Source organism: Rissa tridactyla, chromosome Z (assembly GCF_028500815.1).
Source record: "Rissa tridactyla isolate bRisTri1 chromosome Z, bRisTri1.patW.cur.20221130, whole genome shotgun sequence".
Lineage (NCBI taxonomy): Eukaryota > Metazoa > Chordata > Aves > Charadriiformes > Laridae > Rissa > Rissa tridactyla.
Genome location: NC_071497.1, coordinates 59,413,849 through 59,702,206, shown reverse-complemented (window position 1 = coordinate 59,702,206; position 288,358 = coordinate 59,413,849). Strand labels below are relative to the sequence as shown.

The window sequence follows — 288,358 nt, the reverse complement described above, 5'->3', positions numbered from 1 at the left end:
GCCCTTTTATTACCAGCCCACAGAAACAACAGGCTGAAGCTGTTGGCTCTACCCTTGCAGCCCCCCTCTGCCTGTGCGACGGGAACCCACAAAGCCTGATGCGGGACGCTCTCATCTTTGGCCATCCATCCCATGTCCGAGCTGGAGTTTGGGAATGGTCTGTGGGTCACCTTTCAACCTGCTGCCATTCTCCATGATAACACCCCACCAGAGGTTTCAGGCCAGATCAAAAATGGAGCAGGGGTGTATGGAGGCAGAGGTGTGCATGTGATGTGCCTCCCGCTCCTCCTGCCTGAGAGGCCATGAGGACAGCTGGTGACACAAACTTCTTGAACCATGTGTCACCATGTCCCAGGTTGCCCTGAAGAATTTTTATTTTCATGGCTCTTGGCACAGACACACGTTGGAAGCTCAATCAGGGAGGAAGGAAGATACATAACTTTTGCAGGTAATTCCAACTGGGTCCAGCTATGGATCTGCCCTGAAATGTCCGGGGTCTAATCACCAGCCCCATTTGTCAAGGGTCAGGGAGCCAAAAATCATGGACAGAAATAGTGTATGGCCTCTTTCCTCCCTGCACAATAAACCCCTTTCTCTGTTCCCAGCAGAGTGTACCCACAAACTGAAGATCAAGACATTGTCTTGCAGATATTTTGAAACTAATAAGAAATGATGACTATGTCAGGGAAACTACTTGCAAGGAGGTTTTGTTATGGGGGGGATCAAAGGACAGATGAAAGAGGCTTTTATTTATAAACCACTTTTATTCTTTAACCCACTGGGGGCTGTCATGATATAAAAGACAACCCTTTCTTTGACCTTTCTGTGCAGCTTTATAAAAAAAATAAGCATGAGACAAGTTTATAAAAGCATTACTTGAATTCTAGAAATAAAAACCTCATTGTACTCAGCACCACAAAGCTACAAACACCATTAGCATCATGTGCAAAATGTAAAAATAACTTGATGATTAGTTTACCTTAAAACTATTACGAGGTTCACTATATTGTAATCTGCTCACAGAAAGAGTATAAAATATGTAAAAAAAATTATGTTTTACCCAAGCTACATTTTAATGCAAGCTTTTTGTGTCAAGTATTCAAGTTTTCTGACTCTCAAAAACACCCATATTTGTACTTTTACTGATAGAATATGACCCTGTCTCACTCACAAGGCATGCCTTTTTTATTGTTGCTCTAAACCATATGCTTCGCATTTTCATTAATACCTACAGTAGCATCACTAGCATAATTAAAATATAATTCAAAAAATATTTGCAGTCTGTTAACATTTCTTTGACTATGTACAGTTGCTAAATCCTGCTCTGAACTGAAATCACCTTTCTCTCAGTGTACGTCTGATATGCAAATTTAAATTAATCTCTTTCTAGGCACCAGTAGCTACATTCACAGAGACTGACATTTTAATTGTCTGTGTCCAAAATTTTGATCCTTCAGCCTCCTGTTCAGCTGCTGCCTAATTTGAGAAGAAGCCAAATTTCCTTTGCTTTTTTATTCCTCCCAGTAAAATCCCCAGGGTGCTTACTTTTTTGCCATGCAGTGGGTGTATGTGCAATCAGTGGGTCCTGCAGGGTAGCTCACAAGGTGTCCTGCTCTTGCCCTGCCTGCAAGTCAGTGTCTTTGAAACTTGCCTACTAAACTGGTTCTTGCACAAAATAACCAGGCCATGCTGCTCATGCAGGGAACAGAAAATGCAGCTGAGAGCAGGAGAGAGAAACTACTTCACATAGTCAGTGCAGGATTTCAACCAAGTTCCCCAGAGCAAGAGCATTAAGGCACCAGGAAAGTGGTCCCAGCAGCAAGAGTGGGGCTCCAGCCAAGACTTATCTCGTCTTTGTGGGCTCAAAAGGACCAGACTGTCCTGGGCTCCAGCAAGAGCTTCCAGCTCTGAATCCAAATGGAACGGGTTGGGTACCAATTGCTTTTGAGGCATTAGTGTCAGTCTGTGTTCCTCACCTTGCTATTTCCTGCTTATCTTAGGAGCTCCCTGACCTCTGGGGCTGCCCCCTTATGCATGCTTTTATATTGGGGTCAGGTTTCTAATTGAAGGCTGAGAAGTCTGCAAATGACAAGTGGCTTGGGAATAAACACCAACCTGCAGAAGCCAGGCTCCTTTTGTAGGTATAGCACTACATCTTCCTTGGCCCATTGTACTATTTTGTTAACTCCTCCTCACCTGCCTGAAATCCCCTGTCATGATGACGAGCCAGGCTATATTCTGTTTAAAGACACGAGCCTGTACCTTGGCAGTCAAATCTCCATTCCTGACTGATTGAAGTTAAGATGTTCAGGCCTGGAGGAACAATTGAAAAGATCAGGCGTTTATGCCTCAGTTTTGTAAACAGCTGTTATGTAAATAATGTGTTGAGTTCAATGGTGTGTCTTGCCAGTGTAAAATAAGACAGGCAAGCCTTATTTTGCACGCCTCTTGTAACTTGCAAAATGGAGGTCAGCTACTCCATTTTAGCATCTTGGGGCATCTTTGCCGTTTTGGACATGGGAAGTGGAAATGCTGAACTGCCCCATTGTAGGCAATTATCTTCCTATATTTCTTCCAGACTCCTGCCAAAACATATTCATACAAACTTGCTTTCCTGAGATTTCTAGTCCAGTTTGCAAATCTGTACATTCCGACAAAGTCTGGAGAAATTTGTACTTTGCCTGCTTCTCTGAGCTGGACAATACCTTCTGAGATCCACACAACGTGTCTTCAGGCTATAAGCCAGGGTCAACACTGCACTCAGTTCACCTCACTGAACTGAAATGAAATTGCATTTAAGGTATGTCTTGAGATCCGTTTGTTAGCAATGACAACCATTGCTGAACAGTTTTCTGCTGACGGATACATTTATTGGAGATCTGAATTACTGAGGGATTACATGACAGGCATGGCTCACTTGGTATTTCTGGGCTTAACTCTGACCAGAACAGGTTTATGAAGAAACAGGGTTAAATTAAAGAAAGAAAGAATAAACTTAGTCACAATAGGATTCTGGAATCACCTTCTTTCAGAGACATATGTTTCCTCTTAATCTTGAACTCTCCTTAATACCAGTGTTTCAGATCTGAAGACGATTTGTGCTGATATCAACAGGAAACTCTGTTATCATGCCAATGAATGTATCATGACTGAAATTTAACCTGACGTGTGTTCAACAGCGGGTGATTGTGTGTTAGGTTTCATGTACTCAGAATTAAAGCCTTTCTGCTTCAAGATAAAGTTCAGACAAAATTTCCATTGAAATCAACACCATTTACCTGAACAAGACCTATGGGACTAGCCTAGCATAATACACAGATCTAACATGTAATTTAACTGGAACAGAGGAATATAATCAATGTCAAGACTAAAAATTATGTCGGTGTTCTGTGTTGATTTCCATCTTACACTTCGTAACAGTCAAAGTGAACTAGTTCCACCATCCCTCTCACACTCAGTCTTGCTTAGCTGCCAGTGACAAAAGTGCTGTCTATCAGCATTTGCAAGGGCAGGTGTTGCACTGGAAAACCCAGATTGCCCACAGGACTGAACCAGAATTAGTTCTTGCAGTTCTGATCAAATATATTATTTTTCCATGAATAACATGTTGGTGCATTTATTCTATTTTGAATACACCTTTCATGCTTTCTTACAATAAACAATTTTGCTCATTTTATGTTGGAAAAGAAGAAGCTGTAGATCTTTCACAGTGAATGGCTCTGGTACAAGTTGAGCAGTTGCAATGCATAATAGGGGCAAAATCTTCCACTCCCTTCCAATTCCAATGAGAATGAACAATCCTGTATAAGGACTGGTGGCTCAAAATCTGTGATTTTTTTCTCAGCTATATCTGCTGACTTGATAGAAATTATCACCTCTTCCCACAGGCTTTGCCTGACAATAATATATAGCAGGCACTGGACAGGTCTCATGGTCCTTTGCAAGAGAGGTGGATGGATGTCCAGCAAGTGGGGTCCAAAGAAGGGCCACAAAGATGCTCAAAGGACTGGGAAGCCTGCCATATGAGGAAAGACTGAGAGAACTGGCTTTGTTCAGCCTTAAGAAAAGAAGCGTTAGGGGAGATCTATTGCCATGTTCCAGTATTTAAAGGGTGGCTACAAAGAAGATGAAGACTCCCTTTTTACAAGGAGCACATGGAAAAGATGAAGGGTAATAGCTACAAGTTACTCCAGGGGAGATTCTGATTAGACACAAGAGGAGAATTTTTCACAACGAGAAAAATCAACCATCAGAATAATCTCCCCAGGGAAGTGATGGATTCCCCAACATTGGACACTTTTAAGATTCAGCTGGACAGGGAGATGGGCCAGTGGTTTTCCAAGAAGAGTTGGACCAGGTGATCCTTGAGGACCCTTCCAACCTGATATTCTATGATTTTATGAAGTCAGTGAGAGGAAAAGGCAGGTCTCCTGAGTGTAGAGTCCTTCCATGCTGTGGCTTTTCCCAGTTTACTCCAGTACTGCTCTAAACCACATGATACTTCAGGTGGTGGTCTCCTTACTGACTTTGATCAGAAGCAGACCCTTCCCAGTGGAATCCAGTGAAAGGGGAAGAGCAACAGGCACTAACTGAAATACAGAAAATTGCATTTCAGTGTAAGAGAAAGAAACCCTTTTTTTTAACTGTGAGAGTAGTCAAACACTGGAACAGGTTGTCCAGAGAGGTGGTGGAGTCTGTCCTTAAAGACAGTCAAAACCCAATTGGACATGGCCATGAGCAACCTCTTCTAATTGACCCTCCTTTGAGCAGGGGGATTGGATGACATGATCTCCAGAGGTTCTTGCCAACCTCAACAATTCTGTGGTTTGTAATCTGTCCTAGGCACTTACCTAACTGAAAAAATTCTTCTTATTAATCGTTGTGCATCAGAAGCAGGTTGTTTTCAGTTTTGCTTCCAAGGAAACTGCGTGTTTGGGAGAGAGATATTTCATAGGTCCACTATGTCAGGATAATTAGAACCCGGCACTGACTCTTTAGCAATTAAGAGTATTTTATTGACTTTGCTTAAGTGAAAACAAACATGAATGGATGATTTCAGACTACTTATATACTCTGAGATGTATACACAGAATTTAGTCTGTGGTTAATCTTGTAAATCTCCTGCATCTGTAGGAACGTGTGCTGTCCCCTCAGCTGGGCTACCTCCTGGCTTCCTGGCATAAATAGCTAGGTTTATCAATAGTTTCCAAACAAATTTTCTTCCTGTTTAGATACAAGTGGAGGTAGATTCACCAAACAGCTGGATATTGCATTAATTTTTGATGGTAGACACAAACAGTACTCACCACCTTGGGTGGGAAACAAATAGAAATCAGCACAGTGCTGGGGGCCCTACTTGATTTTCCTGTATTATAAAGCTGGGGGAGAAGGAGGGAGAGGAGAAGTGGCCCTCAACATGTAGCCCAAGGGCCCTAGCTCCCTGTGACCATATGCATCCCACTCCCATCTTGCCCCTGCTACAGAGACACTGACAGTTGCAGATGGGTTAGATCATCTCCAGTTGAATCCTCAGTTAAATCTGGCAAAGACAGTGAGTCAGAGCCTCTGCGTTCACAAGAGAACTTGACTGACCTTGAACTAAGAACTAATTGGAACCATTGTTTTTCAAATTGAACCTACACTGAAAACTACTTCAGTGCAAACCCCAGCCTGACGTGTGTTTTGGTACCATTTCAAAGAGTATCCGTCTTGGCTTGAAAACTTCAGGCTAGACCTGCAACAGTGCAAAGCAGGTCTGAGTGGAGAGGCTCCCAGCCCTGAGGACTAGCCAGGCTCGGCAGTGGGGGCAAAAAGACTGCAAGCACCAGGAGAAACCAGGCTGCTGAGCCTTAGTTCAGAGTCATGTCAAGGCTCTGCAGCACCTGAGGGAGCATCCTGGTTTGGCGTTGAGACATAAATGAGGTGACATGCATGGAGCTCTTGTAGGAATGCCTGGCAGGCTCTGCACTGAACCAGGTAAGCCTGCCCTCGGAGGAGTGCTTCAGTGTTAATCACCCTTACTGTCAAAAAAGCTTATTTTTCATCTTTTGCAACCATGACAAGCTTCCCACCCTGAAATCACGTTCTGCCTTCTTCTGCTTTGCTAAAGAATCTTCTGCTATCAGCAGACTTTTCCCTTTTGATTTGCTTTCAGATAAAGCAGATAGATTGAGTGTATCGAGTTTCCCACCACCAGGCATGTTTTACGGATCATTCATTCACTGAGTCATGTAGCTCTTTTGAACTATTCTCCATTTTTCAACATCAATTTTAAGTGGGAACACCGTATTTGGACATACTACTGCATTTGTTCATGTCAAGTTACAACAATAACTAGGCTAGCTTGAGTGGTTTAGAGATAAAATATCTGCTTTTTCCTTATGTTCATGTTCAGCCTAATCAAACTAATGATCCTGGCTGAAAGAACAAGACTGTTACTGCTATTTAATTCACTTATTTTTATTTACCAAAGAACTTCTCCAACTTCTAGACACCTGTATAACTAAGACTTGAGAAAAAGATAAATGTTCTGGCTTCATTTGTTCTGGCTGAAAAACAGCTCATTCTCCATTGAGAAAAAAATGTAAATGAGTGTTTTAGTTTGCTCTGCAAATCCGGAAATCTTAATTGGCGAGGCGAGGTCAGGGACATGGGATCTTCCATGGAGACTTTCCCTTTTAGTGCTGCTTGAAGAATTCTCTTTTGAAGTGGAAGGAATTACTGCCCTCAAAGCTTGCTTTCATCGCAAGCACAACAGCATTGCAAAGGAGAAAGTGCATGATGCGTTATGATCAGCGGAAGCAACTGAACCGTTGAGTGGCAGAGAATCACCTGAATTTCCCATGTTGCTGGAGGAAGACCAATTAATGCATTTATTTAAGTCACCCAGACCTGGAGGGAAACTTACACTGAGATATTTTACTTTGGTTTTCTGTTGCTATAGCATCTCACGGCGCTTCAGTCTCACACAAACATACCACTCCTGAGGACAGGGAACAGGTCAGCTCTGTTGCTTAGGATCTAAGAAAGACAATATTCTACCATGTAGGTGGTTTCTATTCACTTCTTGCCAAAAAAATTAATACATAAAAAAACTTCCTGTGGATTTGTTGGGGGTTTTTGGGGTTTGGTTTGGTTTGGTTTTGTTTCTCTCCCTCTGGCAGTGCAGCAAGTCTGTTTACCCCTATTTTCCATTGTTAAGGCTTTTAAAAGAAGTGGGTGGTAGAGGAGTTTTAAATAGGGAGCAAGTTTGTGTGTGTGTGTTACCTATTACAAAGTGCCCAGCCAGCACGTGATGTGCACCTCCATTCATCAGGTACATCTTGCATAAGTCAATTTCTGCAGAGTGGGGAAACGAGTTTTGTCTCTCTGCAGGGCTGTACACCTGCTTCTGCTCAGTATGTTTGTTACACTTCTCCTTCTGTCTGTCTTCCCTACAACATTGCCCTTCTTGTAGCTATTTCACTACCTCTGAGAGGTTAAAAGCAGCAAAATCTATATGATCACCTAGTCTATCACTCTGTCAGTCTAAATTGCTGCCTCCGGCATATCTTCTCATGTTTTGTCTGTCTGGGGTCTCTCATGCAACTGGAGGCTAGAGATGATCATGAGGCCCCAGAGAGCAACTTTTTCACCTTTCATCTACTTCAGAAAAGTAATCTGTTCTGAAGGAAAAGATGGGTGCGTAAAAATATATGTATATATACATATATATGAATATATCTGTCTATGTATAATGACATTTCAGGTTTCTTGCATTTATTTGCAAAAAGAAAAGACCCAAAGGCAGACTAGTTCTTACTTAATTAATAAAAGGTATGCCTGACAGAAGTTCACAAAAACATCTGTTATTTCATTTTGAGAAATGCCAAGTCTGCAGTATGAATGGCATCCTGGCCTGCTTCCAGCCTGGATAATTACATTCTTCCTACCTGTGAATGTTCCTGCCATTTCAATTGGACGTAGCATTTCTTCCACCCTCCTTTGCCAACTTATTCTGTGCTACTGCTGTGTATCCTTAAATGGCTGCCATGTTTCAATCCAGAGATGGCTCCCTATCTGCTCACAAGCAGTATCTGAAGCTTTGACAGCTCAAGGGAGGATTCAGCCTGCTGGAATCCCTGCAGATATAAAGGCTGTCATTGCCAAATCTTTGCTTTGGGGCTCTGATACTGAAAAGTTTAGAAGACATGACAATATGTCCAGCTACAGATAGCCATTCAACTGAGCTGCAAATTTCATTTTTCAGAGATATTTAGAAACAATGACCATGCTAATATGCAGTAAGAAGTATTGATGTAAAGACAGGTCATGCCTATCTGTACTGCCTCCTGAGCAGGGCTGGATGGGGCCCTGCTGGTTTTGCACATGGGCAAAACACCCCATGGACGTGTGCTGGGCCATGGGCAGCCTTATCTGCTGCAGGGTTTTCCAGCAGGAGTCTTCCAGCAGGAGTGTCGTCAGAGACAATGGTGAGAAGGGATTTTCCAGGTTCATACAGGGCAAAAGTTGGCATGTGGGCATAAGTGGGTTTTGTTGCGGTTGTTGAAAAGGTTGAAACTTGAAAGGCACATGAGCAAATAAAAGCATAAAAGGTCTCAAATCTTCCTCATACCTCTCTACTGTTCAGGTTCCCGGCTCCCAGGAGGCAGGTTCTGGAGCCTCTTGGCACTCAGTACTCTGCATAGCACACAGGCACTATGCATCCAAAATGACACGAATGCTTTTTCCTGGTAATGGATTTGAGTTACAAAGTGTTGGAAACAAAGAAAAACATTTTGCAAGAAAGTCTGGATGTTCCTCAGCCTTCATCTTTGACAGTTACTTTAATTTGTGTACAGTAAATAGTATAAAAATGGATTTGGTAGAATTTCACCAATTTTGCCTGAAAGTTTCCATTTTATGGAAATTCTTGGGGGAAATATTTACTGTTATCTTAAAAAGTGAATGTAGGAAGGAGCATTTCCCACAAAATTTATTTAAAAAATCACTCAAAGGTCTCTTTTCAAAGGGACAATAAACTTGGAATTCCCTAGGCTCTGATGCCCCAGCTCCACCATGATTCCCAGAGGTGAGAAGATTTCTGTTCTGATGGCTCCAAACATGAAACATGGTAGTTTCAGGAGTCCTATTGACCCCAGCTTTCAATAGCTCCCATAGAAAGGTTATTTCAGAGCTGCAGACTCTGGAAGCCCTGTGATGTCCTTTGCCTGCTGCACAGAGACTGAAGCTCACTAGCATCATTAGAGCAGTGGTCACACGGCGGATGGTAGCACAGAGCTCCAAGATGGACAGTTAACCCAGGTGCTGCCGCATCCAGGCTGCTCCAAGTATCAGAGCAATTGTCTGTCCAGCTAGCTTGGGTATCACTGCATTTTACATGACCATGATGATGGAGCTGCTCTGCAGCACGCATCCTGCACAGGCATAAGCTTCATGAGGTGAAACCTGAAATCTGCTTGGGCCTTGTTGGAAATCGATCGGAGCTGCCTGTTCTCACAAAAACCTACTTGGTCAAAAATTCTGACCAGTTTTCTTTGACTTCCCCTTTTCACAGGGCTGAGTGGCAGTATGCACTGCCAAAGCAAGGTCAACCAGCTCCTCTTAAAGCCCTAGCTAACTCCATTGAAGTCTCTGGGCTTGCCTCTCCTTTTCCACCAGAAACATCAGAACAGAGGTGGGCTCTTTCAAATTCTTTTCAGTCATTTTAAGCCCAGGAGGTAGGAAAAGGACAACTGCATTCCTACAGCTTACAAAAATACATGAATTGGAAGTATCAGTGTTTGAAGTGACACTGCTAATCACAAAACTTATTTTCCCTGTGAATCAAGGATACTTTTGAAAAGTGACTGTGTTTATTCCAAAATTTTATTCCATCTGAAAGAAAGAACAATTGATCTTGTAATTTCTCAGAATGTGACATATTTCTATTCCATTGCTATTCTCTATAGCACACAAACTGGGGAAAAAAAAAAAAGGTAATCTAGTGGTCTTTCCTTCTTTATTTGGTTATTAGAATGATGTAAAATGTGATGGGGATTATCTATGTAGATTCCTTTTAGATTCCCAGCTTCAAATCCAGAAACATGAATGACAATGAAGTGGCTCCTAATCAGTCACTAAGCAAGGTTTATTAATAGACAAACTGTGGGAAAGGTAAACTTTAGAAAAGTTAAGTACCTGAGAAAGGTGGGCAGCTAGCAAACAGAAAAAAATCCAATTTTACAATGACATGACAAGTTAGTCACTTAAATGACATTAAATTGATTTTTTTTTCCCCACTGGAATTGTGCATTGTTTTTTCTGACATATATAATAAGGGCCTGAAAGTGTATTTTGTTTTGGTTTTAACTTTTCTTTTTTGATGTGGATAGTTTTTATAGTTTTCTACCTAAGTTATCATGTGAGTGACCTAAATATTAACCATGATGCTCTTCCTTCAGAGCTTTGTGAGTTACTGGACATTTCCTGTGTATACGCACATAACTATACATAGTGCTTTCCATAAATGAATGACAGGATGTCCGAAGCACTTAGGTAACTTGGGTTGTCTTATACAGGCCAACATGCACAGGCAGAAAGTCTTCTGCCTCTACTCTGCATTGCTGCGAGAAGATGCGCATAGCTGTGCTGGTGGTCTGTCAGCAGAGCTTTATCACAGCTGGTACCCAGGCAGGCTGCCGATGCCTTCTTTGGCACCTCTGCTCAGCACTGCAGTGGGCAGCATAAGCAGGTTCTCAATTCCCAAGACCCATCAAAAACGAAATTTGGATTCACAGCCAGCTAAGTCTTAAACATGTTTTTCCCTTTAGATGTCTCTCCAGATCTTTCTTTCAATCCTGTCTTTATAGTGTGCCCTCACTGACTTTCCACCTCTATAGTGTTTACACAGGAAAAGAAAGCATGGGTTTCTTATGCAAAAATTTTGCAGGCAAACTCCTTTCTGGCTTTCTTTATTCATCATAAATAAGAAAGATGATGAAAACTGCCATCTGCCCCATAAAGTTGTGTTCTGGGCAAGCTAGGTGCTTTGGACACAGAGGAAGGGCAGATGCAATGAGATATTAGTACTTCTTTTCTTTTTGCTTTTGATATTCTGTTTAGCAACACACACTTCCTCCTCAAAATCTTTTGTAATTTGAGTCAGGAAGAAAAAGAGTCAATGTGAATGTGCTTGAAATAAAAGCTTCTCATTGAACACCTGAAGTAAGTGCAAAGGTACACAAAGTTTGTTTAGCTTGCAGTAGAGAGGGAACATTTAGAAATAGCCCTTCAAGACAGCAAATATAGTTTGGTTTACATTTTGTCTCCCTCCCTACGTGCGAATGTGGACATTATGATGGCTGTTTTCCCTCGTTGTTATCAATGACAACATGGTCAGCTGGGCACTATCCTTTCCAGAACCAGCTGTTCTTTTATGAAGATGACTGTTTTCTCACTCTGCTGTGCACACTCGTGTATTGCAGTGAGTTCTGAAATATGCTTGCTTGCCCACCTGCCGCTGCATCCCAAAAATCCCTGTGCCTGGGTATATGGAGAGCCAGAGCTGCAGAATTAGAAACTATCACAACCAATAGTTAAGGTTAAGCATGAGCTAAGGTCGAATGGCTTGAACAGCTTGAATCTAGCCATACAGCTAAGAGCAGGTCCCAGGTAATCTTATGCATGGCCGTAGATGCTCAGTCAGGGATGCAATAATTTAACCCTTCAAAATGCAGGCTATAAAAATGAAGGCCTGCTAAAAAGAGAAAATCTGTTGGGACATACGGATTCTGTGAACAAGAGAGTCGTATTTTCTCACTGCCTAGTAAACAAGGGGAAATAACTGGAGATGACTGCTTTTCTTTGCTGTCCCGTTGAAGGAGGCATTAGCCTGGTTGTCCCCTCACGTCAGCTCTCAGCACTGCTTCCTGGGTGTTTCCCCTCCCAGTAAGCTGCTTCTCCATGGGTTCCCACTGATGCCACTCCAGTGCGGATGGGGAACACTATCGGCTGTCCCAGTGACGTTTCCCCTGCTGCTCAGACCCTCCCTGGCCTCCAGTTTTCCTAGCATCTTGGAAATGAAAATGCTGCCGGGCCACCTGGTGCAGGCGCAGGTGGGGGGAAACGGTGACCTGCACACAGGTCTTTGCCCATGCATTCACTTACTGCCCCATTCTCCACCAGTGCCCCATCATGTGACTCACAGCACCAAAGCTCCTCCGGTCTCTGTCTTCTGACTTTCCTGTTTAGGCTATGTTGGTAACTTTGATGTTTTGCCAGGAATATAAAATTATGACCCTTGCAGTTTCTAATCAAGCAGGCCATAGATTATACAATGCGTGTTGCGTCTAAGATAGTAGTTTCTCTTAATCATTCACTCTTCCCAATATTTAAAGGTAACACACATAATTTTCAGGAACAGATTTTCCCTATTCCTACCAGTCTGCTAACAAAGATTTGCTGCAGGTAGTTCAACCAGTAGAAGAGCAAAGACTCATGCCACCGTTTTTAGGTGAGGCTTTAGTGCAAGAGGTGCACTAGATAAACACCTTCTTTGTGGAGTGAAAATTATTATTGGATAGTGCTCTGGAGAAATGCTGGTTGGGGCAGCCACCATTCGCAGTATTTGGTGTTACATCATGGCTGGGTCAGTGACCTTTTCAACTTGGCTGGGAATCCACTGAGAAACAGCTGTGGTGTTTTTTCTCTTGAAATGCAAAAAGGAAATTCCTTGCCTTAATGTCTAGCATTGTTAGCATCACTGCAGTAAACTTCTGGGGGATTTTGTAGAACACTTGGTGTTGTTTTTTAACTGTGAAATGCTGATTTGTTTGTCATTTATAGGGGTTACCCCAGGGTGAGCCAACACAGTTTAGTCTCGAGTTACTTTGGTCCTTGAGCCTATAAAAATGTTGCAGACCTTTAAAACCGCAATGGGAAACAGATTACACAGAGACATATTTTACTCCCAGATGCTAAAGAGGTTTGGGCAGAGGCAACTGATCGCAGTATTTGGATACTGCAGGTTTTCTGTGCTCATGCTAACTCTGATAAAACATTTGCTAAAGTCAATCACTGATATACCAGGGAAATACCTACTATTTTCCAAGTAACAAAGTAACAATACTTGCCAGAGTCTGAGAGGTCAAAATGTAAAATGGAAGAAATGTGAAATAGCAGTAAAGTCTCCAGGGTGGGACTGGAGACATCCAGAGATTTAAAGGAATTAAGGAACTGAACTTCTAGCAATAACATTTGCAATGGGTAGATTACCATAACGTTCAGTGATAAGCAACTTTGCTCTGCTGAAGTCTAAAAGATTTTCAGAATTTACTGCAATGACAGAAATAAATTACAGCATGTAATTTGAAAAATCCTAACCAAGACCTGACTGAAATCAGGGCTTATCCTGGAGACCTGAATGGCAATGTATATTTTATTTGTTGCAGGGAATAAAAAGATCAGGTCTGTGTTGCTCCTTACCATAGCCACACAAAGAGTTGCTCCTTAACTACCCCTGTTGCCAGCTGGGCAGTCCTATTTGGGAATACCCACCTGGAGCAGTACCTGCACTCTTGAGAGACAGAGACAAAGGCTGGTGTGAAGAGTCAGAGAGTATGGAGAGGAGCTCGGGGTAGCGAAGCAGTGCCAGGAGCTGGAGTTTGCTTTGGCATTGCTTCCCCTCTCGCTTTATAGACTAAGCGAGTGAGACGTAGGGTGGGCTGCTTACAGTGGGAGGGACAAAGCCATTTTATCCCTTCTCATTTAGGCAAATCAAAGTCAAGGAAATACAGATAAACTCCAGTTGCATGTCTCAGAAGGGAGCAAGCCCAGCTGGACCTGTAAAATGCAAGTGATGTGCAGTTTCCCTCCTCTCTCACCACTCTCCCCTCTGCTTATCACCACATACGGTTTTGTTTCTTGTTTCTGCATCTCCACCATGGGTCTCAGTTTCTCTGTGCCCACAATTCCTCTTCACAATATAAAACATTTGCCTCTTTATATTTAATACTGCCATATTCACAGTAGTCCTGTGGACTTGGTAGCTCTGAGAGCGACATCCTTCCTGGCAATCCTGCGTGAGGTTGTTTCCAGACCCTGCCATCTCTCTCCTGCTGGGGGACAAAGATCTTCCCCCCTGTTTTGAGGAACAGGCTGGGAAAATTTGCATCCTCATGAGAAAACCAGCACCAAAGTCTAAAACTCCATGGGCTGAAGAAAGATAAGGTTTGTCAATGTACCACTATTGCTTAATTTGTGCTGACTGTTGTTTCTTTCAGTCTATTTTCAGGAAAAAGGCTGTCACACTAAGTTAGTGTGGCTGTGGCACCGCATGAGGTGCTTCTGCTAATACAGACAATTTCAAAGAAACTGTGAAATAGGGACAAAATTTCTGCTTTTCAAGAAAGAAAAGAGCCTCCCTAGGAAAGATATTAGAAAACAAGAAACACAGTAAGGAGGTAAGATCTGGAAATTACATGGACATAGATAAGATAGCCCAAGTGAGAGGAGTCTGTGAGGAACTTTTGGTGGAGTAGAGAAAGCTAGGTGGCTTGATGGCAGATTAAATTCCTTGCAAAGGCAAATTAATGCAAGTTGGAAGGGAAAATCAGAATGACATATTTCTTGGCTCTAAATTAATCACAACCATACAGAAAAAAAGTGTCACAGCAGACATCTTAGCCAAACCATCTGCTCTGTGTGCAGCAAAAGTGTTGGCAAACTGATAGAATGTAACAGGAAAAGGATAGAAAACAATATTGAAAATAATATAATACAATTATATAAACCAGTGACATGTCCTCTCTGCTGCTTCCTGGTCACCCAGCTTGAAAATAATACTGCAGAAATACTAAGGATACAGGGAAATATATGACAAAAACAGCTGGAGGAATAGAAATGGGGTTTTTTATGTAAGGAAAGCATAGAAAGTGTAGAGATGCTTAGATTAGAGAGGAAAAAGAAGTGACAGCATGACAGAAGTATACAAAATTATTAATGCTGTAAGGAAGATTGCCTTTCCCACAAAACAAAAGCTTGTGACATGAAACTGAATAACCAGACATTTACAACCAATAAAACAACTTCATTTTTATAATGTGTAATGGGTGAGTTAGACAATTACATGAGCAATAGGAACAGAAAGATTTTGTTGGAGAAGAAAAGAAATAGAAAAGGGCTTACAACTGTGTGATATACTCCTAATGTCTTTTATGAACAATTTTTCTGAGAAGAATCTTGGCACACTTTGAAGCAGGGTAGCATAATGAATCAGTTCCCACACAGAAGGCAGCTGTGTTACCACTACATGCTATGGTGGGGAATAGCAGGACCTGGACCATATATAAACAACATAAATAAGGCACCCGAAGAAGCTGAGGTACCAGGGTGCCATATCTGGTATTCCCATGGCAGAAACACCTATGGACATGCATGTGTGTCCAGTCCAGTGCTGTCTAGAGGCATTTGCCTTACTGTGCCTGTCCCCCTTGGGGCAATAACTGACAGGCTATCCATGCAGCATAGGCAGTAGGTTCAGTCTCCAACATTTTCTCTCTATGGTGTCCTGTGCTCCAACAAGGCATCCGAAAACCTAGAGAAAAACACCATTTCTGAATGGAGAAGGGCCATATCTGGAAAAGCTGGATGCATGGTAGCCTTATCTAGACTTGGCTGCATAGAGAATTGTGTGGGCTGAAGTACTCTACTGAGAGCAGACATCTGTGGAGAGGCATCCTCAGAGTTTTCTGAGTAAGGACAAAAATTTCTAGCAGATGTAGTGCAGCAAGTAATTGTTCAAGATCACTTTACCATGTCTGACGTCCTTGTATAAACTACACACACTTGTTTATATTAAAAACCTAGAAGCATTTCTTGATGACGTGCTGGTGGAGTAATTTTGTTCAATAACTGGAGATGATGTCTATCTTTTGTCTTACTCCAGACAGGAATTGTATCATCTCCTTTTCTGAGGTGCAGTTATATGCTAAATGGAACAGCTTGGAATATTTTCCCCCCAACAAAATTTTGGAAAATGTTTCTATAAAACTTCTGTCTGGAATATTTATAAAATGCCAAATTAAAAGTGTTCTACCCGCGTTCTCCAGAGTATTGCTATTGTCTACAGGAGATCAAATCCAAACCTTGATCTGCCTGAGATGTAGCATTTCATTCTAATTCCAACCTAAATCAAGAGGTATCTCCTGTGTCCTCAGTAGCCCATGGTGCTGCAGAATGCCTGTGCACACAGCCAGCAGTTTCATTTTCACTTCAGTATGGAAATCACATTTCAAAAATCATAAATTTTGCCAAAGAAATGTAACAATAGTTCTCTGGGCACTCTGGACTATCTGTCACAATTTAACGCATGGTTCAATATCTATATTGAACTTCTTCCTGTCTGGTCTACAAAATTTGCCACCTGGCAGAACTCTTTTCCCAAAACTCAGCCCGTTACAAGAGAAACTCATCAGTGAGCTGCTCAGCCTCTTGGACAAGCAAGACCAGAGATGCCTGCATGTGCCAGTGGTGATGCAGCTACTGAATTTGCAAGGTCTCATAAAATGGTTGAGGTTGGAAGGGACCTTTGGAGATCATCTAGTCCAACCCCCACAAGGTCTTTTCTGCACAGCTGCTTTCCAGCTGGTCAGCCCCCAGCGTGTACCGGTGCATGGGATTACTCTTCCTTAGGAACAGGACTTGGGAATTCCCCTTGCTGAACTTCATGAGGCTCCTGTCAGCACATTTCTCCAGCCTGTTGAGGTCCCTCTGAATGGTAGTAGAACCATCTGGTGTATCAGCCACTCCTTACAGTTTTCTTGTAGCTATTGTGGTGTCTGTAGTGCTTCTTCTCAAAAAGCCAAGGGACAAAAGTGAGGAAAGAAGGCTTTTCGTGGGTTGATCAAAGAGGCCAGGACCAGCCTCACTACCCCACTGTCTAAGCCTTAACTCTCTGAAACTCAGGGTTAAACCTTGGTGATACTGAAATCAGAGGCGGTTTTACCATTGCCTCCTACTATGACAAGCTTTTAGGTTTTCTTTTCAAAACCATGCTTGGCTTTTGCTTTTGTCACACATATTTTAAACTGTTTTTGTTTGATAGTTGGACAGAGGACTTTAATCCCTGAGAAAAGGACACTGAGTCAGATCCCTTTTGTGGTCGGACATCCTTGGCTGTAGTACTGTTGAGCTCAATGGCTTTCTCCCAGGGTTTTGCCTACCCATTATAATTTCCATGGAGAGAAATCATTTTTATTCCTGTTTAGGTTACCCATATATTTCTAGGATGCAGGTGAACAGCTTAATTGGAAACATCTTCTGTCACCTAAAACCAAAAAATTTCCTGGCTTGAAAAAAAGAGATTTCTTCATCAATAACAAAGCAGACGATTGCTGCAATAGTGCCTGTTTTCATGTATGCTTTAATGAATTTGTTTAGATTGTGGTCAATGTATAAATTTCCTACAAAGCAGAGTGAGCACCGAATCAAAACTTTGCTTTGTGAAATGATTCTCCAAAATGTCTAGCTCTCTCCAGACTCCTTTAGCTATCAGATAATCTGGGCAAAAGCTTTGTCTGAAATCAAGAAGAGAGAGCTGGAGTTCTTACCTCTGTCACTCTCTCTCTCTCTCTGTCTACACACACAAAGTGCAAATTTTAATAGATAGCATATGCTGTTAGCCGAGCCTTTGTTCCTGCACCAGCAGAGTCAATGCACTGCCAAGTCTCACTGAGTTTCAGCGTGTCTCCCCATTTTTGGCTTAAGTTTCCTGCAATCTGAAGCAGTCTCACATAAAACTCTGAAGATTCACAGTACATTTAAATGGAAAATATGAGCCATCACTCAGAGAGTACATTTTTCAAATCTGACTCCTTTCAGTGACCAAAACTTGGCAGGTTTGCCTACAGTCTGATAAGGATGGATGAGAGACGATTGAATCTCCTCCCTGTCTCCATACAAAACCTTATGCAATTGGAAAGTGACAAGTCTCAAAAAAATTGATGAGTAAGCTGTAGAATCCTCTGGTTTTGTTTTTTGTTGTTGTCATTTCTGTTTATATTTTTTTCAACAATATTTCAGTATTGAAGATATTAGACCTGCTGTCAGGCTTAGGATATTAAAAAGGTGTCTAGTCTGTGGCCTTAGAAAGATCTTAGGTATGTGGAAAGATACGGTGCCTTTCCCTCAATGGCTGGGTAATTCTTTAACCTGCCTCCTCCAGGGGAATTTCCCAGGTGAAAAATTGTCTGATTCTTCTATATTTGGCCTGTTACAATTTGTTATTCTGTCTCTTTCTTTTTGAAAAGTCCTTTCCTTTGATTCTCTCGGATTAATTGTTGAAGAATTACACAGGCTTTTAGCTTTATGCCTCTTACTAAAGGTCAGATTGATTAAGTCATAGTGTACTGATAAAACTTCATGAAATACTGTGAAAATGTGGACGCTAGAGATTGTAACCTGGGATTGAATGGTCATGAAAATCTCAAGAGCCTGCTTTTTATCTCTTCAGTGTAGAGGAGGAACAGTTGTAACAGCATCGTTTGCTGGTGAGGGGTTTTTTTATTTCAGGTGTTTCCTACCTGGTGGAGAACAATGCTGCATGGTACGTGTTGTTTGTAAAGTCTATTTGAGACAGGCTGAGAAAGATTTTACCTTGAATCTGATTAATGGCATATATTTGAAAAGCCTCCAATAAACCTTTATCATTGTGAACTGTAGCTGGCACGTCAAATGGGTGTGAACTTACACAGAGACATGTATAATGGCTTGGGAAATGCCCTGCTAGACTAGCAGGATTTTGCAGTCTAATGAATTAAATACCTAAATGATCTTGAAATAACGCTAAGGAAACACAGTTGACAGAAGCTGAGAAGAGACATTCAAGGTTGGGGTTGGCATTCCATCCCCAAGACATCATATTGCTCTGTGAAGAATAACAAAAATGCAGGGGTTTGAGTAAGGGAATGTCAGTTTATTTTTTTGTGTCCTGAACTCCCACTTTCACTACACTTGCTTTTATAAGACCAAAATTACAAGCCATCTGAGTAAAAATTAGCAACTGCACCAGTTACTAAGGACTGTATTCTGAGATTCTTTTCAGCAGTCACAAGTATTTTGAGAGGCCCGTGACAGATCATCTGAGCTTGATACTCTGTACTAACTAGGACGATTCATAACCTCATCATCTGAGGTCCTCTCCAATCTCTCAGAAGAAGGTCTTGGGGCACACAAGCCATTTCTTGCTCTTCTTTCTGGGTGGCCCTGCATGTGGACTTGGATTACATCGCCTACTTTGGTTTCACATCAGTGATATGTGTGTGTGCGATATCAGCACCGTGCAGTAGAAACTGCTGCTACAGCTAATGAATCTGCAGCGTGGCTCACAGGGCAGCCTTGCCTAAGGTGTTAGTTCCATACCTAGAAAAAAAAAAAGAGTGATCCAAAGAGAAGGTTGGGTTTTGTTGTGTCTTCCTCCCTACCAGAACATAATCAGACTTGTGGCAGCAACACTGCTAGCCACAGTAAGTCAAGTTTCTTTTTCCCCGTGAACCAGAACGTCACCTGCACGAGATCCCCTTGGGTGTGGGTCTCCCTGGACACCTGATTCTGGGAGCAATGCTGCGTTCTGGGTTTTTCCTGCAGAGCAAGAATCAGAGGCTTGGTCCTTGGTGAACAGAGTCAAGCCCAGCTTTGTTATTGTGGCATAAGAATGATTCATTGCTTTTGTGCCACTGCAAGCACGTGTGGGGAAACCTAATAAGTAGCCCCATTCAGACAAGATAATGGGGAGAATTAAATTGGTTGGCACTTGGATCAAAGCTCATTAGCCTTGCATCTAACACTTGACAACCAGAGATAATATCAGAAAGGGGGTTTTCTTATGCCATTCACTGCATGCGTTGCAGTGATTGTTCATGTGTAATGAGATCATATCTTAGCAAAGAATGAGAAATAGCATTTTTGCCGGTTGTCAAGACCTATCTGAATATCAAGTTTATTTAAACACATTTTTTTGCTATGAGCTCATATTAAATCTCAGCAAGTTTATCCATCTCTAATTTAGTTATATGGTCATTACATGGAAAATCCACTTCAGATAAAGCAAAGCATTTTCATCCTCTAGTTACACAAGTATCAGGTCACAGCAATTACGTGCAAATGTCAGATACCTACTACGCCACTTCAGGCTTAAGTTGTACATGTTCTGCACAAATAATGAGGAAATTATTCTGCACAACAATGTAGTGAATGTGACATTGCATCAGCAGGATGAAGGAGGTGGACGAGTCTAGTGAATGAGCTGAGACTCTACAAAGTCTTTGACAGAGTGCTCCCAGTCTGATAAATATCCCACATGACTCCTTCCCTGTGGATGGCGTTCTCAGGCAGTGAAAGCAACAGTACAACACAATATCTCGTGCAAACCTCCCGCAGTGTGTTTGACTGTCCTTACCCCACCAGGCTTCAGTCCTTTTCTGTGGATTGGCAACCCACCTCCTGTGAGAGGATGAAGTGAGCCACACCTGCTACAGCATTTTAGCCTTCTAGCCTTCCCTTTCCATCCCTGCAGCCAAACCACTCACACACACCTAATCACTTTCCTCTTCAGCTACTGCAGTCTTCCTCACAGGACTGCTTTCTCCCTTTGCTGGGCCGTCAGGACATTGCTGACAAAGTCATCTTTCTTATTCTGGCTGTGGCATCTGCCTCTCTGAATGTTTGCCTGTTTCCTTAGCGCTCTCTAAAGAGGTCTAATGTCCCAGTCTTGAAGATCTTCTGCTGTGCAGCTCCTATTGCTAAAGCTCACCTAGTTTCTCTACTCTGCTGTTTCCACTCAGTCATGCTGGCTACCTCCCTTGTTCCACAAAAGCCTCCATCCCCTCTTTCCCCATCCTCAGCAAAACTGCTGCTACAGCCACTTCCTTCTGGCACTTTTAGCATTCAAGGGAGTGAAGAAAAACAATGAAAAGAGCCATCCATATGCCTTGCTATTGCTATCCTTATTATTGTCATCTTTGAGCTTTCTCTTCCCCGTTTAGTCTGCCTGCCCGTGACCTTCACTTGCTGCATGTATGCTAGACATACTCACTTGCCTGAGGAGATAGATAGACAATATTCTCCAGTCTGCTGCATTCACTGGCCAAAGACTCCTGCAGGAGAATTCCTGTCATACAGCAATATTCTACTACAGCACAGAGCTCCAGCATTAGACAAGCATCTTGGTTACGGTGAGGCATGACCAGATATATGTAGGAGGTTCTTTTAAATTGTTATGTTAGAGTCTTCTTAGCTGAAAACTCAAAGGAAATGGCAAAGCCGGCAAATTCAAAGCAAATCAAATTTTGTAATAAGAGTGGATCAGAAAAGTCTTCCTTTGAATCCATAGAAATTAATCTTGACTTTTTTCTGGAGCAATTTGAAAAAACTAAAATACCTGGTCAACCAGGTATTGCCATCTGGATCCACCATGTGAGTATGTTGAACTCCAGTGAAGATGGGTCTTTGAAAAATTTGACAGTGCAAGTGCCAACTGACCATTAGCGAAATCAGTATGATCACAATTCTATTGTTATTTGTCTCTGCAGCCCTGTTTAGAAAAAAGCACAAGCTGTGCCAGACAGAAAGTGAGGGAATAGTGAGCTGCAGTCTGTAGCCGCAGTGAAAGCCAAGGTTCTCACTACGCTGACCATAATCAAGGCCATCAATCACTTCTCCAATGTATTCTTCCTGGCTCCAGCCACATCCATATTTACCAGACCAATCAAAATCTGCCTTTTGTTTCCTTTTTTCCCTTTCGGTGGCTTGAAGAAAACAAAACAAAAAAGCAGCCAAAATCTAATAATTTATAAGATGTATTCTTATTCACTGCATATGGTGAAATCACTCTGAGAGAGCTGTTCCAGTCTCCTAGCTGAAGATCCCAAGGAAAAAGTGATTCATGTCATGATTCAGTCTATACATTTGTTGTTGTGAAATGCATCTATTTCACCAATTTTTTTTCTCTGTGTGTGTGTGTGTGCCATGGAAAAGGCTCACACAGCAAAGCATTTACATGGTACCGATGTCACAGCCTTAACGGTGACCTCACAGAGGTGGGGAAATGAGCTTATTCCTGTTTGTACATGCAAGCACCTGCATTAGGTGTGTGGTTGCTCTCATCATCCTTATGGTTAGCGTGCCCAATCCACAGGCCTGTCTATAACTTGATACAGAAAAACAACTTAAGGAACAAAGAGAACCCTAGAGCAAGAAACACATGAAGTCCTGTGTTTTAGTCATGGCACCCGTTCCATGAAGGTCATCATCACAAAGGACTGAAATTCAGTGGACATGCTGTAAAAAGTGTGTTGTGAGCTGGAAGTAGGCAGTCTCCCTCTCTAAACAGACGAACGGACCCCTGCAGGAGGGGGCAATAAGACGGTGTTTTCGGAGTCCTTCTTTCTTTTCCAACATCAGCCTCACATGAGCTCAGCAGACTTCCTAGATCCTCGCTTAAATAGAGGGCCGCAAAGCCCTGGTTGACCACCATCAGGACCCTGACAGGGACAGGTTTCTTGGAAGCATCGTGAGCATAAATCTCATCCTTTATCTACTCCACACACTACTCAGAGTTTCTCTGCATTTAAGGCTTCCTATTCACAGCCCCAAAATATTTGCAGCAACATAAAAATCATATTGCTACAACATTTTTCATCTGTAAAGGCATATTTAAATAGTTTTCAGCCTTTAATATATACATTGAAACTAATTTTCCATCTCAGACCCTCATGCTTCTCAAACCAGCCCTGCTACTTTATGTTGTCTCTTCCCAAACCATCATGTTTGGTATCTGACCATCTTCTGGGTGGCCTTGGGTAAGCCACTCCTTCTTTGCATGAATTTGCTTCCGTATCTCTCAGTTAGACTAGTAATATTTACCAGCTTCACTGTGGCTCCTTTTCGCAGAGCACTGCAGAGACATAAAGGACTACAGAAAAATTAAATGCCACTGCTTTTACAAAAGCTTTATTTTTCAAATTCTGTCATCAGGGCTGATTTTCAAGGGACTCTAAGAATGGAACCTAAACCTTTTCAAATGCCTTCAGATTTTTTCTATTTTTGTGCAGCACATATATTTTTTCCCATTAGCAGTAAGTTCTAAAACAGAGCTATCCACTTGTTGGTGGTTGGCAGGAGCTCAACATTCCAATGTAAAGTGATCTTTTTTTTGTCTGCCAATAATGCAATATTAACAAATTTGTCTTGATATTTATCTGTTGTTATGTCTGTTGTTAGACTGTATGAAGAAAACAAAACTTGGAACACTGCAGCAACCATTGTTTTAAGATATCTGATATGGCACTGAAGACTTTCATTCAGGAATTACCAGTTTTGAGGCAATGCAGAATCATATCGTGTAAGAAGTTCCCTTGCATGTTTTCCATCACTGGCCATTTCAAGATGCACCTTCTTCCAAGGTCCCAAGAGCTCAGATACGATTTCTGCTGGTTGGAAACTTAGCTTTGTCATGTTATTTTGGGTAGGTTTAACATAAAATACAGGACCAACTGAACCAGCTGGGAAGAAATCCATATCACAACCAATATTTAAATTTTCTCAGTAAGAATATTTGGAGTTTGTCTTCTGGTGATCACAGTATCAAGTCTCCACATAACAGTACTGGACAAAAAGTGTGAAGAATGGCATGGTTTGTCAAACCTTATGCTTAGCGCTAAGAAAGACACCAGACAGAGGTTTGAATGGCCAATAAGGTCTTAGGTTAGGATAAAATGAAGCTAATTAAAATCAGCCTTGAATTTGCAGTCAAAACACAGGCAACGCTGAGCAAAAGCTCCTGCAATACTTTTCTCAATTTTAAGTTAGGTAACAAGCTATACTTGTCCTAAAAATGCAAACTAGCCATTATCAGCCTATAATGTTAAGTTAAGTAAAAACCAGGCTTAGTTGAAAGCAGTGGCTTTACAGAAAATTCTTGAACTAGGATTTCAGAATTCAATATTGTTCTCAACTATCCAACTGCTCCCTGGAAGAGTAACTATAGCTCTCTTTCTCTACCTCTTATTTTACTGCCAGGTATTTGTTTGGGGCAGGATCCTGCATGGCTTCCAAAAACAATCAGAGCGCAAATAAAAGAACACAAAAGGAAAGGGTAACAGAGCATCAATTTATTAGTTACAACTTGATCAGATCAGTGGGCTGGAACTGAAGAGAAATGGTGATTTTCATCCAGATTGATGACTATTTTTATTGTAATATTGATGATCAGCAGAGACTCAGTAATAGTTGTAACAGATGTGGCCTCCCTAATGCTGCACATAGGAGTCCTCTTGCTTGAGAGGGAATAGTAATTATCCACTGTTTTTCAAAACCTCCAGCCTGCAATTGAGTTGTCACAGTCTCCCAGACACTGCTCCAGGCACCGCAGATGGTACCAGCTGACACACTTGGGGCATATCATTATGAGCATGTGTAAACCACATGATTTTGACTACTTTCCTGATACCTAATGCATGACAGCGTGTCAAAGAGAGACGCCTTTCAGGAGGAAATATGGTCTCCACGGAGCTGCAATATGATTGAGGAGAATGTTCAAGTGAGGACACATCTGAAAGAAATTGCTAGCATGAGTTACAGCAGGGAACGATCAGCTTCTGTAACAAAACGCTTGTTTCCAGCCTGAAGTATCCAAATTGTTTTTATACGAGGCCCAAGTCAATGCTTTCGAAGGCTTTTTCTGTTTATTTTTAATGCTTCATCTATTGGATTTGCTGAAGAACATTGCTTAAGCTGAGAGTGAATGCATTAACAAATACATTTAGCAGCCCATTACAAATTATTTGTGTGCCAGGGGAATAATAGGTTTGTGCAATTAATAAAAAGAAAACAATTGCAAATGTTCACTTGGAATTTACAACACTTTGTTTTTAGATAATTGAGTTTGAGGCAATTGGTTTCCTAAGTGTGAAGGTAACATGCATCACATCTTGAAGCTCACTGCAAGTAAAATTAAGTCAGAGTAGTGAGAAATAGGAAATTCAGTAAGTGTGATAGTATACAATCTTTTAGAAAAACACCTTCAAAGTAATTTATGGGAGTTAGAAATTAACTGGTTGCTTTTCTGGTTTTATCCTGTGTTTTCATTCCTGTTTAGGCCAGAGTCAGTGTGACTAATACATTCCTTACAAGTGCTGTGATAACACAAATAGCAAATAACTGTAGAGTAATATTAACAATGCAGTTGAAGTGTGTGCACCAGTCCAGGTTGGGGGCTGACCTGCTGGAGAGCAGCTCTGTGGAAAGAGACCTGGGAGTCCTGGTGAACAACAGGATGACCATGAGCCAGCAATGTGCCCTTGTGGCCAAAGAGGTCAATGGCTTCCGGGGGGTGCATCAAGAAGAGTGTGGCCAGCAGGTGGAGGGAGGTCATCCTCCCCCTCTACTCTGCCTTGGTGAGGCCGCACCTGGAGTACTGTGTCCAGTTCTGGGCTCCCCGGTTCAAGAAGGGCAGGGAACTGCTGGAGAGGGTGCAGCAAAGGGCTACCAAGATGATTACGGAAACAGAACACCTCTCTTATGAAGAAAGGTTGAGGGATTTGGGTCTGGAAAAAAGACAACTGAGGGGGGATCTTATCAATCCTTACAAATACTTAAAGGGTGGGTGTCAGGAGGATGGGGCCAGGCTCTTTTCAGTGGTGCCCAGTGACAGGACAAGAGGTAATGGGCACAAATTGAACATAGGAAGTTCCACCTAAACATGAGAAGGAACTTCTTTACTTTGAGAGTGGCAGAGCACTGGAACAGGCTGCCCAGAGAGGTGGTGGAGTCCCCATCTCTGGAGTCATTCAAAACCCACCTGGACGCTATCCTGTTCAACCTGCTGTAGGTGACCCTGCTCTGGCAGGGGGTTGGACTAGATGATCTGCAGAGGTCCCTTCCAACCCCTGTGATTCTGTGATTCTGTGGTAAGCATGACTTAGGCTCTGTATAAATGATAAAATTCTAAGAAGACAGACGAAAGGCCTCTTGATTAGAATTGACCCATGAGTTTTTGACACACCAGCTTCAAGCTTCAGCTACCGCTCTACCGCTGGAGTGTAAGAGATCTCTGAGTCGAAGAACCCTCTCAGGACCAGGATCCAGGTCTCCTGTCAGTCAGGAGGCCACGCCTTAGTGTTCTGGGGACAGGAGGGAAAGAAAGTACCCATCACCTTTTCTGTTGCAATTGTTCTGCTCTGCATAAAGAGCTATTTACCTATGGAAAAAAATGGATTTATTTCTGCTGAGTGCCCTAGCTGCTGGATCATTAATAGTGTGAATTTCTTTCAGCAGAGATATTCAAAGAACAATTCAACAAAATGGCTTTTCTGCTCTCCAATGTGTAACACACGGCACAATTTATGTAGAATCTAGTGAAACCTGAGTATGTGTACTCAAACTGCCTGAATTTTTGTATTAAAAATCTCAGATTAGGTAAAATCACCTTATATGCTGAACACATGGATCAACATAGCATGACAGTGTTGTTTTACTGTAGTCTTCAGTTCCAACACATAAGTTTAAAGTAATTCATTCCTATCAGACAAGATAGATATTTCCCTGTAAGGGCTTGGAAAGTGCAGTGCCCCTGACATTAAATGCTATAGGTGAACAAAACCCTGTTGGCCTTCTTTCAAAAAGGAAAATAATTTGACCTTCCAAAATCTAAGTTTTTACATCATCAACAAAGGCTCTCACTTTCAGATTACTTCTCTGCTTTAACATTGCATTCTCTTAAAGGGGGAACAGTTGCTCAGATGACCACAATTACTTAAACACTTGACTGGCAGCTTCAGATGACTAATCATTTTGAACTTCATATTTAGGCATGGCAAATTGTTGTCCATTTCTTCTTCAGATATAGGCTGTCCCTCAAAGGTGTTGGTTATGACCAGTTTGGAAACAGAGTCATGCAATGAGTAATGTTAGAGGCACTCAAGTTTGCCGTGAAGGAGGTGGGCATCTAGAAGGAGCCATGGAAAGATCGCGGCTTTCAGTTTTTACCAAACAGACTATTGCTCTGCAATCCCTGGCTTTTTTTAGACTCATTAGGGGCCCGACCATCTCAGGGCCTAGTTATTTTTTCAATGGTTCAGATTTTCTGTTTGAGCCCAAGCAATAAATCATGGTGGGCAGCCATTTTACAGTAGAGTGCTCTTTAAATGAGGCCAGTGTGCTGGGATGAAATTCAAATAGGATTGTTTTCCACTCTTCAGTCTCTATCTCAAAAATGACTTAAGTTGCCTGAAGAGCTGAAACAGATCTCTGAAAATTTTTACCACTTTTTTTTTCATTTTTATGTGTCTGGGCACTTGCTAGTCATGACCAGAAGTAGCTGTGGTATGATATGGGCTACCCTTATTTTTTTATTTACTGGTCATAATGAGCGAGCATATTTTAAGGTTTGTAGCACTGTGTCTGAATCTGAGGAAACATATCTGAATTTCAGGTAACTTTTTCTGCCCTGTGTTGCACTCTGATCTTACTGTCTTTAATCATGTCATTTAGAGGTTTACCATGTCCAAAGTCCTTGCTGTTCTTTAATATCTCCCATTCGTTGACTCGAAGCTTTGATGATTTGGGTTAAAAAGGGTCAAGATCCAAATTATTTCCACTTCCAAGATTGTTAAGACACTACTTTTTTCAAAACTACCACACTGGTTTGTGCACTATGTTATAAAGCTAAAACCTCGTGTATGAGCTGCTCTGAACTTTTATTCACTGTCCATACTGAAATCCAGATCTGAAGTTTCCCTGCTTTGAGGTCTGATTTTACTAAAAAACAAAACTAAAACCAGGGCTTTTCACCTCATGTAGTGAGTCCTACTTAGAATAAAATAAACAAAAATCATTCTCTTCATTCTTGCCTAATATGATGAGCATTCACACTGATGGTTGCAGTGGGAATTTTAGTTAGTCCAAAGTGAATTACTCACATTGATAGCTGGGTTTTGGCTCAGCCACACTCTGCATATGATAGATCACCATGAGACTTTCAGTGATAACAAGTTCCCAAATCTCAGCTTCAGTCTCCATTGAAAGTCCATCTCTTTCAAAAGATGAAAAATAACAATATAGCCTTACTGTTCATGTGGAAAAAATCTAGCACTCTAATCCATGTGTGTGCCTATTTTGAATACTACTACGTACATCACTTTTAAATGACTTTACTTCTAGGAAAATCATTTATCCATGCCTGTACATCTGGATAATCCTATCTTTCCACAGGCCTGTGAGGATACACATGTATATAACCTTTTCCTGCACCATCTACCTGTTCCCTCACAACTCAGGCAAGACAATATGTTGAAATCCAGAGTGATAAGTAATGGCACAGTTTTACATGAAACATGAATTTTCAGTTCTGTATTTTATTCTGTCAGGCAGTTCTGACACAACATCACAGCAGGAGAGCCAGAGACTATGGTCTCCATTTTCTAGCTTTTTTTGTGGTAGACATAAATCTCAGTGTGATTCTGAAGTCACTTTGCATTTCAGGTGGGGATTTAGTGCCTGTTTTTTATTATCATTTTCTTTACGTTGCATATTTTGTGATTGTAGGAGCTCTGTTACAGACACACTATTGTAATTAGACGGTGCTGAAAGACTCTTACCTGGAACGAGTAATTAAGCAATGAGCTCTGTTCTCCTGCAGGGAACAATAGGGTAAAGCACAATCTTCACAGAGTTCTGGTGGGATAACAAGCTGGGGGGCGTAGGAAATCCGAAGCCAGAGGCTCAGCTGCTCAGAGATCTTCCCACTAAGAGCTAAGACTAAACCAGACAGATTCACAGTATTAGAAGGGTCAGAAGGAAAGAGAGCGGAAAAAAAAAAAAAGTCTTGGAAATGAGCCTGACATCTTCAGTCAAAATAGAAAACACTTCCCAGAAAGTGCATTGTCAGCAATGCAACACTGTCAAATAAGAACAGGCTTTTGCTCAGTAGGAAAAGGGAAACTCTTCTAAGCCGTTATCTCTCTTGGTTGAGGTAGCTGGGTGACCAAGAGGCCAGGATCTGAAGACACTCAGCCTAGTGTGACACTTCAGACAGATTTATGCACCTACTGCGGTGTTTAAGTTCAGGACAATAGTGAGCAATTCAGCCTTCATACACTCCAAAACTGCCAAACCCTGACTTCTTATGCCATCACTGAGAAAAGCAAGTCTTTTGTAGGAATACATACCCCATCACTCTCTGAAAAGCAGAGTGGATGCATTTTGGAAAGTTTATATTCGTTTTCTTTGGGATTCCACAGTATTAATTGTGCAAGTGATTGAATTAATCCTGAGATGGGTTTTCAGGAGGAACTTGTGCAAGGTCCAGGTAAAGATCTCATGATTTGGCTTACAGTGCATAGAGAAACAAGTTATTTGGGCAAGAACAATGTTTTGTCTTTTAGCAAGCTGCTTGGTCACTCTAATCCATGTTCTTGTTTTAAAGAAGAATAAATTTTCTGTCTCATGACTGAATGTTGTTTTTAGGACCCGCTGAGCTTTTCTAGGGCATGTGACACACATTGAAGAGGGAATCTAAACACATTAGGTATTTCTGGGTAAAAGTCCCTCACTACCAATGTTTGGATTTCACACCAGTCTGTTTCAAGTGCTGTATGCTGGCAGAATGAGCCCACCTTGTGTCCTGTGTTTGATACCGTATTACAAACAAGTTCCTGAGACTTGAGACATATTGGAAATCAATCTTTTCATGTTTGGATTATGTCATTTTGGTTTAACCTAAGATATTCTTTGTTCCAAGTGAAAAAGTAAAAGCCTCTTTTGGGATGCATTTTTAACTGCAGGGAAGTTGTGAATTTAGCCATTGCTCAGCAGAGGAGGGAGGGCCTGTGTCTCAATACACAGCATTCACTCACGGAAAAAGAGTTGCTCTTGTTTTGTCTGTTTTGCAGAGGAAAAAAAAAAGGCAGGTGGGAGAGCATCTCAGGAGCAAGGGCTGGGGACATATAGAAACTGTAGATTGGCTTGTGGTAGGAGCAGAGGGTGCTCATTGCTCTCATCCTGGTTCCCTGCCAGCCAGCATCACTTACCAGAAAGCTAGGGGAGGAAGCCTGAGAAGGCCTGCCGAAAGTACAGCTCCCATCCCATTCCCTCTTGCAGACCACGGAAGATCTTGGCCTGTTGAGAAAGAAAGCTTCTCTGTTAAAGGGTCTCTAGATTCTATCCTCCGGGGAGCTGAAATTAATTTGCCTGGGAAATGGTCAGTGCCTTGCGGTGCCTAGTGGGACATTGTTTATAAAGCGGCTACTTTAATGAGCACCCCCAGTATTTCCCTGATCCATTAATGCCCAGTTAATAGATTAGTTAATTCAGAACAACCTGAGGGGGCAGAAGAGACCGGGAACTGTAACTTTGCAGTGGACAAGACTAGATGGCTAGATTGTGGGTACAGACACATGAACAGGTTGTAGGGGTAAAAAGAGACAGGATGAACAGAGCATCAGAACAACCCCATTAACTGTCAGTGTGTGGGCTTTTATCCCATGGTGAAAACACATAATTGCAGGTTGCTTATCTTTCATTCGAAGACAAGCATGCCTCCCTTGTGTTTGAGGAGTAAGAGCTGGTACGCAAGCAATTACAGTGGGTGAGTAGATACGCTGTAAGTTCACCTTCTAATTCACCCTGCAATGATTCATTCATTTGCCTACACCTTGTGTTTTTACCAAAAGCCCTTCAGCTTGCTTTAGCTCGTCTGTTTCTGTTCCTGCTAGTGTTAAAGGCTGTTTCCCATGTTAAAGGCTCAGCTGCTGCAGAGCTTCACTACTGTAGCCCTCAGCAGTGTTAGCTTGGAGCCTGTGCCAGCAAGACCGGCAGATGTCATTCTGAGACCTTGGTGGGAATGGCCAGTAGACAAGTTTAGAAATTTCCAATGTTCTCATTTTTCACTTTTCATGAAGTATTTCCTTTTCCTCTTTACAGCTTTACCCTCTTGATTTCTTCCTTTTTGCTTAAGGAGGAAAATGAAGAATCCTTACTCTACATGTCCTGATGGAAAACCTTGGTGAAGCCATGTACTGAACTTATTCTTGCAGACCAGACAAGACTCCTTCTTGTCATGATTATTGAGACTACCATGCTCTGATTAGGTATTATCTAATTGCTTAGATGGCACCCAAGGTCCCATTGCTGTTAGAAATGTAACACTGTAAGTTGTATTAACTTAACATCAGAATACAAACCCATATCTTTTTGAATAGTTTTCAGGCACTGTCAACTGAAACAGGGACCATATCATGTTTTTATCATCTGTTCCCAAATCTAACTATCAGCTGCAGCTGAAGGTTTGTTTAGGTACCAAACAATATTTTATTTTCTAAAAGAGATTCAATAAGCAAAAAGTAATGAAAAAGGGAAATCACAGGTGATCTGCCCATTCCACCTGGATCCAATTGCATATAATCAATTGTTTTGGGTGGAAATTGCTGAGTTATGGGCATTTGGTATGGGATGACTAATGTCCTTTAGGTATACTCGAGTTCTGACTCTGGGGACAGAGATCTGTTGAAGTAAATTCTGACATTTTGCCCTAAAAGTGTAAAGGAGTTTTTGAGATTACAAATGCTTTTACTTGAAATGTTCTCAGCTTCCTCAGAACAGATGGCTCTCACTAAGAACAGAGCCAAAGCAGGCTGCTGGTGTAACTCATCTTTTTTAATACAGAGCCAGGTAACTTTTCATTTTCCCTTCACTCACTAAGTTTTCTGTCGGCCAGCAGGGTTTCTGCAGTTGCTTGGTGTGGCTGTAGAAGTTGGAGTGACTAAGAGTACCTAAATGAGCCTTACCCATTTTCTAATTTACAGACAATATCCTTTTGAACAGTTGAACTCCATCAGGACTCAAAGAGAAGCCCAAGAAATGCTTGCAGTGAAAGAGCTTTCAGTGCTGAATTCACAATTTCCTGCTCAGACTCGGACCTTACCAGCTGCAATTTGGGGAGCCAGGAGAAGAGCATGTCCCCCGGCGCACAGGAGGGCAGAGCTTCTGCTGGCTGCCCATGGCCTTTTCCACTGCAATCATAGTGAAAGACAAGAGGTGAGACAACTTTGCCTCACTAGGTACGTAGCACTAATAAAACCTCTACCCAGGGCACTGAACGCAACAGCATACAGTGCTGAGTGAAACTTAAAAGGTTTTCTTGTACAGCTTGACTGCTTTTCTGATGTGCAGCCAAACTGTAAGTATCTCTTGAGCATACAGAATAGGCTGGAAACTGCGTGCACACAATCCACTTCTATAAGGCTTCTACCTTCTGTTGCAGATGGAAACATCACAGTAATATCCTTGTGATGCTGTGTCTGGGTTTCCAATTTCAGTCGCAGCCAGTTTTAAGAAAAAGATAACTAAGATTGGTGTAACTTTTAACCCCTCTCCCTCCCACTCCCTACCTCTGAAGAATTTGCTTAGAGCTTTGTGAAAACCATCATTGCTTTTACGTTTGTTCCAGTCATTTCACTCCTAGGGAATAGGATACTTTAGCCCATGCCAGACCCGTTCTTGATGGGAGTTCATGCTCTGTTTGCCATGACTGCCGACGGCTGGGTCTCCATTCTGTCTGTTGGCAGTTCACACAAGCCAGAGTACCCTCTTCCTGCCTTTGAAGGCTTTTTAGGCAGCCAGAACCGTATCCTTGCTACACCTCGGCTTTCTGATACATTATTTTAGCAAGTATTCTTTCAATACTCTAGTAAAGGTCTTTAAATTCCTCACGGCTGTTCATCCCATCTGTGGTCGCACATCCTCTTTCTATGACCCGACCCCGGCTCCCATTTCTGCCTGCTGGCTGCTGCTCCCCGCGGCAGCTGGGAGTTCCTGGCCCCTCCTGCCCATCCAGCAAACTGATAGCATCAGGCCGTCCCTGAACATTTCATCCCGTGCAAGCTGGATTAGCACGAGCCTGCTAATTGTGCCATGCACTTCAGTGCGACTGGAGGCAGAGCTGAGGCCTGCAGTCTGGCCGGCTGCTCCGAGGAGGGGAGGAGAAGGGGGGACCTGCCCCATGAGCATGGTCTCCTGCTTGCCCTGTGCTGCCCAGGGAGGGGTGCCTGGATTAGAGTCTTGGCCCCTGTTCAAACACTTAGCCTGTGTGGGCTTGCGGAGGGGAGGGTTTAAATAACAAACAAATTAACCCTTCTCCAGTTTCTTTCTCAATAATGTTCTTTCACAAGGAAACTGAAGAGGAGTGCAGACTGCAGTCAAATAGCACTGAAGCCTGCCCTTTTATGAGTGCCAGTCACTCTTTACACAGTCCTCTCATATTTCCTTATCTCACATCCTCTCTGTAATTTTTCAGTGCCCAGCCTCACCACTATCATTTTTCATACCCTATGGAGCAATTATAACCTTTAATAATTGCAGTTACTTGAGTATTTTTCCCTAAGGCAAATAGAAAGCAAGGATGGCAGCTCACCAGCAATCTGTGTGAAAGAATTCTGTATACTGTGCAAAATAAATTAGACAGCTCAGAGCTACAGTTGGAAGAGAAATTTCCTTTATGCTGGACAACCCTTTCATCCTTATGAAATGTACATAATGTGAGATGATTTATATACACAGCAGCTCCACATATTTGCAAATACAGACACATGCATATTCATAACCCTAGAAATATTCCTAATATACCTGTCATCAAAGCAGTCCTGGGTAAATACGTTGCGCAAACTCCACTGGGGCTGATTGTGATAGCTCGGCCCTCTTCATAATTGAGTGCATACAGATTTGAGGATGTTATCTCCAGACAGTTCAGTTTCCATTTAGTAACTGTTTGTGTACACAAACTATATTGTTTACCATATACAAACTGAATGTCGATCATGTCCACACGCAACAGGTAGACCCTGCTAACCTGTGTACACAGGCAGCGTGGACAAGAAGCGCAAGCACAAACACGTCCACGCATAGAGTTTGAGGGGTGCTAGAGAACTGTTTATGCTCTACAGTTTGAGAGTCACGCTCGTTCTTTCAAAGGATTTCTTTGCCAGTTGCTTTCAAAGTAGAATTACTCTTCTCTTGTTTCAGCTTTTAAACCCTAATTACCGGGGAAAGCCCATTTAAAGACAAAATATATCCTTCAAAATACAGGTGAGAGTGAAGCTGTGACTAGCAGGGCAAGTTTTGTTTCTTGCAAATGCTGCATGGGTAGAGCACACAGCACTCACTAGAGTTAATATAAACTTATATTGTTCCATTAGGGCATTGGAGTAAATTGGGTTTCTACTGATTTGTATCCTGAGGATCTGGGCCACTTATTTCATGCTGCATTTTTATAGTATTTAGCGTAATAGTGTTCTGAAATGTGCAGTTAATTACCAAACTTCCTGTTTTAAATTCCTTAGTAACTATTCTCCTGCCAGACGTGGATTGCTTTTAATAGGATTGTGTCCCTTTTTGGCAATATGTGGTTATGTATACTCCATTCCCACCCTTATCATTCACATTCTGTATCAAGAGAATACAAGCTCACGGGTTGAAATTCAGCCTGTGATAAAGTCAGTGGCAGGCCTCCCAGGCATTCAGGAAGGCTAGGTTCCCATCAGGGTTTTTGCATTCCCACCACACCCTTCTGCTTGTCAAGCTAATGAAGCATCTCCACTAATTGCACTGGAGGGGAAAGCCTGGTCTGTCTATAACCCTAAAACACAGTCACATCATTTTTCCTTAAAGCAAGTAGGTCTGGCTGTATGCTTTGAGTCTCACAATCTCTCCTGCCCTTTTAACCTCTAGCTGTAGATGTGCAGCATCCATCAGGAGATGCTTCCATCCAGGAGAGCTCTGGAGAAATCAACAACCCCCTACCAAACGCTGCCTAAACACATAGCAGGTTAACAGAGCACCTCCTGAGGAGTATGTGAAGGGCACAGATCTGACAGCACAGACTTCACCATCACACTTTTTTTTCTTTGCTCCCGTCTGCTCCTATGCTGAATAGGTCCCTTTTGACATGGGGGTAATGCCTGCGGGTATAGTCTGGCAGCCTTGCAGAATCAAAATATGCCTCAAATAATTTTTCTCCAAGGTTAATATTCTTTATTTTCCTTATTGCTTTAATGTGTTTTTGTTGGGAATTTCAAATACTTTTGTGGCAAGCATCATATAAGACTAAATGCAGACTTATTTCTTTATGAAATGTAACAAAAATAAATATAGAAAGACAAACACATGTATGCATATACATATACAGAAACATTTTTATATAATACAAAATAGTGTATTCTGTTTATCACAGAAACCTAATACAGTAAGATTTTAATATTTGAGTGTATCTGATTTACCTGCACGAATATACTCTGTGTTAAGAAATTTTTGCATTCACGCTCTGGAAAATATTGTTTGCAGAATCCACTACCAGGGTAAAACATTTGCTACAGAACTTTTTCACATGCAGATTTTTGTAGCTTTATGATAACAAATGTGCAAATTCATGATATCTTTCCTCTGAAGGGCTTTTGCAAAAAAAAACAGGAAAAAAAAGGAAGAGGCATTTCTACGTATTTTCAATTAAAACATTTTTTGCTCAATATTTGATATGCCATACCTAAGATGGGTTCTTCTGCAGGGCATATGCAGCTCCTTCTTCATAACTGATACTACTAGTCAAACAGCAAGATATCTTCTGCATGCCAGAGTTAACTGAGCTAGCAAGACCCATTAGTGGAGGGAATATGCTGTGGAGCCTTAAGATAAAATAAAAGTAAAGTCAGGAAGGAAATGTTCAGTAGCAGCCAATATAGCGATGAAAGACAAAGAGTCTTTAATCTCAGAAGGACAAAGAGGTCGCATCAGTACATCAGAAGATGTGACAACCCCATCCTAAAACGTAGTTGTTTCAGACATGTCCACAGGAAATGTGGCCCTGCCTTGAGGCATTAATTTGCCAAGTTTTGGGCCAACAAACATGTAAGCATTTCTCATGGACCGCCACGGTTCTTCTTCACAAACCTTCAGCTGAAAACATTCAGAATTGAAGAGAAAACCCCAAAATGGACCTTGAGGGATGCTCACCAACCACACTACACAATGTGGGAACTGCTGCTCTAAGGCAACAGAACACCGAGCTGCCACATTTGACTCACCTGCTGCTGCCTGAGTACTGTGAAAAGGAAAATGAAACCTCATAACTCCTGTTCTCCCAGGAGATCCACAGTTATCTTGCCTACTCTGGGCCATGGGGAATTACATGGTAGTATTAGTAAAAACCCTATCAGAGCCCACAGCACTTATCTCTCCTACTCCAAGTGCAACAGAACTAGCAGAGGCATTGGAGAGGGGAAAAGCCACTGACCTGCTGTGCATTTGTGTGGGAAAGGAGGTGGCAAGGGCTGGTCATTGCTCGGCAAAGCTTGACATGTTTAAACTGAAGCCTTCAACATACTGCTCATTCCAGTATATGCGGATCAAAGCAAAGGGTATTATTATATATTTGTGTAGTCCCAACAGTGTGTTAGGCACTTAATTTGCCATCTGAGGTCGTTCCTTCTGCTGTGATATTTCAGGCAGGGATTCCCATTCATCACGTTGATCCCACTCTGGGGCTGGAGCACAAGGTCAGCTATCATTGGCTCTGTCGTGCTCAAAGGCAGCAGCGCTCTGGTAATTAAGACTGTTAGATGGGAGGGCCTCTTTTCCTGCTATTTGATGTAGAGTAGGTGCAGATGAAAGATTTATAGTTTTAATTCAAATACGAGACTTGTCTTTGACAACTTAATTGTGTTTGCAGAGAAGTTCTGGACCCTTTCTCTTGCCAAGTCATTACAGAAAGGCCTCACATCTTGGATCTACCAGGAAGCTGTTTGGATTAAAGAAATAACCAAGGGGACTCTGCGTTAGTGCTGATGGAAGCAATAAACATTTGCTTGTCCTTCTTCTGCTTGTAGTAAATATGTTACTTTAGATAGTACCTTTTCATACTTCCAAGACCAGAGTAGGTATATATTTTCCTAACTTTTTTCCTGTGTCTATATTCATCTCTATAAACAGAATTTTGCTTTTTTATAGCACCCTTATTAAAATCAATTAATAAGGCTAGTAAAATGAAAGGCTAGAATGAACAGTATCCTAAACGAGGCACTTGTTCCTTAAATAAAAATGTGATTATAAATAATAAAATATGGTTTAATTCTGTGAGCAAAATTGCTTTTACATTTGTTTTGTTGTGTAAAGTCATTGCACCAATTATCACAAAGATTTTCCTTGTACTCATCTAGTAGGCGCTAAACTTGAGGACCGTGATGCAAATTACCTAAAAGTCAGGAATCACTCAAGGCACCTGGCCAGTACACGCAGCTATCCCACGGATAGGTATGTAGAGTTTGAGCTTACACTGATTGCCTTGATCATCAGTGTTGGCTTTTGCCAGCAGCTGCCGGCAGAGGCTGGCTGTTATGCTCTACATGGACAGAGGGAGGAAGATGATGTGCTTTTTGTCAGCAGATTATTCACAATAGCAGCAATTCCCAATAGGCAAGGTGGGAAATTCCTGGCTCTGGAAGAGGTGACAGATAGTCAGAGGGGTGGAGACAACACACCTTGCATGTTGTTTGGCTCACTTGTTTGGGCATGGGGTCTGCAGAAGTGCCGCAGGTTCAGGATCTGGGAGCTCACTGCAATTCTGTTTGGTACAACCCCACAGTCCTTCATATGAATCAGCCCTTTTACAGCAAGGAAACAGCTTGTCCAAAATTTTTTTAAAAAAAGCTTCCTACCTTCCTTATGCTGGGCAATATAAGGGAACAAAGCTAGGCTTCTCCATTTATGTGTCTCTCATTACGGACCATCTGAGGGTTTTACAACCGTTGCTGCGATCATCCTCGTAAAAGAAGCTGAAACACAGAAACTTAAAGACTGGCATTTAAAAAGACATTTCAGCCCCTAAAGTGGCTGAGTTTCCTGGTGAGATTATCCAGAAGTCCCTAGCCAGGCATTTTTCGCAGTATAGATGAGTATCTTCAAGCTCATAAAAGCCTTCAGACCATTGCTATCTGGCCCAGGGTCTCCTGAGAAGCAGAACAAGGAATTTAACCCCCATCTCATAGCTCCCGATATCCAGCATTTTCTCCACGTACACAACACTCTGCCAGTGAGGTAGGACTCAGGGCACATGGTGTGCTCTCTTGCAGCTTTTGGAGAGTCCAAAAGGGAGAGCAGAGGTGGTGGGAAGGGATGCACGTACTGTTGGGAGGAAGCGTGAGTGCTACCGGTGGGGCCATGTCTGCAGGAGGATCAAGGGAGGAGACGACATGTCACATCCCCAGGACCTCCAACTCCTGCTGCTTTCCCCTCGAACCCCAGCAGCCCAGCAGCTGTGGAGAACAACAGGCACCATTTAAAACAGTGGGAAGGAAGGGTAGGCACTGGGTGCAGGCATCTGAAAAAGTTACTAGCAATTGGAGTTACACTGGAGGGGAGAGGAGAGAGTTGTTGGTTGGGTGTTCTTTTAGCTCGGTTTCCCACCAAGCACTGGGGCTGTGCAAGCCAGCTAAGAACATGGGCTAGTGCCAAACCCCATGCCACGGGGCCTCCTCGAGGGCTGATCCCCTCCCACCCAGGGCAGCCCTTATCCCAGGCAGCCGTGAGCCATCACATTTGGGTTTCAGTCTGGGGGTAGGAAAGAGAAATGAGCTTCGTCATTTCCTAAGCATCACCTAAGCCTCAAATTAGGGTTATGGCCTCTCAGATAGAGGCAGACAAAAGCAAGCCAGCTGAAGAGAGCAGCACAAGAGCACAGGTCCTTGGCCTCTTCACCCAGAGGCCATAAAGCGGCAGTTGGCATCTTTCATGGGGTTAGTGGAGGCCACAAGGGCAGAAGGAATTTGTGATTCCAGGGGTGGGACTGTCCACCCCAGCAGATGAAAACTGTGCCCTCTTATTTACCAGTTCTGCAAATAACTCCCCACCTTGTAGCTTGTGCTACAAATGAATCTCATCACTTTTACTGCATGGCAGTACTAACTTCTTCACACATGTTATAACCTAGATTCAGGCCACACATTGATGGGACAAGAGGGGTTTTTCAGTCAAGAACCATTTTTCCCTCACGTTCAAGCATGTACCTGGCGTGGTTGCCATGTCACCTCCACAGGATACAGCCTGAGAAGATTCATTCACCTTTTGCAAAAAAATAGCAGCTCATTATTTAGAGGCCTCCCTGCTCAGCCCAGCAGCAGTTACATCAGACAAAACCACCAGATCTACTTTTGTGTGGGGGTTTTTTACTTCAGAATGTCTTTTTAATTTATACACCCATGGATCTTATTCACCTCCCAGCTGGGTCCAACATCCAACTTTCCTCTGCATTTGCTTAGTGTTCCTAACAGCCTGGCAGGACAAACTAATTGTACACACATGGTTATAGGATATGGCTTTATAAAGGAGGGAGTTTTACAGCCCTCGGTTTTAGTGTGTCTCATAGTGCAATTTAACGATAGAGCAGAGCCGGTTGTGTCACCACGTGCCGATGCTCCTGCTTCGGAGAGCACTGTGGAAGCAAGCAGGAGCCGTCCAAGAAAAGATTTGGCCCAGGTGTCTAAAAAAGACTAAAGTTCCTTTAATGAGACAACGTTGACAGAACAAGAAGCTTATTACCAGTGTAAAGGAGAGAAATGTCTGTAGGAGATGAAGGTTTTGATGGTTTTGAAAGTTTTCTGATTAGGCTGATTTGTGCTTGGTGCAGTAGAAAAGGAGGGCTGCAAAGGCAACTTTTCACCACCTCTGAAAACCTGAACAATTTTTCTCTAAATACCTGAAAGTAGATTTAGGAGCTTAGCATTAGCCATTGAGCTTTGTAAATGCTGGCCAATAACAATGACAGATTTTCCCAGATGCATCTTAAATCCATTGCTTCTTGTTATAACCTCATTAAGTGAGAAGCATGATAGATATTCCTTTAGCACATCCCTTTGTGTTTGTGTAGTCAGTTGTCATCTATCTGTTATTCTCCACATCATTTATTGTATGTGTTACTCTCTCCTGAGCTCTAGAGGAAGCCCCAGACAATTCTAGCACCACAGATGTGTGATTTTGGCAGAACTGCTCAGTTGCTGTTCCTCAGAAATAATCCTGCCTCAGCGTTGAGACGAAATGCTGCAGCAGATTCTTTCCAATTAGCTGTGAATGCTGATGGGAGAAGTCCTTCCCCAGTGTTGCCATTGCACTGACAAGATCCTGCTCTCTGGAAGGTGGTAAGAAAGGATCCTTTGACCAAAATTATAATGAATCAGATGCAAATAATTCAGAGAGCCTTTTGGAAGGTGAATACAGCTTCAAATTTTTATTATTATGCATCTTGATTGCTCTTTAGCAGGGTAAACTAGCCTGTGCTGAGCTCCCAGCTGCCATGACAAGGCTATTATCAGCTTCAAACCAGTTAATTTAAAGCTACCTCAGAGTCTGCCTAGATATCTTTTGAAAAGACACACTCTCACACTCTTCCTGCCTGGATTTTGAACAAACACACACCTGAAAGTGCCACAGCATATTGACAAACCTTCAAAGCTGTTTAGCTTGGTTCTTTAACAATCACAGTACCTGGAGGCCTGGGATGGTTGCAAACAGCAGGTAACTGTGGGCTGAATGTGTGAACATTTCTGACAATAATGTGTGCAGAGTGTCACAGCATGTCCACTTTTGTATATCTTTCTGGATTTCCCACATCTTTTAAATCAGGCCAGCCATTTGCAGATTGGAGGTATGGAAAAGGATCTGTCAGAAGACAAAACGAAAGGGTATAATAATGCTGCAAACAAGCATATATATCTACTGGACTATTTCTTAGGGGGGTCAGACTTTTATTTGTATGAACAGCCTATTTCTTTACCGGAGATATGGTAATTCTCACATTACAGAGCACTATCATTTAAAACACAATTTTGATTAATATCACTCAAAAATTAAACATTGAGATAGTTCAGTTCCTTCCAAGGAGGAAATTCAAATCCACTGGGGAAGTCACAGACAACATATGTAAACTCTTTTTTGGATGGAATATGATGAAACATCCCAGAGCATCATTATTCCTCACTACTTCCTGAAATCTGCTCCTCAAATCCCCCAAACTAACAACCCAGTGGATTTATGATTTACTGAGAGGTCCATGGGTTTCTCAGACCATTCACCCAGCTTTGTGAGGAAGTGAGGGATTACAGGGAACTACACAAGCAGGTCAGCCAAGGTTCATGTCTTGACTTAACTGTAAGTTGATGGTGACATTTTCCAGATATTTATGGGGAGTTCATCTTGGGAGATGTTCTTTTTATAGACACAAGGTGGAATTTCCTGAAGCAGGTATTTCCAGTGCCATGTGCATCCTTGAAGAACAGCAAACACTTTGATTTCACCAGCTTTTCCAAAGACACTTGAAACATGAAGGAATGGCACTATGCTCTGTAGGTGAGATAGGAGAAAGCTGAGATGTGCCTGCTGTCCCCGTCCATGCTGCATCCCCAGCCACCATTCACACATGCATCTCGTACTAGGCAGGTTCCCAAAATGATGCAAGAAGGAGGTGGAAGTGCAGTTCCTCTCTACACCAGTAAACTGTGGGGGTCCTTGCTAGCAAGGGTTGGACACCACCTCTGTAGAGTCAACCCTGAGGCAGGGGAGCCCAGAGCCTCAGCACATTCATTAAGGGAGGTCTGTGTCTCCAAGGCAAGCTGGTGCAATTCCTCCTAAAGCTCTGGAAGGCATTGATAACTGCCTTCTGCTGTGAAACAGTGTCACTGTAAATTTAAGGTTGATATCAGCAGCAGTGCAGGCAGGAGAATGCCTAAAAGCAAGTGGTACTCTAATTCTGTTACTCTTTAAAATGCCAGGTGGTCAGTTTATGCAGCTGTCTAATTGTTCTTGATAAAAAGCCAGAGGTGTGCATGTTGCTTTACAGATAATTTTAAAAGGGCAGGTCTGGCCCATAGATGGCTTCCAGTCTAGATCAGACGCAAGACAGCAAGGGATAGGAATGACCCAATTGCGAGTGACAGCTGCGGAAAGTGAGGACTGGAAGACTGAGGGATCACCTTCTTGTATACACTGGTTGTCTCCATTCTCAGGAGGCATTTTGACTGGAAGTTTAAATGGAGATGATTTTAAGCAGGTGAGTGCTCTGTGGACACGAACTAGTTCAGCACTAGCTGGAAAATGATGCTCACAGTTGTTGCAGATGCTTGATTTCAATGCGTTCAGATATATTTGTTGAAAGATAGGAACAGTTTCCTCTTGAAGAATATGTTATTGCTGCTCGCTACAGCTGTTTATAAGTGTTTCCAAAAATGATAACCACTCTTGATAGCCCTCATTTTGCTATCATTCTCTTATAATGCTTAGAAAAATTGTATAGGCAGATTTTCAGATTATCATTGCTTCATTTCCCTCTAGTCTACTGCTACAGAGGATCTGCATCTCTTATCTGTTGTGCAACAGTAAGTTGTTTGAGGAAGTTCCATAGATTTTTGGTGCACCTGGGAGTACGGTGGTGTGCAGACTCCATTGACACTGTAGGTTATGCTCTGCAATATATAGCAAGATATGGCCATTCAGGTTTCTGTGATTTCTATTACAGCATTTATAGGTATATTTCTGTAATCTAAATGTAAAATTTATTGAGTGACTGATGCTGAAAGGAGCCCATTCTTGCAGATCCGTATAGATTTTATACCTGACATGAACAGGATGTTTTCTGTTTGCACACACTGTCTTGCCCAGGAATATCTTGTAGTTAGCAATACTCAAGACAATAGCAAAGCACAGAGATTACCATTCAGCACAGCGAGCACCAGTATGTAGAGGAGGAAATGCTGCTGTATGGCACTAATATGTTATCTATTCTAAACTGGACACACCTGCAGCAGGACCATATTCTTTCTCTCTTTAGGACAAATTTTCATTTTTATATTTTTTTTCCTTCTCACATCTATTTGGTCATTTGGTGCTCACACAAAATTATAACTTTGATAAAGGAGACAAATGTTTTTATTCTTAATATAGTGCTCTGGAGAGGGAAGTAAAGGGCTTGAATTATTCTGACCATAGCCCACTGTTGCATTGCCTTCACTTCAACCGATCAGGAAACTCAATTATTTCACCTCAACAAAAACATAGTTTATCAGGCATAGTTCTCTGTGTGTAAAAGAGAGACAACAAATCCCATTACCTGTAAACAAGATTTGTGCACCTACCTACATCCCATACAGAGATTTGGAAAATGTATTCCCCTAGGCTTCTGCCCAGGGTGCTCAGTTGTGTTGCTGGTTTTAAAATTTATTTAAAGGCAAGAGCATAAATTTAAAAATGTGTACGTTAGCACTGGGGTATGCAAACCCCTGAATCACAGCAGCAGTATTTCAGAAAATAAAAAAATCGATTAACAAAACGGGTTTGTATAAGAATGCCATTGGCTTAAGTTAACAGTATCTATTTAATTTAATTAGCTATGCTGAAATCTTTTAAAATCTGGAAATCACTATCATAAATTCTTTACTGTAGTCAGGACAGTGTAACCATGACAGGTGTTGGATCCCTTTCCTAACACTTCTCATCTCTTCCTTTCTCCTTTTGAGTTAAAAAAGCAGAAACAGCATCTCTGAGCCATTCTCTGCTGTGTTACCTACACTGAGAAAGAAGGATGCCTCCCCCCACCTTTTCCACCCATATGCATTTGCTGTCTGGATATTTGTTTTCTGTTTTCTCTCAGGAAAAGGTAGCACATTCAATGAAAGCACCACCTGAGAGATCTGCACCTGTGCTGGGATCCATTAGGGAATCTGACTGAGGGGATCTGGTCGTTAGAGTAAGGGAAAATCTGGAAAGTACAATCAACGGAGTCTCAAGTACTTGTCATCTTGTTTTAAACTAGGTGTCTAAACTGAATCAGGATAATTTTAACTTCTTTAAATTCTGTAATATGATTATCTAGGACGATATAAAGTTTTAGTATCAAATGAGCCAGGAGGAAGACATTTCCAACCTTAATAATGGTGGAAGAGCAATAAGAGAAATCACTTAACAATAGAGATTCTGTGCGTTCTCTTATCCTTCTGGGTCCAAAACAAATGGCACTGAGGCCATTCTTACTTGAAGCTAGCCAGAGTTCAGATAAGTGGTTTTGAGATAAATGCATTTCAAAAGAAGCTTTCCTGGTCCACACAAGGGGCATTTGCCAAAAGGATTATTGGACAAGTACACATTCACCAGCTTGGTGGCAAAGAAAATATGTGCACATAAACGCTCCCTTTCTGGTTGGATTTTTTTCAAGTGTCAGCTAGTGTCAACAGTTTTTTCCAAACTCTTTTTGTCATGACTGCCACTACATCTCATCATGAAATCTAGTTTCAAGAGGAGATTCAAATAGTGCAGGATTTTTTTAATGGTTTTATTTAATATGCTTTGCACTTTAGTCATGGCAGGAAATACCTGTTTCTTCATGAGTGTCTGGCTCTGTGGGCTTCAGCTCTCTGGGCTGAATGTAGCAAGAATCTTTTCTTTCTTTCAGACTGTCAGAGTTCCTCCCATCTGGCAATCAGGAAAAGTGCAGAACAAAAGAGCGTTTCCAACAAACACCAGCTTCAGCAAAAGCTTTTTTTTTAAGTTTTCAACCAATTTTGTGTCTGCATCATAAAGCGAAAGGAATGGTACAATATATGAAGAGCTGTGCTGTGTAAACAGATTGCTGTTGATGTGTGTTCCACAGCTGGACTTATGGCTACATTAACTTGTTCTGATGCGATAAAATTTTAACATCCAGGCTTCATGTGCCAGCTGATAAATGTTGGGGGACAAATTAAAAACAGTTTCGTTAGCACGAAACAACACTGTATCAGGAGTCTGTCAATTAGGTGCTAGCACAAAACATTGTCATTATACAAGTGCCTTTTGGCTATAAACACCTGTCCAGCAACTCTGCTAGGAACCTGGGTCTAGAGGATTGCTAGTAGGAGGCTGATTTCAAAGTTCATTAGGCTAAAACTTGGCAGACCGGTTCTCCGGCCAGATGTGCATTTTTTATTTTCCAAAAAATTGTATCAATCCATTCAAGCACCTTTGATGTACAGTTTGGCAAACAGCTCACAATTCTCAAAGTTTCATATGGAAGTTTTTATTCCAAACTTTAGGTTAACAATGCTTGCCTTAAAAAAAAAAATAAAAAAAAGCACGCCTCATAAGTAGCTAGCCCTTCAAGAGAGCTGTATTGGCCTCCTACATTTTCCCCCTTCCCCCTCCTCAAATATTGCTTGCAAATGGCAGATAACAAAAATGCATGAACATGCCTAGTAGCCTTGTTGCCATGCTTCAGTGCCAAATTGAAACCATGCCACCCTATAACAAACCTTGACCTGCAGTGTAATTGCTCCATTTTTCATGGTTTCCTGCTCTGTCCTGGCCATTTCAAATTGCACTGACCTGCCACCCACTATTCCAGACAAGTTACCAGCCAGGAGTCCAGCTTTTAAATGAAACAGGGTTTTAACTCCAAAATGGCATGAGGAATTTAACTGCTTCAAGATGTATCATGTATTGCTAACCAAAGCCTGGAGTGCTACCTAATATATGACATCCCCATGGAAATGTCAGCAAATGCTACCGCAGTGCAGAAATAGCAGAAGCTGCCTACAGTAAAGGGAACGAGGGGGAAGATTATAGCTGTATTGGTGAGCTTCATTGCTGCAAGTTTTCAAAATAGGTCAGCAGCTACAGCTAGATTTTTACTGAATCGTGTCACAGATTTCCAGAGGATTTTGTAGACTGAACAATACAATCATTGATACAATGAAAAAAGGCACTGGATCGTTAAAATGTATTTTTAATGGACAACTAGTCTTTTAAAGCAGTAGTGAATAAGCCTCAGTAGAGAAACAGTTTCATGCCGACATCTAAAACCAGAGATTTTCTACAGTCCTCCTGATACTTTTGGAGGTCCCTCTTTGTGCTTAGACCTGGATTAAAGTAAAGGTGCTGTAAATGCTCTTCACAGGACCCCAGCTTCTTCAGATGCACAAGGGTCTAATTTTCACTTTCATTAGTGTTTAGGATATAATATCCGTTTCTAGCCCAATTTGACACAAAGCACACCTTGAAAATATAATTGTCCACCTTTCTCTGCAGGCAGTCTGGAACACGGATTTGTACCATATAAACCATCTGGGCATCTTAAGTACTGTAATATTTAACTCCATCGGCGTCACCAGTAACAGAGGGAGCCTGTGGCAGAGGAAAATGCTATCTGGCCTGAAACACCCTCTAACGCAGACACAGCACGTGCTTAGCCAGGCTTAGTGCAGACCAGACATATGGTCTGGCCTTAGCAGAGTACTAAGTGCCGCTCTGGCCTGCCCAAGGAGGGCTGCTGCCCTGCCTGGGGGAGAGAGCAGTGTGGTAGCAGGACACTGAGGAGCCTCCTTAATCTGGACCCTCTGGACTGGGACAATGAGCCCGTATTGCCCCATCAGAGAGAGCTCTTGGGACCTCCTGGGAGCTGGCAATGCTTTCGGCTGGCATTGCTGGCGGCAGGATGGCGTGAGGGGGGATACCAGCTCTCTGAGCAGTGCTGTTTCCCCAGCTTCTTGTCATATCCTAAGGCAGAACAGCATCATCTAGGGGGAAAGGCACCTGTTCCTCCTAGCTGAAGTCTGCTTCGCCTATCAGGGACTCTTTTGGCTACAAACAGGGGCCAGGTTTTTGCATGCTGTCAGGCTCTTCAGTGTTGTTTCTTGATGAACAGTACTAATAAGTCAGGTGTTTTACTCAGCCCAATTGGTGTTTTGTCCCTGGAGAGGTGTAATCCAGGGGTGTGGGAGAAGGGTGTTCGTGTAGTAAATCTTTTATTATTTAAATAGGAAACATTTTTTATGGGGGATACGAGCAGTGTTCAAAAGCTGCAGAGCTAGACACTCCAGGGATCAGCTGTAAATGAAGGTTAAGCCTTGTGAAGGCTTCTACCTTGGCTTTTTTTTACTGGGTTTGCTATTGTGACTGAGGCCTTGATGTTTTATAACCCTGGCCATATGGTTATGTGGTTTTGGAGAAGAGGGTTTGGCAAAGTGCAGGGGAAAGGGAGGAGGGAAGGGAGGTTGTTGTTACTGCTGCAGTGGAATGAGTATGTTCAACTTTCCCATTCTGGTGTGTCCTAACTTACAGCATATGGACACCAATTCCATAGTCTTTATGAGGAAATCACATGGGCATTGTTAAATCATTTAATCTAAACTTTGAAAGAGAAAAATAATAAGGTGATTAAGGACAACCTGAAGCTACTTGATAATGTGATACTGAGGGGATGGAATCGCCTTTCATTACTGAGCTAGGACAAACACTAGCTGCTGAGTGCAGGGAAGAGTTAGCTGGTGGATTTTTCTGATTTTTTTTCCAATAGGCCAGCTGTTTATGTTCTTTCCATTATACAAGAGGCAGACACACAGAGCAAGAGCTTCAATGTGTTCTGCAGAGAGCTCTATTAGTTCTGAGCCGAAACTGAACCATGCTAATTTTAAAGCACTGCAATATAGCCATTTTATTTCCTCCAGCTGTGGGTCTTGACTTTCAGCTGGAAAGAGGGGGCAGAAAGACAGGGCAAAAGAAGGACTGGAAAAAATAAAACCACAGGATGCCTGTCAATACCTGCTCTTGAGTTAGGAGACTCTGAACAGGACTAGAATTGAAGGAAATTATTAAAGTATTGTACTGCCTCCCCCTGGAAATGAGCACAATCCTTGTGCTTCTCTAAATATTTAGGCTGCACAATTCAAGAATTCTTTTTCCACTTGAAATTCTTGTTAGGATGTTAAAAATATGGGGAGTGCCTAGAGTATCCTAACAGAGCGCATGCAGTAAAACCTGCTATTCCAATTCTTTTCATCAGAGACATCAGTGGGAAAAGTTTTCAAAGACACAAAAGGGAATTGGTTACTTACTTCCTACCTAGTGCCTAAATCCCCTCTGTGCCACTGGAGACCTCTCCTTAGATGAATAACCACTGAACTCTGAAGAACCCATTTCCAGATGTGAAGCTGAATTTATGATACTAGAAATTCCCAACAGCGCCAAAGTACCAAATTTATAGTTCACGTTTGGATTCTTTCAAAAAGGCTCACTTGCTAGAATTTTGTTAGAGGTTTCTCTATTAATTGACATAAAAGCTACGGTGAGGAGAAACATCAAGAAGTGACTGGCAGGAGCCCACATGTTTGCAGACATTTGCTTTGGTGACATTTATGAAATGTTAGAGAAGTTGAGTGTTCCCAAAGTGTCAGCCCACGTTTTGCAGGAAGTTTAGAAGTCCTGGAAGTCATTTCATCCTACAGAGAAAACAAAAAGCGTCCATTTCTTTAAATCTTTAATGAGATGTGGCACTTGCTGCACCAACGGTTTAAAAGCTAAATACAATTTGGGACCTGCTTTATATCTCTGTTCTTTGACCATCTACATTAAATAAATGCCGTTTAATGCATTGTACTTAAATTATATCCTTATTCGTCCTGTTATTTTTTGAGGCAGTGTACCTCAGTCACTGCATTCTAGCAGTGCGCAGTTTAGGTAGCTCTTAGGGATGCTTCACAGTTTGGAAGTGAGTAAGCATCAGTGGTGAAATTGCCAAATTGCTTTGTGAGCGGTAGTGTTGTGGCTTTGCCAGAGCAGATATCTTCCAGCCATACACTGACTGCAAAGTAACAAGAAATGGCAAGCATTACTGGATGAAAATAACTCCTGGAAGTGACAGAAAGGTGGCCTCCCCAAAAGGAACGAGGAGGGAGAATTGCCTCACCTTCCTGGGGCCAGAGCTATGGCATTTCTTTGAGACCTGCAAATTTCTTCCAGGCTGTCTATGGTACTGCAATGCCAAACCACTAGCAACTCATTACATTCCTACCAGCAAAGCCTGGCTCTGGCAACTCAGTGCTTTAGTAGCCAATATTAACTTATTACCCTAAATAAAACTATTTGTAACAGGCGCGTGCCAGACACATTTCTGATCTCATTAAGAAGCTAAAAAACCAAATAAGGCAAAAGGTGGATTTCATCTGCCATCCAACAAAGCACATACATGCATATGTACTTTCAAATGTGAAAAACCTCATTGCTTGTGAAGGACAAACATATGTCCTTCATATTACCCTTTAGATTACCACTTATGACTTACAGTTGTTGCTGTTTATCTCCAGTGTTGTAAAAATGCTTGATTGTGTGCCCTAAAATCTTCTGTCTTGGAGAGGCCCTGCGTAGACAGTGAGCTCCATAACTTTTAGCATGTGAAGGCTGACAGCATGCGCGTCTGCATCCCTTATCTCTGGAAGCACAGCTGGAGAGGGCAACAGGGAGAGCACAGCCCTGCTGGGACGTGGCCAGTATGGAGTCTGCCTTCTCATACCTTGGAGTGTAACCTACAGGCAGAGGAGGAAATGTAAAGCTTGATCTACTCTGATCATCCCTCACCTTGGAGCTGGTTCATGGCTCCTGCTGAGGGTGGTGGTTCTGGGCCAGGCTTACAAAACGAAAATCCCAAAATTAAGCCCCATATGGGTATATGGGTAGGCACCAAAACAAATATCCAAAGGACTGTGCAGATCTGGATAGCACTACTTCCTCTGCAGACTTACCATGGAGAAGTCTGCAGGCTTATGAAACAGAAGGTGATCATCACTAGCCTCCAACATGCCTCTGGAAACCTTAGGGTGCTAGCAACTGCATTACCCTTTAGAGCCGTATACTTCTAAGAAAAGAGATAATGTGTAGAGTTGGATTGCTTGTTCATTCCTTTCTCTGTGGTACTTTGTATTGAAAATGTTTTTAAAAGAAATTTTAGACTGGATCTCCCAAGTCTTCTTAAAGAGTTTTAGCGATGTCCAGATCTCTGTGTTGTAAAGTTCCTGGGGTAGGGATATATCCCCTGCTTACCTACAGTGCAACCCTGGCCACTCCAGTAGCACTGCAGGCAAGTAGGACTAAAAAGTGTTTGGGAAGTGATAGACAATTTGATCGGAAATCAAAGACAAGCAGAACCTCTTGGTTGCTAGTAAAGAAACTCTGTGTCCCTCAACTCAGTGTCCTGTATTGTTTAATTAGCCAAACTCCAACTTGCTGCCTTATCAAAAGCTTCTGATCCTGCTGCCACCACAAGCGTGTTTGTACCTGGCACAAATACTTTTCAAATAATGTTGAGTTGTTTTGTGTTATACCAAAATACGCGTCCTCTGAGGCAAGCCTCTGCAGTGCACCTGCAGAGTGCCAACTGCCACTCCAGTCACCATGCTACGGTTGTTTGAATTATCTTTAATATGAACTGTGAGGGTCCTGGAGTATTTGGACTAGCAAAACTCCATTGTCATAGTAACCACAAATTATTTTAAAATAAGCTTCTCTTCACCTAAATAATAGTCAATAATTCCTTATATTCTTAACAGATATTTTCTATCAAATCCTTGCTCCTCATGAAGCTGGAAAAGCTACTCATATCACAAGCAAACACATAAGGAAAAACATAAACCAAGATCTTCTAGACACATGAAGAAGGATTGGATTCACTCCTGTGCACCTATTTTTAATCTCTGTCACTGCCTATATTACATAAACAATTTTCAAGCAGAAATCTCCCTTTACTTTGATTAGTGGTTGCATTTTAAAATCAGTGACATAATATGTCCTTTGGGAAGGAAACAATTTCTGAGAATAAATGAAAGCCCAACTTTCTGGATCTTGGAAATAGCACTAAGATCTGTTAAAATGCAAACCAGCTGCTTAAGAAGCTCCTCAGAGGCTTCTAAAAGACAGAAAAGATTTGACAATTGATCTTCAAGCAAAAACGTTTAGGTTAAAAAATAAGTAACATTAACAGGACTTTGATGTCTTATTACCTAAAATTAGGCACTTCTTAGCACGCTAATTTCCTCTGGTTTTCATTTTGTACAATTAACGTGCTGGAAACATACCCAGTGTGTTACCTAAACACCAACTAGATGACAAGGAACGGATTGATGTGACACAAATCACAAACAATACAATTTCTTAAGAGGCCTTGTAAAGGGCAAGAAGTAGCTTTTGTTCTATTCATCTGAATGCATTTGTGCAAGAGCTCTCTGGGTTACACTAGCAACCCGAAGCTGCCCTTCCAAATCAGTGAGCTTCTGGGTTTTAATCACTTCAGTAAATGAGCTATTCTAGTTACCAACAGGGAAACAGTTGTCAATCATAGTGGAGAAGAAAGCAGACCCACTGCAGGGCATGAAATTAAATTTTCCAGGTAGTAGCCAGTAATTGATACCACAATGTGACCTTTGCCTAAAGCAGCCAATTTAGAGCTGTGTGGAACCACAACCAGGGCAGGACAGAGTCTGTGACCACCAGCAGGCTTGCTTGGCAAAGAAATTACTCTGACAATACTCTCTGCCTCCACTGGCAGGTAGCTCTGGCTTCGTAATCTGCATGAAGTGACATTCTCACATGATGTCCCAAGAATATTTTTTGTAGACATCCATTTTTGATAATTTTTTTTGTAACATGGCAAAATAAGAGCACGGCAAATTTGCATACAAGTGACAAGGAACTGACAATTTTCCTTGATAGTAGCATATTGTATGTGCCATGAGACAACAGCAATAGTCTTCCCTAAGCTTATAGCTCAAAAATTAATGAAGAACCTGTCTGAGTAACCCTCATTGTACACCCTTCAGAAATCATGCATAGCTTCTTCCAGGAAAACTCTGTACATCCCTTTTAAATTGCCAAAGTCTCTGGGCTCCCATTGACTCAATAGCAAGTGAATCTGGTGATTCCCATGTAAGACACACACTCAGCCTCGAGCTATATTCACAAACCAAGACACATGAGTAAGGCGCACATCTGGACCTGCCATCCCAGGCAAGAGAAACAGGGATTGAAGGAAGGGCATTCATCCCAGCTTCAGGCTCAGGCAGCCTCCAGACGTGCCCATTTCACATTCGCTGTGGCTCAAGAGACAATTGAGAGTCATCAAACTCCCCAAAGAGGCACCTTAGTTAAATGACCAGTCTTGGTCTACCTGCTAAAGCCATCAAAAGATTTTTCCAAGAACTTCCAATGAGGGCCTAGACTGTCATCTGCTACCAATGAAATCAAGAGGAGCTTTGTCACCAACACCACACTGTCCAGATCAGGCTACAAAACAAAAAGCACACATAAGGGACTTGTAAACTGACTGTCTTTCACACCTTACAAAATGCAGCAGCTGCTTAAAAATGAGTCCTCATGCCCACACTACTGAGGACCCTCCTATGGATTTTCTCCAGAAAATTTTTCTCCACAAAATTAATAGTACTAAGTGCGTGTTTAAAAACAGGCAGGATTCAGCAAATTGGTGCCTGGAACAAGCCCAGTATCGCTGGGGCTTCCTCATGAAGCATTGTTTATAGTACTGAATATCAAACCTGCTGCTGACATTTTTACTGCTCTGCTGTAGGAACAGTAATGCATTCTCTCGGGCCACTGGAGTTTGAAGCTGAGCATTGAATACAATCTAATAGACCCAAGAAATGCTGAAAATGCTATCAGCTGGGAGAAATTAGATACATATCATTTAGAAATGCTTCTCCAACCATAGTTGTTTCCCAGGTTATTTCTTCTTACAAATATGCATCCATAATCAGACATGAAATTCTAGCTATTTGATTAGAAATGCCTCCTGAGTTTGGGCTTATTAGAATACAAAACCAAGTGCAGAAGCAGGAAGAGATTTAAAAAAAAAAACTAACCCACACAATTAGATTTAGCTCTCTCAGCCATGTCATTTTATGATTGCGGAAAACTGGAAAGTCACAGCTCCCTATTCAATTTAGATTGCAATCAGATTCTAATTCAGATTTCAATTAATATTCTAATTTTAGGGGGTAAGAAAGCTACAATAGTAAAGAGAAAAATGAGCTGCGGGGACTCTCCATACAGGACAAAATGAAGGTTAAAGTTCAGAAATGCAGGGATGAAGAGAAACCCGATGCTGTTCGTTATGACCGCTGCAGAGTAGGGACAGGCGGGTCCGTCCCTAGCGGGTGATGTCCTTTTCCCTTTTGCTTGGATCAATACAAAAATAACTTCCCAACTCTATCCCATCTCACCTTCCTGCAAATGAGACCGATAGCTGTCATAAACTTCTTTGACATACCGCTAGCACCAACAAAGGAAAGATGACACTTGGTTGTCCTGCTGTCATAGCTAGACCTCACACTCAGCCTGCTGTCTCCGAGTTATATTACAGTAGCAGGGCGGGCTTGAGTGTCTCTGAACCCCAGAAAAATTTTAATTTTGCTGCTCCAGGAAAAGGATGAAATGACTTCCTGGCACAGGATGTGTGTGACATGTTCCTTTCCACCCCTGCAGCCACCCCCACCCACACGTACAGCTCTTGTTTCCTTCCTGGCACTGAGCAAATCCTCTTCTGCCACATCCCCTCTGCCTGAAGCAGTGCATCTTCCCCTGCCGTAGCAGCCCCCAGCACCTCCCTTGCCCCCCATCTCTTTGCAGCTTCTCACTCAGGTGCCTTCTGCACCCACTCTTCTGGCCCAAGTGGCCCTGCAAGGTACCTCAGCTACATAGCTAAATCCATGGACAAATGGCCACTGCCAGCCATCAGCATGTATAATCAAGTAGGCATCTGCTTCTGTTTGGCTTTTAGGTTGTCTGTGGTTTTCTGCCCATTCAGGAATTTCCAGCAGACTGTGAAAGCCAACCCATAGTGATAATGGAAAATCAGAGCACTGAGGGACTATGTACAAAGAAATAAACATTTTCCATTTTTAACAGTCGGAGGGTCATAAAGAGTTTTCTGTGAAGCAACCTGACGATAGGATACGCCATGACTAGAATGGGAGTTTTGTGTGAAGATACTGCTTGAAATTATAATGTGGAAAACACCCCAGATACTATACAAAGCTGAGACATCAAGGACAGAATAGCTTTTAACTGACAGCTTAATCTTGTTAATGTGTGGTCCTGAAGCCAAAAAAAATCTGGACATAATGCTGTGCTATTTGCCCTTGAGTATTAATGTTCAGTGTAGAGGAGGACAAGTACCCCCATGCAGAGGCAATACCAAGGCGCTGCCTGCCGAGGCACTGAACACCAGCGATTTCCAGCAGCGGGGCAGAGGCCAGGCACTGGGAGACCACGGCCAGGCTGTGCCCAGCAGCATGGGCAGATGCCTGCATCAGAAGTGGAGATGCAGGAGCTCTTGCTTCAATACCAGCTCAGATGAGGAGGACATTAACCCAGCAATGGCCCAAGATGATAAAGCCTTCCAAAAAATTAGCACTTATTATCTGAGTTCCAGACTGACAGAGCTAGTGAGCATCAGCCCTGTGCTCCCCCAGTGCCTTCCTGGATCTCTCAGGCTTCCCTAGTGCTGGCACTACCATCCTCTGCTTAATGGTGTAGTTGTACCTTATGCCCGACACATTGAAAACCACATTTGTGTGCTTTCCTTTGCATTTCAGAGCCACTTTCTATTGAAGAAAAAGGGAGCTGCAAGCACTTTTCTCCTTGGAGAAGTCTGGTTATGGGACCCAATGGCGGGGAACATGCTTTATGCCTTCACCTCCTCTCACCAGTGCTCCTCTCGTTCCCTTGCTCGTTGTTGGTTTTTGTCAAGCCATGAAATTTCACCATTAATCCCTATGAGGGGTAAGAACAGACAGCCTGTCTCCTGAATTTACTCATCTTCAGATAGATAACTGCCTCATGAAATGAAATTCAGCAAACATATAACTTCTGCCCTAATGAAGTCCTCTTTCAGTTGAGTTAAAGGCAGTACACCCTCAGCCAGCCTTTGGTAGTCCTGACCTTTTCAAGGTGCCTTGTCATGGAGACTGGCAGCTAGCCCAGGGCAAAAGCGCTCCACATCATAGAGTCAGGCTGAGACCTTGGTGAACCAGCACAATAAGGAGTTCTACAGACAATCAATGACAGCCATCAGAATTAATGTTAAGGGCATCTTGTAGGGAACGGAATTAATTTTATGATAACATCTATGAACTAATAGTTGAGTGTCATTAAGAGATGGCATTGCCCTCAGAGCTTTTGGTGAAAGCAATTACCTAGATGTGTGGAGGTTATTGTTCTGCCTACATCAAAAGTTGAGGGAAAGAAAGTGTAAAAACTCCAGTTTCTTTATAAGCAACAATACAGGCTGTGTGCGTAGCTTGATTCTCATATTTTTGTAGCCATGTGAAGCTTAGTGTTAATTTTTTGAGACCTTCCTCCCTAATCACTTCTCCACGGCACTTAGCAGCAATCTTGTTTGGTTCACTGTTACAAGCTCTATCCTGAGCTAGGAGTTAGATTTTTTTAAATTATTATATAAGGAAGGGTAATATTTTAAAAGTGTAAGAAATAGGCTCAATTTATCTAGTAATTATGGCTTAAATTAATATCCCATAGGAAATTAATGTATGTCTGTTATTATTATATCTTTATATGCATAAATATGCATAAACATATGCACTTTTGTACCCATATAGTATTTTGTGAAAATAAACAACTCTTTTAACCTCAAAGAATGTTCTGATCCACACCATCCAGAAAAAGTTTAATTTGGAGAAAATCCAGATGCAGTTCTGAACTTCACAGCTGTCACTGTTTTCTCCAGCAAGCAAGTCCAAAATACCAGGTTTTAAATGCTCTTTCTATACAGCTTCCCCCCACAACAATATGCCTGGATCAGGGTCAGAAATTCCTGAGTTTATAGCTCCAGCTTAATCTTTTTGTATGTCTCTCATTTAGATACAGACCAAAATGGAAGGAAGCATAAGAGGCTTTCTGCTTCTTGAGATGGCAGAGTTCTCATAAATTCAACAATTTCCCTGGCATTTTTATTTTGGGATGAAATCTGACAACACAGATTTTGAAATTTTGACAGGATGAGGCCCTAGCCTCAATTCAGATCTCAGCTCTAAACTACACCAACCTCACACAAAGTCTCTAATGTTGAAAAGCAGCAGAAATGTTTTCCAGACCTTTTTTAGGACACTACTCCATCCTATCTCCCAGACTTTTACTGTGATATTCATTAATGTTTTAATTTCTCTCTCCAACCATTTATCTCAGCCATTTCAGAATACTCTCTGAACCTGCTTTGCTGTGAAACCTCAGGCAGGTTTTCTTTTCTCATCGCAATGACAGCATAATGGATTTTTTTAAATCTATTGATGATGAGAAGTGGCAGATTTCATTAATGATGTTTTTGCGTTGTGCTGGCCTTCTCAATAATCTTTTTACCTGATGGTGGACAAAAAATAGCACAAGGTATGATATTTCAGCTGAGGTCTTCTGATCAGAAAGGACTCAGCTCTGACCTGTAACACACAAAAAAAATTTAAATGTAAACATCAGAAGAAGTGAAAAAGCATTTTGCACTGTTAGCAAACGTTTTACCAAAAAATAAGCCTATATCTGTATTTATTAGGATTATAATTTGTTGCTTGTATGTAACTTTTCACAAGAGCATCTGGAAATAGAAAGGGCCCATATATAGACAGTGCATAGTCTTGAATTTTGCAAGAACTGGAATCTGCAGGGCACCATCTGTACCATTTCCATTGTTCGTCTGCTGAGAATCTTGAAAGCAGCCTTTTTTTACAAAGAACCACTGTGCCGTCTTAATTACAAGTTTAGAAAAAAAGCCAAAGAAGATTTCTGGCAGCCCCCACACTGACAGGAAATTTGAACGTCTTCAAGCGCATAAGCCAACGAAGCTGCTGAAACTGAACTCATTCGGAGCAGGGCTTTGTTTTGATGTGTGTGAGATGAGCCTGAGGCTGGAGGTGACTGTGTCAAATGAATGAAAGAGAAGGAGCAGGAGGAGGAGGGTGAGGATGAATAGGGCACCAAAACATGCTTTTTTTTGTGTATTTGGTGGGTATTTCCATGCCCAGCTTGCTGCCTCCCTGCGCGCCTTCCGCATCCCTGCAGAAGCCGTTTGCCCTTGGGCATGATGCCAGCCCTGAGCGGAGTAGCTGGGACTTGCCCAGCAGGAAATCAGCATTTCCTGATGCCCTTTGGGGCAGACCATGCCCACAGGGCTGGCATAAATTCTCCTCCTTTCCAATATGTGCCAGCTACTTACAGAGACTGACACTGTAATTTTACTCCCTTTCCATGTTTCCTCTGCTTGACACATGGTGCACCATCTCCTCAAATTATTAATCATCAGTACAAATTCCCCCTGGCTTCCTCTGAGTGGTTTTCAAAAAGATCCTGTATTTTTGATCTAGCTATGTATTTATTCTTCCTGATCTCATTTGCATTCGGGCACATACACACAGACACATCAATTTTACAACAACTATTAGCATCAGCTTAAGGTGAACTCTGGCAGCCAGCCAAAACACAGCCCATTTTGATCTGCCAGGCTTAAATGAGTAGAATCTATTGAACTGAAAGCAGTGACAGCAAGCTAACATAACAGATTGGGAAAAAACCTTCTACATATTGGGTAAGCTAAGATTATTTTGGACCAACACACTTGGAGAATGAAAATGTGCAGAAATCCAATTTGCTTTCCTGAGTGGAAGGGGGGAAAAAAAAAAAAAACAACCAACAACAAACCACAAACACAGCTAACTTCCCCATCAGTAAGCTATTCAGTCCTTTACTCGTATTCAGTAATTTGACTCAGGTGTACAACATTTCATTTTCTATAGCCATTGTGTTCTTGCTATTGCATTTACATGCCCTGCGCTCTGTTTTGGGTGGGTTGTTCTTCACAGCTCAAACAAATAGCTGTGAGGTTTTGTTTCTAAAACAAGAAATCTCTTTTCACTCCAAAAAGATTTCTATCTTGGCTACCACCAAGCATTTTCTTTCCTTGCTAATAAAGCAATGGCATAGTTCTTTTCTTCGTGAAAGAGAATGACATCTGAAGGACTATTTAAGCTGAATTAGTAATCTTAGCTAGCGACTCACTGCAAAGTGAGGAGGACTTTACACAAGCAGGCTCCCAATGCAAGAACTGGCAGCAGTGTCCTTCACTGAGCTCCCATCAGCAGTCTGGAAGGGACACAATTGCAATGACCTATGGGCCATTCCTGCTGCTAAACAACCAGTAAAGCTGGTAGGGGGCAAGAAGGACTGCACTCTAAAATGTAGCTCAGCTGGCACCTGCTGCCCCTTTACTCATAGGGAATTTGGAGGAACACTCAATGGCAGGATGCTTGCTTTGGGTCTTGTAGCTGGAGCAGTTGAAAGCACCGCTCCTTTTAGGAAACAGCTCAGGTGCTAGTAATGAAGGACGTCTGCTGAATTTAGCATTTTAAAATAATACTAGTAAAACTGCACAACAAGAGGCATTGATCCCTCTGCATATTCCATGTATGGATGTTGTTGAAATGCTGTCACAGCAGTCATAACATTAGTGTCCAGAAAATCATGATTGCAAATCACTGCACAATCAAATCCTAGCAGACCAGGAAAAATTAACAGCTAATTTTTGTGTTCACTGAATGGACAGATCAGTTCCTTGTATTGTAGGGAGCAAATACTGCTCTGGATTGGACTGAAACCAATGAGCTTGCATTTCTGTAACTAAGAAATACAACCCTTCACCTTTTTCTCTTTTTGGAGCCAAATGCTCTTTTGCTGCCTTCTGTCACTTGCCCCTGTGGGTTCTTTTCTTCAGCCTTGAGAGAGCTGGGTTGGCCCTATAGGGACAGTGAAAAATGTAAAATTCAGGTAAGAACAATCTCCTTTACCTCAGTTGCCTTTTTCCACCCTAAATTGCCTCCACTCTGTCTCAGCCTTCCGTAGAGGAGCAATCAACCCTCAGGACTGCCACTGACTGTCAGTCCTTGCTATTCCCCAGCTCTCATGCCTTCTTTCCCATCCCCTGCTAAAGTCTATCTTTCCCAAGCTCTTCAAAAGCAGAATAATACATGCTTTGCAATTTGGTTTATATATGTCTTTAATTAAATCTTCCTGTTCTGCTGAACTAATCTCACACTTTCTGCACCCTGCAGATTAGTTTGCTGTTTGTTTCCACAGCTCTCTGATGAGACAGGCTCTTTTTCAGGTCTGTGATATTGCCTTCATGGCTAATTTACTTTCCTCTGTTAGAATAGGAATTTTATGAATCTACTCACATTGCAAATCCTCTCCATCATGTTCTTAAGGATTTCCAAACTTCCAAGACATGAAACTGTTCCTCTCTCTTGCTCAATTTCATAAATGTTACAATCTGCTATAGCATATTTTACGGTGCGCTTATGCAAGAGTATCTGTGGTAATATGTATTTATAGGACACCCATAATTCTATAATATTGCGGCATTAGCCAAAGAATGAGTCTGGGGAAAGTGAGGATGGGAGTATGTTCACCTACTTCTTGGATTACTCCTCACAGTTTATAAAACACTTGGTGTCCAGACCATAACTTCAATGAGAGCAGAGGGTCAGCTCTGCAGCCAATGAAAGCAGACGGAGCTTGAGCAATTCCAGTCCTTTTATCTGTGTGCAGTAGCTGGGACTCGCTCACAAGTCAGAAATATTTGGCTTCCTTAGAAAGAGAAAAATCCCGCTCCGTGTTGTGTTTTCCAAAACAAACAAACAAAAAGGGGGTTGCGAGGTTCACCCTGAATCCCTGACCTGTCATTGAGCGTAGTCCCACAGTATCTCTGGCCCGGCAGGCAGTGAGGCTAAGTGTTATTCAGGGACTGGAATGAGTGGCCAGAGGCAGAAAAAGGTGGGGATCTCTTAAACCAACTTTAGTGACCTACACCCTCAGTCAGTCCAGGAGAAGCAGTTATTCAGAGCAATTTCTGTGCTGTAGCAAGCGCTGGTGATTTAGTTCAACTAACCCGGTGTCCAGCAGTTGTGACTGGTCCATTGAACGAGGCAGAGATGTATCTCTGATTTTCGCACCCCTTCTAAAAACTGTGACAAAAGTCCCTTTTGCCTCACATTTTTCCTATGTGTTTGGGCAATGGGAGACCTCTCCCTAAAAGATGAGGCCTTCAGGCAAATTGCTCTTTGGACTGAGAAACTAGCGATTCATCAGGATACAGAAATTTCATTCACTATCTGCTGAGAATACTGTATTCTAACAAATGTGAAAGTTTGTTCAAAATAGTGGTGACTTTGGGCAAAACTGAGGAAAGGCCAACAAAGAAAAAATTCACTGGCAGACCAGAAACCCAGGAAGGACATACTGCATCTAATGGGATCCTAAACTACACTGTGATACAAGATCTACTTGCCTTTAAAAAACCTTCTCCTCAGTGAGTTTCCCTGGAGCTCATAATCCCATTTTATGAGAGTATGGATTCGGCACCAGTTCCTTAGCTATTTTCCGTTTGATTCCTGCCACCTGTGGCAGCTGGGCTTTCTTGGAGAACTATGATTTCCAGAGGCTCAACTAGTACAAACTGAAGAGGTAAACCGGTCCCTGGTGGGAGACTGAGGACTGAGGGCCTTCCTGGCCCTTAGGAGTGCAGCTCTGTAGAAGAGCAGGACCAACTTATTCAGTGTCCTAAGAGTTGCCTCAGATATCGGCGATGCAGGTCAAGACCTGCAGTCAACAGCCTCCTACCTGCTCTGCAGCAAAGCAAAGCAGCAGTCGTGAGGAACACCTGGGCAGCCGTAACCAGCTGAGTGCTTGTGGCTGTACGGACACTGTGCTTTCTGCTGGCATCTCCTCCTCTCCATCCCCTTGTTGTAACACTCAGTGTAGGGGCTGGGTTTACAGTGGAGAGGTTGACATTGATTTTGCAGGATTTAATGGTAATTATGTGTTATCAGCTAGTTGCAACTATCTCTCCTTCTCTGCTGCCCTGAAACATCAAGCAGCAGGAGCAGAAGTCCTTGATGTAGCAATGTTTGCCATAGAAAAGCCAGTAAAGGTGTCAGAGGGCAGCAGGGCCAGGAAAAAAACCACCACTTTCAGTAGATGAGGGAACTGTAGTGCCCTAGACAGTGGGTGCAGGGGTCCCTCCTGCCTACTGAAGGGCTGGCATCAGCCTGTCCCGGTGGGCACCCATTCAGATGGCTGCACTTACCCCCTTGGCTCTGCGAGGTTTTACTACTGAAGAAACAGCCTTTATGCACCTACAGGCTTTATTTCTATTCCTAGCCACAGGCGCTCACCCTCGGCCATTCTTATTTATGGGCTGAAGTGCTGCTGAAACCATAAACATTCAAGGGTTTGGTGGCTTTGTTTGCCTGGGGTGAGAACGAGGTGGCAGCTTTTGCAGCCCCATTCTGGCCATTTTCTTCCTGCCAGGGTGCAAACGCCAGCTGAGGTCTGGCACCTTGTTTTATTGTGTGAAGACTGGAAAGAGATTTCTCAATTAGCTTTAAATTAACTGCCTCTTGTCATTATGAGTTCCCCGAGGATGAGTGTGAGGGTGCTCTCAAAAAAGGTCGTTAGGCAGCCTGCCTCTGTGTCCACTATCTGGGCACCCACCAGACTGCGCCTGCCGGTTCTCATCCCCAGGTTTAAAGCTTTAATGAGGAACCTCCTGCGTGTCTGGTCTTCACGAGCACCATCTGGCACGCCGCAGAAAATATGCTCTGTTTTCATTACTGGCAAATCCTAGGAAAGTCATTTGTGCGCACTAGAGGCAGGGACTGGAGGGAGAGAGGATGGGGGTAAAAACTTTCAGAGCATTTCAGAGTGGAAAGACTCTAAAGGGAAAATGAAACCTGCATCCAAGCTTGGGTTTGCACTTAGAATATTTATGAATAGAAAGTTTTGAGCAAACATTTTCACTGTCGGGACTTCTGCATGTGGACTCTTCTGCAGCATGCGGGAGCATGACCATGTTTACCACTTTCCAAGACAGAATTGGAACATTATGAGATTTCATCTTATTTATGGCTTTGCTTTTCAGTGCGCATCATCACTGAGATTCAACATTTTGTTTTCTCAAAATTCACAGCCACACAAAAGATTTTGTTACAAGCTATAGCACGTCTGGTGAAATGCAAATCCTTGAACTCACTCTGCTGCAATTTTGTAATATCATGCACTCAGAAAAGTCTGTAACTTTTTCATATTTATACACACATCTTCCCTTTCTATCACTCTTCTTAGTAGACTGATAACCTGTAGATAGTAATTCTAAATATCCAACTCAAGTCTGATTAACAAATCTGTAAATGAAGAACCGGCATCACACTGTCCAAAATCTTGAAAGCCTATCAAGGAAGTGGTTGTGTGGGGTTGCCTGCAATATCTGCCAGTCTAAGAGAGAACAATGACATTTTCCAAGGCATGTCTTGGAAAGATTATAGATGGGGAACCCCACAAACTACGATTTGTACTTGTAATGCCGCTTCCTCTAATAGTCTGCTGTTGCAACAAACTGCAATTGTTCCAGCCTTGCATGCCACCAAAAATGCACAGCAAAGGCACAAAAATGTATCTATCTCAACCAGACTTGGCTGCTGGGAGGCCAGATTTATCCATGGCAAGCTCAGGGAGAGCAAGCAGACCCATGAAAGAAACCACTCAATGGATCTTCCGTCAGCGTGGCATATTACACAAGGAGAAAATCTGGAGTTTTAACAACTCATTTCTCCTTCAACAAAAGAAGCATGAGTCCCACCAGCAAGGTAAAGAAAATGCAAACTGGAGAAGTAAAGTTTAATGTGTCTCTAGCTACTGTAACTTTAGGAGATGGATAAAGGGACAGAACCTTAGAAAAACAAGAGGCACTTATGAGGAACAGTGGCAAAATAGAGACCCGGTTGGACTAGGTTTCTTACTGCAGGAAGTAGTTTAACAGGTGTCTCTTCTTGAGGTTTATATTGGACCATTACCTCTGCATGGGTCTAGTGAAGACAGCTTTTGGATATGTCAGCTTTCACAAAAAGTAGCATAAAAGTTCTATTGTAGTCATTTTGTGTGATACCTGCAGGTGAGAGTATGAGTGTTCAGGGTAAACTACAACTGAGCACCAATTTCTCTCAGCCTTCCTTCTGCCCTTGTGTTTAAGCCTATTTTTTTTTCTAAAATCAGCTGTAATATTTTATGCTCGAATTGGCTGCATTTTCATGATGAAATTATTGTATATAGTAAAGGACTGTGGGATCCTTAGCCTAATGTATGCTAAAATATTACTAATATTCAATTTGATTTGAATTTTGCATGCAAATTACAGTCAGCGCTTATTCCATGGGAACCATTGGTCTTAACCCTCAGCGTTTAAATCCCCAGGTGATAAGAAATGCCATATAACCTTTAGCACTGAGGAAACAGTGAGCCATTATTCCTTGTGGTTGCACACAGACAGGAAGGAACTACTCTTTTCTCATCCTTAATTTGGTTTCCCTGGATCCCCCGGGGAGCTGTGGGGGGTCCACCGAAGGCACACATGAGAATGGCGGTAGGGCCTTAGGTCTCCAAAATTCAACCTTCAGCGGCTGCTGGCCAAAGCTTTTGGAGAGAGGTTTTTCAGGAGCTCCCATTGAGAGCAATGGGGAGCTGGTGGGTGCCTGCTGACTCTGTTGAAAACCCGTTCCCTAATTGCAGGCGGTGAATGCTCTGGCAAATCTGCTCCCCTCTCCTCCCCTGGAAACTCTCACGCTTTTGAACTCTCTGGACACAATTACAGGTCAAAGTCTTTGTGACCAGTCCTGACATTATGGTTTCAATGGCATTTTGCCTGGGGGCATTAACATGTCCTTCTCTCAAGTCGAGCTGAGAGGACCTTTATTAGCTCGTAACTGTTGTTTTGTTAATCTAATCTAGTGAATGGCTCTTTAGGAAACAACAGAGAAAATGCTTATTAATAGTGAAAGCTTCATCCGTTATAAAACACCATGCCTCCAAAGAGATCAGAGAATGCTGAAATGTAGAAGGAAATGTTACTTTGCCCATACCCGTCAGTCTTAATTACTTACCATATCACGAATTTTGTTGGATGCTCAGAGAAGCATCTGCATCTCACAGACCCATGGTAAAAAGCAGGAACAGCAAAATGGTTATTGAAATGAGGATTTTTGTCATGAAACAACATTCACTGCTGTGTTTGGCTAGAATACTGTACTGCACAGATACACTGTTCCAAGTGAAAACTGGCAGAGAATTGGATTTTGTGTCACCGATACTCTAAGAAGGTGCCTTAATTACTTTTTTAAAGACCTACAATGCACTAACATTATCTGAAAAAACTTTTTTCTTGGCATGTGAGCCATTTCCGTAACTCAAGCAGCACTTGCAGTGCTACTAGCTATTCTAATAGGAACAAATAAAAGTAAAATTGCTCCTTACCTCCTACCCCAGCATATAATTTTGCACAAAAATATCTGATTTATCACACCCTAATGTAATGACTCAGCTGCATTTCTTTCATACATTATTCTCTTCACCCTCAAGAGAAAGAAGAAGCAATGTACTTGCTGTGCAGAGACCTCTTTCAGTTACAGCCGTGGAACAATTAACATTACCTCATTATCTTTTGTGGTTCCTTGAAAGCAGAAAAATCCAGATTTTCCTCTCTCCATCTGCCACTATTATTCAGCACAGACGGTTGGGTGAGATGTAAGTTGCTTTAATTTGAACAACATCTCAAGGGCAGAAATCCATGACTGCTAAAATGAATGTCCAGGCTATTCTGCTGCTCCCAAACTGGCTAAATGGGAAGGCAAAATTTATTTGTACACTGGTAATAAGACAGGATAATATTTAATTTTCTCTGTTTTTTTTCTTTTTCTTTTTTTCTCCCCCCCCCCCCTTTTTTAACAGTGGCATAAGTCAAACACTTGTGTAAAACCCTAGAAGAGACAAGGCACAGCTTGTACCACAGATGGCTGGCAGGATGCATCACACTCCTCCTACCCCAGAATCCTGAGCTACAGACCTTTGGTAGGTGGAAACAGGGGCATGCAGATTATGCAATGGCCTCATCTGAAAAATTGGGATTATGACTGTCTATAATTGGGTCACGTATTACAGTGAATCAGTGAATCAGAGTCTTCTGAACAGCATGATCTGCCAGCACCAGGGCTGAAAGGGGACCCGTAGCATGTCTGAAGGAATGGCCAGGCATCAGTCAGTGCCTACTGTCCATTGCAGGAGATGTAGGGTAAGGCTGTACTGCTCTGGGAGGTGGGACTGTAGCACTTGGGGCCTTCCAGTGCCAGTGCTGATGTACCCTGATGGCAGAAATGACATTTAACAGACACTGACTCATTCTTAGAAAGCGCTTCAAGATATGCTTCTGTATGGGACTTTTGCTTTTATGGTCCTTCAGCACATTAAACATCTATGAGGTCACTGTAAATGAAACAACGGAGCATTACAATATATTTTGCCCTCGGTCTGCACATTTCGTGAATTACACTGAATTCACTCCAAGTAAGGTATAGCAGTACCATGAGTTAAGAAAACACTCAGCATATACATTCCTCAATAAATTTATTATCAACACTCTGAATGGTCTCACTGTAAGTCTCTGTGTCATTGGCTAGACATTTTCTTCGGAACATCAGGGAAAATGGTAACACTGTTCCTCAAATGAGGCATTTCGTTACCAGTAAAGTTAGTGCCTTTCAAACCTTGATATGCAACTGGGTACAGCTGTTTAAAGTAACCATTGAATGCTCTGGATCCTTCCTTCCAAGCAGGTGAATACAGCAAACATCCCAGTAGCATAAATGTCTTCAGTACAGTAAATGCCAATACCTAATTCTTTAGGTGGCAGTTTCTGGTGAGGAGTGGTCTCTTTGGGATGCACAGCTGTCCTCCAGCTTACTGTGCTTTACTCCTACAAAATCTAACTAAGGCAAATTTCACACCCACCCATTTCCTCTGGTAGGTCTTTAAGCGTGATCAATCTTACTTAGGACCTGGTTTAGTAAAGCGTATAAGCAACTGTTTAATTTAAAGCAGACATGCATCACCTTTTTTTCTTTAAAGATTTGAGGTAAAAGTCAGACAAACAGGTCTAGTGAAAATATTCCTTTGAAGAGGTAGCAGAGTAGTTATTCCCAAAAAAAATTAGACAAAGTACAATGAAAAAGCAAAAAGAGAATAGTATATCTATTTTTACCTTTCAAAATTGAATTATATTGTTATATTTCTGGAATTATAGTTAATTTGCAGGATTTTTGAGTAAAGAAAGGCAGCTACTCTCATTGTTTGCAGAAGATTAGACTCCCATCTAGCAGATTGTTACTATGGTGACAACTGCTAAAGGAAATATTGTAAGAGACAGCTAGATAGTTTTTAAAAACTGAACAAAAATTTAGCCTTGCTGGGAGCAGGCATAATCGTAGTGACTTAAAGAGATTACTCATCTTTTCAAGGCTGTAAGGTTGACCTAGTGAGTGAAAACTGTCAGAGTCTGAATGCCCCCTTGCTGCTCGTCCTCCTTTACTTGCTGGCTGGCTGAAAGGGTAGGATGGAGTGATGTAAAAAATGACCAAGAAATCAAATCAATCAATCAATCAAAGAAAGAAGGCTTTCTCACCCCTACAGTCTGTTGAGAAGCTCTTAAGGACTGCTATAGCCATATTGGGATCCTTCCATGACATTGCTGTTCACAACATGTGTAGGGAAATTGCAACTGAAATGACTCAAGAGCTCCTTCTGGGTCTTTCCAAACTGGATATAGACAGCACCTTTTAACCAGCTATTCAGTCACAAGTCTTAAAATTTCTAATAAGTGTAGCAGGAGACTAGGTATCAGTTTCACCGAAGTAGCACAGCTCATGGTTATCATATTTATTTCTTTTTACACAACTAAAAGTTTGGATGTGAGTAAAAAATCATCAATGGCAGCGGCAACAGGACTGCACTACATATGACAGAAGATACACAACTAGTACGTCTGTCTGGAAGCAAAGAGGATATCAGCAATTGCTATCAAAACCAGAATTCACATGGAGATCATTACAATTCAAATAGCTATTTGACCTGACTTTTTAAAAGACCAGAATAAAGTAGCCTGATTGGATTCCCCAGGGAACCTGGTGTTCAGCTGGGAGAGGCTTTCGCTTTGTTAACTGTCTGAGCACTGGCAAGTGTTTAAACTGGAATAATAAGGTTTGAATTCCCAGGGTCAGCAGGCCAATGCAGAGAGTGTATTTTTGAAAGAAAAGCATGCTTTATAAAGCAATTAATAAAACTCAGACCCTAAGGTGGCATCCGTTCCATTTATTTCAAGAAAGGCATTGCAGAATATCAGTAAATTGGCTTGTTTCTCGGTTTGAGTTCATTTGAAAATGTATCTAATTGTAAAAGATTGCCCAGAGGACTGCCATCATGTACAGCAGTCGTATGTAATTCTCCTGGGCTCGTCTCTGTATAAGAAACAGTAAGACGCATTTCTCTGAAAATGAAAACCAAACGCGCTGCATGAGGGTGACAGCCACACACTCCCACTTTCAGGTAGGTTGGAATTACGACACAAAGCAAGCTGTTCTCTTGTGCAGTCCTAATTTACAAAAAGAACCACTAAGTACTTTCTATTATTATTTTGCTTTTCTTTCCTTTTAGTTATGTTAATCCAGTAAGCGAGCAGAGAGGTATCACTGGAGATACTCTTTTAGGATATCTCAGTCTGGCAAGGACCGTAATTACATGGACATTAAATTTCTTAATCAACTATGTCTTTTCCTTCTGTGTTTGAAGCATTAATCTCTGGCTTGTTTCAATACGAGTTACACTGTAACTGTATAAAATAATGTTTGGCCTGATTATATAGTAAGTCAAAGGCAGCTTTAGGTTACCACAGAGCAAGCCTCGTCTTCTTACGTGTGCTGTAAATGCCGCATAGATTGTATAAATCAAATAAACTACTGGACATTGTAGGATTTAGGTTTGTGCTGCTGCTCTCACTATTCCAGGCCTGCAAAGAATATTCCAGTCTCAAGGACTCAGTCAGCAGTTAAAATAAACAGCATTAACAAATCATTACAAATTTGTAATGGAAAGTAAAGAGCAAAATAAATATACATTTTTCATTTTGGAAAACTTTTGTTTAAATTTCCCAACATAGTTTGATACAGTGTGATCACTGACATCACTCATTTCAGGCTCTCTTAGCTGCACTGCGCTGCACAGACCCAGCAAGTAAACTAACGACATGCATTTATAACCTGACCTCCACACGAGAGCTTGTGGAAGGCACTAACACAAGAAGCCTGCATGTGGGATCTGGCAGTCTGCGCAAGTGAAGATCAGAGAATATTTCCAGAAGTATCCCTCATGTTGCCTGCAGGATCTGTTTTTTAAATAGAAAAAAGGTATACCTCTCTCCTCTTAAACTCCATGTAACAAGGTGCCAGAGTATCACGTGTTTACATAGTTTTTATGGTGACAGTATAAGAACTAAGACAGTTCACCTGACTTTCTGTACAATAATTGACGCTAATAGCTCTGCAGCAAAAGTGGATCATATGGAAAAAAACTATGCCTGAAAACACGAATGTAAGATAATTATTTGGAGTTATTCTGTAAAGTATGGCTAGAAATGAAAAAATAAAGGGTTGTTTTTGAAAGCAATCTTTAGCAGTAAAATCCTACTCCAGCAAAAGTGCTCTTCGGTGCCTCAAGACAGTCCTTTTCCTTGTTTATCCTTTGAAGATAACTTCTACTAATCTTTGAAATGTGTCCACCTTAGGGATTATGATAATTCAGATGTGTGTGAGCCTACTTGGAAGCCGCGGTATTTACCTGCTAGTCCTAACAGTCTTGCAGAAAGCTGAAATGAAATACTCAAAGAGTAGGAAGAATTTTGACTGCATTTTTGGAGGTGAGATAAATTCAAAGTAAATAAAGGGCATGGGCTTTCCATAGTCAACTCACTTTGTACAGTAGTTATTTCTCTTGTAATCAATGGCTAATCCTGCCAGTGATATTCATAAACAGTAAGAAGAAGTTGTTCATAACTCATTATCAATAGTTAATTCTGCAGAAAATTGCATGTAGAGGGTCAGCTTTGTTCAGCTATTTTTAAAATCTCTCCCACTGGGTTTAATTGATCAAAGTTGCCTCTCAGTTAAGCTCTGTGTTCATAAGTACAGAATAGCCCCCTGTCATAAAAGTACTTGCTGTTTCTCCTCCTTGGGGAAACAAACAGCTTACGCCCTTAGAACCCGAAGCCCAAGGCAGGACAGACGAACTTGCTCCGTGTAGTTCCAATACTAACTGCACAGCATCATCCTCATCTTCCAGAGGCAGGAGGATGGGATGCTCTTCAGATGTGGCTGTCAGAGAAGGCGGCTCCTACCCTTCCCTTTTGTCATCTCAACCAGAGTCATGAGGAGGTAAAGTGAAGGGTGTTGGCTTGACACAAAGAGCTATGATTTTCAACCATTATCTTCAAAGCAGGCAGCATCTCGTCACCTGTTGTCTGTTTTACCTGCCAATTAAGGTAAGACACCTTCACTTTGATGTTTAAGGTTGGCCAGCAGCATAGCTTCTTCACAGCGTTGCTCACAGTATGAGGAAATGTTTAATTCAAAGTTATTCAGTGTTTATTAATAGAACAAAGCAAAACACACCCATGCTTAACTTCTCCGTGTACCTAAAGCATTACTGTGGCATTGCTGACCAGTAAATTGGCTTTTAAATAGTATCAGTCACCTGACTTTGGTGATAGGGAAATGTCACTGCAACTGAGGAGCCATTGCTTCTCGTGACCCTATTCCCTGACCCCAGATGGAAATATTGTCACTTCCAGCACTACAAGGAAGATGACCTTTCCGAAATTCTCCACATTCTGACGCAAGATGGAAGAGAGGCTCGTAGTTTATCCTTGTGTGTTTTCCAGATGGTACTGCAGCTGTAAGGTTGCAATTGATTTCACAGCACGGATCAGATCACATCCCATGTGAGCTGCTGTTATCCCATGTGAGCTGCTGATTGCTCAGCAGTTTCCCAGGCTGGCCACTTAAACACCCATATGAGAATTTAGGATGGTAATTTAAAGTGAAAATTTCCAGATTCATTAGTAATACTACTTAATGGTTGGAACCTTATTTATACTGGCTTCAGCAGACTAACTATATCCAAATATGGAAACCTTTGATGAAAAGCTGGTGGTGTCCCTTAAAGGCATGCCCCTACATAGAAAGAGGAGCTTGCACAGGATCTGTAGCACTCCCACAGGACTGTGCAATGACATTACTAATGCAGAATTAAATGAGCTTCTGAACTGTCTTTTACATGCTACCTTTTCCACTAACCACATCCTACAGCCAATGCAAAAAAATTCCAGGGTGTGGCACGGATTTTTGTGTTTAGAGGATACCAAGGGCCAGCAGTCTTCAGGCCTTGTGGATACCAAAGCGTCAGCTGTGGCAAACCCTACAGATGTAAGTGCAAGGACAAAATTCTTCCTATATTCACTTTCTCCTGCACACATATGCAAAATTTAATCAGTCCTGACCCTACAGGATTAGATGATTGTTGGAAAACAACAAGCACAAGGTAAACCTTTAGGTCCCGGTCTCACTGGGGTTACAACCTTTAGGAGACCAATTATCCATCCTTCCCCATGTCCCATCTGGGAGACAGAAATGCCACATTACTTTCTGGAATGAAGCCTCCCTTATATGTTCTAACCTCTCTAGGAAAGTTCATGCTGGGATATTTACAACCTGGGCATCACTGCAATGACTTTTCCTTTGAAATCTTGAAATTAAAGGAATGAAATTGATATTTTATGCCCTTCAGCTCTAAACAGCAGATTTAGAAAATGAGTTCCAGTAAAATAGCCTGAATAGAAAGAATTTTATAAGATTTGCTACTTCTGACATATCCTATTACAATTATCATAATTTGATGTGTTTGACTTGCAGTGGTCCTTAGGGAGGTAAAGCAAGGAGAAGGCACCCCGCTGGGCTCCACAGCACCCTGCTGGGCTCCGCACCGCTCTCGGGTACAGCACAAGGGTCTTTGGTGCTCCAAGTGCTCTATAATCTAAGTAATGTTTCAAGAAATAGTATAAACTGTGCAGCTCAAAATAATGGTGGGGAATCAATACCTACTATATTGCTCAGCAGACAGTGTCTGTAAATAAAGATTTCACTTGATCTGTACTCACTCCATTTGTACTCCCTCACTCTACAGTTTTTCTACAGTTACCACCCTCAGGTCCTGAACCTTTAGAGGAAGCAGCACAGTTTTACATGAACGTCAACTCACCTTCTGCATTGTATAACATATTAAGCTCTGCCATTAAAAATATTGTACAAATCTGCCTTGTGTAAAAAATGATGGTAGTACTCAAGTGTTTCATGTGTAGACACAGAACCTCAGTTTCCAAAATGCTGCACAATGACAGAATGAAGGAATCTTTACAATACTCATAAGTACAGCAGATAAATATTGTCCCTAATTAAATTAGAAAAGTGGAGACAAAGATTTTTACATGCTGTAGGATTAACACAAGTGGCCTCCAGCTGGTCCACAGAACCACAGCTCTCACAGTTTAACCATAAAAATGTCTAGTGACCTTGGAGGAATCCTGATTCTTCATCCAGAAAATTTGAGAACCACTGATCTGTATATGAAATCACACAATACTATGATTTGACATTGTTCTGAAATTTGTGCTGTCTTGAAGACACTTGACTGTCATGTTTGGGAGAAGGATCTGATTTTCATAGAAACATAGAATGGTTTGGGTTGGAATGAACCTTACAGATCACCTAGTTTCGACCCCCTGCCATGGGCAGGGACACCAACCACTAGACCAGGTTGCTCTAAGACCCATCCAACCTGGCCTTGAACACTTCCAGGGATGGGGCATCCACAGCTTCTCTGGGCAACCTGTTCCAGTGCCTCTCCACCCCCACAGTAAAGAATTTCTTCCTAATATCTAATCTAAATCTCCCCTCTTTCAGTTTAAAACTTTTAACCCTCATCCTATCGCTACACTCCCTGATAAAGAGTCCCTCCCCGTCTTTCCTGTAGGCTCCCTTTAGGTACTGGAAGGCCACTATAAGATCCCCCCGAAGCCTTCTCTTCTCCAGGCTGAACAGCCCCGACTCTCTCAGCCTGTCATCACAGGAGAAGTGCTCCAGCCCTCTGATCATCTTCATAGCCCTCCTCTGGACCTGTTCCAACAAGCCCTTGTCCTTCCTAATATTAACAAGCTTTCTTGGGCCCATCTTTCCTCCCGGGCTTTATCCCATGGTACTCTACCCAGCAGATCCCTGAAGAAGCCAAAGTCTGCTCTCCTGAAGTCCAGGATAATGAGTTTGTTGCATGCCCTCGTCACTGCCCTAAGGATCTTGTACTCCACCATCTCATGGTCACTGCAGCCAAGGCTGCCATTGAGCTCACATTCTCCACCAGCCCCTCCTTGTTGGTGAGAACAAGGTCCAGCATAGCACCTCTCCTCATTGGCTCCCTTATCACTTGGAGAAGGAAGTTATCATCAACACATTCCAGGAACCTCCTGGATTGCTTATGCCTTGCTGTGCTGTCCCTCCAACAGATACCGGGATTGTTGAAACCCCCATGAGGATCAAGGCTTCTAAATGTGAGGCTGCTCCTATCCATCTATTGAGGGACCCATCTGCTCGGTCTTCCTATTTGGGTGGCCTGTAGCAGACTCCCACTGTAATATCACCTGTCCCTGCCCTGCCTTTAATCCTCACCCATAAACTCTAGGTCAGGTCCTCATCCATTCCCAGGCAGAGCTCCAAGCACTCCATCTGGTCACTGACATAGAGGGTGACACCCTCTCCTCGTCATCCCTGCCTGTCCTTCCTGAAGATCCTGTATCCTTCCATTCCAGCACTCCAGTCATAGCAGCAAACCCACCATGTCTCCCTGATGCCAATAAGATCACAGCCCTGGAGGTGTGTGCACGTCTCTAACTCCTCCTGTTTATTCCCCATGCCACATGCGTTTGCATAGAGGCATTTAAGTTGGGCCCCCGAGGACGCTGAATTACTGGCTGGAGCAGCTGGTATTCCTTTGTGCTGCACTCCAGGTGCTGACCTGTGATCCTTCTCCATGTTGTGGGGATCTATTGCTGGCACTGACATCAAACTGGTAGGAGTAGGATGAATTGAGGTTCCCCTCCTCTGGCAACTTCTGTTCAAAGCCCTCTTCACCATCTTGACAAGCCTATGACTGAAGATGCTCTTCCCCTTCAGTCATAGGCTCGCCAAGCTGGTGAAGAGGGCTTTTATTCAGAAAGAGTTCAATGAAAAGACAACCTATGTCAAACTGCTGTAGACAGTGCCACAAAACAATAGCATGGTTGGGTTTATTTTCTCTGCTCTGTTGCTGATGCATGAAGACCTCTCCTGGGATCTTTGCAGGACAGAAATCAGATCTCCCTCATGGCATTTGTTGTGCATTTCCTCATAATGTGGGTACCAAAGGAGAGATATTTCACCAAGTGAAAATTGTACCTGAGTCATTAGGAACAGGAGTTCATTATTATCTCTACAGCAAATCATAGTGGATATCATTAAAATCCCATCTTTATCTGCATGCCTGCAGAGCATCTTGTGTTTTAATTCTAGGAGGAAATAAAGAAATGCAAGTGGTTTGGATAATGGACGTTACTTTTTCAATGTAGTTCCACTTGTGAAAGTGACAGTGTTGTCATTATCATTCATACTATCTAGAAAGTCTCCTCACAGCCAAAAAAACCAAGCAGCTGTGAGATACTTGGGAACTTGGGGGAAGCAGAACACTCTGAAACTCTTCTCTGGATATCGAGGCTGCATGTGGGAGGGGAAAAATGCTGGGCAGGAAAGGGCTGACACACACAACCTTCAGTTTGGTCAAAAGAAACTCTTTTGCTAAAGGCAAACCCTCTCTTACGAGCATGTGAGATCACTAGGTTCATAGCAAGCAAACTTTCTGGGTTTGTACAGGATTTTGAAAGTACAAAAATCCTGCATTAATGAAAGCTGAATTCTGCAGATGAACATACCCATTTGTCTAGGAGCCACAGTCAGATTGTGGTATTTGTCTGACTGAAAGGAGGGCGATGGGTACAAACAGACTGCCTGCCTCTTGGGCAGCTAGTCTTCCCTTTCCTCTGATTTGTTGTTGAAGTTTTTTTAATCACATTTTGATCTTCTTTTGAGGGATCATAAATTGCAGTGAGAGCCCTCTCACTGGCCTAATATTTTAGGATGGCAACAGCAGGAGTAAGTCAATACCTCCTCCTTCAATCATTTACACAGTTCCATGCTTCAAGAAAATGAGACAAAATGACAGCCAACCCCTGCACTCCCTCCTCCTGACAAACTCTGCAAGACAGTGCCAAATTCAATACAACCCATCATTTTTGTTCAGTTTCCCTCTCAACACGAGCTGTTGCTTCCTCACTGTGGCTTCTAAGAAATAAAGCCCTTGGCCAGTAAATAAAGGGAGATCCTTAGCACCGTACCAGCAGCTCTTTCCCAAAAAAAAAAGATGCTGCATGCAGATGGGAGAGACGTGCAGCCAGCCCAGATGGTTGAGACCCCTGTTGTGGGCCATGCAAAGACTCACCTCTGGCAGGTGGCAGGACAGTGGCAGAGCTGCTGGCACCTGCCGTGGGATGCTCAGCCCAGCTCTTGGGGCACATGCCCCGCTCTGCAACACCACACATTTCAAAGCCAGAGCGGCATTGTGCTTGCAAGCATGTTTGATGGTCTCATTTTTCACACCGTATGCTGTTGTTACCATCCTACACCCCCTTCAGTATTCCTCCTGACTCTTAGCAAGGCAAGCCACCTCTTGCCAGCTATAAAAGCTGCAAAATGCAGAAGGCAAAAGCCTCACAACTGGCCGCAGCTGCAGGGCTGTTGGATGCCCCTGGCGCCCCTGGCCCCAGCAGGTGCTGGGAATTCCTCAGCCTCCCCAGGGCTGGGCTGGGGCAGGGGGGCGATGGCAGGGGGTCAGGACCAGGTGTGGGCGTCAGAAAAACTGTTTTGTTTAGCAGTGAGAAAACATAAGGAGGTCTAGAGCCCAATTCAGAAACAAATGATTTTAGCATAACCTCAACCCTACATCACACTACCGGGATAAAATGAAGACCTGCATTCTTAATTCCTGAAGAGAGTGCTGCAAAAGCAGATGCTTCAGCTTAAAGGATAGTGTCTGCCCCCCAGCAAAGACCAGGGAAAAGAAAGGATATTTAAAAAGCTCTTTATAGTCAAACGGTTCTTGAAACAGGCTATTTTGGCCTGAGCCCCAGAGAGCCCTAGAACAATCTAGAAGATGATATAATCTACATCCACTGCCCATGTTGACAGCAAAACTATTTGTGGTGAGTTAAAGCAAGGCACACGTGGTGCTCCTAACAGCTTTACCAGCATCCCACGGACGGAGAGATCCCTCCCCACGGGGGAACATCAGCAAGCAGCCGCAGCTCTGCCGAGGTGGAGCAGCTCCAGCTGAGGAAGCCATTACCTGGTGTTTGCATTGGCCCTGGTCGTCTGAAAGGGAGAGGAGCTCAGCATTTAGTTTTCTTGATTTTCTGGGGAGAAGAAATGAGAAAAAAATATGGGCAGGCAGAACAAAGCTCTTCCTCAAATCTCCCAGCTGTCAAATTTGACAGGACAGCTAAAGAAAGAGAGAAGTGCAATCAGGAACCGGGAATCCCTGGAGCAGAATTATAAAATGTCCGGAAAATACGCTCTCTTGGCCTGATATACTCCCGCCTTGCACACCAGGTATAAAGGGGGGAAACCTGCCAGGAGCTGCCTGTGCTGGAACAGGATGGCGGAAGATTCAAGCTTATCTCCCCGCTGATGCGCAAGGAGGTTTCTGACCATCCTAGAGCTGCTGGTTTTTAATCAGGCTGTTCAGAGAGCGTTGCACCTGACCTGTCCACGCTGAGTCTCAGGCTTTGCCACTAGGACTTTGACCCTCCCCGACGTGCTCTCATGCAACACCCTTTCTCCCACAATCCATGTATGAATAAAATATGAAAAGCTGACCCTCATCTTCACAATGCATTTCTTTGCTTGGTGTAGACATTTTGGCACATGTGCAGCATTTGGTCTGAAGGAACAACCCAGGAGGAAGGAAACAGGAGCCATAGAGTAATAATACCTTGCATTTCCATACCTCCCCTCCCCACCAATAGCCTTCAAAGTGCATGTGAATGAGATTCAGACATTTGCTGCTACATATTCACTCTTCTGTCAACAAGCATTATTGCATTCTCAATATTCTGCACGCGCCTGCCCTTGGCTTTTGTACGTGTGTGCCTGCATTGCACACCACCACTCCCTGCCCTGGGTATGGCTGTAGTCAAGCATAATTATGCAAAGCAAACATGTCAGCTCGCAGTGCAGCAGCCTCTGAAAAATGAAATCCCTGTGCTTGCCTCTCAAAGATCACTCTTTGGCGTTTGATTCTGATCTCACACTTGTTCCCTGCTAATGGAACTTCCTTTACTTCAAAGTAGACACAGTTTACACAGGAGTGAGATCCACGTTATGGCCCCATAACTGTAAACTGCCCTCAGGCAGTCACACATACTGGCCCAGAAGAATGCTAATCACTCCAGGACTGAGCTCTTCCACTCCTTCCATAGCTGACATCCCACTGAAGACTTGTTAACAGCAGAGAGTATATGTGAATCCTTCATTTTCCAGTGTCTGACATCGCATCAGCACCAGTGGGATTAACTAGCCAGATTTTAAACCTGGCCTCAATGTTGTGAGTTCAGGGCTTATTTCTAGTGGTGAGCAGGAGGGACAAAAACATGACAACAGTCTGAGAAGCGCTTAATCACCACTGATACTTTAATTGCAGTTTCCTGCTTGGGAACTATGGATTTGGTTAAGCATAGTTATGTGCTTGTTAAAAAAAAAAAAAAAAGCCCACATGAATTAGTAATGGCAGGAAAGATTAGAAGCTCCTCCAGGTACCAGCAGAATAAAAAGTGTGCGCAATTTTCTCTCCATGTGCAACCTTCACAATGCTGAAAGAAATCGGTCTGCTGAAAAAGCCAACACTTTCCAAGGGAAATCTTTTACGGCTTTATCTCAGACCTGTGAATAAACACATGGCCATTAAGGAGCTGGATAGGAAAAGTTGGTTTATTACTGCTTTCAGATGCTGTGTTTTCTACACTGTGAGTAGGCACATGGCAAATTTTAGTTTTAATACCCTTCCTCGCGAGGAAGAAGGGCATAAAATACCAAGCCAAATCTTTAGCAGATAAATTATTCTACAAGTAAGTGTATGCCTGCATCTAAACAGTTCTTTGTTCTTAAAAAACAAAACCTAGCAATAAATGCTGATTCAAATGAGGCACTGGAATATCAATTTGAGACAGCAATCAAGATCATGCCTGATAGCTGGAAGTTTGCACAATGAAATTCACATCGACACCATTCATGTAAAAAGCAGCGTGACAGCAACACAGCAAGCTATAGGAAAAGGATGAAAAAAAAGGACATCTGAGACTGATCGTGAGGCTTCAGACTGCCAGCTTGCAGGCAGCTTTCCAGACCCCACATCACGACATAACAGAGAATGGCCCTGTTCGCCAGGGTGAGAAGCATCCTCCCATTTTTTGCAGAGAGCCACCAGGCAAGAGCATGCAGCACTTCCCTGGTGCAGCTGATGCACTGCAGGCTCACAGCAGCGACTTGTTCCCATCCCAAGAGCTGCTTCTGAGTGTGAACTCTAAATCAAGGGAGGCTGTTTGCTGACCACGTGAGCAGCATACCAACATTTTCAGGTCTTTGCAAACTGTAAGCAATCGTTTGAGGGGAAAGGACAGTTGGGAAGCAGCTCATGGGCAGGAGATGACAGGAGTGAGCTTGCCAGGACTTGCTGCGTCCTCCACCCACCCTCTGCCGAGAGTGCTGGCAGGCCCCATGGCCTCACTGCCTCCCAAAGCTGGTGGGAGGGGAAACCTTTCCCCGAAGGTTTCAGGGAAGCACTGTCCAGCCGTCGTGGCTTGGTGAGCCCCCAGTCTGGGAGATGCACTTGTTCTCCTTGAGAGCTGCGTGTTTCTGTGACACCGCAGCTGGCATCAGTGTGGGAAAATGAAGAATTGATGTATTTCTTCTGGCTGACAAGCAGTGGGGAAAATGCATGACAGTTGGTGGGAGACAGCCAGCACAGTACTAGCTCCAGTGTCTTCTGCGGGGCTTTCCAGACTGGATTAAGCTAAATGGCAGCAGATCATCAGATTAAACTCTTTGCATGCTGTAGAATATGCATAAATATTACAGGCATTAAACTATATGCAGATTACGTGGCATAGCAGGGAAGAAGCACAGGTTCAACACAAACGTAGAAATAGCTACTAGGCTTTCAAATTCCCACTTTCACCTTTTGCACACTAACAGTCCCCTAAATACCTCGTGTAGCCAAGCTCATAAACCTGACACATTAAGCAATAGATTTTGTCAGACTTTCCCAATTATCTAGTTTCGATAAATCCTAATGGTATCACTTTCTCCATTTTCCCAGACCAGTGTTTTCCTGGTGAGGAAAGGAAAAACCTTAACTTCCAACTACAATAGCCTTCTCAGCTTTTTAAATAAGGCCTCCCCCCGCAAAGAGGTTAGAATTCAGCTTTCTAACATTGCTGCAAAAATCCAGAACCTCAGTGCACCGAACGCTCCGCTCTGTGCTGCTGCATAGTGCAGCGGGTATGTTTTTTACACTGAGGACTCCAGAAACCTCAGGGAACCAGTGGGATACTTGTACAGAGTCTGCAGAAGACAACTGGGAAAAGTAAAACCATGTCAGCAGGCTAAAATCTGCTATAGAGGCATCTATGCCTTCACTAAAAAAAAAAAAAAACCCAAACCCAAAACAACAGCTGAAAACAACTGGTATAGCACAAATATAAACTACAGTGACTTTTTTGCTTTAGTGTGCATGCATCCGGGACTTCAATTTTTCCTCCAAAGAGGCAACACTATTTTGCACATAAGACAGAAAAAGAGGGTGAGGTTTTTTGTTTGTTTGCTCTTTGAGGCTAATAATAATCTACAATCCATGTCAGAAATAAGTGCAGTATAAACTATAGAGGATCAAGAAGTGTTTGAGTTTTGGTGACACTCCTACTTATTTTGAGGGTTTTCAATGTTTAGAAAAACACACGTGACCTGTGCCTCAGGGCACTAAAAGGGGATGGAGCCGTTACTTGACCACTGAGAGTTTAGCTTGGTGTTGGAGTGGTCTAAGTGGTTCAAGTTGCACTAGCCTAATACTGAACTGGATTCAATACCTTGGGAGGGAAACGATTTGGAAGGAAGAAAAAAAGCAAAATGGACACACTTTGAGACTCAAGCATATCTCTTCAGCTCAGCCTCAGTTCATCCATGGCTACAGCGATGTTATTGTGAAGCACGTAGAGCGCGTGAGCAGGTATCCACCACTGAAAGGGCTGCCCCTGCCTTCGAGGGACTCATCTTTGCCTCTGTTTTCCTCCCCGTGCTGCTGCCCCTGGATCCTTGCTCCCACCCTGCAGCAGTCAGAGGTGTGAGCACTCCCCTCTCCACTGGCACAGCATCCAGCAGTCGGGCTTGCTGTCAGTGCGAAGTGGGCACTGTGTCAATCAGGGAGTTAAAAATAGAAAGAGGGCTGGTTTGTTTTCCTCAGCAGTCTATAATACCTGTCAAAAATGAAGTGGCTTGTTCTTAGGCTAATGTTTGCCGTCCTGTGTTCCTGTACTGGGCAGGCAACCACTGAAACCCGTGTTTGCTCTCTTAGCCTACCTATTACGATGAACCGAGCGGCCTGTGATAAGGTTGTTATGTATTTAGGGCAGGTATAAGATGGGAGATGCAGGATGGAAAGGACAAGCTGAATGCTGGAATTCATGCTTCCCTTTGTTTAAATCCTGATACAGAGGATCTACCTGTGCAAATACTTCAAAGCATGTCAAGTGTGAGCAGCTATTCAGACCAGCTAATGCTGTATTATTACTGAATGAGTAACAGGATGCTATCAGGCAATATTAACGGTGGGTGGTGGGTGGCAGAAAGCTATTACAGGCTTTGTTATTATTAGTTTGCATTGAAAATTTTCACCCTTAACCTTACAGAAATTTATTATTTTGCCCTAAGATACAAAATGCCCCTGGAGGCAACTGGCACATTTTACTTGTGCTACGGTCCTTTTGACTTCTCTGTCCTCCTCTTCTCTCCTCTGGCATGTCTTTAGATGTGCCTGGTGATAGGGATGTGGTAGGGTGTAATGGAGGGGAAGAAGCAATGAGGATCTAACACTCTCAGACTGTGTAATCTTGCTGTCCGATTCAGTGTGCTACCACTTAGTCAAACTTTGATATGATAATTAGCCTCTGGCCCCTTTGTAGCGTGCTATGCTTAACTCACTGGAGATTTTGAAGATTGGCGCTGGTCTCTCCCTCTCTCATTACTGCTGCCGCTGTCTGAATGTTAACTTGCAATCACCGCAAGTAGGAGGACCGGGAGAGTCTGGGCATGCAGAGTTAAATCAATCCAAAGGTTATTTGTATCACATTAAATTTTTCCTGCCATTTGCTATATACAACAAGAAGAGGCTCTCAAATGAGGTAATGCACATGGAAGGCATTGATAATATATTATGACAGGTATAGTAAATTAATTTGGAGACTACTATAAACAGTGTGAGAACACAGATTTTATTGCAGTTTCATCTGTGGAAAGATGGCAAAAATATCTCTTTTCTTAGTAATTTAAGAGACTGTAGTTTCTTCCAAAATACTTTGATGAAAACTTCAGCTTCTTAGACAAGGGAGACTCCGCTTGACTGGCCAAAGTCCAGCAGAGCTTTAGCAATTTAAACCAGCTGAAACCATGGCCCGCAATACTGTGTTTACACCCTCAACCCTGGAGAACATTTAAACAAGGCAGATCCAAGTTTCTACAGCCAGTGGAAAGACTAACATTAATTTCAGAGCTAAACTGAGCCATTAGCCAAACTCTGTTTATTCGTTGTAGGTGAAACGGAGGCATATACAAAAACAAGTCAGATTTTCAGTTTTGAAAGCACGGATTTCGGATTTCAGGAGGTGAACTGATTAGTGAGGGCAGTCAGGCCAAAGAGTTGTAAGGTACCTCAGCTGAAGGAGACCTGTAATTTATTTTTCTATAAAAGCTGCAAGGAGCTCTCTAGAATTCACCTCACAAGGAAAGGAGAAAAACTTGCAGGAAGGGGCTACAGACTGAAATGGATGGAGAACCACCTTAGGAAGTCCAGCACAGCATCCATTTGGAAAGGAGGAAAGAGCTAATCAGCAAAGAAAACTTCATTTTGGAGGCCAGGGCTGGGGTAAACATTGCCAAAAGTCAAACAGAGTTAGCAGTTTGCAGAGGAAATTAAATAGTAATAATAAAAGGAAATCATAAAAAGTTATTTAGCTATTGAAACACAAAGATTTTAAAGGAGAAAAGAAGTGATGTTTTTATACTGAGAGGATTAGAGCTGGCGTAGGTGTGTGAAAACTCTAAATGAAACTCAGCTTTGGTTTTCTGTAAGAACATTAAAATCTGGAGAAAAGGAGGACAGATATGGGATGAGTGTCAGGAAATTTAAAATACCTCCTCAGGGGAGAAGAAAAACTCGGAGAGCTGGATGCACTCAGCCAGCGGGGAGCAGATCCCTCACCGCAGGACACTCCAAGACCTGGCAGCCACTCCGAGTAATTTTGTCAAGCCGTGAAGGAGAGGGATCCACGTGACTTGAGAACAGTAAATATAGTAACTGTAATTAAGAAAGTGAACTTGCATCTAAAGGCACGTTAGCTTGATTGTAATAGTATGCAAGAGTATGGGGTGAATTTTAAAGGAAAGTAATAATTAATGATGTGATGATTAATGAAAAATCAAAGAGAGAACAACAGCCTGGGCTTGACAGCTGGAGGGTACCAGGCCAGCCTCATGCCTTTCCTTGCAGGAGAGCTGACTGATTGCTTTAAGGAAGGTAATTGCAGCCGAATGAAGCTGTCTGAACATCAGAGAAGCACTCATGATATGGGAAATCATTAGGTAAAATGGAGGGGGGGAAAAAGGAAAAGCACACGAACTGCAGCAAGAAAGTAAGAAATGGCTTTAAAGGGAGATAGCAACTGGTTGTGCTGAAGGAGAACTTGTAGCATTTCCCAGGGGAACTGGGATCTTTTCAGCTGTTTCCATCAAGGACTATGGTTGAAAAAGTAGGTGTGTGTTAATAAAATTTGCTCATTAGCCACTTGCAGGAGACAACTTGCCACAGAAAGACATCTGAGCATGGTGCAGGTACAAACAGATAACCCGTAAGTCTGGAACAATAATAGTAGTGTGAAATTTAACACCCATTTCAAGATCATCCCTTTAGTATCTAGCAGCAGGATTTCTGCAGTAGTCCAGGGATTCATCCAGGGGATTCACTACTACATTTCTGCAGGAGTCTGGGGAAATGATGGAGAAAGAGAAAAAATGGGGGATTTTATACATTTACAGGAGTTATTGTGAGTGAGCAGGGTGATATGGCTGTACGAAACGCAAATGTCATCCTAGACTTTATTATGGAAAATAGATTTAGGGAAGCGTTCACAGCCTTGCACAGCACACTAATTAGTGTTACTTGGAATATCAAGAATAAGACAGTAACGCACATTCAGGAGAGAGAAATTTGTAGGGAGGAGGTAAGATGAAAAGTCTCTTTGTCAAGAGACTGGGAGAGTTTGACTTGCTTACCAAATCAAGGGCTCTGGTGTGCTTGAAATACTGACATCTTGGTTAAATAGACCATACAGTGCAATGTGCATTTTGGGTTCAAAAAACAGGTATCCTTGCACATATGTCTTGCACAGATGTCAGCCATCTTCTAGTCCTAGTTTGGTCAGAAATCTCTGGGGTGGTACTGACCTGAGGGAAGTTGTATACCTGGTGGTGCCTACGTCCATCTCTGGTAAGGCATCTCCTGTTTTCTATCGAGTTTGGACTTTCTCACGTATCACACCTGGGAAGGGATGAAGAGACACCCTTAAGATATGAGGATGCAGTATTCAGAAAGGTTGCTTTGAAATCTGTCATCATTCCTAGATTTAGGTACCTAAAACATCCCTCTGGGTACAGGTAACCAGAGGCCTGTCTTACAGAGGGCTAAAGGTAGGAGACATAAATCCTACATTATGGCCTAGATCCAAGGGTGTGCTTTATTATTCTAAGAAGCTGAGGTAGGGAGACTTTTAGGGAGTTTGTGACATAACATCTCAATGTCTAAAGTACTTGTACAGGCAAGGGGTGAGGTAGGCTGAGTACCCTTCTCAGACTGGAAAGCTCAAACACATATTTTTCTGTTTCATAAGCGAGGGTACTAACCTATAATCTGTAGCTGAATCTGGGGTATGGAGATAGTCCATCTGTTGTGTTAAAGCCATGCCACTGGGCATCTGAAAACTGAGGATTTGTGAGGCTGTGGAGGGAGCAAGCAAGAGAGAATGAGCTTATTAGGAGGGCTTGACTGAGAGGAAGATAGGCAGGCAGAGCAAACGGCATGAGCCTTGCTCCCTTAAGAAGTTGGAATAAATAGTAATTAAAGAGTTTGCCTTTTCCTGGAGACAGGAATGCAACCTGTTGTGTGATCTTTGTTATAAACAGATGATAATACCTTAGAAGACTTGGAAGAGAAATAAATGTGTCCTTGTGCATAACATCACTTGGTGAAATGAGGCTTGGATCACATCCCTCAGAGGACTTACATGTAAAGACACACAGCTGGTGAATCCCAGACACACACAGTGTTGAAATGGGTATGCATCTGGCCAGCTTCTCTGTCCATCATCTGGGTTAGCCCTTTGGGTGGAATTCATCTCACCTGAGCGACATGGGGCATCAAATGGAAGCTGGTTCTCCAGGTGCCACCATGATCAGTGAAAGGAGACAGGTAGTTTGGCACTCCTACCTGGTGTGCTCATCCCACACCAAGGCAAACCAGCCTGCTGTCTTCACAGGTAACTCTGCTGGTTACAGGGAGAGACAGACAGCCAGCTCAGACACATACCCTCTGTCTGAAAGCCGGTGGTATGTCCCACCATACCAGGTGGGACAAATCCCACCATGCAGACCTCAGCACACAAAGATCCAAGTCATGGGGATTTGGGCTCTTCTGGGGTTCAGATGCTTTTGGGAGTTCTACCTGGCAAAAGGCAGCATGGAGAATGAAGATCAGCTTGCCTGTGAGAGTCTTCAGGCCAAACAGCTGTGGATCAAAGAGTTTAATAGCTCCATTGGCAAAGATGATAGATTTTTGCATGTTCAGCAAACCTAATCTCTTCATTTAACTTAGAAAATTTACTAGCTCTCCTGGCGCAGCTGGTGGAGCTTGTAACCTTTGTGATCAGATGAAGCCAATGGAACATATGTGCTATGAGTGCCAAGTAGTTCAGATGTTTCTTTCCCTCCCTCTTCCTTTAAAACAGCAGAAAAAGGAAAGTAAACAACTACCATTAACATTAAAAAATAGAGCATTGAAATCCCAGGAAATCTCCCCCAAATCAGAGATCCCACTGCAGAAATAATTCCATCCCACTTATCTTTCTACTTTCTGTGAGAAGTGTTTATCATCAACATTTAGCAAGACCACAGAGATTATCATTGTTCTATAGTTGGCAACACTCACTGCAGGAATATCTTTCCTGTTTCAGGGCTTGATTTCTCAACCTGAATTTTTTCATTAACTTTAATGCTTCACTTTTCATTATCCTCCCATTGGGAAATGCCTTGACAAAATAATTAGGAATGCCAGTTTGATGCAGGAGTTGACTTACCACACACCTACTCATTTTCCTGTTTGCATTTGTGTAACAGGGCTCTGCATGTGTAGATAAACAAAGAAGAGTCCTGCAGGTCCAGGAATAAGTATAAAGAAAGAAGCAGGTAAGCCAAGCTAACTCCTTACTGCCAAGTAATTCTGAGCTTGTTGGACACATCAATGGCTTAGAAGGAGCTGGAGTACATTAACAAGGAAAATGCTAAGAGGGAGCATTATGGGGCGCTATGCCTACTCTGCATCCAGAGGGCAGCCCCGTCTGCCCCAGGGTGTGCCAGACACAGGACAGATGCAGCAATCCTGGGGGAAGGCCCAGCTAAAACCAACCCTCCTGGGCATGTGGGTCCCCCTGGACTCGAACATCCCCAGCAAGTGAGCCCACTGCTACCCACAGGCAGTCTCTGCAGGCTGCCCCTGAGATGGGGTGGCATAGGATAGGGTGGGAAGCATGGCTGCTCTGGGGAGCATTTTCCAAGGCAGTAGAGAGCTTTTGAATACAGTTTGATTGAAAAGGGCCCAGCTTGTAACACTTCACAGGGAAAAGCAATAGCAACGGCTCCACAACACTTCAGGTGAAAATTCTCTTCAGAGGTTTCACACTGTGTGAAGTCTGACCCAATCTCCAGGATGGGAAGAGATTAGCCACAATCCTTTTTGTGTGGGCACAGATGTACCCGGCATTGCAAAGGTGCCATCAGGAGAAACAAGAAGCATCTTTCACCTCTCCTTCTTCAACTTTTCACCCTGCAATACTTGTGAGGTTGTTTTAAGCAACAGAGCTCTTGTGCCTCACCTGACTCTTGTGTCAAGGTGAAGCTCTTGCTACATGAACAACACCCTGAAACACCTCCGGTATTTAGGACACATTGCTTAACTGAACGGGGCCCAGGACCGCAGCAGTTTCACAAACACCTAGTTTTTTTCAGAAGGGATAGTAAGTAATGGCTGCTAGAAGTCAAAATCTGTTAATGTCTTCTGGAAATGCAAGTGTGACTGTAAGACCAAGAAAGTCATCATGAGAAAGGAGCCACAGTCTTAGTGCTGGGACTTTTAGCTTCCGTCTGGGGTGAAACGTGAGGTTTTCTAAGCATCAGAGATGTCAGGGTCTGTGAGCCACTTGAGTTCATTACTGAATTAAGGCATTTGAGTGTGGATCTAGATCTGCATCATCTCTTCCATAAAGTACAGAAAAGAGTTGAACTAGGACTTTGGTTTGAGCTTGTCTCCAGAAAGCTTGTTCTTTGTCTTCACTGTCTAAACTCAGTTTTGAAGTTATTCCACCATTTTTTCCTATGTGCTTATGCACACACGTGCACATATTTCTTTTCCACCTTTTTTAAAGAACTGCCATCTTTTCATAACTAAAAATCAGGCAGTATGCCTGCATTTGATAATTTACAGCTGAAGACTAGGCAAACTGGATATTTTTATCCCCATTTCACCAATCTCCTAAGAAAGCAAGATTTTACTACTTTTCTCTTGGGCCCTCTTTCCTCTGAGCTTTTAAGCTCGCTGCCAGTCGCAATCACATTTGACAGGGGGACAGAAAGTCTTAATTTCTAGTTTTGTTAAAATTAGTAACTGCTTACAGGAGAAGACTTCACTGAAGAAGAATTTCTTCAGTGAAGGCAAGCTTTCAGGGCACCAGTTCCTCCAGCCGGCACATCTCACCTGAACCCCAAGCCCCCCAGATATCTACTGGTGGGGGCAAGGAGTTGAGAAGGGAGGACATGGGGAGGATGCAGAGGGAAGAAAAAGGAGCTGGAGCCTTTCTGGAGACCATGACTGTGAGGCACTGGTGGTGTTGCTCTGAGGCACCAGTAGGCTGTTCTCATATGCTGAAACTAAGTTTAGCATATGCCACTCATTGAATTCAGTAAGAAACATGCAACAGCCTGGCCACATTGCAAACAAGCAAAGAAAATGGTATCAGGCTCCCTTAAAACAGAATGTTAGTGCACCTAAACAGTTCTCAGACACTCTTTCTGTTCCCCCAAACAAGATCCCATTTACCTCAGTATTAGTGGGAGCAGACCAAGAATGTACCACTTGAAAGTGATTTTTCTGTTTCTGAATGAAGAGTAATTTTCCCTCTTCCGTGTCTTCCTGGTTGGTTGGATTCACATACAAGTGCCTGATTCCTGTGGCTAAACTTGATATTAAGTTATATGCAGGACAGCAATCTCTCTTTTTGATACATTTCTGCAGTGGAAGAATAATAGTGTAAAGGACTAGTGGAAGAACAGTGTAGCGATAGGCAAGGGGTAACGGTTTTAAACTGAAAAAGGGGAGATTTAGATTAGATATTAGGAAGAAATTCTTTACTGTGAGGGTGGTGAGGCACTGGAACAGGTTGCCCGGAGAAGTTGTGGATGCCCCATCCCTAGAGGTGTTCAAGGCCAGGCTGGATGGGGCTTTGAGCAACCTGGTCTAGTGGTTGGTGTCCCTGCCCATGGCCAGGGGGTGGACCTAGATCATCTTTAAGGTCCCTTCCAACCCAAACTATTCTATGATTCTATGAATAATAAAGTTCTCACTAGTTCCCTGATTTTAGCTATTTTTAGAATGAAATGTAGTGCAAGTATCTTTCGTGCCCTTCTTTTGAAACAGGAGACAAGAGGACGCTGCTGACTGGTAGATCAGCTCGAAGTCAAGCCTTTTACAAAGAATGCAACCCAATATTAGCAGGATCAAAGCTACTTTTTAGTTCCTCACGTGAAAGTTGGTGCATTCACACTTGCTCTTTCTGATTGACAGGCTCAAATCTTCGCTGTTGCTGCTCATGATAAGCTCTGATACATGTCTAGGCACCAGCTTTAGCACTAGTGCTCTGCCTGCTTCAGCACGACGTTATTCTGTTCCCCACCATTTGGATCCTGAGCACTTTTGCTCTTAGTGACGTGGAGTTCAGTGCAAGCTTCAATTTTGTTTTCTCCAATCAGGACAGCATCTTTCTATGGACACGTACAATCTTTCTGCAGAGCCATGGAGGACATCTCATGGACAGATGCAGCATTTTCTGCTGTGACTTAATGCTGATGATAGGTGCCATTATTAGGCATTGAGTTGACCCTACAAGGTGAACCTGCGAAAGGAACGTGCAGTGATTTGATCACAGTCACAACGTCACTATAATGCCGGTTCTCATTCTGCTGTCTTTTCACTCTACTACAGTTTCATTATGACTCCTAAAGTTCCACCACAGGCAAGTTGGTAGCCCGTTTGGTCTGAATTAGTGACAGCTACATAACTTGTGTGACAACTTATTTTATTCTTAGTAGTGGCTAAAATTTGCCACCTTTGTTCCCAGCTGTGTCCTCACATCAGGTCCCAGGCAAACGCCTTCCTGCAGCACCTCAGGGCACCTAGCACACGCATGTCTCTGGTTGTTCCCTTACGTGCTGCATCCTGCCAAGCAGGAGAATTCACAATCATGAGTCAGGCCTCAATGCTGTGTGAGAGTCTCCTGAAAAAAAAAACAGTAATTCTCAGTAATTTTACTCTTTAAGGAACTTTTGGGGAGTTACAGCTTGAAACTTGTTTTACAGAAATGTTCTTATGCTCCTGTGAATCAGGTTGCCCCATCCTCATGGGATCCCAAGCATCCCGCTGTTTTCATTGCAGCCTGCTCTGGACCCAGGCTGAAGGCAATGGAGAAGCACCGAAACTCCAAGCTGTGCTTTTTCCTCTGGCCTGCTCTGAGAATGAAAGCAAGAGAGATGATATGGTTAATCTTTACCAGGGAAGGACAGAGAAAGGATCCTGAGCTATCTAGCTGCCAGCTAATGCTGCCTTGGCAACAGTTTAATGGGCAATGGCCTGTACTTGAATGACTTCAAGAAGAGATGTAATCAACCATTCTCTATCTTTCTTCTTTCCATTAAGTTCAAAGTACTATATAATCACTTCAATTTTCTTTCAGCAGCGATAAGGCTCAAGTATAAACCACAAAGCCTGAACTCTCAGTCAGCCTCCATGTTTTATCCTGGATTTATCTTCAGCCATCATCAGGTGCTGTCTTTCTGCCTGACCCCATATGGAAACTGGCCTCCAGGAGGGTCAAGTATTCACTTTCATACTCCTCTGTGCTGAAATGCTTTTCCTGGCAAGATTAGATAAAGCAATTCCTTTTCATTTCAGGCCATCCCAAGTAGATGTTTTATAAAAAATCTACTTTAAAGCAATTCTTTTTCTCATTTGCTATAGGTTTATAGATTGAGACTATGGCCAGGCTATTTTTATATTCACTGTGCCAGGAACAAAGCCCAGTAATTTATTCTGCTTGTAGAAAAAAATTGATTTTTATCTTAAAAAGGCATTTAGAGGGTATTGTCAAAGACTCCTCTCCCAGTCACTACCTGATCAGAATCTGCAATATGACTCAGAGCCAGATCCAGTAAAAGCATTTAGGGTGCAGTTTAATTAGGTACCAATCAAGCAAAATTTGCATTATTCCTGCATGCTACATTGAACAGACATTGACGAAACATAGAAGCAGTGTTGGCAACCAAGGCCGGGATTTTCCCTTCTCTGAGTCCTCGTCACACAGCCCTTTCTTGCTCACCAGGCAAAGCTTGGTTTCTTTGCCTTGCAGCAGGACCAGCAACAGGGGAGAGGAGAGTGCCACCAGTTTTCCTATAGCCCTGAGCAAGGACATCAGCTGGGACAGTGTCCTGAGATGTGGGAAATGAGGGTTCATACCCCTATGAAGAAAATACTAAACATCTCCCTTCCTGTGAGCATGTCCTTGCCACATGTCTCTCAGCAACTTTGCCATTTAAAGGTGGGATCACACTTTCAGATGGTTTCTACAACGTGTCTGAAAGCCTGGGGCACCGTCGCCTCGCAGGGACTCGCTCACATGGTAATGCTCTGCTTGCCCAGCTGCTCCTCACCCCTCTGTGCTGTGGCTGCTGCACCCCACAGCTCCTGCCACAGACCTGTGCAGAGCAGCTGCTCCTGCCCCTCAGACCCAAACAAGAGCTGGCAGCATGCAGGCAGGCACTGGGGCTCGTTCTTCACCCAGCAGCCTGACAAACAAGCACCCATTGATGTACATAACCCACGTCCTCTGCTTGGCAGTGATCCTGCATCACTTTGAATGCTGCTGCTGTCCTGCCTCTCTTTGCTGCAGCCCATAGGAGGGATTTCCACATCTCTGCATCTCTGATGCAGGGGTTGCGATGCCAAAATGTGGTCCAGTTGCCTCTCTCCCTTGGCAATCCTCTCCACACTGTCTCAACAGTAGTCGTTGTGGAGATGGGCTCTACAACATGCCGTGCGCTGCCGCTTTGGCCATGCTGTGGCTCCTTGCCTGGGGGAAATATCTGGACCACAAGGCTGTGCCCCCACCTTCAGTGTAGCGGGCACCACAGAGGAACCACCCCGAGCAGCAACAGGCACATCCTCACTGGGGAGTGGGGCAAGGGGGCGAAACCCCCTGCTCTGAAACTTGTTGTGGAATGCCAGGACACAGTCATAGCTCCGAAGTGAAATCAGTCATGTGGGAAGTACCTCAAGCATCCTTGCACATGTTTCCTTCTGTACACACACAGGTGTGATCCAGTGCACAGCTGGTGAGCCCCAGTAGCCAAAAACGAAATACAAAGTGTGTATCCCCATTTCAGTGTCCATATCACATAGAGAATGAGGGAGCTCCCTGGTGTGTAACAACATGACAGGACATGCGGCAAAGGCACAGGGCACTTGCAACAGGCTTCAGGGTGATGAAATTAAATGTTACAGTTAGGGCTGGTAGCTCTACCCATTCTTAAGGTTACCAGACACTTCCTATTGTAAGACGCTGTTTTCAGTTCCTTATACACCAAATGTTGACTGCCTGAACCAACATTTGTGTGTGCCAGATGTTTGCATCAGGTGTCTGTAGTATTGGTTTCTGCAGTTGTAGAAATTGCAGAAAGTTGTAGTTCAGACACTTAAAATTACCTAGGGAAGATACGTTGCTTTGCCTTTATTAAAAAAAATACTCGAGGCCTTCACTCTGAGCATCTCAGGGTGTCCCTTAACCTTTGGGAAAGATTTGACAAGCTGAATAAGACTGCTTTAGCCCTATGCATCTGCCTTCTGCCACACTGTGAGACCATTCCCAAATTTGTCCAGCTTGTAAGTTTAAAAAATCACCCCTACTGAGTGGAGACCTTGATTTTATCAATTGAAATCCTGAAGACTAGGCAAGCAACACCTTCCCTCCACACATCGTGGTGTGTTCACACCTGCAGAGATGTTCGGTCCCCTGTCCATCCACCTTCAGTAGCTGAGTGACCAAATCCAGCAGGGGAAAAAAAGCTCTCCCTTTTGCCTGCCATGACCAGGGACTCATAGCCCTGAAGACAAGGTAAAAGCCAAAGAAGCCCATCTCAACCCATCTGTGCTGCATACACCTCCCCTCACCCTGCTTGGGACAGAAGGGACCTGATGAAACCAAGGAACCTGCTTCAGCTGAGGTAGGAGCAAGGGACAAGTGTCCACAGGAGTGAAGGGAACCCCAGCTCTTGGAGGCACCACATATGTGCTTGCTCATCTGGGATCTCATTCACCTGCATCTTAAAGTGCCTTTCTTTGCCTATTCCTTGGGTAGAAGGCCACTGCAAATTTCTCTGATGTTTAAGCATCTTCTTTCAAATTACAGCCTCAATGTCTTTGTGGGAAGTTTGTAACTATTTGTTCTCTTGCCAATGCTGCCTTTTAACAGTGGTTTTCTTGCTTAAGTATTTTTTCTTGGCTACGTTTGTAGGCTGCAACAATATTGGTAGACTGAGCAAAGACAGAGCCGGCATGAGGAGCTCAAAGAGAGAGACTGGAGTTTCAGTATGGGGAAAAAGCCCTGAATCAAAAGTGGAGATGAGATGAATGGCTCGTTTTCTAAGCCCTAAGCTGGAAATGCTTACTGTTTGTCCTCTACTAGTTACAAAAAAAAATTCATCTTTCACTTAAGTGAACCGAAAAATATCCTAACCCAAAATCAGTGGACTGGAAGGAACACCCTGCTGTCATTTGGGCAGCAACTACAGCACAGTACAAACTTCAGGTACATAGTCACAATCTGTTATTTTCAATGGCATCAAGTGTGCAAGATATACCAACCTCAAGGGTGAAACAAATGTCCTTCCAATAACACAAAAAGTCTGGGTATAAATAGTCTAGTATCCCATATACTCAAAAATAAGTGTCTAAACTTAGGGAATACTTCTGATCCTAATCATTCCACGCTTCAACTTGCCAGCTCTAAGATGGAGATAGCTCTCACCATCATCCTACATTATTGTTTGGAAATGTTCAGGCTTTATAATGGTAAGTACCACAGAAAAACCTATAAAGCAATTAATAACTTTGTCCTCACAGCAGGATTTATAGGGATGAGTAATAAATAAGTTATAAAACCTCGTATTAAATAGCAAGAATGGAATAAAACACTGAATAATTGCTCGCTAAGGGGACTCATCTGCCCTGTGCACTTAATGAGGCATAGGTATATGGGAAAATTAATATGTGATCTTCTTAAAACCATGCATGCTGCAAAAGGTATGAGAGCAACCGAGGTAAGCGCATACAGGCAATCTTCATTCTGGCATTTCCTACCTTTTGATTAATTGATATAGCACATTAATAATGTGCTTCAGCACGGTTACTTGTCTGTGCATGTGTTGTGATGCAAACATCGAGGAAAAAAGATACCCATGCATTCATCATATTATTTGTACAGCCTCGCCGTTGCTGCCGTTTTATTCTTCTGGAAAGCATTATCCAGGGTTGCTGTATAAGGCAGATCAGGTTTCCAATACAATATCCTGGGTTTAGGTGCTTGTCCCACAGAAAGAAACATGTGCCAGACTGGGTCTCCGCCTGCTCAGCAAAGCAGAGAGGGAGAGCTGCAAAGCTGTAGACTTTATTAAAACCCTCTCACATAAATGAGACATCTGCCCACAATGTATTTTTCAAGTGCTTCAAAAAAGGATGAACTGTTAAAATTAGCATTTTGTCACTACTCGCTGAGCCAGCAACTTTCCCAACACCGGCCCCCGCCTCTGCCCACGGTGGATTTGGTGGCATGTGCACACCTCGGCTGTGAAATGGCTGATTATTTTTTCCCCTGTCTGATTATGGAACTGGCATTGGAAATCAGGTTTCTTCCCTGGGAAAGACAGTTTCAACTGCTCACTCTGGGTGAAAAACCCATGAAGAAGTGAGCAATGGAGCTAACTGAGCTGTGTTCCCAGCTACAACCAGGTGTGGCGGCACATATGTGCCCCAGTGCCACCTCTCCGGAGCATGACATCCCCTCCAGCCGGCTCTAGCACAGGCAGGAGTGTGGATCAGGGCTGCAGGAGGGCATGATCTGATGGCTGCTGAGCTCTGCCATCCCTAGGGCATGCCCTGTAGCTGCATGCTGCCTCCTGAGCATTGCTCATCTCAAGAGAGCTACTAAGTTTAAAATAAAAATTAAAATGGACTATGCAATTTGGTTTTCTATTAATACAAACAACTTGCATTAAGCATCAAGGAGGCCAAAAATGTAACACTTCATGCATTCATATATATATACAAACATACACACACACAAACACATTTATATGTGTCCCCCTGTGTTTCACAAATAGCAAAATATTAGCAAATATCCTGTTAAGGATGCGGCACAATGTGCCCATAGTCACGCAACAGGCCAAAGGCATGCCCGTGTGGAGCAGGCAGGTTCCCTGCTTGCCAGTTCAGCCCTGTCCTCAGGACTACGCTGTTTAGTACCATGGGAAACCAGCTTGTTAACGATACTGGCAACCTGCAACTCAAGCAGCCCGCTGTAATTAAATGATGACTCTCCCCTCTGCTGCAAAGAAGGACTGAGAACTTGGGCAGTGCACAAGAGGAAAATGCTCACCCTCTCCCTAGCACACACCGGACCTCAGGAGCGGTGATGGGGACACGGTTGTCCAAGTAGACAATGCTAGCTCAGGTTTCCAAGGCAATATCCAGACCTTAATGTGCTGATGTCTCAAAATACAGGTCCCAAGCAACCTAGTGTGGTGGTACAGATTCAACATTATGTTTAAGGTCATTTTTAATATATCTCCTTTATAGTTATTCTTTCCCTTTTTGTTTCTTCTGTGCTGGAATAGGTATTTCATGTGGTTTCTTTGTTTTCATTCTGAATTTTATAGTTGTGGCTCCCCCCCCCACTTTTTTTTTGTTATTGTTGAACTTCCTGCTCTGTTGCAACTTATTAAATTATTTTTTTTTTTCACTGGGCGGCTTGCATGGTTTCTTCTATATCTCTCTGGAGATCAGGGTTTCAATAAATACATTTCATGTGGCTCCTACAGTGTTTCTCCTTTCTTATTTTCTACCCAGGAGATAAAGAAAAATAGATCTGGAAATTAAAGAACACATTCAAAGACATAAGTAAATGTGGGAAAGAGCCTCATTCCTTTTGGAGCAACAGCATCACTTCCCAGCAACTCCTGAACAGGTCCCTCAGGACCAACACAGGAGATGAGGCATTTATAGCTAGCATCACTCTCTCTCCTTTCTTTATGAGTTGCTGGTTGTGGGCACTTATTCAGTTTATTTCTGAGCTAGTTCTTTCAGTCTTCTCAATAATTTATGTTTCAACAGTGTAAATTGCTGTTCGAAGTACCCCCATAAATTCACTAATGACACCTCTGCTTTTGAAAGCTGAGACCACAAAATCATCCCAGTGATACAGCTCCTAACTTCTTGATAGTTTTCTGGGACTTACATGGACAATTTTAATTGTTTCGCCTGGCTGACTGAGGCCTGGACAAGGAAACAGTACTCCCTTTTACAGCTGTTCAAAGCTTTGACTGAGAACCACTGGCAGACTGGGATGCACTGCAAAGGTCTGCGCTTTTGTGGGCCTCTACTTAGTCCTTTTTTATTCTCTTCAACTTGGTAAGAAGAACTGGCCATATCCAATACAACATGACTTCGTATTTTCTCCCTTTCCGTCGTGCTCAGGCACAGGTGAGGCCATTCTTGGCAGCTGCCGATTTGGATGACAAAGCCTCCCTGACACAATACAATACATCATCTCTGCAACACAAAAGTTGTGAGGGAAATAAATCTTTGCCCCAACTGATTCAATCAGGTGCATGAGAGAGATATATAACGATATGGCAGGTTTCGTATGAGATCTCCATGCTGCATATTGCACACAGTGTCTAATAAAATATGAAACATTTAATTACAGTGAGTGATTACTCTCATTTCTTCAGGACCCCTAAAGCTGTGGTAATTTGATGAGGGAAGATTTGAAAAATGATGCACAAGAGCAGAAATGATGAAACACACTGCATGAAAAAAACCTGCTACCTAAACAAGGGCACTGCAGTACTTTTAAAAGAAACCACCAAGTTTTGATCCAAAATAAAGGCATCACCTTTAAAAAGAATGACGTGTTTCTGGACCAAGATACGACAAACAACACTGGTTACACTTACAGGCTTCTCTATGAATTTATTATTTCTCAGAATTAAAACAGACTCACCGGTAAAACCCAGTGGGATACAATCTCTGGGTTTAATCAAAAATATTACTCATTTGAAAGTCTCCTACAAGGCCACCTCACTGTATTTTCTCTCCTAAGCCCTGATGATGCCTTTAGACCATGAGGGTTACAACAAACATGTGTGAGTTACTGTTCTATCACCCGTGAACATATTTGAAAAGGGACGTAAGAGAAGGAGCTAAACTAACCAACCTGTTTGGCTATTTTGCGGAAGAGCTGCCTCCCTTGTCAGGGCTCTGAAAAGGGTAAGGGAGGCTACGAGCTGGGAAGGACATGGAAGACCACCTTATTGTCCTTTGCAGTGCACCCACGCTGACGTGGCAGCTCTGAGGAGACGGCCCCAGGAGGAAGGCCAGGAAAGGGAGTCATGGAGGGTGCTAATGCCACGTTCACCTCTCCCCTTTGATGAGCTTTGCTTTTTGGTTTCCCCTCTCTTGCAGCTGATGACAGCTGCTGAACAGCAGCACGATCTGTTTATTCACAGGTGACCCCTCGACTTGTGCACAGTAATCTACCACTGGGTACACAATGATGTGGCAGGGCAAGAACACAATTGCTTTCAAATGCCATTTTGCTTATTTAAATGGGGTAAAGCTGTGTGTGCTCCTTAAGTAGCCACTTTTGTAAATGAGACTGGTAATGACTCAGCTTTGCAAGGAATGATGCAGCTGTGATGGCATCTGTCCAAATGTCCTTAATGCTCATCACCTAGCAATTAGGACATCCAACCCCTGTTTTGCAGGGGATCTACAGGCATCTGGGGTCCAGCCCATGTCTAGTCGCCTGCCTTTAACCCTGGAGCCTCTGGCATATGGCCACAGTGCAACATCTGCCCAGCAGCCCCGTTCCTATTCTCTGTTCCTCAGGTGCAGTCCTGGCTCTTGAGTGTAAGCGCATGCTCTCCCAAAAGACTGAGTCTTATGTCCTACAAAATACCTTTGTGAAGCCTTGGACAGAGAGGAGCAAGCAGTCGTGGATACAAACAGCCTTTGCAGAGACCATGTAAAGACACTGTTGTGTTTCCTTACAATATAAAACACAAGAGATCAGACGTCATTAGAAAAAATAATATATCCCTTAAGTGTAAAATCCCCTCTCCTCAGAGATGCCTGGGACTCTACCTGACTTCTCCAGCTTAGAATGATATCCGAAGCCAAGTTCGCATGGTCACCAAGCCCACACCTGCCTATGTCCTTAGCTTCCCCTGTGGCCGTCCCTTCCAGTGATATTTTTTAGTTTGCCTTTCTTTGTTTTGAGGTTAGTAGTTTTTCATTTTCTCCAGTCCTTCAGACAACAGGAAGGGCCGCTTCCCCCCAGCTTTGGCAAAAGCACCGTCCCCAAGCCCTTCATCATCTGTAGGTGATGACAGAATTCACACCATCACCTCTGGCTTGGTGCAGACCTGGCACAGCTTGCCTGTCTCTGCAGGTTACTTAGGCAGTGAGAAGTACAGCAATTCCTGGGGCAAAAAATCTCATTGTTCCTGTCAGGATCCACCAGCTGTACAAAGGGGCTCCACACATTGCCACAGCAGTCCTGGCATATTAAATGCATCTTTGCCTAAAAGGCCAAAGACTCCAGACATGGGTGGGATTTCTGAGCCTGCCTTTTTCATTTGCCTCTCAAGTGGGACTTACTTAACTGATGTAACTAAAAGGTAAATCAAAAAAATTTTAAAAAAGATAGCACAACTCAACAGGCAGTTCAACAGCTAGCTGACCAAAAGACACTAGCTATTACAGGAACCTGAATTTGTAGTCTATCGTCAGTGAAAAACACTGAAACTACTGCAATGTTTTTACCAGCTATTTGTCTGGATTATTAATTTTTTTTATGAAACCAAAAACATTGATAAAGTTTGATCTGATGGATCATATCAGGTGTATTTTTGATTTGTGAATATATATCTCATTTTTATTGCAAAACGAAAACAGGCAAAGGGAAAGCATTTAACTTCATTCTTGCAATAAGGTGAGATATTTTTGCCCATATGCCCATGAGCATAATATAACATTCTGTATAGACTAGGCTTTTCAGGAATGAATTTCAGTGAAAAGTAACTTGTCTTTCACACAAATATAGATCAACAAACTTTCTCAGTGTGAGTCTGACATACAAATTAGATACACACACTCCAACTGCATTGTTAATATTACTCCATGGTTATTTGCTATTTGTGTTATCGCAGCACTTGTAAACTGTAGTCCCAAAACAAGGGCCATATGGGGGAGCAAAGCTAGCACAGAGAAGCCTTATCCCAAAGACCCAGCAAGCCAAATAAACACAAGAGAAAAGAGACATTGAAATAGGTGCTGGGTACAGACAAACAAGAAGACAGTGTTGGTCAACATCACATACTCTGGTTGTGGCCCACTGGCAACCCAGCAGCTGTCACGCCTTTGCAGGACACCATGAAAAAAATGGAGTTTTAAAGAGGTCTAGCCAAAATTTTAGCTTGGACTGAAGGAGGTGGTTCTGCAGCACAGGTGGAGCTCAGGAAACATTGCAGACCTGACAGGGTTCAATTTATGTTCCTGGCTAGGACTACTCAAAGATAAGAGGTAAGGAGAAACAAGAAGGCAGCCAACAGCAGAGCCGTACAGGGTACCGCAGAAAGCTGACGAGGCAGCAGGAGCGTCCCCTGAAGGATGTACCTCGCTGGGTAATTAAGGGATGACAAATTACAAGGGAATCAGAGAAGGATGTTCTAGTTCCATCATTAGCGTTAAGACACTTTCTTAAAATGAAAAAATTTAGTTTAATGGTCTATGAGGTAGTTCGTTCTGAGTGTGATCTCCTCACGCAGCTCCATGCCAGCAGGCGGTACCATCAGATACTCTCACATCAGTTTCAGGGCAATTACAAAACAGAGAATAACCTGCAGAGAGAGGCTGGTTACTTATTTTTAGCGTTGCTGCTCAGACTGGTTAGAATGGCAGAAAGTACTTACGGTCTAAGAGGGATTTTGCTATGGCTTAATCCCAGAACAGAACATCTAAGGTACACACCTATTGGCCACCATTAAATTTTCTTTCTGAGCCCTATAATGCTCCCTTTTCATCCAAATTTTGCAAGCTTTGTAAAAGCTTATCAACAGGTTTCAAGGTGTTGTGATTTTATAATTTGACATCTTGAGTGCTTGGTATTTGTTAGTCATGGGCTTCTCTGAGCTAAATTTGCCTTACCACAAGGAATGTACATACCCAGACGATTTCCTCCCACCTTTCCATCACACGCCTAGGCAGGCACCCAGTTTTGGGAGATGCTGAATTAGTCATGTGACGCTGCCTGTGGCTGTTAGGAAATAACTCTCACATCTGTTTTCTTGGCATCAGACAAAAAAATGCACTTACACATCTGAAACCAGGCTCTTGGGAACATTAAAGGTGTGCACAGTGTTTAAATCTAACCGCTGCTGTTGAGGCAGCTTTTGATGCTTCTCTCCCTTGGACTTCATGTTCCAGCTGTGTTTTTCCTCTAGTGGAAGGAAGGCTCGCTCCCGACATGAGCGCCTGCTCCTATTGAAGTCAGAAGGGAACATGCCATTACCTTGGGCTAGAGTCTCAAAGGGTATAAATCAGCATAACTTCTGTCTCCACTGCATGGGAGATACGCCAGTGCACACTGGTTGCAGATCTGCCCTTGCAGGTTCATACATCATCTGCTCTGCAGTTTGCTGATTTCCCAGTTTAGGAACGGGAAGACGCTCTCAGTCCTAGCACTGCGTGGCATGGCTATATTTACCCTGCAGTGCTAGACAAGCCGCAAGTTGCCAGAGAGAAACTGATGTCATCCGGGAGTAAAAATCTGCAGGAACTTGCCAGCTTTCTACTATATCAGAAGTAAGAGCTTGCACTTCTCTTTCAGGTTCATTCACTCTATGACATGCCAATGTTGGTAGACTTCAAAGTCTTCCTTTTTTTCTGTGGGGATCAGCAGTTTCTCAGCTCGGGGTGGGATGAGTAATCAAAGCTTTGTAGGCATGCCATAGCATTTACAGGGGATATAATTCACAAAGAAATAATATATATATTCATGGATTTGATTTCTGAGCTTTCTGCAGTCCATATGCAATGAAAGAAGAGAATTAATGTAAAACCTCACTGATCTGATGTGACAGGTTTTACAGCCAGAGCTCATTCTTCCCAAAAACATAAATAACTCTGTATGATACAAGCAGGTGAATGAATCAGATACCATTATCTAAGAATCACCGCTGCAGGCCCAAGTCTTAATGAGTGCCCTGTGGATGAAGCAAAGTCTGTAGCTGGCTCTGAACAACTGCTGCTTTAGTAGCATTTTTAATATAATTTCTAACTTTAAAATACTATGCAATAAGACACAAGGGTCAGTTAATCCAGCACAATTGAGACACACAGTGTGTTGGCCGCATCTTTCCCTCAGACCCAATGCTTGGGTTTTTCTCCCCTGCTTACAAGAGTCCCTGCTTTTTCATGGCAGTAAGTGCCAGTATTGGCAAGAGAGAAAATTGGGTGGCGAGGACCACCCTTTCAGCAGCCCCTTTTTCAGCACATTTCCCCAATTCAAGCTGGCCAAGACGATTCATTTTAAGCACCATATTATGCTGTCCATCCAGTAATTCAATGTGAATAATAGCGAATCTTTGCAGACTTACTGCTTTCTTTTATTTTCCTGAAGCAGAATATGTGTGGTGACAGCAACCAAATTACTTCAGACTACCCCTAGGAAAATTAAACAGAGTTACGGTAAAAGTAAAGACCCATGTCCTGGTCCCTTATGATGATTTATCCATGCACAGAGCACTAAACAGAGATTTTTGCCCTAAATATGCTTCTCTCTAATTTTTTCAGGGGGGATTACCATTTTTCTCTCAATTTACCCACCTCGTTTGGGAGTTCCACTTGCTCGGAAAGCACTGCTCTGATTCAGTCCCAGCTCCCAAAGTAGCACAGAGAGTGACACTTACTTCCTTGGGCTGGAAAAAGTCTGGCCTGGCTTGAGGGGTTGGAAGCCAGTTTGCAAAACAGGAGCGGACCCGGCCCAGCTCAGAGCTTTATCACTCCCTTTCAGGCAACGGCACGGACTTGGACCCCAGAGAAATGAGTGGCAACATTTCTGCTGGCAATCTGAGGCCGCATATTTAACTCAGCAGCATCACAACTGGCCATTCATTTTCTACTCCAGCCATCAAATACAAACACTAAGCTGTTTTGCCATGTTGTCATGAGAGGGGGAAAACCAGCAAACTGATTTAAAGAGCACTCACCCGTATGGAAAGAAAATGCCAAGGTGCGGGTAGGCACGCACACTGCGAGGAGATGGGTCAGAAAATGCTCACGTCCTGCCAATACATGCCAGCACTTTTGACTCGGACCCCAGTGTGTGGAAAATCTTTGTAATGGATTGAGGGCAGTTGATTGCTGGAGGAAAGAGGCCTCTGAATTATTGAGGACCCTTCATAAGACTCTCATAGGATATACTCCACTGGAGGGGTATCAAGAAAATCATGCAAAACCAAAGCAAGAGTAGCAGAAGAGATGCCCTGAAGGCTCTATGATCATCAAATTACAGGTAGTATTTTCTAGGATTTTTTAGTCTCTTAAGTTACCCTGATGAGGCGTGCAAACTGGTGCTAGGCTTCGTTGTTGTAGCGGTACTTGTTTGTAGGGCGGTGCCAAGCCCTGCTTTAGCAAACAGGAGTGATCCCACAGCCAGGGGGTTCCAGTCCCAAGCAGATAAACAGCCTCGTGTCCTGGTGATCAAGGACCACAAGCTTACTCATCTTGTCACCAAACCCACGTACATTTAGAGCCCTGATTGATCTGAGCCTCCCCTCCTGCCTTTCAGCTGAGCTGGAGGAGCCAAGGACCCCGTTTCCTCTCTTTGTGCAGACAGGATTTTTAAGCTGCTTTTCGCTTCCTTGTGGCTAGGTTGCTGCAAAGTGTCCGGCGCACCCTGCCCTGGGCATTCAGTATGCAGACACAACCACAAGTCTGCAAGGCAAACCAAAGTCCAAGTGGCAAATCTGCAAAAGAAGATTGTGAGGATGGGACCCGAACGGGGTCTGTTGCCTCTTTGCAGTGTCACAGCTTAGAGCTTGCGGAGAGGGGTGTAGGGGGGGGATGTTTGGGCTTTTTTTATGCCCAGGAACAGCCCCACTGCTGAAAGGGCACAGTCCTGCCCCTGACTCCTGCTTTTCTAGGTATTATATGGCGGCATGCTGCAGCCCTCCACTCAAGCAATTAATCATGTTCCTTAAACATTGTCGACAGAGGCTTGTTTCTCATTAAACCACCTGAAAGCAGATCTACTGACAGTCCCAAGAGGAAAATAAAGAAGAAAGGTATTTGTTTCCAGACACAGTTCAAAGGCAACAAAACTAAGAACTGCTGAAACAGAAACAATTATCGTTAATTTTTTTTCTGCAGCCTGAGATAAATTCCCCAAGCGATATCCTACTGAGGGAGAGCAGCGCAGCAGAGATACTAGTCTGCTATTTCATGTCTTCCACGTGGGGTGACAGGAGGCACCTTGAGAGGTGGCGAATTAGTGGTACAAAAATCTCACTCTCCGCTCCAGAGATGTAGATGAGCATGAATTCATTGAGGTCAGAGATACAGTTACAGGCTTACACCAGCATAATCAAGACTCTGGTTTCACAGCTCCTCAGTGAAATATGGTCAGACAAGCAAATACAGATATGTTTAGACATTGACAGATAGGTCAGTAGATAGATAGATAGATAGATAGATAGATAGATAGATAGATAGATAGCGCAATGCATCTGAATTTTCATGCCCTCTCTTTGCCAGCAGGCCCAGCTGACCCAGTGCAAGGCTGATCTGAATTAGCAGAGCGATGAACAGTTCTAGTCAGAAGCGTCAGCTCTCTCCGGCAAATAGCAGGTTAAAACCCTTGCAGCTGGTGGAGGCACAGGAGGCTTGATGTTGGCTGCAAGCCTGTTTTTTTTTCTGATTTTTTTTGATTGTTTATATGTATTGCCTCCGTATAAGTAAAATGCACCTGTTTTTGTGAAAGGACACAGCTGTACTTCCTCAGTCTGGACTTTGAATTCATTGTTTCCCAGAGTATACCTTATCTCTGTTCTTCCCGAAAAATTGCTGCAGTCTGGCAAGCCAGAGAGCTAGGCTGTGATCAGGCAGATAGGACAGTCTTGGGAAATCCATACAGAAGAATTCCTGGCTGTTAGCCCTTCAGTGGCCTCAGGAACTCCATTACAACGTTCCCAGGCTCTTGCTTTTCTAGCATACAGCATTCAGGGCTTCCCAACGTCTCTGTGCTTGGGAAGGCTTGCCTGCATGGCCATATGATGAATATGACCAGACCCCTGAAATCAGTCATGGGCGCTGCTGAAAACTTTGTCACTGCTTCGTTTAGTAAATCAGTGCTTCCTCAGCTCCCACCCGTAAAACGGAAATGAGCTTCCCTTGCTCCTGCAGTTGCACACAGTTTGGCTCTGCAGCGAGACATCCAGCTGACCCTGCAACCCGACGGCGGACTGAACATACCCAATACATCCCGCAGCCAGAGAGCCCTGGTGCTGGGAGAAAGCTCACACGAGGAATGGCCAGGACGAGTCAGGAATGAGGCAGATGCCTCCCTTCCTGCCCTTCTACAGCCACAGAAAGACTGAAGCCATGAGGTCCCTCATTTCCCTCTAGCGCACAGATGGTGGAATGACAGCCCATCACTGAACCAGTTTCCTGCCGTTCTCCCTTTCTCACATCTTTAGTCCACTTGGGCTTGGCGGGGAGAGGCGTGCAGCTATGTTGGCCAGACTCCCGTGGATCTTTAAAGTCTGTCATTTGCTTTTGTTTTCCAAATAATTTGTCCTGGCTGTCAACAGGAAAAGTCACTCAGATCCTGACACTAGAGCATCAAAAGAAGCAGTAACGTTTAAGAAACTGAACAAATGGGTATACCATCCTCAGATGTGACAGATGCCAGAATGCCCCCCTTAGCCTTTGCTCTTTTCTTTAGCAAGGCTAAAAAAAACCAAAACCTGACTTTCATGATTAATGAGAAAAAACATATTGAAAATATCAAATAATACATCATCTCAGGTCACCACAGCCCTGACATCCTACTCTTCGTACCAAGGAATATCAGAGGTGATTTGATTTTCCAAGAAATTTTGATAATTGCTCTCAGTCTGTCAGAAAGCTCATTATCTCCTCTCTGCTATTATTTACTAATCAGCCGCACCCATTCCTACAGCCTGTCCTTAAACCATCAGCTAAGAACAGTGCAGTACCCAAATGCTGGAATCTTTGACAGCATGCCCTGACCCTTAGCAGCATCTCCCAATGACCATGTGCTAACTTCCAGTGCAGAAGGTGCACACTGTGGCAGGAGGAGTCTGAAAAACTTCTCCCCAGAAGCTGTCTTAACACTCAGGATGCAAGATCTGGCATTTCTTTTGCTGCATGGTGCCAGATCCAGCTCCAAGGCTCTGCCTTTCTGAACCAGCCCTAGAACCCGTGGCCAAATCCTTTAACCTCCTTGAGAAAGAAATGCCTCACATGCTGCCCGGCTGGTCATTAAATAATACGATTCCATTCCCTTCTGCCGGCTCCGGATGGGAGTTGGGGGTCTCCATGTTTCTCCTGGGAGGCAGATGCTGAGGCTGTGGGTGGCTGTCCCAGGTGGCCCCACTGAGGCCAACGGAAGAAGGACAAAACACCCCTACGCTCTTTGTCACCCCTGTGGGTGACACGCCGTGTGGTCTTGGCAATGGCTTTTGCACTGCTTCTGTCCCTGGTAAATAAAGGGACATCTGTGTGTCTGGCTGGCGCCTTTCCCAAATGCTCACAAGGGTATTTGTCCTGGCCCCGTTAAAGCCAATGCAAGTCTTCCCCTTCATTTCGATGGGTTTCTTAAGAAGCTTAAAGGAAACCCCACGTAACCTCAAACTACACGTCAGTGCAAGTGAAAGAACTTGAAATTCAATCCTCTGTGTTTTAAAAATAATTTGTCGGATTTAAATGATAAAAAGGAGACACAAATTGCTTTGAGTATGTATCATAGCTTGTGTGCAAAAATACCTATTCAGATCACAGGTTTTCGGCAGCAAATTCTATGTTAGCTAAGGTTTTATTCTGTAGCTTTGATAAACAACTGGAACAATGTGGACTGATGTTTATCATGTTTCAAATCCTCGGTTGCCTTAGGTATTATTTCTAGACAGCATGTAAAGCCAAGGCTTGTGTTCTTCAGTCCAAGAAGAATATTTTAAGGAAAAATATTCCAGTCCATCTCCTGAACATACTGCCTGCAGAAGATCAGCTAAATTGAAGGTGAAACAAAACAAATAATCCAGAGAAGCAAAACCTCTTTTTCACTGTTATACTTCAGGTAACACAGTTACATATCATCCCCTACAAAGAGCAGTGAGTATGTACTAAAATCCAGGGTAAAGAATGGTGACCACTAGAATTGTACTGATAGACAATAAATTTGTGTAACTGCAGCATATGGAATTCAAAATAAGAGTAGAAAGTTGTCCGTTCACAGCTGTAAATACCTATTAATTATATGCCTTCTGAGCCAGAATCAGAATGAAGGAGGTGGTAAAACCCAAACGAAGCAACAAGACTCTAGTGGACTAATGCAGACAATAAAGCTTTTATATGCTGGTAGACGGGATGGACAGGATAGATTTAATAGTAATTTGCACAAAATCAGAGAGTAATTGATGTTGAAGGAGATCTCTAGAAGTGGCTGGTCCAACGTCCTTCTCAAAGCAGGCCTAACCCCAGGTTAAATCAGGCTCTCTGCAGAACATCTCCCAGCATGTGTGCCCCCTGCCATGGTGAAGAGTTTTCCCTTTAGATGCAGTAAGAATTCCCCTTGCTGCTCTTCGCATCTGCTCCCTCCTGTGCTTTCACTGGGCAGCTCTGAGAGAACTCGAACTCCATCTACCCTATATCCCCCAAGAGGCAGGTGAAGGCAACAGTAAGATACCAGCTCAGCTCTCTCTTCCATGGTCAAAGCCATCATGGTTGCCTTACACTCTCCTTTTATGGTGTCCACTCCATCCACCTCTGGACCCCCAGACTCCAGTTTCCAGTTACTGCCTTGTACTGGGTCCCCAGGCTGGACACGGTATCCTTGAAATAGCCTCACAAGTACCCAATGAAGGGAAATAATTGCTTCTGCTGTTGACCTGGTGACTATGTTTTTGCTAACACTGCTGAATTTGCAGCTCTGCATTTTACCACTGCAAGGGCACATTGCTGACTCAGCTTGACTGGTCCACTGGGGCCCATCACTCCTTTTCTGGGTCTTCAGGTCCCTTGGGTGTGGATCCCCCAGATTCCAGCCTCTGCTACTGTCTAGCATTACTCCAGCACTGATACAAGACTTTGAATTTATTTTTATTGAAAAATACCCTGCCTAATTTAGTTTCAGGAGTTACAGAAGAAGCCATATCGAAAGCCTTGCTAAAGAAACTAAGTGGTAGGAAAGAAATTAAGGCATAAATACACCGAGCATGAGCGTCTACCCCTGCCCTGTTCAATAGTTTTAGCACCAAATAACTCCTGAGAAAGCCCTGGGCTTTTTGACATGGAAGATGCAAAATGCCTTAACAATGTCCAAGCTCTATTTCCACAAGTTAGCCTGGATACCACAAACACTTCAGACACAGCTGTATGGCGCACACTACAGGTCACTCTCCCTGCCAAGGAATTTAGCACATGTGCGGCTTGAGGTTGTCACACCTACATTTTGTCCAGTGTCCCAGCTAGTTGATTTATACGTAGTTGGAGGCTTTTAATAGTGTTGATTGGTGTAGGCATGTTCCAGGAACCTTCAGATAAAAAAGATCTTTTCAGGAGTTATCATTTCATTAAGGAAGACAGAAAATTAAGGACCTCAGGAAAAATAAAGATTAATTTGAAGGCCAGGAAGGGACAATGGTATGTGAAGGTGATCTAATAATGAATCATAGGAAGGCTTTGACGTAAATATTATAGAAACATAGCAAAATTTCACCGTGTATTACTAATGAAAAGGAAAACTACTTCTTCACAGAAAAAGATGGCAAATAACTGTAAGATCAGCCAACAGCATACAAAACCCCAGAGCCAAGGAGCAGGGACCAGGGGCAAAATGGTATTTGGTCATCTACCTAAAAATGAGAAAGCATCTAAATTGCCATTTAATTATGTAGCTGGTAATTAAATAAAAGTGTTCAGAAACTATTTATATAAGAAGGAATGTCTGGAGTAGTATATTAAGAAAGTATGCTCTGGATGAAACTGTTCTACATGTCTAAAGAGATAAGTCTACATGTACTTATAGAAATGGTACAGGTTTCCTTTGCTTGAAGGTTTAGGATTGGGGCAGAAGCAAGTGTAAATTTACTTGAACCAAATTCACTTGAGTTTCATCACAAATCTGGGGACACTCCTGCTAGATGGCTCATTTAATTTCTGACTTTTCCTAGTGACATGGTAGCTGAATCAATACCTCCAGTCTATTTCAGTCCTTTCTATTTAAAAACTTATCTATGTTTAACTTAAGCATATTCATTTGATCAAAACCATTCAGACATTTCTGTTGATTTTTCAACTTTCAAAGATTTCTTTTTTCACATTGTGGATTAGATTGTACTATTTTTTTCTGCAAAAATGTTTTCTAAATCAAAGTAAGAATGAGCAAGCCTCTCATTAGCAACAAGAAAAACAGAAATAAATCTAGACTCATTCAAAAAGTAGGCTGTAATCTTTTCTAATTATTTCCATAACCCTAAGGAAGCCACATTTCCCAAGAGAGCATCTGAGATAATCCTTGAATATTAAGAAACAAGCGGAAAATGCAGCAGATTTAACAGGCAAATTGGAGAGAGAAAGAGAGGATTGAGCACCTGGGAAAGAGACATGCTTCAGCATTCATTAGACTGGCTGTTGTTTCTCACAATATGGAAAAAAATTTCCATCACTTTTCATTCCTCAGTCACACAGATGATTCAGAGAATTTTACACTGCAAATAATTCTATTTTAAAAAATAAGTATTTCAAGTACCTGATTGTTATATAAGCAGCAGACTCAGGTATGAAATTTTGCCAAAAGTGCTTAGAAAATAATTTTTAAAAATAGGATCCGGGGTGAGAATTGTGTGACAGAAATGTTACTTAATAGCTCTCAGCAAGTTAATATCCTTGGTTTTGCCCTCTAACTCTTTAGATGAAAATGTCTAATTTTGTTTTACTACTAGGAGTGGTAGGAACACTTTTTCTAATCAAGAAGTGCTGGACACTTAGCGCTGGACACTTGTCCTTTTAAAACACGGAGCTGTTGGGCTTTTGCAAAATTTCTGTTGGAAACACTGTGAAGAATTTTCCTCCACTGTAGAAAATGTGTGCAGTTCTGAGAAGCTGATTTCTTTTCAATGATATACTCTTAGAAAACACTGTGAGCACTTTTTACATTTCTTTTTCAAGCAGCTGCAGTCCCAATGCAACCAGTTATTCACAAATCAACCATGGCTGCTCTGGAATACTGTATTCCCACTTCCTAAAGGTTCAAAAGACGAAGTTCAGGTAATCTTTCTTCTACGCGATAGCTTAAGACTTTCTTCCTCCTACTTGCTTTTGGATGAAGATTGAAAATTGGTGACTGTCCACCTCCTCATGCGAAGGTGGAGGGAGAACAGCAGCAGCGGTGGAAGGGCAGATGCCCACCACCACCCTCTTTGGAGGGTGTCGCTCCTATGTGTGGTCCATTATGCCCAAAAAACCTTCCCTGTGAAGCTCAGGGCACATGCTAATGCACCAGTAGAGAACAAGGCACTACTCCCTCAGTGTTAGGCAAAGAGCAAATTTAATGCATTCTTACAGATCTCAAGCCCTACTATAGCAATAGAGCAAATGCTCATTGAGCACAGGGAGAGAAATGGGGTTTGAAATGTTGTTGCAGTGCTTCCTTTGAGCTCAGCAGTACCCAACACACTTAAGTAAAACAGCAGGAAGGCCTTAAGTTTACATACACATGCGTGTGTATAAGCTACCCCCTCTCTCTTTGCATGCATAAATTTATGTATGCATATAAATGCCACCAAAAGCTATGATATGTTTGAGCTTTCTAGGCTAACATTAAATGCTACTCTTTAATCTTAATCTATCTCTCAGGTGAACCGGCTCTTCTGAATTCCTGAATTTTGTAGGAACAAGGAGGGAAGCTTCTGTCTTTGATTCTGGCATTTTCATGTGAAACATGATGACCCAGCTAGATGCTGATTTTGATAGTCCTCTGTTTTTTTTCCTTTTTAATCTGTATTTTTAGCATGTGTAGAGGCATCACTTTTCATATACCAATCATTCATTTTACCTGAAAAGCAGTCACACACAAATTAAGGTGGGTATCTCTCTCTTCCCTTGTTTCTCACCCCCACGCAAACACGTTAATTACAAGCAGAAAGCACAAATGACACCACATACTCCACAGCATCTGCTGGGGCCTTAATTAATCCAGCCTTCTCATGGTCCCCATGGCAACTATGCTCAACAGACTCCCCTGACTTGGAATATTCAATAGAGCATCTTACACTACATATTTTATTCAAATTATGGCCACAGGATTACTTCTGTGTTAGCAATGTAGCGTCGGTGTTGATGGGAACAGAACGAGTCCTTGCTCTACTTGACCCTTCCTCATGCATTACCTCATTAAAATGGATAATGGTGTTTAAGCTAAGTCACATTAAAGCAGACACGCTCTTTTTCAAAGCCTAGCAGGAAGCCCATTACCACGTTTTTACGTTTAAAAAAATCTCTTGGGCTTCAGAAAATGAATAGGAGTATTTTTTCAGTGCTGTGCCTGCAACTCGTATCATAAAGGCGATTATGAAAATATCAATAGCTAAAAGATATTTCCTTGGTGTGTTTCCTATCTCTCTAGTCCTGCTATCTTATCAGCTTAGGCTCCAAGCATGTGTTTTGGCAAGGTGTGATCCCCATTATTTAAATCTTAATGGAGGCTGGAGTAATAGCAGCTGTTACAGCTAATGGAAGAGCTGCTTATTTCCATTGTTGGGTGAGCAAAGGACCCCCATTCTCAGTTTTCAGCTGCACCCTCTCTAGCTTCATTGAATGAGGCACCGAACTGGATGTCTCCACCACGATGCTATCAGGCTGCTCTGCCAGCCAGGTGGCAGGACTCCCTGCTTCACAGGAAGGAAAAGCCCCCGCAGCAAAGACAGTCCTGATGGCCAAAGACCAGGAGTAACCCATTGCCAACCCAGCCTCTCCCTTAGCCAGCATGGCACTGGTGGGCTGTTCGGACAAAACCTCTTAGGCCAGCCTCAAAGAGGGAAGCATGAGCTGTGCCTGCTGTTTTCCACCTCGCACATGCCCAGCAAGACCCTTCCCCAGGGATGGCTGCGGGAAGGGGTCAGCGAAGGACCCTTGTGGCCTGGGGCCAGGGTCCCTTGGTAGGGCTGCAGCAGAGTGCTGCATGGGGCCAGACTGACACCCTCCAGTTATCATCCCATAAACCCACTGATTACTCCTGTGAAAAAAAAAAAAAACAAACAAACAAACAATCAAACAAAAAAAAACACCAAAAAAACGTGACAAGTGACTTGAGAAGGGACTTGGGTATAACAGTGGGTGGGAGGAGCAGGCGGCTTCAGGCTGTGACTCTGCAGCAGTGACAAGTGGACGGAGGGCACGTTGTCTTGGAAAACCCCTGAGTGTTTGCATCTCATACACTGCCATATCTTTCCTCTGGGTATTAAATTACAACTTTAAACCCTGACAGCATACACACAGAGTTGGAAAGAATTACTTTGCTATTGTATGCAGACAACTATGTTGCTCTGAAGGTATGTACAAATTAAATGTTAATCTGAGTCCACGGATAATCTAATTATTGCTTCCTTTTGAAGTAAGACGAACAATATTTACTGAGTAAATTATGGAACTCTAAAGGTAAAACTTGCTTTGAAGATTAAACAACACACGTTGTTAGTTATTATAACCATACTTGACCCTTGTTGCTTTGTAAAAATTTAAATGAATTTTGAATTTTCACAGAGACGATGCATTTCAGAAAGCACTACTTCATAGCCTTGTCAAATGTCTTTTAACAGTAGCTGAAATGGCAACGCAACAGAGAGCACCAAATATATGAGAAGCTGCTTGTGTGATACGTGTAGTGCACAGCTAGTCTGCAATACAGAAGAAATACCCCATTTTAGCATAGAGGGGACACTGGCAGCACAGGGAAACCATCCTCACCACCACGGACCAGGCTTGTGGGCCAGCTCCCCACACGCTCACAACCTCTGCCCTTGGCAGTAAGAGCCCTGGCCAGATGCCTGCTGGAAAGGGCCCAAAGCATCCTGGTTTTGTGCTGGGAGGAGAGGGGATCATGGTGTAGCGATGGACCTAGAGGCAATACCTGGCACCTCCAGGAGAGTTTAGCAGCTCCAGCGGGACCGGACAGTGCAATCTCATACTCCTCCTCTGCCAGTTGTGCATCCTTAGCCCATGAAACCCCTTCCATGGATGGAGCTAACCTCTCCTGCTACCTGGCTGTGAATTCTTGCGCCACATTAAACCCAGTCCATCATATTCAGCTTTACTTTCAGCACTAGAGCTACCCAGTCATTTAATTATATACTAAACCCCAGTTAACAAAACCCTCAGTCAAATAATAACAAATTATTGTTATAATAATGTCATTTCATAGAATGCATACATGGATTTTTTCAGCAGTAACTTCCTGAACACTGTACAGAATAAATGGTTTCCACTATTTCTTGTGCTGTTTATTTCCTCAATCACTTATTTTTTAGTCTGTAACGCTTTGTCTGACAGTTCATAATCTGAGTTTGAAAAACATCGTGTTGAAATGGAGCATTTTGTCTGAGTCTTTCAAGCTTGGATTCAGGTCTGCATGTTCCAAATATCTGACGGCCTTCAGATCTCTTTTATGTTCAGGCCCATCTCTGTAATTACCCCAGAATCGCTGACAGAAGTTGCAGAAATAATAGGTTGGAAACATCTGAGCAACGTTTAGGGAAATGTTTCTGCTTATCAGAAGGCAATCGGGAAATTAAGTGGTGAGCACTAATTGAGTAATATTTAATAGAAATTGTAGATGGAAGGACTGCATTCTGGGGAATTTCAGTTGCCCAGATGTTCTGAGCTCCCAGTTTCCCAGAAAGAAGAATATTTTCAATTTGGTTTCTGTAACCATGCTCTGTTACTCATGTTCAGAGTATTCGAGAAGCATGTTGAAGTCCCAGCCTTCTCATGGGGATTTTAGTTCATAAGACTTCAATGCAGTCCTGCCTGCAGGACAAGCAGAAGTGACTTACCCCTTACAAATAAATTAAACTGCTTCCCTTCTTTTTGGCTGTCGCATGCAATGCTGATATATTGTCCTTGCAAGTTCTTAATTGAAGAATTATGGTGTAAATCAAAAAAGAACAGCTGGAGTCAGAATTAGAAACCGTTTCTGCTGTGCAAACCGAGATTTCCTGTAAAACAGGTGATGCGCCCTACCCTTTGTCAATAATTACTTCGTATTGCGCTCAGCATTCATTTTACATGCCAAGAGAGGTTTCCCGGGGCTGCAAGACACCTTTCACAACCTGCACATAACCATTCAACATCAAGATAGGTTCTGGAGTGATGAGAGCCAGACAGGGGGGTGACCTGACCGATGCATGGGCTTCCCTGGGGCCCCACCACTCCGCTGTGCGGCGAAGCAGGGTTGAACATGCAGCCGGCTCCCAGCACGACCTGCAGCATTAGCTTCAGCAGCACCGAATGGCTTGGTTGTCCCACAGCTAGGTTTTCTGGATTACCAAGCTGCCAGCACTGCCCAGCTGACAGGCATGTACCAGCCCCCAAGCTGGAACCCTTCCCTCCACACCCACCGTTCCTGTTACGGGCCATCCGGAAGAACATGCCTCATAGCTCAAGCAACATTAGTGAACACCTGCAGTTTCTCAAGGAAGTCACTCCCCATCCATGGATCAGCCACAAGCAAGCTTTGCTTCCTGTACTCCTGAGTTTCACCTGATGGTAAAAAATTCTGCTGTGCCAGAGAGAGAAAAATACCAACTATGCCTTCTAGTCTGGAGCTTTAGATGTTTACTGAGGACTTAAAGCTAAGGAAAATTGTCTTGATAAGTCTTCCTACAGAAAGCCACTGCAGCTACTGGAAAGTAGTCTGACGTGCTTAAGGCATGTTCCACAGCATCCAACAGCAGCAACAGGATTTCCTACAGTCTCATGACTTACTGCCCAGACATTTTGCATGGCTGTAGTCTAGATATCAAATGAAGGTCAGCTGGGGTCAGGACATAATTTCCATGGTGGGATAGAGTCTTCAAACCATGTGGAAGAAGGAAAGGAACCTTACGCACAGATACAGCTATGTGCAAGTTTTTTTCTGTCTGTAGGGCATCTGGAAGCACTGCCAGATCTCAATGTAAATGACTGATTTGGTGCATGTTTCAAAGGAGCCAAGACCTTAGCTTTGGATCCTTGAAGGCCTTCCTTCTCCTGCAGCATTGACACTGACCAGCCTTCATTGAGATACAAGCTGTTTTGATATTACTCAAGCATTGGGCAATTGGAAATAATTTTATGAAGTCCACGCCACCTTGTCAGTTCACCTGGTGGCTGCACACAGGGTAAAAATGAGACCACATCTGTCATGTGTGATTCTGAAAAGGAAAGCAACATCAGCAGAGAGCCAATTTCACGGCTTCTGATGCTTTCCTTTTCGCTGACAATTTGAGTATGTCACTCTGAAGCCTTGCTCCTTACAAATATGGGACACTAGTAGCACATAGTCGACAGCATCAAAAGCTGGAGAGAGGCCCCAGAAGATGAGAATGGTTACCCTCCACTGATTGAAAGCAGGAGATGCTCAGTCAGTGCTACTTAAGTTATTTTTGTCCTGTTGGCTGCCTTTCTATCAGGATTGGGTTTGGTTTGATGAGTTTATAATTGACCTACAACGGCTTGCTGTAGCATTCATTCAGCAATACTAGGACAACTGTGTGCATGTAGGAAATGAGGAAAATTTACATTTCAAGTGAGGCGTTACTTACTTTATCCAAGAGTGACACCAATTTCTCACGTTTCTTGCACAACTCAAGAGGAGCATGAGTAGGTCTACAGCTTGACCTGAGCACCCTCAATGAGCTGAACACAGGGAATGCAGATGTCCTGTTTGTTCATTTGCATAGGAGGGCAGGGGACTCATGCTGGTCTTGACAAGCCATCTTCAGTTCATGGGATTGTTCATCCATGCAGGGCTTTGCTGTTAGCAGTGGTAACCCGGGTTAGCAAAGGGTTCAGACCTCTGCATAGCTCCTCTAAGCATGGTTTGGCAGTTTTATAGAAAGCTGATAAGAAACTTCCCTTGGGTCTGTTAAACAGCCTCCATAGGAGAAATTCTTTGTCTCAACCTGCATTCTTCACTGTCACTTTCATAAATATCTGATCCTCGCTCCATCTGGCACTAGATTTAAAAAATATGTCATCTAACCAGTTCTCAGATTATCAGTCTAAAAAACAATTCTCCAAATAAAAAAGGTTGTTCCGTGAAGAAGCCCAGAAAACATCCTGTGGTAGGGCACACTCTTGCTGCCTTCTCTATACCCAGAGTCCCTTTTTCATGTTTTTCTCTCCTTCTGGTCTCCACCCAGCATATTTCAAGACCCAGCTTCAGAATTTGGCAGGTGGTGCAGACTTCCCTGTGGCTTAGCCCTTCGATGTAAGTGGTGTGAACATTCTCACCTGAGCCTGAGACTGAGCAAGTGAGGAGAAGAGGAAGAAACTTCTGGATAAAATGAAACTTCAGCTGATCCCCAGGACAGGAAACATAGCTCTCTGGGAATTTGGGAGCCAGCTACTGACCTGCACAGAGCTGCTGGCAACACTACTCTGCATGTCAGTGAAAAAAATTGAGATTCCCAGATGATGTACCTGGACCATTTCACCACCATGGCCGTCAAAACACTCGCAAGTTCCTCCACAATCCTCTTAGTCTTTGGTGGTCTCTCGATACAAGAAGCCTAGTAGTCTATTGTCTGATGCACCTTTGCAGACGAAAGGGTTGTATCAATGAGAACCCTTTAGATTAATGCCAGCAAGGTTATCTTTGGAGGTTTTTCCTTTACATTGAAGAAATGAAACACTTCCGTTTCACATCAGCCTGCCAAAGGGAGCCTTTACGCAAAATTCAAGCCATTGAATTCAGGCCATCCTCATCATCTTATCTCAGAACCTGGCTGCAAGTGAGACTTGAAAACCTTTTTGGATGTCAACAGACAGCTGTCCTTATGACTAAGATTACCAAGAATGTTCACAGCTAGTTGTGCAGTGCTTTTATTTATAGATCTTTACTAGGGATGGGAAAACAAAAAACACTTCCATTTACCTTGGCAAAAAGAGTGACAAAGAGACGGCAATTCCGTAAGAAAGAGCAGACATCCAACCTGTTACAGTATGCTAATGCCTCACAACCTATGCTGTTTCGGCCTCTGTAATACAAACTGCGCACAGTGAAGGCTTTGGATGGGAAGGATTTGGGGTTGGAATTCTTTTCAAACAGAATATTCATTAGAAGGTATCCGAGCAGTCAGGCTATTTCCCCATTTGACATCACATACATAAGGAAAACTGCCTCATCGGCAACTCTCCTTTGCTTTCAAAATTCAGTCAGAGCAAGTTGTACACATTATTTACTGCAGCACAGCCTCTTTGCTTTCCTCTGAATGAAAAACATCATGAACATGACTTTACCAGCATTATGGAACATTACTACAGAATTTTCACCTACTTGATTAAGCTGCAGTGAAAAATCTTACTCGCTTTTTTAATCTAAATGGGTGGCATATAAATTAATGCAGCCCGCAGGGCACTCTAAGTAAATGATTCATGTTCTTTACATGGCAAACATTAGCAGATTTCTTTCTTTTTTTTGATCACTTTAGTAAACAATCTTTGGGGAGTTTTGCTGAGAGTCTAATTTGTATTTAATTTAGTCATTTGAAAATTACATGGACGAGCTTTGTGAAAATTCTCTTAAAATGCAGCTAACTGTGTTGTTTACCTTAATACTCAAACAGCATCCAAGTGAAGCATTTGCTCTATTCTGGCCTCATTCTGTAACTGACTGAATGCATAAATTCAAGGTTCTGGATCTATCCCACTGTAAGCTCGAGCTCTTCATTAATTCCTTCTTTGGCATTTTTATAGATCTGCTGAAAAAAGCTTTGTTGCGAGTTTCCCTTAAAAATCTCTCAAAAAGTCATTAGGTATGGCAGCTTTACTAGCATACAACAACATTAAGGAGAAAATACTGGGCAAAGTCTAAGTATTACAGTAAAGAATTTCCCCCTTTGTTAAATGACGGAAGGAAGTTAAAAAAGAAAAAACAAAGAGAAAGTCCAGCCCAGTGCAGGGGAGATTTGTGGTGCAGCAACCGCTCCTTTAATTTAAACACTGAAACAAATGACTAAATTCTGTTTTGAGTTTTCAGAGGCAAGATGCCTCGAGAAGAATGGCAAAAAGAAAACACAATATATGGGATGAGCTAAAAATAAAAACAACAGGCCTTGCAAATAAGCCCACTTCAAAATAATGTAATAGAGGTGAAGGGGAGAACTGAATGTATTTTTCTAATTAAAAAAGAAGACGAATCATTAATGTATGCCTGACAATGACTGAAAATGCAGCCTGCTAAAATGGCTGAGTCTCACTGGGGCTGCATTTAAATTCTGCTAACTATTAAGAAACCCCTAAATAATGGATAGAGTTCAGGGGTGCATAATATATCTTGTTACAAAGAGCACCTGCCGAGACCATTCTGGCCTATAGTTTAAACATTTTCTACAATTAAAATACCTAAATCTAGAGGCCACATGTTTCCTGCCTTTGCCTTCCTCAGCTGACAGAAGTTTTACTGTAAACACAGGTGAGCAAAATAAGATGCTGCCTGATGTTAGGGGACTCAAGGAATTTGCACAACAGCTGAAGTCCTGGCCAGCCGCTTTTCGACTCCCAGCCCCTCAATTAAAACTGATGAGAGAAGCAGTATTCTCTCTTCTTCTCCCAGTGGCAAGACGCTTACACAGGAATTCCCACACCGGGCTGGGACAGCAGCTATACATCCAGCAGCTTGGATTTGACAGTAACCAGCACCAGATGTTTCAGCGAAGGCATAATAAAATGGAGAGAGAGTAATTGTGGAGAAAACTACTCAGTTTTTCCCAATTTCCCGCTGGTCCTTTGGCAATGCACATATCCTGGGACATACTGCATCCCAAGAAACTGGCCTGGTTATTCAGAAATTTGCCAAAAAGTTGTCCAGATGGCAACCCTGAATTCATTGCTGACTGGTAAAACAGAGAGGCTGTGGACTGTCCTTACTGTAGGACCCTTAAGAGAGGTTGGATTCCCATTTTAATTTTAGTCTGACTGTGAAAAGTAAAGGTGGCGAACCACTTCCAGAAATTCTAAAAAGGTTTTTTCTCTTATAAGTAGACATATTGCTGTCAGGTGAGCGGGACCCTTGAAGGCTGGAAGTAGAAACTGGAAAATACATCTGCAGGCCCAGTCTTTTCCTGATGACATTGGCACACCAATTAATACCAGCTGGGAATCAGGTGCTGCTCGTCGAGAAGGTCAGTCGCTCAGTTGTTAGCCCAAGATACCAACTGAACAGCTACTCTGGTAGCCCAGTAAGGTGCAACTCGGAAAGCCCTGTTTTTGAATATTCCCAGCAGCACAACAGTCCCTGGAAGAGCATCCTCCGCATCAGGAAACCCTTGCTGACAAGCATCTACTATCTAAAAGTCTGACCCCTGGCAAAAGATTTTGCCCAGCGCCAGGCTTAGGGTAAAATGACTGTGACTCGTAGACCAAGAGCAATCAAGGGGGACTTCAGGGCCTTGGGAGGGTTGGTAAGAGAGTCTGGGGTACCAGTTATTTTCTCTTCCCTCCTTCCAGTTGCAGGCAGTGACATTGGAAGGAACAGATGCATCCAGTCCGTTAATACATGGCTTTGTGGCTGGTGTCGCTGCCACAATTTGGGGATAATGGGATGGCCTACACAGCACCGGGCTTATTGGCATCAAATGGGAAACACCTTTCTCAAAGCGGGAAGAGGGTCTTTGCCCAAGAGATTGTGAGGCTGATTGACAGGGCTTTGAACTAGATGTGGAGGGGGAGGGAGATGATAATATTAGGCTTGTCTGTGACAAGCTGTGGAATAACACGTCAAGGTTAGAGGGACGGCATGCTAGTAAGGACATTCGACCTGTTTGCCCAAGGTGTGCTGGGGATGCTACATCACAGCCAAAGTCTTAGGGAGACAAGCCAGGGGCTCCTGATGTAGTCTGAGTCAACAGGGAAGCACCCGTGAAACACCCCAAGGGGTGCTCCTCTAAGAAGGCGTCACAGCCAACAGCCCGGCTGAAGTCCCTCTACACAAATGCACGCAGATGAGCAACAAACAGGAGGAGCTGGAAGCTACCATGCTGCTGGAAAGCTGCCACATAGTGGCCATTACTGAAACCTGGTGGGACGAATCCTACGACTGGAACGTGGCTATCGATGGCTACACGCTGTTCAGAAGGGACAGGCGAGGAAGGAGGGGCGGAGGTGTTGCCCTCTATGGTAAGGAACGGATAGAGTGTGAAGAGATCTCCCTAAAGAACAGCCAAGAGGAAGTCAAAACCTTATGGGTAGGAATTAGAGACCAAGGCAACAAGGGGAACCTTGTGGTTGGTGTCTACTACAGGCCGCCTGATCAAGGGGAACCTACTGATGAAGCCGCCTTAATCCAGCTACAGCAGCAGGCATCGCACTCACAGGTTCTCTTCCTGCTGGGGGACTTCAACCAGCCCGACAGCTGCTGGAAAGGTAGCATGGCGAACTGCAGGCAATCCAGGAGAATCCCACAGCGGAGTGCCTTGAAGATAACTTCTTAAGCCAGGTAACAGACAGCCCCAGCAGAGGAGAGGCCATACCAGACCTGATGGGCACAAGCGCAAATGAGCTAATGGGTGACATCAAGATTGGAGGCAGCCTGGGCTGCAGTGACCACGCACTGGTGGAGTGCACAGTCCTGAGGGGTGTGGCTGTCAGGGGGAAGAGTAAAGTCAGGAGCCTGAATTTTAGGAAGGCAAACCTCTGGCTCTTCAAGGAGTTAGTCAATAGGACCCCCTGGGAAATGGTCCTCAGGGACAAGGGGGCAGAACAGATCTGGCAGATCTTCAAGGATGCTTTCCATAGAACACAAGAGCTCTCGATCCCCAGGTGTAAGAAATCAAGCAAGAAAGGGAAGAGACCAGCACAGATGAGTTGGGACCTGCTGGTCAAACAAAAAGGCAAGAAGGAACTGCACAGGCAGTTCAAGCAGCATCGGGTGTCCTGGGAAGAGTACAGGGATGCTGCCCGGGTATGTAGGGATGAGGTCAGGAAGGCCAAGGCACGACTGGAGCTGCATTTGGCAAGGGATGCTAAGAATAACAAGAAGGGCTTCTACAGGTACGTCAACCAGAAAAGGAAGGTCAAAGAAAGCGTGCCCTCCCTGATGACTGAGAATGGCAAACTGGTAACAACAGAAGAGGAGAAGGCTGAGGTTCTCAACAACTTTTTTGCCTCCGTCTTTACTGCCAGCCTCTCTCCTCACACCTCCCGGGTTGAAGGACCGCAAGACAGGGACCTGCGGGACAAAGTCCCTCCCACTGTAAGTGAAGACAAAGTTCGTGACCACCTGAGGAACCTGAACATACACAAGTCTATGGGACCTGATGAGATGCACCCCAGAGGCCTGAGGGAATTGGCTGATGTACTTACCAAGCCACTCTCCATGATATTTGAAAAGGCATGGCAGTCAGGAGAAGTCCCTGGTGACTGGAACAAGGGAGACATCGCACCCATTTTTAAAAAGGGCAGAAAGGAGGACCCTGGGAACTACCGCCCTGTCAGCCCCACCTCTGTGCCTGGGAAGATCATGGAACAGATCCTCCTAGAAGCTATGCTAAGGCACATGGAAGACAGGGACATGATTTGAGACAACCAGCGTGGCTTCACCAGGGGCAAGTCCTGCCTGACCAACCTGGTGGCTTTCTACAATGGAGTGACTGCATCAGTGGACAAGGGGAGAGCTATGGATACCACCTACAGGGACTTCTGCAAGGCCTTTGATATGGTCCCCCACAACGTCCTTCTCTCTAAGTTGTAGAGATACGGAATTGATGGGTGGACTGTTCAGTGGATAAGGAACTGGATGGATGGTTGCATCCAGAGGGTGGTGGTCAATGGCTCGATGTCCAGATGCAGAGGGGTGACAAGTGGTGTCCCTCAGGGATCCGTACGGTGCTGTTCAACATCTTCATCAATGATTTAGACAGTGGGATCAAGTGCACCCTCAGCAAGTTTGCTGACAACACTCAGCTGAGTGTTGCACTCAATGTGCCAGAGGGACAGGATGTCATCCAAAGGGACCTGGATGAGCTAGAGAGGTGGGCCCGAGCAAACCTTATGAAGTTCAACAAGGCCAAGTGCAAGGTCTTACACTTGAGTCGGGACAATCCTCGTTGTCAACACAGGCTGGGGGATGATGTGATAGAGAGCAGCCCTGCGGAAAAGGACTTAGGGGTACTCATGGATGAAAAGCTGGACATGAGCCAACAATGCGCACTTGCAGCCCAGAAAGCCAATCGCATCCTGGTCTGCATCAAAAGAACCGTGGCACGCAGATCCAGAGAGGTGATTCTCCCCCTCTACTCTGCTCTCGTGAGACCCCACCTGGAGTACTGTGTCCAGCTCTGGAACCCTCAGCACAAGAAGGACATGGACCTGTTGGAGCAGGTCCAGAGGAGGGCCACAAAGATGATCAAAGGGCTGGAGCACCTCTCCTATGAGGACAGGCTGAGAGACTTGGGGTTGTCCAGCCTGGAGAAGGGAAGGCTCTGGGAAAACCTTGTAGCGGCCTTCCAGTACCTAAAGGGGGCCTACAGGGAAGGTGGGGAGGGGCTATTTGCAAGGGTATGTAGCAATAGGACGAGGGGCAATGGTTTTAAACTAGAGCAGGGTAGGTTTAGATTAGACATTAGGAAGAAGTTCTTTACTGTGAGGGTGGTGAGACACTGGAACAGATTGCCCAGAGAGGTGGTGGAGGCCCCATCCCTGGAGACATTCAAGGCCAGGCTTGATGAGGCTCTGAGCAACCTGATCTAGTTGTGGATGTCCCTGCTTACTGCAGGGGGGTTGGACTAGATGACCTTTAAAGGTCCTTTCCAACCCAACACGTTCTATGATTCTATGATTCTATAAAATGCAAACCATATGACACTTGGGGCCAAACCGCTGGTGCAACCTGCCCCATGAGCTGGGCAGATGTGAGGCAGCCCTGATCCAGGAGCTGCGTAGCTGCATCCCTGCTGCGCCACTGCCGATACCCTCAGTCATGCTAAGCAGCACCTGGCCAGTCCAGAGGGCTGCCCACCCCTGCTCCAACAGGCAATTCCTTGTTTTTTCCAGCCGAGGTGCCTGGAGCACAGCTGTGGCTGCTCTGGACCAAAGCAGGTGCATCTGCAGCAGGGCAGAGTGCAAACCAGGCAAGGAGACTTTATTTTTTTTTCCTCCTGTTTTCAAACTTCTTTGGAGGACCTGAAAATGAATCAAAGACACACTTTTGCAGAAAGACGTAGAAAATTTATTCAACTGGACAGTAGTGCAGAAGTGTTTCTGAAAGACAAAAAGGCACAAAAAGTGTCCTGCGTTCTCACTGCCTAATGCACAACGATTCTGTGAACCTGAAAGCAGGAAGCTAGCTCTCTCCTACATGGGAAAGCAGCAGAGTTTCAGAAGCCTTATGTTAACTAAAAGCCTACCATTTTTCCCCTTTTCTTTTGACCAGTCAGATGGTTTCATCTGGTAAATTTTAATGCATAAGGGCACTTGCTGAAACGAGGTACACTTATAAAACAATAACAAACTGACTTACAGCATGTGCACAGAAACTGGCAGTAGTACCAAAAGGTCTGAGATGTGAACAAACGCAATTATGCAATTACGTTGAGACCATAAAAAACATCCTCTTCTCAGCAGATCCTGAGCCAGGGGTTAAGGAAAATAACCCAATAGTTAAGGGTATATAGCACGTTTCAGCAGAGACTATAGCCATCGTTGTCTTCTCATATCACAACTGTTAGATGGTTACTGATCCATACTCTAAAATCTCAACTAGTAGGCTCTCTTAGCTTGCCCTTTTAAAAAGAGAAAATCAACCCTAGCTTTCACAGCTCTTGGTGTCATCTTTACAATTCCAAAACCTTTTGTCTCCCCTGCTACCCATTGCTTCTTGCAAAGCATCTGAAGTCATGTCATAAATTAATGTTTATGAAACAAAGTCTTCCAAATAACTTAATTGTCATATTTATCACGGGGAAAATCTCGCATTGAATATTAGATACTATCCTTAAAGCCATTTGGTTAGACAGAGAGCAAGCATGGACATTTAGAAAAGCAAAACCAATTACATTTCCAAAGTAATACAGCAATTAAAAAATGAGCCATCAGAGGTAAACAATCTTCTCCTCTACTCCATCTCCACTTTCTGTCCCCTCCTGGCTCTCAGGCTGCCACGGCTGCAGCACATCTACCAGTGGAGGCGCGGTGAGACCATCGTTTGGAGTGCTTGTCTGGGTACCCTTGACCTCTGGTGAACTCAGATCTGTAACACACAAGAGAAGGATATGTGACAATGCATCTTCTGCCATGCCTGTGCCATTGTAAAGAGCAAATTCTGACTTTTTCATTAGCATTGTCTAGTTTGCTGCACCTGTCTAGAAAGGAAAGCACTGTTGTGTTACAAATTATACTACAGCGCAGTGAGAGGTACCTTACCCAAATTTACTGAAATCTGTAAATGTGACTATACCTTAGCAGTTAGCTTTTCTACATCTGCAAAGCAATTTTTACCATAAAACCAAGCTGCATAACAATGGAGCATGTGTCCTCGTATCTAGGGATGTGAAAAGTCAATGGACAGGCTGCAATACTTTTCACTGTAATCTTGGCCCAACCAACCTCTGCTGTTACACCAGGAGGCTTAACTTTTCATTCTTCCCTCTGCAAAAAGGACTCTGCAGGAAGAAGGGGAGCCCGGCACCCCCCCAACAGCACGGGTAACACCAGCAGCAAGCAAACCCAGGACTGGGGTCCTTTGAGCCCTAGTCATTCAGGCAGAGAGCTAAAAAGACATTTCATGCCTGCTCTGGTCCCTACCTCTTCTCATGTGTATGTGCAATGAAAATCTATTATAAAGGAGATTTGGGGTGTTCTACACACTGCGTTGCTCTAACTGGCGGCAATTTGAAATGACACCTGCCCACATTTGGCATTCCCCTGATGCATGTGGGTTTCCCCAGCCTTGTTCACTGAGGCAGGAGTTCAAGGCAAAGCAAGCTTGCTGGCACCCTGCAAAGCCTGGTCTGCCCGGCTGCTGCCCGCCATGGGGCATGTGGAGCGGTGGGAGACAATTATGCGATGGGCATGTGGGAACACATCGGATCGCTGCCTCTGCCTTCAGCACCTTCTCCTCTTTGATATGCACACAGCTTGGGGGAGCAAGCAGGCTTTGGGGCTTCAGCTCCCAGCGTAAGCCACATGCATGTTATACCTGCTGCTGAGACTGCAGGGCTGGAGCAGGGGCAAGGTATTTATACACAAGTGGTGCTTGGCCATAGTGGGATGACACAGAACGTTAAAGCAAAGTAATCCCAAATTCCCTTACTTTTACTGTTTTACACTGGAGTTAAAGGATCACGTTTCGGTCTTGGTGAAAATCCAGAGTACATCTTGACTGCAGGTGAACTATTTGCAATAGCAGAACTTGACTCCCTGACTTACTCGCAAAGCCCTGCTTTGTTAAAGATTACTTTTGCATTTACTTCTTTTTGATAGCCATATTAGAAAAAGATTACAATTTGCAGCAACAGAAGAAACCAGGAATATCCTACGTCTGCTTTTCTTTATTGAAACTGGATACTTCAGTTTTATTTATTTATTAAAAAGAGCCCTACCAGTGAAAGGTCCTCAACCTCTAAACACTTATATTTTGGGGTAATTTTACCCACATTAATATTCCTTTTAAGTCCTGTGAGTCTATTCACCTTAACAAAGTTATGTGCATAAGAATACCAGGCAGTAAGCACTTATTTCAAAGATCTGTTTTCAAAGTTTATGAAGTACATAATTGGAGAAGCCTAATTACAAATTTGAAAAAACCCAGAAAAGAAAGAGAAACACCTTACATGCAGTTATTTTCCACCATCAAAACTAAACAGTAATTTCTTCACCAATTAAAACAGTAGCTGTTTCCAAACCATTTCTCATTAACTGTTACAACTCTAAGCAGCAGAGCTGAGCAGTGGAAACTGTCAGCGTTCTGGAAAAACAAAACAGATTCTGTCACTATCGGAGTAAATGATTTATCACTACTTTAGCTGCTTTTTTATTGTCTTTTTTTTTTTTTTCCTTTTAAATTCTGGAGCATCCGGAGAACCTGAACAGCAGGAGAGCACCCAGAAGGTGAGAGCCCAGCTGCCACCGGGGTGATGAGTGGCTTCTCAGCTGGAAAGATTGTGCCTAATCCAACCAAGGAGGGAAGGGGCTGGTTTTGGCTGCGCTTTGGGTGGCACTCAACACAGGCTCTGCCTAATAAAAGCACAATGTGTCCCTGGGCCAACATACTCAGCCTGCCAGTGGGGAAGGTGCCTGCTGTCTCCCTGCCTGGTGCCATGCTGGAAGCAACCAAGCCAGGAGACCAGCTGGCACCGCAGGCGGCAGTGCGATGTGCCCCGAGAGCAGCTGTTCAGGGAGGGTGGAAGAACTGCCAGAATTGGCAATAACAGTCTCAGGTGAAATAAGAGTGGGGAAAGGGGACCGATCTGCCAGCCAGCACTGGTTCTTGTTATGCAGAGCAGCGATAGCTGCCAGTAAGCCTCCCCCAAGCTCCACAGTGCAGCGCAGGGCAACAAGCTGCCCTCGGCCCTAAGCAGGAGAATGGTGTGAGAAATCCTCCTCTTTAAATGCTCTCCCAAAACAGGGAAGAACCCTCCAGGACAAGCCTTGACTGCATCAGCTGCTGCCTACTGAAGAACTCTGAGAGCTGAGGATGCTCAAAAAAAAAAAAGGAAAATAAACCCATTATCCATGTAGACAGCAACACAATGCAGAGGAGGGCTGTCGAAGGGGGCTGCTACCAGAAAATGATGGCTGGGAAGCTCTTCTGTGCTCCCCAGGTAGCTGGGGCACCCACAGGAACCTCCCCAGCCCCTCCCCAGGCCTCTTCTCTGCTGCACTACAGCTGACAGTCAGAACTCGGTATGGATCAAGAGCCAGGTAAATAAGGACCATCGGCCTTTTATGAGCCTGCTTCGTTGCGATTGTAACTCACCTGCCAACATCGGCCACAAAAGGAGTTTTGTATCGTTCCCTTTCTTTCAATTCAGCATTTACTTATTCTCTCCTCTGCTCCCTTCCAACCTGCTGAGTGATGCTCGGGCAGGCTGTGTTCAGCTCAACAGCGCGCCCACCAGACCAGCACCCATATCACCAGCACCCAGCTAAAGTACTCCCACTGCCCCTGCCTGCACCCCTCCTGCCCCATCCTGCACCCTTTGCACACAAAGGACAAGCGAAAGTGACTGTACCCGGCCACCGCCTTCCTCTTGCTCGCTCACACCTAAGGAACACATTTTTTTCCTTCGTATTTATTCAAGTGCAGAAAACATTCCCAGATTTCCAAAGCTTTAACAAAGCTGAGCTGTAGCTCAGACACTTCTTCAGGGTCTTCTGTGAGAATCCCAGGTCCTCGCTCCCTCCCACTTCTGCACTGGCCAAGGGCTGTCAGCATCTCACTGCACCCTGGCCCCTGGCGTTTACATGCACAGTGGGCACTGAATTTGGCACCAGGTCTCAAAAAACACTGGGAAAAATACTTTGACCCTGAAGCTACCAAGAAAAGAGGAGCCTAATCCATTTCCCAGCTGACTGAATAAGGCAGGAAATCAATCTGAGCATTTTGATGCTGCTATTTACTTTTAACCAGCCCAGCCCCATGAAAAAGCAGCAGCTACATTTCCTAGGCAAACAAGTACCTTCATGAATAAGAGGTCTTTTCACAAAAAGCAGATGAACAATTAGATCATAATAGATCCTACATTAATTAGTCTCATCTGCTTTTGGTGCATTTTTTTTGTTACAAGACAGAACAGAAAGAATTCAAAGACTATGATGAATAAGGTTTGCAACATAACTCTTCTTCACATCTGTACTTCGATTTTTTGTTCATGATAAAAGTACTGGAAATGCCACTATTCTGCATGTTTCTGTTCTTTGTTTAGTTGTTGGCGTACATAAAACAATGCAATTGAGTTTTCAGTTTTTGCTGCATAATTCTTCAGAGAAGTTCTGTCTAGAGAATTTGAACCAAATTCTTGGCTAAGACAAAATTTACATTTATTCCACCAAAACTGCTTTATCTTAAAGCTCCATAATGGTTCCAACTCATCTATTTGATACTTGTCTTAAAGCTCCAGGTTTTGGAGTCATGTGATGATGCAGTCGTCTTTTATTAAAGCCCAGTAAACACACTATTTCTAACACTGGTGTTATCAAAGAAAAGATTTTAAAAACACCTCAAGCTCAGACACTGCCAGTGATATCACTTTAACATCAAGTTCAGAGCATGCCCCTAGGTTGAAATAATTTAAAATTTTAACCTACTTACATGGCTATGTTATCAGTTGTGTTGGCTTTAAAGCACACGGCTTCTAAACTATTTTTGGCTTGCCTTTTTTTTAATGCATATCAATAAGAGAGACTTAAAAATAGGTCTGACTCGAAATCATAACTTGTCTGTGCATTAAATACCCACAGTCTCACCTAGGCAGGGCATATTACCTGCCAGCTGTCTGCTTCTGCTTAGTATTAATTTATTTAGGTATGAATTCCCTATTAAATTGTCTTTGTGCTAAGCTTTGAAGCTTTAGATGGTCAATTACAGACACACACATGGTCCAACAGGTATTCTGCTAACAACAACCACATGTTTTATTGACCTACTTCTTTTCCAGCTCATTAAACACAGCTGCACTCAAATGATCAAGAGAAAATAACCATAAAACCCCAAGAACACCCTTCCTACAAAGGATCACAAGGAACGTGACCAGCTGCTGGCGCGGGCCCATCGCTCCACCCCAGGCAGTGCACCTCTCCAGGGGCAGGGGCGACTTGTCTGTCTGTCTGTCTGTCCGCTGACAACAAAACAAGTCACGGGCAGCGGGTAACGCTCCTGGTTGGATGTCTGCTGGAGAAACAGAAATCCCATAAGGCTACAGACCCAAATAGCATTTCCAAAGACCGGGCAGAAGATGAAACCAGCCCCCCTGCCTGCTGCCGGCCAGCATTTCCCCACGCCTGCCTTCTTGCCCACACTTCCAATTTGCACCCCGCAGGTAAAACACCTTCATGAGGCTCCCTCTCCTTCCTTCCCTCCCCAAGAGAGAAACAGTTAGCATTAACCCTGAAAAAACACTGTCTCTGGCAGATGAATTCACTCCCTTTGAAACAAAAGGGGACATTTACACATCAAAACTATTCTTTTGAGCGCTCTCTTACCACAGACAGACATTATTGTGCTGATTAACTTTGCTTCATATTTTATGGATGGGTTTGGGTTTGTTTTTTGGTTTTTTTTTAAACTACAATTTGCTTTGAAATAAACATTAAATCAAAGACGTTGGAAAAAAATCAGTTCAGTCCCCAGCTTTTGGCCAGTCTTTAAGGTGCACCACAAAGGAGCATGCTCTGGACTTTGGCACGCACTTTCTTGAGTAGCAGAAGGGCTGCTCTGTTACAGAAGCCAAAAGAGGGAGGTCATTTATAAAACACTCTCAAGTCTCCTCCTAAGCACCTTGGGTTTATATGGTAGTTTCCCAAGAACAGACCAGATCCATCACTTCTTACTCATAAAAGCTGACAAGATCAAAACTCAAAAGTGGCAGAGGAATACTAAGCCAATATACAGAATTGCTGCAGAAGCAAAAAGTAAGGCAAAGCAACTGTTTCAAATCAGCTACATTCTAATCTTACCCTTAAGTAGAAGCTGCTGCTTGTTGCTTAATGAAGAAAAAATATGGGCATTATTGTAAGAATGAGCGTCTGAGAGAAGCCTCTTATCTGATAGTCACAGAGATGCTTGTTCTCCCCAAGCTCAAAACCCAGGGAAATAGTCACTATTTTTTGACTGCAGTTTGTGCATTAACACAGCCATTTTTATCAGTTTTTAGTCAGGTTTGCAGGAAGTATATGCATTCATATTTTCTTCTTGCAGTCATCGAAAAATCACAGCAAAAATTGAATAGCTGCACATTCCCCAAGTTTTGCATTGTAAGCATAGGAAGTTTCAGGGTGTGATCGAGTATTTTGAAATGGGTGCCCTTTTTAATTGTTTGCTAAATGCTCTGTGAACATGTAACTGCTGTGAAAACAGTTTGCATAAAAGCTAAAGGGAAAGCTGTACATCAAAGCCGTAAAAAAGCACAATTATCAAATAAGCATGTGCCTTCATCCCTTCAGCCCTGAGTGCATGGAATGTACTTGGATCCACTTTCCTTTCTTCTGCTCCCACTTCTCTCCACTATGGCAACACTGGTCTTAGTCTTAAGCCTGAATTCATCACCACCTCCTTCTACCTTGCCTTTGCTACAAGTTGTCTTCGTCCTTAGTCTCACAGCTGCCCCTCTGCAGACACCGGCTCTGCTTTGGTCCATCTGCCTCTGGTCCCATCCCACCCCATCATGCGCTGCAGCAACAGACAGACAGACAGACAATATTCCACAGTTTCTCAATAAATATTTAACAGCAGATGCTGCTGAGGAGGTTTCATATTACTAAGACTTCATTACTTTTACACAACGTGCTACAGGCCATTTCCTGGAATATGTAAAGTATTATACTAAATAATTAAAATGAGATCGTACTTTTCAAAATAAGCCAGACAGATACACTTGGTGATTCAGCGACATGATTGTACAGGGTGTGTTTGCATACTCAGTATCTTGCAAAATTTGATCATCCATAAACAGTTTCTCCCAGCCACTAGGATGCATTATTTATTCATACTTGTACATCTATTTCAGGCTCTAACTCCATTACAAAACGTATACAAACATTTTTAATGTACTGAAGCAGGGCACGCAACCAGGTCTCCACCCACAGATCACATTACTTGAGGAAAACACAGACCTCCCAAGGTATCTTCCTGACATCAAACAACAATTAGCAGGACTCTTGTTTTGTGACTGCTTTTCCTGAGAGATCACCTCTTTCCCTGCAGACTTGCTGCTAAAGTCACAGCTCTGCATGACCCTGAGCTGGAGCTGCTTCACTACAAACCAGCTGTCTGGCAAAAGACCCTCTTCTGCTTCAAAATGTGCTCCTTTCCCTCCTTCTCCTTCCCTGAAACCCCTATCTATTGGAATAACCTTACCTAACTAAAGAATAAATTTGTGTCTGAGAAATATGGTCCAAACCATTTCACTTTCATCAATGCCTGTAATTCCACTGACTTCAAAACCCACTGCGCTAAATTTGCTGGAACCATAAATACAAGGAAAACAAGAAAGATTTGGCCATCATCCTGTTGTTGTTTAAGAAGTCTGCAGGCAACGAAACCCTGAGTACGGTGTGCAGATTTACATCAACACAGTGGTACCTCAAAAGACAGGGATGGACGATCTCTTCACTCTAACCGTCACCTTAAAGGTGTGCACTATTTTAAACTTCCCTCCTAATGAATGAGCTCTGAATGAGAAGATACCAGAAAGAAGAGAATCAGACAGGCATTACACAGGAAATTCTGTACTTACATCAGCATACAAAACTGCCTTAATTAGAAGGTTATGCAATACTGCTACATCTACTGTGATTATGTTCAGAAATGAGAAAAAGTATTTTGAGATGAGAAAATTAGTAACAGAACTACAAAACCCTAGTGCTGCAGAGCTGAAAAGCAAGCGTTACTTGAAATATACTAATTGCAGATGACATATAACGACATATTTTTCATTTTGGTATCACATTGCTGTGTGATTTAATCCCTTTTGCCATCTGCTTTAAACAAATGGCAGTGTTATTCCCAAGAGGAAAAAAATGCTTCCCCGGTGATTCACTTCCACCAAGTATCCCACAGACACTGATGTCTTATGGCACAGCACAAAACTCAGTGTTCTGTGGTACGGAGAGGAGGCAAAATTGCTGTTATCTGTTGCAGTATTAAAAGCAAGATCTTAATTGTTTTAATAATTCAATGTGATTTTGAACTTGGGAGACGGGAGTGCTCAACTTCATATTCCTGTATCTTACCATTTCATTTCATTCTCATTATAACTTACGTTGAGTACTGAATGGGATGTGTGCTCACCTATGTAGCCATCCATGCTAAGAGTAGAAGGGATATGTTGGACACAGAAAGGGCAATTTGGAATTAATCACATGTTCTCAATTTGGCATCTACTCAATTAAAGAAGACAAAAAGTTTAAAGTTGCTCAAAATGTCATATCTGCTCAGGAGACTCCCTGACAAACCGTGAACTCCACGGTCATGTCATCCTCCCTCCTTCACTCTTCTCAAGTGGAAGAACAACAGAAAGAATTTTCTCACTGCACAGGACAAACAGCGAAAAAATAGCACTATTAAAAATACTGTGAAGCACAGCAGAAAAACCCAAAATAGGCAAAAAAGCACCTTCACATGCCATTCCACAGGTAGTAAGGTGTTGGCCTGCTGTTGGCTATGAAGTATGCTGTTTAAATGGGAGACGTGTGAAGTGTGCGCTATACAGGGCACAATTACATCCCAGCTTAGAAGACAAGCGGGTCAGATGTACTCAGAAGGAGTTCATACAGCAGCAACATACAGAAATAAACTCCCAACAGTCACATATGCAGAACTGTGATGACTTTTCTTGTGAGAGCTGCTCATTATGTAACAGGTTCCAAGCAACAAAAGCAGTCTTAATCAACAAAGTCCTCAATAAAGGATCCCATTAACCACCTCCAGCGCTGGCAGCAGTAGCTATGCTTATTTGAATAAGGCCCTGAGTTACTGAGCTTCGCCCATTGCCAAAATCCTATGCTGACTTGGAACCACAGGGAAACAGCTTGTATGTCTTCAGGTGGCTTTAACACTGTAGCGCAAAGCACATTTCACCTGGATTTTATCACACTTGCATCAGCTTTACATTGTATACCTCCTCTAACTGCAACATATTCATCTTACTCAAATACAAGAAAAAAGCCAGGCCCATACAGCACCATCCTCAGCCTCCCTGATGCAAACATATGCAGGTACTTTTATACAATGTCATTAGGCCATAACTGATGTTAAGGTAGCCAAAAAATAACGTGTTGTTCTAAACCTCATCTCAATTACCGATGGGAAACTAAAACAAATGAATCTAATGTACAGCTTTAAGAACAGGTTGAATAGAGCAATCACCATTAGCACAATCTGCCTCAAGGAACAGGAAGGGAATTTCTTACAAAGAATAAGGAAAAAAATGGAGTTATAGGATACTACACATTGTTTCCGGGGTTTTTCCTTTTTCTATTGCAAATTAAATATTTTACATGTCTAGAAACCACTTTCTTTCATGAAACCACTGTAAATGTATTATTTTGCCAAAATCAATCTCATCTTATATGCATATTATGTACAAATTTCTGTCCTTTATAAAAGAATAAAATCACATTAGTCAAATAGAGCCCTATTTTTGCTCCCTGGTTTTGCATTTGGATGTTCATGAAGATCACAGATTTTTCTATGTTCCCCATAAAGACTTAAACTATGCTTTTCACTACATCATGCATAAAGATCCTTCACACTAACACTGCAAATGTCTGGGGGTGGGGGAGGGAACCCTCCCACAATCAAGTTTCATTGCAGTTTTCCAAATCTATCACTTTTCAACTCTATTCCCATAGCTACAACATCTGAATAAACAAAATGAAAAGAGAACAATGCTGTGCACTTCAAAGACTAAAAGAATTAAAATTGCACTGATTCCTGAAATCAAAGAGGTGAATCCATAGGTAAATCCTTAGGCATCACTTTGGCTAGTTAACCTGACGTGTCAATTAAATGCAAGAGTAATTTATTCAATTCTCAGTCTAGTCTGACACAAAACCTATACTTCCCCTGATTCCTAATTAGCAAAAGTACTTGTCTTCTTTCATGCAGATAATTTCATAACCATTAGGGTAAAGCATTAACACATTTTTCTTTCAATCATATTTTCCTCCTGTTGACTGACACACCTTTTCTAGTGAGTGTACTTGTGCCAGTTTCAGCTTTGTGGGAACTTGCCCCAAGGTCTTTAGGTGAAGTTCCCTCCCATACACATAAAACAATGATATATAATCATGATGCTAGCTAGCTATGTGAAGAGACATATGTCTTACCTTAGAAAATATGAATGGAAAATTATGCACTTGGATGATTGTAGCCTTTTCCATTTGAGTATATTTATGAAGCTAAATTGCACAGTACTTAACATAGGGTAGAATGCAGCATGATTAGCTCCTTGACAACACATTCAGGTGGTGCTTCTCATTAAATAATTTAAGGGTTTTTTTGACAGACCAGACTTCTTATAGGACGTCTAAAAATTCTAGGAAAATTAATCAAAACCCAACCATACACCTGGTTGAAAAATGCAGGAAAATGTCATAAAACATTCATCCACGGGAAAATATTAAGTTTCAGGTAACTTTCAGACACTTTCTAGCCTTTCTCTCATTGCATCTCTTGGTTTTCTTTCACAGTGATCAGAACTGACTACAACCTGCAGAGGTGTCAGGAAATGGAAGCACAAGGTCACGAGATCTCCTTAAACTTTGCTAAACTCTCTGGGGAAAAAGTATGGCCAAAAAAAAAAACAACAAAAAGGAAATCAGCTTCCTTGTATGAAATTTCCGTACTGCTCAGCTTGATTCACATTGCTTAGGAACAAGTGATTTACTTCACTTCCACGTGCAGAGCCATTTGCTGGGGCTTCGGATGCCATCTGTCTTGCAGGGGGAACTTTAGCGTTCTTCTCATTGCCCACCCGCTGTACGGTGGCTCCTGATGCATGACAGAAGCAAGTCTGAATCCTGCAGACTCATGCGCTGCACAACACAGTCAGAGCACAAAATACTTGTCACCCTCCGAATCACAAATGTGACTGTGGAATGTGATGGCACATCTCTCTGGGGAGAGGCTCCCAGCCCTGCCTGCTCTAGCAACGTGCCGGGGGGCTTCATGGCACCATCTGCACCATCAGGATGCTGCAAGGATTTGCTGCACTGCTTTGCCAAAGGCTCCTTGTCACTCAACCAAGGCAGTAACTGCAGGTTTTACAGACATGACTTAGCCAGAGAGACTTACACTAGCCTCTTGGGCAGGCTTTGTAGCCAGTGCTCGTTCTCAGGCTGCTGGGTCTTCACTGCTGCCCTGTTACCTGGGTAAAATAATGATGTCTATACAATATGCAGTGATAGCAGCTGAACACAAAGCTGGCCCATTCTAGGTGAAGGGCATCTTTACATGCAGAAGCTCCACCAGCTTATCTTAGAATCAGTGCAATTAAACTGGTACAAGCCAGTTTAATTAAACCAGACGCTCTCATGTGGGCTCAATAGAAAGTATCCTGGTTAGCTTGCATCTGAACGTTTGCCAGTGCAAGCTAATCCACTTTTGAGAGGTTTAAACCCACATATGTGTTGCTTTTCAAATTTGCACTAGCTTAGGTAACCTATTACTAAAATGACAACTTCAGTCAAACTAGAACAAGTTTCATCAGGCTAATTATTTAGGCATTTTTAGAAATATTAATCTCTTTTACTAATCAGCTTGGTTCGCTGATTGTGGTGATGAGACTAGCCTGCCCTGCCTTTGATTATAAAATGCTATTTTGGCAATCCATGTACCAAGGACTCGTAAGGGCTGTAGTGGATGCCGGCTTAATACATTACAAGAAGTACTAAGGAGCAAGTTCCTTAATCAAGGACTTTTTTATTTGAACAACTTCAAGATTTGACCTAAGACAATTAAAAAAACATCGCATCTGTTTATGATTTCAACTTCCAATCCCGCTGCCCGCTGGTGTTTGCTGTGACCTGACCTGCATGCAGCTGGTGTGAGGACAGAAGTCATCCTGCACGGCCAACTGCAGAAAAATGGGAGCGTGGGCACTGCTGCAGTGTCGACTTACCAAGTCTCACCTGAGTTTCACAAATGTACAGGAAAACCTCACCAGATTACTTAATCTATTACACCAAAAGTGCACCATTGTCCCCTAGGACTTTTAGCTGTTGTGGTCTTACATGCTACTCTACAACTCTCACAATAATGAAAGAACGAAGACACCAAGTCAGATCAAAACTAGCATTGTGCGACATGAGAAATAAACCCCAAATAGTTTAGAGTTTCTCATTAGCATGTTTTTAAGTCCTTCGGGGAATTTTCAGTGCAATGCAGTGCTCAAGACAGCTGTCCTCTTCCACTAATTTTTGGTAGCCATGGTTAATAACCGCCATGCAATCTACATATCGTTCTAGCAAAATACAAAAATAAAGGTAGGTAATGCAGTAAGAGCTATTTTTACTAACATGGAAAATTTTGTCAAAGATTATATATTTCCCTTAGAAGTGATGTAATTTTCTTTCCACAGCTATGGTCTTTCAAGATATTTTTGTTTCATTCTCAATGAAGAAAGAAGAGAGTGTTTGACCACTGATTATCATTTTTAAGATGGTAAATCAAAAGCTATTCTAACTAGAAATTATCCAGTAATGCACATATGTTCTGAAACAGCCAATAAAATGCACTTGAAAGAGCAAGAGTGACTTCAGCTTACAAAAAAAAAAAATGTCATAAAGAATTGGGAAAGGATTTGGAGGGAACAATACTCTGAGCACTGTTACGCAGACACAAACAGGTTTTGGGTTTTTTTCCAAAGTTTTCTGTGTTTCTGTTCTGGTCATTTTCTCACCTACTGTCAACAAGCTTGCAAAGCGAGATGCAATTGTTCTAGCAAAACCTATTGCTTACACTGCTACCAAGCTGTCTTCATACCTAGGACTATTCAGTCTGAGAGGTGGCAAACTGCCCATAATAGTTGTTAATTAAATAAAGTGTTAATTACCGTCATTACTGGCATCATTTGTTTCGCAGGAAGAAGACATCTGCTGGTAAGGATCAGCGAATGTCCACGGTGAACTGGTTAACATCCGCTGAGAAGTAGCATCCGTTTTGAGGACCACACGATTTTCAGTAATCCTTGGTACATCAGCATTTGAGATGTTCAGCCCATACACACTATTGTCGTAAAAAGGAAAAGCATCTGGTCTGTCGAGACTGCTTATGGATGTACACAGTAGAGCTTCATTTAAGCGGAATCCACTTCCATCACATAAGCTGTCAGATTGATTATAACCTGTTGCCTGCAGAAGGGGAAAGAAAAACAGAGAACAGCATTTTCACCTTTGTCCAGCACCAGAATCATAGAACACAGAATATCTCAAGTTGGAAAGAACCCAGAAGGATCCTTGCAGGACTACCTAAAACTAAGCCATATGACTATGAGCATCGTCCTGAACTATCCTCACATCAGGATACACAAAATCAACTGCCAGACAGAACGGGAATTCATAGCAAATAGTCACCTAATTTCACAGAAGTTAACCTCAAAATATGTTAAATTGGATGCGTGTTCAGGAATAAACAGCAATAACCTAGCACACTTTGCCTTAGCTCCCCTCAAAACACAGGAAAACTCAGTAACAATTGTGAAACAGCAAATTACAAAGGGCCACTACCTGGGATGCACTGAGCTCTGCTGACTCCTTTCAGGGGGTTAATATTTTGCCCCATGGCTCAGTGAGGTACCACTTCACATATGTAAATCTGTGAAGACTGCAATCCAAAAATAACACTGTGCCTCACGTAGACAGGTAATCACAGAGAACAGGACTGCAGCAGTCAAGTTGGGGATGGCAAACAACATTCAGCAAGCAGCCATGGCTCCCAGGGACTGAAAATGCAACTCCTGCAAAGACTCCCTTCCCACAGGTGTTTATCAAGGCCAAGCTCGCAAAAAAGCAGGAACAGCAGTGTGAGCTACTTGCAATGTCCGGCCATCCAAAACTTGCTAGGTTCAGTGTAATGGCAAAAACACTGGGCTGTGAATACTGGCTGACTGGCAACCACTCAGCCAGCTCTGCTGCTGCAAGGAGTACGGTAGTGGAAAATGCAGGACAAAGACAATCCCAAGGTGTGGAATGCACCCAAAGCCATATAGTTTACTTGAAATAAAAATACCAGTAGTCTATCACATGAAATACTAGATTAAGAACCACTGCTCTTTGACACCCTGCATTTCATTATTTTGCCTCTCTGTCTGTGCAATCCTGGCCATCTCTGCATCAAGCTATTGTCATCCTTCAACTTCCTCTCCTCAAAAGATTTCAGCAGTCCCATCCATTAAAGCTGATGGGCAAGCTCAGTTTGAGTTTTGTTGTCCACTTCTAAAGCACTGCCAAACACGTCAAAATTGTACCACAAGCTATACTAGTAAGAAGTGCCTTCGTTGTTTGGGGTGGGCAAGCATATATGGGTAAGTCATGTTCACACACTGTTCACAAAAGCCGGATGAAAAGGGAGAGGTCAGAGGCCAATCCTTCACCCTCTCATGCAGGCACAGGCTCAGGTGCCGAATGGTCACTGGCCATTATGGGTCACTTGCCAGCTGAAAAACTAGGGAGGTGATGGCCTGAAGAAAGGCTCTACAGATTTTCTTGGGAAAATGAAAACCTGTGCGGAAAAAAAAGCTGTTTGGGTCAGTGAGCTTTCAATATACGCAAAAGCCAGGCAAAATGTTTTGATTTTCAGGTGCTTTAGAGAACAGTAATGGTAATCAAGAGCGGACCAAAACCAAGTCCCACCCCCAAGTGTTGAGGTGGGACTAAAGTCCAGGTCCCGCCTGGCAGGTGAACACACAGACAGCTGAGTTCAGAGTCAGCCTCTACCCTTCACCCTCAACATAAACTTAATCATTTTCCGTATTCAATACTTGATCGGCTTCAGAGCTACTTTAAATTGCATCCCCCTAATAATGACCATTTCCAAGAAATTCTTTACCGTAAGGGTGGTGAGACACTAGAACAGGTTGCCTAGAGAAGTTCTAGATGCCCCATCCCTGGAAGTGTTCAAGGCCAGGCTGGATGGGGCTTTGAGCAACCTGGTCTAGTGGGAGGTGTCCCTGCCCATGGCAGGGGGGTTGGAACTAGATGATCTGTAAGGCTCCTTCCAACCCAAACCATTCTATGATTCTATACTGTCAGGGATGGAGCCACACACCAGCCTCTTCCCCTAAGGGGCTACTTGTTTCAGAGGAGCAGGACAGCAGGGTCTGACACACGGGGTTCATGGGAGCCTGGTGTTTCCCACTCCTGGAGCAGCCACTGTTTCTCACTGAAGACAGTGCTGTTTTCCAGGAACAAGGACAGCAGCCAAAGACTTCACTAAAAGCTCTATATGCCTCAAGCATTATAGTAATTTAGCCTTCCTACAGGAGGCAAGAGACACAATGCATCTTGCAAACATAGCAGCAAAGCAGAATAAAACACAAATTCTCACACTTAAAATTTCCACCACCTCAATTTAAGACCCACTGGCCTAAGCTTGGCTTCTGTGGGGCACCCAGTTTAAAATCACAGACTGGTTGAGGTTGGAAGGCACTTCTGGAGGTCATCTGGTCCAACCCCTCTGCTCAAGCAGGGTCACCCAGAGCAAGTTGCCCACAACCATATCCATACAGCTTTTGAATATCTCCAAGGTTGGAGACTCCACAGCCTCTCGGGGTAACCTCTGACAGTCACCCTCAGTAAAAGTGCAGAGCAGACAGTGCTCAGTCACCCTCACAGTAAAAACATGTTTCTTGATGTTCAGAGGGAACCTCTTGTGTTTCTGTTTGTGCCAGTTGCCTCTTGTCCTGTCACTGGCCACCACTGAAAAGAGCCTGTCTCCCTCCTCTTTACACTCTCCATTTAGGTATTTATATGTATTAATGGGCCTTTCCTTCTCCAGGGTGCACAGTCTAAGCCTTTCCTCATGCAAGAGATACCCCAGTCCCTCAAACATCTTTCTGGCCCTTCACTGGACACCACTTCCTCCTCCACCCCATACACTACTCCAGGAGTGGCCAGAGTAGAGGGAAAGGATCACCACCATTGACCTACTAGCAATGCTTGGCCTAATGCAGACTAGGAGACCATAAGTCTTCTTTGTGACCAGGGCACATTGTTGGTTTATGTTCAACTTGGTGTCCACCAGGACCCACAGGTCCTTTTCTGCAAAGCTGCTTTCCACCTAGCTGCGACCCAGCATGTATTGATGCATGGGGTTGTTCCTTCCCAGGGGCAGCACTTTGTACCTCCCCTGGTTAAACTTCATGAGGTTCAAACAAAGCCCTTGGATATGCCTGAATCTCAGCTTCCCACATGCTCACTCATTACGTTACCAACCATCAAAACCTAGATGTACTAGTCTATTCATCAAGTAAAGTCTCTCTAGGTCTGCAGTCAGGGATATAACTACAGCAAAGAACCACACACCTCATAGGTGCCTGTGGATGACAACAGGCTACTTTGTTGACTTTGACTCCAGTGCCAGATGAGCTGCTTCTGAATTCTCACTACGTTTCTTTCTCTCTCCACCATTGCCTGGCCCTCCTGTAACCTCTGCAGGCTCTGCTGATAGTCCTGCAGCTGCAGTGCCAGGTCCTGTCGGCTCCTCTCCAGCAGCTCCTCCTGGTACCTGCACTCCCTCTCTCGCAGCCCCAGCCGGCCCTCCCTGACCTCCTGCTCCCACTCCCGCCTCTCGCATTCACGCAGCCACCACTGCTGCCCTTGCTGAAACTGCTGCCTCAGTTTGTGTGTGTTGGCCAGCTCCATCCTTTGTTTTTCCAGATTCCGGTATTTTTCTTGTTCCAAAAAGAGGTTTAGCCAAGAACCGTGGCCCCGACAGGTCTTCTCACTCTCTTGCAAGAGTAAACTATGGAGCTCTCTGCGGCTGTCCTGGATAGCTAGTGCTGCCTAGACATCACAACAAAAGTAGACAAATGTTTAAATATTAGCATTAATCCATTTCTGTATTTTTACAGAGAAGCATTATATAAAAATACTTTAACCTCCCAAAGTATCAGCACTTAATGCTTTTTGGAAGGTTATTCTGCATGCAAGTCAAGAAAATTCTGTGTTCATGCCTTTAGCAATAGATGTTTCTAAAAGCACTCAACCATTTCGAGCACTATTAACACAGCTTCTGGTTTACACATAGTATTATTGTATATGTTTATGTTACAGCTGTGCATATGCACTTCAGTTACAGCTGGGGTCCAGTTCTATCAGAGGATGTTAAGAGACATAGGAAAAATGATTTTTCATGGTTAAAGAGAGCATTAAGGCACTGGGAATGTTACACTCAACATAGTATTCCTAACACAGATGTGTCTTACACAGATAAAACCGTATTGTCTCCAGTACACCTCACGCCAACCCTAAGGCTCTCCTTGCGAAACTGCAACAGCGCAGTCCTACTAACATCACTCCTGCAGGCACCTGCCACCATAGTCAGGTCAACAGCACCATACCGCTACATGCACCTGACCAAGATATCTGTGCCAGCAGAAATCTCCAGTAAAGTAATGATTTCAGTTTTGATGTTTCAATAGTTTATTTCACAACTGAGCGTGCTGTATTCTGTCCTTCACAAGGATGTTGTGACATTGTTTGCATTAAAGATTGTGACATCCTCCAATAACACAAAAATAAATAGCTAGGATTACAAAGAAAGAAAAATAAGAAAGCCCTAGATCTGCTGAGGCACTTATTGCATAGCCTGTCTTCAAGGGTTGACATGGGAATCTGCTTCAGCAGACATTCCCAGAGAATTCCCACAGCCTCGTTACCCCATGCCATCCACCCCAGAAAGAGTTTGTAATTTTATGCAATGTGCAATTCCCACTTTTCTTGGCTCTTCCTCCAGTATTGGGTCAGTTACAGTGATGTGTAAACAGGGCAAGGACAGGATCCTCTGATTGTTTCTCTGCACATATACTGCGAACTCACAGATCCCAAGCCTTACTTTACTGCCCCTCAGTGTTAAACTATCTGTTTTTCAATTTTTCAAAATTTGTGCCTGAACTACAAGCTTTTTATTTTGCTTTTGCGTTGCTTCAATATGCTTAACTTCTAAATCCTAGGTTTCCCGGATTATTATGAAATAAACTAATGTCAAGCGGGTTTTAGGAAAGCAAACCTCCAGCTCTTCAAGGAGTTGGTCAATAGGACCCCCTGGGAAATGGTCCTCAGGGACAAGGGGGCAGAACAGAGCTGGCAGATCTTCAAGGATGCTTTCCATAGAACACAAGAGCTCACGATCCCCAGGTGTAAGAAATCAAGCAAGAAAGGGAAGAGACCAGCACAGATGAGTTGGGACCTGCTGGTCAAACAAAAAGGCAAGAAGGAACTGCACAGGCAGTTCAAGCAGCATCGGGTGTCCTGGGAAGAGTACAGGGATGCTGCCCAGGTACGTAGGGATGAGGTCAGGAAGGCCAAGGCACGACTGGAGCTGCATTTGGCAAGGGATGCTAAGAATAACAAGAAGGGCTTCTACAGGTACGTCAGCCAGAAAAGGAAGGTCAAAGAAAGCGTGCCCTCCCTGATGACTGAGAATGGCAAACTGGTAACAACAGACGAGGAGAAGGCTGAGGTTCTCAACAACCTTTTTGCCTCCGTCTTTACTGCCAGCCTCTCTCCTCACACCTCCCGGGTTGAAGGACCGCAAGACAGGGACCTGCGGGACAAAGTCCCTCCCACTGTAAGTGAAGACAAAGTTCGTGACCACCTGAGGAACCTGAACATACACAAGTCTATGGGACCTGATGAGATGCACCCCAGAGGCCTGAGGGAATTGGCTGATGTACTTACCAAGCCACTCTCCATGATATTTGAAAAGGCATGGCAGTCAGGTGAAGTCCCTGGTGACTGGAACAAGGGAGACATCGCACCCATTTTTAAAAAGGGCAGAAAGGAGGACCCTGGGAACTACCGCCCTGTCAGCCCCACCTCTGTGCCTGGGAAGATCATGGAACAGATCCTCCTAGAAGCTATGCTAAGGCACATGGAAGACAGGGACATGATTTGAGACAACCAGCATGGCTTCACCAGGGGCAAGTCCTGCCTGACCAACCTGGTGGCTTTCTACAATGGAGTGACTGCATCAGTGGACAAGGGGAGAGCTATGGATATCACCTACCCAGATTTCTGCAAGGCCTTTGACATGGTCCCCCACAACATCCTTTTCTCTAAGCTGGAGAGATAGGGATTTGATGGGTGGACTGTTCAGTGGATAAGGAACTGGCTGGAGAGTCGCGTCCAGAGGGTAGTGGTCAATGGCTCGATGTCCAGATGGAGAGGGGTGACAAGTGGTGTCCCTCAGGGATCCGTACTGGGACCGGTGCTGTTCAACATCTTCATCAATGACTTAGACAGTGGGATCAAGTGCACCCTCAGCAAGTTTGCTGACAACACTCAGCTGAGTGTTGCACTCAATGTGCCAGAGGGACAGGATGTCATCCAAAGGGACCTGGATGAGCTAGAGAGGTGGGCCCGAGCAAACCTTATGAAGTTCAACAAGGCCAAGTGCAAGGTCTTACACTTGAGTCGGGACAATCCTCGTTGTCAACACAGGCTGGGGGATGATGTGATAGAGAGCAGCCCTGCGGAAAAGGACTTAGGGGTACTCATGGATGAAAAGCTGGACATGAGCCAACAATGCGCACTTGCAGCCCAGAAAGCCAATCGCATCCTGGTCTGCATCAAAAGAACCGTGGCACGCAGATCCAGAGAGGTGATTCTCCCCCTCTACTCTGCTCTCGTGAGACCCCACCTGGAGTACTGTGTCCAGCTCTGGAACCCTCAGCACAAGAAGGACATGGACCTGTTGGAGCAGGTCCAGAGGAGGGCCACAAAGATGATCAAAGGGCTGGAGCACCTCTCCTATGAGGACAGGCTGAGAGACTTGGGGTTGTCCAGCCTGGAGAAGGGAAGGCTCTGGGGAAACCTTGTAGCGGCCTTCCAGTACCTAAAGGGGGCCTACAGGGAAGGTGGGGAGGGGCTGTTTGCAAGGGTATGTAGCAATAGGACGAGGGGCAATGGTTTTAAACTAGAGCAGGGTAGGTTTAGATTAGACATTAGGTAGAAGTTCTTTACTGTGAGGGTGGTGAGACACTGGAACAGATTGCCCAGAGAGGTGGTGGAGGCCCCATCCCTGGAGACATTCAAGGCCAGGCTTGATGAGGCTCTGAGCAACCTGATCTAGTTGAAGGTGTCCCTGCTTACTGCAGGGGGGTTGGACTAGATGACCTTTAAAGGTCCCTTCCAACCCAACACATTCTATAATTCTATGAAATTAAACATACTCAAATGAAATACTTTAAAATAAAACTATAAAACTGCACCTGAGTAAGAAAAAAATAGGTTAAAACATTCAAACTTAGAATGAAATAGGAAAAAACTTTAGGCTAAGACCCTACAGAATATACACAATAATTAAGATTGCACTATCTAAAACGGGTTGAGTTTGCTACCAAAGGGTCAGAGGTACTCTTTACTTGTAGTTAGGAGAACATTCTAAACAAGAACCTAAAATTTTTCAATATTTTGAACTATAATTTCAGAAATTGGTACCTGAAATGATATCAGTTCAGTTGTAGCCATCATTTTACCTTCCCCCTAGATTTTTGGACTGTACACACATCCTGATTTGTGGGGAGATTGAACTCCAAGCAAGCAAACATTACTCAGTTCTTAAAAGAAACCTACCACTGCTGTAGGATAAAAATACATTATATGACAACTGATGGAACTTACTGATACTTAGAGATAAGTATCCACTGACATAATATCTAAAAGTAGGCCAAGAGGAAAATAAACCTTAAGTAGTAATTTATTAAGACTAATTACTCTACAAAGTTAGCAACAGAGTCATCACCTGCATGCTGTACAAGAGACTGGTCAAGTTCTGCACTGATTGTACAATCTAGAAAATAAAAGAGAAGGATTTTCAAAGGTTTGACCACTGCTAACTAAATAGTTACTACATTCTGTCTGGGGTTTAAATAAACTCACCTGTGTCCTTGTAGATCGTGGGAAACTGATACTTCCTTCCTAAAATAAACACATTGCTTTAAAAAGTAGTTATTAACTTTACAATTGTATCACCTAGGTAATTTTTTTTTTTTTAACTAGCAGAGACACTCCTATCACTAATATATGCAGTGCTGAGTCAAACCTTTCTGTGGGTATGTGAAAAAAGACAGAAGCAATAACCTACAAAGACTAATAATTCATCAACACTGGAGTTTCCGTGGAAATCACTAGAGATTCTAAGCACAACTGTAAAAACAGAAATATTTCATCCACAATTTTAATCCTCTCGTGACTAATGCTACACAGAAAAGACACTTCCATTCACTCTTTGTTTACTTGACAGTTTTGAAACACAGTAACCAGACTTCTGTATACACAGCACAGTGGGTTTAGGTTCCTTATAGTCGGAAGGAGCACAAGACTCTTCAAAAACAGAGATGTTAATGTAGCAAGAAGCTAGCAGAAGGCACGATAGCGGGTTATGGCCGACGCTTTAGGTGTGCTGTGAGGGACTGAGCGCAGGCCGCGTGCTCGCTGTACTCTGCACGTCGCACCAGCAACTATTGCCCGCTGCCACGAGGCTCAGCCACTGCACACTTTCGACCCTACTCCCTTTTGCTAAGAAGCTTTCTAAATTTATGGGGTGAAGCCACCCGTAATCCCTTCAGTATGAAGAACAGCTCCTCTGAGAAAGATAAGGTGAAACAGTGGAGAAATAAAACACGATCCCCTCTGAGGCTACGCTGAAAAGACTTCCTGTATGATTTTTTTTCATTATTTTTTTTTTCAGGGCAGCAGAGGAGGGTTTGGGGAATATTTGCTCTCTTTCTGACTCTCCTAAGTTCTCTACTGAGTCTCATTTTCCACCACAGAAAGCAGAGCAGCTGCTCCATTTAGCTGTGATAACTGAAAATGAAGATGAAAAAGGCCAGGCCCCAAAACACAGCTCAACGCAGACAAGCTAGGGGAAAGGGAGCACCAGCTGTGGCATTTCCTCCACTCCCCTCTCCCTCTCTCTCATTATCTCCCTTCAGTATTCCCCTCCATTTTCTCTCCACATCTTCACCTCCTCCTCCACGTCTCACTGCACGTAAAATGGCTCAGCTCGGCTGTGAGAAGCAGAGGACTTTGCACGGATGCTTCTGTGCAGCACAAGCACCACCACAAGGGAGCTCTGCTTTCCCTTTGCTGGGTAGCCAAGATGAGAGTAGGCAAGGAGGAAGAGCAGGGCCAAGAGGGAGACGGAGAAGGAGGAGATGCTGGCAGGGTGAGGAAGAGTGAGGGTACAAAGGAGAGCCCTCATGTAGAACAAGAGTGGAGTTTCTTTCAGTTTTTGAAGGCCTTTCTAATTTCATAAAGGAGGTGTACAGGGGGATTGAAGGCTTAGCTGGCTTTGGCATGGACAAGGGCTAGCAAATGGCCAGCCCAACAGCCTGTGGTCTCCTTGCTGCAGCACCACTTGGGCGCTGGGGGATGAGCCCAACGCAGGTTTAGTTGAGGTAGCCGGGGTGACAGCAGCACTGCAGCTGCACCGCTTCGGCTTCAGCACAAGCCCCGTAAGTCCAACGGTGTCCAAAGCAACTTATTCAGCTGTTTAACCTGCGCTGCCAAGCCACTGCCACCTCCACGTAACCTGCGGTGCACCTTGGCACCCTAGCTTCCCTAGCACCTTGGTTCAGAGCGATGGAGCAGCACTGGAGATGATGACCGTGACATGCCAGGGCGAGCTGCGGGCACAGTGCCTCAAGACAACCCCCCCGGAGATGCAATTACAAGGCAGGAGCTGAGGGGAGGAGATGGGGTCCACCTCTCAGAGCTGCCTACTTGGGACCCTACGTGTTGCACAGGCAGCGCTCTTCCTTCTGAGCCTTGGTCAGCATCTCAGCCCCGAGATGGGGGCTTTTGCTCCGGCTCTTGGCTTCCCAGGTGAGCTGGCCTGAGCCCGGTGCTGCCACCCCACCACCACAGGACTGCACAGCCAGCCACCGACGGCAGGCAGGAGGAACCTCCTACGCCCCCCGAAGCCCTTCCCTTGCCTGTTTTGTTTGCTCGTTCTGCCACCTCCTGGTAAGTCTAATACTGACATGGAAATATGCGACATGGGTCTTGCCCAAATACAGGCCAGAACAGAAAAACAACTCAGGGTGGAAGAGTTTGCTGCAGATCTCTCTAGTCCAGCTGCAGCTCAAAGCAGGGCTAGCTTCAAAGTTAGATGAGGTTGCTCAGGGCTTTTTTCAGAAAACCTCCAAGGATGGAGACCCCACAACTTCTCTGGACAACCTGTTCCTGCTTGATCACCCTTGCAGTGACTTTTTTCCTTGTATACAGTCAGAATTTCCCTTGCTGCAACTTGTAACCTAGGATGCTCATCCTTTTGTTGTGCACCTCTGAGAAAAGCCCGGCTCTGTCTTCTCTGTAACCTCATCAGCAATGTTTTCATGCGGAGCTACTGGAACTTTTAATGGGCTAGATCTGAGCCCCTCCATCCTCTCCATCCTCCATCCTCATTATTTTATTTTCCCTCACCTAGCTTCTGTGCTCCCTCACTGGGACTTTTCATGGGCTTTCAAAAAATGGGCTTTCATCCCATTTTTTCCACACACAGTCTTCTCCCTACTCCCTTCTAACACAGCAGTCTGTAAGTAAGATGACCTACAGCTGAACATGAGGCAAGGTTATAGGGAGATTAGTGTATTAGCAAAAGTCTTCCAGAAATAGCTAGAAAAAAACCTCCAAGGTTTCAGGCACTCAAGCCCTCTTTCGGATCTGGGGCAAAGACAGTATGCTAATGCTAAGTATCTTCTTTTCTAGCAAACTTTGCTTTCCATTTCAAGTCACGTATCTTCTATTCTTGTCTTTCCTCTTTATTCCTTTTGTGGTCCTGCTTCTCCACCTAAGGACTCCACAATTATAGTTCACTTTATCTCCACTCAGTAACTCATACTGCTCTTACTCTAAGACTGCTGCTACGTGAAATTTGCCATTCCTAATTTTGCCCAGAACTGACTTTTGCCTCTGCTTTTCCACAGATTTGCTTATGCGTTATAGGACTTTGAAAAATGGGCAGTTTCTCCTCTGTTCTCCAATTGCTCCATTTTGATTTAATGCAAAATTCTGAAACAAGCTGGTGTAAGACAATCCATCCTATTTTATGTGCTTGCTCTCAGGACGAAGCATAAGTCTTCCTTGCATTAGCTGAGGTCTCTGTTATTGCAGGAGACTTTCATCATCCTGTGAACAGGAGGAGGCAGTAGAGGGAATACTATTGTCAGCTCCATAGATGAATGATGACAGCAGAGAACCAGGCTCTTAATTGGCCCATACGAGTGGTACAAAAACACTGTGGCTCTTATTATAACCCATCAATCTGTAAGCCCGGCAGGAAAATTGTTCTGTGTTTGGATTGCTCATGATTGTGTTTTTAAAATTCATTATTAATTGCAGTGACCTCTATTAAATTGAATTATCTAGATTTGGGTGAAAAGTGCCTATCCCATGCTTTGTGTTTTGGAACAGTCTTTAGATACCCCATAAAAATTTGGACAGCATTTACATTCCAGTGCCCAGAGTGTTATGTGCAACACAGGAAGAAAAATCGGTTACAATACCTTATGCTTCAGACTGGCAACTGCTATTTGATTTTCAGCAGTGGGACTGACTTCGGGTGACTCTTCAGCTTCTTTTATTTCTGCATCTAACAAACAGAGCCACAATAAAATGCAAGAGAAAGGTATCAAAGCATATTCTGACTAGAGAAACAAAGGGCACGCTTTTTCACAGCTACTCACAGGACAGTGAAAATAGAGATTTAAATAATTTGGAGTTACAAAATGGGTTGTAGGCTGGGGAAGAACAAATTTTGCAGCCAGGATGGCACGGGTGGGACAATCCAGTTTTCCTACCTTAAAAATTAGTAGTCTTCCATTTGTGAAAGTTTGGAGATAAGTATAGCCATTATCACTAAAAACACTCTGCAGCAATGGTTTTTCCAGGACTTTATTTGCATTTTTGTTGCAAGAAATCCATGCTACCTTTTACAGCTGAACTTATTGGAATGCCAGTCCTGGTTTTCAGGCCTTTTGACAAAAATTGGCTGACTTGGGAAATGGCCTATACTGCAATATAGATTTCCCGTGGGGCTGAGCAACAGTGACGAGAAAGTGTATGGAGATACACAAATCTGACTCAGTGCTGCTGAACGCAGGAGTGTGCTACAGAAAAGGTGCAGGGGGTGCAAACCATCCGTTTACTTCAACGAAGTTATATGGTAACTCACACTGTCGGATCATTTACCCAAAGACAACGTTTATTACATTATTTTCTATTGATTTGCCATAGACATAGAGAAAGCTTTCCAAAAAAACAATCCAATACAAATTATTTTAGCAATCTGAATATGTAAAAGCATTAGCTTTTACTCACCGCCAGCAACAACTTCCAAAATTTTGTTATCACTAGATCTGCATTTCGCACTTAATTCCTCAATACTTTTCTCTGATGATGGCTCTGTTTCACTCACTTGTGGTGCCATTAGAGCAACGCGGAGATTTTCAACTGCAGAGAAAAACACGCAGAATTACAGGCCCCTTAAATAGCTCCTTTATGCACAAATCAATGACACAGAATCATAGAATAACTTGGGTTGGAGGGGACTTTCAGATGTCATCTATTCCAATGCCCTACTCAAAGCTGGTCAAACTAAACTGGGGTGCTCAGTGCTTTGCACAGACAAGCTTTTAACAGCTCCAAAGATGGAGTCTTCACAGCCTCTCTGGGCAACCTGTTCCAGCTTCTGACCACCCTCAAAGTATGTAATTTTTTCTTTCATTTAACTGGAATTGCCCAAGTTCCAACTTGTGCATGTTGTCTCTCGTCCTATCACCATGTGCCTCTGCAAAAAGTCTGGCTCCTCTGTATCCTCCTAATAGGCAGCTGAGGACAGCAATGAGATCCCACTCAGCCGCCTTCTCTCAAGGCTGAATACCCTCTCCTCAGATGTCATATGCTCCAACCCCCTAGTCACTTTGGTGCCCTTCGCTGGATTTGCTCCAGTTTGTCAGTGTCTCTCGTTTAAGAGAGCCCACACTGGTCATGGCACTCCAGACAGAACTCACCAGGGGTGAGCAGAGAAAGGATCACCTCCCTCAACCTGCTGGCAACTCTCCTTCTAATGCAGCAGAGCCGGGGAGGCAGCTGACCTTTGCCACACGGGCACCCTGCTGCCTCATAGTCAACCTGCTGTCGAGTAGAACTCCCAGGTCCAGTTCTGCAAAGCTATTTTCTATCTAGTCAGTGTCCAGCCTGTACCAACACATAGGATTACTCCATCTCAGATACAGGACATTGCACTTGTCTTTGTCAAACTTCTATGGGTTTATCTTACCCATTTTCCCAATCTGTAGAGGTCTCTCCAGCCCACTGGTCATCCCATTTCATTTGGTGAAAGCCACAAATTTGCTAGCAGCGTACTCAATCCCCTGGTTAACTTCATTAATAAATATGTTGAACAGTACTGGTCTCAGGATCCATCCCTAAGGAATTCCCTGATAACGTGTTGCCAGCTGGACATCTTATCACTGATCCCTACCCTTTCAGCCCAGCAGTCCAGCCAATTTTCCACCCAGTTACGCAGTCTGCATCTCACCAATTCAGCTGTAAGGATACTACAGCCAGTGGAGACGGTGTCGAAGACCTTGCAGATGCCAAGGTAAACAACATGTATTGCCCTCTTCTCATCATAAAACCCATCAGGTTGGTCAGATACAATTTGCCCTTGATGAATCCATGCTGGCTGTTCCCAGTCACCTTCTTCCAGCAGGATTTGCTCTATCACTATCTCAGAGACAGCTGTGAGGCTATTTTGTAGTTCCCTACATATTCTTTCTTGAAGAGGGTTGTGACGCTTGCCTTCTTTTCAGGAACAGCCTCACAATGACATTGCCCAGCTCCCTGAGCAGCCTTGGATTTATCCCATCTCATCTCATGCATTTGTGCATATCCAATTTGCCTAAGCACTCCCTAATTCTATCCTCCTCTACTGCGAGCAGTGCTTTATTCCTATAGAGTCTGCTATTAGCTCAGGGACTCGGTATTTCTGTTCTGGAAAATGATCCCCACAAATTGCCAACAGTCTAAGCAATTGTAAATTCCTTACAATGTGCTGAAGAGTCCTGAAATCCAAGACATCATTAACATTAGCATGAGAGAAAGTGAAGAGGCGGAATTAGGTGTGCAATTACAGGCTGCCATTTTAGCTAAAATGACATTTAATATTGCATCACCGACGTATATTCCCTATCCAAGTTTTATCACCAAAACACTCTCTGACTACATAATGATTATGGATACCAACCTTTGCCGCTTTATCAGTTTAAATGTGGTTATTAGCCCACAGCTCTCAATTCAGGTTATGGTAAGATCTTGTAGTCCTTCTCAAAGAGCATATGGCTCATGATGGGTATGTCTCAGTTTACCAGGACTATTTTCAGCCAGTTTTAGCAGGATTTTAGCTGAACTTCCAACTAGGCAAGGTATCCACAAATACCATTCTCTTCCTTCCTTTGGAGGATGGCACTATAGGTAGTACAAGGCTCTGTCTCTTAGATAGTAAGCAGAAAAAACATGGCTCCTACAGCAATTCTGGCAGGTGTTTCTTGGCAGATCTGCTAAGATCATCTTCAGTTTGGTCTGTGTATGACCCTGTACCACCCTGATCTGTCATCAAATCAACTAAGGTAGGTGAAAGTCAGGCACCAGATGCAGTATCATACTGCATCCTGTGATCTGCTTCACAGGGCTGTACTGCAAGGACAGCTAAGGAAACAATCCTCAGGTGCAAACTAACACCATGTCCCTGCCTGCTTATATATGATTTTATGCACTAAACATACCCCTTTTCTTACAATCTGTCAGGTACCATCTTATGCACCTGAGAAGTATAAACTTGAGAGACTTCTCTTCAATGCCCTTTGCCAAGTTTTGACACTGCCAATTCTTGAGACTTGACAAAATCACAGCACAAGGCAAGACAGCTGTACTTTGTTACCTTGAATTATCTGCCCACACGAAGAGCCAGCAGTCCACCCTTCCCATGCAAACTCACCTTCTCTGAGTGCTGCTGCCAGAAGTAAAGCAGCCTGTGGAGTTTCTCCAGAATCAGGTTTAATAAGGAGATGAGGTTCTACATGAACACCCTCAAACCCATATATATCTCCCAGTTCTGCACAGATACGCAACTTCTCTTCCAAATAACTACAGATTTGCTGGTCCTGGTTACTCAGTGATTCTGTCAACCAAAAGTGAACACCGTATTAATATTTTTTATCCTGGAGACAAAACATGTTCCCCATTCACCCTTCTAATCCTTTTGCCACATAGACTTTGCTAACTCAAACTAGGCTTTTTTTAAGCAGCCAGGAACCAAATTCATCCTATAGTCTGTCCTAGTGAAAGCTGGCACAGACACTGGCAGAGGGCCAGGCCAATGTCCTACCCTGATAAGGTGGCGTTGGCTGCGCTCTGGGGCCCTCAGCTACCTCCTGTTGCACCCACAACGACCAATACTGGAAAAGCACCTGACAGCCAGAAGATGCGCTGATTCAGTGCCTCAGCGTCAAAGAACACCTACTCTCAGCAGAGGATGCCCTTCCCTGGGGCTCTCTACAGGAAGGACATAGCTGGAACTTCTCTCCTCACAGGAGTATAAAGATATGGAAGTTAGGTACCTGGGGAACCAAGTAAGCAGAATTTATCCCCATCATCTACATTTTCAGATAAAATTAAGAGCAGTAAAGGATTAAATGCCATAAACAAGCACAAAGCCACCCAGTTACTGAAGATTTGTGGTATTTCCACAACCATGGAACTACCTGGCCCTGATGCTAATCTGAGAAATTCAGTGTTTATTCTGAACATCTGATTCATCTTTCTTTTTCTTTTTTACTCACAGTAATGTCACAAAAATATAAAATGTTTGGAAAAAAACATTCTCTTTCAATAAACTCACATTACAGCATCAGACCACCCCAGCTTTCTCCACTGTGACTCTGCCTCTCAAGCCACTCTGAACCCACCACCCAGTATGGGCACATCATTCATTCATCCTGAACTCTCATGATGCAGGAAAGGTACCACACCTTGACATTTCTGAATTCTGTATGCTTTGGCCTCAGCAATACGTCTATCCTCATCAGATTCACTCATTTTTCCTTCTTCTTCTTCTTCCTCTGGACAACTTCAAAGAGGAAAGACAAACAAAGGTGAATAAAGCAAAATCTGCATAGCATATATTCATCTTCAGTACAGTGTTGCGTTCATAATAAACAGAACACCACATCAGCATCAACTTTTGCTACAATCCAGAAGAACGCCATTTGTCTGCTTCTTTAAAAAGCAGTAACTGGACACAAACCAGACTGAAGGAATCCTTTTAATTCTGGTAAGGCTGCACTGTGCAGCAAATGGGTGGCTGGCCCTCATGCAGGTTTGCTGTCCTAAGGATAACCATGTGCCCCATGAGGAGCAATGATTTCCCTGCCATTCTGAAGGAGCTGGCACCAAGATAAGAGGCACGATTGGGGATTTCCCCAAAACGGTTCTTTGGACACCTGCAGGAGTCTGGAAAGCATCCAGTGCCAAAGGCAAAGGTGAGGGAAGCTTACAATGGCTAGTAAGGGCACCTGATGGGGAGCAGAAAGGGTCTGCTGGTTCAGTATGACACCAGAAGTAACATGGGAAGTCTGGCAGAGGTGATGGTGAAGTTTTGGGGTCTGGGAATCCTGAGCTTAGAGGAAAATGCAACCTCACAGGATGGATGCAGTGCAATGCAGAACAGAGAGCACGTGGCCACGAATATCCCACCAACTTCCCATCTGCTTTGGACTGCCAGGATGAGAACAAAAGCTTTTTTTTTTTCCTCTACCTTTCCACTGCATCTTGAATATGCCTCATCCAGTTGTTACGCTCCTCTATGGAGCTGGTATGAACCTCATACATCTCAGGCCCTGCCGATGAAGCGCTAATCAGAAACATTCCCCTTTCTTCGTTGGCTACTTCTCTTACAATGAGCCTCTGAAGTGGGATGACTGAAGGCTTCTGGTCCTGGGGGAAACAGCCACAGCACATACAAATAATAAATTATTCTCTTATAAAACATCACACTTTTAGAAGAGCATAATTAATTATTTCAATTAATTGGATTAATTCTAGTCCTGGTATAGTCAGACTATGTATGTTCTCACCAGGTTTAAGAGTTTTGAGTATTCAGACATCTTTTTAAACTATTTTTAAAAATACTTTATAGTATTTATGTACAAGGAAAGGATTGGGGATGTGCTAAAAAGTAAATCCCAGAGATTCAATGATACTGAGGCACAGTATCCATATCATGTTTGTATTTATATAGTTTGGGAACTTTTCTCCATGACCTTTCATACATTTTATGCATGCTTACTCCTATATTTGCAGTTGAAATTATTATTCTGTTTTGTTTTACAGAACCTGAAGTTAAAAAAGGTTATTTTAGATAATTGAAAGAGCCTGCTCTACTTCCTGCCTTCATAATCAGATAAGTCCTGACGCTAAAAATATCATTCTGTTATTTTCATCCTTCTTATTTAGTTTTTGAAAATAAACGTCATTTTCCATATACTGGCATATTACTGTTCTGAATACACTACCAGGATTTTAGAAAAAAAACCAAACACATTATGTGGGAATAACCTAGAAAAGGACCTAATTTTCAAGAAATGCACAAATAAAAGTGCAATGTGTATATTCAAACACCTGATAATATACTTACCACAGCTGCAAAGATGTATTTTTGGTCCTTTTCTTGTAACAACAGTAGCATATCAGTTAGAAGCACAGCTAAGATGTCTTAAAATGAGAAAAGGAAAATAATGGTTTTTAAATAAAACTATTGCAATTATCATTAACTTCCTCTTTTATTGTTAAAAAGATATGCAGCTGACAACTTTGTATGTGAACTTGTCTTCTTACCCAGATATACAGTGAATTACACACAAACCATGGCAGCTTCTGGAACGACTCTTCTAGCAATTAGTGCGATATTCTCAATACCATTACCTCAGAAATTTGTGTTTGCAATACAGTATAATAAAGTATTTTCATTCTTAAACCAAGCAATCTTCACATGTTATTTGCAAATAAAGAGTTAAAGGACTTTACTGCTCAGATGGAATACCTTTGAAGCGACCAGTCGCTGTCTTCCAGTACACTAAACCATCATGAAGAAGAATCCTCTCTTTCCTCATCAAGTCTTGCTTCCTAAAGACACGGCCATTTTTCAACTTTGTAAATGTTTTGTTTTCAGTTCTGCTGAGAATTTTAAATAGCTTTCGCTTTTTCTCATATTCATTCACTTTCAAATCTACTGCTGCAATCACATCCTTAATTAGACAAAGGGCTTTGCATAGGTCTTTATGTTCTTCTGTTCCTTCTGTATGAAGCAAAAAATAAACAATATTATAGTAGCCAGCATATTCAAGAGAAGATATCATTCCTTACTTTCTGGGATCAATCAACATGATGCAAAGCTTAAGTTGATAAACATGTCATTTTAATCTGAATCTGGCAATCAATTTACTAGAAATATTAGAGGCATCTACCTTTGCTTGACTTGCCTATTAAAAGATGGCAGGTAACCTCAGATTTATTCATTAGCCAAAACAACACATTGAATAGTTTCTGACATATTTATGAGCTCTTAGCATTTAAGACGTTTTACTGGATAAGTAAATCATATAGTATATTACTCTACTGGCTAAGTAAAAAAGAAAAAAACCCTTGAAAACACAAAGGGTTTGCATTTGGATATGCAACTTTCTACAATGCTCATTTATTGCCCATGTGGGTGGCAATATCTGCAAGTTATTAGTATTTCTAAAATGCTCTACAAAATTCCAGATGTCATTCAAGCTTTGTTTGAAAAACTGGATAGCAATTTACGAAATGTTTGCCTAAACCCTGCTTACAAGAGACTCCACCAGAATTAATTTCATAGAAGGTGCAGATGCATGCCTGAATTAGTTCCCATCATCTAGTCGAGATCTTTTCCTAAAACAGGTATGCTTTTCTGAACTTCTATGGTTTACCCAGCTGGAACATTCGAAATCGTCACAGCCCAGCCTTGACAAAGACTACATACACCACGCACCCTGCTTAGGTGACATCTGCCTGAACAGTAGATACCTTCATTGCCCTGGTTCTCTACAGAGCAAGTGAATTTCATCTTTTGTTAAATTGCAGCAGTGTATATTCCTTATGTTAGAAACGTGCTAGGATCCCAGATGTGAAGCAACGCTTCAGCTTTTATTCACCTTTTGTGTATTGCAATATCCTTTCAACCAGAACAGGGTATTTGGTGATTCTCTGGGTGACGAGCAAAATGCACTCCGGGATTCCTCGGCGTCGTGCCAACAGGCTACTATTTTTCAGCTGCACAGAAACACATATATACCTTAAGTTATAAATGCATATTAAACCACCAAGTGACTAATAGGAAATATGACCTAAATGCATTAGAATAAGCTAAAACAAAATGCTGGATTATCTGAACCATCCCCAAGGAACAGCTGCTGCCCTGAGGGGTGAGGTGTACTATAACAGGAAGATGTGTGTAATATACACTGGATGCCAAAGCTTTCTAAAATTTGAAAGAAAAATGTAATCTATCAGCTTACTGATAAATTTTTATTAGCTATATTAGAATATAATTTCAATCCTAAATCTAAGTAAAAGCTACATAACTTTTTCCCGAGCATTTTGTCAATAGGGATCACATTTCCATGTAAACTTACTTTAATAAAATTCTGGAACTTCTTGTTTTGTTGCAGCACTTTGAATAGATTAACAGCTTCTTTCTGATGGCTGCAAAACTCTCCATATATTTTTTTCATTTTAGTTGCATTTTCCTCTGAAAACTGAAGAAATTAGTGAGTGAGTTGTTAACATCGTACCTAACAGGAAAGCGTACACCTTTAATTAATGTATTTTGTACAAACACGGAACTTTTATGCTACCTGTTTCTCAGGTTCTCTGAATGTCACTAACAGGTCCTGTCACTACAGAATGAAAATGGGCTAGCTGTTTTTAGGAGCAAGAGGGGGAATGTAGACTGGAGAGAGCAGAAGCGACCTCCACTACAGTCTTGCCAATAACAGCTAGAACAATTATTATAACAGTGTTTCCTTCACCTCTTTGCAAACACAATGCCTTTGAGGCTTATTTGCATTTGTCTGATCTCCACACCACATCTAGGCAAGATAACAGTTCAGCTTCTTTATTTCAGTGGAGTGAAAACTGACTGACTGAAGGTGAAAAGCCACACTCTCCTGAATGTACGGAACTGCGAGTGTGACCAGAAAGCAGTCAGTTTGCTCTTCTACAGCCACCATAAAAACACTCTGACCACCTCCTCTCTAGTGAGCAGCCACTCAAGAAGCACCGTGCCGGACGGCTACAAGAAATGAACGGGTGGTTTCTTTTCCATCATCAGTCAATTCTTCACAGCTCTGCTCAGCTGTTGTGAATCTATTGCTTCCATTTTTTGTAGTCCATGGTATTCTGCACAGCCTTCTACTGTGAACAGGACCAAGTTCATCACTTTCCTTGTCACTTGTACCATATAGGTAGAAATTCATCCCACATTCAACAGTTACCTATCAGTAATGATTCCCTGTCATTGCTGTTTTACCCTGCAGTAACCTGGAAGGGAGAGTCTTTGAAATTTATGAGGCAACCATAGCCATCTTCTTGCCCACAACAGTTTTAAATTGTTTCATTTGGGAACCTTGGTCATAAAGGATTAACAGAGTTGATGCCCCTACCTGCTGCACAAGGATATCTCCAATTCTGTTGATGACGAAATTACGTTTGCTCCCTGCCCCACATGATTCCTGCCGTCTCTCCTTCATTCTGCAGAAGAATTGCTTGTGCATCTCCAGTAACGCATCTAAGCAGGGGAATATTCTATCCACTGTGCAGTGGTCCAGCTGCAGTTCTTCCTTCATACCTTTCCTGAATATTTCAGACATGATGAAGAGGGTATGGATGTGATGCACTTCTGTTTGTATCAGCTCTGCAATATAAAAGAAAACACCATAGTATATAGTAATAACTGGAACATTCTGCACCCCTTCTAAGATAGACTTTAGCAACATTCAAATATACAGTCATAATCATTTTTTCTGTGTGAACATCAAACCTAATAGATTATGTCAGCAGGAAGACTTAATTTATCTGGCTCTGTCACAGTTCTCTCACCTGCACCCCACTGAACAAACCGGCATTGCAACTGCTTGAGCTGGGGATTGGATGTGGTCCCTTCCAACCTCAACTGTTCTGTGAACGAGGCAGACATATCTCTGGTAGTCACTACTCTCCATTTTCTTAGCTCTAGGACACATTGTACTCTGTGATAAAAATGTTCTTTGAACCTTCTTATTATTCTGAGTTGAAACACTCATTCTTCTGGACATAAAACATGTAGGCTCCCTCTCTATTTTCTAGGTCAAACCGTGTTCAAGCCTACAGAAAGCTTTGAAATACTGACCGAAGATGACATCTTGCCTCTTGATGACATCCTTCTCTTGCTTGCTGCAGAACACTGGATCCACAACAAGAGTCCAGGACTCTGCTTCAAACTCTTGTGCATCTGCGCAAAGATCGCTCCACTGAGAAAAATCCACATCATCTATGACAAAACATGTATCTCATTAGCACCGGGCATATGAACAGTAACAGAAGTCCCTTTGCAGATGCAGATCTATTCATATAGTAAGGGGAACACAGGACAGGGATGAACTTTAGACAAGGCTTCTGCAAACATTGGCAGTGGCTTTACAACAGAGAAGCTTGCCAGATGTCAGTATCATTACCAAAGTGTTGAAATGCAAATGTGACGGCAGGGGAGAAGAATAAAAATAACCGCCCTTCTTTCCTCAGATTAAATCCATTTTATCCTTTTTTGCTTGAAGAAACCTTTTAAAATGTAAAAATAAAACCCAACATTTTCAGAAGGGTATGTCCAGTGAGAGATACCTGCACCATCCTTTGTGAACGAATGCCCTTCAGCATTGAAATTCAGTCTCACACCTAGCTACAGAAAAAGCCTATTCCTATTCACTTCACAAGGATATGCAGACGTTTTAGGAGGGCAGTTCCCCAGTGGGAGGTAAGATTTTGGGGCTCCTGAGGAAATACAAGTGATGTAGGTTTATGTTTTGCAATGTACACTGCCAATGGAGATGATTAGATGAGTGCAGAAGAAAAGTATGTTGCTGTTCTAGTTCTGCAAGGATGCCAAACATATTTAGCCCTGTTTTTTTAAAATGGTAACACCATACAAAAATATTCTGAAAGTTATCAAAGAGTTAGTTATGAGGAAGAAAGGAAAAGTTGTATTTTAAGATTAATGTGTCTGATTGTATCATATTAATGAGGGACACAATTGTAATTATCGAAAATAGGTGCTCTTCTTTTAGCAGATGAAGTGGCTTCCAGTATCAACTAAGGAGTTTTTATATTTTGTACTTTCCAATACTGATTATAAAATGCAACATCTGTGCAATATTCTCACCTTCCATCATAAAAGGATCCATTGAAGAAAAGGTCCCTAATGCTTGTAGCATCTCTTCGGATCGTGACTTGGACCTCCAGGTACTAGTCTCAGAGTCTTGTTCAGAAAATGGCATAGATCTTCTACAGAAAAAAAAGTATCCCACATTTATTTAATGGCTTCAGTTTTCCTAGAAATGCTGAATGATGTATTTAGCATAGTCCCTCAGCAGCTGCTCTCTACCTTTCAAAACTGGCACTGGGAACACTTTTGGACAAGAAGTGGGACTGTTGTGGGGCTTCCCTCCTTCCACCACACAGGCTGACAGACAAAGAGGTAGAGGGATACACAGGGACAAGCACCGCCTGTGAAATATCACCAGGCAGGAGATCTGCAAGGCAAAGCACAACACAGCATTTTGACAAAAAATATAGAGTATATCATCAACAGCACATTGGTATTGAGAAATGCTATCTGATGTTCATAGTGACCTATACTAGGTATCAAGAATGTCCATTTGCCATGGTACAAGACTGTGATGCTGTCCCACAGAACACAAAGACAAGCCTGTGGGCAAACTGGAATAGCTCTGGCATGGATATTATTGAGAAGAAAATCTCAAACCATACACACTCTAACGTTGCAACCTGAACATAACAGGGCGAAAAAGCACAGGACAGAACTGACTACTTTTGAAACACACAAATGATGTAGGAAAGTTTGTGTTGTCAATCCCATGATTTTTAACCAAGGCTTAACTTAGAAGTGCTAGGTTTACACCTCCTAACTTACTTGCTGCACCAGCTTGGGGTTTGTTTTTAGTATGGTATCTCTTCTGGGATTTCTGAAAAAAAGAATAATTTTATGAAATTGCAATGAAATCATAGTTGATAACATACTGCATAGTCAAGTCAGTAACTCACTCCCATATATCATCACGCAAAAGGGCTTCAAGAAAGTGGTCCTGATTTCTGCCAGTAACTAATAAATTCAAGTTTATTAGTTATTACTAGATGATAATATTCAAATTAGAATGATACTATTTGTACTACAATACAAAACTGAATCTGTTTATTTGAACCGAGTCACTGAGATACAGCATTCTACTTTCTCTATAAGGATATTGCCTGAGAAGGCTGCAAGAAAAGGAGTTCACAGTCAGGGCTTTATATTCAAAAAAGCTCAAAGCATTTGTGGCAGGGTGCTACCTGAGGAAGCCTGGGTATCAGAGGCAGAACTGACCCATCTTCCAAAGCAGACTTTTACAAAACCTGTAGCAAAAGCCTGCTGTGCTTAGGTGTGCATTTCATTTGAGGTGGGTCAGTGAACATTTTCTGCACCTCATTCTTGTTGAGATGAGTCGGGGGTGGTAGAGGCTCTTGTCTCCTTTTGACAAATAACCCACCAGCCTCAGTAATTAAAACTGCTGGTTCAGCTGTCCTAATGCCCTAAAGTTGCCCAGAAATTTGTGCAAGGTTATGACGTGACAGCTATAACAGAAATGAATAAAAATACCTGATTTATGTCCAGTTTAAGACCTGTTTACACTGAAAAGTCTGTATGGAAACATGTTCTTCCTCCAAGCCACCATGATGCAAAACCCAGCTACACCAGAAAGATATGCTCTACTACTTGAAAAATGACCTGTATCACCGCAGCATACTTCTCTGCAAGTCCAACTTTATTCCATGAGGGCAGAATCCTTACACAGCTGGTTTTGAAAATGTCGTCTTTGTTGTGATAACCTCACCATGTGCATATTGGTACTTAGAAGGCAGCAGTATCCACCTCCATCAACTCTAGCACTGATTTCACCCTGTCTGCAATGGCAGCTGAACACCGGGAGGGACTGCCTAGGCAGGCTGTCCAAATTGTTACCTAGAAGTCAGTTTGTCTGAGGGTGAGGAGATGGACTAGGTCACCTCCCAAAGTCCCTTCCATCTCTACTTTCCATTATTCGAAACATACGGGATCCCCCCTTTTATACAAGGGGGTATCTGTGGCTTTGAGGAGCCCTTCTTTTTAATCCCTTTTGCATGCCTCCAGGCACACCATTTCACAATTTGAGCTTGCAACTCTTCAAAAAAATAAATACCTCTTTAAACTCATTTTTGCCCCTCTTCTAAAAATTGTTGTTCAAGCACAGTGCTTGTTCTGTTGCTCACATCAGACATTTTGACACCCTTGCAGACCTCTGCATACAGACACTGGGTCTGGGCAGAGCGCGTGTACTTTCTTTTTTACTTCAGGGTGTTTCCAGACCCCTAGGAAAACAGATATGCTTCAGTATGAGTGGTGCGGTATAGGAGGTTACCTTAGTGCACACAGGAGCAGACTCCTTGCAGTTCTTATGCACAATCACGCTGCAATCTGAAAGAGAAGGCACGTTTCAAAGCCTGGCACTGAACAGGGTCCCCAGATGGCAGAAAATGTTACTCTGAAGCTTCACCTTCTTCCCTCCTCCAGGTCCACTTGCTAAAGTAGCTCTGAAGATGCTCTGATGTTACAGCCCCTGGCTAGGAAGAAGTATTTGCCTAACGTGCTGGGGCTAGGAGATGGCTGTGGTCCCTCCTGAATCTGTCACCTGCCGTCCTTCATCCCTCTCCCTTGCCAACCTCAGCTCGTTAGATAAAGGAGGTACATCCAAACCGAGGTGAGGTCTCTCTTTGAAACAACACACTGAACTGGAATCTCAAAGGAGGATTTAGAGCACTGTAAGTTCACATGCAAAAGCCAGCAACTACTTACGCGAGCACTGCAGTGATTCCTTTGCTAGGAGGGCCTTTTCACAAGCCATGCATGGGATAACTCCTGAGAAGGTCCCATTTGTAAAATTGTGCCTGATCAGTTTCTCTTTATCTTTGGTATCTTTACTTTTTGTCTGCATCCCCAACAGCAGAGGCAGGGGGAAAAAAAAAAAAGAAAAAAAAAGGACATTAGAAAAGAAGATAAAGCGATTCAATCTTAAAAACACTAAAACATTCCCTTTTAAGAGCAAATTATTCTAAAACATTTATTCCCTGTCCCAGAAGACTTGTAACAGTATACTGTATTATTACATCCAACATTGTTGAAATCCTAAAATGACACAGGCATGGCTTTCCCTGGCAGCTAAGCCAGGAAGCACTATCAAGGAAGACTGGTAGAAGCTCATTTATAAAGGTGCAAAAAGGGGAGGACCAGAAAATAAAATTTAGGAAGTGTTATTGACTCGCTGCACGCACAAACAAATATCAATGCCTACACCTCTCTGAGGCATACATGCAAACTCGTGCCTCTGCAGTTAAAGCTTCAGTTACATAAATTTAGACAACTTGTCTTTAGATTTTAAAGGACATTAGAAATAACCCATTTTTAATGAGTGTTAATGAATTTAATAAACTCTGCCTATTTTTACTGTAGTCCTGTTGGTGTGAGTATACATTTCTCTGAGCAGCCCTGGTAGTTATTCTTTAGAAGACCGCACAGACACAGGGTAATGTATGGCTGCTAGACCAGACATACACGTTCGCAGCCAGTTCTGCCACTCTTGAAGATATCCCCTCAGCCAACCAACTTCACATCCATGCATGTTAGGATATCCTAGGGCACAGGAGGGCATACTAGCAAGCCTGCAAAACTGCCAAAAGGCCAGCGGGAAAGATCCTGTAGGCCAAATCCATCTCTCAAGCTGCTAATTGACGCCATTAATCTAAATTTCAGATGCCTCAAAATTAAACCACAAATGTTCTAATCTACATTCCACAGTATGTAAGTTTGACTGTGCAGGCGTTGAGTCTGCAACTCTTTAACAGTAAGCAGTGATTACTCATGCAAGAAGTCCCACTAGCTTCAAATAAGGCAAATTCAACAGGTTATGTGCCAACATAGAAGTTACAGACTCAATTACTTACTGAGAATAATTGCAAGAACAGACCCATACCTCTTAATTTTATTTAGCAAAGAAAATTATTTCTTAAAGGCAATTTATATATTTAAACTTTAGCTAAACTGTTAAATGAGATTATTAATAACATCAAAAAACATTGCAAGGGAAATACTTGATAATGTTCAGCTATAGCTGTTGTCTAAAAGGAAAACTGTTTTTTAATATGAAGGTCATTTCAGAGTATCCTGAATATGTTTTAAAATTAAAAAATAAAGACAAAAGTTTCTTCCTATTACTTATGTGGTTTTGTAATAAACAACTTATCTTTACACAAAAATTTAGATTCTCATCTATAATTCATTTAATTACAGTGACATAATTATACATAATAACATCATAGAATTGTCTAGGTCTAGTCCAACCATCAAATATAGAAATAAATCCCAAATTACCTTGCATTTATTCCGTGTGCTGGTCATTCTGTTCATCAGAAAGCTGAAAGTCCGACCCACTTTGCATTTTTCAGATTCATTTGCTGAGGCTATAACATATGTTTTCGTGAGTTCCTTCTCAATCCTAAAACAGAGACGAGAGGAAAAACCTCATTCCACTGGGAACAGTTACAGAATCATAGAACGGTTTGGGCTGGAAGCGACCTTACAGATCATCTAGTACCAACCCCGCTGCCATGGGCAGGGACACCTCCCACTAGACCAGGCTGCTCAAAGCCCCATCCAGCCTGGCCTTGAACACTTCCAGGGATGGGGCATCCACAGCTTCTCTGGGCAACCTGTTCCAGTGCCTCACCACCCTCACAGTAAACAATTTCTTCCTAATATCTAATCTAAATCTCCTTTCTTTCAGCTTGAAACCGTTACCCCTTAAACAGTTCCTTAAAACAGAGCAGAATCTGGATGGTGCTTGTTTCACCTAATGTTTACAATTACAGGTTTTATTGTGGGTTTAGCTGGCATTATTAAAAAGAGTGCAGCCCCTCTTTATAAGGAGTAACGTTAGCCTGTGGAGTGCTCTGAATGTGTTACAAGCTTGTTTGGTTACAAGATCATAGTTGGTATCAAAAGCTTGCTTTTATTACAGTGGTTCGGGTGTTCTGACAGTGGACAGGAGCTCCTATAGGGAGTAGCGGCACATCCCCACTATGCAGTGGGGCATGCAGGAGGTGCGTGGTGAGGACAGGACAGGGAGAGCCGGGCTGAGCTCCGCACAGGGTTTAAGCGTGGGCTGATGGATCCCCTGGGCAGGGACCGCTGCCCTAAATCGCTGCCCCAAAACCCGTCTGCGAGGGGTGCCGAGGCCTCTTCCCGGCTCTGCTCCCTAGATGGCATTCGTGCACAGACCTGCTCCCGCCATGTGTTGCCGTACCTTTTCTCACAGGACTCCTCGGTCAGGCTGTACGCTTGCTCTGCAAGACAAACAGTTATGGGTCACTCAGATTGCAAGGCTGTCAGGTTTACTTGAAACATGCCACCTCCACCAGGCCATAACCTTGTCATTAAGGGCTTGCAATGTCATTTGAAAATTAGGAAAGCAAAAACATATATATATATTAGAAGCAGCTTTTCCTAGGGTGAGACCGCTGCCTACTAAGCTTTGTTTAGTTGACAGAATCTGCCGGAACTGAGATGGATATCAATGAATGCCAGTCTCTGCAAACAGTCTGTTTTTAAGAATAACAAAAAATATTTCTTTTGTTTTTCTTAACAACCCAGACTTGAATGTTTCACACTTCGTTTTGGTCTTTACATATTTTGTTGTAAAATATCTTAATGGCAGTCTTCTAATATTTGCAATTATCTGTCTTATGCAGCTTTATCTATAGTACTAAAAAATTTCAAATCCCTCTACATAAAGAGGAATATTACTAGCCTGTGTACTGCACAAAATGTGTAATGGGTTACAAGTTTACATCCCAGAAACAGTAGAGAGGACTCAAGGAAACACTTTCCAACAAACTCTCCAAAAAGCAAAATAAAAGAGAAATAATTCAGCTGGGTTGTTCTGGAAGGAAAAAAAAAATTCTAAGAGATCACTCTACCATTTCCATATTAGAAGCCATTCTGTTTTGCAGACATTTTTTGCAAAGCAACTACAGGTACAATTCAGAAAGATACTTAAACATCTGCCTAAGTCAAAGCATCAGACTATGCTTTCTTTAAAGTTAGATACAAACTTAAACACGCTTCGCTGAATCAGCTTGTCTTCAGACAAACGTAGACTTCAGGTTAGCGAGACCTGGAATATTTACCAAAGGAAGCAGTAAGACTAAAAGACCATTTTAGTTAGTTGCCAGGCACAGCCTATGCTGTGGGATGCTTTTGGAAGAAACGAAGGCCATGTACCCATGGCAGATGAAGACAGCCTCATGCAGAACAGCGCCGTGGGGTTGGCATTGAGGTACTTACTACAAGGGTGGCGCAGAGACACTGACTTAGAGAGTGAAAGAGCCTGAAGGAGGGATCGACCACTGTTCGTGAGCACACTATCTACAGAGCAGGGACAAATCCTTTACTGTTACAGCCTGGTAATACCTTCTGTCTGAAGTTACTGCATGTCTGCCCATCAGCTTTCTCCATCTCACCTTCCCTACAGCTTTTGTATTATGTTAACTGGTTTCAAAGCTAACTATAACGCATCCACAACTTCTGTGTGTTTTTACATCCAGTGTCTAAGAATCACAGAATGGTCTGGATTGGAAGGGACCTTCACAGATCATAGAGACATAGAATCATCTAGGTTGGAAGGGACCTTTAAGATCATCGAATCTAACCATTAACCCAACACTGCCAAATCCACCACTAAACCATGTCCCTCAGCACCACATCTACCCGTCGTTTAAATAGCTCCAGGGATGGTGATTCAACCACTTCCCTGGGCAGCCTGTTCCAATGGTTGATAACCCTTTCTGTGAAGAATTTTTTCCTAATATCCAATCTAAACTTCTCCTGGCGCAACTTGAGGACGTTTCCTCTTGTCCAACCCCCCTGGATCATCTATATCACCTAGTCCAACCCCCCCGCCATGTGCAGGGACATCTTTCATTAGATCAGGTTGCTCAAAGCCCCATCCAACCTGACCTTGAACATTTCCAATGGTGGGGCATCCCCAACTTCTCTGGGTGTCCATCCCGTCTGGTTCACAGTAACTCATATGTCCTGCCTCTTGCTTAGGACTAGTGGAAAGCTAAAGGTATACTTCAGGGAGAGATATGCTGGAAGTATGGCAATGGACAGGGTACGCTGCAGCACACTGGGTACGCTGCAGCACACTCGAAGTCTTATGGGGACGAGCCAGGGGCTCCTGAGGAGATAGGAACCGGGGAGTCACAGATAAAACACCCCAGAGGAAGACCACCTGAAGAGCAGCATGAAGGAAAAGCAAACGCTCCAGCCAGTGAGACAGCTTCATTGGACGCCCAGCTGAAATGCCTTTACACAAATGCATGCAGCATGGGAAATAAGCAAGAAGAGTTGGAGATGTGCGCATGCCTCCAGGACTACGATCTTATTGGCATCACAGAGACATGGTGGGATGGTTCTTATGATTGGAGCATTGGAATGGACGGATACCGACTCTTCAGGGAGGACAGGGTGGGAAGACGAGGAGGGGGTGTTCCCTCTATGTCAATGAACAGCTGGAGTCCATGGAGCTGCACCTGGGGATGGATGAAGACCCAACAGAGAGCTTATGGGTCAAGATTAAAGGGAACACAGGGGCAGGGGACATTACGGTAGGGGTCTGCTACAGGCCACCTGACCAGGACAACAGAGCAGATGAGGCCCTCCATAGACAGATAGGAGCAGCATGGCGTTCACAGACCCTGGTCATCATGGGGGACTTCAACAACCCCAATATGTGTTGGAAGGACAACACAGCAGGGCACAAGAAATCCAGGAAGTTCTTGGAATGCGTCAATAACAACTTTCTTCTTCTAATGGTAGAGGAGCCAACAAGGAGAGGAACTATCCTGGACCTTGTCCTTACCAACAGGGAGGGGCTGGTGGTGAGTGTCAAGCTCAAGGGTAGCATCGGCTGCAGTGACCATGAAATGGTAGAATTCAAGATCTTTCAGGCAGGGAGGAGAGCACGCAGCAAGCTCACTACCCCGGATTTCAAGAGAGCAGACTTTGGCCTCTTGAGGGACCTGCTTGGCAGGGTAACATGGTGTCCTGGTTCCAGTGGGGATAGGGTTAATTTCCCCTGGTATTCCATGCCATGTGAGCCATGCCTGCCCTGAGCTGCTGGGGGAGGGGACGGGTAGTGCGGGCTGGGGCATCCCAGGTCCTGTCAGGGAGCAGAGGGGAGCAGCGGTTCTGTAATTGTGTTTGTATATTCCTCTGTCCGTGTGATTGTTGTTGTTTTCTTGTTCCCTTTGTTGTTCTGTTAAACTGCCTTTGTCTCAACCCAAGAGTTTTGCCTTTTTTTCTTCCGATTCTTCCCGTATTGGGAAGGCCCGAGCGAGCGGCACGTGGTTCTTCGTTGCCATCTGAGGCCAAACCACGACACATGGGAAAAAGTACTGGATGGAAGAGGGGCCCAAGAGAGCTGGTTGTTATTCAAGGATCACCTCCTCCAAGCAAGCTCAGGAGCGGTGCATCCCAAGAATGAAGAAGTAATGCAAAAATGCCAGGAGGCCTGCATGGATTAACAAAGAGATCCTGGACAAGCTCAAAACCAAAAAGGAGGCCTACAGAGGGTGGAAGCAAGGACAGGTTGACTGGGTGGAATACAGAGAAACTGTCCGAGTGACCAGAAACCAGATTAGGCAAGCTAAAGCCCAGACAGAATTAAATATGGAGATGGAGAGGGTGGGTTTTGCTCCACAGCCTGTGGAGATGACAATACCCCATCCATGTTTCAGAGATTCCCTGGGATCTATGGAAGCTGGGGCCATCCGCCCTCTTTGATGCCTCTTGTGTGTCATCCTGAGCTTCCTCATGGTCTCTGCCAGACATGCAGTGGGAGGCCAGAGTAAGGATCTTCCAAAAAGAAGATTACCACCCCATCAAGCTGGGCCTGAAGCAGGCAGGCACGGGATGAGGCGCTGCAGGTGCAAAGCCAGAGCACTGACCTTCACTCGAATATCCAGCTGTAAAATCCTGAAGAATGACAGGGCTTTCAAATAAACCTTTGGGCAAGGAGCAGGAATAGGAGCGAGACCGAATCCCAGATGCTGTACATTCCTGCAAGAAATTGCAGCAAATTAAAACTTGTGTCATTTTGAAATGCATCAGCAACAGAAATGTAAAAAAATCAGTGTTTCAAAATTTCTGACAGACAGACAGCTGACCATACACACACACTTTCTTGGCTTCATTAAAGCTTTAAGTTGAAGTGTAATTTTTGACAACTTCATTTGAGTTCTTAGGAAGTCTGTTATACTTCCACTATGATAAATTTTTGTATATTGCAGGAAATAATTTGTGGGTGCAAGTTAGAATAAGAGAAAGCTTACACTCTTCTCCAGTCCAGTGCCAAGCGCCATCCAAACAGCACTATTGGCCATTATATCTGATGACCGAGGTGCCTTCTGTTACCAAGGGAGCCATTAATCTTAGTACTTTAATCCTTCAAGAACATTTCATGGAGACTAACACCCTGCCTTGGTAATTATTGATGTCAAAGTTTCCAAAGAAAGGAGTTAGCCTCTTTCTCTTTTCTCTCTGCATTTTTTTTTATTGTGTGTGAAAAGATTTTCCAATCCCCAAATATGTCAATGATAAAGCTTGAAAGGAAACTCCCTACTCCTACTCCTAAACTGCTTATCTGATTCTTTTTAAAAGTAGTGTTTGTGCTGGACTCTCTTTCCCTTCATGTAATCATTTGCTGAAGGTCAGACAAAGCTTTACAGTGGCAAGAAGTCTGTCTAATAAAAACATAAAGAATCCCGACAAACAAAAAATAACCCTATTTTATTATCTTTGAGTCTGAAGATCTCAGAAATGGCCTAAATTTAGGTCTATTTAGGCCTAAATGGTCTAAATAAAATTAACGTAGCCAGTGTACTTTAGAAAACCATAATGAGGAAGAGAGATTTGGACTGGTCAATGCACAAAACCCAACTGAATTTCCCTGAGTCTAGCAACTGTCTTAAAACAGGCAGAAGGCTGTTTTTATACTTTACAACGCTGTTACCCTTTCACATAACTACAGCTGGTTAAACATTTCCTCACTAAATATATTTTGGTTAGAAAATGCTGATTCACTGAAACCAAGATACTTCCTTTGAAACATTTCTGATAAATTATGGTTTTTTCCAAGCTGAAGTGAATGTCTCATGGATCCTTCCCATGGCTGCTGATGAGCCAGGACACAACCAGGAGGCTCCTCCTGCTCCACAACCCTGTGCATGCTGCTCTCCAGAGGGACTAGCACTGCCAACGGGAACGCATTTTTCCCCTTCAGATTCAGGCATTTCTCACATGTTTTCAGTGATTTACTTAAAAGGAAAACAACGCAGATCAAGATAGTATCAAATACCTTGAGCTGCAGATGGTTAGATAAATCTAATCCATTTCTGCTAGAAGCCATGGCCTCTGAAGAGACGCGGGGAGGGTTGTGAACATGAGATCTGTCTGAAACACCTCCACTTCTGCGGTCTACGTCAAGGTCATCAAGACTTGAACTGAAACAGACAACAAAGTCTTTAATTCCCATGAATTCTAGTAATAATTCACCTCAACCTTAAAGCAACAAGCCAAGATATTGCTGTATGCTCTGATTAATGACAACCGAAACCATCATGATTATGTCAGCTAAGTCATGACCTGAGTCCCCTCTCCTGTTTGCAGTCACCTGGTCAAGGTACTCAGTCACTCTGTACAGGACTCACGTGACCCAACCTTGTGGATCTGCAGTACAGACATCTGCATTGCCCACGATCACACAGAGTCCCACCATGGTCAGCCACCTCTGGAGGATGATTTTCAGATGCATGTTCAGCATCTCTCTTAAAATGAGATGTTTTGTTCCACACATGTACCTGCTTGTCTATATTGATGATAAGGAGAACTGAGACAACTAGCTCAGATTTCAGTATTAAGATATGAGGGTATATATGGATATTTTTTGTGCGTGTGTATTTGAAAGGCATGATGTGGCTATTCACAGACATCCTTTTTTCTACATTTGTGACTTGATGGAGGATGGAAGAGAAAACTAACAAGAGAGATGAAGGAGGGTCTGAGACAGTTTATGAGATTCATTTCAAAAGACATAAACTTTAAAACATACAGGGCTATAAGCAGAATGAAAAATCTCTGGCCAAATCAATACTTCAAACACCAAAGACTATTTGATTGACAAGAGTTCCTGAGCAGGAGAGTGCAGTGGGGTTTCTCAGCAGTACCAGAGTTTTCCAGGATGGGTCCTGTTAGCTGCAAGAGCAAGTTCATGTTCTCTTCATCAGAGTGACTGGAAGGAACTGTTGACTGCTTGCAATAACATTCCAGCCTTACAACATAAAACTTTAAATTATGTGTGGTATTTCTAAATAGCTGGAGTTCCTACCAGGAATAATGGCACAACAATTCCTTCACGCACCACTACAATTCACTTTGTCGAAGGGCAAATCTATCTATACCGACCAAAACTACTTCCTTATTACACTTTTAGAGGCCACCTTTCACAATGTTTCCTAGTAATAGCCCACATGAAACAAGTTATTTAACTGCATTATCAGTTACTATCACATTTTAAAATTGCAAAAGCGGTACGTGTCTATGTCAACAGACAAGCATACCTGTCTTACCAGGGGTAACTTACCCAGGGAATCTTTCTGACATAAAAAGCTGGTTTAAAAACCTGCTCAGTAACTTGCCACATCACCTCAGATACTTCAAGAAAGATGCTGCTGGAATTACATACCGATAGTCTTATTCTATGTGTAATATTTGGATCACTTACAGTTGACATATTACGGTCAATCACATCTCTCTGAAAATTCTTATAAGCTCTTAAAGCTCATATATAGGTACCTGACCTAGGTCTTAAAAAAATGTATAGGAGAAAAACGTTTATGACAGAGAGGCAGAAGTTGATTATTTATGGTAACCTACATGATATCCCTGTAGCTAGCAAAAATAAAAGGTTTGGGAAAGAAGAACTCTTAGTCTGACATTTGTTGTCTTATCTGTGTTAAAAGATTCCTCCTAATGGGACTTTACAGTTGCATAAGAAACTCAAAATTAAGGTAGGGAAAATGTTATTGCTCACTTTAATCGACAACAGGCGGACACTACTGCTTCCTTACTGTTTTTACACAGATCTGGTGCCCTGCTTCCACCTAGTCCAAACACTCTTGAAAGGTGGGAGACGGATTCAAATTTCCTCCTGTACAAGGAGGAACTGATTTCATGCCTCTTCTATCCAGAGAAGCAATAAAGCCTTTTTATCAAGGAAATTTACTAATTGTTAAATACAAAAATTATAGTTTCATCTTCAAAGCTCTCTGCATTCCTAAAGCCAACCAGTTCCCAGCGTAACCTAAAGCCACCTGGAGGACGGTCCTCAGACAACTGACTCTGCTGGCAGCAAAAGAGCAGAAAACAGTCTGAACCTATGAGAAATGTGAGCTGTACTCTGCACTGTGTCTTTTGAGGTAAAAAAGAAAAAATATGCAATCACGAATAAGTTGGTCCTTGCACAGGCCAGTGCACAGAATGGAAAGATTCATAGAGTTCAACAGATTTTGGATTACTTTCTCAATGGAAAATATAACTGAGGAAAACTAGGGTGAAACTCTGGTTTCTGACAAAAACATCACAAAGGAAATTCTTACAGCAAACAGATGATTCTATTTTCTTTTAAAGAATACACAAAAGAAAAGGTATAAAAGTATAAATTTGCATTAAAAATTAATTTACTTAGAAGACGCCTTTTATTTGTTAAAAATGTCTTGATAACTATTTTATGAAAACAGATCTTCAGGACAATTTAAATATCAGTGATTGAAAACAGTTATTTTAGCTCAGTAATAGTATTTATTACTCCAGATTCTGCTTCATCTTTTGAAATAAAAAGTAATCATAAATAATCTTTATTCTGGCCATACCAACAGGTCAATTCCATACCTCTTTTTTCTCATGTCAGCACTAAGTTGGCCCCGATCCTTAATAAATCCATGGGTCTCGAATGGAAGGTATGAACCTGCTGTATACGAACCAAGAGGTGAAACAGTATGTCTTAAACCAGCGTTTTCTTCATCTTTCACTGGCCTTCCTTCATTTGGATCTTGGTCATTCTCTTCAAGGGAGGGAGATGAAGAGCTCTCAGCCATCAGCACTGAGTTGGTGGGATTCAGACATGTTTCACTGATGACACTATCTCCATGAACATTGTTAGCCTTTGAATCTCCACCCTGAAGAAAAAAAAAATGCTGGTAAGAGGCAGTAACAAGATGTATTGTCGGGGAACAAGGACCAGTTTGCCATTTCACTTTTGGTTATATGTTTTGCCTTTTTCCCCCCCCATTACTTTTTGCAGCACATGAATTGAAGGCAAATTATATGACTAAGAGATTCTAGACCTCACATTACTTTTTGCAGCACATGAATTGAAGGCAAATTATATGACTAAGAGATTCTAGACCTCACATTACTTTTTTCCATATTAGAGTAGCAATGAATTGGTATTTGCAAGTCTAGTGGATTTCTCACTCATATTTATACCTTTTGTTAAATGTATCAATTCATATATTTATAGCTTTTATTAAAAAAATATCCTTGAGTCAAGCAAAACATATGCATGATACATTAGTGTGGGAGACATATAGAGGAGAATTCAAACATTGTGGAATTTAATTTAGAAACATCAGCCTACACGTCATGCACTTTTCATTTTCCAGCACCAATTTCCTAAGGTTTGAGGTAAATATACATGACCTGGAACAGAGGTTCTCCAGGGGAGGAAGGGAAAGGAATCTTTATTTTTTGCCATTAAGCAATTACAGGCATGAAGCACCACTCCTCTTGCACAAAGACAGGAACAGAGTTAGGAATTATGTTTTCTCAGATATAGGGATCAGGATTTAGACCCTGGCAACAAATAATTCTTTGTGCAACTGAGGTTGAATTCTCCTGCCAACTCTGCAGAAGATACTAAAATACAGTTTATTGTCAGTCTTTTAGTTAGATACTACTGTCGCCTACTTAGACACTGAATAATACTGAAAAGTCACACAGCCAGTGAAAACACTCAACTTCCAAAAAGGACCTGTACAAAAAAAAGCAAGAAGAAAGGAAGGATTGCAAGTGTATCCAAAGCCCTGGTCTCCCAGATTGCTGACTTCCTCCTCTCCAGTCACACTTGAGATGTGTTTTCAACCCCGTCGCAATGATGTTTCTTCTCTCTCTTAAAAGAGAGAAAGAAATGCTGGCATTTTTACAGCAGCCTATATTCACATTCAAAGACATGGTGCATGCAAGTCTGTAAATACTTCTGTTGCATTGTGCAGACAAGATGCACGAAGGTAAAATGTTTCCCCCAGGTCTGACACAGCTGTTCCTCCCTTCAAAGTTATTCCTGCCCGGACAGCATTTCCCCTCAGCACCAGAGGGACCTCCTCCGGCAGCTGCTCCGGCTCCTGCTGCGTGGTGCTTAAGGGAGAATTTGGCCCTAATAAGCAATTTAACAAAGTTTAATGTGGCTACATCAAGCAAAGGTTACTAATCCAAGCTGAAGAAACCCCCCCAGCAATATACTCAATTCAGTAACTGAATTGAGTATACAATATACAATTCAAATATACATTTGAATCTGTAACAGAGCTGCACTTCTGAAGCTCTGTCCTTCCAGCCTGGATGTTGTTAAAATCAAGGGTTCACAGATTGCATATATAGTCCCCTGCCAGTTGCTCACTCCTAGGTCATTATTTCATGCATCTCTAAATAACAGGTGCATTTTGAACATTCTGGCCTCTGACCGAAACTTCTGTCTCAGCTGTCACAACAAACTGGATCTGCAGTGAATGCAGAGGCTGAAGTGTTTCATGGAATGGGGAAAAAAAAAAAAAGACTAAAAAAAACCCACTTTCAAAATCTCAGCCCTTTTCTAACATTTCAATCTAATAATGTCTTACTCTTACACTCCAACTTTCACCCCACAGAGAGCCCCCAGAAGGTTAAAAATAAATAAGTCACTTAACCATCGCTGAAACATAGCTACATGCTACCAGAATTTGGCAGCTGTTTAAGTACGCACAACCACTATACACCACAGTTGGACTAGTCCCCTCTGCCCAAGTTACGATATCTGAGTGTGATCATGGGGAAGAGATTTCAAGTGCAACACAGTGACGTAAAATACAATTTGGTCTGGATACTGTGGCTCATCTCCAGTGCTGGTGACAAATAAATCAGAAACATGAATACTAGGTCAGGATCTCTAGTATCAGAATGCTCCATGTCAGCTGTAGGACATCAACCTCACCTTTTCAGCAATATCTCATTTTTGTTGAGCCTATAAACTTGATCAGGAGCTTATAATTAACTTTTGAAATTAGCCAGCATCAGCAAATTCATCTCTTCTGTGAATGCACATAGAATTCAGAAAATCTGAAGCGCGCATGAGCAACTGACATTGTGTTAGTGTTTCTTAGAAAGAAACAAATACTATTTATCTCACTAACACCCAGAAATGACAGTAAGAGCTGCCTTAGAGTTCTTCCTACAGGCTAAGGAGAATAACCCTTATCATCAACCGAATGTGTTAAAAGGGACCTCATACCTGGGTTACAAAATACAGCTGAGAAGCGTAAGGTATTACTGTTTTTCTTTTAGAGCTTTACTAATTGACCACATGCTACTGCTGACAGATCCAGGAGTTCCTAGTATCACACAAATAAATTACTTTAACAGAAGATGATGAAAAATTTGCCAAAAGCTCAAACATCAGCTTACTTGGTCTACTACCATGGGGCTCTCAAATACTTCATCTTTTTCACTCAGCATGGCAGAATGGCTGGTTGCAGCAAACAAAGTAGGTGTAGCATTGAGTTTCCTGAGAACGTCAAGGGTAGATTGTCTTCGGTCTGGAAAAAAAGAAATTGTGGAAAATATGCCATTAAATCTTAAACCATTTTCTTCTCATGGATATATACTGTCATAAAAATGGCAAAGTTAAACATTAAGCACCAAATCTTAGGATTACAATTTGAGTAATATTGGTGTGTCCACTCAAAAAACTGCCCATTTTGTAATTGCCTTACACTTGCTATGTGTTCCAAGAAACCTATAGTTGACAAGATTCTAAAAGGTACCACAGAATCATTCATTAATGATTTAATTATAATTAAATAAAATTTAAAAAATAAAATAAATAAATATAAATAAATAAAAACAGTTAAAAATAACTGTTCCTGTACCTTGGTTAGCAAAACCTTCTATTTTCTACCCAAGCTAGAACTTTGTAGAGATCTGTGGCTGACGCACACAGAACAAGATTTATGGTCTGGGAGGAAATATGCATGATTCTGGCCTATATATTAAATATCTAAACACCCTAACGTCTGATACATAATATGAGCGGAATACTGTTCAATTACACTCAAATGATGACTCTCCTAAAGCATTCTACCTACCGAGAGCAACATAAATACTAATCATAAACCAATAGAGCAGATTATTGTTCTTAAAACAAAAAACAGCAACAAAATTTTAAGAGTGATATAAATAAAATACCACTGATAGTGCCTTTACAGGGTGACAGCAATCAATCAAGATTTGACGCACGAACAAGATGTTTGGGATGAAGACTGCTTCAGATCTGCTTTTGGTATGGAAATGAGAAATTATCAGTTTCACCAGAAATCATTAACAGAAGTTCAGAGTTTAGTTTTCAACAGTGTGTTCATGACTGCAAATATTATAAAAAGCTGCATGGGCTGACTCTTTTATTTCATGGCTTTGAGCAGCAGAAAACTTGACCAAGTGCTACAGAAGCCCCGTCAGTCTGTCCTGCAGGCCCACATCTCTTAAAGCCACTTGTAAGTATGAAGAGCATGCACCAATCCAGCACTTAGAAATGGCATGCTATGAGTTATTTCGTTCCTAGTCCTGGCAGGCCTTGCGGGATCTCATACCATTAAAACATCCTTACGCTTCTCATTTTGCTTGTCCCTCCTGCAGGAATTTTAACATGATTTTAGTGACTGCCATCCTGAGAACTGCTAAAGCTACAAACCATTTCCTTATGTCTGCCAACATCGCAAAGCCTTTGTTTATAAATAGTATAAAAGCATTGTTTTCTACAGCAGTTCATCAGACTTTGGCAGCTAAAATCATATGGAAATGTGATTTGGCAAAACTGGCAGTACTTTCTTGTGGCAAGTAAAGCTTTCCAAGGGCTGGTCTTAAGACAACAACCAGGAAGAAAAAAAAAATCAGGCTCTCCATTGCTTCTTGTATGTTTATTACCTTCCCCAGCACACTCTTCCTCTTGTATATAAGCCCACTGGGTACAATGGCCAAGGATGGTAGTCAGCTCCAGTGCCAGGCTGCAAAGGTTCAACACATACCCGAGAAAAACAGCCCAGGAGTTAGGGATTCCCAAATTATGGTGTAAACCCAGGCCTATGGAGACAGTTTCTTGACTTCAGCAACCATCCCCACAGTCAGTTAATGGACTGTGCTATGAATTACATGTCCCAAGCCAGAAACAACAAAATCCCCTTATTCACATTTTTATTTATTTTACATTATTTTAAAATAATACCACTTTTCACATTATCTTAGAGAAGGTCTGTCCAGCTCCTGCCTGCCATGGGGAGTGACCCCAGACCAGGAAACCAACAGCCTGCTGGTTGGGAGGGGAAGGGAGGAGGCTGACGTTTCGCTACCCAGACCAGCTGGAGCACGCAGCACAGGTTCACAGCAATGACTTTGTGCCTTTCCGGGGTGGGGGAGGAGGAGTCCTGCACCGCTTCCCACTGGGCACTACAAGTCCCTTGTTCACTGAGACTTGAACCCCTGCGTGAGGGAAATGCCACTGCGAGGTATGTGCCCCACACCTGCATGGCCATACAGAATCGCAGAATGGTAGGAGTTGGAAGGGACCTCTGGAGATCACCTAGTCCAACCCCGCTGCCAGAGCAGGGTCACCTAGAGCAGGTTGCACAGGAACGCGTCCAGGCGGGTTTTGAATGTCTCCAGAGATGGAGACTCCACCACCTCTCTGGGCAGCCTGTTACAGTGCTCTGCCACCCTCAAAGTAAAGAAGTTCCTCCGTGTTCAGACACTAAGAGGAAAAAAACATAGACCATAAGCACGGATCACGAACCTGCTGTCCCCTTGCAGAGGCACTTCTCCCACCCCGTGGGTGGCCAGGATTTCAATTCTCCGAGCACAAGTGAACCTTTGGACTTTACCACTAAAACATGCCCCTTCTTGATCCAACAACCCCACGTATATGGTCAGCTGTGCATACAAGCCACATGCGCTGCTATACCATCAGCAGGGATGGGAAACAAGGTGCAATACTATAAAACACAAGCACCAGATCTGTATATAGTGCTTTACAACTGGTGAAGTATTTTTAAAAAAAAAGGCTAAGATAAATAACAAATCAGTAACAACAATGGTGTGCTATGGAGGATGGGTGCACAGCTACAGCATTTACAGGTAAAACAACTCCTCGTGAGAGATGGAAAGAACACACACCACGCAACCTGCAACCCATTTCATCTTCTTTGCAAATTGTACGTGCATCCACAGACACTGCAGAAATCCTAGATGCTTGGGAAATACTGGATTTCCCCATGAATAAAAGTAAAAAGTTCAGAAGGTGTTCTGCACATTAAAATGTGTATTCTGTACACATTTTTCACTCTAAAACTAGGTCAAAGTCTCAGTATGTGTAAACACAGTTCTCCTGGCTCATTGACTTTAATGACACTGATGGGTCTTACTCCTTGTATTTGTTTTTTTCCCTTTCTGAAACGCAAAAAAGCAATTTTATGGAAGGAGGAGGCACAAATTACATTTTTTGCCATTATTTCCTTTCATTTCTTTGCTTTTAAATGTAGCAAAAATTTATCTTTCCTCATTAAAGCTTTCAATTGTAATTATTCCTAACATAAACTTGCTGGTCAGTGCCTTTCAACATCCTTAAAACCCCCTTTATCATACCGCCAACATTTATAATGCTTACCTCCCAAAGACTTCTCCACAAAGGACAACAATGTCTAACTGTGCAAAGACAGTTACTGACCCTGCCACCAAAGAGAGTAACTGACCCTTTTGCTTTCTTGTACAGAAAGCAAAAGATTTCCCTCTTCATTCTGGTAAGATTTTTGTACATAATTTAAGAAAAAAAAAAACCTCCTGTTAGCTGTTGAGGCTTATTTCAGTTACCAAATTCTTCCTAAATGAAAACAACTGTAACCAGCAGAGTTTTCTGCAGCTGCTGCCGTGCCGTGCAGCTCCCAGGGTGTCCAAGCTGCTCAGTGAGAGCTACACATGCAACCAGAAGAAAGAAAAAAAAAAAAAAAAGCCCTAAGAGAGTAAAGAAATAAAAACAATTTTAAAGAACAGTACATAATTTGGAGAAAACACTTTCTTCTTACTTAACAAATTCCAGTACCTATATTTATGAAAGAATAACCAAGAGTGAGGTAGACTTTTGAAAGAAAGAAATCTACCTCATGCAAGCTGTTTATAGCCACCTGCATACAACCAGACAATGAAAAGGAGGCAGAGCTATTAAGCAAGAGTCATGTAAAATAAAGTCAGCTTTTTCTACCTGGTTTGGATGCCCTTCTTCGAATCCTCATTTTAGGTAAGGATGGCCAAGAATAATTAAAAGGTGAATCAGAGTCTGAGTCCATTTTTGTGCTAAATAAACACAGAGCAGATTCCCAAAGTTGCACTTTGTTGTTCTGAATAGCAAGTCAAGTCTAAGAGTGATGTAAAATAAAGGAATGGACAAAGAAGGATCAAATTGCCCACTAAACACAGGGGAGGGAGAAGCTGTAAATGTTTGCTCTCTTCAGGCGTCCAGGCATGTAGACAGATCAGGCTGCAAATATTAAGGCAGAAGCAAGGAGGTTAAAGTATGAGAGCTTCGAGTGGAGCTGCTGCATCATGGTCCAAAGCTATTTGAAAGGTCACCCTGTGCCAATGAATCATTAACTCACCTTTCCATTTTGATGTAAATGAAAACAATAGGAGCTGAGTGAGGAATGAGAAAATAAGTCTTAGAAGTAAACAAACTATTGCATGTTTTTTCAAAGCTTTGTTTCCATGTTAAAAGTGGGGTCTACAAGGACTCTCAAATTAAGGACAGGCAAAATGCTGGAATTAAAGAAGCCAAAGATTAACAGTAAGCTAAAAGCACTAATCAATCTGCTGCACCCTATATTACCGCAGAGCAATACCCCTCGTCTCAGCATTTACAACTTTGGCAGACTTTGGGATGCTGCAGCTGGAAAAGCAGTGATAACCCACGCAGAATCCGTTGCTCCCATTTAGTAGCTCAAATGAGCTTAAAGCTCAAGTGTTACAAAGAAAGATTACACTGTCATTAGAGGACCTCTCTTTCCAATAATATTTAGTCTGAATAGCATTTTCTTCTTCACACAGTCACCAAGTTAGACAGTGAATCATAAGGATTTTGTAGAGCTGGCACCTTTACAGCTCTGGTCTAACCTCATAGCAATGCACAATACAGCTAGTGACTAATTTACAACAAATCCTCCATTCTTATACAGTCTCCCTGAACAACTCGTAGGCAATTAGTATTCAGTAGGAACTCATTATCCCTTCCCCCAACATCTTTACACTACACAAACTACATTTTTTTTTAAACACGCTCAAATGTGGCTATACAAGAGCTAATACAAAAAAATAACATGTCCACTGTTTCTTAACCAACTTCACCAAACATTTCTTTTAGTTACCCCACAATGTATGTGTTTTTGTATTCCACATAAAGGAGGAGAGGGAATGTGGATCAGCTTAAACGTCAGTTTTTGGAAGATGATGATATTTGAGCTTGTTAACATTCCTTACTTCACTTCAATTATTTTTCAGGCTGCTGAGGTCTGCAGTGCTACTTCTGTATTATGTTTCAAGTGATCCCTCAATCCACATTTCAGTTGGAGATAACAATGTATTTGTTGAAAGAAAATAATGCAATTCAAATGCAAATTTAACTCAAAACCCATTAGAAAAATACCTATCAGGTTTTCAGGGATAAAATAATTATTATACAAGCACTTCATAAAGTGCACAAATTACATAAAACACAGTTGAAACACATCATTGTTCTGCCCTTCCCTTAACTGAAGTTTTGCCAGCTTTGTTAGGCCTGAAAAGAATAATTCACCCCAGACACTGGAAGCCTTAGACTTTCACTTTAAATATTAGACACTCCCTTAGACTTTGTTTGATTTATATATATAATTAACAGCCCCAGGGAATTACAACAGACAATGGATGACTGAAAACACAGAGAGGATATAAATCCATGCTTTAAGCATCCACTTCAAAATATCTCCACTCCCTGGAATGTCAGGTTCAAATTGCACTGATAAATCCCCTGGGCATACGGGAATGCAGGCGCTGACGTACACCTTCCTACCTGCACACCATCCAGGGCGATCCCCGGCCTCCCATCGTGGCCCCAGTTTGAGAGGAAAGGAAAGGACAGAGTATATTTGTTGGATAACTTCTTCGCTTAGGAAATGTCTTCCCAACTGCTCCAACACAAAAGATTTCCCCTCTACACAGCAATTTTCCCTACCCAAGGGTGCTCTCTCACTCATCAGATATTCATCAACTGGAATAAAAGTCTTAATTTCAGACGTGTACAAAAGGCAATGTTCCATGGGCAAACAGCAGTTTACATTTAGAGAGAGCTGTATAGTTTACACTGGCTTTTGAATTTCTCACCTTTTGATTTTAGCAATTATTCCTTCTTTCTATTTTATGAGAAAAGGTAAATTTTGGTTACTTCTGTGGTATCTCCATTTGCGAACATTTTATCTCGATTGACCAGTTCTGGCTTTTTTCACTTATACATTCAACTGAAATACACTTACTCACTCCCACTGGTCTTCCTGGACTTCTGTTTAGCCCAGAGAGGGATAACTAGAACTGAACAAAACACTCAGAATGTGGAAACGCAGCTGATGTATTTAATGGCATTAAAATATTTTACATGCCAAGACCTTTACTTTCCTGAATGACCCCTGCACACTGCATAAATATTTTCACTGACGGCTCAGTTATTGCCTGCTCCCTCCATTAAACTAGCATCGTTCTAATACAAATGAGTAATTAAGGATTGTTAAATAATTTTTCAACAGCAGCCCTATTACATAACACTTGGAGAATCCATACTACTGCTGTGATAAAAACCTGATCATTTACTGCTGCTGTTTATCGTCTATTTCTTGGCCGAGTTCTTAGGCTTTTCACCCGCTTACTGCAATCTTCCCTGAACAGGATCTTGCAGGGGAATTTGTCAACGGCAATCTGAAAGAACAGATAAATAATCAACCGTAACCCCTGTCTCTGAAGGGTTAATTGTATATCACTCACGTTATTTGCGCTGTTTGGGCCTTGTGAAAGATTTTTTTTTCTAGTTTGTAAAACTCCCTTATGCAGCTGTGAAAGACCTCATGCTGCTTTTTGTCACGAAGAAGGGCTTTGCCTTACAGTCTTTGGCTAAAAATATTTTTCTGCCCCATTCCTGCACTTTGTGGGATGATCCAACCCACTTTTCACCTGCCACTCTTTGTTCCCAAAGTGGTAGCATTTGCATGCATTTGGCACAGAGATCTGGCAGCTTATGAGGTAAAAGGTGCTTCCTAGTTGGAAAATATTAACCTTGCTTTCCACCAAAAAAATGTTTTCAATTATGTATACCAAGATATAGATGTGAAGATAAAGAACAAATGGGTTTTTTGTGTGCATTACCTAAGGCTAATGCTTTTGATAAATAATGTAATGCCTTAAATTCTTTCACCCAGTGCTTGCCAAAACACATCCATATGATAAAAATGAGATACTACGGTCTATTGTTTATTGTCTGACCGTTTCCATGGCTTGTGGCAAGACGGAAGGAAGCAGCGGAATTGTCACCAGGATCCGCAGTCTCCATGGAACGGCAGTGTCTCCCCTCCAGCAGCGCCACAGCACCAAGCAGGTGGGCTCCCTCTCCCCAAACGCTGCTAAATCATGGGCTGGCAGATCAGGAGGAGACAATCCCTCAGGGCCCAGTGCCCCCTACCCAGATGGAGAGGGGATGGAAAGCAGGGCTACCACCCCAAGAAACAGGGCTGGAAAGGGTCACTGTTGGACACAGGTGAGATGAGAGCTAAAAATGCCCTGCCCGGTTTGCTCTGGGCAGAGTCTCCCCTGACATTAGGGATGAAGTTGATTCCCCCCAGCTTGGTTCTGCCCCAGGACCAGCAGAGCCTGCAATCATTTCCCAAAGCCGCAGAGAAGGCCCTGACAAGGGAAGATGGTGTAGAAAGGGCCAGATGATCTTCTCCACCAGCCTCTGTGACCCATAGGCGCATGTGGCTTTACTACACAGAACCAAGTCTAGATCCTTAGGATTGTGGCAGAGGACCTTCCCCACTTGTTTTCATGACCTGCCCTATTGCTAAATTTCTGATGGCTGATTCATGCATTCAGCTTAGGGAACTGGCCCGTTTATTTCCTTATTTTGTGAGCAGAGATTTGTTGACGTCTCCCACAAGTAACGCAGCAGTTTGGAATTTAAACTATTCAGCAGTGGGTCCCAAAAGGTCCAGGCAGGCAGACACTGCCCATCACCGCTGCCTGGTGTATGACAGTATCCAGTGGATCCCACCTCTCTCACTCACCCTGCAGCAGCCTCCACACCCCTCATCACCTGCAGGGCCGGGAAGGGCAGGGAGCAGGGCAGGGGAAGGAGGAACAGGGAGTTTAGTTTCCATCACTCTTTCCATCGCAAACACACCTGCTTTTCCACCGTTTCAACCCCAAGGAAGCCACAGGTTTCAAAAGGGTAAAAGATCATTAGCGTTCAGCATCGTGGAGCCTCTTCCTGCCACTACCAGTCTAAAGCGGCAGATTTTGCTCTCCCAGGGAAGCGTAGTCCTGGGTGAATGCAGGTATCGAACATGAGATTAAATGTCCCTGGCACCCTCTAGCGCCCAAACCTCCTGCTTACACCGCCCCTCATGCTGGTGTTCCCCACGCTTCCATCCACACGGCTGGTGGCGAAACTCACCCACACATGAGACCCCTTCTCTGTAACGAGCATCTCCTATAGGTGCTGTGTAGACAGATAGCACAAACATTAACGAAAAATACAAAACACAGATGCGGTACTATAAATTTGGGTCAGTTTTTCGTTGACTTACGTGTGCAGTTTCTTGGGCACTAGCCTGGAAATGAGCATAGAACCGCTGCTGCCTTCACAGACACCCTGCTGAGAGACACAACCCACCCTACTCGTCTCCAAAAAGGGTGTCCTACACAGACCCCCAAGTTTACTGAAATGTTCTGCAGTCAACAGCAGGCTGCAGGAGAAGCAGAGTCAGTTTTCTGTGCGCCGCTTTCTGGATTGCTTTAAGGTAGACTGACAGTCCAAGAGTTTTTATGCTCCACTGCATTTACTTCCACATGGATATATCCTTTTACCAACCACAGACAGGGCACATGGAATCACAGTGCTGCTGCAAACCATCCAGACTGAGCAGAGACCGTACCATCTAAATTTATAGCTAACTCCTTACTAATCCTCTGCAGGTATATTTCTAATTACAACAGGAATTATGAAATTAATTTTTAAGGCTGTTTTTTTCATGTTTTCTTTGAAAACAGGCTGACAACCACAGTTAGAACAGCTATAATGAGTATAACACTTTCATGCTAAAAATATTATGTTTGTGATGTTCAATGAATGATGCATTATCCTACAAAGTGCTATTAGCAATACGTACCTCTTGAAAAGCAACTGTTTGTAAGTGGTGGCACTTAAGTCTTATTTCTTTGATAAACTAAAGGAGCAATGCACCTGTAATGTAATCTGACAGTACTGCAAGATCCTTGGAGAACACCCACAAGACTGGGATGAAGAAGGGCTCAGAGTTTTTACAAAACTGAGGCAAAGACATGACCCTCTACCCAGTCCTCACTCAATGTAGCTCTGAAGAGCCAGTGCTCACTGTCTCACACTGCATTATCTCAGGCTGTGTCCCAAACTCTTCATGTTGTCTAGTTTGCTGTCCTGCTGTCAGGATTTCACAGTGTTCCGCTGTCTCAAACCCTTCTGACGTCTGGTTCATGACTGACTGCAGATTTTTTTTTTTCTTCCTTTTTTTACTGCACCGTTCACCTGATGTGGTTTAGGATAACAAGCTCAGTTCAGGATAACAAGCTCATTAATAATACTTTCACATGACAGCGGTCAGTGTGCCCTGACTCTTGAAACAACCACTAAGCACTTCCAACAAAGTACATAAAGAGATAATTTGCCTAAATGCTCTCCTTGTCCGGTATCTATTCACATGAAAAGACTAGCTGGGGTATGCAGTACAAATGTGGACGGAAAGCTCGTCGTTTTTTGTCTCGTACCCTGATGAAAAGCTCCCTTGAGTTTATTTGCAAAAGCTTGAGAACTAAGGGCTACAGTCAATAAAAATCTCTTCCTGGTTTCGGCTCCACGGAGGCCTGTGCGAGCCCCAGCAACAGGGAGAACACACACGGCCTCACATGAAAGCGAACCCAAGTTTAACTTGGGCCTCGCTCCTACTGAAGTTTCGCCAATGACTTCGTTGTTGAGTCTGCACTTACGCTGGCAGCGTGCGCCGCCAAAAAGTTCACCAAAGACCCACCTCGTTAAAAATCCAATTTTCCATGTTTCAGGGAAGACTTCAAGGGAAGGGCTGCCTCTCAAGGAGGAAGAAAGCTGAGAAATGTGTTCATGTGTGCACTTTCAAGACTACAACTGTTGTCTTCACAATGTATTTCTGGATTATATTTCACATTTAAAGAGTAACTTGACATTAGATATATCCCAGATTGTTTATTTATGTTAACATGAAATGAGACCAGGCAGAAGACAAGCAAAACAGCTTATTTAAACATCAGGAAAAAAAAGAGCCTCTTTTTGAAGGATTGTTTTGTTGAGCAAATTTGTTTTGGATTTTAGGCAGAGGAGGAAGACAAGTTCTGGGAAGCCAGACAGCACATGTTTGTAACTTGTTCATTTTTCTTTCTGTCTTCCTTTTGAGGTTAACTTGAATTATAATGGCTCAGAAAATCAAGAGTGGAGGAAACTCCAAGAAACAAGAACAAGCTTGTTTTAGTGCCTAGTGCTGCTTCTTCCAGATTTCTCCACAGCTTTTTAATTAAGCTCAGCTCAGTCTCACATCCCAGGAAGATTTTACTTCCCACATTATGTAGGTCTCAACTATTCTGCAGTCTTCAATATTTAGTTGTTTATAGACACTCCAAACAAATGAGAATATGTTTTATCTACTGAAATAAACCACTGTCATGTTTAAGTGTTGTTTAAAGGTTGTTTCTGGCAGGACTCTGACAGATGAACCCCAAGTTAAGCCTTTCTTCTGCAAGGTGCAAGGAACCATGCAAAGGTTTTGCAAAAGTAAAAACAGCAACGTAAAGATCTCTGAAAGCTGCGTCAAAAAAGGGCAGAGCGCAATTGCCAGTCTGTAGCTGCAGCAATAACTCTGCAGTTTTCTTCAGCTATTATTTTTCTCTGCAATTTTCAGACCACCTACCTAAAATGAGACCAGAAATGAGTTTTAAAAAAGTCTCTTTTACAGCAAATTGACCTTACAGGACTTCTTCGACACAATCAGTCTGAGTATTTGCACATCTCCAATCATCCAAGTACTGCAGTGCCTCTTTCTCACCTCACTCTCTGTGGTCTTCCTGGTTTCAGGTGAAAAACTGAGACACAGGGAAAGATAAGTGACTTGCCCAAGGTCCTACTGTGAATCCATTATGGAGAGAAACTGAAGCAAAGGTTTGCAGCTCCTGAACTAGAGACGCTATGGCTGGATCACTCAACCTCTCTCCAAGCATAAGGAAGAGACAGGACTGAAAGCTGCCAGGAAAAAATAAAAATGACCACAAACAGAAAAGATTTGCACAGCCTCTTGCAACTGTCTCAAATAGGCAACATTTAACACGTAGCTTTCACTTTTATCTATCAATAACCACAAAATTATTTCTAGTACTTCCAATGTCAAAACAGGCATGCTTGACTCGAAACACTTCCAAATACATCCTGCCCAACAAAAACCAAAAGCAAATGAACACTAGGAGTGAAAGATTTGACAGCAAGAAGCAGAAAAACTAATCATTTCACAGACCTAACAAAAACTGCACAAAGGCAGGACTCCAGACAGCAGGATCATGCTTTTTTCTATCTTAAATAAAAACCCACCGTTTTAAGTTTTACCAACCATGGTAAGGAAATCTAAAAGAACAGAACAGCAACACTGAAACCAGATTTTTCTGCAGATTACAGTGCAGCCCTACTGGTTTACAGAGAGAAGAAGATCACAATGTTCTGTTACTCAAAGTGATGTGTGGTTAAACTCAGATTTCTGTGGAACCATGAAAATCAAAGGGCAGACTTTACTAAAAGTGTTTTGTAGCTGCCTGGTCACATACAGCAAACTGCCAAAAATTTGGGATCAGTATTTTTATCTCTCAAAGTGCAAAACGTGGCTTGCAGAACTTTTTCACCACCAGCAGAGTAAACAGAATAGATTAGACAGACACCACTAGGTCATTGGCACTGTAACTAGGAGAGCAGGGAAAATATTTTGAAAAATTAACATCATCCTGCCTTCCTGAAGTTTGGGGGGGGGGGGGGGGAGGGGAAGGGAAGCAACCTATGTTTCCTTGGAAGAAAAACTGGGAGTTAGATTTCTCTTATTGGAAAAAAGAAACTTCTGCCGCTTTATAAATGGCCTTGTGAACATCCTTTTTCCAAACCGGCTATGCAAAACAGGAAGGAATTATAAATGTTTAAAAACACATGCCCAGTTAACAGTGTCACATGCCCAACAGTAACAGCATTCAGCTGTCACCTCCTAGACTCTCTCTCGAAATGTACAGGGTTGCTGACTCTGAGGATGACAATGCCTGGCAATAATACATATGCTTAACATTGAAAGGAAAAAAAAAAATATCATTTTTTTGTTGCTTTCCATTTTGTTTCTTTCATCTACTCTCCTCAATTGGATATTGTTTTTGTCTCTCAATCTTTCCAGTGTGTTTTCTTTCAATGAGAAAAAAAAAAAAAAAGTTTTTTCTTTTTTTTTTTCCTTTTTCTCTGTAAACACAAAACAGATCTCTAGCAACTTCCAGGGAAGACAGAGAGAGGGGGATGAAGATTGGCAGGTGTGACTAGCACTGAACTCACAGGTATCCATACAATGCCCTGTTCAGCCTGCTTTAGCATCCTGTTGTGCCCCACAGTTCACTCCTACTCCTTCAACTCTTGAATACAGCAAACCCAAAAACCATCGTCTGTAGTTCATGTGGCTTCTTATTGGTCCATCCCCAACCTGACACTCACAGGGGTGAGGACGAGAAGCCTCTTGCCCAAAAAATTGAACTGCAATTCTCAAACCTGAGCTACGAGGCTCAAATAGTGCCTAAGGCTGCCAGGTCCCAACCCAAAAATGAAGAAGACAGGGAGCAAGGAGATTTGGTACCCTTTTTGCATCCTACCAACTGTTGGGAGAGCCCCTGCAAAGATACTCCCAAAACTTTGTTGGATGTGGGGAAAGAGCCAGAATGGTCAGTATGCTTGAAAGGGCAGGCTGGGGAAGAAAACAAGAGGGCAGGAACAGCACAGCCCTTTCAGGCCACTGCTTCTTTAAAATTTCCTTTGAACCCAAACCATTCCGTGATGAGACTGATTTTTGGTAAAGGTTTCTAAAAGCAAGAACCACGTGGAATAAGAAGTGAGAAGCAGAAGTGGGGGAATTTGTACGCATTCAAAGAGCACTCACATTCTTGCTCTTAGAAGTCCTCTGATTTATGAATCCAACTTTCTAGTGAGATTCCAGAGTTTGCTCGTTTCTATTCATTCTTCTTCACTCAGCCCCCCTTAGCTGCTTTCCCTCTTCCTCTCCCCCACTGACAACCATTTTCATTTCTCTCCTTATCCCCCACTGTGTGCTTTTCCTGCCAAAAACATCGCCATTTAAGAACACTGCCAAACAAACAATTTTTTAAAAAGTAGTTTAAAACAATCTAGGGTAATAAAACTACAATATTTAGCAATACAGTTATATGAGTCAGGTTAGAACATATACTGATATTTACATTCAAATAAAACAATAAAATCAGCTTAAGTCAATTTATAAATTCCTGCTTGTCACCAAGCTCTATTTCCATCCTTCTTTGTCGCTCCCCAATTTCACCTTTTAATGCACACCCCACTCACTCCCCAGCCTGCGCTTAGCCCCATCAGAACCCCAACCTGTGCTGACTGGAAGCCCTCTAGCCCCTGCTGAGGTCAATGGCAAAATCCCATCAGATGTCTATGTTATGAGCGTTTCAGCCAAGATGAGTACACAAATAGGAGACGGGCAAGGACAGCTCATGGTGCAGCCAGCAGCGAGTCCATGCTCCTCCAGTCCTTTACACAGGGCAACCAAATTCTCAGTCACAGTGACTTACGTCAGAGCAGAACCAATTTCAGCAGCTTCTCCACCAACAAGGCAACTTCTTAAATTTACTACACAGTAATTACAATTTATGGAAGAGAGAGAGGGAGGGTTGGTTCTTTTTCAGATAAGAGGTACAACAGGGAATTTTTCTTAGTTTAATACAAGCTGACCCTATGCTCACAACAAAAGGTATTTATATACACATGTACAGGTACAGTCATATGTATATATGCACATTTATATCTGTATTTATAATTCTACTTCATACATACCTAAGGAAATATATGTAAATATATACATGCCTAAGGAAATATATTTAAGTCAAATATTAAGCATTTAAATCTTGTTCCAAGTTGTATGCGAATTCACCTTTTCTTTTTTTTTTTTTAACCCAGAAGCTCCTCTAAGAATATATACCCTACCACTCCTAACTAGCAGTATGAGCCATGGCCAAAGTTGCTTGATTGTTCCCTGCAGAGGACTCAGGATCTGCTGCAGCTGCCCATCCAAGCATCAGAGAGGAGACTGAGCTGGTCTGAAGCCAGAGAGCCTAGCTCCTGTTCCAGCTGTCACAAGCAGTGCTGTGCAAATGATCCCTTAGAAGGAAAATGCATTTCAGGGGTAAGAAAAAGAAATATCAGCAATAATTTCAGGGTGGAGAACTTCCACTCTATCAGCTTTTAAGCTATTTCATGTTCCCTCCAGATGGCATAACTAGAGCAGATGTCCCTTCAGATTAGCAAACCATAATCACTCCCCGATGACTCCACATCCTCCTACGCTGAGATGCAGTCCAATAATTTGGTCTTGCTTGACAAAACAGATTTGATCATATGGGCACACACATCTCACATACATGCACGGCATTTTTGTGCAAGGCAATGACTGCTATGCTGTCCTATGCTCAAAAGGCCTGAAGTCAGGATAACTGTGAATAGCATCATTTATTGCTACTACTCCAAATTCCCTTATGCAGCTCCTGTACTCCTTGCATGGGAGAGTGAGACAAACATGATTAAATGGCTGAAGCACAGACATTTGGCATAACAATGATTAGAAAAATAGATAACTAGGTGATGATTTTAATGAGAGATTATTAAAATAATCTGCCAGCTTCTTGCCTTACGACTGTGCCTCTGCGTTTACATCAGCCCCTTTCCCGCTGACATGCACCACCCCCATCCATGCAGGCACACATACCCTCCCTCCCTTTCCACACACACAGAGCCACTCTTTATTTTGCAGCCACCCAAATTTGCATACGGGCTTGTCTGAGCGCCACCATCTGGGCTGCTCTTTCTGAGCTCAGCGCTGGACCACAGGCAAGTGATGCCAGGCTGTGGCACAGCAGCTCCGGCTGGCAGAGCTCGGTTACCCGTTGTCTTTTTCTACCTTGCTGTGCTTTGCAGGAGCCCGTGTTTGCACGTTGTTCTTGGGGCTTTCCCCAAACTTGAAAATACTCACCTTTCCATTTGAGTTTCAGTCTCTAAATGTTACTGTCTAGTGCAACTGGCTATATTCTTCTACCAGCCCCACAACTCACTTACCCATGGCGTCGAAACATCTCTACAGGCTTCGTTTCATTTTCAGTCACATAAGTTGGCTCTATCAGAAATTATTTTCAAGATTGTTTTTCTTACAACAGTTAATATACTCTTTTAAAGAAATTGCCTTGTGTGTATTTGGCATCACAGTATGTATCAATAACTTTTGGGAAGTGAAAACAGTTAATTATTTCTCACCTATGCCCAACAGGACAAGATCTTCATTTTCTTTAGATGGAACAGCAGAGTCTTGGGAAGCCTAGAAACAGAAAACTTGAGCTATATCTTTGAAGACAAATAGTTGCATTTGTGCTTAGTAGCACGCTGTGCTATAGGTTTTCAGAATTCAGTTCAAACACTGTCAAACAGCAGTCACTTCATTTTAGCCATTTGAATAAATGCAACAGATGTAGCATGCCACTTCCAGACTCTAAAGATAAGCACATGAACCCTGTGGACTCAAACTGTAAGCATAATGGAACAAGAGACCAAACCATATCTTACTTTCCATGCAAACTCCAGTTTTCAGCCTGCTTTTCTCTTACAAAGTTTAACTGTAGCCTAACTAGTCAATATACAGTGTTTTGGACAAAAGAGCAATACAGTTCTCAGATGCCTCCCTCTCTAATGTCTGAGCTGTTCACACCTGTAGAAATATCACAGGTCAGTTCATTCTTTATAGAGTCAACTACGGCCTTTCCACTAGAACAAAACAAGAGACAGTCAGTATGGTACTAGAACCTTTTCCCTCCAGCAACACTCATGAGCTGCAGCACTCTGCCCCAATATAAGTTTTCAACATAAAACTCCAAAATGCAGGCATACTGCAGAGATATAATTTTGAGATTACATGGATGTCCTGGTTTGAGGTAAAACAGAGCCAACTTTTTGTTCAGTAATTTTACTTCTTAGCTAGGCCTCTTCTAACCCTCTGAAATTAACAGCATGTTGTGTCTAAAGTGGTTCGTTCAGAGTAATAAGACAGTTTGTGACAAGCAATGGCATGCAGAGAAGCTCTTGATTATACTTATTGCTATAACATCCAAGGCCAGCTAATTTCGTTATTTGCCCCATTGGAGGGTCAGAAACGGAAAAGCGTAGAGGGGTCCCATCTGCAGGGAGGAGCGGACAGGACAGGTGACACAAAACTGATCAACGGGGTATTCCATCCCATCTGCATCATGCTCAGTATAAGAGCTGAGGGGTCAAAGGGTCAACCCGCTTCCTTCAGTGGCTGACGTTTGAGTAGGACCCTGTTTGTTCATCTGCCTTTGATCCCGATCAGTGTGTTCCTGACTCCAACTCTGGAACCCGGTTCCCACCCATCACTGAGTCCAGCCTGGGACTTCCCCAGTGCCTGCCGGTGAGGTCATCCTGGGAGCTGAATACGGTTTTGTATATACTGTATCTATTTCATTATTTACCTTTTTATTTTATTATTAATATTTCATTAAAGTAGTTTAGTTTCTTCTAAACTCGTAAATCTCTATCTCTCCTCCTCATCTGCATGTACAAGAGGCCGGGGGGGGCGGGGGCATCTGTCACTGGCCATTGGCCAATTTTGCCAAAATCACGACAACAGATGACAATAGCAACATGTGAATCCCAAACAATTAAAAATTGAAAATAATAATAATAATGAAGAGGTCATCACTTTTATAATAATGACCTAACAAAAGCAGCAGTCCAACAACATTCCACCAAATTAAATTAAGAAGATATCACCCTTACTAGATTTGCCAGGTTTTACCAGATTTTGTTTCTCTCAACCTAAATCATTATTTTAGCTTCACACCCAGCTGAGCTAATAATCAAGCTCCTGCTTCAAAAGGTGATTAAAAAAACACCGAGACAAAGATTTTCTGTTTTTTCTAAACAGATACATATAAATAAAAAGCAGAATATAATATTAGAGATCAAATACTACTGACTAACCATAATGGGACTTCTCGCAATTATAGGTCCCCAAAAAAAAATGTCAGATACCCCCACGTAGAAGACAGTGGGAACTGCCATCTTTTTAACACAAAGCATTTTTCCCAGTTAAGGACTTGCAGTTACCCACAAGGTCTCTCTCGGAGACTAACTCCTCAGATGTAATGAATCATGCTGCCTCAAGGACGAAGCTTGTGTGAAACAGGTTGTGCTCCCCTCAGACTGGCAGACAAGCTGCAAGCTCCCTGAAGACACTAAGGTTCACCATAAACACAAAAGCTTGCTTCTCCAACCCAGCCTTCCAGCCCACAACCCCGTAACAGGTTCCTTCAAATAATAATCATTTATACAAGTGACTATTCCCGCAGGATAGGAACGGGCAGGAAACGTTGTCTGGCAGGCATTAGTAACTTTATTTATTTGTTAGCACCGGGAGGTGCTCATACAGCCAAGCAGAGGTTGCTGCTTCCCAACCTAAACGAAGCTTAGCTAATAGGAGAATAAGGAAAATAAGGAGAAACCTATACCTTCGTATCATCCTGGGACAATTCGTCAGATGATGAGTCCATGGGCCCTGTAAAAGCGAAGATTCCTATTCAGTTTGGGTCTGCGGCTTAGTCTTCTGTGGCTGGTGTCTCTGCTGTCTCAAACAGGAGTGCAGGAGGCCTTTTAAGCACGAGGAAAAGGTAAACAGGCAGGCGAGCTAGGACAACAGACATGGGCAGCCCACACATCTCCCCACGGCAGCATTCCCACCTGCAGCGTGTGAGCCGGATGCAAAACAAGTGGTATGTCATTGTCACAGTTATGTTTAGTCTAGGCATGAAGGGCACTTCATCAGCCACCTGCTGATTAACTCTCACATGCTCAGGAACAACAGTTCTAGCATCAAGCTTCACAACAACTCTGCAGAGCAGCTGGGCTCTGTTCTTCTTTTGCAGAGGTTTCATTCGGTTTCTGAAATTAGACCTTGCATTTTCACCCCAAAAAGTAAAAAAATAATTTCATTTCTGTCACTCTTTTTTTTTTTTTTTTTTTTATGATTTCTTCCCAGGGCTGCGGGGACGGACACTGCACATGCAAAGGACTTCGCAAGTTTTGCCCAAACACAGCCCCAAGGACTATTGTGAAACAGCAAAGAGGATTAACCTGGCTAAAGTAATGCAAATGAACACCAGCATTACCTAGGCTTCCAGGAACATTATTATTTAGTAAATATATTTTAAATAATAATAACTATATAGCCAGAGTTATGATGGTAAATATGTTTCATTTCACATTGAATATTTCAACTCAAGGTTCACATCTGTTCTCAGGTACACAAATTCCTCTCCCTTCTCCAGCTCCAGCAAATAGTTAAACTAAGTATGACTCAGAAGGTGGTTTGGGGGACTGCTTTGAGAAATGTGCACCTTTGGGACTTCTGTCCTCTTTTGGCATTGCACAAAGTCTATACTCAAGTTTTAGAAAAAAAAAAAAGCTGTATATCTTTGGAAAAACAATTCAAAGACAGCTGCCTATTACCTAAATCACACAACCTTCGGCAACAACGACACCACCTAACCGTCAGGTATCTGTGAGATGAAGTTCTGGGATGCAATTATGGGCCCACTGCAATCAGTGCACCTGTTGTCCCTATGGATGCTGGTAGGAGTCAGGACTGGGTTCACGCTGATCAGAATCTCTATCATTAATTTTTAACTAATCCACCTTCTTTAATCAACCTTCTGCATCAGCCACATATATACCTCCCCTTGCATTCTAACGGAGTGCAATCACAGAGCACAAAATCATTCATGCTGTCAAACAAAGCACCTCAGGCATCACCTTTCAGCTAGAAGGAATAGACTATTTCTTCTGTAACTTTAACTGCAGAAACTTACTTTAAAAGCTTCAGTGGGAGATGTTTTTTTACAGCATTCCCATGCAATCGGCATTATTATCAGTTTCACAGTTCACAAAAATAAAAAGCTGTTTGCTCTATGCCTGATATTCTACAGAAGCACATGGCTTATGCTCCAGATAACAGCATTCAGTCAACCCGTGGGCGTGGAATTTCAAGGGCAGAAAACAAAAAAAGCAGAAACTACTGAATTAGACAAAGAACCATCTATTTCACCTTTTGTTCTGCATGCTCCCTGGATAACGTATCACTCCATGTATGTGAATTTAATTAAGTTGCTATGGGAGATTCACTGCTAAGCTAGTCGCATCACCTTACGCTGACCCACCACTTTCGTAGGATTGCATTTCACAAGAAGCAATGTACTGCTGTAGCAACCTCTACTCGGTAATAGCTCAGGGCTTCTGATAACATTGTGTTTTAAAGGTCCTGTTGATCTTGACTTTAGGCGCACCCAGAAGTGAGTAGTTATTACTTCTTGGAATGGCAGCAGTTTTAAAATCAGAGGGTGATCCTTTCATGACACAATGCACTAAATTAATGTCCTGATCTTAGCAGCCACTTTACAAAGCAGTTCACTGAATGCAAGTGACAATGTTAGTAATAAGTACTCTGACAATATTTCATATAACTCCTGCTTCCAGCAGCAATTTTAACTCAATCTTGAAAAAAGTTCTTTTGTTCTCCTGAACGCTGACAAATGGAGAGAGGTAAGGCAGGCTGCTAGACACCTAGCAATTCACAAACCTCGTGTGGTAAATTACCTCTTACAACAACAGATGCATAGTTCGCAACTGCTTATCATTTCTCTGCAAATTTACCTTCTAGTGGCCGAACACTTGTTGCCTGAACGCTGATGGAGAAGTCAGGTATAAAACTCCCTTTCCAGCACTAACAACGGCAGCCTACATGTTTAAACGTGAGCTACACCATGACTGTGTCCCCATTTTATCCCTTCACTTAAAGTTACTAGCTGATGCCACCTAGAACTGCAGTCCCCTGCCCTTCCCTCGGTCTGGTCCTGATCCTGTCGGCAGTTTATGCTGGTGCTCGCGTTTCTGCTGCCCTCAGTAGGGCTGTCTCCAGCACAGCCACTCAGCAAGGCCGAGCCTCTCGCAGAGCTCACAGTTTTCAGCTTGTGGCTTCATCCAAATGAACAGCAACAGCCACATTAAGCAAACGGCCAACTGATGGAAACTCTTAATTCCTAACAATCCCACATAAACACCCAAAGTGTCTTACTTCTCATGCTGAAGAATGACTTTTTTTTTTTTTTGTGATTTTTCTTTTCAGGTCTAAGAGATGCTTGCTCTGGGCGACACAGGGATGTATTCTGGTAATGAAAGAGCGTCCTCATCAGCAAGCACAGTCCCCACAATCCTTGCAGAGGTAAAACACTCACCAAAATATTGAAGGTCTAATTGAAACACATGGGAATTTTGCCACATTAAGAAGTCCGGGCTGGATCCCAAAACTATTCATACAGAAGTTACTCTGCTCCTATCTTTATTAAACTTACTTGGCTTTACTGGAATCTGCAGGCTGCAGCATTTATTCAGTTAGACGCTGCCCTCTCTTGGAACCTTCTGACATTTTGCTGGCTCTTACAATAAAATTAGTTAAGGCTTTTCCAGTCACTATAAACGCCATAATATTTCGTTAACAAGTTCAGTCTGACATTAGTGCTCTGCAGTGAGTATCACGATTTACACAACTCTTGTAGTCTATGACAGGCATATTCCACTGTTGTCTATTTACAGGTCTCTAATGTCATACGAAACATGCAATCTTCCTGAATAAATAAACAGTGTACGAATCTGTGCCAACTTTCCGGAGCTTTTAAAGACTGCAACATTATGGAATAAAAAACTGTACCTTCTACAGAGCTTGTTGTACTGCAGGGCATTTTTGGACCTTCCATTGTCTCAACTTGGTTTGAATTAATAGTCTAAAAAAAAAAAAAATCAAAATGACAGTAATTATATTTGATACCCATGACATTTATCTGAAAACTCATAAACGATATAAAAGACTAGCAAACAAATATGTTATAGGCAACACTAAGATGACTGATAGAGATTACACACAGTATTCTAACCAGTTACCCTCCAGAGGAAACGGACAGTTTATCGGTTTCTCTCTTCAGGAATTGCTATTTTCAACTATAGAGAGAAATTACCTCCTGCTTACAATACACAAGGGATCTAAAGGATCAGATTAACATTTGTACTTCATTGTTTATAATCTCCTTCTCTATGAGAAAATCAGCACAGCAGCTTTGCACAACAGCTCTGTTCAGAAGTCTAGTTAACCTTGAAAGCATCCCTATAAAGCAAGCAATTTTGACGGACAGGCAATACAAAGAGCCTAAACCAGGGCTAAACACTGACTACATGGTAAACCCAGCCTGGAAGGCAGGAGCATCCATGTCCCAGGCCAGGCAAACCCCTCGCTCGGATACACACACTGACTATATCACTCCTGCTCAAAAGGAAGAGGGGGCAAAGATCCAGTCCCTCATTTTAGCAATTACCTTCAAAGACTGTAAGCAAAAGGTGGGGAGGAGAGAATGTCTACCTTCTGCATAATTTCATCTGCAACTCTGCTTGCTTCTAGGCTTTCCCTATAGCTAAGATTGCCTGTGTATTTGACATCTAATGGAACAGCAAGTGAAGAAAAGGCATGGTAACCTGAATACCAAAGATAAAGTAAGGGATGACTCTGGGCTGAATATCACAAGCAAATTGATTTGAAAGCACACGGCTGTCAAGGTAGCCACATCCTACGCCTCGGTGGGGCTAGTTGCATTCTTTTCTGCTCATCTGTTGGTGTGCGAGACACTTTCCTACTCCTACACCTACCAGGTAGAAATAAGCCAACTCCTCCTTGGAAAATTACTGAATCTGTCCACCACCAGGCAACAAAATTATTTAAATTATCATAAATTATCTTAATCACTTTGGATGATTATTGTGATTTGGCCTTTCTCTTCTAGTTGGAACTAGATCATCTTTGGATGATCTAGTTGGAACTAGATGATTTTTAAGGTCCCTTCCAACCCAAACCATTCTATAATTCTATGATTCTTTTATTAGCCTGAAGCTATTTCACATATGCCCATTAGTCATAGAATCATAGGATGGTTTGGGTTGGAAGGGACCTTAAAGATCATCTTTAAGGCCATGTGGAGGAACACCTCCCACTAGACCAGGCTGCTCAAAGCCCCATCCAGCCCGGCCTTGAACACTTCCAGGGATGGGGCATCCACAGCTTCCCTGGGCAACCTGTTCCAGTGCCTCACCACCCTCACAGTAAAGAATTTCTTCCTAGTATCTAATCTAAATCTCCCCTCTTTCAGCTTGAAACCGTTACCCCTTGTCCTACTGCTAACACTCCCTGATAAAGAATCCCTCCCCACCTTTCCTGCAGGCCCCCTTTAGGTACTAGAAGGCCACTATGAGGTCTCCCCAGAGCCTTCTCTTCTCCAGGCTGAACAACCCCAACCCTCTCAGCCTGTCTTCATAGGAGAGGTGCTCCAGCCCTCTGAGCATCTTCGTGGTCCTCCTCTGGATTTCTTTTCCTCTTGCAGAGGACTTCTTCCCTGCACTGGCTGTGCTGCCTCCAGCAACCGAGACAGCCAAACGGATCACCTCCATGCACTGCTTAGGGCTCTGCCGGAGGTGCACAATGAACCACACAGCCTCACTGATGGGTGCTGTTACCACCACAGGAATTTTTGCCCTAAGGAGGTTGCAGAGTTCAACCAATTCCACAGTCTCCCTCATCTTCTTGAAAAATCTCTCCTCTGCGTTGCCTAGCACAGCCACAAAATCTGTGGGTTTACACTTTTTGAACTGTAGAGCCCCTGAAGTTTTCCAGTGATGGCATGGCACCCGTATGGGTAACTCTAGCTTACTGACAGCTTATTTCTTTTAACTTCTCCATTACTCTTTTAGACTTAAAAGGAATAGTAAAGGGACTAAAAGTTCCCACAGACCAGGGACGGAAGAACATATTTTGAGAAAGACTGGGATTTTCTTGCATGACTAAGTGCAAAAATAGTTTGTGCTGCTCCCAGTCATCCATTTAACACACACAAATCCAATGCTGCATGCCACCATATGAGACAAGCTCCTTCTCTTTAGTCCATGTCTTCCTGACCCAAGCCTAAAATAGCAATGTGGTCATTTATGCAGTCTCAAGATACAATAAAGTAGATGTACAGTATTAGTCTGTTTTAGATGAGCTGAATATTGCAGTATAGCAACAAATTCTACCTCTATCCTAAAAAGACTATGTATCTTGAAATCTCTAATGCCCACCTTATGCTTTGGATCCAATTAAAGGCTGCAAGTCCTTGTTTGCAACAGAAAGAAAATTAATTTTACCTTACCTTTTGGACATAATACATAGTCTAAAAACGACAGTTTGATCATCCCCCCATATACACTTCAGGATGATAACTGGTACAGAGGAAATGAAGTAAACCATGTGACCTTCCCAACTATTCTGGCTTATTTCTGCTTTATTAAAAGCAGCGCAACACTGATGCTGGGCAGGGGGGGAACAGGGTCACCACAACAGAGGATCCAGACTGCTGCAACTAGAGGAATGAGCAAAAGGGAAACCCACAAGTGAAAGGCAGTAAGTTTTTTCCTGAAAATACCAAGTGCAGAAATTGCAACCTTTGTCTCTGGGAGCCATGCAAACATCTAACATACCACACTTCCTTTTTCCATTTCAAAGACTGAAAGAACAAGGATCTGATGAGTGCAAGAAAAAGCCAATGTTATAAATAACAATGCATTCTTCATGACAGTCTTGGTTTTGCTATTGGGTTTACCATAGTTTCCATGGAAAAGCCACACAAAAATTGTAGGTATTCTGCAAACTACAAACACAGAATAACTTCTTTGTATTGGAAGAAATCAAAATCTTGGCAGTGTAGTTACACAAGATTATACATAAGGACTATACAATACATCAACCTTAAGTTTTTGTGTGAAACATAACACATAGATCACATTCTAAATTAAAAAAAAAACATGCAAAATGCAATAAAGACAATTCAAGGAAAATCAGCGCACAAGTAAGAAGACTTGAAGTTAAGCATGGAAAATAAAAGCTTAATTTTAAGACCAGAAAAAGAGAATAGACTGTTTTTAGTGTGGTTTTAGTTCACTAGTTTTATATATTCATGCAGTATCAATCTAAGAGCGTTAAGTGAGCACCTGCATTGCTATTAAAGAACTTGTGCTTTCAAGTGTTCTGCTCCTTACTTTACTGAATTGAGAGATGCCCTGGAGAATATCACAGCAGTGCTCCAGACACTTTCCGGTAAAGTATGACCCACTACACCATAACTAAACCTGATAGCAAACATCCATACTCTGTATTTCTCCTGTAAATAATAGACTGGGGTTGGCTCTTCATACAAGCTCACTGGCATTACACTACTAGACAAAAGAATGGAACTAGATTAAATATTTCAAATTGCCAACATGAGTACAATGGGAATGCAATTTAAAGACATAGAGATTTCAGGGAAAGATATCCACTGTAGAGACCACAATGATTCAAAACCGCTTTGGGACGTAAAGAAGGCTTTCATAAAGTTCTCAACATCTCTTATTCTCCAGCTTCACCAAGCTCAGGATCGGTGCAGCCCTAAAAGCAAGAAATCAGGCAACGGAAGAAGGAGACCTGCATGGCTGAGCAAGGAGCTTCTGAAAAAACTCAAGTGGAAGAAGGAAGTTTACAGCATGTGGAAGAAGGGATTGACCACTTGGGAAGATTACAAGAATGCTGTCAGAGTATGCAGGGATGAAACAAGGAAAGCCAAGGCCTCCTTGGAATTAAACCTGGCACAGGGTGTCAAGGTCAACAGGAAGGGTTTCTTCAAGTATATCAGAGGCAAAAGGAAAACTAGAGGAAATGTAGGCCCACTGTTGAATGAGACAGGAGCCATGGTGACAGAGGATGTGGAGAAGGCGGAGTTACTGAATGCTGCCTTTGCTTCGATGTTACTGCTCAGGCCAGCCCCCAAAAGCCCCAGACTTTGGAGGTTGCAGGGAAAGTCTAGACAAAGGAAGGCTTCCCTTGGTTGAGGTGGATCAAGTTAGAGATCAGTTAAGTAAACTGGATATCCACAAGACCATGGGTCCCGATGGGATGCACCCAAGAGTGCTGAAGGAGCTGGCAGAAGTCATTGCTGGGCTGCTCTCCATCATCTTTGAAGGGTCTTGGAGAACAGGTGAGGTGCCTGAGGACTGGAGGAAAGCCAACGTCACTCCAGTCTTCAAAAAGGGCAAGAAGGAAGACTCAGGAAACTACAGGCCAGTCAGCCTCACCTCCATCCCTGGAAAGATGATGGAACAGCTCACTCTGGGCATCATCTCAAGGCATGTGGAGGAAAAGAAAGCTATCAGAAGCACTCAACATGGATTCACCAAGGGGAAATCATGTCTTATTAATCTGATCACCTTCTATGATGGAATGACTGGATGGATAGGTGAAGGGAGGGCGGTGGATGTTGTCTACCTTGACTTCAGCAAGGCATTCAACACGGTCTCCCACAGCATCCTCATAAGGAAGCTTAGAAGTGAGGGTTAGATAAATGGACAGTGGGGTGGATTGAAAACTGGTTGAAAGACAGAGCTCAGAGGGTCGTGATTAGGGGCACAGAGTCTAGTTGGAGGTCAGTGACAAGTACTGTTCCCCAGGGGTCAGTACTGGGTCCAGTCCTCTTCAATATATCCATCAATGACCTGGATGAAGGGATAGAGTGCACCCTCAGCAAGTTTGCTGGTGACACAAAGCTGGGAGGGGTGGCTGACACACCGGAAGGCTGTGCCGCCACACAGAGAGACCTGGACAGGTTGGATATTTGGGCAGAGAGGAACCGTATGAAATTCAACAAGGGCAAGTGTAGGGTGCTGCACCTGGGGAGGAATAACCCTATGCACTAGTCCAGTTTGGGGGCTGACCTGCTGGAGAGCAGCTCTGTGGAAAGAGACCTGGGAGTCCTGGTGGACAACAGGATGACCATGAGCCAGCAACATCTCCTTGTGGCCAAGGCGGCCAGTAGCATCCGGGGGGTGCATCAAGAAGAGTGTGGCCAGCAGGTCGAGGGAGGTCATCCTCCCCCTCTACTCTGCCTTGGTGGGGCCACACCTGGAGTACTGTGTCCAGTTCTGGGCTCCCTGGTTCAAGGAGGACAGGGAACTGCTGGGGAGGGTGCAGCAAAGGGCTACCAAGATGATTACGGAAACGGAACACCTCTCTTATGAAGAAAGGCTGAAGGATTTGGGTCTCTTCAGTCTGGAAAAAAGATGACTGAGGGGGGATCTTATCAATGCTTATAAATACTTAAAAGGTGGCTGTCAGGAGGATGGGGCCAGGCTCTTTTCAGTGGTGCTCAGCAACAGAACAAGAGGTAATGGGCACAAACTCGAACATAGGAAGTTCCATCTAAACATGAGGAGGAACTTCTTTACTTTGAGGGTGGCAGAGCACTGGAACAGGCTGCCCAGAGAGGTGGTGGAGTCTCCATCTCTGGAGAAATTCAAAACCCGCCTGGACGCGTTCCTGTGCAACTTGCTCTAGGTGACCCTGCTCTGGCAGGGAGTTGGACTAGATGATCTCCAGACGTCCCTTCCAACCCCCATCATTCTGTGATTCTGTGATTCACACATACAGTGTGCTACACTTACACAAAGTAGAAGCTCACAACAGTAATCCTGCAATTATGCTGGCCATTAGTGACACGGGTATCTTAGGCTAAAAGGCTACTCAACAAAAACAAATCCAGCCTGAAGAGTCTGTAGCTGCACATTATTGAAGAAAATCTGTGATGATGCCCTGAGCTAGACAGATACCCACCCGGTAAAGAAGAGGTCTGTTCCAGAAGTATTTTCTGAAGAGCTTAATGTCCGATTCCAGCAAGTGCTGCGTGGTATGGCTAAATGTCAGCGTCAGAGCTCCTGATGAACGAACAAATTGCATGCAAACACCTTCACCAATCTCCGCTCTTGAAATGTCAAGCGATGGACTGCCCTGCAAACTGGAACGACATGCTCTTTAAATCAAAGCAGATGCTCTGCACCCAGGTAAAATTAAAAGAGAGCTACAGCGAGCATCCTGCTCGCCTTCAGCACGGCCTGTTGGGATCCCAATGCACCCACTGCAAAAACCAGAGGCAGAAAATCTGAAACATCCACTGAAAACACAGCTGGGCAAACAAATACTTACCAATGGCTCTGCTCAGGTCTCAGAACCACACAGCTGCTTCTAGCCATCAGCAGGGAAAAAAAACAATGTCAGGTCTAGGTGGTTACTCACTAGTTAAATAAGCCAGAGAGAGCAAGCCATGACAATACCTATTTCTCCATATTGCTGTAAATTAGCAATTGTACCTTTTCCAGTTAATGTTGCAATATACACAACTGGCAGCTAGCAGGTTTGTTACCCCACGACAGTGAAAAACAGAAAGTATCTCAAGGGAATAGAGCATTGTTTGGACGTTACAAACAAGTGAGACATCAATAACAAAATGTACTGTTCCAGTGTTGTAAGCATTATTTTTTTCAAACTGAAGTCCAGATAAGTCTCACATAAAGTACATGCTGCATGAAGCCAGAAGCAAAAGAGCCACATACTAAAACAAAAATGCAACCCAATTCTTGCAAATACCTATTTACAAAGAAAAACCAACAGTAAGAAGAGGCACCTGATGCTGAACACTTGGTACCCCAAGACACACACACATACACACCATGCAGCTCCTCAGGTGCATGCCAGAAAGCATTTGCACTTTAAGTTATTCATCAGTGTGACAGGTCTCTGGCAAAACAGTCATAGTTGCAGCTCTGGCTTTGCTGCTAACTCTCCCTTATTCATTCAAACCTGACCTTTACAGAGGTCACAAAGTCTGCTGAGGTTTTGTGAAAGTCAGGTCCTGTGCTTCTGTTTACATCTAAACATTTCTCTCTCTATAACAGATGACTTTACTTGTTGGTAACGTGTCAGGATTCAGCTGCGATAGTGCTGGGAGAGGCCTGATGGTGCATCTGGTCCTCTTTCACTTAATTGACTTGCAAATGTAATGAAGGACACAAATCATAAACTTCCTTTAATTGTAAATACAAGTTTACCACTTAAAAAGGTAATAACGGCAAAAAGAGTAACAGAAACCAAAACACAAAGTAGGCAACTCTTTTGAGAAAAACAACAGTATTCCCCATATCCCTTAAATGATAGGAGTTTTTCAGAGGAAGCTGCAAACTGTTATACTCACTTTGTGAATACGTCAACAAGTTCGGAATGCCCATTTTGTAAAGCCAAATCTAATGGTGTTGCTCCATCCTCATTAGGTAATGCTAATGCTGATGACCCTCCAGGCTGGGCTGCTAAGAACTGGGAAAGCTTAACCAAGCCCAATTTCATCACAATGTGGAGAAGAGTTTCTTTATGTTTAGGCTCTGGAAAAAACCAGCAAACAAACAAAAAAAAACCCACATTAGTAACAAACTCCAGCATTTCATTTGCTAGGAAGCATCAAAAGGAACTAGTTATCATCTGCAGAAATATCAAAGCTCAGGTTCAGACCTACAAAAGCTTTTTGGCAAAATCTCTCTTTCACTGAAATCAACAGTTAGGCACTTAATTGCATCTGTGCAGCAACTAGGATACCCAAACACCATCTAATTTCAGCAAAGAAAACAGTCTGAATTAGATAATCTCAGTATTTGTCTCTTTATTTGTATATAGTATAGCATAGAGATGCCCCAATGTACTGCAGAAGATAGGTAAGAGGCAATTTTCCAGCTGCTTTGCGTTGCCTCAGCAACACAAAACATCTGGCAGCATGGCCGAGTATCTAAATTGGAAAAAAAAAAAAAAAATAGAAGGTGTGATTTTTCAAGGCAGGCTGCTTGTCAGCAAGGTAAGAGATCCTAAGCAGCACAGCAAGCCATAAGCTAACACACAAGTGGGTAAAATACACAGGATAATTCTTGTGTCTCTCTTTTCAGAAAGGTGGTCTCACCTGCCAATACTTCCTCTCCACTTTTTAGCATAAAATCATCAAGCTCAATGGAATGAGGCTTAAAATAAAAGAGTATACAATGATGATGTAGTCACTAGATACAGATTCTCCACTCAAGCTCTTCCCTGGCCTTTATTCAAAGGAGGGTTCATCTGTCTATATACATTCTCAAACACAAAACCTCTAAAATTTAAAGGCAATAAACAAAATTAAGCTCAAGTACGACTCAACCTGTTCCTTACGCTGGTATTTTGGTATGAAGTTAAATATAAGGGTACTTTCACAAGGGTCAAGTATTTAAGGGCAGTTACTCTACAACTCTCAAAGCATCTGGTTGAAATTTATTAGGTTTATGTGATTTATGAAATTCCATTGAAATTCATCATCCTGATTCAACAGACTTTTTCTTCCCTATTACCCAACCAGTTCAGAATATGTTACTGAAAATTATATGCTCCAGTGGCAAAGGAAAGGTGATGCTCCTGAAACGTAGGTAGGTATGTGCACACATTTGTATAAATAATACAGTTAAAATAAACAGCAAATTGAAGAAAAATTTCCTCTCTGCATTAGTATTTACAAGATAAAACTGATGGAAAGCAATCCCCCAGCAAAGAGAGCAGTTATGTAGCCAAAAAGCTAATAAACGTTTTTTCAGAAACACTTGTGCATTGAGCAAAGGTAACATGTAGTTACATTCAAATACAGTGGCTCATGGCTGACTCCTATTCAGTTGAAGTACTCCCTCTGAAAGCGTGGGGAATATTTATTTTATAGAATCATCAAAAAAAAAAAAACCACCAAACAAAACAAACCCCACACCTTGAAGAGTCCTCAAGAGGTCTCTAATCCATTCATTGCCTTAAGGCAGGATCAGTTCAACCTAAATCACTCCTGATGATGTTTGTATGTTTGTCTCAGCTGTTCTAGAAACCTTCCAACGATGAGAGGTTTTCGTAACCTCCGCAGGCAATCTACACAAGGGATAATTTTACCCTCACAGTTACAAAGATTTGAAATGCCTACCCTAGCTCACCCTTTCTCAGTAGAAGCCTGTTGCTTCTTGTTCCATCCAATTTGGGCATGAAAAACACCTCACTCCTTTCCTTTTGCAGCTTCCTTTTACATAATTGAAGGCTGCAGTCATGTCTCAGATGAGTACGTCCTCTCCGGACATCTTAATAGGAGAGTTGCCTTCTGCAAGGCTGGACCTTTTGGAATGTCCTCTCAGAGCTGGGGGCCAAAATCATTAGCCTCCTTTGAACATGTTGGTTCTGAAGTGTTATATATGTAAAAAAAAAAAAAAACCAAAGCAAACAAACAAAAAAAAAAACCCTGTATCTCCTCATCTCATAAAGCCAGAATGGCAAGGAACCTAAGGAACTTGCTCCACCACTCCACAGGGAAAATTACTGTGGAATCTCCACTGGTGATCAGTTTATGCTCTAAATATTTGTTGGTACCCATCCAGACTTTTTACCTTTCTGTTTCAAGTGGATTCAAACCTTTCAGACAGAGTCAAATCCCAGAAAACCGGGTCATGCTTCCTTCAATAAATGAAATAAACTCGAGACATCAGAGTAAAAGGGAGCTTCAGGACACAGACTCTAGCACTGTAACGTCTGTACTTCACTGCAGCTCTAACAGAAGCAGACACATTAACAGGATGCAGGGGGGATTCTTTAAACCAGAATATCACTAAACCTATAAACAATACGTACCTAAGTATTTCTAGAACACACATATAAATAGTCAAATGTCATTATTTAAAAAAAAAAATAAAAAATCTTTTCAAACTTCCCTCTTACTTATGGCTAGCCAACACATTATCTAGTGCATTAGCCTGTCCATGAAACACCAATTTTCTCCCCAGGCTTTGGGCAATAAAATTGTTTCTTGGTCTCCTCATTTCAGATTCTAGACAAAAATGAGGCTGGCTGGACACAGGATCTGCTGCAGGATCCTAGGGCACAGAGGAAAGTAGTGAACTATGGGGGTTTTTTTCATCAAAGGTCTGCAAAATCTGGACTTTGGTAAGGCCTTTGACACCGTCCCCCACAGCATTCTCCTGGAGAAGCTGGCAAATCATGGCATAGACAAGTGTACTCTTCGCTGGGTTAAAAACTGGCTGGATGGCTGTGCCCAGAGAGTTGTGATTAATGGGGTGAAATACTCTTGGCGGCCGGTCACCAGTGGTGTCCCTCAGGGCTCAGTTTTGGGGCCAGTTTTGTTTAATATCTTTATCAATGGTCTGGATGAGGGGATCGAGTGCACCCTCAGTAAGTTTGCAGATGACACCAAGCTAGGTGGGAGTGTTGATCTACTTGAGGGTGGGAAGGCTCTACAGAGGGACCCGGAGAGGCTGGATCGATGGACCAAGGCCAGCGGTATGAGGTTTAATAAGGCCAAGTGCCGGGTCCTGCATTTTGGTCACAACAACCCCATGCAGCACTACAGGCTTGGGGAAGAGTGGCTGGAAAGCTGCCCGGCAGAAAAGGACCTGGGGGTGCTGGTGGACGGCCAGCTTAACATGAGCCAGCAGTGTGCCCAGGTGGCCAAGAGGGACAACAGCATTCTGGCTTGTCTCAGGAATAGCGTGGCCAGCAGGAGCAGGGAAGTGATGGTGCCTCTGTACTCGGCACTGGTGAGGCCTCACCTCGAGTACTGTGTTCAGTTCTGGGCCCCTCTGTACAAGAGGGACACTGAAGTGCTGGAGTGTGTCCAGAGGAGAGCTCCCAGGCTGGTGAGGGGTCTGGAGACCAGGTCATACAAGGAGAGGCTGAGGGAGCTGGGCATGTTTAGTTTGGAGAAGAGGAGGCTGAGGGGAGACCTCATTGCCCTCTACAACTACCTGAAAGGAGGCTGGAGAGAGGTGGGTGTTGGCCTCTTCTCCCAAGTGAATAATGACAGGAGCAGAGGAAATGGTCTGAAGCTGCGGCAGGGGCGGTTTAGGTTAGATATTAGGAAGAATTACTTTACTGAAAGAGTGGTCAGGCCCTGGAACAGCCTGCCCAGGGAGGTGGTTGAGTCACCATCCCTAGAGGTATTTAAGAAACATGTAGATTTGGCACTTCAGGGCATGCTCTGAAGGGCAGAGACTGTAGGTTGTTGGGGTTTTTTTGGGGGTTGGGGTTTTTTTTTGTTTTGTGTGTGCGTGTGTATCGTTGGACATGATGATCTTGAAGGTCCTTTCCAACCATGAAGATTCTATGATTCTATGATTAGGGAAGAGGCACTAACGGGAAAGAGAAAAAAAACAAATATATTCCAGGCATCTCTTTCTAGACATCTCTGGAAAATCATAATCGAGCTCAGATGGCCCCAGGGAGGGAATGAGTTACAGGGAGTCACAAACTTTTCCATGATCAGCTCACCTTGCCTCAACGAGACTACAGCCACACACTGTCCCCAGCCCTGAGCTCAGTGTCTCACAACACCCCTGTCACACAGTCTGGCACCTCTTTCTGTCCCAATTCAATCCCTTCCTGCCCAGTGGAGGGTCGCAGGACCTATGCAACTGTGCAAGCAATACAGGAAAGTGAGCTGGGTCTAGTGGTTGGTGTCCCTGCCCATGGCAGCGGGGTTGGAACTAGATGATCTGTAAGGTCCCTTCCAACCCAAACCATTCTATGATTCTATGAAAATATTTCTAATTTCAGTCTTTGAAGACAATGATCATTGCTGCATTTCAGTTACCAACATTAATGACTAATGGTATGAATTAGAGTGTTTACATATCTATTAAGTGAGATGGCACATATGTTTCAAAGTTTCCACATACATGCAACCTTTAAGTCCACTGAATCCAACTCAAGCATTTGCAGAACTGCTTTGCTAAACAGCAATACAGAAGCATAGAATGGCTTAGGTCTGAAGGGACCTTTAAAGACCACCTAGTCCACCCCCCTACCAAGGGCAGGGACATCTTTCACCAAGATCAGCTTGCCCAAAACCCTGTCCAGCCTGACTTTGAACACTTCCAGTAATGGGACATCCACAACTTCTCTGGGCAATCTGTTCCAGTGTCCCACCACCCTCCTCATAAAACATTTCTTCCTTATATCAAATCTAAATATACCCTCTTTCAGTTTAAAACCATTGCCCCTTTTTCTGTTGCTACAGGCCCCGACAAAAAGTCTTTCTCTGTCTTTCTTATAAGCCCCCTTTACTGAAAGACTGCTATAAGGTGTCCCCAGAGCCTTCTCTTCTCCAGGCTCATACGAGAGGTGCTCCAGTCCTCTGATCATTTTCATGGTCCTCCTCTGGGCACTCCCACAGGTCCTGCTCTGGCGACACCAGAGGTGGATGGTGGGGTCTCATGAGAGCAAAACCCACCAGTGAGTGAGTGGCCGGCTAAAGTCAGCCCATAGGGAATCCGGAGGCAGGAGAATGACTCCAACCCACAGCTTCAAATCCCAACCAAGCACTACTTATCAAATACCTTGGTCTGCCTGGATCAGAAACCTTTCTCTGTGGAGGAACATTTGAACAGAGAAGGGCTCAGGCTTCCCAAAACCTGTCCAGAGATAGTGGAAATGATGGCTGATGTGCCACTTCAAAAATGGAAGACTTCCATTCAACTTATTCCTCAGCCAGATGGGATTTGAATCCACACACATCTTCAAGCTTCCTCTGATCACCCATCTGGTGGGAGCACACCCCATCCCCTTCATTGCAGAGTAACTGAAAATGGGACATGCTGCAGAAGGATGCCCAAGGAATGTGAGGCAGAAGACCAAGAAAGCAGCAGACTGACTACAACACAACAGTCAGCTGGGAGAATTCTCTGCTGTTTGGACATGGATGCATTTCTCATTACACTGTCACCAGATGTGAAAAACGATGCTGGGAGCATGGATGCCTCAGCTGCTCGGAGCATGCCCTAACCATTCAGACATGGCAGGAAAATCTGTGCCAGTGTCTTCCCTTTCCCTAGCTGTGTTTCTCAATAGAGGTTGATAACATCATCTGTGCTTTGCACTGATCCCAGTGCTACTTAGATACTTCAGAGAGCCTCCCTCCCTACAAGGGCTTCGTCAGACTCACAGCTATGCCACCTGTCGGGACTCTAGCACTCCCTTTTCTGGTGTGTTTATACCGTACACCGGGGAGTTTGAGGTCAGATGCCCAAGAAATGCTGTGGTCCAAAACATAGCCCCAGAGCAAACATGCATTTACAGATTAAACTACTCACTAAAAAAAATTAGATTTCAGAATTGCTCCTTGGTCTGGAGTACTTAAATTCTGCTAAAGTCCCACTTTAGACACCAAAGTGAGTTCTTTGGATGCTTCTAACTATACAATTTTTTGTATATACAGTGTTAATAAGCAGCCAGCACATAAATCCATCTAATTAAAACACATGCAAATATATGAACCAGTATTAAGCACGTTAAGCATCTGATTAGATACTAAGCACACCTCAACCCTCAGATTAGAAACACAGAAACAAAAAGGCAAACTTTACTCTGAACTCCGTCCTCTAATTAAACCTTTGGCCTGGGGCCACTGAGTCTCAATGTATATTGTAACACTTTAAAAAAGCCAGACAAAGTTGCTCTGGGCAAGATAAGACTCGGCCTTTCCCGCTCAGCAGAAAGAGAGACCTTGGGAAGCCTTCCCTAACAAGGGATAGCCTTCTCTCTGTTCTAACACTGCGGCAATAAAGTTACTCTTCTGGCTGCCAAATCTTGAAAACAATGCAAGTATGAGTAAGTCTGCTACAAAAGAACCTAGTTTTAAAAATAAATAATAAAGAGTAATTAATCTTTGTGGTCTTAAAACACCACTTACGATAACAACTTCTATTATCTCACCACAAATATGCTAATTTTTATCTGCCCAACCCAACAACCTTCATCTAACCTTAAGCTAAATTTTTTCATGTCTAGCTTGAATGCACATGGCAGCAGAACCACCCAGCAGCTCCACCGGCTGTTTTCACCCCTGATGCACTTAGCAGCACTCACCTTTCTCCCCATCCTTCTCCTCTATAGACTATGTGTTTGCTGGGCTACTCTCCTCTTACTTCTCCCACCTGGCTTGCCCAGGAGTAAGCAGAACCTGATGACATGGAGCAATTACTAATAGCTTCATGATACTAAAATCTGAAATACAGATTGTAAAGTCAGAAGGATAAATGCAAAGGTAAATGTGTCCTTTCAATACAAGGCAAGAATTTTTCACGACGAGAATGGTGAATTACTGGGACGGGTCACCCAGAGAGGTTACAAACTGTCTGTCCTTGGAGGTGCTCAAAACGACCCTGGAGCAACCTGACCACACTTTGAAGCTAGCCCTGCTCCACATGGAGGGTAGGACCAGGCCACCTCTTCCATCCAAATTTTGCTGTGGTTCTATTCCAAGATCAGCAATATCAAAGCAAAAAAAAAAAAAAGATCAAAAAGATATGATGACCGATAATAAGCTTTTAAAATAGACCTGCCTAAAAGAAAAGATCTGCAGTAAAAAAAAGGTAAAATTCTGAAACCACTGGGGTTTAGCATTTTTTTTTCTTCCAATTTCCAGTTTCTCCTTGTTCACCACCTCTTATTATAGCTCCTTGCTGTGGCAGAACAAATGGCATTTTCCCCACACTTTTCACCTTTTTTTCCCCCTTCCCTTGAGGAAGATTTCAAATGTGGCAAAATGGGGGGAAAAAAAGGAAAACAACAAAAAAAAAGAAACGACAAAAAGAAAACCACCAAGAAATTAAAAAAAAAAAAAAAATGTTGTGAAAAAAACCTGACATAATTAATTTGAATGTGTTCAGTGGCAAACAGGAAGAAAATAAGGAAAAAATGAAAACACAAGGCTTCTTCAACATATTCGTATTTAAATGGTATAAAATATTATTTTCCATCAAGACATGTAACCGACAATTCCTAAAATTTGAAAGATCCACTGCTGGCTGATTCATACAAGGTCAGCTACTGCAAGGCAGGTGGTACTGTAAAAGATATGCACTATCAGGAAGTTGTTTTGCATCGCACTCCTATTCTCCAGCCAAAACACTCCGAGTTACACAGAGCTGAGCCAAACACAGTCTGTTTTAAACATTAAATAAATCCTTTTGCTCTTCCTTGCACCTGAATCCCATCCTATGTCCAAAACAATAAACTAAAAACAAGTATTTCTCTCTGACAGAAATGACTAAGCCCTTTCTGGGCTATGAATCTCATTCATTTCCTGGAAGGAGACTAAAAACCTCAAGACTTGTGACTTGAAATGCAGGGGGAGACATCAAAACTGGCTGACAAATTCCAGTTTTTCCTGGCTTCGTACTTTTATGCATTACTGCTCATTTTTTCATTTTTCCGTTAGGTATGAGATTGTTTATAAAGCCATCTTCAGTGCTCCCCGCTGCTGCGCACACACAAGTGGTGGTGTGACTTGGCAGTGACCACCAGGCATGATGTCAGGTACGTGACAGCCCATCTGAGGGCAGGGCTGAGGTGACATCTCCCCTTTCCACTTACTGAACATCTGGAACACCCCCCTTTTCTTTAATGAGTTCCCCTATGCATCATACCTTTATCAACTAACACCCAGGGGCTGGCACCAGAGCTGCAGAAGAAAAGGAGAAAACGGGGTAAGGTTAAGCTCCATCACAAAGGTGGACTTCAAGGAGTCTTGCCCCAGCAGTTTTAGCAGCAGAAGGGTTAGAGAAGGCTCCCATCCACCAGCCCCATGCAATAAAGGCTGTGCATGGTGCCACTACCTACACCGTCAGGTGAAGTTTCAATTCACCTTACTGCTTGGGTGACCCCAACAAAGATGCAAAAACCTACAGAAGAATGTTTCTGTTAGCAAAGGGATATTCCTCATTCTTTTGTATTGCAGCCAAATATTCCCTCAAGCTGTTTGGTTTAAGATGCTCTTTTACTGAGCACCACCAGAGTGCTCAACACCAGGCAGGGACACTCCCTCCCAGGAGCAGAGAAGGCCTCTCCAGCCCAGTGCTGACCCAAGGCTGGGGTCCGGGTCAGACCATAGCTTCACACCTGGTCTCTCCAGCAGCAGAGCAGGCTCCTGAGCCCCACTACTTACACATCGTCTTAAATAGGAAACTTAATCTCTTGTATCTCTTACAGTAGTAGTTGCTCTGCTGTCACTCTGCATATAACTGCCTCCTCCAAGTGCTCGGGGCTTTTCACGAAAAGCCCCTTCGTGGTCAGGGGGATATCAAACACCTCCTCTCGGCTAGTATTGCCACTGACCTGGCGATGAGGATCGTACACTTGCTGGGGACCCACAGAGGGAAGCATGCTTGCCAGTATCTTGCCTCATGCTGCAGGTTTCTTGGTCAGCAGCAGGCGCTGGAAGACATTCCTCTTCTTCCCGATGCCCAGGCTAGCATCCTCCCCCCTCTACCCTGTGCAGTTTCCAAGGGGGCAAACTCCTACAGGGTCAAAGATTCGTCCGTTTCTCTAACCCCCTAAACTGTCTGACCAAAGAAATATTATCTCTCCTCACAAATCTCACCACACCTAGAAATATTTATCTGCTGTTCCCAGTGTTTTCCTAATTCCGTGAAGGAGAACAGGCACTTTGCCTCCCTCTTCCTTCCCTTCTGCAGGGAAAAAGAAAACTAAAATTCCAACTGAGGGAAAGACACAGACAGAATTTTCTTTAATTTAGACCAAAAACATGACATGCATCAGCCAAGTTTGAACTGGCAGGAATGCGTTTAACAGCAAGTGGAAAAAGGGCAGGGAAAGGGCAATAAAGTAAAAAATGCCACAGAAAATGGTAAAGTGTTGCCCAGAGGCAAACTGTAAAGCAGTGAGGTTGGGTACTTCAGTTTACTCCACGAGACCTATTCCTAGAAAACAATGACAATGCATTTATGAAATAAAACGGAAATTCTCCTTCTTCATGAAAGGGAATTAAGCAAGTACAGACACAGTTCCTTTTGCTATGATCCACAATTAATTTTCATAATTCAGGCTGTAATTTAATTGCTTTTACTAATAGCCTTAAACCTAAAAGAGCACTCTCTTCTTCTTGAAAATAACTGTAAATAGTGGGAAAGCCGGCAGCAATTGCTCTTGTTTGATTATCATCACAGTTAAGTCACCCAGACAACCTGAACTCACCCTCCCAGCGATGCCCTTAAAACAACCAGAAACTGAGATGCTCTCAGCCGCCTGCACGTAAGGCAGACTCCTTGCAAGGTCCACGCTCCTGTGCTCCCCCTCCCCCTCCGACAGCCAAGGGACACAAGCCTGAGTGTGTCAAGGACAAAAAAGTAGCAGTGAAGATGCTGAACCCGACTCTGATGGTTCTTGGGGGCTGCCAGTCCTAAAAGACTGCCCTAACCTGATGGTAGTAAGAGCAGGAAAGTTACTTGGAAGCATTTTTCTCATCCAGATTAAATCACTCCGTCTTTCTTTTTTTTTTTTTTTTTGTTAAACTGTGAAACAGCGGGAAGATTTTTTTATTTTTTTTTGAGCAGCTCTAACAAATTATTTGGCTCAGTATTTAATACTGATTATCTCCATAAATTGAATTATCTAGTTTTCAGAAGTTTTCCATAAATTGAATAATCCAGCTTTCACTTATGAAAGTGCGATCAACAAGAAAACCGGCTTCTCCCTCTCCCTCCTCCCTACCCCTCCTTCTCCTTTCTTCAAACCCACCAACAAATAAATGTCTAAGCATAGCACCCTCTGTTGGGTACCCAGTTGCCCCTGGCAGCAAACTGCTTGTGGGCCAGGTGATCTCAACATCTGACCAGTCTGTGTGAGTGAGCAGCTCCCGACATGGTTATCACGCAGGCACAAGTGAGGACTACTGAAAGGTTCGTGCTTTCTTGTTTCTTTTGTTGTACTTTAAATGATGTGGCTAACAAGTCCTGACCTGTGCAACTGCACTAAATTCCTGAATTATTTGCAATGCTCCCTAGACAATCCAGGCTCTCCCCTTATCCAACCCTTTTTATGTCTTATAAAGGGAAAACAAACACTTTTTCCAAATAATAAAGCTCCAATGGATAAATTATTCTTCTATCTTTCCATCAGCCTATATGTCTCCACATCCTCATAAAAATGAATGAGGTCCAAAACCACCAGATGGTACAATAATTTCCTCCAGCGATGTGACGCTCAAAAGTAATTGTTTTCCAATAAAAATAGTCCAGCATTCTGAAAACTGACAGAATCTCACAAGCATGAGGTCCTAACTGGTGATGGATGGTAGCACCCACATCCTTCACGACACCGATACTAAAAAGAGCATCCTGGCACTGTCAAGGCAAGGAGTTGCAGGGGCAAGCAGGCAGGAAGGAAGGTCTCATGCTCTTTCCAAGTCCTTGTAAATTCCTTGTTTCTCATCCATTTTGATCTTTTGGGAGTTGGGGGGAAGAAACAGAGTGCTGGGACAACCTTGATCGCCCCACAGCAGAAGACGAAGAACCTTGTCCTCCTCTTCTCACCTGTACTGAGACCTGAAGCCCTCCTGCCCCAGTCCAACCCCTTCTCCCTCCCTCCCTCTCCTTCTCCTGCAGGCACAGGGCTCCCTCAGCCACATGCAGCCCTCGGCTGTGCTCAGCCTGTTGTCTTTGAGGACAAAAACACAGTGATGAGGACAGCACAAGGAAGCAACAGGAGTCAGTGCTTCTCAGAGTCAGGTGAAAGAAGAATATGGCCATAAGAAGCATCAAAACTATACTTTCATAAAGGAGAATGAAAGGATACAAGAGCCAAAAAAATAAAATCATACAAACTGCTTAGAGGATACCAAAATGGATGTCAAGCCCAGCCCAAGCCTGGACCTCAGAAAGAGACAAAGGGAATAACCGACCTCTCTTGGGCTGAAGGAAAAGCTGCCCAGAAATCTTTCAGGAGGCCCCCACTCAACAAGGGTGGCCAGTAAGCACTGCCCAGGCAGGACTGCACCGAGAGCTCCTCACTGTGCGTGAGCATCGCGACCAGGCCCCAGGAATTTGGATCGTTTTTTGTTTTATTCAGAAACAAGGGGAAAGATCCAAACTTCATTTAAGAGCAATGACTGGAGTACAAAGGGAGATGTCACCTTTTCACTGCAACAGTGCCCATGAGGCAACCGCTAACGCAGCATGTTCAAGACACGCTCGTCTAACACTTAACAGATCCACAGAAGCCTGTGTAGTGGCTGAAGCACACATCCCTCCTTTTCCGCTATATTCAAATTTTGTGTATGTATAATATTTAAATCTGAAAAGCGAAAAAAGTGTGAAAAAGACAGAGAAACAAAAAATATACAAGTCCTATACAAGTCTCATGAGAGCAACATACTCTTTTCCACATAAATGATGCAGCACACCTGAAAATTAACAATTAGCATAATGAAAAATTAAATAATTTTGCTATTGAGATAGCAGCTGCCCTGGCAGAGCTTAATCTGGTACCAGCTGAGCCAACCCACAACACACCCAGAATGAACATCCCCATGTTTCAAGCAAGCAGGCACCCAGTTGGCTTTGCCCAAGCACCTCTCAGTACCACTGGTACCCTGACGATGCTTCTGGGTTGGGCATCAGCTGGTTTTGATGAAAAGCTTCGCCAAGTCTGTGAACAAAACTACAGCTGATTTCTTCAGGCTTTGAATAAAGGTCTTCAATGCTAAGACCCAACAGCTGTTCCAGCAGTTGAGCAATGTGAACAAATATTTACTACACACCAAAATGAAACAAGTAAAAGCTTTTTTTTTTTCTCCTGTCTAGCCAATATTTGAATGAGACTTGGTATTAATTTTTACATCTCTTGAAAGAGCTGCTTACAACAGACAGACAAAAACCATCCTTCTCCTGATGAAGGCAGTAGCAGATTTCAAGCTATCTGTCATTAAGAATTAGAAAGATTTAAGACAGGAAAAAAGCCCTCACCCAAAGAAATGGGCTAAGTGCTGTGCTTTTACTTCCCAAAAGCTTGCACGAATCTCTCTTTCAGTTTGGCTCATATGGAAACTGCCTGTCCTCCAATTTTTAGCAATTTAAAGTACTAAAAGGAAAACAGCCAAAAGTACCAAATTTTCAATGAAAAACATGTGAAGCCATCAAGTTTAACACTGTTTCCAATCTCAGCTATAAATCAGCTGGGTCTGCAAAAGAAATTATACTCTTCAGCAAAACCTAACTACAGTTTTCTGTTTGCAATGAAACCTGAAACCAGGAAAAATTCACCTGATTTTGTTACAAAACTTTTCAACAGCATACCCCATTGTAAAATTGTGTCTATTTTCATCCCACTTCCTCTACCATAAAAAAAAAAAGCCACAAAACTTGTTTAATGATATTCTCCCAAAAGAAAAATTATAGTCATAAATAAAGGATAAACACTGACAGAACCGTGATAAAAATTATGTTTACTCTGTACATCAGCATGCCTACAATAGCACATTCTTCTGTTTTGTGACCGTCTCCTTTTTGTCTGCATAATTTAAATATCTGGAATCATGGCAGCAATACTTCCCTGCTATAATTCTTGCTTTTTTAAAACAGACAGCTCTTTAATCTTGCAAAGGCAGAGTCTATTTATAAATATAGAATTGCATTCACAGTGAGTCAAGGCACAAAAAGCTTCTGGAGAAACTGAATTACAAGAGCCATTATTATCCTTTTTAAACCCCTGGGTACAAACCAAATCTCTGATTACCCCTCTCGAACAATTTTTCATCTTAACCACAAAATAAAGCACAAGGGTTGAGAATCTGGGATGAAATGGTGAAGTACTCTGCTGCAAACTGCGCACCAGACCACTGTTAAAAGCTTTCCAACTTAAAATAAAACCTTACCACCTTCCGAGCTTCCAAGGATGTTCCAGGTTGATGGCAATTTTTCATGAGCGACGGCCATCGTCAAGTCATTATCCAGGGACTGCAGATCTTCTATCCCTAGCCCAGACTTATCCAGCAACATCTCATGACCAGCGGCAGTGACACATTCTGCATGATCGACTAGAAAGCGAGACAACTTGCAAGACAGATTCTCTGTATAAGCGACGGGAGAGGTGCCGAGGACCACAGGTGAGTATCCCCTTGAGTACATTAACACAGAGACAGAAACTGTTTCTTGGCATCCATGGCCTGTAATTATAATGTAAATTAATCACTAACATTACCCATTTTCAGAAAATACATTAGTTTTTCCTCATTCCTCCCCTGCCTTTAAGAGCTGTGACTACTCCTCCAGAATTATTTTATTCTTCCCTCTAGTTACATCTATTTGTCGTAGGGCATCCACCTACCATGTCTGGGGATGAACTTGGACCCAACTAGCCTGTAAACTGCCAGTCCTCCCAATTATACTGACATAATTAATTCTAGAACCAGTCTTTCTAGATTAAGGTTCTTTAACCTTAAAGAAGAAAGAAGAGGTAACCACATCAGGATGAAATCACACAAATCAAATGCCTGAAGATTTCTGGATAAGAATTAAGAAAAATGAGGTGCTCAAGAAAAAAGTGGGAACACCAACTCTGAGTAACATACCGATTTATTAACACTTGTTTTGTACCTGCCCAATGTCTCCTTGTAGGCCAGAAGCTTTTAACTAATGCATGCTTTATGCTTTTGGCAGGCTTGATTAAACGCTGTATCTACTCTCTGACTTACAGCTGGGACCCTCGCAGTCTAAGGGAGTTTGTCACTCAAATCTCTTCAGTATCTCGTGCATTCCTCCTCCTCCTTTGCCATCTAAGCGAGAGTGGATGTCATACACCTAAAAGAGGTGCAAGCTGTACCTCTCATTGGTGAGCTAACCATGACATACTACAGGTGCAAATCTAAACTTTCTAAAATATCCCTGAATAACTACAAGTATATAAGCGATCTAGTAACTGCAGAAGGAAGCATGTACTTACCACAACTGCAGTTGTTTTTAAAGTGCTCCGAGTTCCCTTATGTTTAATTTGGCCACTATGAAAAAACACTAACATCAGCAGGGCTATATTTTAACCTCACACTTTATTTTCATCTGTTCATGGCTTCTGTTGGAAACAGGCGGAGGATTAAGTGTTGCCTGTAGCCTCCTGTTTTTATTCCTAGCCCAGAAGCAATCATTTAACAGTTTCGTTTCAGGCCTCTTAAAAAAAGAAAGGAAAAAAAAAAAAAAAAAAAAAAGACTGCTACCCTGGAATAAGCATTACATTTTCCCCAGTTGTATTCCATGATAGGACAAAAGAAGCCACCATGTAACAGCAGAGAACTTTCCCTTTCTATACTCAGCAGTTATTTTCAGACTCTAAATCCCCTTTAGAAAACAAGAACAAATAATAACCAGATCCTATTGCACAGGTACATCGTGCCTATAGCCACCCACTCCTCACACAAATGAAAAGGTCACAGAGCACCCAACAAAGGTGACAACCAGGGTGTATGCTACATCCACCATGGGGACAAAGCCAAGGCAGAGAGATGGCTGCGAGGCACCAATCCCCCCTGTCCGCAGCGAGGCACCCCTGGAACGGTTTTTCCCCGAGAGCCCTGTAGGGGGTCCGGCTCCAGCAGAGCTCCAAGCGTCCCACACCTCCACCATGAGCGCCCTGCCAGCCGGGCTGACTGCTGCGCCCACAGAAGGCTCAGGCAAAAACACAACTTTTGCAGTTAGGATGCCCCAGGGCGAACAGTGGCGGCATAGAATTAATTCACATTAAAAATGATGCCATCCCTGAAGACTGCACTTTAACACACACCCAATTACGCCAGCCCGGTAATGCTGTCTGCACCTGACACTGTGCTGCTGTGAGCGCTGTGAAAGGCAGGATCGCCTATGGGCAGTCAAACTCAGCCTGGATCCTAAAGGCCATCATTCCTCCCTGCATTTCCCCCACTACAGACCCGTAAAACGGAGTTACACCAAACCGTCCAGTTGTGCCCAGCTTTGAAACGGGGGCGGGGTACAGCAAAGAGCTGAAAAACGTCAACAGGAGTTAACACTCACCTGGAGCAATGGACCGAAGAGCATTGTCACTAATTCGCTCTGCAAACACTACATGCCTCTTCAGGGATCCATCGTAAACAAAGTAAAACTCGGCATCCTCCGGGAGGTAAATGTCTTTGTCAAATCTTGCATTTATAGTCAGCTGTCCCTGAAAAATGAAAGCGCTTTCATAAACATCCAGTAAATTTCTCATCTCCAACAAACGCGTTGATACATACTTCAGATGCAAGTTTATTATAACCTTTTCAACTGTACTATACAGAGGCTGCGATCCAATGACCAATCTGCAGTTTTCTACTTCCACTTAGAAAATACTGGTTTTATGCCTGCACAAGCAAAGGTGATTTAAAAAACCTGCCTTTTAAATAATGTCTTCCAACTAATCCCTTTCGTCCTGACCCACACAAATATAACTGACTTGTTATTTAAAATGCGTTAGAATAAACGAGTCAGTGAAGCCAAGTATTTTGCTATTTACAAAAGCAGGCTTTGTGTTAAAAAAATTAAAAAATTCAAAAGTGCTTGAAATGATCTTAGACTGAGTTTACAAAACAAAAGCACTGATGTAATTCTACAACTGACTATGCTGGTTTCAAAGAATACTGGTTCCCAGATATCTGCCCATGGGTTTCTTTGTAGTAAATAGAAAGCAACCAGCCAAGAAAAATCTGTCATACAATAGCTTCAAAAAAGAACAGGAAAGGGATCTGAGAAGCAGCAAACAATAACAAATGTCTGACATGTCTGAGGGAGGAAATTTAGATGAAGTTGCATTTCCTCAAAGAGGAGGACAGAGTGCTCCACCACGGTGCCTGGCTGCCGCAGTTGTTCCAAATAAGACAGAATTGCCCCAGCATCTGGCAGAAATGGTGATTTCTGTAAGACAAGCTGTAGAAGAATATCTCAGCCATTCACACCTCCAATCTGTGCCTGCCCTGTCTCTATTCAAACAGTTACTACAGCACTGACTCCACCGGCTGCATAAAAAAGTCTGGCAAAAACCTGCACCAAAGCACAAGACAGCAGCACAGACATTTCCATGATTGAAAACCTCAGTTATGCTTCTGACCGTCCTGACAAGCTTCAGGCTCCTTCCCCTGTTCATTATATGGCAAATGTACATTTTACTGCAGTGAGGCTCCTGCTGCCCCCCCCACACACACACTGTAACATCTTTGCCTGCCTTCCCCCAGGACGTCTTTCTCGTCACTCATAACAATACAAATCCTGCATTTGTTTTCCTCCTAAATGCAAGCTGGTCTACTGAACTAGGGATGAAGAGGCAAGGGCCAGTTTCAGGCACAAAATCTTTCTTAGATAGGAATGTTCCTGTAAGGACAGATGTAAACAACTTTAGGAGTCCAGTATTGAGAACAAACATGCCTGCCATCCCCAGAAACTGAAAATGCACCTCTTTTTAGTAGCCTGAACTATTATTATTATAACTGACAAGTGTTTTCTCTTTGGGTTTTGCACTGTTATACACAGAATTTATTACTATTGTTATTACTCATTATTTTTGTTAATCTTTATATGTTAGTTGCGAATAGCCCTTTTTGTCTGTTGAGTAATACTATGTCTGGCTATTTTGGGGAGACAGGAACAGGCTAAGTCCCTAAAGACACTCCACAGAACACTGGAGTGGGTGCTTTGCTGACTGCAGCCTGTGCACAGGCGCACAGCAGAATTTCTTCCACACAGGCACTGGTGGCCGTAACTCCCAAATCACCTCTACACCCTCTGGACGCCTAAGGCTGAGGGACTACATAGCCAGCCAGCTTTCACATTTTGTGGCAATATTTCACTTTTCATAAACCTACTCTTGGGGGGGGCGGGGGGGGGGGGAACCTAGCTCAAATCGTAGCCATTGGCTTTTACTGCTCCTTTTTAAAAAATGTTAATTTAGATTTAGTAAGGACAGTGGAACATCTTAAACTGATCGCACTGCATGAGGTACAGGCATGAGGGAGAATTTCACAACTCCTTGCCTTATAATGGATGAAGGAAAAATGCAAGAGCGGAAACGACAGAGTGGAAAGCTCATGTGTTTATGATAAAAACAGGTTTTTCATAATCCACTCCTTACAACCCTCCAGAAGAAGAAACTGCTGGTAATTTAAGCAAAGACTTTGCAGAAGAAATGCAAATTGGCAGCAAGCTTGTATCTGGCCAAACAAGATTCATTTGGAAAATCCCACGTGATCCAAAAAGAGGGTTAAATCCTGTATTATTAGAGAGGCATCAAAGATAACAAAGAGAGCAACTTTCACAGAAATACTAAGCTGCATCTTTTGGATGCTGGAAGGTTACCACACCCGGCATCAGAAACAGTTATTTCAGGAAGGACAAGCTCCTACCATCATCTCCAGCACTTCCCATCTGCCATCGCATCCATCCTGCCTTCAGACATTCTTGTTTCACATTGCTCAATTCCATCATCTTCTTTCACGCTGACACTACTAAAACATGCATCAGTTTGCTCTTCAGGCCATCACAAATGCCTTATGCTCCAGCTTCAAAGCATCTTTTTTTCTCCTCACCCACTCCTCTCCAAAATACCCTTGGTGCAGTTATGTCATCTGCACTTCTCATCACCTGCAAATCTTTTACAGGTGCATCCTACTACTGCTGGAGCTCATCCCTACACTGTCATCCCCTCCGGTCCCTCCACTGCTTTGCACAACACTTGTCCCCACTGGCCATGCCCCGTGCCAGCGGGCAGCTGCCTGCCCTCTCACAGGACACCTCCTCTTCCACCACACATCGGACCGTCTGCCCCCCGCATCCTCTCCTCTGAGACACAGCCTTCTCCCTGGCTTCAGATCTACACATGGCAGAGCCTATCTCAGCCTGTATTTGGGAAGGCATACTTACTGCACTTTGGAGACACTTTAATACCAAACTCCGTGGAAGCTTTGATCTTTATAAAGCAAGATATGCTAGCCGTCCTTTGGAAAAGACATGGAAAAAATAAAATCATTTGTGCTACAGGGAACGCCATTGCTGTTCAAAATTTATCTAATACTACATTTAAATCTGAATATTTAAGCATCCCTTCCTTAAGCAACCCAGAGTCTTCCTTTAGCACAGAATTACATCTATTTAATGACAGGTTTGAATGTAAAGCAATACTTCGAATAATAGCATTAGGGATCTGTAAACTGCTAAAGAAACAGAATTCATAGGACAGAGTGAAATGAGAAAGAAGAACCTTGTATTATGTTTGATCAATTCCTTTCCTACATTTGCAGTATCTTTTTTTATACATATTTTAATATAGTTACTATAACTATTAGACAATACGTTGCATACTTAGCATACATACAATCTACATCCTTATATATATATGCACTATATAAAGAAAAGATGCTGTAATGCAGCTAGATAACATCACAAACAGATGTGACTGATGGAGATGGCTGCTCCCGCAAGCCGTTTGCACTGCTGGCACAAATGTGGTTATTTGGCAGACCAGTCTTTCCCACTCTTATGACCACGTGCACTCCCCTCCAAACATTGCTGGCAGAATTCATTCATTACACACATGAGAACAAACACAACACTGAACTCAGAGGATGCTTTTATTGCTGCTGCGAGAGGTGTCCCCCTGCGTGTCTATGCACACAACAAGGGTGCTTTCCCATTCCGTTTCACAGCTGTGAAGGGAGCTGCAGTGAGACAGCACTGTAATTAGCACGCCGCTCATTTCTCTGCGTGAAGCCAACTTTGTTACCAGAACTGTTTAATTATTTTTTTTTCTTCAAACAAAGATGACCTGCAGTCCATTCTAGAAAACGCCTATGTAGAAAAACACTTGGAGGAAGCGATGTATGTCATGAGCCTCCTCCAGACTCTGCAGCTGGAAAAGGGCAGAAGCATTTAGCCAGCTCCCGACCCAGACCACCTTTCAGGGTGGAAAAGGAGGAAGCGGAGATGAGGGAAAAAGTCTGCCAGCTTATTTAGTTCTTTGCACCCTGTTTTTGGATGTATGACCTTGCCTTTAGCTGCATTTAAATGCAGATCGCTCAAGGGTGGTGACTTTACCGTGCAGCCACCTCTGCACACTGGCAATCGATCTTTTCGTTGAGAGCTGCCAACCTTACTAGCAAGGACTGTACGTTTCTTCCACAACTTTGATCAACGCATTGAAGAGCTTTGGGCCGAAGACGTCTCCCAAGTGTAATACACCCTAGCATTTGTCACATGAATATCTGGGGAAGAGACTGATGCAGAGAACCTTATTAGAAGAAAGAAAAAAAAAACACAAACAAAACCACCAAAAACTTAGGGTTTCCCAGGCCATATAAGAACAGCCTGGAAAGACAAATATACAAACGGTTGAAAAATATATACATTGTAAATAAAACAAAAATTCACTGCCACATCTACTTTGGTCAGACCGCTAATAGGCTTCCTGGAGGGGTGGCTCATGTCCCAAGCCTGTCAGTGTGTAAGAGGCATTTGGGCAATGCCCTTAACAACGTGCTTCAACTTTTGGTCAGCCCTGAAGTGGTCAGGCAGTTGGACTATATGGTCATTGTATGTCCCTTCCAACTGAAATAGTCTAGTCTATTCCATTCTACTTTGGATTATTATTTTTTGTAACAATTATTGAAGCTCAGTGTTAGAAAAGTGCAACAGAGCTTCAAAAATGTGTACAAACTCAATCTCTATCAACTTTGCACAAACAAAATAAGCTCACCTAGGCAGAAACCCAGAAGCTGTACATCAGCCCTTTAAGAAAAGGGCTTATTTTATTAGCTTGAACCTGAGGGATACTTTATATCTTTGCATTATACCCATTCCCTGCAAAGGGCATTTATTTCCTGCCTCCCTTGGGCAAGCCCAGCCCAGGGAGCAGGTTGCAGCAGGAGCTCCCTGCACAGATCTTCCACCTGCAGACAAATGAACTGGGGGAGCAACAGAGGTGGGAGCAATTCCAGCCCCATCCTCCTGCTCCTTTCCTAGCAAAGCATATGGGAAGGAGGGAAGTGGGATGGATCTTGCAATGAGACTCAGTAATGTATTCCTCCACCAAAGCAATGCCCCTCTGCTTCACAAGGCTTTCCCAGAGCTTTTTGGGAGATGCTACCTCTTCTGTAACAGAGCTGCTTCTTGGCAGAGCCCGGGCGTTCAACCCAGGTTCTCAGTCAAAACATATATCCACCACTCAACTATTACGACAATTCATGAGAAATTCATACTCACAGAAAACATTTATTCAGCCTCAGTCTCACCACATCTGGGAAAAGCACTTCGCCATTGCTTCCAACCCCATTTTGCAAGGCACAACCAAAACACCTTCTCAAGTCTGCAAAAAACCTTTGCTAAAGCATAAAGAGACTAAAATTATGATTATCAGCATTTAGAATTAGGTAATTAAGCCCTAATTCACGTATCAGTACAAAAGAGCAAAACCAACAGAAATAAATTATGATATATGCACTACCTGAAGTGCGGATGCTGTGCTCTTACAGAGCGATGTTTGTTCTGAGCTCATTCCAGACACTGAAGCTGGAAACACATCCCAGCTGGCATATTTCTTCTGCATTTCCAAATATAGAACCAATTTAGCTTAACACTTATCCTCTAGGTACCAAAGCCCAGACTAGATAAGTCACACAGATGCCACCTCATCTTCAGAAAACTGGCCAAGCGGCCTGGATACAGGTCAGCTGTGAGAGCATAGACCCAGAGCACTTTCCTAGGACAGATTCCTGACAATCAACTAGTTGCTAGGTGTCTTTGACACTATTTTCACAAGTTCATTTGTCTAACAACAGTTCAACCTCTCTCCCACTCTTTATTCTCCCTAATAAGCTTATTTATAGCCTCACGACTTGGAAAAACTTAACAGGGAGTTACAGGTTTATTTCTATGTGTAGGTATGCTTAAGCCTGCTTCTCAGGGTCCACGTGGACCTCAGATAGTTCAGTCCCCATTTAACCAAAGCAAGAGAAAGGATGTGCCACTTCAGCATCTCAGCAAATAAACACAGCCCCTGGTCACAGCTGGTTTCTCAGGCAGATGCTGGGGAACGTCCTTGCCCTGAGGCTCCCACAGTGTTGATTCTGATGGACATGCAGAGAAAGTAAATTTTAAAGTCAAAGGGCACTTATTGAGACCAGGCAGCCCATATCTTACTTAGATTTACACCTGAGCGGCTCAAAGCAAGTACCTCAACTCTACCATACCACCAAAGGAACGCATGTGAACAGGAGACCCCTCAAACACAGTCCAGGCCTGTAATACCACAGAACATCAGGCAGCCACATCAACATCTCTGACTGCAAAGAGATACCAGAAACTGTACAGAAGTAAAAGAAAATGGGAGAAACCCTTGCTCCATTGAAGCCAGGAGGAGTTTTGCCACCAATTTAATGAGAGCCAAGATTATCATTGCAATCCTTGAAATAAAAAACAAAAAAGCAGGCAGGGGGATTGGGGAAAGGACGCTGCAGCTACAGGGGCATTAACAGAGACACCAACTCAACTCTAAATGCATTAAACCTGTGGCTGAGCAAGCATTTGGCAGCATTGACCTCTGTGGGATCCACAAAGAAAAGCACACCTTTTATTACCAGTGAAAACACTGCCCTGGCACTGGCGCCAAGGAGGAGATTAGGAAGGTTTGTGTTTTTAACAGGATTTATAGGCCTATGCACTCTTTCAATGTAACCAAACAGGTTTTGCAGATGTATGTTTTCTTTTGGTTCCTCTAGGGCATTCCAGGGCTGACCGGGTCGGGCACACAGCAGAGGGTCCCTCAAGCCCTACGTCCCAGCTGAGGAGCAGCAAAGACCAGACTCTCTGTGGCTTCAGGAGAAGAGCCCCCACCTCCAGCCACGCTCTGACCATCTTCTGCATCCCAGCAAGGGACTGGGTCAGGTTCCCTGCAAGGAGAAGAGGGGAAGGGAAGTAGCAAATCCCCACAGGTGAGGCATGGTGGCATCCAGGCAGGTAGGACGGGACGCAGGGGCGAGCATGGCACTTCCACTGTGCCTGACCCCTACTCAGCTGCAAGTCACCCCATGCCCTAATAAATAACTGACCCTTACCCTGAACTGAGGTTCTCCCACTTTGAATCCAGTTAGGTAACACCATCTCCTTCACCAGCAACCTGCCCCAGCAAAACAGGTGCAAGGCAAAAAGACCTTTACTGGGCTTCCACATCCAGGCCACTGCGCTGGCTAACACTTAAACTTCAATGATTCGTCCCTATCCTTGCATACACAGCCTGGATAAATCTATTTTCCCAACAGCCTTTTACCATAAAAATAATGCATTCTAAAGTATGCTAAAAATGTCTTTACCAAACTATGTAAGCAACATAATAGCTTGAGAAATAATGTTTTGTCCAGCATTTTCAGCAAATATAATAGTACAAACAGGCCCCACATTTGTAGCTACATGCTCTAAGAAAAATATCAATGTGCAGGGATATAAAAATGTGCTTCTTTATTCACAAAATGCAAGACCCAGCATCTCAAAGTAAATGTGAATTCCCAAGTACTGCTAGCAATATTGGGGCTTTTTTCCCCACTATGTAAGCTGCCACTAGCATTTAGCATAAATATTTCTTCACTGTTCAAAAGACTCATTTCGGAAAATCTTTGTATTTTAATGTGAATTGTTTAAACATATTCGGCTTGTGCTTAGACAAGAATAGTGGCAAGAATAGTTTCCCTGAGCAGCCACACAGTTTTAATGATCTTTGCTGCAACTTAGCTACAGCTAGGAACAATTCTACACAAAAGACGCTAAAAAAGCAGTAGAAAAATGGTAAATAAACACAAAACAACCATACTCAAATAATTAATAACAAGGACAAAGTCATAAACACGACTTTCTAATGTTCGGTGATATTTTTATAACAGCAACCAGACAGCTCTTGTCTACAGATCGCAGTAAACGTTGTTTAAGAAAGCATGTGCCCTGTTTGAACAAAATGCAATGGGATTCAAGGCTAAACACAAAATGAAACAGCAATTGTACCCTGGGAAGGAAAGGAGTAACAAACTGAGAAACCAAATAGGAGATAAAAGCTGAATATTCAGGAATATTCCTGAAAATAGGGGCTTTTTGCCCAATTGAATGACTTAATTATACTAGGTTGCCGCTTCCCTTAATTTCTTTTCTATCCAGAGTAACAGAACACGCATAATTCCACATACAGACTGGAGAAAGGTATGTGATGATATGGTCATATTTAGTATCACACATTGGCCAAAAGCCTACACATAGATTTTTATAAAAATTAACTATGCACGTACAGTTGCTTTGAGAAAAACCAGTCCTCTGATGATTTACACAACAAAACTCCACCAGCATCCCGAGAACCTCATTCAGTCGCACCAGGTAAAATACTGGCCTTCAGCCTCTGCACCTGTGCAGAAGATACTGCCTGTACGTGGGAAATGCACCATGGCAGATTCTCCAAACGATATCACCTTCACACACTAAGTATTTGTAGGTACTTCTTCAGCTTTGTGAGAAATGCTGAGGAAGTGTTTGCACAGACACCTCTGGGCACAAGTAAGGAGCACCCACCTTTACTTAGGGTGAGACAGCACAAGGAAAGCCTGATGACTAACAGCTGAGGCAGCTCTCCATTCTTGTCAAAAGAGTGAGAAGAAAGGGTCCACTGACCACTTGAGTCTCAGAATAAAATCATAGAATTATAGAATGCTTAGGAGTTAGAAGGGATTAGATCACCTAGTTCCACCACCCTGCCCTGGGCAGGGACACCTCCCAGTAGAACAGGTCACTCAAAGCCCCATCCAGCCTGGCCTTGAACACCTCCAGGGATGGGGCATCCACAACTTCTCTGGGCAACTTATTCCAGTGCCTCACCACCCTCACAGTAAAGAATTTCTTCCCCATATCTAAATCTAAATCTCCCCTCTTTCAGTTTAAAAGTATTACCCCTTGTACTATCATTACACTCCCTGATAGTCCCTCCCCACCTTTCCTGTAGGCCCCCTTTAGGTACCGGAAGGCTGCTATAAGGTCTCCCTGGAGCCTTCTCTTCTCCAGGCTGAACAACCCCAACTCTCTCAGCCTGTCCTCATAGCAGAGGTGTTCCACCCCTCTGATCATCTTCATGGCCCTCCGCTGGACCCATTCCAACAGGTCCAAGTCCTTCTTGTGCTGGGGGCCCCAGAGCTGGATGCAGTACTCCAGGTGGGGTCTCACAAGAGCAGAGTAGAGGAGCAGAATCACCTCCCTTGATCTGATGGCCACACTTCTTTTGATACAGCCCAGGATGCGATTGGCTTTCTGGGCTGCAAGCACGCATTGCCTGCTCATGTTGAGCTTCTCATCCACCAGCATCCCCAAGCCCTTCTCCTTGGGGCTGCTCTCAAGCCATTCTCCACCCAGCCTGTATTTGTGCTTGGGATTGTCCCAACCCAGGTGCACGACCTTGCACTTGGCCTTGTTGAACTTCATGAGGTTCGCACAGGCCCACCTCTGAAGTGTGTCAAGGTCCCTCTGGATGGCATCCCTTCCCTCCAGCATGTCAACCGCACCACATAGCTTGGCATCATCAGCAAACTTGCTGAGGGTGCACTTAATCCCACTGTCCATGTCATCAGCAAAGATATTAAACAGCACCTGTCCCAGTATCGACCCCTTGGGAACACCACTGGTCAGTGGTCTCCCCTTGGACATTGAGCTATTGGACCGCAACTCTTTGAGTGTTGCCATCCGGCCAATTCCTTATCCACCAAGTGGTCCATCCATCAAATCCATGTCTCTCCAATTTAGAGACAAGGATGTTGTGTGGGACAGTGTCAAATCCTTTGCACAAGTCCTGGTAGATGACGTCAGTTGCTCTTCCCTTATTCACTAATGCTGCAACCCTGTCATAGAAGGCCACCAAATTTGTCAGGCATGATTTGCCCTTAGTGAAGCCACGTTGGCTGTCATCTCAGCGATGCTTCCAGCAAGGTCGCAGCACAACCTTGAAGAGAAAAGCACTAACAAAGAAATTTCCTTATAAAGACCGATAAGCTGCACTCTTTTAATATGAAATATCAGCAAGTTCGTCACTTTGGTTTCAATGCAGTGCCTTTTTAAAAGGAAAAATAAGTGTTGGCAGAAGCTATTGCCACCTTCCTGATTGCTAAGTAGCCCAAATAAACTGGGGGAAAACATGAAGCATTGTTACATCCAAACCAATGACAAAAGTACACTCCAAGTAAAAAAGAACAAGAAGGATGGAAAAGATCCTGAGAAGTTAACTAGCTGACTCCCTGCCTCAAGGCAGGATCAATGCAGCCCAAGATATTCCTCAAAGATGGGTTCTGTCCACCCTGGTCTGAAAGTACCCCCTGCACAGCCACATAACACACAGCACTGGGAACGTCTTCCCATCCAAACAATTCCCTATCTGGCTTCTCCCACCTTTTGCACCTGGTACATATTTGGGCTCTTTTAAGGGCCTAACAAGCCTTTGACCTTGATAACATGATATCTGAATGATACAAAACAGCCAGCAACATGGCAGAAAGCCGCTCTAAATAGTTCAGCGCAGCCTCCGTCTCTGTACGCCTGTTTTCATGCACAAACTGAGCTCTACACTGCTGATAACTCTGGAGCTGGATTACTTTTTTATTCATTTGTTTTGAAGAGTAGGAGAGATGAAAGGTTGTGTTTTATTTTGTTGGGTTTCAATAGGAGATCAGCCTTAAACCTTGTGGGTTTTCAGTCAAGCTTATCGCAATACTCCTTCCTCAGTGATAAAGTACATCTGTTGTATTGGGAGTGTACAGACATCTTCCCAAAGCTGATGCCTTAAAATAAGCTACACTTTCTGCCTCCTCACTGGCCTCAACACAGGCTCGCTATCTTCACAGATACAGCTAGAAGAGCAAGTTTCTTGTTCAGAACTGCAAGATTTGCCCCCAGGAAAAGGAATCAGAATCCAACGGAATTAAAAAAAAAAAAAATGCAGGCATCTAGAATACTGCTTATTTACTGCAAAACCGAATACTATTCCTCTAAAAAGAAGAAACCCAGTAACAGGTAATAACATACATGTGTCTGCAAGACTCTACGCTGCTCTGCACTGCTAAATTGCCTCTAATGTTATCCACTTTGAAAAGAAATACATATTGATGCATTTCATTCAGGGCACATGCAACATGTCGAGAAGCTTCCCAAGTCCTCATTTTCTACAGCATCATCTTATCAAAAAAAATTACTGTCCTCAGTCCCGTTCCTACTGTTGCACCCTCTCAGTCAGCACTCTGCTCTTTGTTTAGCTTCTGTCAGCTCTTCCACCTCCCATTGCTGTCATCCCCGCTGCAAAGCACCATCCCCAAAAACATGTCAAGCACAAACACAGCAGGAGCTTACAGTCCACCAAGGCTGCAAGGCAAGCCTGGCACAATTTTAGGCCGTAAGCAAACGGCACGGCATGCAGCAAGGAGGCTGCCAAAAAAGCCTAAGGCTGCGATGCAGGTGTCACATAAAGCTTTCACAGACCCCTGCTCTACTGGAATACAGGGTGGTGTCAGGGCAACGGAACACCTAGGATACTGCAAGGATTAACTCAATGGAAGATCAAAAGGCACATAAATAAAGTATAACTTGAACCACCAGCCATTTCAGAAACATACTGTAGTGCCAAATCCAGAAGCTCAGACATGTTATACGATCACAAGTAGGTGGCTGCAGCAACTCAGCCATGAGCAAGAAACCCCCCCAAAGACTCTGTAAATCATAAAGATGAACAGAATGAAAGCATCCACTAATTTCTTCCCCAGCACAGGCTGGCAACACTAATCTCTCATTTAAAGGTACAGCTGGAAGCAAGACCACTTACACATGACCATGAGCAACACCCAGACGCGCTAACCTGACCCACGCCAGACTCAGGTGCACAATATCAGTTTTGTTAAATTAGTGAGAGCAAACAGTACAGAGCTTAAGCCGGCTTTGTGCTTTTTATGCCTGCTGTATGTCAGCAGCAGGAAGAGAGACAGTACCTGACCTGGCTTCTGGTGCAGAATTAATCTACCCATGATTGGTACCTGAACCAGAGAGTAAGTTTATAGCAAAACAGCACTTTGCATCACTTGGCCAATATTTTCTTTAACTTGTCACCAGTGATCTTAAAGATGTGTTTGGTGCACCATCAAACTGTGACAGCAGGTAAAGAGGAGAAAAGCTTTCAGTTTCCCATATGGCGAAGTAATCAATACTTGTGGATAACAGGATATCTTCTAATTCTGGAACAGCTAGATAGAAATAAAAATAACCTGGATGCCTTTATCAGAAAGATGGAAGGGGCGGGGGGGGGGGGGGGCAGCAGGAGCAGGGAAGAAGCAAAAAATCTTTTCAAGCATTACAGAGTGACAAAACATGTATTAACATTCTTGCTGGTCTGCTGTTAAAAATATCATTCAGTGTTTTGCTGTCAATAGCAACACAATTTATGTTGGTGCATAAAATCATCTAGAGGAATTAAGAAGCTTGGGAATGAGCTGTTCACATGCACACGTCATAAAACTTCTGAAATAAGGCATATTAATACAAAATAAACATCCATTCTGACATGTTAACTAAATAAAAGGAGTTACCTCTTTCAGTTGACTTGATTTAAAATACATAAATCAGATTACTTATTATTCTCATGTCCTATGTGACATCAGGGCTCTACTGTTGCAGACACTACACAAACACATGTAAGTCCCTGCCCAGAAAAAATCCTAATCTAAGGACTGAACAGAAAAACAAAAAAATGGAGGAAAAATAAGACCCTGTGGGAGCAAAAAATGATCCGCCTGCTGATGGACATGCTTTGAAGCACCTGTTCTTTTCCTTCCTATCTTTCAAAAGAGATCCCATTCTTTCACATGTATTTCCTCAGTCTCATGCTGGCAGCAACTATGCATCCCAACACAAGGCAGCCTGTGCACAGTTTTCCGTGTGCCCCCATGCAAGCCGCCCACCATGGACCTGACCAGGCTCCCACAGGGGTCAACAACAAAACACCCATGACTCCAGCCAGCACTGGGTCAGGCCAGCAAACACAGCTCTGTGCAGTAGCAAATGCACACTGGAAGCCCAACCCACATTTACATTTTAAACCACATTTCTCTTTTTGCATTTTGAAATCACCGTCTAAACAAGACAGTGGTTTCAGCCTGGATGAACACATAGACTGCCAGGATATGGCCAAAACTACTGTTACCAAAGACAGGCCTCTGCTTCGCTTATCCCCATCTGCTAACTAAAATGTTGTTTGTTTCCTACTGACCTTCTTACTGTGTAAGAAAGTAGTTAGCCACTGAGCTGATGTTAAACATAGTGATAATGAGGAGACAGCCAGAAGTAGCTCATCACCAAGGACAGGATAAAAAGAAGCAGTTAATCACTTCAAGGTTCTCTGATGCATCAAGTATGTACTCCTATACCAGTTAGGACCGAGCTGTGGGTACTACAAGGAACATCCTTATCCTCAAGACCTTGGCAAACTTTCAGTAAACTTTTACTGCTCTGAGAGGAGGACCCAATACCCTAAAGAGATAATGTGAGGAAGGATCTCCTTACCCAAACGACCACTGAGACACTCACGCTTGCACAGAAGTGTTTTGCAGATGCAAAAAAATTTAATACATACGTGCAAAAAGGCTCTCCGGTCATCCTAATGAATATGTAAGCCTCGGTGGAGTTATGTATCAGGTAGGCAGAATTATGAGACTATTTTGTGTATAAATAATGGGTGAATATCCCCGGTAAGGTGTGCTAGATTTGTGGGTTTTTCCCCTAGCACCCAATATTGAATAAAGCAGTATCTCCTCTCTAAATTACTTTTGGTTTTCAGAGCTTTTGTTTGAGGTCACACTATCGCAACGGCATAGAACGTGAAAGCACAGGATGGGCCAGACAGGCTAGGAACTGGCTTCTTTCCACAAAGTGCTGGCTAGAAGAGACTGAACACGTGGCAGCAGGAGAAAATCCAAAAAGCTGTATTCCACCATGGAAAATTCTGTCCCTTTTCACCCTTCTTCTCACCTCAGTTCTTAGTTCAGCATGGAGGAACTGCAAAGGCACACAGCTTGGCAAGGCAGATGATTAACTACTCATTTTTGGATCAATATGTAAGTCCTACTGTGAGGCATCTCCCTGATGGGACATGCCATGAGCAAGCTGCATTAGAAGCAGTTTCCACTTAGCAGCAAAGAAAAGCAAACTACCATGCACAAAAATGTTCTTCATACAGACATATTTAATTTCTAACCAGGTTACAGAAAAGGGTGCTGCCTCATCCCAGCATCCTAGGTTAGGATCTGAGAAACCTGGAAGGGAGTGTGTTTCACCACACTTTTCTTACATTTTAGGCACATTGCTGCACTCACATCACCTCAAAGGTTCTTTGTGAATTAAGGTAAACATCTCCTGACTACAAAAGAGCATTGTGAGGAACAGTGCACTACAAAGATCACCAGACACTGACATCGTTACTGCGATGGAAAACATAGGCTCCTAAAACAGAGAGCATTAAGTCAGTATCACATTGCCCAGAGCACATCATCAACCCAAGCAAATATCTGGACAAGCAAAGAACAGGCATGACCATGCAAACTCTGTAAAGACCACTAAAAGGAAACATGCTAGACAGAAAATAGTCAGAGAAAAGAAACGCTAGAAAACTTGACACATTGGCACTCTGCAGACACAGCCCAGACAAAGACCATCGCCAAGCTTATCGGAGGTGGGAGAGTCTCCAGGCACTCGGATGCTCTGTGGCTGCAAGCAGCTCGGTGCTACATCCTACCCTCACCTTCTGAACCCTCACCATTTGTAGGAATACTTCAATACATCGGTATTAAACAGTGTGTACATAAGCACCCCTCTCTCCTTGGCACATACACTTCACCAAAGAAGCTGTAACAGTATAAGAAACAAAACCGAACCCCAAACAAGAACAAACCCGTAGAGACACTTAAGAGGGAGAGACTTGGTGTAGCAAAGTACAAAACAAGTTAATTAAGCTTTGACCTCCAGCACTTTAGGACAAATCCAGTGGTTGTGGGCAGAAGCATGTGGTACCTTTGGAAAGTGCATTTTGAGATCAGTAAGCAACATACAGTACAGGACCAAGTGTAAGTTTTATTTTCGAAGCTGGGAGCCCGTGTTTCTGCCTCTTCCCAGAGAATTAACATCCGAATATTCCTTTGGAAAGACAGAATCAACAGGTAACCTCCAGCATCATCTCCTTGGGAGATGAGCCCCCTCTGGTGCCTACAGGGGACTGCTGTGGATGTCCTCCATGGCTCAGCATCTCTTTATTTGTCTCTGCTGCTCCCATGGGAAATATTCACCAGGCTGGCAGCAGAGAATAATTTACAAAACTTCTCAGATTACTTGTTTTTTGCTCTTGAGAGTTAACTACTCCCGCAGTATGTTTGCCCAGCGGCAGCAAGATATTTCTTTGCCAATGTCAAAGATTAACGTTGGTGACCAATAACATTTCTTTTAAACAAAACAAAAAAAACAAACCCAAACAAGAAACAGTCACAGGAAATATCTTCCATGAGAGATTTGTTTTTCCACACTAGAAACTGCTTTCAATAGGAGGAACACCTGCCATACATAAATCCATTAATATCCGAAAAGCATGTGATAAAATATTTTGCTTTTTATCTTTCATGGATACTCTTTTTTCCACCTACGATGAAACCAGTGGCTGCCTGAAGACAGTATGCTCTTATTCCATATACTGTGTTTAGTACACCATGAAATGGAAAGACTCAGCTTGCTGCTCTCCTTACTGAAAGGACTGGATAAATATAATTTCATTTGTATCAGTTAAAAAAAGCATAATTTAGGAGGGCAAAAGCCATTTAAATTCAAGTTCTACTTACTTAAACAATGTATTATTAAGACTGAAAGAAGAGACAACACATACGTTGTTTCAGTTTATCCTTGGCTAATCAATCCTGAAAATCAGACGGGCTTATAAAGAGTAATTTCATGATGTGCTTAACAGTACTTTGCTGTCTAGAAGCCGGAAACAGGCTCCTCAAATTAACTGAAAAGCATGTGCTTCAAATATTTAATTTTGTTTCATTACCATTTATTTTTTAAACCATGACATTTATGTGTGTTGTAATTAGATTTTAACCGTATTTCTGTCACAAAAATTACATATAAGGAGAAGTGTATCAAAATAATGCTTTTTTGAAATGAAGTAATTTCATAGAGTATTTTTAAATTACGTTTCACAAAAACTGCATTACCCAGCAAGGTCCTTGAGCTTTCTGAATGTATTCCCTCTCACGTAACAAAAAAGAAACAGCCATCACTTGGCCAACCAGATGACACATACTATTTTAGATGAGCAATGAAATTCGGTACTGACAAACTGTGACAGTTTGGAGTAACTGCTGTAGGGATGTATCCTCCAGCTGCGTAGCAGCTGCTCACATACAGCAAGTCAACAAAACACCTTGCTTATAATCTTCAAAAACGTGTATTATAAACACAGAACTGCAGTTATTCTCAGATAATTTGACATGAAGTACAAGCGTCTCAGACCGACATTCTTGGAATAAAGGAGAGTGTAAAATCCACTGGATACAGATGCTAAGCACGTTTAAATACAGCGTAAAAAAATCCTAATTTTGTCCACCATACAGTACAAAGAACAAAAACCTGTGCTTTCACAGAGGCTGGAAAGAAGGGATTACTTCCTACATTTTGACCACTTCCACTTTTCCTGCCGAAAACAATGTGTTAGAACCGTATGCTGACATTGTTAAAGTTGCACGCAAACAGTATGCAATTGCCATGACAGGGTATTCTGTAGTTCCACTGTGCCCTTTAAAAGGTACTGGTACACATCAGAGAAATACCTGAATGCATTGCAGTGCAAATACTTGCTACGCTCCCTCAGTCTTCCAAAGAGATGCTTTCTCTATCCCTGCTTATGGATGAAGGTTCAGCAGATTTTAGACAAGCTCAGCTAGCCAGAGAACTTCTTAATGAAAACTAAGGAACTGCACAATCAGAATGGACTTTCACATCTAATTTACTGCTGATCTGATTGTGCTCTCCGGTAAAGTCATGCAAATAAAGCAGGAGGAATTGAAAGGAGTTTCCAGAACTGATGAAGTAATTGGACCTAACTAAGAGAAAAGAAATGCCTTGACTCAAGGACTTTTTCACGATGGACAGACCTCTTTGATGTTCCCAGATGCACTGAGAAGTCCTCAGATCAGCAACAATATTGTGACAGACAAGATTGTGAAGCTGCAACACTTTCAGACACTAACCCACAAGGAGCAAGTACATGAACCTCAGATGATCAGCATAAGGTCTGCCAAGACCTCCCCACGTTTTAGATGGGGGTTGAGAGACAACCTTGAACCTTTCTCAGTCACCTTGGGGCATTCACATAACCCCTTACTATTCCCCGCACAAGCCCTGAAAGCTGTACATAACCTCGTTCTCACACACACACACCCCTACACAAAATATAGGAGGCTGTTAAAAAATTACTAGTCCTAGTTTCAGGGAAAGTCTCTCCAGGTGCTGCCACTGCAAGTCTCTGGAAGTCTATGTTTCACCACTATCCTCAGGCTTGGTAGGACACTGGGGACCCAGAAGAAAGGCACCACCTCCATCTGCTCCCCCACCCACAAGAAAACAAGTTGGTGACTGCCTAACAGCAATCCAAACCACTCTCATCAGGTTTCTAGCAAGTTAGGAGATCACTCTGGGATTTACCCACCTGGGTTGGTGAGAGGCTGTGGACCACAACCAGCAAGTTACCAAAGCTCAGGTCTGGTACAGGCTCTTGCCTGTGCAAAGCTTAGGGTGAATGTTCCCAACTAAAATCACATTCTTACATCCACCACTCTACAAGTGACTAATACATTCCAAGCCCTCCTTGCCTCCACCTGACAAGTCCCTAGTTCTGAGGGATGTACCAGTATTAGCCCCCAAATGCATAGCTTTGTACCATGCTCTTATTAACTGGAGTAAATAAAAGGTGGGAAAATTCAGTCTTCCCACATAATAATCGAATTCTCCTCAGTACTAACAAACTTCTGCCAGTATTATGATGTCCACAGATTTACACAGGTTTCACAAGCCTACATCGAGCTTTCACAGTTATAACGAAAATATTAAACAGAACTGGCTTTAAGTATGACCCTTAAGTGTCATCACTTGTAATATCTTTCTCTCTACCCTAATAACTGCTCTTGCAGTATCCATATATCCTTATCTCTTTATACTAATCTCCACCTTGTTTATCTTCCAGAATAGTTTCCTGTGAGACATGGCATCATTTTCATTTTCAACAACTTGGATTAAGCCCATTGCACCGCCTTTCTCTAAGTGGTCAGTTATCTTGTTGTGGGAAGACATCAGATCACTCTGATGCAACTGCCTATGATAAAACTGTGTTTTTTTCATTAGCACCATGCTCTCGATTATTCTGTCAAAATTTGTTTTTAAAACCTTGTACCGTACAACCACCATCACATGAGCAAGCCTCACAAAATCCTACCTCCCCACAATCTTTGAAGTTATTGCATCTAATTTTTGTGAGCCCGAGGTTCCCACTCCCAAACTGGCAAATACAATGAAAACTCAGCACTGATGCATTAGCAATCCTACACTCCTTCAATACTCTGGGGTACGGATTATTTTTACTCCTCCATTTCCATCCCCATCTCATCAAAATAAGCAGATAATTGTTTTGTTTCTGTCTTTGTTTCAATTTTTACCACCCTCCTGAAAACCATTCAGTACCCTCCCACCTCACTCCTAGATACCAACACTCATGTACCCCTGCTACTACCATTTTCATTGCAAACCACGGCAGACGCAGCCAAAAAAGACAACCATAATTTATTAATAGTTGTGACTAGATCGTCCAAGTTTTAATCCCCACACTTAAGATCCCACTGAAGGCTCCAATCAAGTTAAGTTTATTTAATGCACGTCCTCACTCCTGTTCCTACCTGTTTTTGAAGTCTGAGTTCACCCATTTTAAGCAATCACTTCAGGTTTTGCAGAAAAAAAATCCCATTTGATGACAAACTTCAACTCACTCCATTTTGACATACAATACAATGCAATATACAGTTTGAGGAAGTGGAGAGAATAGTAATTTGGAATTCTATAGGGAAAAAGCAGCCGTAAATTGCAAGAAAAAGTGAGTGGTGTCTCTTCACAGGCAGTAACTCTGCTTTTGAAAACTGCAGTTAAGACTACTGAAGGAGAAGGAAAGAATAATCATAAAGGTGAAATAATTTTAAACTTACTTCAGAGAACTGAGCCACAGTACTCACAACCATCATCCCCACACACACCTGCATCAGACAGCAACATTCAACAGCCAGTGGTCTCAGACAACCAGAGAATGGTTTTTGGTTTCATTCACCCTGCTTTTGAATGAGCCATTACCCAAAAGAAAGCGGCTCTCTGGGCAGAAGCCTAGCGTTGTAGAACTTACATAAAGAGGTACTTCCGCACAGCTCAACTCCATTGTCACAGCACCTAGAAACAGAACAAACCAGTGGAATTATTACACACCCTTCAAGAGGCATTGATATCATTATACCCCATTCATGTCTGCAAACTAAGTCGACATCCTCCAGAATTTGGTGCTGGGGGGGAAGGGATTTTAAACTTATCGGCTATCCAGTTGCCCCAAATTTCCCCGGAATGAGGAAACGCTGGTGTAATGATGCCCGTGTAAGGCTGGAGGAGGGGTGGCTGGTCTTAGTTAACATGCTGTGTGCTTTTTACACAATAGACACAGTAAATAAAACAGGTCAGGCTGAGCCATTCATAGTTGCAGCAAATTAAGTAGTGGGAATTGCAGCATTTCTTATTTGTAGAGGCAAAAAATGGAATTTGACCTCAAGATGGAGCTGTAGCAACTTCTACTCCACATCCATATCCCAAGTATACAGTGCTGTTATTTTAGCAACTTCACAGAAGATATCCCCAAGGTAGGTCACCTTAACTACCCTAAACAGCAAGCTACTGATACAAGTCATCACTGGAATTACTATAATTACCATCGTTACAGCAACCCTGATTTCTATTATTGTATTTCAAACTCACTACATCCTCAAAATTCATACTCTAAAAATAATAATGTTCCTGTCAAGTGAGAAAAGCATACCAGAAGCAACTCCACATTTTAAAACAGCAAGGTAGGCTCAACAACTACCCTTCTACTTGCTGAAACAGCCTGCGAAAAAAGAGAGTCTGTCTTAAGGAGGAGGCTGCCTCAGCTCATATGTGGTCGTGTTTTTACAGCTGAGCAGTTTCCAAGATCACCACCGTTGTGCAGCTCATTGCTCGTTAAAGCATAGGTAACAGCCTGCTATCAGTCAGACAGGATTTGAGAAGTTCCCCGACTACAGACTGCAGAAATTAAATGCACAGCATTTAACCAACCAAAAAAAAAATGACCCACCCACCACCCCAGCACACACTCCTTTTAAACCACAAGTTTGTTCATACTCATCTCCTGGTGCCCATCAATTCATCTACATCCACAAGTACCTACATTCTTGTGGTTTCACTTCAGTGTAATTATAAAACACAAGGCAAACCTTTACAAAAATCACTGGCTGACAATGTTCAGCCAAAAAAAAAAAAAAAGCCAGTTTTCATATTGTAGGAAAAGGGTATCAAGGCAAACATTACTCCAGCCAGCCTAGGCAGCAGCGAGACTCAGAGAGAGGGGTTTCTTGTTTTCTGCAGAGGGAGGAGGTATCCTGCAGCTGACTGCAAGGCGTCTCGCTTTGACAGACAGAGACAAAGCTGCGCAGTTTCCAGCAGCAGCATCCTGAACCCAACCTTAATAGCAGCAGCACAGGAAGCGCAGCCCTGTTTGTACAGAAGAAAACAGGGTTACAAGAGAAATTTAAGAAACCATAACATTAATTCCACAAGGAGTATTTTAAGGTGGAGCTTTTCACAAGTGTCACCTTACAGAACGGATGAAGCACATTAACTTCTATCACAGACCTGTCACCAACTCACTGCCACACACAGGTTATGTATATACAGGGCATCACTTCATGGTTAGCTGAAAGGAGAGACGTGCCAGCCAGCTGTTTTACACCACTGCTTTATTCTGCTGTATAAAATGCCTTTGCCTGCAATAGTTCTCCCTCTTCTAAGGCACACATCCGAACTGAATAAGGACATAAACTGACGGAAAATAAAAACATCAGGTATTGACTTAACTGTGTTTAAATGGAAAAGATGTCAGGTATCAAACTATTTTACCCTGTACACATTGAAGAAATTAGTTAAGGGAAAACACTATCTAAATCTCAACAGAAAGGCAATTCTACGGGTTGACAAGGTGACCCTTCAGCCCACACTGTGACTACTATTTGGCTGTCCTAGCACCTACTATGTATCAACAGCACTTCCCTAAACAAAAGGACGCTTCCTGGTCCTACAGCAACCTGGCTTACAACTCACAGCTTGACTTTCTCCTCTTCCCTGTAAATAAAGCCTTTAACTGTGGGAAAAAGACAAAGAGAAGGTGAAGACAGGACTCGGGCTTTGATGCTGCCCTGTGATCCAGCAGCCACCAGTATGGACTTCACTTAACCCAGGCTCCACTGCTGCTGTAACGAGCCTTCGCGGCACCTCGTTATGCAGCACAAGACCTCAGTTTGTGCAAGCCTTGCAAATGGCTGTGAAGTATAAGCAGTGGCATAAAACATACGTTTCATGCTTCTCTTCCATGTGTCAGTTCAAATACAACAAAACACAAGGTCTTTGGACCCTGCTACTTATATTATCCTTTCAGATGATAATCCCACCCCTCTGTGCCACAGACCACTAATGCTGTTTCATACATTGTAAAGTGATTGACTGAAGGTCAAAACTGTCAAGCTATGTAAATAAAACCCCAACGATGCTTCACAGGTGCCTTAGAACTCAATTCTTTCTTTTGCAATGATATTTCTTTTTGGTGATGGTCATACTGAAGCTCATGTCTATAAAACAGAGGATTAGCCTTATTACCGTCATCAAGACAGGCACATTAAATCTTTATTTCTGATCAACTGGAGCAACAGGAAAGCAAGGGTGCATCGCACCCAGAGGCCATTGGTGGATAGGCAGTAATCCCCAGAGCATCATTTGCGATGCTTCGAAATGTAACATCTTTGTCTAAGCAAAACCTCTTGTGCATTGTAAAAGTCTATCAGCACACACATATTAAGAGTTCTTCTACCAAGCTCTCTTACACTGGATGACTGTGTTACACATCACGTTTATCACCATTTTATTATTTTTCACTATGCAATATTCTGTGGGAGGCAGGTGCTGCATCAACCCCCAGGACAGCCTCTAAGACGAATACAAATTATTGTACATACTCTGTATTTCTCAGATCTTTATACCCTTCAAAAACAGTGAGATCCCAGTGTGGTGCTCACAGATCAGCCAGTTTCCATTAATAATGCTCACCCCACTCCATCCTCTCAACAAGCACAGCAACTGAAACAAACTGTATTTTTGAATTTACAGATTCCATCCAAGTTACGTTACGTATGTATACCTAAAGGCTCACTCCCAGCTTCCCAAGCACCAGGAACCACGCTGCGCAGCAATCAGGTCTAACGTGGCACATTCTTCTACATGCAGACCCTTGCTCTGGACCGGATTAAAAGACCTTGGAAGAATTTAATGGAAGGAAGAAGTAGCAAAATACACACATCACAAATACTACATTCCCGAAGTCAGGGTTTTACACCTTTACAGCCAAGGTTTTTGACACGATCTTTCATTTTTACACTTGGCTCTCCTGAACACCTAGAGCATGGGGGATAGGGAGGGGACAAAGCAAAACCCTGAGCTAGCAGCTTTGCAAGCACATTTGTTTACTGCCTTCTAACAGTATTCAAACTGAGAGGTAAAATAAACCCTTGCCCACTAAATTTATAATGAAGCGGCTTGCACTGCTGTTGATTACTTCCCCCTTGATTAGCTGCCCTTGAAGCAAGTGAACAGAAGAAATGCAGCTAAACGCCTTTTAAAATAGCTCTCTTTGCAAAAATTTGAGACAAAAAGAAACTTAAATCTTCCTCCAAAAAACATCGCCCCATTCATGGCTATCTTATCTCTTCAATTTGTTAAAGCCACAGCCATTTTGCACTCCGTAGTGGGGAAAATATTTAAAGAGTCTCCAAAAAAGGGTCACATTTTTTAACCTTTTAAAAATAGATTTGGGTTTTAAAACACAAAAACAACTCTAGAAAAATGCCTCTTAGACAGAAGCCTGCTCCCGAGGTTGTCAAAATGTATTCTTTATGCGTTCCTGTATTAACATTCTTATGTAGCATTTTAATTTCAACTAAAAATAAAATGGGGCTCTAGATTTTAGAAAACTCAGAAATGTGAAACGTGGGGTATGCATTACTGAATGACGAAAATAAAACCAAATGTATGTGTAAGGCCACTAAACCAAAATGAAATCTGTTTCATACCAGTGCCAGGCATCTGTCTTACCTCCCTTACTCCTGTTAATGCCCGTTTTGACAGAGATTGTAGCTTTCTAATGATTAAATTTTTAATGGCTTTTAGAATTTACTACTCCCTAGTCTGGGCACTCTGAGAACATGAGACCAGAGCAGAAGCAAACTCTCTAAAGATTCATACAGCACAGTTGTACAGTTTACTGACAAGGTAGCACAGAAGTGGACCAGAAACGTTTGGTTCTACAAATGCATTAAAATGTATGTTCCAATGCTATCTGTGATGCTTCAGCATCACTCAGGCTTGGCCATCCACCAACCTGCTATAACTAATGAACAAAATTAGGGGATATACTATGCGTTTAATAACACTTCCGTAGTTTGCATTCCACCTTCCTGAACAGCTAGAACAGCACAGCAATACAGCGTAATTAAGAGCAAGAAACAAACTTTCAACACCAAAAGTCATTAGATATAATTCTGATATTCATAGAAGCAGCATCGATTGAGAAGGGCGACTATTCCACCTCACGGCCCTCTTTTAATTATACATGTAGTTTAGTGGTACCTGCTTGTCTTAATGATGCTGAGCCTGAAAGATACAACCCACACAGCTCAGCTAGTCAGTAGGAAAATCCATAATTTTTTCTAAATTCTGTAATTTTTGAAGAATTTCAGCAGACAACATTGAGGGAAAAATCCAAAAACATTCCCGAGATGGGGGTGAGAAGATGCTACCAATGCAGTAACATTCCAGCTAACACTGAAGAGAAAAAAAGGAATGCCCCTGCATTCTGTAGCTTCAATACCCCGACACAAATATGCATGGTGATACAAATTCTGCTTGCTGTTCTAGGTAGCACCTTAGCACCTAAAAGACTTACTTGTAGAAGGCACAGAGAATCTATGTTCCTGCCCTGAGATTACTGTATCCCCCATCTATAAATGGGAAATCAAGATGCGCAGGTGCCGACCGACTGATGTGTGGCCATGCAGAGAGCTGGTTTTTGGCTGGCAAAGCCACAAATTGGAACTGGATCTTCTGAGTCACTATATTAGTCATAGGCTGTCCTTCCTATATCCTGGCGCAAATTCTCGTTAAAGGTGTTACTCAGATCAAAAAGCACGTCGGGCCATTTCACATACCATACCCTTCTGAAACAGCCCCACAAAGAAATTATTGCTGGGGGGGCGAACAGGAACTTGTCCTGAATAACAGCAGCAGTTTCATATGGAGAAAAGGAATACTCCTCCCCGATATTACATAACAAAAATGTTGGCAGAAATGTCTAATTTACAAGTGAACTGAGAAGGCCAGATGAGTTTCCTGGCAGATTATTATTAAGATACATCTACACGATCACTTTCTTTGTTGCACTTGATATTCAAACACCACTTTGTAAAAAGAAAAGCAGTTTAGTGTTCAAATCTTTCCACCAGATTTTCTCCTGCTAATTTTTCATACCCAATTCACAGAATACAGTAAATTTTTTACCTATGTGGAAAAATCCCTCTTACTCAAATGCCTCCTGAAATCTTACTTCCACAAAGTGTAGCAGAGAGCAAATTAGCTCTACATAAGAAAAAAACTCGTGTCACCTGCTAGGCTTTGTATTGCATTCATGTGCCGCATAATGACTTATGAGAAGAACTACCTCCACTTTTTTATAGGACCAACTACAGAGGCAGGAGTAAGTCCATAAAAACGAAGGAGGAGTTTGGAGCTGTATTTCTCTATAAGAATCACTGTGCAGGTTGAAAACTTGCACAACTCAAAGCTGCACACACCAGTGTCACAACAAAACGCAACGAAGAACTGCTTCTAAAGTCATTTCTCTGAACGTTATCGTTAGAAAAGTTTTCATTTCCTTTACATTTTTCGGTTGTTAAAGAAGTTAAAGCCAGTACGTTAAAAACTTCTCATGCTGAGAAAGGCAAGCGCTTTCATGATTAAAACCAAACATCTTGTCCACTTAGTGGATGGAAGTCAAAAAAAAAAAAAAAACCACGAGCGGCTCTTACGCAAAAAAATGAAAGAAAATAATAATTAAAAAAAAAAAGTAAAAAACAAAAAATTCCTCCCCCTCGTCACTTTTGGGACTTTGGAAGGCGACTGACAGCCCAGGGGAAACGCTCCCCCCGCCGCCGAGAGGGCCCCTCCCGTCCGGGCCCGCCGGACCGGCCACCCGCCGCTCCCAGCCCAGCCCGGCGGCCCTGACACCCACCCCCCCGCGGGGCCGGGGGATGCCGGGCAGCAGGTGTCGCCGGCCGGGCTCCCCCCTCCGTACCGGCCGCCTTACCCACGCCGGGGTGTCCCGGGCGAGTCGCCGCTGCCGGTGCCGGTGCCGCCGCTCTGCCGGGGGCGGGGGGCGGGCGGTGCTGCCGAGCCGCCGCCGGGGCCACGCCTGCGGGAGCTCGACGGGTCGCGCCCGGCCCCGCGGATGCACCGCCCCCGGGCCCCGGCCGCCCGCGGGGCGAGAGAACAAAGCCGCGCTGTGACGGCCCCGGGCAGGGGGAGGTTGGTGACCGGCTCCCGGGCGGGTGGCAGCTCGTCCCGCCGGCGGCCTGCGCTTTGCTCGGGCGGGCAGGCGAGATGCCCACCCGCCAGCGGGGCCCCGACAGCGCCCCGGCCCCGGGAGGGGGAGCACCGGCCCCCGGCCGGCGCCTGTCGGAGGGGAGCGGTGCCCTCTCCCGGCCGGAGCGTGGCTGCAGGCGGCAGGGTGAGAGCCGGACGGGCGGGCGGGCGGGCGGGCGGGCGCGGGGAACCCCCCCGGCACCCCCGCACGGTAGCCCGAGCCCTCCCCGGGCCGTCGGGCCGCCGTCCCGGAGCCCGCAGCGCCCCCCGGGGCAGTGCCCACGCAAGGGGCTGGTTGGTCACACTCCCGGCCCGTCACTCCAGGCGCGTTTCGTGCGACAGAATACTTCGATCCGACAGACCACAGCGTCTCTTGGCTTTTCAGCTGCTGCACGTACACAGCACGTAACTTCAGCTACTCTTGAAATCTTGTCATGTTGACTCCCTAAGCCTATTCTGACAACCTTTTTACGCTAGTGAGGACAGTAGAGCGCTGAAGATCTGGTGTTGAGTACCAGACTGGGGGTAGGGATTTACCAAGCTCCCTCTCGGCTGTACTGTAACTTAATTCATCTCCTTGCTGTAGGTGGTCAGCATACCTTCTTTGTAATAGCAACATTTTAGCACAATACTGTCGGGATGTAAAAAGTTTACCCAAGTGCTGTAAGCAATGCATGAAAGCATTAGTGTTTTACTGTAAAGCAGTGGCTGAACACTATGAGGTGTCTATCTCAGTATCCCAAATATCGGGGAAACAGAGGAGAACAGAGGGGATCAGAGGAAGAAAAAACATGAGAGCTGGATCTGTTCAGAATTAGAGCTTAAGTAGGGTCTGAGTACTAGTTTATTGAGCAATGCTACCAGTTTGAAATTGACTAAGACAATAGTAAAAAATGTTATCCAAGTCCTCCGAGAGTACCATCTGAGATGAAAGCATGCTCTATTGCCATGCCTCTTTTCCACGCTGTACTCTTTTCCCATACGTACAAGGATACTTGCAGGTCCTGAGTTTTAAACTGAAAACCGCTTATGATGAAAATATTAAACACATTAACTTTAATAATCTGTGCTGACAGTTTAAAAAAGTTGTACTAGGAGACAGCAACACAATTCAGACTGACATTTTCCTTAACTAATATTGAAAGGCCTACATATTCAACTAATAGAAAAGCTGTAGCCAAGCTGGTAAATACGCTGAAGGCTCCCAGTTAAGAGCATGGGATCACAGCCTGACTCACTTTTCAGAATCAAAAATTCAAGCCTATCAGCTATTGTCTTCTTACCGTATATTCTTAACGCAATTACACCCCTCTCATTCACTTACCTTCGCCCACCTAAACACATGCAAATTCCACCATCATTTCTAAAAAGGAAGTAAATTAGGCTGCTGCAACAGAGCACAGGTCATGAAGGTACCTCTCTGAAGGAGAGAAAGAAGCCAGTAAAATCACCCGGTGTGTTTCATCAAGTTTCATGGCTTTGCATGGCGTGTGTCCGTCTCTAGAATTGGAAACTTTTCATTGGTTTGCTGAGGGTAGCTTGTCAGACAGACAAACAACTGCGCAGGGTACCAGGAAGCAGGGAGTTTCTGTGCTGCGCTTGTCAGAACAAGTCCACAACTCTGAGATCGCCGAGGTAACGCATCTGCTGGCTGCACTGCCATCGGGGCTTTGGAAAGTTAAATTTGCGAGGAGGAAAAATAGGAGATACCGGCTGATGGGGTGCAGCCGGGTTAGGGGTGCCTTGCAACCATCTTACTGCGCCTTTCCAAATTTTCCTAATTGAAAGAGTTATTCAAATAACTCGTTAAAAGTTGTAATTTACTTTACATAATTTCCAACACTGTGTAGTATTACTCTAAGATACTGACTTAGACCTCAATTCCAGAGGAAACTGCCTCTTGCATTTCCATAATGCAAACAAGGATTTATGTAAGCTTTTTCTACGTGTTGGGACTATGCATGCAGTATGTTTTGCCAGACCATATTCAAATATCAAAGGAAAAAAAACAAACACATACATTTCAGAGGCTGTCTTCGGATCACACGGGTCATCCTGGCATCAAAGTAATGACTGTTGCCCAGGATTTATCCGTCGCTGAGTAATGTTTACTCAGTTTTTCATGATGTGCGGAACAGTTTCTGCTTGAATATATCGGTTATTAAAAACAGCTTAAAGCAAAGAATCTGTGATCTGCCAACTACTACCTTAATTAATAAGAATTTAAATGTTTAGATGAATCCTTATCTTTCAACGTACGCATGCAAAAAGTAATGTTACAGAATGGAAAGCATCATAGGCAAAGAGGCAGTGAGGTGGTTTCTTGGTCTTACTAATAATACTACTACGTAGTTCTTTCTTACGACTATTGCTCCTACTCTGCCTCTCACCCCTCCTGTCGCCCAGGTGACACAGCTTGGGGAAACTTCTCCAAGGGGAATTCTAAAATAACAGTCTTAACAAATGCTTACTAAAATAAGAAAAATACTGAAATAATCCTTGCCTGAAGACCAAAGCTGGTGTTATAAGTTGTGGTACAGTAAGATCCAGAAAGGAAAGTAACTCTCGTTGGAGACACTAACAACAACAAAAAGAAGACAAACCACTTGAAGCCATCTGCCATCAGAATATGCCATAGCTACAAATAGCTTAGTAGATAAGGATTAAAATCACAATTTACACTCAAATCTTTTTACAACACAGTGTTTTAACATTTCTTATACACCTTTTCCTTCTTTTTTAAAGGGGTTGTAAATGAAGTATTGAAAACTACATGTGGGGTGTTTTTTTAATTTCTTTAGTTTTGCCTATTTTTCAAGTGTAAATTGCGTGTGATCTTCACAAAAAATTTTCTCGGTAGCTCACAAATTTATATTTTAAATCATAAACTGCAGTGTCCTATAAAATCTGATGTTTTTCCATAGGATTTCTGACTTCTTTGTTTTGCAGTATTTCAGTAGTTCAGGTTACAGGCTCTAACCATGGAACGCCAGTGAAAGGCAGACTGTGGTTATCCAGAGCAACCTGAAAATGTTTCAGCTCAGTATCACAACTGTTACCTTCACACAAACTCTGAGCCCAAGTACATATGCAAATCAAAATAAAGTATTTGGCAAGATGTGCTTGTGTTGCACAAGCATTGTTAGAGCCATTTCAAACCCTTTTTGTTTGCTTTTAAATGCAGAGAAGTGACAGTCTGAAGACTAATCATGGTTATTTGCTGGCAATAGCAATGACAAATTCACCATCCAGATGGTCTTCTGCAGTACAAGGAGGTTGCTTTGGGCAGGGTTAGAAAAAAAAATTTGAATCTCAAAAGAGGCAGGGTCAGAAAGAAATTTTGAATCTCTAAAGAGGTACATCTTATTTCTTTGTTTACTTGTTTTCTTTTAAGTAAGGGATGTCTAAAGCCTGCTTTAATGTGCTCAAAATTTGTCCTAACACAGCCCACTCTTTCACACGTAGCCAACTCATGAGATTTCAAACCTAAAGCAGAAATCCTTGGCAGAAGGCTGAACGATCAGAAAGCATCAAGAAACCCATTCTGCACCAAAACTTCAGATTTTAGGTGTGTACTGTTTCCATTTACTGGCGCAAGCACATGAAGTGATTTATATTGTCTCAACTCCAGATTTACACCAGTGATTAAACAGAAGGCACAAATCTGTAAGTAGGAACATACTTCATTCGAGGAGGGCTGGAGTAAGCACATAACCTTGAGAGAGTAACAGAATGGAAACAACTCTCTTGTGACAGCTCAAGCACTGTCATGTGGGGCTCAGCTTGGTACATAACACAGCAAGTATATTTCCATCTTCTTTTATACCCATCTATTTCCCAGCACTTCCTGCCACGTCAATCAATCAGTCAGAAATAGTTTACTTTATTGGTCACTTCAATATTACACTTCGACAGTGTTGCTCATTCCCTTCACAGTTTACTGTGTTCTCTGACAAATTCTTTATGCTTTGTATAGCACCCTTTTAGCAACTGCCATTACCAGTGCATCCTCACAAATAACATCACTCAGCCCCTTCCACTGACGGTTAGTGAAGCACGATGCCAAAACTACTCAGGAACATGAATATTTTCTCCACAAAAAAAAAAAAAAAAAAAATCAGTACAAATTTTGCATTCAAATATCATGTTTTATCTTGTTCAGCAAGACAAGTTTATTTAAAATATATGTATTTACAATATCGAGTAAACTTCAAAAACCTAAACCAAGCTGTCTTATTTCATATGCTGTTGGCACCGTGATGGGAGCAGCAATAAAGATGACCTGGTTAGAAGGGGAAAAACACTGAATAGAAGGAAATGTCTGCTGAAATACTGACCACAAAAATGCCTGCCAGACTGGGAGCCAGAGCATCCTTGAGGAGCACATCTTTCAAGTCCAGCTGGGCACCAAGAAACTGGAGACATTCTTGATATGCATAAAAACAAGGAGATACAACAGCAACTTTTCATCTGCAAAGGTGAAAATTAGTCCGGAAAAAACAGGAAAAAATCCTGAGAAAGTAGGAAATGGCAAATGCCAATGGGTGTTCTAACTGAAAGACCAGAAAAACAGCCTGGGGGGAGAAAAAAAAAAAAAAAACACCAGAAAAAAACCCCAACCAAAACAAAAAACTGGTCCAAGAAAATAGAAAACATCATTATCTATTGGCTGTCCCACATGGGGGTGTCCTGTGCCCCCGTATGTCAGTCCAATATAAAAATGACTTGCTTTTTACCCAAAATGAAGCCTCTTTCTATGAGAAATTCCCATGCACGCACCCTTTTCTGATCTCCTAGACAGATCAGACCCTCGCTGGGGACACCCGTCTGCATCCAAACTCCATGATGCAGATCATCCTTGAAGCAAGACATTGTCCATTGGTCCCAATTTTGGAATCAGTTTCATTGGCCCCAATTCTGCGATCAGTTTGTATTCGTGCTTCTAAGTAATTAATCATATGTGCTGCTTTACTCGTGGTAATTTTGTAATAGCCTGTAATATTGAAATATACACTTGCTTTGTTATTGATTGCTATTGAAATTGATTGCTGTGGCTGTTTATTTGCTTTCCTGGCAATAATTTTGTAGGTGCTCGTAATATGTATCTACTTACTTTACTAACTACACTAGCTTCTACTCAAGTAGCAGAAAATCAGTTGGCCAGTCAGATAAAAGTCTTCAAAATTTCATTTCAGTAGTCCTGCTAGAAATTATGATCTTAAATAACATTTGTTTTTCCATGTTTTGATCACGTTTCCATCTGTGTAGATGACATCTTCCACCTGCTTCCAGCTCTACCTTGGCAAACTCACTTGGTAGAATACCATGAATGGTAAACGTCATAAAAATCATATTACCATAAGATCATAGAGTCATAGAATAGTTTGGGTTGGAAAGGACCTTTAAAGGTCATCTAGTTCAACACCTCCCTGTAACGAGCAGGGACATCTTCCACTAGATTAGGTTGCTCTGAGCCCCATCCAACCTGACTGTTAATGTTTCCAGGGATAAGGCATCCACAACCCCTCTGGGCAACATGTTCCAGACTTCCACCACCCTCATTGTAAAAAATTGCTTCCTTTTATCTAGTCTAGATTTACCCTACTTCAGCTTAAAACCATTATCGCTTGTCCTGTCACTGCAGGCCCTACTAAAAAGTCTATCCCCATCCTTCTTATAAGCCCCCTTTAAGTATTGAAGGGCTACAATATGGTCTGCTTGGAGCCTCCTCTTCTTCAGGCTGAACAGCCCCAACTATCTCAGCCTGTCCTCATAGGAGAGGTGCTCCAGCCCTCTGATCATTTTTGTGGCCCTCTTCTGGACACGCTACAACAGGTCCTTGTCTTTCCTGTACTGAGGACTCCAAAACTGGACACAGCACCCCAGGTGGGATCTCATCAGAGCAGAGTAGAGGGTCAGAATCACCTCCCTCCACCTGCTGACCACGCTTCTTTTGATGCAGCCCCAGACACAGTTGGCTTTCTGGGCTGTGAGTGCTCATTCTTGGCTCATGTTCAGCTTTTCATCCACTGGTTCCGACAAGTCCTTCTCCACAGGGCTGCTCTCAATCCCTTCATCCCCCAGCCTGTATTGATACCGCGTGTTGCCCCAACCCACATGCAGAACCCCCTCATGAGGTTCACACAGTCCCACTTCTCAAGCTTCTCCAGGTCCCTCTGGATGGCATCCTGTCTCTCAGGAGTGTCATCCACACTCACTGAGGGTGCACTTCATCCCACCATCTATGTCACTGATGAAGATACTAAACAGTACTGGTCCCATTACAGACCCTTGAGGGACACCACTTGTCGTTGATCTCCACCTGGACATTGAGCCGCTGACCACTACCCTCTGTATGTGACCATCCAACCAACTCCTCATCCACCAAAAAATCCATCCATCAAATCCGTATCTCTCCAATTTACATCAAACTAATCGGCTATTTTAATCTAACTTCTTCCTGTGTTCTGCTAGCCACACCTCAAACTTTGAGGTACTATAATGGATGCATACTTTAGACATTCATATTATCAATAAGAACTGAGAGTATGTTTGATGTCAAGGTCAGTGGTTCTCAAGCTGTGCAACGCTAGGCTGCTAAAAGAAATGTCCACCCCCCCCAAGCACTACTGAGGGGTCATGGAATAAGGAGGCTCTACGAAGAGCCTCTCCCCCAGAAAACTCATTTTGTGTGACGTCTCCCAAGACATATTGCCTGATTAAGTCACACAATTAAAAGTAGCACACAGATTTCCTAAAAGACAAAAGAAAGTTCAGATCTATTAGCAGAAATAAAATAAAAATAGTAAAGTAGGCAGCAAGGAAAATAGAAGTTTAAAGTTTGCATGAACGTGCTCCTCATTATTACCTATTATCATCCTAAATCTTCAAAACCAGCAGATCAGAGTAGCCAGGAACGCATATTGCTCACCTACTAATTTAAGGGTAGACCAGACACCAGTCCACACTTTTTACTCAAGAATTGTTACGATTTTAGGTAGAACTTGGAAAATTGCTCAAGTTATTTCTACCACCGATACCCACATTTCACTGCCACACTTAAGCAAATTCCTTTTGCAGGAAATTCACATTGTATGTCAAATAAATTGCAGGCCTGGGGGAAAATGCAAGTCACTGAAAATAGTTTTAGGACAAAATTCTACCCTACAGGACACCCGTCTTTTCAAAGGATACCATCCTTCCCCAGCACTGCTTGAAGTTAAAAGAGAACATTCAAATACTTTCTGATAAGAATGTAGACTTAAATTACATGTATTGTACATTGAAACTGACAGAATTGCACAAAAATTGAGTTCTTTTACTTAACTGAGGATTTTCTCACTGGCATGCAGTTTACTTACTAACTTCATTAATTTAATTGATTTCCCTTTAGAAGTAAGAATTATCTATTTTCTAGATAATTATAACTCATTATAATGAGTTAGTTGATTAAAAAAATTAAACTATCAAATTTTTCCATATAGGTAAGCATGCACTTGCTTTCTTGAGTCATTTTGCTGTTTCCTATGAATGCGTGGAAGTCTGAAATGTAGATGAAGCACGGAGAGAAAACACAATGTAGTCAAGTTTTATCAAACGCCTCTGTAGTTTTATTTCTATGTCCAAGTATGTGAGATGGGATATTAATCTTAAATAAGGTCTATGACACATTAAAATTAGACAAATCTCAATTATTTTCTGGTAAATAAAAACTGTAAATTGTTGATTGTTTTTCTAAATCAAACAATGACTTAGTACTGGCTGCACAAAACACTCCTTAAAACTTACATAACTTTGGAATAAAACTTTTAAAATTCAATTTTTTGAAAAATATTGCATGGAAAAATCTTGAAATTGCCATTCTTTCTCTGTCTTCAGTAATTCCTCCTATGCAGGAACACAGTGTGGAAGACAGAACTTCAACATAGAGGGGCTTATTTTGAAAGTCACTATTATAAAAAGTTACCAGGAGAACAGACAATGTATTTCAAGACACATTATTTTTGTCACAATTTGCTGTGATGGTTGTCAGTCAGTTATTCGTACTTGTTTCAATGGTGTCTGTAAGACCATTACTCTTCTTCTCTTCTAAAGAAGTAGGTGTTTTCTTAGTAAAAGTAGCAAACAGTGTATCCATCATTCCCAAAACTTCTAGTAGCTCCTCTTGATAGTCAATCTCTTTTCCTATGGCTTCCTGAAGTCTCAAGAATTGTCTATCAACAACCGCTGACTGCCCAACCACAGGCTGATAAATGTCTGTAAAGAAAAACATCACTTGAGAATCCACATACCTATAAAAGTGTGAAAATTATATTAGCTAGTTAAGAGATGCATTTAAGGAGTCTGGCATAAGTCCAACATTGTGGACAAATAAGACAACTTTAACAGTGTTCTGAAAACAGTTAATTATGGGTATGTACTCACAGTAAAAGTAAGTCAAACTAACAGAAACAGAAGTTTTTATGACCTCAAATACTATTTTTACCTCACTGGAGAAGCGGAAGTCACTTGTACTATGTAAGTATAGAAACACAAAGTATCAAAGATACTTAGAGACCACCAGGAGCTTCCTGCAGACGGTGCAAATCAGATACTGACTGTGGCCAAAGTTATCTGGTAATACCTCTTTTTGAATCATTCTCTTGACTCCGAGTTCACACTTATAAAGAAACCCACAAAGGTTCGGTTTCTTAAAAATGTAACACTTTTTACCTTATTTCCAAGGTAGCTATATGGCTTTGATAATCTTTTTTGTGTTATACTTACCAGTGATCATATCTGCAACAGTCACCAGTACAGGAGTGAATCTAGGCTCAATCACACGCCTGCAAAATTAGAAGACATCCCAATTTTACTGGTTTTGCCAACAGCACTCCTCTCCCACCAGCAAGCAGCTTTGTCATACGGGCATACAGACATATTTTTCTTCATGAAGAGCCATCACAGAATAGCAGCCAGAGATGAGAGTCAAAAAAAGCTACATATGTGGTATTCACCTCCCCCCTTTCAGGAAGGCAGTGGGGGCTGGAGGACTGGCAAAAACCTTAGGTACACATAGGCACAAGTTTCATCAAAGAGACAGAAAATAACTGACTAAGGGTAGAATGTCTGGCAAAGAAGTAAAATATACTGTCTCACAATATTAGCAAAATTGTTTTGTGCTAACAGGTAAACAATTTCAGTACTATCCCAGACCTTGATATCTGAAAGCAGAAGGCATGCGAGATCTCAGGAGTATCAGTGTTCCACCCATGATCTGCTGAGACTGTGGCAAAAGCTATTAAGAAATATCAGTCTCAAAACAGTCAAGGAGAACCCAGGTTAAAATAATACCTTGCCACAAAGGTAAGGAGGAGATTAATTTGCTTCTCGTCTCGGCCTGCAAGCGCGCTCCTCAGTGTTCCTCTGCGATGTAGCTCCTGCATGACTGCAACCGTAACTTCTGGAGTATAAAGCCTGATAGGTGGCTGGATATACACAAGAGTTTAGTACCAAAGGAACATCTTTACACACAAAACAGGGCTGGTATCAGCAAACCCAAAATGGAACCCGCACAAGTTTGATTCCTTTCTAGTTATACATCGAAATAAAATTAGTTTGACATACAGAAAACATCCACGTTAGATGACAGCACACAACTCTGATGAGACAAAAACCAATGGCTTACCTCCAGTACTGCATCAAGGGCCTTGGAAGACTGAAAGCTCTTCAGCAGCTTGTCATATTTCCTCAAAACATGTTTTACAGGTTTACTGACACAGAAATCTTCCTAGAATTGAACAACAAGTTCAGAATAAGACAGACATGAACACAATGAATTAGATGTATTACCACAAACTCATAAATAAAAAAATTTTGAGGAGTGATTCAGTATACATTTTACCACCCCCCTATACCTGTTTAGGCACATAAGTTCTTCCTTTCACATAGGTTCTATATGCTGGTTGTCTCTTCTTTTGAGAATTTTCTTTCCTTTCTTCAGGTTTTCTGTGTTTAACATTTAGCACACCGTTGGTCATGCCTACAACTATAGTTTCATCTTCAGGCTAAAATAAAGAAATAAAGGTTAGGAAACTAGTGTTTTATTTGATGATGCATGCTCTACCGTGCAGATTTTTAATGTTGATTCTTAATGATAAGGCTCTAATCACAATGTCATAGAATAACTTAAGCTGGAACGCACCTCTATGAGGTCCTGTGGTCAAATACCGTGTTCAAAACACAGACAGCTTCAAGGCTATGATCATAAGCAACGTTATCCACCTAGTAAACCTTTAACAAACACCCAGAGGGACAAAAGCCTGACTAGTGAAGCAAGCTCAAACATCCAATAACATCCTTCTGTAAGTACAATCTATGACAGGCTTTGTTTTTTGTCAATGGTGTACAACTGCCTTTGGCTATTGCATGCCATAAAGTAGACATGAACATCACCTACAGGAAAGCTATCATGGAACAGCAGGATTCTGACAAGCAAGTGAAAGTTGTTCAAAGTATCAGTCACTAGTATAAATTTCACCTACATAAGAAAGGCTGCATGTATTTGATGCTAAAGATTATAATTTTAATTGATGCACTGGAGAAAAAACACTGACTTCACGTATAAAATAGTGAGTTCTGACCTATTACTATTAACAGATAATTCTATGAAAACATTCAATATTAGTTGAATGCTCAACTGCTGGTAAGAAAAAAAAAAAAGTATTAGGAATTACTACAGAAGAAATAATAACTAGAAAGACATTATGCCACTAAATAAATCCGTTGTTTACCCACATCTTAAGTCCTACGCGAGTCATTCTCAAAAGAACACTAGCAGATTCAGAATAAAAGCATAAAAAATCCACTATTTGAGACACACCTCTTCAACATGGGGATAAAAAGATAATTGAGGAAGGATATGACAAAAGCCTACAGCATTATGACAGGTATGGATGGAGACGTCTCATCAATGTCTCATATAGGGGCATCAAATGAAGCTAATGAAAGTTCAAACGGAACAAAATGACGCAATTCTTCACACAACAAGTAGCAGAATTGTGGAACTCCTTGTCAAGGAATCTAGTGAAGGATAAAAGTACAGGTATTGCACGTTTTTCAGCTGCTCTAGAAGCTTAAAGGGTATGGGGATTTTTCTGGTTCTGTACTATTCACCTCAACCAAAAAATTTCAAAAGTCATTTAGGGAACAGGGTAGGAAATGGAGAAAGGAAGACACTCCCTCCACACACACACCTTCCCCTCGGCTGCAGAAGTGCAGGACAATAGCAAAGTAACAACGGTAGTAAAGATCCCTTGCAGTCCCTTTTACATGTCCTTCAGAAGCTACATAAGAGGGTGACTACATGACGACAGCTTTGTTTTAAAAAGCGCTGCTAGCCTCCAAATTTCTGTCCAGCAGGTCACTTATCCATTGGAACTCAAATGTTTCAGAGAAATGACAGTCTTTGTTTTCTGTTTCCAAGACAGTAAGATGCATGTCTTAGCAAACAAGTTTGTTTATACTTTTTTTCTTTTCTTTTTCTTTTTTTCCTCAGATCAACCTGACACCAAACACTTTTAAGACAAGCTCACCATATTCCAAATTACTTAACAAATGAACCACTTTTTTTCTTGTATCACTGGCATACAAGAAGACTCACAAAGTTCCTGAAATGCAAAGGATGAGTACAATCTTCTTAAAGTCAAAGGACTTCCCTTCTAAACTGAATATTCTCCCTATGATATATGCTGTCCTTGATAACACACGCTTTTGTACATATGTAATCATGTAACATCTGCTATCTGAACATATTATTCTAATCTGGTATTCTAAACATATTACGTTTAGAACCTCTTAATGCACTTTTTGCTCGGGAGCAATATATTCAGTCATCCAACTTTGCATGTACAGCATTCTTCTGAAACACCCAACAGCAACTGAAAACAAAAATTAACTACTTCAGTGACTCAAAAGGTATCAGTAATTACCTTGCCTAGAAAGACTTCTTATGTACTTACCGACAATGCAAGACTGAGGATGGATGTTGCATAGTTAAAGCTGTGGACTACTTTGTAGGAAGTAGTACTGTAAACCTTCACGTGCCTAAGAATAATGATTAAAACTGCGTTACTAATGCCTTATTGTAGACACTTTACAAGGACTTCATCACTCTCACATCTCTTCTATAGATCATTTAAGGAAACTGAGCACTTATACAAAGCATTCTTCAGTCTGCCACTGAGCTTCTTAGTTATTACCTCTCCTGAAACCAAAACGGTTCTATTAAAAGATAGACAAAAGTCAAGAAAGGACTACCTGTACCCAAAAAAGATGAAAATGGGGCAACGACAGAAGAAGGAACTGAAGGCACATGTAGTGACTATCAGACTTCAGCAATGCTTATTAGGAAACACTAAGAGAGCATTTCTTCAAATTTGTTCTTGAATTTTAAATGTTAAGATCTATTGACAATTTCTGGAAGTAAATACATAGCTATTCTTGTATCCAGCTGTTCTTTAATGATTTGGTTGAAGGCAGGAAATATTAAACAAATGGGAAAACAAAGCACTATCTTACAACAAGTACAAACTTCACTGTTGTGAGCACTGAATGACAAACAGCTGCACAGCTAGTATGATCCTTCAGCTTATGCTTTGTGATCATAAAGCCTGAGAAAACCTAGGAAGTAGAGGAGGGAGGGAGGGAGAGAGGAAGGAAGAGAACAGACCACTATCATTTCTGACAACGTCGTGTTTCTAATGTCTCTGAGACAACAAATTGAGTACCAGTACTCAGTAACTCAACACAAACAAACAAAAAAGCAAGGAGGACATATTTCATCTGTGCACCTTGGGTACAAAAAGCAAGAGCACAGAGACACAAACCCAAACTCTTTAAAGGTGAAGACTAATACACTTTCAGTTATTTAAACTGTATTAAAGTTAAGAATAGTTACTTTACAGAGGCTGCAAAGGTCACTTTAGAGATTCAGAAACATGCAATGCTTATTCAGAAGTTCCCCATACACATTCCCAAACAGCACAGGCAACCCTTACTGACATCCAAGGTAAAAAGAGGAAGAGGTTAACGTATATTGCAGTATGGACCTTGGCCACAAGACGTGTTTTCAAATAAGTTACATCTCTAACAGTTAAAAGTGTATAAGACCAAAAAAACATGCACAGATACATACTCATGTATAACAACTTCCAAAGGAAAAAAGTCTGAAAGAATTTAAATCAGAACAAAGCCACAAAATATACTAACCTGTCCAGGGATCCTGACAATAACCTTTGTCCAGAGCTGTTCAGGCATAAACAAGTTACAGTTTTATGGTGATTTTTAAGTGAAACTAGTAATTGTCCGCCTTTTAGTACATCCCAAACTTTGACATATCGACCTCCTGTGAGAAGGAAGCACACAAAGAAGTTTGACACAGGCACACATTTACGCTTCTCTGGAGAAGTTTTCAAAGAATGATACAGTGCCTCCTCCACAACACAGAGTTTTCTGTACCTACTCACTGTCCCCATCTATTACAACTGTCTCCTGGGACAAGACACATTACAAGTCTGCTCTTTTTTAGGCCCAGCAGGCACAGATGAATGATTCAACATACTCCTTACAGAAAAAAAAAATAATCTAGATACCACTGGGTTACAGGACTTCTGATGCAACGACAAGAAGAGACTAAAAAACCTTGTCATCCTTAAGAGAAAGACAGTCTCATCTTTTCAAAACTTCTTAAGGATGTTCATACCTTCACTTTATCACTGGGCTAATTAAAGTCTGTATCCTGTCATGAAAAATGTCTTTTTTTTTTGGATCAACTACAAAAAAATCAACTCAGAGACAAAAAGACCCCTACCTTCACCCTCTAGATCAACACAGATTCCTAAAGAAGATCTTTGAGAAATCCAGCAGTTACATCACTTACCACTTCATTACCAAAAGAAAACACCACGCAAAAAAGAAGCAGCTGAAGTATTTCTCACAAATTAGGGCCATGGAAAAGAAATTTTATTTTATTGAAGTACCTGCAGATACCAGAAGCCCACCAGAAGGGAACAGAAGCACGCTCTCCACAGGCTGGCCATGTTCTATTGTCATGACACTACTTTTTGTTCGTGCATCAAATATTTTCACAGTGTGGTCATAGGAACCTGCAAACACCACCATAAAAAGCTTCAGTTTCATAATTTCAATTATTTCAGGAACTAAGACAGCCACATCCTATAATCTAAAGGAGCTCCTGCCAAATGAAAATAGTTTTAAACCATGCACTTAGAACACCTTGTGGTTTACCTTGGTTAATTTACAGCCTTCAGGCAACATAAGTCTTCTTGCCTGCAATGTGTCAGGCCTTAAAAGTAATTTAAGTCTTTTATTTCCCTTCCATTAATCAAGCGTATTTATAAAAATAAGTATCAGGCAACCTGATGAAACCTAGTCTCTTGTGCCCCCTGAAGTAAGGAATACTAGTTTTTGCATAGCAATTTACCACAGATTAATAGAAAGCTACTGCTAGGAAAAGCGAAAGCAAAGAGTTTCAAAAAACTCCTCACATGACCTTTCATTTTTGAGTCTGACAGTTTTGAGCAGTACAAACTACAATGAAACTAGTGTCCTCCTCCGGAAACCTGATAGAACACTTCAGTCAATCCCAACTAAAGGTTACAGCCAAAGGATTTTCTTAAAATTTTCAAAGGCCAGTCAGAACAGTCCCATTAACCCCAATAGGATAAAGCATTTTTAACTATGTTAAAAATTAGTTCACTCAAGAATTTCCCTATGAACGTCAGTGCCAAGCTTAAAAAGCAAGTAAAAAAGGAAACAACAAAGTAGGCACTGAGTAGATAGATCCTCCATGTTTAAAAATATAATAAACATGATCCCACTGCACTCTCTGTATCTACAGAGCAGTGGATGTTGTCCACCTCAATTTTAGCAAGGCTTTTGACACTGTCTCCCATAACATCCTCATAGGTACGCTTAGGAAGTGAGGGTTAGATGAGTGGACAGTGAGGTGGATTGAGAACTGGCTGAATGGCAGAATGCGAGGGTTGTGATCAGCGGCGCAGAGTCCAGTTGAGGCCCATAACCTGTGATGTTCCCCAGCAGTCAGTACTCGTTCCAGTCTTGTTCAACATATTCATCAACAACCTGGATGAGTGGACAGAGCGTACCCTCAGCAAGTCTGACACAAAGTTGGGAGGAGTGGCTGACACACCAGAAGGCTGTGTCACCATTCAGTGAGACCTGGACAGGCTGGAGAGTTGGGTGGACAGGAACCTAATAAAATTCAACACGGGCAAGTGTGGGGTCCCGCACCTGGGGAGGAATAACCCCATGCACCAGTACAGGTTAGGGCTGACCTGCTGGAGAGCAGCTCTGCAGAGAGGGACCTGAGAGTCCTGGTGGACAACAAGTTGACCATGAGGAAGCAATGCGCACTTGTGGCCAAAAGGCCAGTGGTTATCCTCCCCCTCTACTCCGCCCTGGTGAGGCCACATCTGGAGTACTGTGTGCGCTTCTGGGCTCTCCAGTTCAAGAAAGACAAGGAACTACTGGAGGGCTACAAAGATGATCAAGAGATGGGAGCATCCCTCTTATGAGGAAAGGCTGAGAGACCTCAGTCTGTTTAGCCTGGAGAAGAGAAGACTGAGAGGGGATCTCATCAATGCTTATAAATCTCTAAAGGGCGGGTGTCAAGAGGATGGGGCCAGACTCTTTTCAGTGGTGCCCACTGACAGGACAAGGGGCAATGGGCACAAGCTGGAACGTAGGAAATTCCACCTGAATATGAGCAAAAACGTCTTTACTTCGAGGGTGATGGAGCACTGGAACAGGCTGCCCAGAAAGGTTGTGGAGTCTCCTTCTCTGGAGATATTAAAAACCTACCTGGACGCAATCCTGTGCAACCTGCTTTGGCTGGGGGGTTGGACTATTTGATCTATAGAGGTCCCTTCCAAGCCCTATCATTCTGTGATTCTGTCATTCCATATCAATGTCTTCCTGCATTTTTCTTCAATTCAATCCAAAAGACGCATATATAAAAAATAAAATCAAACCTGTTATAAAGACATCTGCATTCAGTTTACTTGCACAGCCGCATCTCACATAGTCAGTATGTTCACTGTATGAGACGATTTCTGTACCACTTGGAATATCCCACAAATTTGATGAATAATCATCACCACCAGAAAATATTCGGTATTTATCAGACAGGAAGCCCACTACATGAACAGCTCTAGAAATCAAAGTAAACAATATCCAAAGTTAAAACATACACTTGTTTCCAGAACAGTTAGTCTGTATGAAGAGCTTATTAAAGTATTCTCTCTAACTTAAAAGCGCAAAGTGTCTACTGTTGGAAGTTACAAAGCCTCACTTTAGAGGTTAAAAACACTTTAGCTTTTTTATTTACGGCCAGAAAAAGGGTCATGCTGACAGATGCTTACCTAAGCGCCGATATAATCTTCCTTAAAGTTTTTACAGGTCTACTAGATGCTCATTCAAAAGCTGTAAATTCCACATTTGTTACTTAAAGGTGTGTGTACTAGCACTGTCCTTTAGAAAAAAAATTATAATACTGTATTTTAAGTATGACTGGGTTGGACACTCTTCTTGTTCTTTAAAATCACTATTTAAATCTGTATTATCATCGTAACATCCCAACAGGGAATGATTTTGTCAGAAAATGCAGATACACTAAATCTTACTACCGTTACCTTAGTGGTTAGGACATAAGACGATAACCTATCTACAAGGGCTGGAGCACCTATGCTGAGGACAGGCTGAGAGAGTTGGAGTTGTTCAGCCTGGAGAAGAGAAGGCTCCAGGGAGACCTTATAGCAGCCTTCCAGTACCTAAAGGGGGCCTACAGGAAAGGTGGGGAGGGATTCTTTATGAGAGAGTGGAGCGATAAAACGACAGGTAATGGTTTAAAACTGAAAGAAGGCAGATTTAGATTAGATATCAGGAAGAAATTCTTTACTGTGAGGGTGGTGAGGCGCTGGAACAGGTTGCCCAGAGAAGTTGTGGATGCCCCATCCCTGGAAGTGTTCAAGGCCAGGCTGGATGGGGCTCTGAGCAGCCTGGTCTAGTGGGACGCGTCCCTGCCCATGGCAGGGGAGTTAGAACTAGATCTTTAAGGTCCCTTCCAACCCGAACCATTCTATGAAACACAGACCTCACATAGAAACACTCTCAAGGTCTGCCTGTGTGCTCTCCACTGAAAGCACGTTTATTGTTGTTGTTGTTCTAGATACATAAAACATGTACTGGTCTTCTATAGTATTATCATTGTCTTCTCCTCACTGGTGGATCAGAACTCCTAACTCCTCCCCCACATCCTGCCATCATGCACTTTTTCTGGCTTTTGTTTTTGGTTGGCTTTTTTTAGGATTCCTGCTCTTCCTGGAGTATTTCTTCACTGGTTTTGTTTAGACACTTTTTAGAACTCTTTTCCAGACAGCATCAAATAAAACGTGCCATGGAGTCAGAAGACTATGCCTGCACATCATATTAACAGACACTTACCTGAATTAGAAAGTGTATTTACTCTTCCACGTACTTAATTCATATTTAGAATTAAAAAAAAACAACACTCCGATTTTGAATTCAATTTAAAAATCTACTTTTCAGTAAGAGCTACACGAGACAGTTGCAAGCAACACAGATCAGTATTACTCATGTTTTCAGTAACATGCAAAGCAGACAGATGTAAATACACCAAACAAGCTTATACAGGCAAAGGAAAAAACAACACCGTCTTACTTAGTAGGACCATCAAATTGTCTCAGTGGTGCTCTTCCACTAAGGTCAAAGAGGCGAATGCTACCTTCCTCGCTGCCGGCAACAAGCAGATTGCCATCATCTCTGTATGTGGCACAATAAGCAGCATCTTTGAAGCGAGAAAATGTTTTGATTGGTTCCTGAGAGTAACGACCATAAATGTGGATCTAGCAAAACAAGAAGACATTAAGTTTGCTCACATGATACCAACTGAAAGACAGGGATAAAGACCTCAGGAAAGCCACTTACCCTGGAAGAGGCTGTGACAGCATAGTTATATGGAGAAACCGGGGAGAAGTCAATTTTATTTACTGCACCAAACTCCTTTATCTGAACAGGTGTCTAAAACAATTGTGAGAAAAATCATTAAGTACACATAAGCACACCATCAAAAGTGAAAACAGCAAATCAAAACCTATTCTTCCTACAGAGAGCTCAAAATTCCGTTTAGAGCCAAATTATTTTTTAAGTACAATCCTACCGAGTTTGCCTTTTGCCTGACTATTCTGCTGTTACTGATTTTTTTACAATTCATGCACTACAGCTGACGCACTAATTACATGTTTTGAGGAAAAATACTTTGATTTTGCAAGAAAGCAGTAAAAAACCCCAAAGCTTTAGGACAATAACTACGTCTGTTGGGCCAATCTGGGGCACAAGTCAGCCTCGTTTGCCGGGAGGCCGTTTGCTACGTTTCAGGGCGGTATTTAAGAATCGCCCCTAAGCGAAGGCCGCAGGAGCTGGCAGAACCGGCAGGGAGCAGAGCGCAGACCCTGCGCCCCGTGACCGGGTCGCTCCGGCCGCCCCCCGCAGGGCTGACTCCTACCTTGTACGCCCGCCAGTACAGCGTGTCCTGCGTGATCCTCTCCCCGAGCTTGGGAAAGGCCTGGACCACCACCGGTTTGTAGGTGGCCATGGCCGGCCGGTACCGGGGGCCGCCGGGCGAGGCCGAGGCCTGAGCGGCGCCTCCTCTGTCAGGGAGCGGCGGCGGCCGCCGGCGCCGCCCGAGTCGCGCTGCTGCCCGCGGGCCCGGTGGCTCTACGGGAGGAGCGCGGGGAGGGCCCGACCGGTCCGCGCCGCCTCAGGGGCCGAGTGTCGCCACGCCGCCGCTATGGCGAGCCCCACGCCGGCCTCTAGTAGATCCAACGCGGTCCTCTGCGTCAGTACGTCATTAGGGAGCGACCCGGCCTAGCCAATCAGCACCGCGGCGCGGTGGCAGGGCGACAGTTCCGCTTTCCTGTCAGCGGCTAAAGCGGAGGCGCGGAGGTGAGGCGGGGCTGCGGGCGGGGAGCGGTCGGACGGTCGGACGGTCGGACGGTCGGACGGTCGGACGGTCGGACGGTCGGACGGTCGGACGGACAGACAGGTGGGGCGAGAGGGGGGCGGCGGGAACAGCGGCAGCGGCGGGTGCTCCCCAGCGTCCGCGGGGGGTGGTGGCAGCAGCTCGCCTTCGAGCCTTTCGGCCCGCAGCCGGCTGCCCGCAGTGCGGGGGGAGGCCTCCAGGAGCGCCCGGGGCTGCCAGGCCGTGCCGCCCGCCAGGTGCTGCCGCTGAGCCCGGCCCGAGGTGGGAGGCCCCCCGCGGGGCTGTCAGAAAGCCCCCGGTGATGTTTTGCTGTCGTCGGTCTAAAAGGGGTTTTGTCATTTTCCTTCATGTATGGTCGAAGCCGTTGGTTTTACTCGGCTTATGAGAAGACTTGGAGTTGTAAAGGGATGTAAAGTCACTGAAATTTTTCCTTCAAGTTATGTTTTTAGGAAATAAAGTTATCCTCTGTACTCATGTCTTGGTATAAATGTGTCTGATGGTGGTGGGTTTTTTTGTTGCAACGAGGCTAATACCCTGAAATGTTACTTAGAGTAAACTCCTACTGGTTTCATTATGGTATTTAGCTTAAATATCCACATGATAAAATTTAAACAGAGGGTTTTGTTGATAACTTGTGTCAGTAATAAGACTGATATTTCACTGAGGTTTTCACTAATAATGCCATAAGCTTAAAGGAAGCCATGTTTGGTGTAGTTTTACGCATTACTTCACTGGATTGTTGTTAACCCATGTTATGTGTGTTCAGTTGCAGGTTGTTCAAACATCTGGATCTCTTTAGATCCAGCTTGGTTGGCTGGACCTGCTCTTGGCTGGGAACTATGAAGAAACATTTTGCATAAAGCTTTGACATGACTGAGGCCATGGCATCTTCAACAAACTTAGATGCTGGGGCCCAGTTAATTGTAGAAGAATGTCCCACTAGCTACAGCCTTCCACCCATGCCGGACATAAAAGTGGAGAATCAGCTTGACTCAAGCACAGAGGAAGGCCAAGCTCAGAGTGTCACCATGGGAATGAAATTCATTTTGCCCAATAGATTTGATATGAATGTCTGCTCGCGATTTGTAAAATCTTTGAATGAGGAGGACAGTAAAAATATTCAAGACCAAGTTAACTCTGACCTTGAAGTGGCATCTGTCTTATTTAAAGGTTGAAATTTATGGTACAAATTGTTATGTGTGAACTGTGTCATCCTGTTAAGCGGTTATGGTTTTTTTTTAAAAAGCCTTTGCCTTATATGTGTATTAATTAGTAATAGTCTTCTAAGATTTCTTCCCCTAACATTTTTATTATATGCTTGTTATGAATGTAAAATCAACTTCCCCCCTGATTATTTTTTTAAATCTAATTTTTAAATGTTTTTAATTGAAAAAGTAGTGGCACAGAAAGTCTCTAGTGTTATTTAATAAGAGCTGGTGCTGGTTATGAAAACAAGCTTACTTCTTTTCTGTAACATGTCCTACAACATGCTGCACATTGTTGAATATGTTTGTGTTTACAGAAAGCACTATGTGGTCATTTCAATTTCAGTAGCTTTCTGCAGCTCACTTCATGTTTTCACTAGTATGATGACAAAATAACGGTCATGCGGTTCACTTTGTGTTATCAATATGGCTGTACAAAGCCTGTAGTTGCAGTGATTGGCCTGCCAATTCAGCTACTTGAAGGTGACTGTTGCTCCAATTCTGGATCTGCAGCTAATCTCCAGCCATTTCTGGGCAGTTTCATCAGAATCGATCCACGTGTTTTCATGGCGGAGCATATCAAACAGAATTAGGACTTCCGTCTATTTCTTCTTAACAATTGCGGGTTCCAGTGCTCACTGTCATATTTCAGACTCTTACGGTGATGTACCTTTTCGTAAGGTTGAATTTGACCCATTTCCTGTAACAAATACAGACCTACTGTGGATTTTGATTGGTTTCTCTGATCTGTATTTTTGGCTGCAGTTCAGCCATTGTAATTTTCAAACTTTTTTGATTTGCAGGCCCTAAGTGCTTACTAGTGGAGCTGCAGACCTGAATGGCAAATTTAGACCCATCAGCGATAGGGTTGTTTTTCTTAGGTAACACTTGTGAACCCCTTAGAAGTAGTGCTGCAGATCCAGGGACCGCAGGTCAAAAACCCCTGGTAGGTCTCTTAATTTGATCATGTGGGCTGTAGCAATTTGATTGGTAAACAAAATGTAACTTTGTTTTCATCCTGTTACCCTCTACTTCTTTTAATTGGTTCTCTCACCAGATTTGTGCTTGGGCTTATGATCATGAAGTTCTCTATGGTGCGAATTCAGTGTGTATGTTAGTTAGCTTCCAGTCATTAATTACTAGTGCACGCTGGTGTTGAATCAATTTAGCCAATAATGGAGTTTAATCCTCCAATATGTCTTTCCAGTATCTAATCAATTAGCTTCTTAAAAATTATTTGGCTTCTCAGCTACTTTTCAAAATCTAAAGGTACTTTTGAGAATTAGCGGCCAAGATAACATATATATATATCTCTCTATCTCTCTCTTCTTTAATAAAATGCCATTAGATTCTAATGGAAAACTAGAAGAGTTAGTATAAATGAGCACAGCAGCACTGAATGACTTCTTGAAGTCTAAGTGGTGACCTGCTATTGCATTTTATGTAAGTTAGTGTGGAATATCTCTCTTCCTGATGGATAAGTATTCATAAAGCATTCATAATGCAGTTACAATTTTATCCAGCCGGAATGGATAAAGTCCCGGTGAAGAAAACTAGTGAAGGTCATCTTCACTCATGCAGTACATGGGTTAGGGACTAGACAAAACCTGACTGCATGGCTGACCAGAGCTGCATCGTGTTATTGCACTGGAGAGAGTTAGCAGGGATGTGTGAGGCTAAGTGGGGCTGTCCTACTTGATAAATCCATGCCAGGTGTCTAGAAAGTCTAGGCTTGAAAGTCTAGACAAAGGCTTACCTCATTTAGACACCAACTTGTCTCTGGGTGACATTACACCATACTGAACGCATGGGGTAACAGCATTGTTTTATGCTAGAAATGAATACAGCCCTTTATTCAACTCTCATAATGCACAGTGGAAAAAGCACATGTCACAAAGATTACTTAACATGGGTTTTAAAGATCTTGTGATACTGGTGCTTTCTAGTTTGACTTAGAATCTGTGGCTTGCTTTCAATGCTCTTAATAGTACTAAAATCCTGTCTGTTTTCTCTGCTCAATGTAGCTGAATGCAACATCCACACTTCTCCTTCCCCTGGTATCCAAGTAAGACATGTTTATACTCCATCAACTACTAAGCATTTCTCACCAATAAAACAGTCAACTACCCTAACTAACAAACACAGGGGAAACGAAGTCTCTACAACACCTCTGCTTGTAAACTGTAAGTATCCTTCTGCCTTACTGTTAATAATTATTTTGTGAACTGTATGTTAGATGCTTGACAGATTTTTCCATATTTTTTCTTTGGTGTAGCAATGAACTTTAATATAGGAAAAAAACATTGAGATAGTCTTGTCTAATTTCACATGGTTCCAACCATAAAATAGTAATCCACCTGCTCTATTGAATTCATGAATGAAGTGCATTTTCCAGAAGGGATCCACTCTTGATTAGAAAATGTAGGTAAAGATTTTTCTGATCCTTTCTAAGCTTTAAGTTAATGTGTGTCATATACTTGTTTTCAGAACTTGTGCATCTTCTAAAATTTTTTAACATTAGATGACCAGTGCTGCAGAGTACTGCAAATGTTGTGATTGCCATGGACCTTGAAAGTCAAGGCGTCAGTATTATTTATGGGGTTTTGTCATTCTTAATTGTCAAGCATTTTCTTTATAAATTAATTCTCTGTAATTTTACTTCTGTAATGATCTATAAATCTAGAATCTATAAGTTATTTCCTCTATAAATTGTAAGTCTAATGTTTAAAAAAAAAAGGCTCCTTGCATGGGAAGAATTAATCTGGAGCTGCAACACAAGCCTCTGAACAAAATATGCAGTCTTTCTGACAAAAAAATATGAAACTTTCACGTAGTTAATAGGAAGAGGACAGCAAACACTTACATATTATGTAATCATTAGCTAATTTTGTTATTATGTAATGTGGATAACTTATATATTCCCTCCTGAGCACCTTTCAGACCTGCTCGAAGTTATAATCATCAAAACCGTACAGTGTTTACTGGGGGATCAGAGATTATTTTTTTTTCTTCATAATCTCTTAGGAATTATTCCGCTTTTAATGCTTAGTACTTTTTATCAAAAATAAAACCCCACAAACCCACAATCGTTTTCTTCCCCTGTAGATGTCATGTTATGTATAGTTTTGTAATGTCTGATCTATTCCACACTGTAGTGAGTGAGAGTTATGCTGTGGGCTTTATTGAGGAGAATGATAGGTTCCCTGATACCATGTGATCTCTTAGATGTCATTTTTAAACTACACAGCCTTAATTTATCAAAAGATACTTATTTTCATTTGGTAAATGTTCTTAATGTGATCTTGGGTTGCTGACCAAGCAGCAGAGAAGAGAGCATGTTGCATTGTACAGAGTCAGCGTAGGAAGTATCTTTGCTTTCTAGTATGATTTATACATTGGTTAAAAAATTACCTAAACCTATGAAACTCTTTGGAAACTTTTCTATTTTTAAGATAGTGATTCCAGTTTGGAGTATAAGGTGAAACCTATCTACACGCTCAAATCCAAGTTATGTACTGGTCAAGCCAATGGGCACGTTATGCCCAGCTTCAAATAGAGCAGAATGAAAACTGGTGGGTGTAACACATGCCTTTGCTTCCCTTTTTTCAGCTTTATCCGTTCATCAGCTGGCTGCTCAGGGAGAAATGTTGTATCTGGCCACGCGTATTGAACAAGGTGAGAAAGAGGGAAGTTAAATGCCTTCCTTTAATACCATGTTGTGCTTGACTTTTTCCCCAAAGCTGTATTAAAAAAGAAGTAAATCCTAATTTCTTGTACAAATTGAAGGATATTTGAGGTATCTGTTCTTTGCAGATGTGAACTAGTATTTCACATTAGTTTTTTTTATTCACTCATTGCTCTGATTTGGGTTTTAAATTAAACATTAGAGTTAATAGGAGGTGTAGGTAAATCCCTTCTTCCCCCTGCTCCCCAGCTACATAGGTAATCCATGGAAATGAGAAGAGAATGTTAGTTCTATGAGAAGAAGAATAATTTCTTTTAAATTATCTTTGTACATTAGAAAGTACATCTTTGTACATTTTTACTAATGGTGGCTTTCCAGTTCTGTTTAATCAATTGACATATAGAGCTATATGTTGGTAATTTAAGCCATGGCTCACACCTGCAATATAATAGTGCTGCTTATTCTGAGTTGTGTCTTCAGTGTGACACTTGTGCGTCCATAATACATGTACAAAATTTCAACTCAATATATTGACTTGAAAACTGTTAATAGTATATTCTTATTGTACTATTAGTAATCAGTCATGCTTTCAGTGCGTTTTTGTTGAAATATTTACTGGACAAGCGGGTAATGACTTGCCGAGTCTATATATTTTGTAAAGAGCCATGTATATGGAAAGCAAATCTATTCTGGGGTGTCAGTGATAGTTAAAAAATGCATATTATGGTGCTATGATAAGTGTGGGATTTTTTTAAGTACTTAGATATAAAAAATAAAATAAAATTCAACTGTTTCAGTCAGACAATTGTTAAAAAGAAGTTTTTTCCTTCTTCCAGCTGCACTTGAAGTAGATCTTAATTGTTTCCACAAAGCCCCCTGTTTACATGAACTTTGGGGGTGAATGGAGTTATGCTATCTATATTGCTTTACAAGCTAATTCTTTACAAGAATGTGTGGCTTACTCTGTTGAAAAAACAAAAATGCTTTCCTACAGTATAATACAGAATGTACCTCGTTATTTTTCAAGCAGCCCTTCTTTCTTTTCCTAAGATAAAGCCCAGATTACAGACAAGTTGTAACATTTCTGAGTATAAACAGAGCTTGATTTATAAAACTTAAAAAAAGAAAAAACCCAAATCTTAAATTTTACTTTGGTCAGTTGGATATTTTTTTCTTTCTTGGGCTAAGATATTTGCACCACCATTGGGATAAAATTTTATTTTCAAAGATGAGAATGACTTTTAGGACACACTGGTACCTCAGTCTGTTCACCAGGGATATGTCAATGAATTTCACCACCTCATCCAGTGCATTAGTGAAAGTGATTACTAAACTACGTGTTTTTCTTTAAACAGAAAATGTAATCAATCATAAGGATGAAGAAGGATTTACCCCTCTGATGTGGGCTGCAGCTCACGGGCAGATCGCAGTAGTGGAATTTCTCCTCCAGAATGTAAGGAAAAAACTACACTTAAATTTATTTACTTTTTAGTTCAATTTGCCTTCCTAAGTTTTTCAATGCTGCTATACATGTAAAGGTTTTAAAGTTAAGTTCTGTGTGAATCCTCATGTTTTAAAAAAAGAAGTGGTTAATTTGATTATTTTTTTTAATTATTATTGTTATTTCAGGGTGCAGATCCTCAGATTTTGGGTAAAGGGCGAGAAAGTGCCCTATCACTGGCTTGCAGTAAAGGATACACAGATATTGTCAAAATGCTGCTTGACTGTGGAGTTGATGTCAATGAGTATGACTGGGTAAGACTTTGTCTTGAATTTACATCAGAGGGTGATTTGGTCAGAAATTTGAAATAGGGCACAGCGCTGGCTTAGGTTTGGAAATTGTTCTACCTCTTCTGAAATACCTGAGAGTTTCAAAACTTCCATAGGATAAGAGAAGTTGGCCCTACTAGTTCTGACTTCTTGGTAAAAAGAGAATGAGACTAACGCTGAATCCTTGTAGAAGGGTGAGCTTACAGCCTAAACAGTAGGCAAAAAAAGATGGAAGTTTTGAAGAACCAAAATGGAACCTCATTTTTATAAAACTTGTGAAGTCTCTTACTGATACATATACTGGTGTGTTAAGGAATTACAGTTGCAGACTGCTCAATCATTAAGTGTCTGAGGCTTTTCTCTGCTTTTGCAGAATGGAGGCACACCTCTACTATATGCAGTACATGGGAACCATGTGAAATGTGTAAAAATTCTCCTTGGTAAGCAGACTGTACAAACAGAATTATCAGTAATGACGATCTATCAGTTTTCATAGTTAGAAATACGGGTTTCTTTTCCTGTTTTACATAGAAAGTGGTGCTGATCCAACTATTGAAACAGATGCTGGCTATAATTCCATGGATTTGGCTGTAGCCTTGGGCTATCGGAGTGGTAAGTATTGCAAATGTAAATTATTTGATTTTTGTTTTTACTGCTCCTTGTTTATATAGCTGCTGTAATGGCCTAGTAGAGGTTTTGCAGCTGTAAGGAAAATCCCTGTCCTACAAGTGTTAATACACCTAAACGTACCAGCTCAAAATGGGTAGGAGTTTCCGCCCCTGTCTCAGAAAGCTGGGTACCTAGGAAGAGAATGTCGCTGACCTGGATCTGCATCTGTGGGCACGAATAATGGTGTGCAGGGCTAATGCAGCCCTGATCCAGACAAGGGGAGCGGATCTGCTCCTGCTCCACCCTGTGCAAAGGAGTGTGTGTTGCACTGGACAATGGTAAGAGGCTGGGCCCCTCCCAAACCCTGGCGCTCTGTTGATTTGCAAACTACATCACATCATTCCAAACCTTCTTCCCCTGTCAGACTAGCTCTAGCTCTCATTTATCTTGGAGGCAGACAGTAATAGTGCCAGGATCAGTGAACTAGACTGGCTTACTTGGTTCTGGAAAACAGAGGCAAAGAAGGGACTCATCATTGTTTTCCCCTCATGCTGCCTTCATTTTGAAAGCTATGAAATGTCTGCCATTACAGAAGTGAACTGACTCAAAAAATAAGCCCAGCAGTGGCATGTGTAGCTTCTCCAGGAAGAGCCCTGTGCTAATGGGAGATCCAGTAATTTCACAGATGTCTAGATGTAGGACTACTTCAAGAGTTCAGTCTCAAAATGTTCCACAGGAGTAGTTTCTAATGAATGTTTTTTCCCACTTTCCATTTTTAGTCTTAAAGTTTTGCTTTCTGTGTGCTATCTGCCTATTCAAACCAGAGAACAGATCATCACTTCCAAAACTCATCATCTGCCTTACTGGGTGTATGGTTTTTGCATTATATGAGACTTTTATTTCTGAAGGGATGCAAACTATTCCCAGCGTGAATTTATTCCTCTTTTTTTATTAAATGATTGTACAGGACAAGCTGGCATCTGCCAGGAAATAATAGCACAACTCTAAAAATGTGAAAAAACATGGAACACTGATTAACCTGAATTTTTTTATCTGCTTTAGTCCAACAGGTTATTGAGTCTCATTTATTAAGGCTACTTCAAAATATCAAGGAATAATCGTTGGCTCTTCTGTGGGTGTCTGTTCTTGGCGTGGAGAATTGCAGTGGTTTTTAGCCCTCTAATCAGCGATAAAGGTTGTTTGTTTTGTAAATTTATCTCCATTCAACTGTTTGCTGTCTTTAGTTAATCTTTTTAATATTCTTCCTCTTCTTTCGTTATTACTCATAGAAATATGCGATGTGATCCTTTTCTTAAATATATTTTATATCATTTTAGAAGAAAAAGTCAGTTGTGCATGAAAGACTTTGTAAATAAATCCAGATTTGACTATAAATGTATACACTGAGTGCAGTGGGTGGCACTGGGCCACATGTCTGTTTTCACATTGTTGTCCACAATTGCATTATTGATATGTATTCACGGGAAGAAATTTGTTTAGATGCTGAGGTATGTCACCATACAAGATGCATATCTTTACTGTATTAATAGCAAAATGTGCACCATGTGTGATTGTTCTGAAGATCTCCAGCTAATACTACTGCTTTTGGCTGTCTCATTTTTAAGAAGTTGGTAATAAATTGAAAGACTTTGGTAATGGTAATTTAATTTGTACCTAATTTCTTTCCACCTGCCTCTGCTTTCTTCTTGTAGTCCTGAAGCAAGTAGGCCAGGGCCTCCTAGGTAGAAATGTCTCTGGTATAAGGAAGTCTAATTGCAAGCGCAGAATTCCTAGCTCCTAAATATCCTCCCTGCAGCGGCTGAAAGTAGACATCAGCTGCATGGGAAGAGAAGCCAGAGCCTACTGCATTCCAGCCTTCTTCAGCCAAAGTGTGGTCCTTGGGATCCCTTGAGTTGGAAGGGACCTACAACTCCCTGTTCAGGTCCCTGCTCCTCCCAGGAGTACCTAAAACTAAACCATACGACTAAGAGCATCACCCAGATGGTCCTTGAACTCTGACAGGCTTGGAGCTGTGACCACTTCCATGGGGACCCTGTCGCAGTGACTGACCACCCTGTCAGTGAAGAACCTTTTCCTGATGTCCAGTTTGGACTTTCCCTAACACAGCTTCATTCTGTTTCCTTGTGTCCTATCATGGGTCACCAGCGAGAGGAGATCAGCATCCCCCTTTTCCTGCCCCTGTTGAGGAAGTTGTAGACTGTGATAAGGTCACCCCTCAGCCTGAGCTGAGCTGGGCAAACCAACCGACCTCAGCTGCTCCTCCTAAGTCTTGCCCTCGAGACATTTCACTACCTTGGTCGTCCTCCGCTGGACACACTCTCATAATTTGATGTGCTTCTTACATCGAGGCACCCAAAACTCAAAGGTGGGGCTGTATCAGCACAGTGTAGAGTGGGACAATCGCCTCCCTCAACTGGCTGGCTATGCTGTGCTTCGTGCACCCCAGGACACGATTGTCTCTCTTGGCTGCCAGGGCACACAGCTGCCTCATGTTCAACTTGCCATCAACACAAACCCCCAGATCTCTCTCCGTGGGGCTGCTTTCCAGCCTCTCATATCCTAGTTTGGAGGGATGTCCCAGTGTAGCTGTTTATTTAGAATGGCAATTATGATTTAGTATGATTTTGAAATTAGTTGAAAAATCAGGCAATATTAACTGATTTTCTGGGACCATTGCACTTAATCAAAACTAGACTGAGTGATGGGATGTTACAGTTTTGCACAAATAACAGATAAGCTTTTGAAAGAGACACTTCAGCTTTTCCCCGATGGCGCATACAGATCCCCCTGTGGTGTTGATGTATTTCCACAAGCATTTCTCCATTGTGTCCACTAGAGGTCTGGCATCTATTCGCAGATGTATGCCCCTAATCCGTGCCTTTCTTCCTCGGTCCGTGGGTGGTGAGCCCAGTCTCCAATTTACTCTCCCGAAGAGCTCACAAAACATGAGTGGACCCAGGTAAGTTACTGTATGCCTTGCACAGTGTCTCTACAATGTTTAATTTTTCTACTTGAAAATCATTCCATAAACAAAGGAAATCAATACTGTTTAAAGTACATGTACTATGATCCTGACCAAAGGCACTGGAAGGCTGAAGAATAATCCAGCCGAGTTCTTTGAGTCAGATACAGAGAAATTTCTGGCCAAATTTCCCTCTGACTCTGTACTGCAACATCTGTGGCGTACAGAAGGTGTAAATCGGGTGAGAATTAAACTCTCAAACGTTGTTTGAGAGCCAGTCCAGAAATCCATTTCTTTCATGAAGCCGAAATCTGAAATGGAATGATCCTTAAGGGAGTTGAAGCAAGAAAATGTAACCAATCTTGCAGGTGTTGGTGAAACCCTTACTGCATTTAAGTGAGTATTATCTGTCTCCCAGGCTTTGACACTGGTATTTTTATGTAGGGTTTACTCCAGTTCTACTGTATCATGCGTGATTAAATCAGATGAAAGAAACAGTAAATCTGACATGCCTTGGAAGCAAGAGAGGGAAATCAAAATCTAGAAAAATAAGTTTTATTGTAAGTAATTTTACAATAACATGAAGTGGTAATTACTGTAAAATCGCATACTAGAAATACTGGGATTTAATGGTGGTGTGGTTTAACCCAGCCGACAGCTAGGATCATGCAGCCACTCACTTCCCCCAGCTGGGATGTGGGAGAGAAATGGAAAAGTAAAAGTGAGGAAAAACTTGTGGGTCGAGATAAATACAGTTTAATGGGTAAAGCAAAAGCCACACACACAAGCAAAGTAAAATATGGAATTAGTTCAGTGATTCCCATGGGCAGGCAGGTGTTCAGCCATCTCCAGGAAAGCAGGGCTCTATCATGCATAATGATGACTTGGGAAGACAAACACCATAACTCTGAACGTCTCCCCCGTGCTGCTTCTTCCCCCAGCTTTTATTGCTGAGCATGATTCCATATGGTACGGAATAGCCCTTTGGCCAGGTGGGGTCAACTGTCCCGGCTGTGTCCCCTCCCAGCTTCTTGTGCACCCCCAGCCTTCCCGCTGGCAGGGCGGTGTGAGAAGCAGAAAAGGCCCTGGGAGTTTAGCAACAACCAAAACCAGCAGTGTGCTACCAACACTATTTCCCACCCCAAATCCAAAACACAGCACCGTACCAGCTGCTAGCAAGAAAGTCAACTCTATCCCAACTTAAACCAGGACAACCGTCCTTTGTGAAAACAAATGTTGGGCTTCCACGTTTGTTGAAAAGCAATGCAAATAAAACACAAACTGTGTTTTCTTTAAATATCATAACCTGAGCCATTTCTGATTACTTTTTAAAACATCTTATGCATAGTCATGTATAAGTATGTGTAAGGAACAGAATTTCCTTTTTCTGTATTTTTTGTGTTACAGTAAAGTACCTGTTCTAAATGATGAACCTTCAACATCTGCCTTGTATTTTGTCTTGAACTTCAGTCAGCACTGAGTTAATATATAGGAAATAAACTGACTAATTCTTAATTATTACCTGAAATTGTACTCTAGAAAATGCATTTCTGGATTATATGGGAAGATACTGAAATAGAAAACATAGGTTAAGATAGCAAAATGTAAAATCTCTTCCATCTTTTTGCGGTAGAATTTCAAGCAATTGTCAGGTAGTCGTTACCACATATCCCACAGAAGTGAGTACAAAGGTGACAATGGTCATCTTCCAGAAGCTGTTTCCCACATTAAGAGCCCTTTCTATAGCATAATGTTATGCTGCTAAGGCAATGAACATGGAACTGTGAGGGGCCTGCAGGTAACAGCCAGCAGTATTTCGTAAGCTATGATTCAGATGCCCCGAGGAAAACTTTGAGTTAGCAAACTGGGAGGGGGAGGTAAAAAAAAAAAAGAAGAAAAAAAAAGAAATCTATGCAAAGAAAAAGCTTTACTCACTGGAAAAAATCACTGTCAAGAAAGCACAGACAACTGTTGATTATGCAATATTAACAGCATGCTTCACTCCCCCTACTTTGTGTTTCTCCAAGGCACAAAGATGAATTTTTGTTTCTCCTCGTGTAAATACTTCTCAGTATTCAGTTTTCTTTGTTTATAGTGGTAAAAACTGTTTCTAATCATGAAATCTGTGCTATACTAATCATAATAGCCTGCCAAGAAAAAAAAGCTTTAATTCTAACTACAACTTAGTGCTGTCATCGTTCTGCCAATGATGCCTAAAAGAACCTATCCGTCCCCTCAATGTTAGGTGACAGAAACAAAACTTTATACGTGTTCATCCAGACAGGATTCAGTCAAGTGAGGAGTTAATCATGTACAATGTTAGCATTACTATTTGCATGTAAATTTGATGAGCACTTTGTAACACTCCTTCCTGTCTGTTCTGGTTTTCCCTGGGGCTGTTACTAGTTCCACTCTGTTGCCTTCTTTGTTCATCTGTCTTGTACTTTGAATTCCCCACTTGTGTTTCTGAGACAGTTACAGAAAGCAGCAACCTCCTGCCAGACCTTCCCAGGACAGGCCCTCATCTCCCTTCAGCCTCCTCTGGCTTTTTCCTTGGTATATAAAGAAGTATCAGTATCCTACACCTCCTCACGCTTCACAAGGAGCTGGTGCCCACAGCTGGGAGCTAAGGGATGGAAGACAGGGCTTCTGCTTTCCAGCTTTTCTAAGATCCATGCAAGGTGTCACAGCTCCCCATTGTGGCACCAGCGGCGAACTGTCCCAGGGCCACGATGCAAGTTTCCCTTAATGGTACTCTTTTTTTTCAGAGAATTCAGCAGCTGGCATCCCAATGGTATTCCTGCAGAAAGAAATACTGTTACTCAACTCCAAGGAGATGGAAATCAGCCAATGAACCTTATTCTTACTTGGCTGAGAAGCAACACAGACAAACTTCTACTTATGGCATGCACCAATTTTGGATTTCCAAAGCTGTTTTACTGTGTCTTGGTTCTACATTCTTCCAGCAACCTTTAAGCAATCTTGAAGATCACTTCTTTAAATCCTGATTATGCTACTTAACTGAAGAGACATCTGCAAACTAAGGCCAGAATTACTACTTATTTACCACAACTGTTTTGTAACAGTACTTGGATCAAAAAGTGTCAGAAGTAGAGGAACTGTGAAAGTTCACCCTAATTCTAGGAAACTTGTTCGACCTAAGCAGTTCAAATTCACAGCTCTAGCTAATCCCTGTCACGAACCAGACACAACTCCATATTCTCATGAAACTGTAAGGGAGAAGGGATAGAAAAAAAAGAGGAAGACTGTATTTACTGGGATGATGGACTAAAATCTGTTCTGCATTTTTCACTAGGAAGCTGATTGTTAAGGGCATTCCAGCAGAATTTTTCCTGAACATCGTGGACCAGACCTTTTTTCCTTTACAACAGCAGCATAAATCACTGGGGTGCAGACACAGCCCGTCACTAGAATGATCATCATTAGTATTGTTATAGCAGTTCCGCTTGCATGCACCTCCTGCTGTGCAGCACATAACGCTTTCAGGAAGTACACTGCTCCGTCTGGCAATGAATGTGTAACTGGGTGAATGAGGAATCCAGTCACTTGGAACTTTAAAGATCAAAGATATTGTTAGGGGTTAGTCCTAGGAATGACGTCTGAATAGATCTTTCTGTTGAGTTTGATTTGTCACCAAATTAAGCTAGCAACTCTCCAGGCATACAGGACTGTAAAGCATGTCAGTGAGTCTTCAGCAGATGAGCAGTGATGAAGCCAACCATGCACACAGAAATCTGTGGGGAAGGCTGCAGAGCCCAACAGAAAGGGAGACGTAAAGTGGGCACAGCAACAAGGTGGATTACAGCTGTGGGACTGCGCTCGTCCCTGTCCTGCAAGCAGAAACCTAAGTAATCTCTGAACAATCCCCTGGAAAAAAATCCCAACCTGCATTGTGGGGAATATTGTTCTGATTCATTATGTAAGCCAACTGCACGTGCTCCTTTCTTACCGCTGAAATCAAAACATGACAAATACAGCCACATGACATGGCTTTCACAGCGCACAAGTTTTTCTAGCACATCAGCATTTCTGTTTCATAAACAGAAGATCCAGCTTACAGGACAGTACCACTTTCACACAAATTACAGTATATATCACTTGCAAGTACTTCGGGAGGACCTATCATACCATCCAATGGCTTGACTCAATCTTTCTGTACTATTGTCAGCTGGAGGGCACTGGATGGTGTGCAATGTGCAGGCAAACTTGATGTGCCAGCACTCAGGACAGGCTTCTAGCACAGTTTAAAAATGGGCAAGCTCTGGCTAAACCCTGTAAATCCCTGCACTCAGCATTTGTAGCCACTAAGATACACCTAGATTATTTAAAACGTTATAACCTACATGACTCAAAACACAATTGCTTTTGAAAATGCATCACAAAACCAGCTTGCCTAGCTATTCTGCATCTGTGGTACAATGTCTGTCACGAGTACAGGGTAAGATCATAGGCATAACAACATTGCTATTGTCTCCAAAAAGGCTTTTGTTTAGAAGTGTTATGCTTTTCTGCTCACATAAAATGTGACAGTTTCAAGAAGATCCACAGCCTCCCAGAAAATACACTGGTGCGTCCTTGAAGCTCAAGTCCCTCTTGGAATTTAACTTACAGCCTGCTGCCATAGTTTGTCTGTCAAATATAGCGTATTTCCTGATGAAACCAGGGAGCTACAGAGATGGGACACAATTGAAAAAGTAAAAACAATTCCAGGTTTTGAAACAAATAATAGTGCTTAATTTTCAAGGTACAAATAATTAAAATAGAACAATGCCCAAATATAAGGAACAAATTTAATGGGAGTAGAAGATCTATTTTACGAATGTGAGAAGGCCGACACACTGAAGCAGAATGACAACCCATCTAGTCTACAGCTCCTGACAGAGGTCAGCCTAGACACCAGAGCATACGTGCACGAGGTCACATCTAAGCAAGTCTGATTTTTTTTTATGCTGGTGGAAGAAGGTGACTCAGTGAATCCTGAGATCTGTAGGCTACCCCAGCTTCTACAAACAGTAAAATACACACCAAAAAAATCTTAAAGATCATCACCCCTGGGTAGGAATTACTGGAGCATGAAATGCTGCAGACATGCATGGGGATTGTTTATCCAAATGCTGCCCCCAACATATGCTAAAGGCAAGCCGCAGCTGCAAGAGCTGGCTATACTGGTCTCATGTTGTTTAGGAACTTCCCTAAACCAGAAAGAACCGCACCGTCTCCTGATTCCCAATTCTTAGTGCTGCAAAGCAGCCAGAAGGGAAATAAATGAATTTTCACATTGACTCCTCCCTGCTGCTTTGGACGCCAACTGTCCCAGGGACAAAAACTTCAGACACCTCAGATCAATGAGCCTTCCACTCTGCTGCCACAACTGCTCAATTTTTTCCACTTCATCTCATTTTCATTATAGGTACGAATCCTATAAACACTCATGTTCACATTACCTTTGCAGGATCAGGAGCAGTAGCTGTCTCTCACCATATGTTTACCTAAGACTCATGCCTGGTGGGGGCAGATGAATCCCCCAACTATAACACAACAAAATGTGAATTGACTGACCTGCATAGGTGAAGCCACACCATGTTAGAAATCAGCACAAATGCAGAGGCCTTTAAAATGTAGTTGATCATAACAAATACTGTAAATACGGTTCCTACCCACTCAAGTCTGCTCACTATGTATCAGAGCCAGGCTGCTCAGGTAAGTGGCCCTACTAAGGCATTACTGCTTTTAACTCCTGCTCGTCCTGCAGGGGCAACAACACTGACAAGACAAGGAAGATCTTAATCACCATGAGTGTTACCAACACCATTCTACTGTGCTAGTTACACTCAATAGGTGTATAATACCACAGATGTCAATGTCAAACACTAATGTCATAGATCCAGCATAGATTTTGGCCCACACAACCATCTATACATTATCTTTGTCCTGCACAGTCAGGAGTCAAGAGTGCAGGAAGCCCTCCTGGATCTTGGTTGGGTCCTTAAAGGTGGCAGCAGTCTTCCTTATGCAAGGTTATGAGGAACTCATTGCAAAATAGCAGCCCGCAAAATGCTACTGCTGAGAGAAGATCTGACCCTCAAGCCGTACTCGGTTACCTCTGCAATTACCTGATGCAGTTGCTGGAAATGAAAGGAAAGCATAGCAGGACTAGCAACAGTTCCTGGAGCTGTGGCTTGAACTCAGAGTTCCTCCTCTTTCAGTAGATACTTCCAACACCTTCAAGTCTTGCTTAATCTTATGCAACATTTTAAACCCAGTGATAATAAGCAAGTGCAAACACTTGCCACAAGTTGTATGTTGCTTGTGAAGCAGGAAACTGCTCAGGTGTACATGGCTGAATTTTTTGAGCATCCAGCGCAAGACCACTAGACATTATTAACTCAGTTGCAGCTCCATAAACAACTATAGAAGTTTCCAACCAAAGAAAGTAAGACCTGATCAACTCCACTTCAGGTGTCTTCTAAAAATGGGGAGAGGAGAGCATAAGGCACATCTACATCTTTCTAGTACCCAAAAAAACACCCTAAAACCGCTACTCATACTTAACAGAAATGTGCAATAGGGATTTCAAGTGCAGCAACCACTTCCACCATTATCCGCCAGTATCCTGCACAGCACATCAAATCTCTGACTGTGTGAGAAAAGTGTTGCAAATGCTGGTTATTGGATATCAAAAGTGAAAGCACCAAGTTGCATGATCAAACTGACTTTCAACCAGCCCAGAATCTGCATATAGCAGATGTCCTAGAATGCCTGCCTTCCACCTACATAAGAAATAATAGACATACGCTATAAAAATGATTAGTGCTTATACCATTACAACACTAATTAACCCATGATTTGTTCAGATTCACTAGTAATGAAAAAGGTTGGGTTGTAACTCATCTGTAAAAGTACTATTAACCCCTGCACTACACAAACATTGTTAGAACGGCTTTTTCATTGCCAGGATACCTTCACTGTAATATAAAGGCAATACGTAAGTTGCATCTGGTAAACTAATTTCTCACCAAAAAAAAGCCAACAGATTGTAGCAAGACAATACAGCAACAGTATTACTCAAGATGTCTTCATTCTATTCAGTAACATTCTCTAATGATGATCCATGCTTGAAGCGAAGGCAAAATATAACAGAGCGCTGAAAGACTTTCATGATGAGACTACAAGTAGCTTATGCTACCAAAAAGGAGTTTAAAGTTGATTAGAATACACGGAAATAGTTACACTTCTGATTCTCAGAGCTTGTAGATGCATGCACTTTTTATCCATCTTTAAAGTTACTGAGTTCAACTCATGATCTAACTAATGATACTCCCTCGTGCTATAGACTGTTCACCTTAGCTAAGTAAGCTTGGCTCAGCTGCACGGTCAGCTCCTTTTTGTGTAAAAAAGGGCTTCCTCACAGAGTCCAATCTCTGTTACAGGTCAGGATCTTTCAGCTATCACATCCAGTGGAAAACTTTTTCAGCAACTCTCACCAATTGCTGGTTGAGGCTGAAACAATAGATCTGAAAAGGAACAAAGAATAGCTTAGAAAAATCAGGAGCCGCACTGTACGTACTTATGTAAGCCCAACACATGTTGAGTACTTACTAATATTTTAAAGTATCTACCTTAAAGTCTCTCTTCTTTACATGTATCACCATCTTGCGAGCCACTTAATGCTGTAATCGAGTCATCATCAACACAGACTTCCCTGTAGGCTTTCCTATCTGTGCTGGATATTAACTCTGCAGGTTCATAACTCATTTGAATCCATTCTGACAAACAGGATGATCGACCTGCTTCCAGGTCCTGGCTTCTCAGTCACTCCCTCCACCTCCCGTGAAAAACACCAACTTCCCCCACTCACCTCCCACCACCTATAACATTCACACACACAAGCTTATTTCTCAGCCGCTGTTCTGATCACATCTTGTTTTCCTTCTAATTCTTCCACTGCCTCTGACAACAAATACAAGCTCTTCTCTTCGTTTCAAGTGTCCTTTGTTACCCTATCTGTACCATAATGTGACATTGAAGTTCTCAGCAGGAAACCACTTTAGGGAAGGAGAAATGCCTATATGACGTTCCACCCACAAAACAGTTACTAGCACAAAATTTCAGGAAGTGGGAACTACATGAATTTCCCCCACACTCCCAGCAAATCAACATAATAAGATACACAAGCATTGATTTGTTACTTGAGCTATTGCGCTGTGAACATTTTAAACTAACTCAAGTGATCCTCCTTGGTCATGTATGTTAAATATGCATTACTAATTATGTGAAATTCTCACTGTCAACATTTTCTAAGAGGCATGACCTCAAACTCACAAGACTGAAAAAAATAAAATCTCCTAGAGCTTTTAAAACAATGTGTTTGGTTTTTTTTGAAACCATAGTAGGGAGCTTTTCATTTTTACATGTGCACCAGTCTAGCTTGATAAAATACATAATTTCACCATCTTCCAAAAGGATTTTAATTGGGTTTTTTTATTAGAATATACCGATTTAAAACCAGAGCAAAGCCCTTGAAGCATAAGATTAACAATTATGAAGATATATCTAAAAATCTTTTGCAAAAATTATTAAAATAATCTCTTTAGTACCCACTACCGCATTGGAGTCAAGCTGTTACAAAACTTGATGTGACAGAACCAGAACATTCCCTTAGCTTTTTAAAAATAAAAAGCTCAAACAAACCTTTGTTTCAATAGAAATGCAGGCATCTGTTTTTGTTTCTCCATTGTTGAAGATATTTGGAATGGAGATACGAAGCCATTTCCCTTGAGCTAGACTACAGATGTGAATCCGTAATGGCATAATTACAGTCTGGTTACACAGAAGTTCATGCTAATGAGAAACATCAACACAACTATTTTCAGTTTCTAGCAGTTAATGACAGACTAAGACGACCACAACCAAACTCCTTACTAAGAGAAAATAATTACGGCATTGAGTTCAGGTTTGAGCATTTAAGTGTTAGATGCAAAGACTACTATAAACTTCCAACAAGACAACTACATCCATTTAGAATGTGCTATAATCAATAACACATTTTGATCTTGATCCTCAATCAGAGTTTGGGGATGCAGAGATGTCCCAGTATTTCCTGACTGGGAGTCAACATAGCACGTAGACTTCCAGATGCATCACATGGCTGCTTATCACTGGATTAGCATTATTTTGCATTTCAAAGACACTGTTTTAGCAAGGATCTTATTTTTAAGCACCAAGCATGTCTGTTAGTTGGGAAGAGGCCAACATTGTCTAGACCATCTAAGCAGGACACTAAGTCACTTCATAAGACAGAAACTGGTATGAAATATTTCATAAGGAAGTCCACAGTGGCTTAAAGTACTTCTGAGGACTTAAATATTTGAGTCACAGAGTGGGCAACACACATTTTTTGATTTCTCAAAAAAAAAAAAAAAAAATCAGCATGCGTTTATTGACTCGACAGCTAACAGGAAGTGTGGGAAACAGCTCTGCAGGATTTGGTCTTTACCTTTTATAGGGCTATTAGCTTAAAGTCACCACCCTCATTTCAAAACTCAAGTTTGCACAGTTTAGTTTTTCTGCCTTATTGCCACAGTTCAATGACTGCACTTTTTTATTTTAATTAATTCAATGCTAAAAGTGTAATTTACTGATAGAATACTTGCAAACTGAGATAAAGTAAACTGGACTCATTACTGCAAGTTCTTGTACCTGACTTCAGCCACATCATGCTCACATCAGACTGCTGTCTTACCTCAAACCACAGGACTTGCATGGCTTGAGCAAGTTTCTCCACTGTTTCCCAACAGCAATAACTTACACCATGACAAACACGCTTGGCAAGTCAGGCACAGCCCCACCTTTTCCCCAGCACAAGAACTTTGTTATGGTGATAGCTAAGTTTTACGCTGAATTTTATCCTGCACAAGTCAGGATGAATCTCCACTTCCAGAAGTATTTGCTCTACAGACCACCTTAGAAGGCTGGTGGTGAATATTCTTCTCTCCTAGCTTAGCTTCTGTTATGGGAGCAATTTGATTTATCACTAACACCAAAGGCTCCCAAACATGAAGTTTAGCCCTCACCCTTGGAAGCTCCAGCTATGCAAAGGTCAGACTGGAATTTGAAAAGTGTTCCTTCTCTTTCTCTGGAACACACAAAAGCAATAGAAAGAACATATTGCTGAAACATCCAAACATAATTATTAGTTAATGGATCTGAAGATGCAAACTACAGAAATTAAGAGCCATTATCAATTCTAGTAAGGCTTCTTCCCCTTCTACACTTTGTTCCCCCACATAATTGACATTTTCAGATAAGTAAAATTAAAATACCAGGAAAGTATTATTTAAGTCACTAAATAGTTACATCCTCAAAATACCTACTTAACATTCCCTGAAGACAGAAAAAGTCCTCTAAGATGCCAACAGCTTGACGCTGTTCTTCAAGGCCAAGCAAAGTTCTGTCTCAACTTGCATGGTTTATGTTGTATTAAACCACCAATAATTATTTCTAGAATACAGATCTATTTCTTAATAAGTAGCTCTGACCTGCAAACACTGGGAATTCACCAATTAAGTCTAAAATGCTCAATTATGCACATAAAGTTGGGTTTTTTTAGAAGACAGTTTTCTGCAAAAGGAGGATGTTCTACAGAAAACAAGACCTTTTATGATTTAATATTTATGGCCATTTTTTCATGCTTTTATGACAAGAAGCCACACCAGAAAGTTTCTTCTATATTTTTATTGTATGCCAAAGTTCATTAAAGATAGGGGTTTGCTTGTGTACAAGTTACTCAAAAACTGTGTCTAGGCAGAGATCTGTTAGCAATCTCACTCATTTCAAAGCATAAGTTTGTTCAATCAGGCCACAAAAATAATATTGTGTACAAGCAGTAACTAAAGAGCTGCAGGTTCAAGGAATTTCCAAGTCTCACAGATCTTGAGATCTCATCAGGAAATAAAAATCAAATCAGAGCAGTCACAATATAAAATAGCAGCTCCACGTAGCTTTTTCAAGTTTTAACTTTATTCAGAAAGTGACACTTTGTTCAGTTTGCCTCATTCTTTGAAGCTTCATCGAAGTTTTCAACAAGATCTAGAAAAAGAAGAATGTTGAAATTAAATTTTGACCCACTTCCACTTTGCCAAACACTTCAGATTTTGTTTCTTTTTTCCCTAATTTCTACTTCATATCAAGTGCTCACAACATTAAAAAACTTACAGCTTATAAAATACAGACTAAATAACTTTTAAGAGCTTCATGGTTCATTCTTCTTACTCAACGAAGTTTTGGATGGTTCATTATAAAGCACAATTCTAAGAGCATTTAATTTCACCATGCCCGCAACTGGGCAAAGTGATACCAAGAAGGTAGTTTCTTCCCACCCTTCTTACAGAATATGAAATAATTATCTTAAGACATAGCTACAATTTCTACACAGGTCAAAAATGCTAGCTCAAACCAATAGGTTTCTCACGGTGTCTAAAAACAACAACATAATCTGCCCACAGAAATTCTGCAACGGCAAGTGGCTAGTCAACACTCTTATCATCCTTGACCCAATCTTATGCTATACATGTTATCTCTCAGCAAAATTCACTTCTTTTTCCTCCGCTGCATGCTTGTTCTTACCTGGAACTTCATCATCATCATCTTCACCAGTAGCAAGTGGTGCTTTTCCATCCACAGCTGCAAAAGCAAGGAGTTCAAAAGCATCAGTCAAGCTCACCATAGGGATCTTGATTAGTTGTTTTGCTTTGAGTTTTTTGAAAATTTTATCAAAGATTCTGAGCTAAACTGCAATGCATTATCCAGTTCCCCTGCAGAATAAAAATCTCCAACTAACCTAGGAAGCTCACATTCTCTTTGTTACTTTGTTTTGATAATGCTCAAACAGAACAGCCCTGTGGGGAAATAAGAAGATGCATGCTAAACCAACTTACTAGTCATCATCTTGTACCTAGGTATACTAAGTGCCTTGCACGGTAATCATTTTCAGCTACAAACGCAGAGACAGATTTTACCAATTTCTCTTAAAAGTAGTTTGGTTTATTAACCACTCCGTGTTTCTCAAGGTTTACATATTTGACATCATCAAGTTTTAAGGACAAGTTTGAAGGCCTTGTGATCCTAGGCCTTCAAGGAAAACTGAGGTGTAATTGTGAAGCTGCAGGTAGATACACATGACTAGAGGTACTAAAAGATACTATTGTTTCCTGGCAAAGTCAGGGGAATATGGAACTGGATGCACAATTTTACACTTAACTGGTTGAGGGAACTATGTGTTCTGGTCCACATCTCTGCTGACTCAGTAATTTCTTAACCATTTCCATTGTATTTGCGAGAGCTAGTGAGATTTTACCACGTCCACTCTAGCAGACCAATGAGCGTCTGTTGAACTGCAGCACTAAGAATAGTTACCTCAGGTCCCTGGGTGTCTGTGACACTACTTTTACTGCTATTGTTAGCTGTACTACCAAGGGTAAGCTGTCTTATACTCTGTCACCTCAGTTTTATCCTAATTAATCCTTCTCAGTTTTCAAGAAAAGCATGAGAAAAGACACGGGTTCATACTAGACCCATACCCTGATTTCTAGAGAACCAGAACAGATGAATTCATAAACTTTGGTCTAGAAGGGCTTGGGACAAGGTCACCACTAACCCTCCTTTTGTTTTTTTAATAACAGAAAGCTGTTACAGTTTAAATGGACCTTAGTGTAAAATATGACATTTTAAAAGCAAACCATGTTATTTCCTCCTGAATTGACTGCATTCTCTCTCATCCCTGAGACCAGATTAAGTTTACTTCAGCACCTGCAAATGCAATCATCATAGACACTTCAATCTTCGATGTCAGGCTTCCAAATCTAGCAGACAACGCTGAATGTAAAGTTTTGTGCAACTACTCTGGCATAGACCCAAAGTGGAAAGGAATAGCCATTTACTACGTCATACAAAGCAAGGACTTTAAACAAGCTTCCCTAATATTAAAAATGCACGATTTAGATTATAGAGAATATACCCGTCTTGTTAAAAGAAGAGAGATCATAGGGGATTATTTTAAATCCTTCAAGTTTTGTTTGGTTTTGGTTTTGTTTTTTCTTTCAAGCCCTATGACTACTGCAAGGAGGCCACAGAGGTGACAGTAGAAAGTAAGGACCTGAGCTCCATGGGGAAAGCAGCAGTTTACCCCACCTCCTGAAGACTACTTCTAGCAGGATTTTTTCAGTGGGAAGTTGACAGGAGGGAAGTATCAACTTTAGGAATAGAAACAGAGGTTGTCTTGTTGGGAGCAAAGCACAGGAAGACCAAAAAAAAAATGTAACAATCTAGTTCAGAACTACCAGAAACTGAACATAATTATACGCTTCTCCCATTTTCTCTGTGTATAGGATATCCCATTCCTTGGAAGGAATGGGCTTAAGATATTTCAGAAAAGTAGGATGACTGCACAGGCAGGACACGAGCAATGTTCCCAGTGTCAACAAGCCTATCTTTCACTCTAATTCTCACCCTGTAACAGCAGTATCTTTCCCAAACACCACATACTTAAGTCCCTCCTCTACTTTTCCCACATAGTTTTAGGAAGAACAAGTGTTCATGTTCTTTTACTAATATAAGGATGGAGTAGGAAGCTGGTGTACCTAACTTAGTGGTCATGCCAGTCCTGTTCTCTACACTGTTCTACACACAAAGAAATTGTCAACATACTTCCTTGCAAATACTGTGTAATTCCCTCCTAGTTAACAAAAAAACCCATGCAAGAAATACCTTCACGATACCTGTGAGGCGGTAAAGCAGTTGCAAGATAGCTGTTCTCCAGCCCCTTTCCACATTACTTATGTCTGTTTTGACACTTTGAATGGATACACACTCCAAATTTATCTTTTTCTAAAACCTAAGTCTTACAGAGTAACTCATCTACCTAGCTTTAATGAACAAGGTATGTCATAATACGGTAGCCACATGAAGAAGTCAACAATCATGAAATCAAGTCTGGCTACAGCTTTACAGTCCTAGACCAGCTGCAAGATACGCTAACAGGTGGCTCTGCTTTATTCAGTTACACTCACCATTGGATTTGAGCTATAAATAAGATCTAAGATCTTTATAAGCATTTTATAATACACTCGCAGACAGCAAGAGTGCACTGAATTTCACTGCTGCTACGCAAATAAGCATGTCAGCTGTCAGCATGAAATGCATTCAAGTTTCAACTTACGTTGCTTGGGTAGGGCTTCTGCCAGTCTCCTCAGGCTGGTCAGACTGTCAGCTCCAAGCTGGTTTAAGATGCTAGGAAGCATTTCTGTCAGCTGCTTTGTCTCAGCATGGCCGGTGATAGTGAAAGTGTTAGCAGCCAGAGATGCCTGAACTTTAGGGTTATTGAAGTGAATGACTGTTCCTTGGTTGGTAAACATGTTTACCTGCAAGAAAAAAATCCAATGTTAGAAGCAGTTTAGCAAGATTTTTCAAGTTCTTAAAGCTCAGTAAAGACCTACCGTTAATTTACAGACGAATTTAGGATGTTACTTACCAGGAAAATTATTTTGATACATTTTATATTTCTATACAGAAAAGTACTTTTTTTTTTAAAGCAATTACCTCTTCAATTCCAGAAATATTGTTGACTCCCAGTTTCTTCAAAGAAAACTGAAGTTTCTTGTCATCTGCTGTAGCTGTTCGGTGAACAACCTTCTTCTTTCTGCGGGCAGTACCCTTTGCAAAAGAAAAGTTAAGAATTAAAACTTAAGTAGTTCTTCAAACTCTAATCCTCAGGACTGTAATTACTCTGCAGTCATCTACAAATCAACCTAACATATAAAGTTCTACTTCTGTGTTGCAGTGCACACAACCCCACCCCTCCAACTGCACTGCAGCAGTCTTTCCCTTGATATAAGGCAAGCTTTGCATGTCTGCAAGAAGCATGAGGTTTTAGAGAGCAGTGCATCAGAGAACATTTATTCCACAATTCTAAGATGCTGCAGAATCCTTAGAAGAAAAGAAAAACTGCGAGTTTACCCTTGTCTGTTATCATAGGCATAAAACTGAAGAATGAGCACAGTTTTAGGTAATTGAAGCCTTAGGTAACTGAAGCTTGTGACTTTTTCCTTAGATCACCTTTCTTAAACCATAGCCAAATTTTGATAATAGTCAGAGGCCATAGAATTATCAACACAGCATTAACAAATGAATATAAGAAAACTCAAAATACTCAATTTTTATTCCAAATAGACATCTCCCATCCGGTAGTCTTACATATTTGAAGAACACTTATTCTCCCAAAATACTTCTACATAGTAATCCAGACAACCTCTGTTTAGAAAGCAAAACAAGCAAATCTAAGTTCCCCTACAGACCCAGAGCACTAGATTTCTCCAGGGAAATAACTGTCCTATATTAGAAGATATATAAACCTACAAAAAAAAGCAGAAAGTGTTATTGTATACTTCCTTGCACTATCATAATGTTTCGGTAAAATCTGACACAAGATGTCTAGGCACAGGTAAAACTAAGCTCCTTTTTGGCACACTGTAACTACTAATCTGAACCCTCCTACTCCAGTTGCCCATCTGCCACATGCTAGCACTAAGGGAATGTGTTGCTGCCTGGCCATATAAATACCTGCAATACCTTTTGAGTTAACTGGCAGAAGTCAGAAAACTGGCTGGACGCTAATACTTCTAACATAATGCAGTTATAAACAATAAAGAATATTAATGACAAATCCACATGAAACTAACACTTAGAAGACTACAGCTGAAAAGTTCAGTCATTTGTCTAGAAAGCTTTATATTCATTCCCTGATACTGTCAGATTAGCACACACAGTGATTCGAAAACTACTAAAATAATAGAAATGTCTTTATTTTAGTACCTTGACTGCCCAGGAACCAAGCCACATAAGGCATACGTTAAGTTTTGTGGACAAAACAACTCTCAATTTCAAAAAATTATGTCTTGAATTAAAGCC

The 288,358-nt window shown here is 42.6% G+C and overlaps 4 protein-coding genes across 11 annotated transcripts in view; 1 reads left to right on the top strand and 3 right to left on the bottom strand.

Annotated features, from left to right (window-relative positions):
- Nucleotides 1-120,897: 120,897 nt before the first annotated feature.
- On the bottom strand, nucleotides 120,898-242,896 carry ARHGEF28 (Rho guanine nucleotide exchange factor 28). 6 transcript variants are annotated; one of them, XM_054184772.1, is made up of 36 exons: nucleotides 242,767-242,896; nucleotides 236,464-236,507; nucleotides 216,984-217,131; nucleotides 214,838-215,128; nucleotides 201,314-201,497; nucleotides 199,900-200,080; nucleotides 193,894-193,966; nucleotides 190,643-190,689; nucleotides 188,379-188,439; nucleotides 172,883-173,013; nucleotides 170,057-170,343; nucleotides 167,466-167,610; nucleotides 166,057-166,168; nucleotides 162,351-162,390; nucleotides 161,420-161,543; nucleotides 159,848-159,980; nucleotides 159,414-159,469; nucleotides 157,892-157,943; nucleotides 157,343-157,490; nucleotides 157,121-157,242; nucleotides 156,095-156,235; nucleotides 155,370-155,620; nucleotides 154,341-154,463; nucleotides 153,861-153,978; nucleotides 152,726-152,980; nucleotides 152,321-152,397; nucleotides 151,442-151,620; nucleotides 150,657-150,754; nucleotides 149,624-149,806; nucleotides 146,944-147,075; nucleotides 146,130-146,215; nucleotides 142,501-142,539; nucleotides 142,364-142,411; nucleotides 137,923-138,402; nucleotides 134,454-134,751; nucleotides 120,898-121,930 (listed from the first exon to the last, which is right to left on the bottom strand). In XM_054184772.1, exons 2-36 carry the CDS (start codon nucleotides 236,494-236,496, stop codon nucleotides 121,773-121,775), a joined length of 5,034 nt encoding a protein of 1,677 aa, XP_054040747.1. In that variant the 5' UTR covers nucleotides 236,497-236,507; nucleotides 242,767-242,896; the 3' UTR covers nucleotides 120,898-121,772. The 6 variants fall into 6 exon arrangements, with proteins under 6 accessions (XP_054040747.1, XP_054040748.1, XP_054040749.1 ...); XM_054184773.1 differs by having other exon boundaries at nucleotides 214,841-215,128; XM_054184774.1 differs by lacking the exon at nucleotides 142,501-142,539.
- A 7,722-nt stretch (nucleotides 242,897-250,618) lies between these two features.
- On the bottom strand, nucleotides 250,619-261,941 carry UTP15 (UTP15 small subunit processome component). Its single transcript, XM_054184778.1, has 12 exons — nucleotides 261,646-261,941; nucleotides 261,069-261,161; nucleotides 260,802-260,986; nucleotides 259,094-259,272; nucleotides 257,060-257,185; nucleotides 256,290-256,425; nucleotides 255,041-255,125; nucleotides 252,938-253,087; nucleotides 252,709-252,810; nucleotides 252,375-252,508; nucleotides 251,808-251,866; nucleotides 250,619-251,297 (listed from the first exon to the last, which is right to left on the bottom strand). The coding sequence occupies exons 1-12, from the start codon at nucleotides 261,733-261,735 to the stop codon at nucleotides 251,074-251,076; spliced, it is 1,563 nt and encodes a 520-aa protein (XP_054040753.1). The 5' UTR covers nucleotides 261,736-261,941; the 3' UTR covers nucleotides 250,619-251,073.
- A 72-nt stretch (nucleotides 261,942-262,013) lies between these two features.
- On the top strand, nucleotides 262,014-271,053 carry ANKRA2 (ankyrin repeat family A member 2). Of its 3 annotated transcripts, none has more exons than XM_054184781.1 (9): nucleotides 262,014-262,085; nucleotides 262,889-263,292; nucleotides 265,352-265,510; nucleotides 266,937-267,002; nucleotides 268,368-268,465; nucleotides 268,642-268,767; nucleotides 269,156-269,222; nucleotides 269,314-269,394; nucleotides 270,454-271,053. In XM_054184781.1, exons 2-9 carry the CDS (start codon nucleotides 262,992-262,994, stop codon nucleotides 270,507-270,509), a joined length of 954 nt encoding a protein of 317 aa, XP_054040756.1. In that variant the 5' UTR covers nucleotides 262,014-262,085; nucleotides 262,889-262,991; the 3' UTR covers nucleotides 270,510-271,053. The 3 variants fall into 3 exon arrangements, with proteins under 3 accessions (XP_054040756.1, XP_054040758.1, XP_054040757.1); XM_054184782.1 differs by lacking the exon at nucleotides 262,014-262,085 and adding an exon at nucleotides 262,108-262,185; XM_054184783.1 differs by lacking the exon at nucleotides 269,156-269,222.
- Nucleotides 271,054-283,114: 12,061 nt separating this feature from the next.
- Nucleotides 283,115-288,358, bottom strand: part of BTF3 (basic transcription factor 3) — a 7,796-nt gene continuing 2,552 nt past the window's right edge. The window contains exons 3-6 of the mRNA XM_054184784.1: nucleotides 286,991-287,104; nucleotides 286,611-286,812; nucleotides 284,021-284,077; nucleotides 283,115-283,483 (exon numbers count right to left, since the gene is read on the bottom strand). Of these exons, the coding sequence (XP_054040759.1) occupies nucleotides 283,437-283,483; nucleotides 284,021-284,077; nucleotides 286,611-286,812; nucleotides 286,991-287,104 (420 nt within the window). The 3' untranslated portion in view covers nucleotides 283,115-283,436. The remainder of the gene's footprint in view (nucleotides 283,484-284,020; nucleotides 284,078-286,610; nucleotides 286,813-286,990; nucleotides 287,105-288,358) is intronic.

Bases quoted from the DNA above. Each gene is read 5' to 3' on its own strand.
- UTP15 (XM_054184778.1), bottom strand. From the start codon at position 261,735: ATGGCCACCTACAAACCGGTGGTGGTCCAGGCCTTTCCCAAGCTCGGG. The intron at 257,186-259,093 runs GTTTGATTTTAT...TGGTGTTTGCAG, and splicing joins TGCAGATGTCTTTATAACAG to GTTCCTATGACCACACTGTG. The intron at 256,426-257,059 runs GTACTTCAATAA...TCCTTCTCACAG, and splicing joins TGGGCTTCTGGTATCTGCAG to GAGGTCGATATGTCAAAGTT.
- ANKRA2 (XM_054184781.1), top strand. From the start codon at position 262,992: ATGACTGAGGCCATGGCATCTTCAACAAACTTAGATGCTGGGGCCCAG. The intron at 267,003-268,367 runs GTGAGAAAGAGG...TTCTTTAAACAG, and splicing joins GGCCACGCGTATTGAACAAG to AAAATGTAATCAATCATAAG. The intron at 269,395-270,453 runs GTAAGTATTGCA...TATCTGCTTTAG, and splicing joins AGCCTTGGGCTATCGGAGTG to TCCAACAGGTTATTGAGTCT.
- ARHGEF28 (XM_054184772.1), bottom strand. From the start codon at position 236,496: ATGGAGTTGAGCTGTGCGGAAGTACCTCTTTAT. The intron at 200,081-201,313 runs GTGAGTATAACA...ATGTCGTTCCAG, and splicing joins CTTGTTGACGTATTCACAAA to TTTGCAGGGCAGTCCATCGC. The intron at 166,169-167,465 runs GTATTTGATACT...AATTTCTTGCAG, and splicing joins CTAACCATCTGCAGCTCAAG to GAATGTACAGCATCTGGGAT.